Below are 222,557 nucleotides of genomic sequence, written 5' to 3'. Positions count from 1 at the left end.
GTGAACTTGTAAAGAGATGTATGGTGCCTGAACAAAATATAGTTAATTATATCTGTGTACTGGAACAACTCAAATTTGAATTCACAGAACACAGATTAGTGATTTTAGACGTATGGAAAGTGATATTAATCTTTTTGCTAATCCTTTTCGTAGTAAATTTAGTACAATCCGTGAGAGTGCAGTTCCAGGACGAGTTAATTGATTTACAAAGCGACGTAGAATTGAGAACTAAATGCAGAGAATATGACTTGACAAGCATAGAAGTATTAAAAAATTAACAAAACGAAATATCCCACGATGAGCTTATTCTCTACCACTATGTTAGCTACCTTCGCCTCGACTTATGTGTACGAAGAATTATTTTAGAGACTAAAAGTTGCTAAATCCAAACATAGTTCCCGATTAACAGATGAGCATTTTTTGAGCCAGCTGCACATTGAATAAATTCGTTAGAAATAGATTTCCGATTACTTGCAGAAAACAATGCACATGTTGAACAGACCGCAATATATGGTGAAATATGAAAATAACATTATCTATGATATAATAATAATAATAATAATAATAATAATAATAATAATAATAATAATAATAATAATATCATAACTATATTAAATATAATACACAATGTAATAACTGAATATTACAGTGTATATTCTTTCCTTTTTCAAATTCAGTTTATTATCCATATCTGTAAGAGTATGAGAGCGATGCCACGGGCGGTGCTGCAATGTAGTTGCGGAGTCCAGTGCGTACACTGTGTGTGTTATGCAGTGCAGCATCATCCATGTAATCGGAGCTTTTACAATTTTGAGCATACCTGGCCTAGACGGTCAACCATAAAAGAAGTATTTTTAAAGAAATGTTTTCTCCAGGATATATGAGTGCTCATCAGGTCCATATCATTTGTGGATTGATAGAAGTCAGAGTGTGGTTTGATAATATTAATACCTTACATGGAAAGATTCCATAGTTCAGACCTTCGTACTTCTAATATTTTCTTCTCCTATTACTGAATAATTTTTTACTGTTGATTTAATATTCACTACAGTAGCGTCGCGTGACATTTTGACATAGGGATGCGATTTTTTAAATGATTAAAATACAGTTGTCTGCTTTCGTTATATGTGGTAGTTGCGTTCCTGGAAATAGCCGCTTATTGATGAACGTTCGAGTTGAATTTTAAAATTTTCTTTATAATTTCATTGTAGCATAAGTTATAAGGATATTTACCGAGCCGAAGACTGGCCGTGTTTGCATAAAATACGAAAGAAGAAAGTGCATAGAACGAGACAGACTACGCTGTTGATAATACAGTAAATCAAAATAAGCTTAATAGTTTTCTTTTAGATTCAACAATATTTCTTCAGGGAGCGAATTTGCAAAGGTGGTAAATTGTGTATGATCAAGTACACTCAAAAGTTTCAATTTGGAATTTTCAAAGAACTTTTGAATAATATCAATTCTGATAACGTGCAGGATTTCATTGAACAATCGCCTATACACAATTTTGTTATCCTCTCCAGGAATTGCATCCAGCCGTGATCTTTCAGACTGAGAATAATTAACAGCAAAATCATCCATGCTTTCCCAAAATTCCTGAAAGTAATTTTTCAGTCCTTGCTTGTACTCCTCGAAATTATGAATTTTTGTTTTACAAAAAGCAACATCTGTTGCTTTTTGAAACAGAATATCAGAGTGTGGGAATATTGCAGCGAATAATATTAGCAGAAAATAAAATCAAAATCCTTCATGAAGATGAAGGATGGGTGGAGCGGAGTAGGCTAAACTTAACAGCCCTCGTGCACAAACGACAGTTTCATGGTCCCATTCACAATCTTCATTATCCATTATTGATTCAAATAAACATTCCAACTTTGATGATTTAGAGAAAAAAACTAAAAAATCCAGCAAGATTAAGTGTTCGCGTAGGCTTCCGCGGCTGGTGAACATGGTGTGTGGATAAGCTTCAGGGTTTCTACCGCGTTGTCTTGGTGTTATTGGCTGACGTTTCGACCGCTGTGTTGTGGCCATCTTCAGAGCAGTTGTTGGATAAGGAAATAGTCTGCCAGCTCTTATATATATATATAGTAGTCTCGATGGGGGGGAGTACTTGCTGTGATAGGTCGTAGGTTCTCCTTCTGGCATCTGATTGGTCCTACGTTGTCCAATCCGGTTGAGGTCTATATGAAGGGGAGTATTCATATTAAATACTGGCCCTCATAAGGTAAGAAAGAGTGACCTTGATACCGCGCCCGATGTCCGGATGAAGGGGGGCGCCGCGTACATGTGGAGAACTGGCTTCTCGTTCCTAAGTATGATCTTGGAATAGACTTCTCCATGAGTTGCTGAGTTGTAACCCCTCGTCCTTGTTGATGTTGTTGGGATGTTGTTTGATGTGGAAGGCTTCTTTAACCAGTCTTCTGTATAAGTTTTCTTCTTTATCTATTATCTTGATATTGTCGAATTCGATGGCGTGGCCTGAATCTGCTGAGTGTAAGGCTATTACTGATTTTTCGTATGGTCGTTATTTGCAGAGTCGGATGTGTTCCTTCCTTCTATCATCCACCGTACGTCCAGTTTGTCCTATGTATTTTAGACCGCAGGAGCAAGGGATCATGTATATTCCGGCTGATTGGAGGTATGGAAGTTTATCTTTGACTTTGACTAATGAGTGGGAAATCTACTATATATATATATATATATATATATATATATATATATATATATATATATATATAAGAGCTGGCAGACTATTTCCTTATCCAACAACTGCTCTGAAGATGGCCACAACACAGCGGTCGAAACGTCAGCCAATAACACCAAGACAACGCAGTAGAAGCCCTGAAGCTTATCCACACTCCAGCAAGATTAGTTAACTTTACTTTACTTGTTTCATAAAATTGGCAGACTGAGTTAAGACGAGGTTTAATAAATTTGTACGCGTAGCGTACACAAGAATGGCTGACTTACAGTGCCTGCGAAATTTTGCATGTAAATCATTATGTTCTCCCGCCATCACATCCGCTCCAGCATAGGTTTGAGCAATAATTTTATCATTGCAATCAAAATCGTTAATGACTTCGAGAGCATGTTCAAGGAGAACATTTGCAGACTATCTACTGTATGCTGACGTCTGTTCCTTTTTTAAACTCCTTCAATGTCGCCATCTTCTGTTATATATCGCAGAATATTAGTAATAACAAAATATGTAATGCAACAAAGTTATAAAACAAACAGAAAAATTGAATATAAGCACACGCGCGTCGTCAAATGTGGAACTTATATCACATCCGTTGCTCACGGTATAAGTGACGTTCTTCCACTCAGCAGTTGCCTGTTTTCATATAGCTCTCAACTGATGTGACGGACATTGTTACATTTTGTCACGCAGGCGCAGTCTCCACTCTGGTATAAGCGACGTTCTTCCACTCAGCAGTTGAACGTTGCCTCGCTCTGACATACTGTTCTCCAACCAGGAGATCAACCGTGAAAGGAATGTGCTTACTATTATTTACTTACTTACTGGCTTTTAAGGAACCCAGAGGTTCATTGCCGCCCTCACATAAGCCCGCCATTGGTCCCTATCCTGAGCAAGATTAATCCAGTCTCTATCATCATACCTCACCTCCCTCAAATCCATTTTAATATTATCTTCCCATCTACGTCTCGGCCTCCCTAAAGGTCTTTTTCCCTCCGGCCTCCCAACTAACACTCTATATGCATTTCTGGATTCGCCCATACGTGCTACATGCCCTGCCCATCTCAAACGTCTGGATTTAATGTTCCTAATTATGTCAGGTGAAGAATACAATGCGTGCAGTTCTGTATTGTGTAACTTTCTCCATTCTCCTGTAACTTCATCCCTCTTAGCCCCAAATATTTTCCTAAGCACCTTATTCTCAAACACCCTTAACCTATGTTCCTCTCTCAAAGTGAGAGTCCAAGTTTCACAACCATAAAGAACAACCGGTAATATAACTGTTTTATAAATTCTAACTTTCAGATTTTTTTGACAGCAGATTGGGATGTTAACAGTTTCTCAGCAGAATAATAACAGGCATTTCCCATCTTTATTCTGTGTTTAATTTCTTCCCGAGTATCATTTATATTTGTTACTGTTGCTCCCAGATATTTGAATTTCTCCACCTCTTCAAAAGATAAATTTCCTTTTTTTATATTTCCATTTCGTACAATATTCTCGTCACGAGACATGATCATATACTTTGTCTTTTCGGGATTTACTTCCAAACCTATCTCTTTACTTGCTTCCAGTAAAATTTCCATGTTTTCCCTAATTGTTTGTGGATTTTCTCCTAACATATTCAAGTCATCTGCATAGACAAGCAGCTGATGTAACCCTTTCAATTCCAAATCCTCTCTGTTATCTTGGACTTTCCTAATGGCATACTCTAGAGCAAAGTTAAAAAGTAAAGGTGATAGTGCATCTCCTTGCTTCAGCCCACAGTGAATTGGAAACACATCTGACAGAAATTGATCTATACGAACTCTGCTGTACGTTTCACTGAGACACATTTTAATTAATCGAACTTGTTTCTTGGGAATACCAAATTCAATAAGAATATCATATAAAACTTCTCTCTTAACCGAGTCATATGCCTTTTTGAAATGTATGAATAACTGATGCACTGTACCCTTATAGGCCTACTCCCATTTTTTCTCCATTATCTGTCGAATACAAAATATCTGGTCAATAGTTGATCTATTACGCCTAAAACCACACTGATGATCCCCGATAATTTCATCTACATATGGAGTTAACCTTCTCAAAAGAATATTGGACAAAATTTTGTACGACGTCAACAAAAGTGATATTCCTCGAAAGTTACTACAGTTAGTCTTGTCCCCCTTCTTAAAGATAGGTACGATTATGGACTCCTTTCATTTATCTGGTACAATTTCCTTTTCCCAAATAGCAAGTACAAGCTTATAAATTTCGTTAGATAATGCGCTTCCACCCTCTTGTATTAATTCTGACGGAATTTGATCGATACCTGGAGACTTATAATTTTTCTTACTATCGCTTCATCTATTGGAACGAAGTAGATGAATAATATTACCGTTATAACGTCAGTTTAAAAACCATGCGCTCTCCTGCATATGTTATTTCCTGTATGAAGAGATTAAAAGACCAGGAGATTAACTGTGATCTAATTTTGTAACTAGGTTAGTATCAATATGTCTGTATCAATGTTATGGTTTGTGCTGTGAGAGTTAGCCAATAGAGATAAGAGTACCCACGTGTGTGACCTTATGACATCTTATGACATCAACATTCATTCACAGCATTACCCCGCTTCGTCTCATCCGGCAGAGACTTTCTCGTGGTTGGAGCACAGTACTCCTACTGATGCGACATACACAGTCGCATTTCTTGGGAGTAAGAACTCGCCGTTAATAAATTGGCACGGGCGCGCGCCTTTGTCACTTCGTGCAATATATTTCCATTGCTGTAGCAGCAATATTTAAAATTTGAAAGTAATCTTAAAATAATAATAATTATTAAGTGTAACAAGTATAACATGATACACACAAAATAAAGTACCGGTAAATAACGATAAATATATTTTTGTTCTGAATACGCCCCTGATTCACTAATACAGGGTTGAGCAGATAAAACCGGCCCTTGTTATGACGTAGATAGGTACTAATGATTTGAAACAAACTTCAAAAGGAATGAAAATAAAATGCATTTACCTTCATAATAAATGTTGGAAGTGCCCTCCATCTGCATCTAGACACTTCTCTGCACGTTTTAACAGGTTCATGAAAACACGTGTCAATTCCTCATGGGTGATAAATTCATTAATTCGCGCCGTAAGTTGAGGAGTCCGGACAGAAGGAGTTCTGTTCCTTGTTACATTTTTTATGGATCCAGTCGTACGCCATTTTCGCACCAAATCTTGAATGCTGCTTTTCGCTGGTACTGAGCGAAGCGGATATTTGTCTCTGAATAATTGTTGTGTTTCCTTAATAGAGCTGGTCTGTACGTACGCCTCCACAATGAATATTCGCTCTGGTATTGAATAAGTCATGCTTATTTAAAAACAACTCTTTACATATGTTTAGAACGTCTGACTTTAAAAACAACTCTTTACCTGTATTTAGAACGTTGACTTTTAAACAGCAACCAGAAGAGGTTATAAGCAACAATGGCGCAACAACAATGACACAAAACACGCGGAAGATACAGTATAGCCAACATAATTACATTTTCAAGAAAAAAGAAAGAAAAGAAAACAATACCCTACATAATTTATTTTCCAAATCATATGACATGAGATGGGGCCGGTTTTATCTGCCCAACTCTGTACATTATCAAGATAAAGATATGTTACTGAATTTTACGTAAGCCTGTCTTTCGACAAATTTCTCGCCTGCACCAGACCAAAAGTCTCTGATTTTTATGTAAGCGAGAAATGTGTTTCAACATACGAAATTCAATAAAGTGGTTTTCAATATCATGATATAGTAAATGCGAGGTTGCTCCAAAAAGTAAGGTAACAAGAGCTCTCATGGGCAAACTTTATTTCACAAGCAAATACACCGATACATAGCAGTATGACACTGGTACGCATTACTTTTCAACATAGTCACCATGCTTGTCCAAACACTAGCTCCAACGGACATCGATACCAGTATACAAGAAATCGGCGCCAAGTCCCTGAGGCCACGTCATGATGGTTTGCTGAACAACCATATCGGTGTTAATCGCTTGCCACCATGGTGCCTCTTCAATGGTCCCAAGAGATGGAAATCACTGGGTTCCAGGTTGGGGCTGTAGGGAGATAGTCCAGTACCTCCTACCGGAAGCGCCGTCTCGCACCGTGCACCTCAATAATTTAACGGTGAATTTCTGTTGTTAAAGTGTCCTTCAGACGCAAAACCCGGATCACACTACACGCTTCCACGTTTGACTACGTCTCCATGCGCGCAGTCATCTTACAACTGATATTGCGAGGATGTGACACAACATATTATGCGCTATCTAATGACTGCGTGATAAATAGGGCCGTGACATCGATATATTTATATTAGTCTGAGGTGAACATACGACTCCCCGGACAGAATGTAACTGACGTGTTTCAAGTACAGGTAGCGGAAGCGAATTTGACACACGCCTAAGCAAGCACGTTCCGTGTTTTGTATACGATTATTGCGTATTATAAAATCAAGACAATACAATCATTGTATATAAGGATTAATATCGGAAAGGTCTAAAATGCTGGTGAGGTTGAGAAATTATACTTAAATTGTCACAAATGTGGTAAAACGTAAGTCTGAAAAGATGTTTTTTTTTTTTTTTTTTTACATTTAGAGTTTTGCATTACAGTTTTAGAAAACCGAAAACATATATCACGTACAATTTTGCTTTCTCTATATTTAACTGTTACATTAATTTATTTATCAGCTCAATTTCGTACCTTACTTTTCTTGCATGTTGTTTGCCTGGTTTGGGTTTCTGTTGCAATAATCAACATTCATTTTCAAAGTTTAAAAATGAAAATGACCGCCGAGTGTCGGATAGTACAGGGACATAATTTTATTTTCACTTCAATTTTTATTGTACCTGAGTTTTTTAATGTACTTCACTCCCATCCCCTCACTAGTAAACTTCCAACTGTTCTAATCACAGAACCAAGCGTATACAGTCAAAGTCGCCTTAAGGTCGTAGTAAACACAAACAGTATTGAGTTAGTGAGTATAGTACGTTCCAGAAATATGTTCGCGTTTTCCAGTGACGAAGGAGCTTTCAATATTGAATCATATTTTCGCACAGGTACTGTCGTCCATTTGCCTACGTCGCATCCCGATTCCCCTCCGTCGCATCCCGATTTCCCTCACCCGCAATTGTTTAAAGTAACTTAAATAAAAGTAATTAACTGTCACGTGATTTCCCCCCTTTCTACGATCCTGCGACATAACCACTTGGACAGACAGTAGATAGCATGTCTGAGTAATATTATCTGTGCGGGTCGGACGGTGAAGATTGAATTTACAGTACGTAAGGTACTCTTTTATATAATAGGTATAGAATTATTTCAACATGAGTCACTAGTATGAAGGACGAAACTGGTAATTGTAATTAGATGCAATAGTCTGTAGTGCGATAATATGCACAAAAGAACTGAAGCCTGTATCTAAATGAACGGCCACCATTTTAAAAAATGTGTTTAAATATCCATATTATCATCATTTTTCAATTTAACTTCATTCTCTACACTGTACAATGAATACGTCCGAATTGATAGCTCAGTTCGTGAGTAAAAACACTTATTGTTAATACTGTACTGTATTTTGATTAAACAAAAACCTAATGAAAATTATCAAACTCAGAATTACTATATCTCCTAGTTTACGTAAATGGATGAACTTCTTTTCTTCCCTCCTATACTTAGTAAAGTGATTTGTTTGTATTTTACGCCAGAATCATAGAACTTCAATCGTGGAAGGGGGTAGCAAACGGTGTTTCCGACTATGAACCTTTAATCCAAAGGTATAGCCAGGTTAATATTAAAAATGTTAGTAAACATGAAATGATGTCCCTGTATAACCTTGTATGCGGAAAAACTGCGTTCAACATTGGCTGAAACCAAGGGCGCATATGTAAAATATTTCATATTATCACTTTTATTTCTACATCACACAGTAATACAAAAAAACTGTGGTTTCAATTCATTATGCAAAATTGCAAAAGTTTTATCAGATGACAAGTGCGATTGTTATAAACTTGATGTAGAAATGAAATTGATGAGTGAAATATTTTACATATGCGTCCTTCATTTCAGCCGATGTTCAACGGACTTTTTCCGCGTACAAGATTATACTATCCGACATTCGTCGGTCATTTTCATTTGAAACTTTGAAAATGAATGTTGTTGTTCATTGCAGCAGCAGCCGAAACTAAGCGAACGATATGCAAGAAAAGTAAGGTACAGAATAGATGTGATAAATAAATTAATGTAACTGTTAAATATAGAGAAAGCAAAATTGTACGCCATATACGTTTTCGGCATTCTAAAACTGTAACGCAAAACTCTAAATATAAAGAAAGCACTTTGTGACAATTTAAGTATGATTTCCAACAATTATTCTCAACCTCACCAGCATTTTAGACCTTTCCAATATTAATCCTTATTATACAATAATTGTATTGTCTTGATTTTATAATACGCAATAATCGTATACAAAACACGGAACGTGCTTGCTTAGGCGTGTGTCAAATTCGCTTCCGCTGCCTGTACTTGAAACGCCGACTACATTCTGACCGGCGTCTTATGTTCACCTCAGACTATCAGCGTATTCCGAATCTCACCGGTCCGGTGGCATCAATGACGTCACGTTGCAGCGAAATAAGGAACAAAACTGCTGGAAGGATCGATGCTGTCATGGCGACTGTACAAGTTGTTGTCTGTGCTACGCTAGCAAAATTTTGCGAAATTTTCGTACTCCCATCTCGTTCAAAGAAAAGATAGCATAAACAATTTATTTCTTGAACCAGTAGTAATAACTGGTCCGTTGACATGTTCGCTCATAAGCCATTAACATATTGTTTTTATGTTGTGTTCATTACAAACAATACAGCAGAACTAAAGCAGAACACACCGCCATGACACAACAGTGCACGATGTTATTCGTCTGCTAATTCCCGCCCTATACAAGAACCAATCAGATTCACTGATGGCGGCTGATGGAGACTGCCATCACCTCTGCAAGTTGATGGCACTTGTGCGACACCGGTGGAGCATCAATGACGTCATCGGTGGAATTCGGAACACCGTGATGCCATCGGATTGCTCACCGGTGAGATTCGGAATACGCTCTAATACAAATATATAGTCCGACCATCGGATCTGTGCCCCCGTAAGATATGCGAACTGAACCTTAATTCCTTTTCAGCCTCGGCAATTCATTTCTCCCCCTGTATTCCTATTTCTCTCTTTTCTATCCCTCTCTCTTTGTCTCCACCACTACTCACGATTTTGAGCCTTCTTGCGGGACAGTTTATTTGCACTTAGTCCAGTGTTGTCAACTCAACATGAATACTGTAGCACGGAGTGGCGAAAGAAATATTATTAAGCAAGTAATAGCATTTTGCATAAGTCAATCAGCGTCATTAGACCTACTTAAATTAAATTATGGATAAGTAATAATTAACCTTACAGTATTATAAGCAATATTCAAGAGACATGATACTGTTTGACGGAAGTTTGGCAATATCCCTATTCGGCAAGGTTCGTGACCTGCTGTTGGACGTAGTGGGAGAGAAACGGGTGGAATGGGGTGAGTAGAGGCGTTAACTTTTCCAAGAACGACAACAGCGCTGAAGGGGCATAGATTCGATGGTACGACAACACCGATGTCACGGCCCTTGTATAAAGCTGTTATCTGCTGCTGCTGCACTGACGGAAAATTCGAACAAGAGTGGGACTATTTCACCCATGAAAGATCTTCTTACCTTACTTTTTGAATCATCCTCGTACAAATTTCCCCCATCTATTACTTTATAAAGTTTGTCAATTGAATTCTTCTTCACTATGATATTGCTCATTGTTTCAGTGTTCAAAGAAACCAGAAGCATTTGAATCATAACGAAACTCTGGATTGGGACCTAGAGACTGGCTACAGAGACATCAACGCCAAGACCACGTTTCCAAGACGAGCTCTGACGTCAGGAGCTAGGTCAGGGCTCTCTATGTTCCTCCTCATCATGGACATTGAACAGGACCCCATATGTTCCTTCCCTATCGATGGCGTTAAGGTACGAACAACAACAATTCTTGTACGTAATAGTAATATACGTTACAAGAGCGGTATGTTGACGTTTTCATGGTCGAGGAAAAGATTGAAAAAGCGAAACGTAGTTGAGCTTGTTTAATTTCCGAGAACATGAAAACAAACATACTGCTCGTGTATCGTACATTATTTTGTCCGAAGATCGTTTATTACATACCTGAAAGACGAATTTCTAATTAGTTGCAACGAAATCTCCATGTTGGTTTCTGTTTAATGACGGCAACTTCGGAAAATCAAAATATCTTTCTTCAACATTGTTGCTATAAAATGTTTTCTGTGTTTACTATATTCCAGCAGGCCGTGATATACGTCTGTCTTTTTTTTCCCCCCAGTCTATAAATGCGAACTTAAAACAAACGGTAAGGTTATGTAATGATTTATTTTTCATTTTAATATTTTAACAATATTATTTATATAACATATTGCAGTAATAACATCGGCATCTGGAATCTTGTTGATTTTTTCACGGCTTCCTTAATGTTACTTGTATCAGGAATGCAATAAGTTTCGTGAAGTAGTAGACTTTACTTAATTTTTGCAAATATTTAAAAACAATAATTAACATTGCAATTTAGGTGAAATTGCAGTGGTAAGTTTCCAAATTATAATTATTACTATGTTAAACGTCTCTAAAAATAATATGTTAAAAGCCTAAAGCAGTAAAATGAATGTCGCGCTTAAGCGGTAAGAAGAGGGAAATTGTTATGTGTGTTACGTTACCGCGTATTGGTTCTGTGCGGAAAACAAGCAAATACGCACGGTCTCGCACAAAAATCGTTTATATACATAAATGAAGTTAATTATACAATGTGAAACAAAATTCAGTTGACTCATAAATGGGGAAACATTACTCTAATTGGAAATACAGTATGTTTACTACCGCAAATGTTCAAAATGTGCTCCATTTACTTGAAGACAGTTTCTCACTCGTTCCTGACATTCTTCTTCTGTCACTTAGATTACGGACGTCTTGGAGAGAACACGTCATTATGTTACTTTGTACAATATTATTTCAGTTTTACAATTAGTAACGTTTCCCATTTGTCAGCTGACTTCTGTGTCACACAGTATATCTTATCTACCAATTCTATGCATATTTACATAACCAATTGTTTATAACTTTTATTTCTAATTGCTTGAAATAATATCCCATAAATTTTCATGAATCTATTGTCAAAAAATTTTGCAATACAACAAAATGGTAATAATTATATAGTAATGGTGCTTGTGATGATTATGGCAGTAAAAAAATGCTGATTTTAACATTAATCAGATGATGATTGTGGCTAATATGGTGGTTCTGACCTTCATGGTGATGGTGATTGTGATCTCCTCGGTGATGGTGATATGATCTTGGTGATGGTGATTGTGATCTTGGTGATGGTGATTGTGATCTTCTTGGTGATGGTGATTGTGACCTTCATGGTGATGTGATTGTGATCTTGGTGATGGTGATTGTGACCGTCATAGTAATGGTGATTGTGACCTTCCTGGAGATGGTGATTGTAACCTTCATCGGGATAGTAATTGTGACCTTCTTGGTGATGATGTTTGTAGCCTTCATGGTGATAGTGATTGTGACCTTCATGGTAATGGAGATGGTGATTATGGCCGTGATGGTGGTTGTGACCGTCATGGCGGCTATGATGGTGATTGTGACCTTCATGGTTATGGTGATTGTGATCTTGGTGATGTTGATTATGATCTTCATGGTGATGGTGATTGTGACCGTCATGGTGATGATAATGGCGATTGTGATCGTCATGGTGGTGGTGGTGCTGGTAATTGTGACAGTCGTGGTGATGGCGGTGATGATTGTAACCGTCAGGTAGTTGCGATGATGATTGTACCCGTCATGGTGGTGGTGATGGTGATTATGACAGTCATAGTGTGATGGTGGTTGTGATAGTCTGGGTGGTAATGAGGATGGTCGTAACAATCATGGTGGTGATGGTGATTGTGATCGTCATAGTGGTGGTGATGGTGATTGTGACCGTCAAGGTCATGGTGATTGTGACCGTCATGGTGACTGTCATTGTGACCGTCATGGTGATGGTGGTTGTCACCGTTATGGTGATGCATCTGTGACCATGATGGTGATGTTTATTGTAGAGGTCATGGTTGTTGTGAATATCATGGTGATGTTGCTTGTGATAATCATGGCGTTTGTAATTGTAATTATCACGGTGATGGTGGTGCAAGTCCATACATATATGTTTTACATGCAGTGCACATAATAGGCCTACTGTCCGTTAGTCAGGAGAAGACGAGCGGAAAGAATGTGACCTTCTTGACTATCGCTCAGATAAGCATCCCAGTAGCCAGGTTATTACTCGTGCAGGAAACATGAGTAACAATGCGTATGGAAATTAAAGCTAAGTTGAACAGAAGGAGACCTACTGTTCTCCAACCAGGAGATCAACCGTGAAAGGAATGTGCTTACTATTGCGTCATCTATTGGAGCGAAGTAGATAGATAATATTACCGTTATAACGTCAGTTTAAAAACCATGCGCTCTCCTGCGTATGTTATTTCCTATATGGAGGACTCTCACTCTGAGAGAGGAACATAGGTTCAGGGTGTTTGAGAATAAGGTGCTAAGGAAAATATTTGGGGCTAAGTGGGATGAAGTTCCAGGAGAATGGAGAAAGTTCCACAACACAGAACTGCACGCATTGTATTCTTCACCTGACATAATTAGGAACATTAAATCCAGACGTTTGAGATGGGCAGGGCATGTAGCACGTATGGGCGAATCCAGAAATGCATATAGAGTGTTAGTTGGGAGACCGGAGGGAAAAAGACCTTTAGGGAGGCCGAGACGTAGATGGGAGGATAATATTAAAATGGATTTGAGGGAGGTGGGATATGATGATAGAGACTGGATTAATCTTGCACAGGATAGGGACCGCTGGCGGGCTTATGTGAGGGCGGCAATGAACCTTCGGGTTCCTTAAAAGCCATTTGTAAGTAAGTAAGGGGTTAAAAGACCAGGAGATTAACAGTGATCTAATTTTGTAACTAGGGTAGTATCAATATGTGTGTATCAATGTTATTGTTTGTGCTGTGAGAGCTAGCCAATACAGATACGAGTACCCACGTGTGTGACCTTATGACATCTTATGACATCAACACTCATTCACAGCATTACCCCGCTTCGTCTCATTCCCCAAAGACTTTCTCGTGTTTGGAGTACAGTAATGTTTCCGCTTACTGCAGTACAAATATTGCACGTGTTATCGTACGTTATCTGTTCACATCCCTTCCTCCTCAGTCCGCTCTTGTCTTCTCCTGAGTCACCGACAGTATGTATGCATGCGTTTCAGGTCTTGCTGCATAACCCTACTGACTATCCAATCGTAGTCGAGCAGCATTTTCGAGTCCCCCTCGACAGAGACGTGGTGGTAGGCATCAAACCGAGGGTGATGACCACAAGCGAGAGTCTGAGAAGCTACGAACCAGAAAGACGGCGGTGCTACTTCTCATCAGAGCGCCAGCTTCGTCATTTCAGCATCTACACTCAGCAGAACTGCGAAATGGAGTGCTTGACCAACTATACGGTGTCGGAATGCGGCTGTGCTGCCTACTACATGCCCCGTGAGTTCCTTCTTGTCAATTGAATCGTAGAAATGGATTGCGTAACCTGCAGGCGCTATATTTCCATGAAACCTATGCCTAGCTGGAAAGGTCGTTCTCTGCTATCTAATGCGGCGTTGGCAAAGTCAGTCGCTACCGTGAAAAATGCGGTAAACGAGTCCCTGCCAAAAATGGTGTATAGGTAAACTGAGTCCCTGTCAAAAAAAGGTTTATAGGTAGTTTCAGTTCCCGTTAAATTTCGTCACGACAAATCTTACCTCCCACTTTTTCAGGTTGGAACTGACAACGAACTAGTACTACTGGTACTGTCATCCTCTGAGGAGTTTAGTGCTGAGAGGAATGCTGTTCCGACTAGTCTAGCGCGGTACTGGAGTGGGAGGGAACAGTGACAGCGGCAGTCTGGAAGGAAGTACAATCATACTGAAAACATTCGCCCAATTTACGAGAGCAGTATGCCTATTAGTTTTCTAACGTATTTTTGGCGAGATAGAGATACTACCATTCGTACTTACGTGTTCAGTGAAGGAAAGTATTGTAGAAAATGTTATTTATTTACTTATTTATTTATTTGTTTCTTTGTTTCTTTGTTTGTTTATTTATTTTTTGTTTGTTTGTTTCTTTGTTTGTTTGTTTATTTATTTATTTATTTACTTATTTATTTATTTCTTTATTTGTTTCTTTATTTCTTTCTTTATTTGTTTATTTATTTATTTATTTATTCATTTATTTATTCATTTATTGATTGATTAATTGATTGATTTATTTATTTATTTGTTTCTTTCTTTCTTTGTTTATTTATTTATTTATTTATTTATTTACTTATTTATTTATTTCTTTATTTGTTTCTTTATTTCTTTCTTTATTTGTTTGTTTGTTTATTTATTTATTTATTCATTTATTGATTTATTTATTTATTTATTTATTTATTTATTTATTTATTTATTTATTTATTTATTTATTTATTCTGGTGAAGTTCAGGCCATCGCACCACCAGAAATACAAATACAATAAAATAAATAAAAAGAGAAAATTATAATAAAACTGCAATAATATAAATGAAAAGAAGAATCATACTATAAAATTTAGTGATTAGTAGAATTGAATTAAATTTGTAATCAATTTAAATATACTGTACTGCTGAACTCATTTTAGAAGTAAAACTACTTTATTTCTATTTTAAGATATCACCAACAAATGATTTTCGCATGACATTATAGGAATCTGTTTTTCACGATACCAATCATACATATTCTAAAATTCCAAGAGAATAAAACCAAAAATTTTTTGACAGCATGTTTCCTTAAAAATGACTTGTAACGGAGAAATATTTAATATGAGTAATTCATATAATATTAACATAGCTAACATCAGGGAGATGTTTGAGCAAAAATTGCAACTATATATTTAATATATTAATAACAAAACCATATAGGCCTAGGTAAACAATATGTATATGAAATATTCACACACTGCTACAAACTGAAGACTGCATATTTTTGGACGATTAATACTTCCCACTCCGCTCGGCTCGGCTTTTCTGTAGCAACAAAAGAATCTACCTGCAACCCCCCCGCACCGATAGCAAGAATATCTCAGGTCCAGCGCTAAACTCGTCGGAGGAAGACAGTAGTTGGTTGGTGTGGATGAAAGTTTTGTCAGTTTTTTTTTTTTTTTTTTTAACGCGATATGGTAAAACATTTCGTCACTTCAAGATTGTCTAGGAAACTGCCAAGCTCTTACATTATTTAAGGTACAGGAAGGAATTTAAAAGAAACTGATATAACCAAATGAAATCTTGTGATATCTTGATTCACTGTATCATTTATCCCCTTACAAATCCTTCCTTCTCTTCAATTGCTTTTTCCTTTTCACTCTTGCCTCTCAATGAAACGTAAGTGTTTCACTGGATATCCTTCAATGGATCGATAAAAGTCTATATCAGACGTCTCCAAAAGCGTACTCGCGAGTAAGCCCCTGAACGGAACCTAAGCCAGTACGTATTGGGCGCGCTCCGCCTCACCCATCTCCACCTTTACTGTACTCAATGTTTATGCGCAAACGAAGAGCAGTGGCGGACTGCCATTATCATTGTGTTGGTCGGCGTATTCCACCGTTTCACAATGTCTTCTAATCGTGGACTTAGTACATTCAAGGATGAATAGGAAGAGACTTTTTTGTGTTAGTGGGGAGAATGTGAAATGCTTAATTTGTTCGAAAATGTTTAAGGGTGTGTTAAAATTCAACTTGCGACGACAATACTCAACTCTTCACAAAGAATATCATACAATAACTGTTAGTTATACATAGTAATCAGCATATTACAATACGTTTACACTCAGTTCCGCATGACAAACATATAGTTTTTCGTTTAATTTTAGGTGAAATGCGTAGGCGTACAAATATTTTGATAAATATAAAATAAGAAAATACAAACACAAATCACACATGTGTCCTCAATCTTAAACAATAAAAGCTTCTTGCTAGCTATGTTCTAACTTGGAATTTTGGAAAATCAATTAAGCCCTTTACAGAAGCATTATTTGTAAAATCGTGCATACAGAATGTTACTAAAATACTGTGTCCAGAACAAAGTCAAAGTTTAAGAAAATTAAATTGTTTCCAATTACAGTTCAGAGAAGAAATTTCAAGATTGTAAACGTAATTGAATCTGAACTCGAAATCACAATTAACCAGTTTGTAGCTTACTCACTTGCATTGGACGAAAACACAGAAAGAAATGACAAAGCCCACCTATCCATTTTCATCCGAGGAGTTAATGAACATTTTACTGTGTCTGAATGTCTTCTAGATGTAATTACAAAATACAACTGGAGAAGATATTTTCCAGGCACTGAAAGGCACCATTGAACAGAAGAGGTTGAATTTGCAATAGCAACAGAAGGGGCTCCAGCTTCATATACGTCAAAATAATATACAAACGTATGATATTTCTTATTATTTTGATGTTGTTATTTGTAAACATAAGCAGACCGTTGCCGCGATCCCCCACTGACCGCTCCCATCTGTTGAGGTACGAGTCTCTCTCCCCCTTCTCTAGCCTTACAGCATACTGTGTTCAGCGGGCAGCATCGAGAGCACGAATGACGATACGCTTTTTGGAGACCGCTGGTCTATATATTCGGATGGTTACTATAAAATAATGCATTCTAGCGAGAATGGAATAACTTGCAGCTGTCTGTGGTTCTGTTAGTTGTGGCTGCGAAGCAGGCCCAAAGAGATGGTAGAAATGACATCTTATGCGATGTACAGCTTCTACCAAAAGTTTAAGGACACCCCTTCAAAAGTGATGTTGCACTCCTGAAACCCTCTGATCTTCATACAGGCAACGAATGCGTGTGAAAAATGAAGTTTTTACTTTGAACTCAATCTCTCCATCTTTCAAACTGTGGATTATATAAGAATTTTTCTGTTATGAAAACTGATTGAAAAAATTACACTTTTTTTGTAGGAGAAAAAATTAATTACTCCAGATTGAGTGTACTTATATCGATGAATTTTGGGAGTTAGATATTATCTCAAGTCATTCTTCCACATTACAATAAATCTGTCACTTCATGTCCATACTCGCTGAATTTCGACCCATTTTCAAGGAATAAATCTAATCTTTCCACACTTGTAACAAACTCCACAACTATTTACTAAAAATGTTATGATGTAAATGGCAGTAGCGATCCCTGATCAATATGCCGCGAATTTCAAACTCTGGAGAATTTTAGAAACTGGCAATTTTTCCTAAATAAAAGAAAGAAAAAATCTGTGTTACAATGTGTGTTGTCTACACTTTCAGTATTCTTTATTTTTATTGCGTGACTTGAATTGTTTTGTTGTTACGTTCTATTTATTCAGTTTAAGGCATTTTCAGTATAAAGGAAATCATTTCTCTGTCCTCGAAATTTCACACTTGACTGTACTATTGTACTAATTGCGTTCTTCAAAGAGTACGTACTAATTATTAGATAAGCATTATGAATCAAGCCTAGGGAGTTCAGCAGTTTAAAGACAGGTTAATAATACACAAAATATGTATTGCTGGTTGTGTTTGTAAAGAAACGTCCTCCACCTAGTCCCGAAGGACTACCCATTCGACTTCATACTAGTGATCGGTTGTCTGATAGTTGATAGCTAGCATTGCAAGAGTACAGGCGAGTACAAGTCTACTGTGCACAATTACTATGCCGAAAGTTTCACTGAAAAACAAGATAAATTAAAGTAACTTGTGGAACTATACGGAAGTAAGTACTTTTGTACAGATAATATTAATATGAAATGTAACGTGTGCCACACTGTAATAAGGGGCGAGAGTTCCAAATACATAGAACAGCATATCAAAACTCAAAGACATGAAGCTCATTTACAATTATTCATACGTAACGAGAAGGAAGCAAGCGCGCCTTGTTTCAAATTCTGATAGACACAATGATATTTTCCAGGATTTATGTGAAATTATGGTGAGCGCCAACATTCCTTTTAACAAATTGGAAAACCCCCACTTTAAGAATTTTATAGAGAATTGTACAGGTAGAATTGCCCTATCTGAAACAACTCTACGTAAAGGATGTTTAATGTCATGTTACGAAAATGTTCTGCATAGCATTCGAGAAGAAATATCTTATAACAACATTTGGGTTTCTGTAGATGAAACCAGTGATAGTAAATGTTGTTGTTGGCATACTCAATCCACATAACACGGGGAAAAGGTTATTCCTGTACTATTTTGCAGTTCACTTTGTCAAACGTAACGTAATCCTTTTGTTTTACGCTGAAGTTTGGGCGAGGAGTTATTTTTGCCGTAGTCTGTACTAAAACACCCGTGTACGTATTGAATACTCACTGTGTGTAACGAGCGTCAGGGTTCAATAATCCTCCTTTCATACTTAACTTGTAAGCATTGTTTACCTGATGAAGTCCCGGGCTTTGATTATGATTATAGGCCTAGAGTAGTTAGCTTATAGAGCAGGCCTGGGCGTTAATACCTCAATTGAGATACTGAAAACTATCCCTTAACTCCCCACTTCACATCACCCGGCAGAGACAGTTATGTATCGGACTGGTACGAGTAGACCTGAAGGTAAGCATTGCTTAGTGACAGATTGTGTCAGGCAGGCATCGTAGCTTTCAGCTCTCGCTGTCGCTTAAAATCCACTACTGATTCACAGTGCTTTACTATAAGTTCGTTTCTAAAGCGGTGAAGCGGAAAGGAATGGGCAGGGGTATCTCCTTTCCTTTTCCCTTCTCCTTTATGCCCAGGGCTATTATAGATGATCAGTTACGTTCGGTATTTCGTTATACAGGGACATCATTTTATTTTTACTAACATTTTTAATATTAACCTGGCTATACCTTTAGAGAACCGGAAACACCGTTTGCTACCCCCTTCCACGACTGGAGTTCGATGATACTGGCGTAATATACAAACAAATCACTTTACCAGATATAGGAGGGAAGAAAAGTAGTTCATCCATTTACGTAAACTAGGAAATATCGCGATTTTGAGTTTGATAATTTTCATTAGGTTTTTGTTTAATCAAAATGCAGTACTGTATTAACAGTAAGTGTTTTTACTTACGAACTGAGTTATCCATGCGAACGTATTCATTATGCAGTGCATATTATACTGTCTACAGCACATTAGCGTACAATATAGAGAATGAAGTTCAATTGAAAAATAATCATAATATGGATATTTAAACACATTTTTGAAAATGGTGGCCGTTCATTTCGATACTGGCTTCAGTTCTTTTGTGCATATTATCTCACTATAGACTATTGCATCTAATTCCAATTGTGAGTTTCGTCCTTCGTACTAGTAACTCATGTTGAAATAATTCTGTACCTACTCTATAAAAGAGTACCTTACGTACTGTAAATTCAATCTTCACTTCTGCCAGACCCGCACAGATAAAATTACTCAGACATGCTATCTACTGTCCGTCCAAGTGGTTATGCCGCAGGATCGTAGAAAGGGGGGAAATCAAGTGACAGTTAATTACTTAACGAGGCCCTTTTATGTAAGTTATTTTAAACAGTTGTATAATATTACGTAAACGTCCAATTCCTAACAGAAATTAATGTTTTCAGAAAAGAGCTAAGACAGCCCAGCTTTTACAGAGGGGCGTGCAGAAGCAGGTGGGGGAAATCGGGATGCGACATAGGCAAACGGACGACAGTACCTGTGCGAAAATATGATTCAATATTGAAAGCTCTTTCGTCACTGGAAAACGCGAACATATTTCTGGAACGTACTGTACTCACTAACTTAGTGCTGTTTCCTACATGCGGCCTTGATTCTGTGTGGAGGACAGTTGGAACTTCATTAGTAGAAAGAGTGGGAGTGAAGTACATTCAAAAACTCAGGTACAATAAAAATTGAAGTAAAAATAAAATGATGTCCCTGTACATAAGTTTAATCGTCTATTCAATAAGTAGATCTATGCAAGCGGTGAAGTGAGGCTAGTATGCATGAGTTCGTATGTTTGATTAGGGTTGACATATATCCGGACGCCGCCCTGAGTGCTGGGTTCTTATAATATTCTTCAGGCAAAAAATAATGTAAACCAGGAGGCCCGAGGGTGGAAATATCTATTCTAAACAATCACACCAAACAAAAAAATAAACGAAATTTAAGTGGATTTACAAATTAAAATGCAATAGCTGCCCAGATTTCTACATAAGACAAACTGGAAGATCATTCTAAAGTTGACTGAACACATTGAAGCAATAACTAAATCATACAATACATCAAATTATTCAGAAAACATCACTAATAGCAACCATAAAGAATAATATAGAATCAGTTATGGAGCTAAAATACATATCACACACAATTAATAGTACATTATGCAACGAGCCTATAATGATAGTAATTAAGATGCAAGTATGTTTGTTTATGAAACGAGCGCAAGCGAGTTTCATAATTTTCATACGAGCGTCTTAATTACCATTATAGGCAAGTTTCATATTTTTTATGCTCGACCATATTTCTAACTTGAAATTATTCAGAAGTATTTATTTTATTTGTATCTGACAGAAGATCGGAAGTGACCTTGTTCATAGCTCGTGAATTGTGAGATGTGCGCAGACGCGAAAGTATTGATTTTTTCCGAGGAACAATAATGTCATTGACCTTGATGTAATGCAGAGAATGTATAACCTGGAAATTGATTTAGAATTGAAAAACGAGATGACAAATTGAACTTATTTGAATATTATTTACAATTAACGCTAATTATTATAGTAACAGAACATAACCTTCTGCGACAGTATTGGATATCCAGCCTCCGTGACGTTTCCCTCGTCTTTCGATTGCATATCCGAGAATAATCGAAAACCTGAACTTTAATGAATAGGTGTACTTTAATGACATGCATTAAAGGACTGCTACCAGGTGTATAATTACTACATTTCGGCATGGTCGCGCATAAACATATTATTAGAAAAATACAAAACCTACAAGCATACAATTACGTATTCACAACATATACTCGTACTCAATACTCAATTACAAGTCAGTACATATACAATTTATTCGATATAATAGTGCTACCATTCAAACGACTCCTCACCACCACCAAAACAGCATATACCCACCACATAAGGCAGGCAACACCGAAACTAGAAGAAAGACGGGCTCAAGCAGCAGTAGTTCACAAGACGCTGACGAAGGCATATCAACAGTGACGAAATGATGCATTACTTATTAAATTACTTACTTACTTACAAATGGCTTTTAAGGAACCCGAAGGTTCATTGCCGCCCTCACATAAGCCCGCCATCGGTTCCTATCCTGTGCAAGATTAATCCAATCTCTATCATCACACCCCACCTCCCTCAAATCCATTTTAATATTATCCTCTCATCTACGTCTCGGCCTCCCTAAAGGTCTTTTTCCCTCCGGTCTCCCAACTAACACTCTATATGCATTTCTGGATTCGCCCATACGTGCTACATGCCCTGCCCATCTCAAACGTCTGGATTTTAAGTTCCTAATTATGTTACGTGAAGAATACAATGCGTGCAGTTCTGTGTTGTGTAACTTTCTCCATTCTCCTGTAGCTTCATCCCGCTTAGCCCCAAATATTTTCCTAAGAACCTTATTCTCAAACACCTTTAACCTATGTTCCTCTCTCAGAGTGAGAGTCCAAGTTTCACAACCATACAGAAGAACAGGTAATATAACTGTTTTATAAATTCTAACTTTCAGATTTTTGGACAGCAGACTGGATGATAAGAGCTTCTCAACCGAATAATAACACGCATTTCCCATATTTATTCTGCGTTTAATTTCCTCCCGAGTATCATTTATATTTGTTACTGTTGCTCCAAGGTATTTGAATTTTCCCACCTCTTCGAAGGATAAATCTCCAATTTTCATATTTCCATTTCGTACAATATTCTGGTCACGAGACATAATCATATACTTTGTCTTTTCGGGATTTACTTCCAAACCGATCGCTTTACTTGCTTCAAGTAAAATTTCCGTGTTTTCCCTAATCGTTTGTGTATTTTCTCCTAACAGATACACATTATCTGCATAGACAAGAAGCTGATGTAATCCATTCAATTCCAAACCCTGCCTGTAATCCTGAACTTTCCTAATGCCATATTCTAGAGCGAAGTTAAAAAGTAAAGGTGATTATGCATCTCCCTGCTTTAGCCCGCAGTGAATTGGAAAAGCATCAGATAGAAACTGACCTATACGGACTCTGCTGTATGTTTCACGAGACACATTTTAATTAATCGAACTAGTTTCTTGGGAATACCAAATTCAATAAGAATATCATATAATACTTCCCTCTTAACCGAGTCATATGCCTTTTTGAAATCTATGAATAACTGATGCACTGTACCCTTATACTCCCATTTTTTCTCCATTATCTGTCGAATACAAAAAAATCTGATCAATTGTCGATCTATTACGCCTAAAACCGCACTGATGATCCCCAATAATTTCATCTACGTACGGAGTTAATCTTCTCAAAAGAATATTGGACAAAATTTTGTACGACGTCAACAAAAGTGATATTCCTCGAAAGTTACCACAGTTGGTTTTGTCCCCCCTTTTAAAAATAGCTACAATTATGGACTCCTTCCATTGTTCTGGTACAATTTCCTTCTCCCAAATAGCAACTACAAGTTTATAAATGTCGCTATATAATACACTTCCACCCTCTTGTATTAATTCTGCTGGAATTTGATCGATACCTGGAGACTTGTACTTTTTCAGATTTTCTATCGCAATTTCGATTTCTGAAAGCGTGGGTTCGGGTATAAATGGCTCAGCAGTTTGTATTTCAATTTCGTCCCGATCATTTCTATTTGGCCTATGTACATTTAGTAGTTGCGCAAAATAGTTTTTCCATCTGTTTAGGATTGATGGAGAGTCTGCAAGCAAGTCACCATTCTCATCCTTGATCACGTTTACCCTTGGCTGATATCCGTTCTTAAATTCCTCTATACCCTTATATAAATCTCGAATGTTTTTATTCTTACTATTTGTTTCTACCTCATTCAGTTTTTCCTTCAAGTAACCTCTCTTTTTATTCCTAAGTGTACGACTTGCTTCCCGTCTTTCATTGAAATAATTATCTCTCTTCTCCTCAACTGGATCCTGTAAGAATTTCAATTTTGCCTGTTTCCTTCTTTCTACTACTATGCAACAATCTTCATCAAACCACGGTTTCTTTTTCTTAGTTTCATAATAACCTATGCTCTGCTCAGCTACAATTTTGATACTATCCCTGATATTTTCCCACACGCTATTAACATCTAATTCTTTTTCAACTTCGTCGGAACTTTCTAAAGTGGCAAACCTATTCGAAATTTCGACCTGATAATTTTGCTTTGCTTCCTCGTCCTTTAATTTCAAAATATTGAATTTAGTAATATTAACTTGTTGCTCTACTCGCTTGGCTACTGATAATCTTTCTCTTAATTCTCCAATCACCAAATAATTTTCAGAATTACAGTCTGCACCCCTGAAAGTTCGAATATCTACTATACTAGTATGTCGCCGTTTATCTATCAAGATGTGATCTATTTGGTTGTGTGTCAATCCATCTGGAGAAGTCCAAGTATATTTATGTATATCCTTATGGGGGAATGTTGTACTTTTGACAATTAAATTTTTCGATGTGGCAAAGTTGACTAATCTAACTCCATTGTCACTGCTAATTGCGTGTAGGCTCTCTTTTCCAATAGTTGGTCTAAAAATATCCTCCCGTCCTACTTTAGCGTTGAAATCCCCAATAAAATTTTCATGTGATATCTAGGGAACTGATCAAAAGTATGTTCTAATTCCTCATAGAAGCTATCCTTTATATGGTCGTCTTTCTCTTCTGTAGGGGCGTGAGCATTTATAACTATGATGTCGCACCATCTACCCTTAAGTACTAAATATGATAACCTGTCACTGATAAATTCGACCTTTTTTACTGCTGATTTTATTCTTTTATGAACAAAGAATCCTGTTTCTAATTGGTGATTATTGTTTCCTTCCTCATAATACAACAAGTAATCTCCTATTTGTGATATGCCATTCCCATCTAACCTAACCTCTTGTACTCCCAAGAAGTCTATTCTATATCTAGCTAGTTCTTTTGCTACTAATGTTACCCCTCCTGTTCTATAAAGACTAGTTACGTTCCAAGTGCCAAATCTCAAAACCTTATTCCTTACAATGCTGTGGTCGTGCCAGAGAATCAGTCCTACTCCGAGGCTTATTGTAGGGATTCGTAACAAGCTGTTTTTTACGGTGATGGGTTGTTAGCCCTTCGCCCAACCCCCAAGCTGGAGGACCACCCCTTATCGGCTGTCCACGACTGCTTATTCAATATATTCGCAGCTACCCTCCATATCTGGAGGCCGTCTCCTCTATCCGCAACCTGAGGACGCGCCATGCCGTGGTGATAGGGACCCACCATACATCTTAACATTTTTAAAGTCTTATAAAGAATTATATTTTAATAACAGGTGTTAAAGTGTACATATCATGTGTTGCATATCATGAACTTTAGAATGCCAGTAAGAACTCATTCTTACCGCGTTGTTTGATCACCAGAAGAGCCAACTTAAAAGAAAACAAGTAATTTCCTTTTAATTACTAGCAATAAATAGTCCCACCTGTACTCTATACCTCTTCTATATCAGTACACTCTATATTGATTTCATTTTAACCTATGAATTTATTAGTAATAATATGTTAAAATACAGGATGACTACGATATAAATTGTTTAAAAAAAATACTGGTGGTAGAGCATAAATAACTGAAGAAAAAAGTCAACTGTCTGTAACTGTCATGGTTTCCCAGAAAAAAAAATGCGTTTTGTGAGTTAACGTTTTTGGAAAAGAGAATAGACAGTCATTACTTAGGCTACTTTGTCCGGTATGTACGCTGAAGCAGTCGTATGTTGATCTGTTGTGTATTGGTGTGTGTTAGGTGTTGGGTGCAAAGTCATTAACAATAACATTTACGTTCTCTCGAAATGTAAACAATTAATTAAACTACTATCAATCTTAAAAACATTGTATTTTACAAATTAGAAAATAAATTATAAAAAATAATTAAATTTCACTAGGTGTTTTAAGTTCCATGTACCAAATCTCAAAACCTTATTCCTTTGCTGTGGTCGTGCCAGAGAATCAGTCCCATTCCGAGGCTTATTTGAAGGATTCGTAACAAGCTGTTTTTTTAAGGTGATGAAATTATTGGGGATCATCAGTGTGGTTTTAGGCGTAATAGATCGACTATTCATCAGATTTTTTCTATTCGACAGATATTGGAGAAAAAATGGGAGTATAAGGATACAGTACATCAGTTATTCATAGATTTCAAAAAAGCGTATGACTCGGTTAAGAGAGAAGTTTTATATGATATTCTTATTGAATTTGGTATTCCCAAGAAACTAGTTCGATTAATTAAAATGTGTCTTAGTGAAACTTACAGCAGAGTACGTATAGGCCAGTTTCTATCTGATGCTTTTCTAATTCACTGCGGGCTAAAGCAGAGAGATGCATTGTCACCTCTACGTTTTAACTTTGCTCTAGAATATGCCATTAGGAATGTTCAGGATAACAGACAGGGTTTGGAATTGAACGGGTTACATAAGCTTCTTGTCTATGAAGATGACGTGAATATGTTAGGAGAAAATACACAAACGATTAGGGAAAACACGGAAATTCTACTTGAAGGAAGTAAAGCGATAGGGTTGGAAGTAAATCCCGAAAAGACAAAGTATATTATGATTATGTCTCGTGGCGAGAATATTGTACGAAATGGAACTATAAAAATCGGAGATTTATCCTTCGAAGAGGTGGAAAAATTCAAATATCTTGGAGCAACAGTAACAAATATAAATGACACTCAGGAGGAAATTAAACGCAGAATAAATATGGGAAATGCCTGTTATTATTCGGTTGAGAAGCTTTTGTCATCTAGTCTGCTGTCAAAAAATCTGAAAGTTAGAATTTATAAAACAGTTATATTACCGGTTGTTCTATATGGTTGTGAAACTTGGACTCTCACTTTGAGAGAGGAACAGAGATTAAGGGTGTTTGAGAATAAGGTTCTTAGGAAAATATTTGGGGCTAAGAGGGATGAAGTTACAGGAGAATGGAGAAAGTTACACAACCCAGAGCTGCACGCATTGTATTCTTCACCTGACATAACTAGGAACATTAAATCCAGACGTCTGAGATGGGAGGGCATGTAGCACGTATGGGCGAATCCAGAAATGCATATAGAGTGTTAGTTGGGAGGCCGGCGGGAAAAAGACCTTTGGGAAGACCAAGACGTAGATGGGAAGATAATATTCAAATGGATTTGAGGGAGGTGGGATATGATGGTAGAGACTGGATTAATCTTGCTCAGGATAGGGATCAATGGCGGGCTTATGTGAGGGCGGCAATGAACCTCCGGGTTCCTTAAAAGCCAATAAGTAAGTAAGTAAGTAAGTAAGTAAGTAAGTAAGTAAGTAAGTAAGTAAGTAAGTAAGGTGTTTTAAGTAGACAGATATGTATTACCTATATCATTTTGGCACTTTATATCGTTTAAATCCTGTATATATAATTCTCAACTGAGTTTCAGAATTAATACCATGATGTATTTACAGGTGGCCAAGGTACCTCAATATGTGGAGCAGGAAAACGTGAGTGTATACAATTTGCCGCAGGTACGTTAATACTCGTTTTTATAACCTAGTGTAATAGATTGTACAGTACATACATCGTAAAATTATGTAAGAAGTAGCTGGCAGGTGTTGCCCCTATAATTTACTACTTGTGTGTGATTCGGCTATTTAGTTTCGTCTTTATTGTATTTTTTATTTCTCATTATAAGAAATATAAAGAGAAAATACTGCGATGATGCAAAAATAACTATTATAGTTTTCTGGGGAAATACACGTTTTTAGAATGAGTGTACAGAAATTCCTCCTGAACATGTAAGACGGATTTTATTCACATCCAGCAACCACGAATCCATGTATTTAAATTTAAATTGTGGTTTATTTAACGACGCTCGCGATTATCGTGTACCAGAGTGCTGCATTGGAGTTAAATCGCTCGCTTGAACTCGGTCGAATGTCGCACGCTCGAGTGAGATAAGATAGGTCGTGATACGCTCGTAATAAATAGAAGCGCAGTACAAGATCATCTCACCGACATGTCTTATTTTGTATGGAAGGCGACAGATAAGATACACATATGTTTTGCTCACACGGTAAAAATAAGGCTTTATTTTCTGCGTTTATGAGAAACGTCTAACGGAACGTACCAAAACAGTAACATGAAGTTATAAATAAAATAGTATGAAAAAGTCGATATACAGTTATTATTGCTAATTAATAATTATTCAATATTTGATTTACCACATATATAATATGATAGGTCCATACATAGTGTTCCGCCTATATACTGCGACAATGTAGAAACGTTTTACAAAATATTATTATATAGCAGTAAATTAATAACAATATTAGTACAGTGATAACGTCACAGAAAATATAATAAAACGAATAATCATGCTGCACAACTGTTACACACGGAAAGATTGATACACTAATTATTAGAGATTATTATTATTATTATTATTATTATTATTATTATTATTATTATTATTATTATTATTATTATTATTATTATTACTAGAAAACTTGATACATTTCTTGCATTATCGTGATTATGTTCTCCGTTTATAATAATTACATTTACATCCAATAACATCTACTAGATATGGCAAAAACAAAATCACTCGTGTGTGGGAGGAAAAAAAAAAACATTTACCTACAAAATTTATATTACATTTTAAAGCAAGTTTTGTAGTTGTGCTATGGAGAGGTTAGTTAAACACTGCAAAGTTTTGAAATGATAAACATCTATGATGTTACTACACAGTTCATCACTGTAACAAGAACGAATGTCAAACGCTCAGCTTATATCGTTCGAGGATTTATTGCTCGCAGCAATTTTACCCATCATGCATGTGCGCTACCTATCGGATTATGCTATGAACTATTTGGCGCTCGAGCGAAAACGTCCGATGCAGACCTCTGTCGTGTACCCTTTAAATGCTTTTTCTCCCATTAATTAATTAATTCCATTCATTCATCGCGTATGTCTGTTTCAGATAGCTTCACAACGGATGATGACGGTTTGGATACGTGTAATTGCATACCTGCCTGTACCGAAATAACTTACGATGTGGAAACATCGCAAGCAACATTCAAATGGGAGGAGAGTATGAAGGCAAGTATGAAAGGAGAAGGTTTGAACTTCACAATGTCAGAAAGGTGAGCATTCATTTCAGCACGCAAAGAGGAAAGTTAAGTGGTCGATATACTCCGAATAAATCTATCGTCAACAGATTAGTGACTTAATTTACATCCTTGTTATTATCCTCCTCGTTTCCTGAATTGAGTACGAAACTGTTCTTCCACTGTAACACAATTGCGTTCTCACTTTCAAGCTCATGAATCGAATTTCTTACATTCACGACTCTCTGAACATTAACAATTTTATGTTATTTAGAGATTTTACGCTATGATAATGTGGCAAACCAAATCATTCTCCCCATTTATAATTTATATCAACAAAATGAAATTGCCATAAGAACTGAACGCGGAACTACTAGCTGGACTTCCATCAACCAAGGTGTTAGACAAGGGTGCGGTCTTTCCCCTCTGTTGTTTATTATATATATGAACTATATTTTATACATTTGGAGGCAAAGTCATCATGCTGGAATTCAAATTAATCGAAACACAGTTCTCGATACACTAATGTTTGCCAACGATCAGGTTATTATCGCTAAAACAGAGGATGCTTTACAAAGATCCATTTATAATTTGCAAATAATCGCCTCAGATTTCAATATGGAAATCTCAAAAGAGAAAACAAAAGTCATGGCATTTTCGGGAGAGAACCCAATTCCAAGTAAGATCATGATAAATAATACTTTAATTGAACGTGTTAATTCATTTAACTATTTAGGTTATAACCTCTCTTACATCACTGATGAAGATATGTCAAACAAAATATCTAAATTTATAAAAATCACTGGCGTCATTAACGCCGTCTTCAAATCCTCCCATGTTCAGAAACATACAAGGCTAAAGGTATATAAAACACTAGCTCGACCGGTCCTCACTTACGGTAGCGAGGCATGGACAATCAGAAAAGCTGATGAGCAAAGGCTGGCGACAGCTGAAATGAGGTTCATGAGATGAACAGCGGGATGCTCTTTGCTGGAACACCGTAAAAATGTGGACATATTGTAGGAACTCAAAATGGATCCTATAGTTAATTTTGTTCAACAATATCGACTTCAGTGGAAAAAAACATGTCGAAAGGATGGATCGCACTAGATGGCCTAAACAGATTCTTACTTATGTACCAAGAGGAAAGAGGAAATTGGGAAGACCACGAAAGCGCTGGCATGAGACCGTAACAGATCCTGTAGGGTCTAATACGTGAAGGATATGATGATGATGATGATGTTATTTGATATCTGTTTACAAAAGTGACTTTTTGTTAACGACTCATCTTGTTACACTTTCATAACTTATCATACATGTTTTTCTTAACAGTTGAGAATAGGTTACCTAAGCATATGCAAAAACTGAGACATTTTCTCTACCCTCGGTCTATACCTGGGGTCTTTTGTGACCCCACTCCTTTATTTTTTACAAATGCATATGTCAAATGTTGACATAACTCTCCCATGTTCCAGATATGCTATTTGTGAGCATTTGGCTACAGTTATGTTACATTGTCATGATCCTAGTATAAGCGGTATAACATTATTTTTCATTTTTATCACATGAGGTCAGAAAAGATCCCAGGTATAGAGTACGCTATACTAATTTTTATAATGAATTTATTACTTGGTCTCGCTCTTGGTGTATTTTATGACAACTATGGGACAAATACAGATCAAATATTTATATTTCTTGAACTGGGATGCACTGTTGTGAGATATTTGACAATTTTTAGTTAAATGTTTTCAGTTTGAAGTAGATTTCTCATGAAGTAAGTCGGTTTGTCTCTCTCTTTATTATAAATAATAATTTATAATATTGATTTTCAGAAAGGTTATAGCCTTAATCATGCTCTAAAAGACGCAGACCACAGTGATAGTGAATGTGACAATGATTTTATATTTGAAAGCGACGGCGGTGTTGCGGAAGTAGATATGACAGGAAGATATTCAGGTTGAAGACGAAATAGATGTTGATTCTATTGATGCAGATGATAACGTCAATGTGTTAGTGACACATTTACTTACATCAAGAAATGGACAACTGAACTATGCTACTCAGCCATCACCACAGCGTAAGCAACCTTCTAGAAATATAGTGAGCCAAACAGCTAATATTCCTCAGCTTGTTAGGTTATAGCCTACTTGCAAATTAGATCGGATTGTTTCTCTCTTTTTATAACTGATCACATGTTGAATAAAATATCAGTGCATACTAACAATCGTGATGAAGAAGTGAAAGATAAATACATTTCCCTCAACACTGGAGTAAGCCGGATTCAACAAAACTGCAGGCTTTCTTCGGTCGTCTCATAACAGCAGGGGTGCATACAGTAAGGGGGAAACTACTTGATGAATTTTGGTCGAAAGAATATGGTTTACCTATTTTCCGTGCTACAATGAGTTATTCGCGATTTTCAAGTATTTTGATGTGTCTCCGTTTCGATGACAAACTGACAAGGAAAGAAAGGAAAACTGCATCAGGATCAAAACCTGAAGCCATACGTGCAGCTTCTGAAATGTTTGATGATGGGTGTATGTCGTCTTATATTCCTGAACCGTACACTACAGTAGATGAACACCTGTATGTATTCAGAGACGATGTCCAATCAAAGTTTACATTTCTTCCAATCCAGGGAAATATGGGATAAAGGTATGGGCTACAGTGGATCGTGAGACAAACTTTTTCATAAATGCACAAACTTATATAGGAAAGTCTGCAGAGGAAAGGGAGATAAGTCAAGGGAAAGGTGTTGTAAATGATATGGTGGATTATGTGAGAGGAAGTGGAAGGAATGTTACTATTGACAATTTTTTCAAATTAGGACAAGAACTGCTACAGAAGAACATAACACTAGTGGGAACACTTCAAGCCAATCGAAAAGAGATCCCTAAAGAAATGTTACCATCAAAGGAAAGGCCTCCACTTTCAACTACATTTGGCTATACACAAAATACTCTTCTGGCCGCTTACGTGCCGAAAAGAAACAAAGCCGTCTTGTTGTTGTCAAAACTGCAAAATTCTTTTGACATAAGTGAATGTGAACACAGAAAATCTGAAGTAATACTCCTCTATAATGCCAAAGTCTGATGTGGAAACGGTTGACCATTCTGTCGAACGTTCAATCAGAAGATGGCCACTAGCTCTGTTCTGTGGTGTTCTTGACTTAGCATGTCTGAATGCTTTCGCACTCTACTGTAAAATACTACATAATTTGAAAGGAAAAAACGCGAGGAAAAAAATTTATTTTAGAATTAGGGAAGGAATTAGTGAAACTCCAAATCCAAAGAAGAATTCTGTTGCCTCAGTGTAGAACACGATCGATTACATCATCAATAGTTGCTTCAGTCTTCAGGGATCTTCTGTCTGACATCCAGGATGAAGTTCAAACACCAAAACGTGGACAGTGTGATTCATGCCCAAGATCACTTGACAGGAAGTGAACCATCAATTTGAAAGTTGTAATAAGTTTGTTTGCAAGAACATGCTACAGTTACAGTGTGTTGTGTCATGTGTGCAACTCAAATTGATTCAGAATAGACAGAGTTCTAGTAAAAAAAACTCTATTTGGCTATGTCGGATATCTGAAAATCACCCTGATATACAATACACTACCAATGAATACTTTTATACAATATAAACAACTCTAAATATAGGAGTATACATGTGACTGTAATATGGACTGTAATAGTAATTTTATTTTGTTTGGGAGTCATAAAATAAACCCCTAATTATTTGATAAGCTGAAACTTTCTTGTCCATTGGACCTATATAAAATGCAGTGTAGTGTTCTGAATGTTACAAATGTAAAGTAAAGTAAAGTAAATCTGTGGCGCTACAGCCCATAAAGAGCCAAGACCGACCAGCCGGCTGCTGGCCTCACGTCCACATGCCGAAGCAGAGGTGGACCAGAATGGACGTATCGTGTGATTAGCACAATGATCCCCCCAGGCGTTACAGCTGGTTTGCGAAACCGGATTTTCGCTATCTATCGTAGATCCCCAAGTGCATCACAATGCTGGGTGGGCACCGATTCCATACACTGGCCGAAATTTCATGATAAAATTTCTTCCTCCATGGGGAATGGAACCAGCGCGCATTACGTTACGCGAGTCCTAGGTAGGATGCCTTAGACAATGATGCCATGGCGCGGAACATCTTACAAATGTATGAATACAAAAGCACTCTGTATAATGACATTCTAATATGAGGTAACTTATAGTGTAGTAATTATTAGTCATTATAGTTTATTAATATTAAACTTATGGCAGTCTAAAGTGTTATTAACAACAAAACAACAGTGCAATGCGTTTGTGAGAATTATGTGCTGTTAAATTTGTATTAATACTTTTTAACAGTAATAAAACAACTTTACTAAAAATGTAGTCCCATAAACTCTTGAATAAATACCAAAATACATAAATTATCCAATAATTATCCTTACAACTTCCTATTTTCATGTTAGTTGAAAGAAATCTATCCGGGGTCAAAAAAGACCCCAGGTATAGAGTACGTTTTTCCATAGCAGATATAGACCGAGGGTTAATTTGTTATCAATTACGATTTAAACCTTTTGTACACGTTTTCCAAATGTCACCATACCTTTGGTTTTAGAATTAGACATTTCATTTCATATTTAGATCCAATTATATTCAATTTGTATGCAGCCTTTCGTAGATCAGTTTATGATTTTTCCACATTGATCTGATCATTCGTATATATAAAACCAGACAGCGGTGCAGGGTACCAGAACGCATTAAATTACGAACGCACGGACCACTGTGTTGTGTAAATCGAGGGGAATGGGAGGTTGAGAGTGCAGTTACTCCTTGCCTCAACATGTAAACATTCAGTCACAGTAGAACACAAAATAAATATTCACGTTTACAAATATAATATATATATATATATTTATTTATTATTTGCTAATAAAATTGTAACATAAAATATAATATATACAGAAAAACTTTAGCTCGTCCCTGAAAGAGTAGAACTCGTGCTCAGGGGCGGATTCCTGAATTGAAATTAATAATTATGCAATAAAATTTGTCTTATGTCTACTGTGCAATTATAGTAACTTATATAAATTTAAATTTACAATTTTTCAATTTTTATAAAATCCATACATAACTTTTTAAATTTAATACTAGAACTATTAGAATTGACAAGATTAGGATATTTAAATATAAATTTGTTATATATTCTTGGGCCTGTAACAGTATTTAGTGCATTTCTAGTACAAAAAATAATTGCCTAACATTACAATAAATTTACATTATACTGCACAAGTCTTAACAATATAAAATAATCATTTGTGTGTGAGTAGAAAAGAAAAAAAATATTCATACTTACATAAAATACATGTCTTCACAATTCAATGCAACGAATTACAAGGTACATTCATTTCATTACTCTTCAATGTACTTTCTTCTCATGTTTCTCCGAAATCAAATTGTACTTTATTTTTTTAAATTGTATCATTGTTCCGTATTCTCTCCGCAATCATATTTGATTTTTAATTTAACCTCTGCTTTGTATTCTGGATCCTAGTGGTCAGCCGTAGATGTCGGCCAGATGTCCGAAATTGTGGAATTTGTGTAAGAAAACTTTTTTCAAGAAACGGTTTGAAGTATTGTTGAAAGAGATGTTGGCATGTACCAAAATTATACACAAATTTCGATGAAATTCTTTTTCATGTTTTATGTCTGATTTTAATGTTGAAGGCCAGTTTTGACCGAATAATCAAATATTTACCATGTACCTTTTGCTATTACTTTGTTTTTGAAAACATCGAGCCCTATCTGTCCTTATACTTTTTTTAAGAATTTGCAAAATTCAGTGTATTTTTATTCTTTAATAAGAAAATATTCATTTCCGAACTTCTCTATAAGTTCGTTCTGAAGGGAATGCTTGGTGCTCTTAATTTTCGACATGTTCCTCAATTATAAAACAGCGAAATTAACACTAACATTAATATGCATGTATAAATAATCAAATAAATAAATGAAAGAAATAAAATATACTTGTTTACTCACAGGAACTCAAGTACGTATGATGATTGCAAGGGCCCACGCCAAGCTGAATGAGAAAGGCGGTAATATAATTTCTTAGGAAACCAACTGTACTCTCAAAATGCCATCCCATCCCATGGGTCATGATGTCATGTATACTTCGTGCGTTCCAAACTTCAGTCTCGCGAATCGGTGACCCTAGGCCACAGTCTTATAATAACGTTTAAAATTTACACCTTCTACTGACCTGTATTTCGTTATCAACTTTCTGATTTTATTCCTTCGCAACTCTGCTAAAATAAATATTAAACGAAAGTCATTATAAACTAAATTTCTTTTCAAGCCTTTATTAGCATTGATTGCATCCGTAAGCTTCCATTCGAATATTTGATTCTTACCTTTGAATATGTGTGAAGTTGTGCAGGGATCATTTTCTTTTGAAGCATTTATACTAACTTTTCTATTAGCAAACACTTCACACTTAGATACGATCTATATCTCAAGTTTCAAATCTATGTGTTGAAGAATTTATGAATGATTTTAATAGTACATTATGCAACGAGCCTATAATGGTAGTAATTAAGACGCGAGTATGTTTATGAAATGAGCGCAAGCGAGTTTCATAATTTTCATACGAGCGTCTTAATTACCATGATAGTCAAGTTTCATACGACTTTTTATGCTCGACCATATTTCTAACTTGAAATTATTCATAAGTATTCATGTTATTCTTATCTGACTGAGGAGCGGAACTGACCTTGTGCAATACCTCGTAAATTGTGAGATGTGCGCAGACGCGAAAGTATTGATTTTTTTCCGAGAAACAAATGTCGACATTGAGCTTGATATAATCTAGAGAGTAAAATAAACATTAATCTTGATATAACCTTGAACGATTGCATATCCGAGAATAATCGATAATTGCGCTTTCATATTGCTACAATGGTATTTTCTGATTGCTGGAACACCTGAACTTTAATGAATAGGTGTACTTTAATGAGGTACATTAAAGAGCTGCTACCAGGTGTATAATTACTACATTTCGGCATGGTCGAGCATAAAAAAATATTTGTCAGATATTTTGAGCTAAAAAAAAAACTTCATCGTAACTTTTGAAGTCTCCCTAGCTCTAATTAAGCTTCGCTTTCACATTGAAATTATTTTGTTTGTTAAATTTTTTTTCTTAAATTCCTTAAAATTGTCTTTTGAGCTAAAAAACTTGTTGAATGTTTTGATAACATCATTCAACAGTAACATAATGGTTTCTATCTGCGTTGGTTTGGTAATGGATACTTATCCATCGTCATATTACCATGGCAATGGAATTCATTATCGCACTGAGTGCGATATGTAAATGATTTACATATCCTACTTAGCCAACGATCGTATCATGAACGCATTAAACACATAATTAAGTAAACACGGATAAAATATTATATGCAGTTAGTGGAATGAGCATAATTACCGCTCTCATGTAATTACAGAACTCTGCTTACGCCTCTTTCTTGCAAAACACATTCGAGCGGTAACGATGCTTATATCCCACTAGTTGCATCAATAACTAATAGAGCACCTCTTATGCTGTCTGAGAATTTTAGAGCTCTGGTTTCAATTCCATTTAATGTATCTATATCTAATTCTTTAAGTGACATGAGTTTCAAAACATAAATTTATTTTCAATAATGTCATACTATATACCTATTTTGAATTGTTTGTTTCGGCATTTAATGTGAGATTTTTGTTTTCAGTCTGAAACTTTCAAAAGTAGCATTTTACTACAAAGACAGTCAGTTTGTGTCCAGTCGCCGTGGTGAGCTGTTCGGGCCACTCGAATTTCTAGGTAAGACTCTGTATAGTCTATGTTTCATCTTAAATCAGGAAAATGAGAGAAATGGGTGAAGTCTGGAATCCAGATAACGACTTGTGTCGTTGTTGCTCTATTGGGAGAAAAATGAAAATTTCGGTTAACATATGCCGATGTATGCGGACGACCTTAGTATCTTCTTCTCCTTACCTCTTTCTCTTTCTCAGTATTTTTCCGTCTGAAATTCTGTCAACCGTAAAAATTACAGATTAGAAACTTACATTAAGTAAGATGCGTTGTAAAATTATAAGCTTAACTAACGAAACTCGTCATGTATAGAAAAAAACTGAAATAAACTATATTGTAACATCAAATAACCATATTTACTCGAATATAATGCGCACTTTTGCAGCTGAATTTAGTCTCTAAAATCGGGGTGCGCATTACAATCGTTGGCGCACTAGATTCGAATGCAAACTCGAAAATTCTGCTTGGGGTTTGCTTGTGTTTAGTTTCTGTCTGGGTTACCTCGCCGCTTGCAGCTCCTCTGCGTTCCTTGCTTCGTGCGCTTGCGTTTTCTTATAGGCATTGTTAATGCCGGCAAAGACTTCAAATTGAGTTGTACGTGATCAGGAGGTGAAAAACAAATAACGAAAGGTGTCTTATGAAGCAAGCTTCAAACGAAAGGGTATACCTTATGCTGAAGACCATGGAAACAGGCAGGCTGCTAGAGAATTCAATGTAGCAGAGAGCAATATTCGCTTATGGCGGAAATACAGAATGGCGATATTTGCTGATAAAGCGACGAGGAAGAAGCTCACCGGAGCTCGAAAAAGAAAACATCCTGAGGTACACGCAGAAGTTTTCAAATTCATACAGAAAATGAGGAAAAATGAGCTCCTTGTGACTAGTGACACAATAGAAGTAAAGTTATGAGGTGGCTACAGCCCGTGCTATATCAAGGCAAGTGTATAGCCTATAGATAAAGAGGTAAAGTAAAATTAAATTTTGCACATGCTTTGCAACTACGCATTACATTTGCCAGTAAACATTTTTTTTTTATTTCAAGCCTTTAAAAATCGAGGTGCGCGTAAGATTCGATAGCGCATTAGATTCGAACAAATACATGACCTGTATCGTATAGGCCAGGGATGTCGAACAGCGCTCTCAAACTGTGAAACGATTATAGTACGTCCGCTCAAATGAGAGCCACTTGGAACGTGCGATTGGATACACTTACCGCAGGGAGCAAGTAGGCACGCGACTCCGAACAGGTTCCATGTAAACTACGCTGCGTTGCCATCTCTCCCTTCTGAAGACTGAAGTGAACCTTCGTGTGCGTCTTGTAAATACAGAACTAAAACACGAACATCTCCTATTCCAAGTCTGTTGAGTCAATTACACAATATTCCAAGCTAGCTTCTAAGGAGCGATGATCACTTTCTTTTGTCTTTACATGTTCGATATACTTTACCCAATGCTTTTTATTATTAATGTCATCCATCACATTTATTATCAAATCGCGTAGGCCTACTTCTTGAACAGATTTGTTTCCCAATCCATTTTCTGACCGGACATTTCTCTTCAGTTCCCAACAAACGAATTCTATGGCAATGGTTGGGGGGGGGGGCAGTCGTAGTACAACATGGCCGTATTTCGATGATAGTTCGTCAATTACATACATCTTTTTTCTGTAATGGCTACGTTTTATTTCTTGTAGCAGATGTAACTTTGTTGTTGGGACTGGCGTGGGCAAAGGGATGTTATTTTAACGTTTTAATGACATCTATTGTTACTCTATATTCCGTAAATACGAAGACCGCTACATCCGTATTCGTAATGATTCCATTACTGCTGGTTGAGATCCATGAATTTTATATTTAAACCCCATTGAATGTAATAGTTCTATTAAAGTATTTCTTTGATACGGAAACTCATATTGGGTAGCTTGTGTTTTATTACGCATTGCGTTGAGAAGTTTATTTGATGTTGGAGCTATTTTACTTTTGATTTATATTATATGGAACACGAAAGCCACAATATACATTTACAGTCTTCTGCCTCGTTCTCAGCTAACTGTATTAAATTTGCGGGCTCGTCTGAAACCTAATACTATATGAACTTTTTCTCGGAGCACCGACTTAGATCTGTCAACAGCGCTGGCGTACCAATAACCAGCCGCCTGCTTCAAGACTGAAACACCCGACGCCTCCCGCTCAAGGTAGGTGCAAGTGGCTCTCATTTGAGCGGACGTACTATAATACTGTTTCCTGCTGTAGCTGAGCTGAAACGACAGTCAGCTCGCTGTAGCAGTGTTCAGTACGCAGTGTGTTTATCAACTCTGGCGGCTGGTATGGATATGGAGCGACGATTCAATAGTGAGTGGACAGATAAATATTTATTTATCTTAAAGGACGGAAAGGTACATTGCTTAATATGTAGAAAGGAACTTGAATACATTAGCCATCATAATATTAAAATGAATTTTAATTCTACACGTCATGCTGAAGCTTATGGACTACAAAAGTTATCCGGCTGTAGAAGAATTAAAATCAAGATTGAATTCAGAAAACCTTCCATCATCATCGGGTGTTAGTAGAGTAAGCTTGGTTCGTGCTAGCTACAAAATTTGTGAAATTATTGCAACTGCTTCAAAGCTATTTACTAACGGAGAATTTTTGAAAGGCTGTCTCATAGCTGTTGCAAAAAGGATACGTCCGGAATACGTTAATGATTTTAAATCTATATGTTTGTCTCGTAATATTTTTGCAGAGCGCGTATCATAAATGGGAGATAACTTGGTGGAACAACTGATAGCAAGAATGAAAACTTTTACTTATTACTCACTATAGCTCTTGATGAAAGTACCGACCGGAAAGATACGGCGCAGCTAGCTACAGTGTATTCATAAGAAGTGTCGATTTAGATTTCAATGTTCATTGAGATCTTGTAGATATCATTTCACTAAAGGATCGAACTCGAGGAGGAGATATTTTTTAATCTGTAAGAAAAACTAAGAAACAAATTTCAAGTCACACTAAAAGTAATTAATTTTATACATCAAAATAGTTTACGTTTCTGAACTTGAATTTGCACTGCTACAGCACATACACACAAAGTTGATACTTTAAACATGATATTAACATTATTATTATGATTTACCTATTTCCGTCACTATCATAGAATGACCCAGTAGATAAAACTCTTATTATTATTATTATTATTATTATTATTATTATTATTATTATTATTATTATTAATATCATCATCATCATCATCATCATAATTCATCCTCGTGTAGGCTACATTCTTTGTTTATCAGAGTTCATCAAGTGCAAATGTAAACTGAGTTCCTAATCAATTGGTAAGATGTATAAAAGTTATCAAAGTACCAGCCGCCGCAGTTTCGCTTTTGTTTACTATCATTCGGCCGGACTGCCTGCTACCTGTGTTCAACCGTTGCACGGTAAGGGAGGAGTGAAGGCTCTGCAGTTCACAGCTCGAGAGCGCTGTTCGACATCCCTGGTATAGGCAGTGCCTCTGTTTTCTGAGTGACTATATTTGAACTCTAATCTTATGCAGCGTTTTGATTTTCTGTTTTCAGCCAGCTGCGGTGGTCTGATGGGTCTTTATCTAGGCTTCAGTTTCCTGAGTCTTGTAGAAATCATTTACTTCTTCACCGTGAGACTCTGCTGCAACTTACGAACAAACAAGAAGACGCGTCCAACTCCTTAATTAAACCACACAACAATTCAACATAAGGTACGGTCACACGTCGCTACTTCTGCAGCGCTCTAGTGCATAATATTGCGCAGCTCGTGTACTGCGGCGTTTGAACAACATTGCAACTCTGGAAGTAGTGGCTACCAAAACAATTGATCGCAACTTTTTCTCGCTGTGCGCAGCTTTAAAATAGCAACGTGTGAACAGGGTTCCCAGAGTTGCTGCTAAACATTTTTGATATTGCTGTCGTGAAACCTATGGCAGCGGTTGGAAACAGTGTTATTACCCAAATCTCCCAATAACGTAATTCCGGGTATCCCTCTCCAACTTCTCTGATTTTAACCTTCTCTAAAATATATATACATATTTATTTATTTATTTTTAGTTGGTTATTTAACGACGCTGTATCAACTACTGGGTTATTTAGGGTCGATGGTATTGGTGATAGCGAGATGGTATTTGGCGAGATGAGGCCGAGGATTCGCCATAGATTACCCGGCATTCACCTTACGGTTGGGGAAAACCTTGGAAAAAACCAAACCAGGTAATCAGCCCAAGCGGGGATCGAACCCGCGCCCGAGCGCAACTTCAGACCGGCAAGTTAAGCACCTTAACCGACTGAAACACGCCGGTGGCTATATATTGGATCAAAAATATAAGAACAATTCCTTATATGAACATTTGACGGAAAATACAGTACAATCAGTAGTAGGTTTCTACATGAGCTTCTTCGATAGTACGAATAATATCCAAACAATACTCAGTTTCATCTCAGATTCACTGTAGAACATCTAGTGTGATAGTTGCTACTGCGATCATATAAGTTGTAGAGGTCAGCCACGTTAGTGGAATACATAATGTCCTTAACTCAGCCCCAAAGAAAAACATTGGGGTGTGACTGTATCAGGGACACGGCCGTGGCTTTTACGTGAATATGTATGATTTAAATCGACAGACCTAGACGAGATCTTTCATTTGGTACCAAAATCGGTTCGCTAGTACATCGCAACACGAAAAGTGTACGTCTCATGTTAATTTTGGCTTGTGTGTGAATGCGACGCACAACTTATGCATATGCAGCAGCAAAATTGAGCAACAGAAGTAGCGACGTGTGACGTATCTTTATACTGAGTGAGCGGAATATCTATGGAACGTGAGCGTGGCATAGAGTTCGCGGGCGGCGGACCGTATGCTCCCGGCCTGCGACAAGATCTTACGGTTAAACTCGTCGCACTAGAGTGATTGTCTAACAAAATGCTGACTATTCCTAATTTTGAAAGGGTATTACTAGCCCATATCATGCAAGGAGACACGAGAACTGTCTTCCACCCATTTTCCACACATTTATTTCGTATTTAAGTGGAACCCAGCTTCGTTCGTAAAGAAAATGAGATTAGAATTAATTTCTTCGCCACGCAATTCACTCATCCATTCACCACATCTACACCTAAGTACTGGATCAACCAGCTTAGTTTCTAGAATCATAGCAATTTTATACGGCTTTAACTTAAGGGAAGTCTATACATTTGTCAATGGTCTATACACCGAATTTTGACAAAAGAAATGCAATTTTGGTTTTTATCGTTTTTGGTAGTTTAATGTGTGTAAAATGATAATATGATTTTATTTCTTCTAATTGTCAACTTTCAGCCCTATCTTCAGCAAAAATAATAAATAATAATAATAATAATAATAATAATAATAATAATAATAATAATAATTTCTAGCAATTCTTAATGCAAAAAATGTTATCAACGAACTTTTTTTTCCAACCGCATAGTGGAATTTTAAATTTATTTAGGCGGTTGTATGCATAAAGGTATTTTATATATACCTTATTTTTTTTCTGTATTTGTATCTTTTGTAACTTATGAGAGAAGTTCACCCAAAATGAGTAATTTAAAATTGTAAGATATGGAAACGTTGACACCTTTTTTTTTTGCACTTTCTTATTTTGTGCGACATTTGTGCACTTTTCTAAGAAGTTATTGTACCCAGAAGGCTGAAATTAATATACAATATCAATGTGATTGCACTTTACACAGTAGGCTAAAAAATTAAGATTATTTCCATCTTCAGCAAAATAATAATAATAATAATAATAATAATAATAATAATACCAATAATAATAATAATAATAATAATAATAATAATAATAATCGTTACTCTACAGCGGTAAACAGGCCAACCATCACTGCAAGTTATAGCAAGTACAGGGACATCATTTTATTTTTACTTCAATTGTTACTGTACCTGAGTTTTTGAATGTACTTCACTCTCACCCCTTCTACTAATGAAGTTCAACCGTCCTCCATAGAGATCCAAGACCGCATATACAGTCATAGTAGCCTTACGGTCATAGTAAACAGTACGTTCCAAAAATATGTTCGCGTTTTCCAGTGACGAAAGAGCTTTCAATATTGAATCATTTTCGCAGAGGTACTGTCATCCATTTGCCTACGTCGTATCCCGGTTTCCCCCGCCAGCTTTTATTCGCCAGCTAGTGGCTGGGCTGTCTTAGCTCTTTTCTGAGAACATTAATTTCTGTTCGGAATTGGACGTCTACGTAATATTATACCCATACAATTGTTTAAAATAACTGAAATAAAAGGGCCTCGTTAAGTCATTAACTGTCACGTGATTTCCTCCCTTTCTACGACCCTACGACATAACCACTTGGACGGACAGTAGATAGTATGTCTGATTAATTTTATCTTTTCGGATCGGGCAGAAGTGAAGATTGAATTTACAGTACGTAAGGTACTCTTTTTATAGAGTAGGTACAGAATTATTTCAACATGAGTTACTAATACGAAGAACAAAACTGGTAATTGGGATTAGGTACAATAGTCTATAGTGCGATAATATGCACATTAGAACTCAAGCCTGTATCGAAATGAACTGCCACCATTTTCAAAAATGCGTTTAAATAACCATATTATGATTATTTTTTCAATTTAACTTCATTCTCTATATCGTACGCTAATGTGCTGTAGACAGTATAATATGCACTGCATAATGAATACGTCTAAATGGATAGCTCAGTTCGTAAGTAAAAACATTAATTGTTAATACTGTACTGTATTTTGATTAAACAAAAACCTAATGAAAATTATCAAACTCAAAAGCAATATTTCCTAGTTTCCGTAAATGGATGAACTACTTTTCTTTCCTCCTATACCTAGTAAAGTGATTTGTTTGTGTATTACGCCAGTATCATCGAACTCCAGTCGTGGAAGGGGCAGCAAACGGCGTTGATCCAGGGGTATAGGCAAGTTAATATTAAAAATGTTAGTAAAAATAAAATGATGTCCCCGTATAATAGGTACAAAATATTTTGTATGCCTTAGATTTATTTCACTATAAATATGATGAGTATTTTGTTACTGCACTATGTATTAAGTAATAAATCTTTATGAAATATTGTAATATTACATTAATCACACGATTAAATTAAAAATAATTGTCACCAGAAGTAACTCTAGTCTCTTACATATGTGCGCCTCTCCAATAGATGAGATTAGCATTGGCAGCTGTGACTTCGCAATGCCCGACATTTCATGGTAATGATACTTGAGGTGAACGGTATCTGAGGATTGGGGGTTTTCCCGGAGCTCTCCCATTTCCTTAAACCTTACAAATTTCATATAAACATCACTCTCCGTTATCTTCTTACGTTTCCCCCTCATTTCAAACATTTCTAAAATACTGGCGCAGGAGGAGGAAGAAGAAGAAGAAGGAGAAGAAGAAGAAGAGGGGGAGGAGGAGGAGTTTGGATGATGCTGGATAGCAATGAAGAGCCAGATTACTGCTTCTTAGTGATACCAAATACTCTCTAATAATAATAATAATAATAATAATAATAATAATAATAATAATAATAATAATAATAATAATAATTATTATTATTATTATTATTATTATTATCATTATTTATTATTATTAATATTTGTGTGCTGAACAACAGCCAGAGGCCAATTATAGTTCAGCACAATACACAAACAGAAGATACAAAGGTGCAAAAACAAATAAATAATATCTTAAATAAACAAAAACATACATAAATAAAATAGATAACAAGAACAGTAATTACTAATAATCAAAACGAAACTATACCTTAAAAGGATCTAAATTGTGCCCATGCAAATTGGCATATTTTATGCATCTACAGACAGGAGAAAGTGATTTAGAATTTCTGTTATAAAATTTTTTTTTGAAATCTTAAACCTTTTGTAGGAATACGAAGGCTGATGTTGTTTATGATAGACTCACAATCAATAACACCATTGATAACTTTGCAAAGAAATTGATAATCAATAATAATAATAATAATAATAATAATAATAATAATAATAATAATAATAATAATACCACAGTCTAGTATATAGTCACGAAGCTCAATACATACGGAATATGCATCTATAGATAGTTGCTAACCACTAGGATCGCTACTATCGGCTCATTACAGACAATGCGAAGTAGTACCGGCACAGTCTATTGTTCCTGGTACCCTCAACAACTCAAGCTTCGTGACTGTATATATTTTTGTATATATTGTATATATATATATTTTGTATATATTTTTATACTAGACCAGGCCTGCACAAGGATTGCGCTCTCAGAGCCGGCTCACAGCTCATGAGCGGAATGCAGATATTAGCTGCGCTCTGTATAAGGGTGGACTGGAAGAAGGGGATCTCGTACAAAATATACATAAAAGGAAATACAGTACTAGTAAGAGTGTTTGTGAAATAAATTTCCGTTCATTGCTTGCAAAACTATCTTGGACAGCTATTATTAATTAATAAAGAAATATTTATTTTACAGAAATAATAGAAATTCTATAGCTACTTAAATGTACAATATCATTTTGTTATATTTTGATTTATCAGTACATCAAAACGAGGTTTTATGCTCTTGACAGCTGAAAGGAACAGTAGCCTACTGATGGTAATGAAACATCAGTTACAGATGTTCGATGCCTGCCTTTATTAAAGTTCATTATAGAAAACAGTTGCTCACAAATATAAATGTTGAGCCAAACATAACAATCATTTTCACAGCCAACCTGTGTAGTCGTGAATATTATTGCTAATGTTTAGTCTTGTAAAACTCAACCAGGCTAGTAGTATTATTCAAACGATCTTCAGCCCTTAGGTCACATTGAAGATCAATAAGTTCGAGCTGTAAATCGTTAAATGTTAAATGTTATGTTCCGTCTTTTAGATTCGTCCATACTGTACTGCAGCAGTAGGTAAGCAACGTGAAACAGTTACTGAGAATAGGCCTACACACTGCCTGAGTGCTCGTTTCCCTCTCCTCTACCTATAGCAAGTCTATGTCATTCTGACGTATCTTCCTCTCCGTTTCGGCGAGCGGTAAACACAGCTCGTTGAACGCTGTTTGTGCAGGTATGTACTAGACTGTGTTAATACTGGAAAGTTCAAGGTAAAAGTGGCGAATGACTCACCAGCGCTATCTAGTGGCAGGGATTTAGGCAGCGAGAATGACTTGAGGCATTACGCGGTTAACTCTGACATGAGTTTCGTTCTTCAACAAATACGTGGAGTAAGTCGTAAGAATTATTCTCATTGTTGTTGCACACAATGTCAGGAAAATGTGGAATTGTTTGTTCTGTATTCTTCTGTAAAAACTACGCTTGGTAAAAGATGCTAGATCTTTCTTCAGATTTACAAAAGATACAGTAGATATAGACGAGGGAGTCTAAAGGGACATTATACAAAAATTACAAAATATATTCAGATCACTTTAGATCAGCCGTGGCGAAAATGTCATCGTGCGCCGAGCCACTGTGTAACCTTCAACGTGCATAGCACCTATGGAGGGAGGCGGACACCCGAAGGGGAAGTGAAGAAACTGTCTGACTTATTAACGGATTTTCATTTTCCTTACGTCAAGCACTCAAGTATAATTTTGTACAGTACAAGGCTACAAACTGATGTTTAGTGCGTGTAACGAAGAAAGAAATGAATAAGAAAACATATGACACATTATCACGACGTATTAATTGTCTTCAGAATGTCTCTGCGACAGAGTTTCAAAATCAGGAATTGTCACTTACTGCCGGTCGTAGTTGATCACGAAGGTATTTGTCTGTCAGTCGTGATCTAAATTTGGTTTTTACTATTTTCATTGTTAAAAATAATTTTTCACAAACGTAAGTTGTAGCGAACATGTCTTCAACAGAGCAAGCGAAAGAACGAAGCTTCGGATATTTAATTTTGGCAAAGATTTAAAAAGTCAACATTTGTCAAGTCCTTACATCTAGCTTTCATTTAACATCGCATTGTAAATCTGTGAGTTTAAATTGAAGATCTAACCGCATTATTCGTACATCTGCTGAAAAAGGGTCGACGTACAGAGATAATAATAATAATAATAATAATAATAATAATAATAATAATAACACTTAACCTTTTAATCTTTCATGAGTGACATGTAGTATAATGCCGTTTTATATTATACAACCGTTTCCTCGTAATAATATTCTAATCATATTGGCAGCAAAAAAATGCGTCCTCCCATCCTACTTGAAACTTTCGTTTTTGTAGCGGTACATCGTTTCGAGAGAGGCATTGGACTATACGCCACTCGCAGGTCAGAGACAAATAAGCAAATGGAACGGAGTTTGACTCCAGTGAGTGAGAGGGTGGGGGTTGAGGAAGGTAGGAATTAAGAGAAATGCACATCTATCATTGTGAGGCACAATGTGCTCGTGAGTTACATTTTCGCCACGGCTGCTTTAGATAATCGGACTTCGGTAACAACAATAAATTTGAAAAGTCAGGGTTAAGTAAAAATAAGATATTAATTGGAAAAGTATACCGGCGTTTCAAATCAGCCGTAGGCTTGTTCTGTTTAATATTTTGCTTTAATAACAGCTATTTCTTCAAGGAATTAACAGCTCCTTCTTCTGGAAATATGGGCCAAATTTAAAGGCTAATGAAAGAACTGCGTATGTCCCAAAAACGTATTAGATCTTGCATCAAGGAGGCTGCACGTTCTCTAATGTCAATTAGAAACGACGGACGATACTCTTCTACCATGTAATTAGATAGTGCATTAGCAATAATATAGGTATTATTGATTATGTTAACTGAATCAGTTACTAAAATGCGTAAATCTACTTTACTTTCTTAATACAAAATATTTCTTGGTAGTTTATCCGTATGAAAGACTGAAAGTCATAATTTTTTTCGAACCAAATAGATGCTCCTTGAGATCAGGGATAATGGAGAAAAATTCTTGGTTGTAACGAAATACAACATTACAATTATTTCAAGCAGTTTGACAAATTAATTAAGTCGAAATACCTAGATAAACTTTATTTTATAGAAAAAGGTATGAACCCCTCTTTAAAATTGCCATGGAAAGAAATTGCGTTATAGGTATAAATTTAAATTTTTAATAATAAGGTTAATACAAGACTGTATAGAAAATCTATTTTCTATTGTTCTATCCAAAGGTGGAAACAACATGACTTCAGGCTACTCGAAGTTTAGAGCTACAATTAGACAACTATGACGAATCATTTCCTAGGCCCTCGTAAAAAAAAGTAGCTGACATTTGAGCCGTTCAGAGCAAAAGTGGTGTAAGTCAAAATTGACTTACACCACTTTTGCTCTGAACGGCTCGTTTAGTGAATTATTCTGTAAAATTTAGCGTAGGCCTATGTTCAATGGAGTTGTATTGTATTGTATTTATTAACATTCCATGGTATTCATACATGCTTACAGCTAGAATATGGAACAAGTCAAAAAACTTAATACTATTATAAAATCTTAATTTATAGTCACAGTCTAGATGAAATATATACAGACGAGATTTACAATATAGTCTACTAGTACAACACATAGTTTTAGTATCAATTTCATGAAGTGTTATTGAATGTCACGAATTCACCTACAGAATAAAAGGCGTGAGAAATTAGGTACTTCTTTAATTTGGCCCTAAATAATTTTATGTTTTGAGTTTCATTTTTTATATCGATAGGGAGGCTATTAAAATTTTTTACTGCCATATAACGCACTCCTTTTTGATAGCACGATAGATTTGCCGATGGAGTATGAAAGTCATTTTTTTGACGTGTATTTATGCTATGAACTGTTGAATTAGTTACAAAGTTTTCACGATTACATACGAGGAAGACTATTAATGAAAAGATATACTGACAAGCCATGGGCATTATTTGTAGTTTTTTTAAAATAGTCCTACACGACTCCCTAGATTTGGCACCTACTATTATTCTAATTACTCTTTTTTGTAATAGAAATATATTGTTACTATCTGTGGAATTTCCCCAGAATATTATTCCAAAACTCATTACCGAGTGGAAGTATGCAAAGTATATTGTTTTTAAGGTATTGATATTTACTATCTTTTGCATATATCTAATAGCAAAACAAGCTGAATTTAGTTTGGGGGTAATTTCTTTAATATGATTTTTCCAATTTAACACATTATCGATTTTTAAGCCAAGAAATTTGGTTGTTGTTGTTTCTAATAGGGATCTATTGTTAATTTGAATATATATATATATATATATATATATATATATATATATATATATATATATACAATACATGCCATACATTGCAAAGTTAATGTAATCAATTATAATTCATAAATTGTTTGACTGAAAATAAACTTGATATAATTTCATTTTACGAACTTATCGGAAACAACCAACATGAATTATTGTAAATTCTCTGATTTCACTATAATGTAGTAATGAGAGAAGATAATATTTTATCATTATAGTACAGAGCTTGCAGTTTAAATGTTAGCCGTACACACAGTTTTCCGCGTCTTGGATAACCAGCTGGGGACTGCTGAGAAGGGTGCATGGCAATACTGCGACTAGTTGTGTTCTGACTGCAGCACGAGCAGTATGAAATGTCTTAACAGTTGAATAACGCACGTTTCTCTGCAAAGTACATTTCGAGTATAATTCCGTTCGCCGTTATTGAAGTAAGTTTTATTTTAATTTAAACGTTACTTAAAAAGTTCGAAACAACAGGATCAGTTTTAGACAAAGAAACATGCAGTTAGACAGTGTTAACAGGAGGTAAATTGGACGAAATTGTTAAAAATCTAGAGTGGTTACCGGGTAAATCTCTTCCGAAATCAAGTGGATTTTTCAGTATCACCGGAGCACAACGCTGTGAAATCTGAAACTTAAACCCTACTGAATTACAGCCTTAACAGTTAGAAGATCTAGTTTCAAGAATACATTTTTGTGAGTGCTTTCGTGAATAAATACATCCAATTTTTTATGAGTAGTGGTTTCACTTGAATGGACGTTTAAACAGTCACAATATCATTACTAGTGTTCCAAGAAACAAGCTATCCGTTATGAAACGTCGCTACATGATACGAAAGTTAGTGTTTGGTGCGCTTTTAGTCGAATATTTTTATAGATATTAAATTGATACCGTTGTATTGAAATAATTATGACGCAGTTTTTCGAGCAACTAACGGAATCAAGATTGGTTACGAGGACTTAGTGATTGCCGAAACAGATTTCCGAGTTACGAGCAGTATTTGATAACTGAGTGATCTGTAATAACATGTCTCCCTCGATCCGCCATGTAATGCCATGTAGTTTCAAGGACAAAATGTATGAAGCAAAATCCCATGCATTTGATGAGTTGCAAGACAATATCTGGCGCTAGTGGTGGAGCTCCTAAGAGTGAAGAAATAAGTTTCAACAGATACAACCTCTGTTTCGCACAGTGAAGACATCATTCCCAACACTTTGATCTCATAAGGTAAGATGAATAGCTACTTAGCAGCGTCATTGGAACGCACGCATTGCCGGTCTGACCCTGGCCTCTTAGTCGAGACGCTAAAGGCTCGTTTACGGTGAAAATTTAAATTGTAAACCTTGTAGTAATTGGGGATTTTTTTTCACTATAGCCACTATAGGAACTTGATAAAATACCTTGAAAATGCATTGTATTTATATTAGTATTGATTAGTAGAAATTAGTAGGAATATCACTTTTGTTGACGTCGTACAAAATTTTGTCCAATATTCTTTTGAGAAAATTAGCTCCGTATGTAGATGTAATTATTGGGGATCATCAGTGCGGTTTTAGGCGTAATAGATCGACTATTGATCAGATTTTTTGTATTAGACAGATAATGGAGAAAAAATGGGAGTATAAGGGTACAGTACATCAGTTATTCATAGATTTCAAAAAGGCATATAACTCTGTTAAGAGGGAAGTATTATATGATATTCTTATGGAATTTGGTATTCCCAAGAAACTAGTTCGATTAATTAAAATGTGTCTTAGTGAAACCCTAGATCATATATGTAACAGATGTGTCGGGGTTATAGGCTTTGAGGTTAACAACTTTTGTCAGGTTTACTACGCTGCCATCTAGTTGTTACATAAGGAGTCACGTCATAATTCCCATTTGAATTGCATTAGCGACTGTGCTGCCATCTCGTGTTTGTTTACGGCGGACGGGTGGCGATCCTGGCGGTTGTTCTCTTCAAGCTGCCGATTTTAACGTAGCGAGGAGTTATCTGTTACATATATGATCTAGGGTGAAACATACAGCAGAGTCCGTATAGGCCAGTTTCTATCTGATGCTTTTCCAATTCACTGCGGGCTAAAGCAGGGAGATGCACTATCACCTTTACTTTTTAACTTCGCTTTAGAATATGCCATTAGGAAAGTTCAGGATAACATAGAGGGATTAGAATTGAACGGGTTACATCAGCTTTTTGTCTATGCGGATGACGTGAATATGTTAGGAGAAAATCCACAAACGATTAGGGAAAACACGGAAATTCTACTTGAAGCAAGTAAAAAGAGAGGTTTGGAAGTAAATCCCGAAAAGACAAAGTATATGATTATGTCTCATGACCAGAATATTGTACGAAATGGAAATATAAAAATTGAAGATTTATCCTTCGAAGGGGTGGAAAAATTCAAATATCTTGGAGCAACAGTAACAGATATAAATGACACTCGGGAGGAAATTAAACGCAGAATAAATATGGGAAATGCTTGTTATTATTCGGTTGAGAAGCTTTTATCATCTAGTCTGCTGTCAAAAGATCTGAAAGAATTTATAAAACAGTTATATTACCGGTTGTTCTTTATGGTTGTGAAACTTGGACTCTCACTCTGAGAGAGGAACATAGGTTAAGGGTGTTTGAGAATAAGGTGCTTAGGAAAATATTTGGGGCTAAGCGGGATGAAGTTACAGGATAATGGAGAAAGTTACACAACGCAGAACTGCACTCATTGTATTCTTCACCTGACATAATTAGGAACATTAAATCCAGACGTTTGCGATGGGCAGGGCATGTGGCACGTATGGGCGAATCAAGAAATGCATATAGAGTGTTAGTTGGGAGACCGGAGGGAAAAAGACCTTTGGGGAGGCCGAGACGTAGATGGGAGGATAATATTAAAATGGATTTGAGGGAGGTGGGATATGATGATAGAGACTGGATTAATCTTGCACAGGATAGGGACCGATGGCGGGCTTATGTGAGGGCGGCAATGAACCTTCGGGTTCCTTAAAAGCCATTTGTAAGTAAATAAGTAAGTAGAAATTGATGTGGTCACTGGGAGAGCTGTAAGCCCACCCTACCCAAAATACGTACCTTACTTAGGGCCTATATACGAAAATCGTCGTGCGTGAATGATGAATACGGCCATAGTTCCTTAATGTAACAGTGGGTTTCAGTGTTGCCAACATAGTAATAATACTACACATCTAATCAAACCTAAACTAACCCCTCTCATAATACTACACATCTAATCAAACCTAACGTAACCTCTCTCATAATACTACACATCTAATCAAAACTAACCTAACTTCTATCTTAATACTACACACGTAATCAAACCTAACATATCCTGTTACATAATACTGCACATCTGTAGCCTACAGACCGATTATTTAGTTCAGCTCAGCTCAGCGACGCGAAAGAGGAGAAGTAATAGGAGTAGTGGAGAGAACTCCGGAGTAGAGATAAGGGCGAGCGGTCAGGAAAGGAATGCAGTACAACTTAATTGTACTAGAAACATACTGCTCTACCGCATGCATGACATCCGATCGCTCCGAAGGCAAGCGTGAGACTAACTCAAACACCCCTTGGCGAAATTAAATGGACTCGCCTAAGCCAGGCGCATATCGCCGGGGACTGTCAGGACTAATAATCATACTGTAGTAACATTCCTCACGTTTAGTATCATTTCGTTTGCTTGTATTGCCGACCCTGCTACTCGTGTCGGTAGCCATCTAGTGAAAGTGGATCGTAATTCCAGGAAGAAAATATGGCGACTTTCATAATAACTACATTTAGTTCGTTCAGTGTATGTTTTGTGATATATTAAATATGTTAATGTAGGAATAATTCCATATAGGCTATATAGTACAATAAGAATTAAAATGTGTTGTGATTGTGATAAAGGTATTGAAAATTGGTTTATAGCGCCACATTGGCAGTGATAAAAATGTGTAATATTCGTTCAGTGGTCGGTGGATAATCTACCTTGTCCGTAATTTGTTTCCCATTACACAGTACAATGTGTGGACATTGAAACTGAAATAGAAATATTTAAATAACATTATCATTAATAGGATCTTTACATTAACAGTGGTTTCACAATAAATAACTACACGAAATAATTAAATATATACAGGGATAGGAACCTTACATTAACAATGGTTTTACAGTAAATAGTTACCTACATGAAATAATAAAATATATACAAGTATGTAAGGGTTTTCTTAACAAAGTGAAGTAACAAATTAAATAATATAAAAATAAGTTCGTTGCGATACAAGTCAACTCACTAAGGAATTATATACGTATATTATTAATGAGGCCTGGGATTTGGATCTAGACATTACATGTAAAATTAGTAATTTATAAATAAGTTTAAAAAATTGTATTTGAATTCAATAAAAGAAATGTATTGGACCAGGCATAGCAGTATTTAGTCATTAGTTGGTACATCTTTCCTGAAGTATTCGTCCAGCTTACAAAAGCAGTTATTTAAAAGGTAATATTTTAGTGAATTCTGAAAATAAAATACTGATTTCTGGTCGCGAATGCTGGCTGGAAGAGAATTAAAAATTATGGAACAAAGGTAAAGAGGAGATTACTAAATAAGTTGCGTAGTGTGCTTGGAGAACGTGATGGCATATATATTACGAGTATCATATGAATGACAGTCTGAATTTTGTTTGAATAGCTCTTTGTAGTTACATACACTTGAGAATAATAAAATTATGGAGGGAACTGTCAGAATTGTATGTTCTTTGAACAAAGATTTACAGGAGTCGCGGGGGTTTAATTCTGAGAACGCTTTTTATTATTCGTTGCCGTAAAATAAAAATCTGTTCATTAGATTCTGATCTGCTGTGTTCTTCTGCTGCAGTATTGAAGCTCAAGAACGTAAATAGTAATAGTTTCTGATGCGTCCTGCTGAATATTACCTCTTATCTACCTTACTATCAGCGACTGGGAAGGCCGATACGTAGCTGGGAGGATACCATTAAAATGGATTTAAGGTAGAATATGATGCTAGGGATTGAATTAATCTTGCTCAGGAAAAGGAACCGATGGCGGGCTTATGTGAGGGCGGCTATGAACCTCCGGGTTCTCTAAAAGCCATTTGTAAGTACAGTATGTAAGTAGAATTGTTTTTAGAATTGACCAAATTTATAAATACTCTTTAATGAAATTCTATCATAAAAATAGAACGAAATTTGTAGCTCAGCCACATGCTCATAATACAAGACGAAATGAAATTCTTAAATTAGTTGAACCTAAATATTTCACATCTGCTGCTGTACTACACAGTACAAATTATGGTCCACGGCTATATAATTCGTTAATAAAATTTCATCCAGAATTGTCTACTTTAAGCAATGAAATTTTCAGATCCAGAATTAAAAAAATTATATGACAGACTTCCCTGTATATATATATTATGTACCATGTATTGTAAAACAAGTTTATTTCTATCCTAAGTGTATTTTTCTATTTTATCTTGGTTACTATATCAACATGACCTGCACTAATTATACTACTAATAATAATCTAATATTAATCCATCAATCTAAACATCGTCTCTTTTTTCACTCAGTTATTATTAGTATTATTATTTACTAATTTTATTACAATCTTTATGTGAGCTTTTTTCTTAAGTATTTTGTCTACAAAGTATGTGTATCTATGTAACGAACTGTCCCCGAACACGAGCTTTGCTCTTTCGGGGTATTTTAATGTAACGTTTTTATGTATATGTTATTATTAAATAAATAAATAAATAAAATAAATAAAAATATTCTCTTTAAACTTATCTGTTCTGTAAACGTCTATATGTTACAATTAAACTTTCTGTGAAAATAAACTTACGTTTTATGATATTAGAATCTCGTGTTAAGAGTTGGCTGGAAATGTAATTGTTGGTAACACGTAATGATGGGGACGGCAAATGTAATGGTTGAAAACATGCAGCAGACGAGTTGATGAGGAAATGTACCGGCAAAATGTAGTGGCCAAGTGTATCTATTAGTAACAATGGCTAAGGAAAAATTTAATGGAAAGTGACAGGTCGTAAGACTGGTCAAATTACTCGTCATAACTCCTAAGTAGGGAAAGGGATTTGGAGTATTATAAAGAATGGTGAAACGTAGTATAGATATTCGTAGATCAGTGACTGTCAAGCGAGCTGCGTCACAGAGCATGGACGAGTACAGTTCACTTCATACAAACTTACACGCAACGTGCTGTAAACGTATTTCAGAATAAACATATGGAATAGTTTAATGACATATAGTGGCCTACATACATAATCTGTATTTCACTTTGAACTACATGTGTTTTTCTTGGCAACGCACAAAACACCAATAAACAACATTACAAATATACATAATTAAATATCAATCTCTGCGTCCTCGCGTGTCAGGGGAAATATTGATGGCTGATAGTTGTCTTCTGTATGGAACTCGACTCTGAATATGCGTGTTTTTCTGTCAGGAGCGTGCTAAATTAAAACCTTTATTTACAATATCATGAAATATGATAATATGTACTCAACGTACACTACAGTATTTAGAATATAGCCTAATAGAGTATCATTAAATGTTGAACAAAGTGTTGAGCCAAACGAAATGGCATTTTCAATTAATGCTATGTTTTGGTGATGAAACAATTATTCCTGCTGTGCCATGTTATAATAAATTGTAAATAACATTTTCAAATTTTCTAAACACAACTTTGCTCTTTTGCAAGGAAGGAAATTTTTTAACATGGAAAAACTCCGCTCTACATCTGCAGAGACAATTGGAGAGTACTTGAAACAAAATAAGTCAATTAAATTCACATGTTGAATGACGTCATTGGGACACGTGTTTGTTAGTGCATCTGAAATCCGACTGAGAATACTGTACCTATCATTTTTAATCAAAACTCTGTTCATTTTTTCACCAACACGTTTTCCTACTTCACCTTCTACTGCACTCAGTTTATTTACAATAGTACTCATAATATTTATTTGCTTAACTAGTTCTACTCCTGACTGTACTAATCGAATAATGGCATCCGGTAAATATAAAAAATTTGACTTAATATCCATGATTTCTTTTTTGATTATTCTATCATTTAGCAGTTCCTGGCATATTTGAATCGCAGTCGAAAGACTGGATCACTTTCTTCACAGATTGGAGGTGATATGCTTAATAATAATTATTGCAAGCTTCTAACCATTACCCCCATCTCTCAAGAACAGAACATGGGGGAAGCGATAATTTAGGGAATTGTTTCCTGAATTTTGATACTCGATCTTAGCTTTTACAAATATAGTCTTTCAATTTTGTATTGTTAGTTGGTTTCACTTTCGGCATTGTACCTGCACTGCACTACGCTGAACTGCAAACCTGCATGTTGAAGTTCTTATGCGACAACTGTCCCGTTCATCTGTTGTTGACGTGCAGAGATCTGCGAGTATGTCATGGAGGGAAGGAATGGTATAAATTTATTTAAGTAGGTTATTTTACGACGCTGTATCAACATCTCAGGTTATTTAGCGTCTGAGTGATATGAAGGTGATAATGCCGGTGAAATGAGTCCGGGGTCCAGCACTGAAAGTTACCCAGCATTTGCTCAAATTGGGTTGAGGGAAAACCCCAGAAAAAACCTCAACCAGGTAACTTGCCCCGATCGGGAATCGAACCCGGGCCACCTGGTTTCGCGGCCAGCCGTGCTAACCGTTACTCCACAGGTGTGGACACTTGGTATAAAGGGTTGTAAACAAATGACTGTGTAGATGCCAATATTAGCTTTTACTACTCCAAATTCCGTTCCCTACTCATAAGTTAAGAAATCATTCCGACATATGTTCCGGTGACGCGAGGATGTAGGTGGGACGCATTGTACTCGAGCAGTTTGCTTATCGGTAGTGTTTCTAAGTATAATTCTCTTATGCATACGTTTACGCTAACTTCAGGAATTTCACAGCGCAGCAAATTGACACTACAATGCAATAAATAGGCTCTGTATTCCAGGTACTAAAGACTGAAGTTAAAGACACATTGGGTAAAAGTACGCCGAACACAGGTATTGCAATGGATAAGGATATAAACCAGCGGTGACCAAAGCGGGTGTCGTGATTATATCGTGTAATCACAGACATTCAAACGGGTACGAGGAGTTTCCTGTACATTGCTGAGTGTTTCATTCACGTACTGAAGGCAAGCAGTAGCGGTATTATGTCGCTCTACAAACTCTGTCTCTGCAAGCAGTAAGAGGTGGTTTCGTAAAGAATCAGAAGGATAACTTTTTTGTTGTTCTGTCGGACAAATTGTAACATGTTTACTTTGCTCAGCGGTTTAATTAGAAGTATATAGAAACATTAATTGCCACGCTCAATAACGTATTATTATTATTATTGTTATTATTATTATTAGTATTATTATTATTATTATTATTATTATTATTATTATTATTATTACTACTACTGACCACTAAGTATGTGTTTCTATAATTCTTCTGTACGTGCACGAATATTGATATTTTTAGATCTTCTCCCTAGAAGGATAAAATTATTAGGTTTTATATCAATTTTAATCTTCTTAATCTTTAGATGAAGGTAACTATTTATTAGTTGTTCATTTAATAATAATAATAATAATAATAATAATAATAATAATAATAATAATAATAATAATAATAATAATAATAATAATATTGTAGAAAAAGTGATTCAATATTATGTGCCAACGAACTGTTAAACGCCAGGAATTGACATGTCTTAAATCATAGCGTCCACACCTGTGGAGTAACGGTTTATCGGCATTATCACCTACTAAAATAAAAAATAAATAAAAATAAATCATAGCCAGGAAGAGAAAGATGACATAAATACATGTAAGGAAGTGAGCTACCTAATAGGGTTTGAAATATCTCGTGCTCTAAAGCCTTTTAATAGAACATAATTTTTCAAGAGTAATGATTAAAATAGCTTAAATAACTTGTCCATAATAACTTGAAAAACAATGAATGTCTCGACCAAGTATCGAGAGAAGAATTTAGAAAATTCCCGATTATATTCAGGAGGAAGGTTAAAAAAGAAGCAAGAAATATCGTATATTATTCACTGGCTCTTGATGACAGCAGTGACGTTACTGATACAGCAAAGCTTGAGATTTTTATCTGAAGGATTGATCAAGATGTTAGTACAGGAACCACCACTGGTTGTAGTTTTCATGTCAAGTACCTTTCCTCCGTCTTCTTAATTCATAGGCTGTCTGTCGCATTTAATCACTGCAGCTCGAGTTTTGGTCACCGCTGGTCTATACGGTGGTTTACTTTTCACTTCGCTATGTTTATTTATTCAAAAGTTATAAGCAATTTTAATGTAACACTTCTTTTGGATATTATTATTGAGCGGTTGGTGATCTGCCGTGCCCAATACAAAGACGTAGTACTACGTTAGCAATTGTGACAACAAAACTTATTGACGTTACGTTGTTTTAATGTGGTTATTATGGAACTGTAAATGTTACATTCAGAAATATAAGTTAAGAAACAAAATTTTAACAATGTAATTACATATTTATTTTCTGACAATTTATAGTAAAATACACTATACGTAGATAAAATATCATATACAAATCGTGCAAAAACAGCTTAACTACACCCGTGGGTCTTAGAACTACGGTCGTGTTCTAATCTGACCCCATCTTCCATAAAGCTTGATTTTTGCAACTTGTCGGATAATATAATACTATTATTCAACAAATACAATTGGAATTGTACGGACACACAAAATAATAACATATGGAAGATTGATAAAGAGAATCAAAGAATTAATTCCACATGGTCTAATGGAAATGGGAGAAGTTATTGATAATATCTAATTAATAAGGTTCCGATAAAATAGCTGTATCAGGATAGGCATCTTTGGTCCGTGCGTTTTGTTTACAAACATTAACTAGCTGTCGCGTGTCCCCCAGCCGACAGTAGTGGCGACGTATATTCAGTTCCTATCGGCTGTACTGTCCATTCACTGATGCTTTAGTTACGGGGTGGGGGGCGCTCTTCCCAGCAGGTAGAGTTTTAGCTAGTGGAAGGGGATAATGTTTACTTAGTCTGAAGCAAGTCAGGGCCCTAGCCTATACAGCTATATATCCTATCCTGAGACAGCTACTTTATCCAAAACTTATGAATTAATTAGCTATGTCCGCGATCATTAAATAGAATGTATTTTTTTATTTATTTTTTTACACTTATGAGCTCCAGTGTTATTTAAATGGACAAAAATTAAATAATAATAGTAATAATAATAATAATAATAATAATAATAATAATAATAATAATAATAATAATAATTGCTGATGTTGTGTAGTTTGAATCAGGGATACAAGTTGGGACAGGCCAACATGTCCTCAAACTACTGATAATAAGCTGATTCTTCTACTTCAAAATTTCAACGCAGCCGAAAAATAACTAACAAAGATTGACTGGAGCCTTCTTTGAGAAACGTGTACCGCTGGTACCTAGGAGGACTATGCTAATAAAATGAAAAAAAAAAGTAAGAACTTTAAAATAAACATATTTCCTTACAGTAAATAAACACAGAACTGCACGCATTGTATTCCTCACCTAACATAATTGGGAACATTAAATACAGACATTTGAGATGGGCAGGGCATGTAGCAGGTATGGACGAATCCAGAAATGCATATAGAGTAATAGTTGGAAGGGCTGAGGAAGGAAGACCTCTTGGGAGGCCGAAACGTAGTTGATTGTAAGTAATACTTTAAAATTTATTTTTGTAATGTCTAAAAGTTATTACAGTAAGAAATTACTTTAACATAGATATGCATATATAATATACTGATTATAGAATAAATTATCTATTAATACATTTTTCTAAATTAGAAGAAGTGATTAGGAATATAAAAATTACTTCAAGAAAGACACGCAGATAGATTATAGAATAAAATATCTATTAGTACATTTTTCTAAAAGAGAGGAAGTGATTAGGAGTATAAAAATTATTTGAAGAAAGACATGCAGATAGATTATAGAATAAAATATCTATTAGTACATTTTTCTAAAAGAGAGGAAGTGATTAGGAGTATAAAAATTACTTGAAGAAAGACACGCAGATAGATTATAGAATAAAATATCTATTAGTAAATTTTTCTAAAAGAGAGGAAGTGATTAGGAGTATAAAAATTACTTGAAGAAAGACATGCAGATAGATTATAGAATAAAATATCTATTAGTAAATTTTTCTAAAAGAGAGGAAGTGATTAGGAGTATAAAAATTACTTGAAGAAAGACATGCAGATAGATTATAGAATAAAATATCTATTAGTAAATTTTTCTAAAAGAGAGGAAGTGATTAGGAGTATAAAAATTACTTGAAGAAAGACATGCAGATAGATTATAGAATAAAATATCTATTAGTAAATTTTTCTAAAAGAGAGGAAGTGATTAGGAGTATAAAAATTACTTGAAGAAAGACATGCAGATAGATTATAGAATAAAATATCTATTAGTAAATTTTTCTAAAAGAGAGGAAGTGATTAGGAGTATAAAAATTACTTTAAGAAAGACATACAGATGGATTATGGAATAAAATATCTATTAATACATTTTCTAAAAGATAAGAAGTGATTGGGAATATAAAAATTACTCCTATTAGATTGTACTGAGAATGAGATGTAAATATGACTGTACAATCATACAAAATTATGTCTTAGAACAATGTAATGATATTACAGTAAAACCTCGTTAATCCGTACTTCGCTTAATCCGGACAGGCAAAAAAAAGTTTGGAAAAATTAAATTACCTTGCTTTAAGACTTATTTTTATACATTAAGGAATTACAATATTACAACTGTAGTATTAAAAATAAAGAAAATCTATCAAGTTTGCATTAAAGTAATTAAACTATATAAACAAATATTATTATCGATTACACATTTTACTGTACTGTATAGTGTAATTAGGCCTATGCCTTTTAAATAGGCCTACACCAGTGATAGCCAAAAGCTGTGTCGCTACACATGCCCCTGCCTCCACTCAAGCGTAACTATGGCATCATACCCCCACCCTCTGTTTACAGCCATCACTTCGATATAAGACAAGACATTTATCAGCAGCGAACGTACACATGAAATGTTACAAGTGTGTAGGATAATATGTTTCGATGTCTTTTCCAAAACAGATAATATGCAAAACCTTAATTTTAAGGAGCATGGGAGCAAAAGTATTTCTTTTGTTCAGATGGCAAAAATATGAGATGCTTAATTTGTTGTAACATTTTAAATGAAGTATAGCCTACGTTGTCATTATTCTTCTTGATATAAAGACTACCACGCCCTTACTTGTAAATTGAATATTTCATTAATAGACAAACAATAAAAAGTATCGGATTCTATGTGTTAGTCGGGGTAAAATACTTCGACGTTTTTTTCGACGTATGTAGTGTAATTTGAATATTTCATTAATAAACAAACAATTAAAAATTATCGGCTTCTATGTCTTCATTGGGGTAAAATACTTCGACTTTTTTTTTTTAAGTATGTAGTGTAATTTACAACTTCGTGAACAGCGTGGTACGTTTTTCTAATGTCTAATTTATGTTGATGTAAAGTACACGTTCTTTTTATGGTAAATAAGCAAATATATTTTATTTTATTAATAATACAAAAATAATGAATAGGAGGATAAAAGTTAACACGGAAAAAAGTGTGTATAGTTAATAAGTATAAGAATATTATATTCTTTTTTTTTTTTTTTGGTCACAGTCCGTCTCTGCACTGTTATTCGCTGCATTACCTGAGGAGATACCCACTCCACCCCTCTCCCTAAGATAGTGGTGTGCGGGTTGCATTTGTATTACGTCACAATTTCGTGATGTTTGGCAACCACTGGCCTACACCATAACAAACTAGTTTTGTTGCACTATAAATGTAGTTTTAATGCACTTTCTACAGTTCTTTTAGGTTATTTGTTAATCCGGACTTTCGTTAAACCGGTCAACTTATTCTTCCATTAGTTCGGATTAATGAGATTTACTGTATAATATATTGAAGGTAAATGAATTAGAAATTTATTAACAATAACTGACTAAGATATATTTCATAGTTGTATGTAACGCTGAATGTTTTAACATGATTCATTGCTCTTGACATGTCTTCGTGTTTGCTCGGAAGGTGGAGTAGAGTCTAATGGTGAAGAAGTAGAAAATTTCCACAAGGCTCAGGAAGCTGAAGCCGAGGCAGAGCCCCATAAGACCGCCGCAACTAGCTGGAGCAGAGAAAACTGAATTGCAATCTTATAATTACAGCCTTAACTTGGCTAGTGAGTGCGGGAAGTTGTGACAATACATCGGTGTTTCCATAATATAGATATTATTATAGTTCAGTCCTGGGCATAAAGGGGAACAGAAAAGGAAAGGAGATACCCCCGCCTATGTATTTTTCCCTTACATCGCTTCATAAACACACATAGTAAGACATTGTGTATCAGTGGTGAATTTTAGCCGAATAGTGAGATCCGAAATCTATGATGCCTGTCTTATACAGGGACATCATTTTATTTTTACTTCAATTTTTATTGTGCCTGAGTTTTTGAATGTACTTCACTCCCACCCCTTTTACTAATGAAGTTCCAAATGTCCTCCACACAGAACCAAGGCCGCATATAGTAAACAGTACTGAGTTAGTGAGTACAGTACGTTCCAGAAATAGGTTCGCGTTTTCCAGTGACGAAAGAGCTTTAATATTGAATAATATTTTCGCACAGGTACTGTCATCCGTTTGCCTACGTCGCATCCCGATTTCTCCCACCTGCTTCTGCTCGCCCCACTGTAAAGGCTAGTGGCTGGGCTGTCTTAACTCTTTTCTGAAAACATTGATTTCTGTTAGGAATTGGACGTCTACGTAATATTATACAATTGTTTAAAATAACTTTAATAAAAGGGCCTCGTTGAGTAATTAACTGTCACGTGGTTTCCCCCCTTTCTACGATCCAGCGACATAACCACTTGGACGGACAGTTGATAGCATGTCTGAGTAATTTTATCTGTGCGGGTCGGGCAGAAGTGAAGATTGAATTTACAGTACGTAAGGTACTCTGTTATACAGTAGATAGAAAATTATTTCAACATGAGTTGCTAGTACGAAGGACGAAATGGTAATTGGAATTAGATGCAATAGTCTATAGTGCGATAATATGCACAAAAGAACTAAAGCCTGTTCCGAAATGAACGGCCACCATTTTAAAAAAATGTGTTTAAATATCTACATTATTTTTCAATAAGTCCTTTCTCTACATTGTACGCTAATGTGCTGTACAATATACACCGCATAATGAATACGTTCGCATGGACAACTCAGTTCGTGAGTAAAAACACTTGTTGTTAATACTGTACTTTATTTTGATTAAACAAAAACCTAATGAAAAATATCAACTCAAAATCGCGATATTTCCTAGTTTATGTAAATGGATGAACTACTTTTCTTCCCTCCTATACCTATTAAAGTGATTTGTTTGTATTTTACGCCAGTATCATCGAACTCCAGTCGTGGAAGGAGGTAGCAAACGGTGTTCCCGGTTCTCAACCGTTAATCCAAAAGTATAGTCAGGTTAATATTAGAAATGTTAGTAAAAATAAAATGATGTCCCTGTACAATCCGTCACTCAGCAATGCTTGCCTTCCTGGCTACTCATATCGGTCCGAAACATAACTGTCTTTGCCGGGGAAGGTGGAGTGTGGAGTTAAGGGGCAGTCTGCAGTGACTCAATTGAGTTAATAACGTTCAGGCCTGGTATAGATAGTGTAACTTAATTCCTCTGCATGAAAATAAAAGTGACGATGTGTGCTCGCATAAATTGCGTTGCATGCGTGTGAACATATGTTGCGTTGCATTCGTGCTCGGATACATTGCTTTGCTTACGTGCTAGCATATGTTACGTCACATCCGTTCTCGTATATGTGCTTTGCATGCAGATATGCAGACGTTGCTTTGCATGTGAGTCGCATACGTTGCGTTGCAAACGTGCTTTGCATGCAGATGTGCTTTGAATGTGGATGTGCAGATGTTGCTTTGCTTGTGAGCTGCATACGTTGTAAAGCAAACGTGCTTTACATGCAGATGTGCTTTGCATGCAGATGTGCAGACGTTGCTTTGCATGTGAGCCGCATACGTTGTAAAGAAAAACGTGCTTTACATGCAGATGTGCTTTGCATGCAGATGTGCAGACGTTGCTTTGCATGTGAGCCGCATACGTTGTAAAGAAAAACGTGCTTTACATGCAGATGTGCTTTGCATGCAGATGTGCAGACGTTGCTTTGCATGTGAGCCGCATACGTTGTAAAGCAAACGTGTTTTACATGCAGATGTGCTTTGCATGCAGATGTGCAGACGTTGCTTTGCATGTGAGCCGCATACGTTGTAAAGCAAACGTGCTTTACATGCAGATGTGCTTTGCATGCAGATGTGCAGACGTTGCTTTGCATGTGAGCCGCATACGTTGTAAAGAAAAACGTGCTTTACATGCAGATGTGCTTTGCATGCAGATGTGCAGACGTTGCTTTGCATGTGAGCCGCATACGTTGTAAAGAAAAACGTGCTTTACATGCAGATGTGCTTTGCATGCAGATGTGCAGACGTTGCTTTGCATGTGAGCCGCATACTTTGTAAAGAAAAACGTGCTTTACATGCAGATGTGCAGACGTTGCTTTGCATGTGAGCCGCATACGTTGTAAAGCAAACGTGCTTTACATGCAGATGTGCTTTGCATGCAGATGTGCAGACGTTGCTTTGCATGTGAGCCGCATACGTTGTAAAGCAAACGTGCTTTACATGCAGATGTGCTTTTCATGCAGATGTGCAGACGTTGCTTTGCATGTGAGCTGCATACGTTGTAAAGCAAACGTGCTTTACATGCAGATGTGCTTTGCATGCAGATGTGCAGACGTTGCTTTGCATGTGAGCCGCATACGTTGTAAAGCAAACGTGCTTTACATGCAGATGTGCTTTGCATGCAGATGTGCAGACGTTGCTTTGCATGTGAGCCGCATACGTTGTAAAGAAAAACGTGCTTTACATGCAGATGTGCAGACGTTGCTTTGCATGTGAGCCGCATACGTTGTAAAGCAAACGTGCTTTACATGCAGATGTGCTTTGCATGCAGATGTGCAGACGTTGCTTTGCATGTGAGCCGCATACGTTGTAAAGAAAAACGTGCTTTACATGCAGATGTGCTTTGCATGCAGATGTGCAGACGTTGCTTTGCATGTGAGCTGCATACGTTGTAAAGCAAACGTGCTTTACATGCAGATGTGCTTTGCATGCAGATGTGCAGACGTTGCTTTGCATGTGAGCCGCATACGTTGTAAAGAAAAACGTGCTTTACATGCAGATGTGCAGACGTTGCTTTGCATGTGAGCCGCATACGTTGTAAAGCAAACGTGCTTTACATGCAGATGTGCTTTGCATGCAGATGTGCAGACGTTGCTTTGCATGTGAGCCGCATACGTTGTAAAGAAAAACGTGCTTTGCATGCAGATGTGCAGACGTTACTTTGCATGTGAGCCGCATACGTTGTAAAGAAAAACGTGCTTTACATGCAGATGTGCTTTGCATGCAGATGTGCAGACGTTGCTTTGCATGTGAGCTGCATACGTTGTAAAGCAAACGTGCTTTACATGCAGATGTGCTTTGCATGCAGATGTGCAGACGTTGCTTTGTATGTGAGCCGCATACGTTGTAAAGCAAACGTGCTTTACATGCAGATGTGCTTTGCATGCAGATGTGCAGACGTTGCTTTGCATGTGAGCCGCATACGTTGTAAAGCAAACGTGCTTTACATGCAGATGTGCTTTGCATGCAGATGTGCAGACGTTGCTTTGCATGTGAGCTGCATACGTTGTAAAGCAAACGTGCTTTACATGCAGATGTGCTTTGCATGCAGATGTGCAGACGTTGCTTTGCATGTGAGCCGCATACGTTGTAAAGCAAACGTGCTTTACATGCAGATGTGCTTTGCATGCAGATGTGCAGACGTTGCTTTGCATGTGAGCCGCATACGTTGTAAAGCAAACGTGCTTTACATGCAGATGTGCTTTGCATGCAGATGTGCAGACGTTGCTTTGCATGTGAGCTGCATACGTTGTAAAGCAAACGTGCTTTACATGCAGATGTGCTTTGCATGCAGATGTGCAGACGTTGGTTTGCATGTGAGCCGCATACGTTGTAAAGCAAACGTGCTTTACATGCAGATGTGCTTTTCATGCAGATGTGCAGACGTTGCTTTGCATGTGAGCCGCATACGTTGTAAAGAAAAACGTGCTTTACATGCAGATGTGCAGACGTTGCTTTGCATGTGAGCCGCATACGTTGTGAAGCAAACGAACTTTACATGCAGATGTGCTTTGCATGCAGATGTGCAGACGTTGGTTTGCATGTGAGCCGCATACGTTGTAAAGCAAACGTGCTTTACATGCAGATGTGCTTTGCATGCAGATGTGCAGACGTTGCTTTGCATGTGAGCCGCATCCGTTCCGTTATATTTATTGCGGACGTGCATTATTTTTATTGCATCACATTACCTTGAATGTGTGTTTGCATAAGTAGTGTTACATTACATTTCGTTGCGTGCGATTTCATATACTTTTCTGTTAGCATTTCTCAATTTTAATTGAAAATAGTGATGCAAAAATGAGGAGTAGTTAATTATGTCACTTACCCAGAAAATCGATTGGACCAAACAGCTCGCCTCGGCGATTTGCTACGAATTGACTGTCTTTGTAATAAAATGATATTCGACCAATCTTCCCACTGCAAACAAATGTTCCATTTACACCTTAAAACATGAAATTCCTAAAGACTAACTTACATCTTGTAACGTGATTTTTTTCTAAATTATTTTACGGTATGAAATAATAATAATAATAATAATAATAATAATAATAATAATAATAATAATAATAATAACCTGGTGGTAACAATTTCATCCGTTCCCGATAGTTGTAAGAACGAATATTTAAGAACAGTGTTTGTTTCTTCTTTTGAAAATTGCATTACTGTAACATTTCATACTTCTTTCTAAATTTATTTCGTTTCAATGTATTCATGTAATATTTTATTCATAATTATATAGTTTGTATGTTATTAAACTTAGCATGACAGGAATATTCCATAAGGTCTGTAATGTAAAGATCAAAGTATTGAACAGACCCTTGCCGTTAGGTCGATTCCTACGTCATTGTTGTCGCTTTTTTGAGGAAAGAACGAACTTCCTTTTTGTGCAGATGCGGAATTAAAATTTGGATTGAGATGGAAGTCCACATGTATGTAGGCAACAATTTCACACGACTGCCCACAAATAGGATATATACAGGGGCTCTAGTTTATTGCACATGCGCAGTAGCCTATGTTGTAAGCGAAACTTATACAGGGAGCTCCAAATTTTATTTCCGTATCTGTACATATTATAAAAATTTAGACGTTATAATAATCTTACAGAAGGAATCGTAAGACGTACCTAGACATAATAACATTTTGATAGATCGTTTTTTTTGTTATTATTATTATTATTATTATTATTATTATTATTATAATATCACGAAGAAATATTTTGTAATTAGATTAACTTGAACTACGAAAGCGTGGGAAACTACGGTAGACTGAATAGAGATGATGTAACATTCGTTGGAAAATAATGGACTTTAGATGAAATATAAGTAAATAAGCAAAGTAATGAAATTAATGTGTTATAAGTAAGCTTATTTTAACATAAGTGCTTCTACTGTATAATGTTAATATGTATTAATAGTAATATGCGTTACAAGAGCGGTATGTTGAAGTTTTCATGTTCGAGGAAAAGTTTGAAAAAGCGAAACGTAGTTGAGCTTTTTCAATTTCCGAGAATTGAAAGAAAACATACCGCTCGTGTGTCGTACATTATTTTGTGCGAAGATCGTTTATTTCATACCTGAAAGAGGAATTTCTAATTAGTTGCAATGAAATATCCATCTTGGTTTCTGTTCAATGACGGCAAAAAAAAAAAACTACAACATTGTTGCTTTAAAATGTTTTCTGTGTTTACTATACTCCAGCAGGCCGTGATATACGTCTGTCTTTTTTTTCCCCCCAGTCTATAAATGGGAACTTAAAACAAACGGTAAGGTTATGTAATTATTTATTTTTCATTTTAATATTTTAACAATATTATTTATATAACATATTGCAGTAATAACATCGGCAAATTTAATTTTGCCGGTCAAAGTAGCCGCCATGATAAGTTTGGAATCTTGTTGATTTTTTCACGGCTTCCTTAATGTTACTTGCATCACGAATGCAGTAACTTTAGTGGAGTTGTAGAGTTTGCTTAATTTTTGCAAATATTTAAAAACAATAATTAACAGTGCAATTTAGGTGAAATTGCAGTGGTAAGTTTCCAATTTATAATTATTAGTATATTGAACGTCTCTAAAAATAATATGTTAAAAGCCTAAAGCAGTAAAATCAATATGTCACTTAAGCGGTAAGAATAGGGAAATTGTTATGTGTGTTAGGTTAAGAATACTGAATGTGGAATTTTAGACTTTCCGCGGATTGGTTTTGTGCGGAAACCAAGCAAATACGCACGATCTCGCACAATATTTATTTACCTATACAAACAATCTTGAGATTCATAAGCAGATAACACAAAAGTGTCACCAAATAGTTTTTTTTTTGTGATATACTACACATAATATGCAGCCTATGTACTGTAGCTTACTAACGAGATTGCTTTCGGCCTTCACGAGCGCCTGTGATGTCTCCGAACGAGGTAAGACTAGGCTTCCGATGCTTATATAGGAAGGGCTTCGGGCTCCGGGCCCCTGTGGCAGCCGGAACCTGATTGTCGGGGGCTGAAGTAGGATGACTCACCTGTCAGCGTCAGATTCACGAATGGCACCCAAGCCACCTGTCGGTCTTGGACAATCATAGCATGTACGCCTACAGTATATAACGCATTATGGACCAAACGTGCCTAAGTGTATGGACTGTCCCGGGTCCAGAGCTCGTAAAGCCAAAGCCAAAATACTTACTTCCATGAGCAGATGCTCAAGTTGCTAACTTTTGTTCAGTTTCTTACGCTTTTAATAGGCTTAAAGAAGATGTACTAGTTTAATAAAATTGTTGTATGTTTAGAAGATATTCATAGGTCTAAGTGACCAGTACTGTTCCGAAATTTATTCATTTTAAGATTTATTTCAACTTAAGACAATTTCTATATGCTTTGCAATCGTATTTGTAATGTTGCCGTACAAACGCCAACACGTTCACAATATCAGAGCAGGCCTCTGCAAATGAATTATTATAAGTTATACATATTGAACCGCAAGTAATGGCATAAATTTTAGGGAGTTATTCGTTGAAATATTCCAAACGTAAAGGTTTAATAAAATGTTTCTCGTTTTTACTTCCTTTTCGAGATAAATATTGTTTTATATGGAATATTTCATAGCATATTTTGGGAAAGCCATTGTTTTAATTTCCGATATGCTCAATCATTTTGAGAGAGCAGTGTATTACGACAATAAATGATTGAAAGAATTTCAGTTCTGTCCTTTGAATGTGCAGAAATTTGATCCGAACGAATGTAATTTTTCGTTCAGAAAAAGAATTTTACAATGTATGTATGTATGTATGTATGTATGTATGTATGTATGTATGTATGTATGTATGTATGTATGTATGTATGTATGTATGTATGTATGTATGTATGTATGTATGTATGTATGTATGTATTGCGTGCATATATCTTTATTACACGTCAAAGTAAAATGAGAATTTTTTACTTCTATTTAACACTCACTCTATCGATATATTTGTGCCTTTCCAGGCGTTAACCGCTTTCAATACTTCCGCCCATCTGAACGTGGATTGGGAAGTCTCCACATCGTAGGTAATTTCTGAGCAAGCAGGCAAACAGGCACACTCCAACATGCCGTCATCGTCCATTGCGAAGGCGTCTGAAACGAAATTAATACAAAATACATTTCGTGGTATAATGTGAAGTAATGGTATTCTGGGAAATAAAATATGAATATCCGTCTTACTGTGTGTAGCCTATCTTGTGAAATATTAGCTTACCTGAAGCATTTGTAAGGCATCCTCGTTGTCCGACTGCACAAATTGGAGTATCTTTATCACCTGTAAAAATAAATTCATTAGCTAAGATCTAAATTGAGGTGTATTTTATTTTCGTTGCTCATTTTTTAGTCTCTTATTTAACGATCTCGAGGTAAGGATTGGGACTTTACGCGTAAAAAGGTTATTTACATTACAGTAAAATACGCGCAAATAATGCGTAATTAACGTAATAAATGTAAAATACGTAAAAAAAAAACCTCCAAGAACTTTTATTGTTAGTCTCCCTTTGTTCAGTTTGTGAACGAAAATTTACAGTTTGAACTGCCAAAAAGCATAGCATATAACTCGAGGCTACCAATTAATGTTAAAAATGGAGACCTTAAGAAGATTTTGCAATTCATACCGGATGAAGCGAAAGGTTTCTACACAGAATTGTACACATGACCTATGACCAACAAAGGTAGTAATGCCAGTGGATGCGAATATTGAAAAAATAAGTTCTATTCCTCAAACTTTCTCGCCGTCATAACTCCGCCGCATGTGTAGCGAGAACAAAGCTGATAAGTGCGACGAATAGAGCTCCTCGAACTCTATCTGTAGTGTAAAGGACAACCCTCTTTCCCCAGACATATGGACGGTAGAGTTCGGAAAGATTTAAAAAAAATTATAATTTTGACTTTCCAAAACAGACTTTACTTTACACAAGGAGAACGAAGGGGCTCAGAGACCCGCCCTTTTCACTGTACAGTAGCATCCCCGCATGTTTACTACTAATGACCAGTAAAATCGAGCTTTATTTTTTTGCCTACCTAAAATGTTTCAGTCTCTAATCTCCGGAAATAATGGCGATATCGAGGAACGGCATGCGGTGTTGTATTCCTCCTTGACCCATTTCGGATACGGTAGCATCAAAATGGAAATCCCGAACACAAGCTGATTTTCGAGAAAAACTACCAAGGCTTTAATGTTCTGACATACAACAAGTCTATTCAGCTATGCTTCCCAACTCTTTGATGATTAGTCATTTACCACATAAAATTTGGAAAATTATTACATTTAATGAGTTATTATGTTCAAATCATAATAATTACCTTTAATTGTTATACTACAAAAAGGCCTTTATCACTAGAATCGTTTATTTTTAAAACCCCACAAATGATAAAAAACAAAACTTTCGGGAAATCAATAAAAAATTGTTTAGTTTAATTGATTTTAATTGTCAAAATGTATTTAACAAGTGATATTAGTTGCTAAAGTTAGGTTTATTCACTATTACTTGTGTTTTATATAATATATATATAAAGTCCCCCCCCCCCCAAATAAATTAGTTAGGATGTTATGGGGTTTGTCCAACAAACAAACTGAAAGTAAGCAAAGCATTGCTATTTTCTAAGTATTAGAGTGAATAAAAGTAAGTATGAACAAATGTTGTAATCTATGAGCGTATTCCGAATCTCACCGGTGAGCAATCCGATGGCATCACGGTGTTCCGAATTCCACCGATGACGTCATTGATGCTCCACCGGTGTCGCACCGGTGCCATCAACTTGCAGAGGTGGTGGAAGGCTCCATCAGCCGCCATCAGTGAATCTGATTGGTTCTTGTATAGGGCGGGAATTAGCAGACGAATAACATCGTGCACTGTTGTGTCATGGCGGTGTGTTCTGCTTTAGTTCTGCTGTATTGTTTGTAATGAGCACAACGTAAAAACAATATATTAATGGCTTATGAGCGAACATGTCAACGGATCAGTTATTATTACCGGATCAAGAAATAAGTTGTTTATGATCTCTTTTCTTTGAACGAGATGGCAGTACGGAAATTTCGCAAAATTTTGCTAGCGTAGCACAGACAACAACTTACACAGTCGCCATGACAGCATCGATTCTTCCAGCAGTTTTGTTCCTTATTTTCGTTGCAACGTGACGTCATTGATGCCACCGGACCGGTGAGATTCGGAATACACTGTATGTAAAAACTGCATTATAAAATCACAAAAAATGATTTTTTTTTTCTGCTGCAAGAGACATTTCTCTTATCAGGACTTAAAAGGAATGAAATAATTTACGTTTAGATTGTCAAAATGAATAAATGTTAGTTTATTACTCCGTGAATAAAACAGTTTTCTACATTACCTATTTTACACTTAAAATACACACAGGTAATTTACTCGCCCAATCCTGGTCGAGATTCCATATTTTCATTTGATTCCTGTTAAGTAGACTGATACATGAGGAAGCTCTTTTGTCGTGGACCAGAACGTCAGGCCTCCACATAAGACGATATGGACTGTCACATTGGAAGCGGAAAAAGCATCTATTCTATGCATGATTCTAACACGCTACCGCGGTTTCTGTGCAGCTTTGAAGGTGTTCGTTCTTTGTATTTTCATACGCTGATTAAACCGTCTGTACGATATCCATAAATACTTTCTTTGCTGAAAAGTTCATTATGATCCTTTCTTCAAATATATTTATGAACAGCCGTTAAACGTTAGATTATTCAATGAGAAAAGTACTTCCTCTGCAACGTTGAATTCGATTTGTCTTTCGATTTTGCGATTTTTGTCATAGACCTATTGCTTTGTTTAAGTGTATTGGAAAGTGTTCTGCATACTTTTTTCATGTTAACATATAGGCTAAGAATGAGAATTAACTATCTATAATAGATTATGAGCTAGTACTATGAAAATTGTACCACATATGGCATTTTCGCATATCCAAATTTGGTTCCGTTTGCAGTTAAAATTTCCAACGTGCAAGGTAAGGTAATCAATAAAAAAACTCACGGGGCATGTAGTAGGCAACACATCCGCATTGCGTTAACGTGTAGTTTGTAAGGCATTCCAGATCGCAGTTGTGCTGAGTGTAGATGCTGAAATGACGAAGGTGACGCTCTGACGAGAAGTAGCACCATCGTCTTTGCGGATCGTAGTTTTTCAATCCCTCACTTGTCGTAATCACCCTGGGCTTAATGCTCACAACTACGTCCCTTTGAAGAGGTACGTGAAAGTAGTCACTTTGCACCAACGGGTAGTCGGTAGGGTTATGTAGCAGAACCTGCAAGAAGGCGTTATCTTCTTAAATAAAATATGGAAGAAAGTCACTTCGATATTTACTTACATAGTAGTAATATATATTTATTAATTTCCACGTTAACTCAAAATTATGTAAGACTTAAGCACTAACCACAAGCACCACACCGCCACCATAACCACCAGCAACATCAACCGTAGTAGACTATATCTGCAGTGCTTGGGAAAATTGACATAAGTCTGTTTCCACAAACCCTTTTTGATAATTTATTGACAACTTACACTGGTTTATGTCGATTTGATTTTTTCTGTATGAATTATTGTAATGGGAGAAATACTTATGTATTTTTTCCCAAGCGAGCAGATGTTCCGTAAGTTGTCAATAAATTATCAAAAAAGGTTTGTGGAAACTGACTTATGTCAATTTTTCCCGAGCACTGCAGATATACCCAGATAGGTCGGCCTTATAGGCTTTGAGGTTAACAACTTTCGTCAGGTTTACTACGCTGCCATCTAGTTATTACATAAGGAGTGACGTCATAAATCCCATTTGATTTGCATTAGCGACTGTACTGCCATCTCGTGTTCGTTTACGGCGGACGGGTGGCGATCCTGGCGGTTGTTCTCTTCAAAGTGTTGCCGATTTTAACATAGCGATGAGTTATCTGTTACATATACGATAATATATGCTCTAGGGTATAAGACAGATGATGGCTTTATTAGGACGTATGTCTCAAATTATTTTTATTAGTCCATCTGGAAGTTCAATAAAGTAATATTTCAAGTATCTATTCAGCAAGTACAGGTTGCAGAAACACCGATCAAATATGATTGACGATCAAGGAGGATTTGATTAGCTATCAGTTCAATTCTGTTGCAGAAAGAACAATCAGTATCTGATCGGAGATCAGTCTTCCATCAGATTTGATCAACATATTTTTGCTGGTTATGTGACTGATCATTGATAATGTTTATGTTCTGTTTATATTGCAGTGACTGTAATTTATATAGTTATAGCGTAATAATATTGTTTTCTATATAATGGATTCTTCTGATGAAGAAATTTTCGAACAATATGAAGAAATATTAAGAAGGCATTTCCGTGATGGACATGAGTTGTTTTTTATGTGTAATGACTAAACAGTGAATGCGGGATGACTTATCGTTGAATGTAACTGCACCATTGGCTGAACAGGTTTTAAAAGTAAACAGTCGACGTCAACATGCTACTGTATCTCCATACAGTCAGAAAGTAAAGAAAAATAACATACTGTAGTGCATACCTTGCAAGGTTCAGTCCTCGTTATCATTGATGCAATTACCAGCGTTGCAGTAAACGACGATATATTCTCGTAAGTTGTCGAAGCTGAATCTTCTTCGCTTATCGCTTAAATAGCTTTTGTATCCAGAGAATTTCTGAAGAAAACCTCTAAAATGGGGATCACTCAATTTCTTTATAGGAATATTTCTACTGAGCATCATGTTGCACGTGTCGTTAGACCCGCACAACTAGATGATGATGATGATGATGTTGATGATGACGGTTCCTCAATTTTCATTTCAAAGAATTTCCTGTGCGATGTACTGTTGCAATGTTTCTCTATAGCCTGAGTTGTTCTGGTTTTTATTTCAATTTTACATACATTACACACTATATTGTCTTCGTTAATGCATAAAATGTCACTCCCATACTTCTCAATTGCATTTCGTATCTCTGAGCGAATTGAACGTTTTGCCATTATGAATGGATCAGCACAACACTATTCAACACGTAGTAAATACTTGAGCAGGATAACACAACTGCACACATTGCGTTGCAATGTTACTGTTAACGGATCGGGGTTCCTTCGTTTTGTACGCTGTTGTACTCATCACATACACAAAAGACGGACGGCGCGGCACGTGCCATATACTCTGATACGAAACAACTTCACTTTTCCTTAAGTCATCCCGCATCCACTGTCTAGTAATGACAAAGAATTTGAGGAGATACAGATTAAGTAAGGATTCGTATGTTTTGTTACTTTCTAAAATTGAAACAAATACAATGCAGACGCTGAGGTGTTCTTGCAACCTCTTATATGTATGTAACTTCATTAAATTCTGAAGCAATTTTCTTCCAGGCCTCCTCTTTCTGCTTCACCCAAACACAATCCGTCTTCTTATTTTCAATTATATGCATAAAGCCCTCTATGATGTTTAATAAGAGGGCAATATCATTATCAGAAAAATTTAGCCTCCTCGCGTTTTTTGTTTGCTAAATTTCTTGTAGTCTATATACAAATATAATCCGCCTGTTTCCTTTCTACAAAAAGCAACAAAACAGCAAACCATTAACTTGTTTTCCTAATCACCACCCACTTGATACATTCGTTTCGCGATTTTTAAAGAGCATTAAAGTGGCTCTGGTTGCTAAATAGCGCTGTTGTCAAATGCATTTATTTCTCAAATCAGCAATCAGTTTATTATTTTAAACCCATTTTCAGGGAAAAGATAGATCTAAAAATAACACAATGTTTCTTTGTCATGCTTACCGTTACTGAGGGTTGTGTAATGTTGAAATATATTTGAAATCAGTGAAAAGTGTTTACAATTACCCTGGTCTACCCTAATAATAATAATAATAATAATAATAATAATAATAATAATAATAATATACCTTCACTCCATCGATGGGAGTGGAACACATTGTATCCTCATCTTCATTTTCCGACGATAACAAGAGGAACAGCCCTGTTCGGATTCCAGTCCCCACGGAGCGTCGTGGAAAAGCATCTTTCGCGTCTATGTCATGGTAGCCACTTTCCAGGTTCCAGTCAGAAGTACGAGTGTTGTTGGATTGCTTACCCTGTCTCTGAATCCTGTAATATCGTATAATTAATTATTCTATTAAATATAGCAGCCATGGGCAAAAGAGGGGAAACATAGAGGGCGAATGAAGATCTCTCACCCTCCTCACGAGCCCGAGTGTATCTCTCATAGATTCGGCCTCGCAGTGGCGGGATCTGTTAACCGTGAAGATCTAACAGTGGAAAAAAACATTCAAGTTTTTTTTTTCAAGACAAAATATCGGATGTCTTAATTTAAGCATTTGTTAACAAATTTATTTATTTATTTTTTCTGGTGTAGTTAAGGCCATCAGGCCTTCTCTTCCACAACACCAGGAATACAAATACAATAATAGAAATAAACAGAAAAAAATACGCTATACACAAAATAAAGCTACACAAGAAATAAAGGGAGAGAGAAAAAACACTATAAACAAAGTAAAGCTACACAAAAATGTACACAGGTTGCAGTCACACAAGCTTTAAATGAGTGATTAAGTATCATAATTAATTGTATCCTAACTAATTAACGAACATAAACAAGAAACTTGGAATTTTAATCTAGATTAAAAAAGAAAAAGAAAAAAAAACACAAATCAGTACTTCTAGCAATATCTGAAAACATTAACTAAGACAAAATTTTCCAATTTAATTTTGAATTGTAATAAAGTCCGGCAGTCCCTGACGTCATTAGGTAACGAATTCCAGAGGCGAGGTATTTCTACAGTATAGGAAGATGAGTATAAAGACATTCTATGATGAGGCATAGAAAGTATCTTTCACTAGATCCATATATTTTGTTTTCCTGTCATCATCTGAAATAATCATAAGCCTGCGATCGATATTCTAATTAGATTTAAGCATAACATAACACAGTAAATAGAGACTGCGTGAGAAATTAGTCTATAAAATATACATGCCTTTCAAAACCAATAATTATGCATGAGTTTTATAGTGGTTTCGTGAGTTGTATGATTTTATATTTTTTAACTGTTTTTTTTACAGTGCACACGATGCATTTTATCATCTGTAAATATAATGAAATAACCATTTTTTCCCCATTCGTTTCGAATATTAGAAGCCTTCTTTTACCAGAAACGTCCATTTAGAACCCTTACAATCGTACAGTACAGTGTACACCACTGTATTACAGATGTTCAGGAGTAGTAAACAAACTGCGTTCAGCGCTCCATAACCGAGAAGTGGGGAGTACCTGTCATGCTCCTCTAGGCTCCGAGTGCCACGAATGTCCTTGGCTGAAATACAGCAAAAGAATCAACGTAGGCTAATCATTGTTAGATTTTCGCAACATAATTTTATTCCAATATAAAATGTCTTAATATAAGGTCGCGGCAAGCAGCGAGTTGCCGGCGACTACAGACACATGAGCTTTTGATCAACACGCGGGAGACCAGCTGGTTTCGTCGACCAGCGTTCAGACTGCGAGGAACAACTGGGTGTTCATTTCAAAGTGTGTCATGACGTCACTGTTGATGAGTCAGCGATTTGAAGCGAGTTTCAGCTTTTGTGTCAGAGAAGTTGCCTATTAATCAAGGCGTTCAATCTGAACTTGAGAACGTGTACGGTATAACTTGAACGTCGTAGCAACAGATGGCGGTCTGTACGGTCTGTGTGCTACCATAACCTCATAACCTCTTTCGAACTGTGTTTTGCTCGGGCAAGTCGTACGCAGGGTATTTGTTATCATCGGTTGCGTATGGCAACATTCCACAATACAAATCAAATGCTCCGTGTTCATGTTGACCGTCGAAGTTAATGTCAACAAATACATAAGTAATCGTCTTAACCCTCTCCCCACAACCCGACAGTAAGAAAAAGCTCACCTCAGTACATGTTTCGAAACAGTTCACATTCCTGCCACTACTGGCGTTACCGTACGTATCGGTAAGTACTCTTCTGAATGAACGCCGTACTTGCCAGGCAACTTCTCTGGCAGATAAGTAATACACCTCTGCGGAAGTGTAGGAAGATTGAATTCTCTAGCCTCATCGACTAGCCACGTGACGGCATACAGCGAGCCATGACACACTTTGAACTGAACACCCAGTACTGTGGATACAAACAGCGCAATCAGTTTCGACACAGACATATACTTCAGAAATGTTTCTTGCAATGATGACACTTATTGTCTAGTTATGTTACTTACAACAAAATTATATACCTTCTTCTTTGCTCCTGGCTCAAATTATAAGAAAATAAAAGTCTAATTTTATACTTGGATAATACGAACAAGCTCGTTTGGCTTCAAAGAAGTTATATTTTTTAAAAACACATTAAATAACAGTCACAGTGCTGAGAGCCACTGTTTGCCCGGATAAAGGTTAACTTTTAATTTAATTTAATACCATGGATTATAATTTATTATTTTTGTTTAATGAATGATGTTTCAATGTTCTAATTGAATCGGCCGGAGCTGAAAGGCATCGTCAATTTTTTTTAACACCTGCCACATTTACAATCTGTCTACAATAGACAATAAATAAATATTATAAAAGCATATGACATGAGTGGAGATGTTATCCTATGACAACACTCCACAAGAAAAATAACAATGTTTCAAATGGCTGTAGTAAAAATGAATGGAAGGTCAAGAGCATTGGTCCTTTTAAGTCTTCTTATTGTTTGACTATTATCCAGCAAATTTAATGCATGATGATTGGGATGTTGATTTAATCGGTGCAGGTATTTTTTTACTGAACTTAGAGATTTCTTCTTTCACAGTTGAAATGTTTAGGTCACGATGAATGGCATCATTACGGACATACCATGGTGCAGTGACAATAGAACGTGAAGTTTCAGACTGATATCTTTGCAGTTTTTCAATGTTTGAGTTGCTAGCAGTTCCCCGCAGTTGGATGCCGTATGTCCAGATTGGTTTTAGGACAACTTTATAAACAAGAAGTTTATTTTCTAATGACAGTTTTGACTTAGGTCCCAATAACCAATAGATTTTTGATGTTTCAAGATTTAATTCTTTACGTTTAGTTTCAATATCTTTACACCATGTTAATCGGCGATATAAATATTTAACATCGTCTGCTTCGGCAAGTTCTTCATTTTAAAGTGTTACAGGAGGACAGTTTTCAGTTCTGGTTCCAAAAGTAACATGAATTGATTTCACTCGCTTGTATTCTCCACTTAGTTAGCCAGTCTTCCGTTTCTCTCAATAAAATTCATTCTGCAGGTTATTGTTAAAATTGGACTTTTTTATTTAGCATTATGAACTATTTAAGATCGACGCAAGAAAGAATTAAGTCAGCCTTCTCCTTGTATAAAGAACTGTTGCTACTGGTAACGTGAACGGACGAGGAAAACATTAAAGTCATTGACTTCCTGCCTTTCAGCGCCGCTCCGCACCATGTGAGATTGACCAATCAGCCGAGCTGCTGCTTTCCGATTCCTGACAATCCCGCGGCCTTGTGATATCAATACTTCAATGTAATACGAGTCATAAGTGACTTTGTTGTTTTTCATCATACTTTACTCTACTTAGCTTGTATTTTGCTGTATCTGTATCATAAGAGATATTGTAATCTGTAGCATTCTGTTCAATTAATTTTGAAATGGCCAGAATTCAAAATCTTTTTTTTTTTTGGTCCAACAAGTATTTCCAAGTACAGAAAATTAGTAGACGAAATTAGTTTTCTGGTGAAATATTCGAAATGCTCTCCCTGTAAACTCACGTGCCATTCTTGAACATTTGCTCGAAGCTGAGCATATTGAACGTGTAGCATAGGCCGTCGTCAGTCAAGACCGGTGTGAAAATGTTGCTGCACTCTTCTTCAGTGCCACTCCATTTGCAGAAAGGTATTACGTCAAACAATCCTGGAGCCGCCTGTGGATTGAAAATGTATAAATCTTACTACACATGACCTGTGTAAATAAAAATTTGTCATTTAATAATTTCACATGAAGACAAATTACGAGAAAATAAGTGATTGTGAAAATTTTCTGGCTAGTATAAAGTAGAATATTCCTTCAATTAAAAATTTATTTCTGTATTTCGATCGTCTAGTTCAAAAGTGCGACAACTCAAAAAAACAAGTTTTGGGATATCTTCAGTTGAACGTTTCAAATAAATCACTTAGAAAGGAACAGAGTTCTGGTTCATAACCACGACAATTAGAAATGAGTCAGTATTCAGGACGAGCTTACCACAATCTTCCAGTTCATTATTAATACATTTCGAAATGTACTAATAATGAATTAGTAAAGTCCATAGTTATAATTACTTCTAAAGCAGTTTATTTAGTTTTTTTTTCTTTGTGGTTGTAAGTATGACTTACCTCAATACTGAATCGGAAAGAGCTCCGAAAGGGGCTTTCAGTAGTATAAATAACTAAAAAATGGCAATTTTTTAGTTGTCGCACTTTTGAACTGGACGATCAATTTATATGTCATATATCGTCGTTGTTCCTGCAATAACTTCTATGTGACATATTTATCGATTTTCAAATTTTTGCTCTATTAAATAACTTAAATAGTGATACAGCAAATAATAAAATCTCCTGTATGTAATTATATTTCTTTGTTTCGAAAATGCAAGAATTCACAATCTCCTATGTACGGCTGCCATAGGATGAATAAATGCGTTTTCTCTTCCTACTGAAAAATTTTATATTCTGCACATATGAGTTATTGCAGGAACAATGACGATATATTCATCTGGGAAGTCCCATTTCCAAAGTATTATTATTAATATTAATAATTACAACTAATTCGAAAAAATAATGGCAACATTGTTACTATATCACTCTAAATTTATTTAGATTACTTTTGGCATTACGTATTTGAAATATAGTCCCCTACAATGTCAACAATACATTGGGAGGTGGAGACTCCATCTGCAGCATCATTTCTGGATGTGTCTCTCACAGATTGATCTAAAGCTCTTTGTTTCCTGGTCATTATCTAATAGCAATTATTTATTTATGAATAAGGGAATGTATCCTTGATGATCTAGCCCTAGGGGCTGTTATTCTAGCCCCTACATCCGAGATTCTTTGAAACAAACCCCGACGAAGGCGATCGATTTCAAAGACCTATAGGGTAAACTAGGGTCTGTTGGACAGTCGGGCATGTTGGACACTCCGTACTTTAACGTGTTACCACGCCACTTGTGGGCACCACATTCTGCTAGAAGTCAATGACGGAAGTAGCCACGAGTGGCTACTTCCATCTTATGTGTACAACTGTATTGCCGTTTTAGAAAAGACCTCAATCTATTAAATGGTGTAATGCAGTCGGTGGTGTCTTAGGTAGAAATTTGCTTTCTGCTTTTATGCCGTCAAGTGCATAATTTTTTTGCTAACAATAAGAAAGAATTTTCCGTACTAATGTAATATTCAATTTCGACTTACCTGTTCAATAAATTCAACAGCTTTGTTATCAGTAGTAGCAACGTTTGAACTTACAGCTGTTATAAAATAATCGTTGTTGCAGAACAATTGTGCATATTCCATTTTTTCAGTTCTGAAAGAAAATTATATTATGTTACATACTTATTTAAGTACACATAATGTAAACTAAAAATTGAGACGATCTATAATTTTTTGTTTTACTAAATGTCCCGAATCATCTAAATCTAAAAATCTAAAAGAGAAATGTGTCAAAACCACAGAATTCCAAAGAAAAATTACTGCATGACGGGTAACTTTAGAATACATAGATTTCTCTTATCAATTTCACTACTTTTTGTTGTTGTTGCATTAACCTATAACTGAAAATAACAAATGGTGAATATATGAATAAACTATTCTGAAAAGAAAGTTCTTACTCTTCGTCAGTAAGATTATCCTTGAGGACTGCCTTCGTGTAGTTGAATACTGATTGCCTTACTTTTATCTGAGAACAAATCGTAATAGCTGGAAAGGGAATGTGCCATATGGGAGTAGCAACCTCTGCGAAAGATACGAGCACTGGATGGTTATGCCATTTAATCCACACTCTGATTATGTAATAAATCACCACTCCAGTGGATATCAAGAACGTCGTCAGCCAGAATAACCTGAAATGACAAAACAATGGACTAATATGGACAGCAACCAAAAAGTTGCGGAAACAAAATAAGCGATTTCTGACTAATTTTATAGCGCTAGTGACGAATATGACAGTATAAATGGACGCAGTGATCTGGTTTTCAATGTATAGCTATGTCTGGAATTACTTATTTCAGAAAGAGCGTCAGCGGTTTCTCAGTAAAGATTACAGCGAACCCCTTACACAGGAGATGTGGAGGCAGATTTATGATCCTGAAGGGTTGTTTGGTTGTGAAATATTGTTGGTTTAGTTAAATATAACACTTTGCTGAATGAAGAACGGTTTTCTTCTTTCTTTTGAAGCAAATTCATAATAGTACATTATGCAATGAGCCTATAATGGTAGTAATTAAGACGCGAGTATGTTTATGAAACGAGCGCAAGCGAGTTTCGTAATTTTTATACGAGCGTCTTAATTACTATTATAGGCAAGTTTCATACGACTTTTTATGCTCGACCATATTTGTAACTTGAAATTATTCATATTATTCTTATCGGACTGGGGAGCGGAAGTGACCTTGTGCAATATCTCGTAAATTGTGAGATGTGCGCAGACGCGAAACTATTGTTTTTTTCCGAGGAACAAATGTCATTGACCTTGATATAATCTAGAGAGTAAAATGAACATTAATATTGGTATAACCTGGAATTTGACTTAGACATTGAAAAACGAGATGACAAATTGAATTTATTTGAATATTATTTACAATTAACGCTAATTATTATAGTAACAGAACATAACCTTCTGCGACAGTATCGGATTTCCAGCCTCCGTGACGTTTCGCTAGTTGTCTTTCGATTGCATATCCGAGAATAATCGATACTTGCGCTTTCATATTGCTTTCTGATTGGTGGAAAACCTGAACTTTAATGTATAGGTGTACTTTAATGAGGTGCATTAAAGGGCTGCTACCAGGTGTATAATTACTACATTTCGGCATGGTCGAGCATAAACATAATTAGTGCTGTGCTTAAGCACATATGCTGTAAGTCTCTTCTGCCAGCAGACTCATTTTTAATTCTGCATAGTGATAAATATTTGATAGAAATTAATATGCCGCGTAAGTTAATAAATAATATTGACTATTTCGTTTATATGACGTCATTCCATTTTCGACCAATGAAGTGTAATGAAATTTTGAATTCCAACCAATCACAATCAGACTTTACGATAATTTCTGCAGCTGGAATTATCGCTATCAATTTATCGCATGATCGTTCTTTTGTTTAGTCGTTGTCGCCAACTGTTTTCCCGTAAATTGATGATCATGAATACATTAAGATGCAACTACACGGTTAAACTTTTCTTTCAACTTTAAAGCAATGAATGCAAGATTTATATTTAATATTAATGAAGACCACGTTCAAAACGGCGCACCATGTAGACACAAAATCTTTATGCATCTTAATTGAACGTACCTTTTAAACTTCATTCTTTCAATATTCTTCCCAGATTGCACGCATACGCGATTGGAATATTGAACTGTGTAGATGCAGCTTTAGTTCCGTTACACACTACAGCGAGAATGCGTTTGTCGAGCTATAAAAAATGCTTTCGTGTAACACTCATTGTAAGTAACGGTCGAAACAAGGCACAGCTGACATTGGTCCTGCTTCCACAGGTAATATAACCTATGAAATTGTAGCCTATAACATTTGTATTGAAATTAAACAATTAATAGACGTTCAAATTTATGTAACATAATCGCATATCAGACTCAAAGACCTTGCATAGTAATAGTGTCTTTGATCAAACTGCCTTTCGTATGGCGTAGTAAAATTCGTGTTTTAATTAGGCCTATCTATACAGAGATGGCTTCACTGTGTAGCAACATGTCTCGCTGTGAATACATAAGCATTGGTGTATAGCTGTCCCCACTGTTACTGTTAAATTAAATTATGATTTCAGCAGATAATGAAAATGTATTTGTTATAATAATAAGAGAAAAGTGCAGTACATGTAATTAACATTGTTAAACTTGTATTTCGATTTTCGCAATTGGCATTACTGAATAATAACATCGAATTTCCTTATTGCAGTAATCGATATTCATCTACGAGTATTTCAACTTCACAATGTCTGAATAGGTTAAGTATTCGTTAATATACAATTATTAACATTTTGTGGTCGAATTTTAGGGATATATTATTTAAATTTTTATTTTATTCACGAAATAGTCCTAATAAATGTCACTCGAGGTCTGAGATTTCCCAGATAAATCCACTCGCTTCGCTCGTGGATTTATCGGCAGTTCTCAGACCTCTCGTGACATTACTATAGACTATTTCGTTTGTATGACGTCATTCCATTTTCGACCAATGAAGTGTAATGAAATTTTGAATTCCAACCAATCACAGTCAGACTTTGCGATAATTTTTGCAGCTAGATTTATCGCTATCAATTTATCGCATGGTCGTTCTTTTGTTTAGTCCTTGTCGCCAACTGTTTCCCCGTAAATTGATGATCATGAATGCATTAAGATGCAACTACACGGTTAAACTTTTCTTTCAACTTTAAAGCAATGAATACAAGATTGATATTTAATATTAATTAATATATTTACGCAGTGAAGACCACGTTCAAAACGGCGCAATCTTCATGCATCTTAATTGAACGTACCTTTTAAACTTCATTCTTTCAATATTCTTCCCAGATTGCACGCATACGAGATTGGAATATTGAATTGTGTAGATCACTGCCTGCAGTGTAGATGCAGCTTTAGTTCCGTTACACACTACAGCGAGAATGCGTTTGTCGAGCTATAAAAAATGCTTTCGTGTAGCACTGATTTTAACGGTAGAAATAAGACACAGCTGACATAGGTACTGGTGCCACAGGTAACATAACCTATAAGTAGCCTATAAAATTGTATCTTGTGAATGAAATGAAACATTTAATAGAAATTCAGATGTTCAAATTTATGTAACATCATCGCATATCAAACCCAATTACCTTGCATAGTAATAATAAGGTCTTTTCATCAAACTGCCTTCCGTATGGCGTAATAAAATTCGTGTTTTAATTAGGCCTATCTATACAGAGATGGCTTCACTGTGTAGCAACATGTCTCGCTGTGAATACGTAAGCATTGGTATATAGCTGTCCCCACTGTTACTGTTAAATTAAATTATGATTTCAGCTGATAATGAAAATGTATTTTTGTTATAATAATAAGATAAAAGTGCAGTACATGTAATTAACATTGTTAAACCTGTATTTCGCTTTTCGCAATTGGCATTACTGAATAATAACGTCGAATTTCTTTATTGCAGTAATCGATATTCATCTACGAGTATTTCAACTTCACAATGTCTGAATAGGTTAAGTATTCATTAATAAACAATTATTAACATTTTGTGATCGAATTTGAGGGATATATTATTTAAATTTTTATTTTATTCACGAAATAGTCCTAATAAATGTCACTCGAGGTCTGAGATTTCCCAGATAAATCCACTCGCTTCGCTCGTGGATTTATCAGCAGATCTCAGACCTCTCGTGACATTACTACAGATAATTTTTGTTATATTTGTGGGAAAGTGACTTTCGCAACCTAGAAGCGAAATATAACTCCATTAATAAAGAAATCATACTATATGTATTTTGGATACAATGTAGGGGATCAAGATAAGAGCTGGGCCCTCCGTATTTGTTGCAATGGTTGTTCTGTAAATCTCGGTGAATGGCTAAGAGGAAAAAAGAGATCAATGCCCTTTGCTTTGCCCATGATTTAGAGAGAACAAACCGTCCGTGTAAATGATTCTTATTTCTGCATTGTATCACCCGTGAAGTTTATTTCAAAGAAGAAAAGATCGACTATGAATTATTCAAATATACCTTCAGCTATTCGTCCAGTGCCCCTCTCCAATGAACTCCCTATTGCACTGCCACCTGAATCCTATACCATTGATTCTGACGACGAACAAAAATCCAACACATCTGAAAATATCCGGCTTTGTAGCGTTACCCCTTAATCGCGCGCTTCCAAACATAGTATATAGGCCTACTAGTATTTTATTGTTCTCTTAAACTAAAATATTACAATAAACTCCATTAATGTCCAATGTAACATTTCTTCTTGTGCCTCACTGTATACAGGAATTTGATGAGAATTACCTACCAATAGTGGGTGGATGTCTTTGTAGATACATATGTTAGTGGATAGATCGTTACACATACATACATACATACATACATACATACATACATACATACATACATACATACATACATACATACATACATACATACATACATACCAGGGGCGGATGCAAGGGGTGGGATTAAGGGGATATATCCCCTCCCGAAATTTTAAGAAAAATACGAAACAAGAAACAAAAATAATATTAATTTTAATTCGTGAATGTACATAGGAATTAGAGAGTTTTCCACGTAAATTCTCTTTGCTAAAATGTTAAATTCCAAGAACTGCAGGAAGACAAACACATCGTTCTTACTTCAAAACAGAGAGTCATGAAGAGTACTTTAGGTCTTTAATTTTCCTTCTCTTATTAGACTATTTCATTAGTCAGCTCAAGGACAGGTTTTTAAATCATAAGGGAATCCTAAAGTCCATACAAACTTTTCTGCCTAAAAACATAGTGCGAGCATCAGATGAAGATTTAGAAACTGCTGTTGAGGCTGTAGTAAATCAGTGGCCCAATGATGTTGATGCATCACCAGAGTCTTTCTTCAATGAATTGAAGATATTAAGAAGAAATTTCCTTGATCAGAAAAATCTTCACCTAATACCTACTGATTTTATATAATCTTTGAACAGGCGCAATGAAATTATTTTTCCCTGCACTCGCAAGGCGCTGAAACTTTTCTGCACGTTGCCTGTAACTACAGCAACACCAGAACGGTCGTTCTCAACATTGCGGTATTTGAAGACTTACTTGAGGAGCACGATGGGAGCAGATAGATTAAATGGACTGGCCTTGATGTGTATACATAAAAATGTAGCAGTAAAAGCTCATGAAGTACTGGATGAAATGTCTAAGAAGCCTCGTCGCCTTCTTCTGTAAATGTCATTCTGTCATTGTTTTTGTAATGCAGTCATTGTAAATGTTAAAATTAAAAAATTATGGTTTATTTAACGACGCTCGCAATTGCCGAGGTTATATCAGCGTCGCCGGTGTGCCGGAATTTTTCCCTCAGGACTTCTTTTACATGCCAGTAAATCGACTGATATTGAGGCCTGTCGCATTTAAACACACTTAAATGCCATCGAGCTGGGTTGGGGTAGAATCCGCAACTTCGAGCACAGAAGGCTATACCGACTACGCTACTCAGGCCAACTTGTAAATGTTTGTGACTCAGAAACAAATTGTGAGTATATGAACTTATTTCTCATTACTCCATTTTACTATCTCCTCAAATCCCTCCCCGAAAAAAATTCCTGCGTCCGCCCCTGATACATACATACATACATACATACATACATACATACATACATACATACATACATACATACTGTAAATTTTTATACTGAACAACAATGAAATTTTATTATCTCAACAATAACTCTTCACTTTCTACAATTTAATTTCACTCCCGTCAACAATGGGATTTGCTCTCCGCACAGCAACACAGCGTTTGTTATTGCACTCCACAAACGACAATGACAATTTACTTGGACTATTACGAACAATGAACTGTTAATCTTAACTAATATTCACAAAGCACTATTTACAACACAGAACTGTCAGTTCTCAGTTCACAGCTCGTTTGTCTTGGCTAGTTCTTCTAGCTCAGTCACTCGCGTTCACAGAATCTCGAACCCCAGACCTTCAGAGACGATCCGCTGCACTTCGAACTCAGGTCTCCCCAGCTGCGGTCCACTGCACTCGAACTCCGGGCTTCAGGCTCCACAGTTACGGACACAACTCAAGTCGCGCTCTGGTCTCGAAGCTGGCTTCACTGCTACACAAGACTGTCTGGCTTGCTCTCCACTGACTTTAACAACACTGCCTTACTGACTGACTGACTGACTGACGTTCACTTGCGTCTTCTCTTTTATAACCAAACTATAGTTTCTGGAGAGTTCGCGAAAGATTCCACTCTCGAATCATCCGGAGATCTCTCCTCTTTGCCGCAGTCGCTCTTTCCCCACTCCACTCTACTCCCTAAGCCACAGCACATGCCACAGGAAGGAGATGCGCGCGCAACCTCCGCGCCGGCCGACCTTGCACTTCCTTCTGCTGGTCGTGAGTTCGAATCTCACGTCGCTGTCACAATACATACATACATACATACATACATACATACATACATACATACATACATACATACATACATACATACATACATACATACATACATACATACAAGAAATAAAAGAAGAATAGTAATTTATAGCATAAGGGAGTAAAATTAGATTTTATCCGCGAGTGAAAGTTTAGCACCCGAGACGAAGACAAGGGTGATGATTTCTCTGGTGTGCTATACAATATTTTGTACATTACTGGTATCTTGATTTAGTTACTGGAATCTGAATTTAATTATAAATTGTAGGCTTCTTCTTTGTAATGCCTGTATACTTGTAATGTTGTTTGTGAAGAAGTTATAAATACATGAGTGTATGGATTTTATTGTTGCTAATGTGTTGGTTAAGGACGGATTGATTAAAATATTTGAATTCAGCACTGTGAATAAAGCCGTTGCTTAGGTTGCTAAGAACGGTGAAAAAAAATACCAGTGTTTAGATACTAGTCATGGATAAATAAATAAATAAATAAATAAATAAATAAATAAATAAATAAATAAATAAGTAATTAAGTAAGTGATTAAGTGATTAAGTAATTAAGTAAATAAGTAAATAAAACATGCTACAGTAATACATCAAATATTCATTATATGAGGTCTCGCCATCCTCATTGAATATTCACACGACTACTATGAAGTAGTCAATGTGTATTATCACCATTAAATCGAGAAAAATTCGTTCCGGCACCGGCGAGCAGAGCTGAGAGATCCCGGGTTCGATTCCCGGTGCCAGAACGAATTTTTCTCGATTTAATGGTGATAATGCTACAATAACTTCAAATATGAAATTATATACTTGTATTCATTAGAGTCCGTTTATCCCTGGTTACACCCAAAAAAAAATTCGCCTTCTGAATTATTTGTTCAATTTCGTTTATTATATTCTTAAATACGAATGCAATGGAATAGTCTTACCTTTCTAAAAACGATCGGTGTTTTTCTCCCACATATTGAAGTCCATGCAGAGTTGTAGAACGACAGAATTCCATCGAATTGTCTCTCATTAGCTGTGTAAACGTATTGCGCTTGCGCAATTTATTGACATCTGCGTTTTCCGTGTTGAATTCATTCATTCTTAATTTCGTTTGTCCTTGGGTTTCCTTGTACATTAGTACAGATGATATATTCGGAATACCTTTCGGAGAAACAAACACATTGATTTACGAATATTGAAATAAAATGACGGAATACGTAAGCTAGTCATTTACATGTGTATTGTTAATAATCTGCTAAAAATAAAAAAGAGCAAATTATTTTTTTATATCTTCAGGTCTTGCTTACAGGCATTTACTTTTCCTGCTGTTAAGTTTTGGGTCTATCGTCAGTAATGACCAGAGCTAGGAAGTTCGTACCAAAACAGCGTACAGCGAGGAGTATAGATGTCACCCGCTCCTCGCCCTGCTGCCGTTCGCTACAGATGATACACAGTATGTTCACATAAACAACGCATACTATCATTCTGTGGAGCTGTGTAGAGTCGTGAATAGTTTGAAGAATATTGTTAATTTATATTAATATTTTAGGTTCTGAACAAAGTGAATTATTCTGTTATTATTGTATTATTTACGTAATGTGAATATTATGCATGTTCTAAAAAAGTAAATTCATCTGTATTAAATAATTATGCAAACAGGAATGTGTAACACGTTTATTTTTTCCCCGATTATTCTTCGTTAAATGTTGACGTCTCGTGCTGCTATGTTTTCAGTTGCGTTACAGTCCAAGTTAAATATCGGAATTACGATACGAACTTCCTAGCTGCCATTACAATAGAAATGAAACATTTTCTTGAAAACAGTTATGGGTTTAATATTATGTGCCATATACGAGATACACTATTAGATTTACGAAGTAGTTTTTCACCTGATGATAGTAATAAATACTGTATCATATTTCAGATTTTCTGCAGTAACATCTTGTGACGCAGAACGAATATTTTCAGAGTACAAATATATATTTTTTTCTGACCCTAAAAGGAGTATTTCTTTTCATAAAATGAAACGTTCAATGTTATTTGTTATAATGAGGCTTGTATATTTCGTATGTTATATATATGGATGAATTAATTTAGATTGGGATTTACGAACTTTATAATGGAAAATTAATGTTTTTTATATTATTTTCTTGTTCTAAGGCTGTGGATGATTGGAGCACAAGTTTGGTTACCACCCGGCTGTACATGTTAGTCGTTTTGCTTCACTGACACGGAGAGACGTTCTATTACTTTTCATTCGATAGAGATATAGTCCACGCTCACACAACTTAACAGTTTTGGTACCAGCTTCCTAGCTCTAGTGATGACAAATAGATTCTATGTACAGTAGTAGCAAAAAAAAAAAAAAAAAAACCGGACCGACCCTTGCAGCTGATTTCAGAGCCTTGTTCACTCCAGAGCACAATAGACTGGTAACTAAGACTTTAGTGGTTCGAATCCTGCCCGGGAAGGAAACTTTTTTTGTTCCTTATTCAAATTTATTCCCAATACTTTTCGATTGCAGCGATATTTTACTACTTAATTAACTTATTATTCCCAGAACATGAATTTTACCTGCAATCGAAAAGCATTGGGAATAAATTTGAATAAGGAACAAAAAAAAGTTTCCTTCCCAGGCAGGATTCTAACCATGAAAGTCTTAGTTACCAGTCTATCGTGCTCTGGAGTGAACAAGGCTCTGAAATCAGCTACAAGGGTCGGTCCTGTTTTTTTTTGCCACTACTGTACATAATGATTTGGACTAGAAACCATTGTAGTAATTTTCTATCATACTGGTTGAGCGGAAGAGAAGGCTGAATGGCCTTGACTCTGCCAGTTAAAATAAACCATTATTATTATTATTATTATTATTATTATTATTATTATTATTATTATTATTATTATTATTATTATTATTATTATAAATTGGGATATTTTAGAACTTCTGACAATAGAACCAATGATTAAGAAAATCTAAAAATACAAATGTACAAAAATGAAATGCCTACATTGATATCAGAATAAAAGTTACAACACGGAAAGTCATATATTTGGAAACTAGCAACACTAAATTTCAATTCGTGGTTGATAATTTAAACATCGTAACATCATGTAATAATTTGGACTTACCTGTGGATCACGCCAAAGTTGCACGAAGACTGTATGCAGTGACATGTTCGTCGTGACTAATTACATAAATTAAACTAGTGGGACAGTGTAAAGGCTAATTTAGTTAATCTTTTAATCGAAAGAAGTTCATTAGGGACGAAGTATATCACATCTGAAAAAAAAGATTCAGACTTCGTGTCTGGTGTGGACAGTTGTAGTTCTTGTTACAGGGTTGTATGCTTCTCCCGTATCATGCTAACAGATCGAGAATAATAAATAACTCTCCAGACACATCCTCTGTTGTACAAAATGTTTTAGAGATGGTTTTAATGACTAAGTATTACAAATAAAAGGGTGGAACGTTTTTATTTCCTTTTTATTTTATTGTGTTTTATGTTTTATTTTATAGTAGTAGACAACTTTTACATTGAACTGGTTTGTCGAATAACAAGTGAGTCCAGTTAACTGACTTGTACTTGCATACTTTGTTTATTTCGCTTACAAGAAAAACTTTCGAAATCATTACTTCAAGTAACATTGTAAATGCATTCCTATTTTCTTACTGCGTAGAGTGCAATGCAGTAAACGAGGTACTATAATAAGTTATTGCAAATGTTTCGAAATTGTTACTGTTTTTTTCTCTTGATATTTGTACAATCAGTTACTTATTTCTAGATTTTTTGGTTATGTAACGACGCTGTATCAACTACTAGGTTATTTAGCGTCGATGAGATTGGTGATAGCGAAATGATATTTGGCGAGATGAGGCCGAGAATTCGCCATAGATTACCTGGCATTCACCTTACGGTTGGGGAAAACCTCGGAAAAACCCAACTAGATAATCAACCCAAGCGGAGATCGAACCCGCGCCCGAACGCAACTTCAGAGCGGCAGACAAGCGTCTTCACCGACTGAGCCACGCCGGTGGCTTATTTCTAGATACGTAGGGCCGTATTCATTGACATCCTTAGCGCGGGCGTCTGGTGGACGATCAGCAAACTAACGTTTTTCGTATTCATAAACCAGTGTTAGCGATATGATATGATATGATATGATATGATATGATATGATATGATATGATATATGATATGATATGATATGATATGAGATATGATATATGATATGATATATGATATGATATATGATATGATATATGATATGATATGAGATATGATATGATATATGATATATGATATGATATGATATGATATATGATATGAGATATGATATGATATATATGATATATGATATGATATATGTGATATATAATATGATATATATGATATATGATATGATATGATATGATATATGATATGATATGATATGATATGATATGATATGATATGATATGATATGATATGATATGATATGATATGATATGATATGATATATATGATATATGATATATGGTATGATATGATATATATGATATATGATATGATATATTATATGATATGATATATATGATATATGATATGATATATTATATGATATGATATGATATATGATATGATATGATATGATATGATATGATATGATATGATATGATATGAATCCTGTACAAGTAACCAGCCGATAGCCGGGCTAGTTTAGCAAGCTCGTAGCGCGGGCTATCTAAATGTCTATGAATAGCACTCTATAAATCATTCTCTTTAATCACTAACACAGTATATTAGGCAGTCATTATATTGCATTAGTACTTTTTGTGCCCATTGTGATAAAAATCTAATGTTCGCAAGTGATGGTATCTGCAGATTTATCTTAATCTTAACCGTTACTAAAATGTGAGGCAAATAGAGATACATTTTCTGTAAAAACGTTTAATATACAAGATGAACCGTAAGTAATGCCATTAATTTCGAGTTATTCTTCGAGATATTGGAAAAAAAATATTATTACAGTTATTTGCTCGTTTTTGCTTTTCTCGAGAAAAAACATATTTTACAAGAAACATTTCATAATATAATTTGGGCCAGATATTGAATTAATTCCGAATATACTCAGTTAATTTAAGAAACCATTGTATTATGATAATAGATGATTGAAAGAATTTCAGTTTTGTCCTTTAAATGTGCATAAATTTGATCTGAAGAAATGTACGTTTTGGTTGTGCAAAGGAGTTTTCAAACGAGATGCATTGTGACAACGCTGTAAAGTTATTGCCTGGAGAGATACAGCTCGCGCATGCAAGTAATGGCGAGGCAAAGAGAAATTAAACATAACACACAGAACTTCTTTAAATATATCTCGAGAAATTTGATTTAAAGTGGAAGGAAACTATCTCTAATTGCCTGAAGGAAATGCTCGTAATACGGGAAACAGAGATTTTTAAATCATTAATTAAATTTGTATAAGGTAAAATAATCCTTTCTTATTGCTGTGTTCACTGAATATCTAATTAAAATTAAATCGAAGAGTTTAAAATAGTGTACATGGCACTGACCTTCAACAAGTCAGAGTCCACAGTTGTGGAGTAATGGTTAGCGCAGCTGGCCGCGCAAGCAGGTGGCCCGGGTCCGATTTCCGGTCGGGGCAAGTTACCTGGTTGAGGTTCCTTCCGGGATTTTCCCTCAACCCAATATGAGCAAATGCTGGGTTACTTTCGGTGCTGGATCCCGGACTCATTTCGACGGCATTATAACCTTCATCTCATTTAGACTCTAAATAACTTAAGATGTTGATAAAGCGTCGTAAAATAACCTGTTTAAAGAAACAAGCCAGATGATGGGGTTGTTCAGAGCAACACAACTTAATATGTACTCCCTGTTCGTTGCAGCGTTGCACGTTCTCATAATTCACGTATTTTAAAATGCACGTTTTTCTGGAAAACTATTCAAAACATAGCAACATGGTATTCAACGTCTTTTTGCTCTTTACTGAAGGAATCATCCACCAGAATTAATTACATTACTTTCGGTTCATTTTGTATTTCTGACTACGCGTTACGCGTGAATATCCTGAATATGAGATTATTGATGCGTTAGATACTGAGTTAATTTATGTCGATTAGTTTACAGTAAACTTCGTCTCATTGTGATATAAAGAGAAATGAAAGAATAGACTTTTTGGCTAGAAAGAGCACTGAAATTTAACAACCATCTAATAACTGACTTCCATTTTATTCTGCAAAACAACTAATCAAAAGTAATAATTTCAAGGGAAAAATTGTTCAGGGGCCGGGTATCGATCCCGAGACCTCTGGTTGAACGTACCGGCGCTCTGCCAACTGAGCTACCCGGGAACTCCACCCGACACCGTCTCAACTTTTCCCTTTATATCCACACAACTCGCGTGGGCTGACGAAACGCCAGAGACCCACAACGAGTGCACACAATCTCTGTGTGACTTCGAATTCTGGTTTTCTGTTAACGTACACAGTGACGTATATATTATGCAAATCTAGTCTTTCAGGTAAAGCTCAAGCAGGAAGCTTTACAGGAAGCTTTACCTGAAAGACTAGATTTGCATAATCAAAAGTAAATTCAGATCTGCCTAAAAACAACACACTTCGGAGGAGTAAAAAACGAAGACCTGGGAAATTTTATTGACTAACCCCGAGATAATCCCTCAAGGACCACGTAAATATGTTGTTGCGACGTTCAGGTTGATAAGAGATCATGATTGTTTGGGAAGCCACATGCATAGGATAAGAATTTCCCATACATCCGGCTGTGTATTGTGTGATGCAAATGTAGAGATGAATGTGGAAGGCATAAAAAAGCTGCATGGCATCGTAGAAAAAAATACTTGAGTACAAGACGGCGAATGACTTTATTGCCAAGTGCTTAAGCATTCGACCAAAAAAAAGTTTGTGTTATTGTGATTTATTTTGGCTTTATTCAATTCATACAACTATCGTGTCCTTATTAGTAATATTCTATGGCACAATAATTATTACAAAGCTTACACGTTTCTAAAATAAAATCTCGTGTATCTTCCTTGAGGTTTCTATTTCTTTCATCCTCTTGGCAAGCCTCAACTTAGCTCTTCGAATGTTGCAACAGAGCCTCAGGGTGAAGAAGTAGACAAGCTCCACGAGGCTCAGGATGCTGAAGCCCAAGAAGAGGCCAAGAAGTCCTCCGCAGTTGGCTGCAAAAACAAGATATCAGTGAGAAAACAAATCAACAATAAAATTATTCCAGTTCTGGAGGTTTTGATTCTAGAGATGCGACACACGTTTGAGATGTATTTAGTATTTATTTATTTAACCTGGTAGAGATAAGGCCATCAGGCCTTCTCTTCCCCTGTACCAAGGAATTACAACTAACAAGCAAAAGGGCAGATAAAAAAGTTGAATTTTTTTCTTCCAATGTCAAAAGAAGTATTTATACAAATTTTGGCCACTCGATCGCAATTACGAGGGCCGTAAAAAAATAAGTTCGCCAGTGGCCGTTAACAGGAAAAAAACACAATTTCATTGGACAAATTTATTGGAACAGACACAGCAATTTTTTCAGCTATTTTTCAATATATTTTCCATCGGAATTGAGACATTTCTCATATCATGGGATCGACAGAGAGAGGTGCAGACGCAGTCAAACGCTGGTTCCGATCTGAGGCGGATGACTTCGACACAAAAATTGATCCCATGGTATGGCAAATTTCTCAATTCCAGTGGGGGATATATTGACAAATAGTGCAACAATTGTTGTATCTGTTTCAATAAATATTGTGTTTTTTTCTATGAACGGCCCGAGGGAAAATCACTTTCTGGACGGCCTCGTAATTGCGATCGAGTGGCCAAAATTTGTATAAAGGTTAAAGGTTATGTTTTATTTAACGACGCTTGCAACTGCAGAGGTTATATCAGCGTCGCCGGATGTGCCGGAATTTTGTCCCGTAGGAGTTCTTTAAATGCCAGTAAATCTACTGACATGAGCCTGTCGCATTTAAGCACACTTAAATGCCATCGACCTGGCCCGGGATCGAACCCGCAACCTTGGGCATAGAAGGCCAGCGCTATACCAACTTGCCAACCAGGTCGACTGAAAATTTGTATAAGAACTTCTTTTGACATCATTAACATGATGGAAGAAAAAAATTTAACTTTCTTATCTGCTCCCATCAGAATGTTTGCTTGTAAGTTAGCCTACAATATGAAGAATACAATTAAAATTGCAATTACATTTAATATTAAATTTACAATGACAATAAAAATCAAAGTACGAAAAGATTATGGGCCGTATTCATAGACATTTTTAGCGCGGGTTTCCGGTGGATGATCAGCGTTTTTCGTATTCATAAACCAGTGTTAATGATAGGTTATGATTTGAATTCTGTACATGTAACCAGTGGATAGCCGGGGCTAGCTTAGTACGCTCGTAGCGCGTGCTGCGAAATGTCTATGAATAGCACCCTAACTGATTAATAAAGGCTAGACAATTTATAGTAGAACTTGAGAACAAAGAAATATTTCTTTTTACTGAAGCTCAATAAAATTATATGGTAATGAAATTACCGGATATTGAAATATTTTGTGCTATATCATCATCATCATCATCATCATCATCATTCTTCTTATTCATATCATATTACTTACTTACTCTATGACGATTACGTTCCTTGAAGGAACAGAGGCTGCCTAGCAATAGAATCCCATTCTATTTTGTCCTGAGTGCTTCTTCTCCATCCCTTATACCCATCTGCTTTATATCTTCTTCAACGCCTTCAATTCATTTCTTCCTAGGTCTCCCAACACATCTTCTATCATCCGGCTACCCTCTATAAATCATTTTCAGTAAGGATCCCTCTTCACTTCTTTCAACACGGACGGCCCATCTCAACCTTGCACTTCTAATTACTCTCATTATATGCGGTTCACCATATACGAGGCGCATCCAGAAAGTAAGTTTTCCGATTTTTTCCCCTTGAAAGTAAACGTAATTAGCAGTTAATAATTATATATAATAATAAATTTTCAGTCAAATACACTTTTCAATTTGTGAGGTCAGATAATCTGTTACATCACAATATTTAGTACGAAGTCACTAATATTTTCGACTTTAAAAAGTCATCTTCAGGTGCATGAGATGCAAACAATATTTAAAATAGGTGATAAGTTGATCTAGCAATTAATAACATGGTAAATAATGCACGTACTGGCATTTACAATTATATAAATTTCGTGCCTCTTGAGGTAAACTGTACATGGTAAAGCTGAACACTGATGCTAGATTCTCGTGTGTATATAAGACAAGGAGAAGGCACAGCATGATATTAACCTTATACAATTAAAGGCTAAGTATTCTCATTAGATCGTATCATTAAAATTAAATTTGTACAGTTTGATATTAACTATGTTAAAATGTTAAATATAATGTATAATTTAAAAGAGATGGAGAAGCTGTGATGCAAATGCTGTTGGTGGGAGAGCACGCAGTCTAATTCATCGTGGTGAATGCCATAACAACAAAATAAATAGCATCATTCCCATCAATTACAATGTAAAAATTGCAATAGAAAATACATAGGACAAACCAAACGAAACTTCCACATTAGATTTAAAGAACATAAATCAGATTTCCACAATAACAGGAATAGATCTAAATTTGCTACTCATCTTATTGATTCAGGCCACGAAATTAATAATATACAAAACACCTTAAAAATTTTAAAAGTAATAAATAATTCACACCTTATCAATACTGCAGAAGAGTTTTTATTGTAAAAAATCAAGACCCTAATAATCCATTATTAAATGAGCAAATACCAAATTTACGTAATCCCCTACATCACTTAATAAAATAACATGTTATCGAATAGTCACTCCTGGCATCCCCTCTCAGTTATCTGTCCATACATCATCACTCAGTCTAAAACATGTAACGTCGGGTGAAACACGCCCCCTTGTCTGGATGCAAACAACTGAACAACCATGTAAGTACAAATATAATAAACCTTTAAGAAACGCTGATATCAGCTCTCACAACCTTTTCCAAATTAATAATAACCTATTAACTAAAATATTTTCAGACAACTATGGCATTCACCACGACGAATTAGACAGCGTGCTCTCCCACCAACAGCATTTGCATCACACCTTCTCTATCTCTTTTAAATTATACATTATATTTAACATTTTAACATAGTTAATATCAAACTGTATAAATTTAATTTTAATGATACGATCTAATGAGAATACTCAGCCTTTAATTGTATAAGGTTAACATCATGCTGTGCCTTCTCCTTGTCTTATATACACACGAGAATCTAGCATCAGTGTTCAGCTTTACCATGTACAGTTTACCTCAAGAGGCACGAAATTTATATAATTGTAAATGCCAGTACGTGCATTATTTACCATGTTATTAATTGCTAGATCAACTTATCACCTATTTTAAATATTGTTTCCATCTCATGCACCTGAAGATGGCTTTTTAAAGTCGAAAATATTAGTGACTTCGTACTAAATATTGTGATGGAACAGATTATCTCACAAATTGAAAAGTGTATTTGACTGAAAATTTATTATTATATATAATTATTAATTGTATTCACGCTTTTCTGAACCAACATGTCTTTCAAAAGTAAATAGCAGTGTCAATTGCGCATGCGTAACAGATCTATGACGTATCAATCATATCAATCATATGCCAGTAGCGTGGCAGCAGTGGTCCGAAATGGAAGCTCTTATTCCTTCTCCCGCCGCCTGCGAGGTTCGGTCGGTGATAAAGTTCTTTAATACACATAGCATTGCTCCAATTGAAATTCATCGGCAGCTCTGTCAGGTCTATGGGCCGAACATCATGAGTAAGCAGATGGTGCGTCGCTGGTGTAGGCAGTTTTCCGAAGGTCGTCAAAGTGTCCATGATGAAGAGCGCAGTGGGCGACCGTCCCTCATCAATGATGATCGTGTTGAGCTGGTGTGGCAGTGCATCATGGAGGACCGTCGCTTCACGATTACGGAGCTGAGCAGCCATTTTCCGCAGATATTACGATCCTTGTTGCATGAGATTGTCACTAAGCACCTGCTGTTCAAAAAAGTATGTGCCAGGTGGGTGCCGAAAAACCTGACACCCGAACACAAAATACAACGTTTAGGAACAGCACTGACATTTCTACAAAGGTATCACGATGACGGCGACGAGTTCCTCGACAGGATCGTCACAGGCGATGAGACTTGGATTTCGCACTTCACCCCGGAAACCAAGCAGCAGTCAATGCATTGGCGGCATAATGGATCTCCGGTCAGGACGAAATTCAAACAGACGCTGTCGGTACGGAAAGTGATGTGCACGGTGTTCTGAGACAGGAAGGGCATTCTGCTCATTGAATTCCTTCCAAGAGGTGAAACAGTGAACGCTGACCGTTACTGTGGAACACTGCGAAAATTGCGACGTGCCATTCAAAACAAGAGGCGTGGAATGCTTACTGCAGGTGTTGTGCTCCTCCATGACAATGCTCGTCCACATACGGCTCGGCGCACAGCAGCTGTTTTGACGGAATTTGGCTGGGAGTTGTTTCATCATCCACCCTAAAGTCCTGATCTTGCTCCCAGCGATTTTCACGTTTTCTTGCACCTCAAGAAATTCCTGTCCTCCGGTGAGCGTTTTGGCAACGACGAAGAGCTGAAGGCGTCTGTCACACGCCGGTTCCATTCACAGGCGGCAGAGTTCTATGACAGAGGGATACAAAAGTTGATCCCACGATACGACAAGTGTCTCAATTCTGATGGTGGCTATGTTGAAAAATAGCTGAAACAATGCTGTACCTGTTGCCAATAAATGTTTTCCTGAAAGTGTGTGTTCTTTTTTTTAAAGAAAATAGGGAAATGTACTTTCTGGATGCGCCTCGTATCTCGTATAGTTATTTGTTAGTTCTGATTTTCCATTCTCCATTCTGGGCCCATCTTCATATCATATTATCGGCATATAATTTCTTTACATTTCATCATACTATTTTTTCACGATTTCATCGTAAGTTCATCTTCTCACAGCTTTTTCGTAATTACAGTATATCACCATTCCGTTTGGTGATTTTATCACCTCATCGTATTATTTTTATTTCATGTGAAAGAAACGAAAAATGAAAGAAATAAAGAAAGACGAAACAAAGAGAAGAAAGAATAGAAGCAAGAACGGAAACGACTACAGTAAGAAATAATGATAGATTTTTTAATATTGGAACAAGAAAAAGTCTGTAAGAAAGGAGTCGAAGATAAATAATTTGTAGAGTTATTAATTTTTTCTTCCATTCCCACTCTGTTTAACGTTCCATTTTATTCGAGTTAAATATCACTGCAAGTAGAGGAGGTTGAGATCGGCCTGACGTAGGACCACCGCTAAGACATCACAGGACAGTCTCAAGACAACGGACGAATACCCAGTCCCGTGGACGGGAGATGAAATTCTTCCGTTGCCCACTCTGGGAATAGAACTTCTGACCGCTTATTTGGGAAGTCCAGATTGTGTCTCTTCATTCTGATGTCCTGACTCATTTGGTTGGATGCAGAACCTAAACTTGATTCTCATTACGCAAGCACTCTAAAAACTTGTAAACTTGACCTTCACAGAGAGCAGTTCTGATACGATTAGTGAGTTGGATACTCCTTTTTTCTTACGTATGTCTTCTAGGCAACAAAAACAAGCTTCTAGTTTATTTCGTAATACACAACTCCGCCTATTTAGTAGAATTCGTACGAGTCTAAAGAAAACAGTAAAACAGTACAACGCAACGTTGTCTGTCTTGACAAGAATCCAAGCCCCTTCATACCGGTAAGTCACATGAGTATTTCTATGTAAATTTTATTCAACGCCTTGGAAACGCGGCAAATATTAAAGATATTACTGGAGAATAAATTCATTCATTCATTCATTCATTCATTCATTCATTCATTCATTCATTCATTCATTCATTCATTCATTCATTCCCAAGACCAGGTCTTTCACTGCAAATCCAGCTTTCTCCAATCTTTTCTATTTTCTGTCTTCCTCTTTGTCTCCTCATATTATCTATATCTGGAGAGTTTAAGGTAATTTACAGCAACTCTTGACGCTTTCTGCCTCTCTCAATTACAGAGAAATGCTTATTACACTATAATAAACAAAAATTCAGATCATAATTTCACTCCTTATGGTGTTAATAGCGTTAGTTATTTGTAATTGTAGTGGCTGTAGTACCGTAATTATGGTGTTTATAGCACTTTTTATGTTTTTGGTAATAACATTTGTTGTGATGGTATGTATTTCACAGCAGTATATGATTATGTCTCGTGACCAGAATATTGTACGAAATGGAAATATAAAAAATTGGAGATTTATATTTCGAAGAGGTGGAAAAATTCAATTATCTTGGAGCAACAGTAACAAATATAAATGACACTCGGGAGGAAATTAAACACAGAATAAATATGGCAAATGTCTGTTTTTATTCGGTTGAGAAGCTTTTATCATCCAGTCTGCTGTCAAAAAAATTTGAATGTTAGAATTTATACAACAGTTATTACCGGTTGTTCTGTATGGTTGTGAAACTTGGACTCTCACTTTGAGAGAGGAACAGAGATTTGTGTTTGAGAATAAGGTTCTTGGAAAAATATTTGGGGTTAAGAGGGATGAAGTTACAGGAGAATGGAGAAAGTTACACAACACATAACTGCACGCTTTGTATTCTTCACCTGACATAATTAGGAACATTAAATCCAGACATTTGAGATGGGCAGGGCATGTAGCACATATGGGCGAATCCAGAAATGCATATAGTGTGTTAGTTGGGAGACCGGAGGCCAAAAGACCTTTGGGGAGCCCGAGACGTAGATGAGAAGATAATATAGAAATGGATTTGAGGGAGGTGGGATATGATGATAGAGACTGGATTAATCTTGCTCAGGATAGGGACCAATGGCGGGCTTATGTGAGGGCGGCAATGATCCTGCGGGTTCCTTAAAAGCCAGTAAGTAAGTAAGTAAGTAATAATGACTGTGACTGCGGCGGTGGTGGTGATGCTGAGGATATTGATGGCGGTATTGTTAGTGTTTGTAATGGTAGTATTGCTTTCGATTGTATTTGTTATGGTAACAGTTGTGATGATCGTCAGACAGCGGATTTTCGGTCCCTACACAGCAACAAGTAGGACTCAGACCAATGACCTCTCTCCAACTGGTGCACTGAATATCGGTACTCAAAATCCGCTGTCTGCTGATGATTGATTTTGGTGGTTGAAAGCTGAATTTTTAAGTACGTAAATATTTACCTGGCATAATGAATAATGTGACAGCGACGTGAGATTCGAACTTACGACCAGCGTCCCGCAAGAAAGCAGATCGCGCGGGCTCCACGAAGCACTGAGGGACGGCGCGCGGCGGAGAGAAGAGAGGGGAAAGGGCCTACGCGCGAGGGGAGGCTTTGCGCGCAGCTGCTACTTACGGAGTGAAGGGAGAACGGACCTTCCCGACTCTTCCAGAAGCCCGTCGAAGTGGAAAAATCGCGAATTCGAAGTTTCTCGGTTACGTTGCTGTGGTTATAAATTACGGACGCGAAGGAGTGTGTGTGTCATTCATGATTAGTTCAGTCAGTAAGCCAGTGAACAGAGCAAGCCAGTCTTGTGTACCGGAGTTCGACTTGAGTGTGCGTCCGCAACTGTGTCAGCATCCGAAGGCCTGAGTTCGAGTGCAGTGGACCGCAGTTGGAGGGACCTGAGTTCGAGTACAGTGGGCTGTCTCTGAAAGTCTGTGGTTCGAGATACCGTGAACTCGAGTGACTGTGCTAGAAGAACTGTGAACTGAGAACTGACAGTTCTGATTTGTAAATAGTGTTTTGTAAATATTAGTTAAGATTAATAGTTCATTGTTGACGAGAGCGTTTAAGGAGAATTGTAGAAAGGAATTATTGTTGGAAGAATAAAATCCTATTGTTGAGTTGAAATAAATTTACTATATGATACGAAGAAAAGCTTACCGAGAAAATCCGTAGTTCCGTAGAGTTCGCTTCGTTGACTTGTAATGAACTGCTTATCTTTGAAGTATATCGAAACGATTCCTACACTTCTGTGGAAATAAAAACAAAACATTATTGTCTGCTTTACATTTCATAGTTATAGAAGTATATCAATATAGATTTTGTGTATGGGAATCTGTGCACAGCACGCGTACTATTTCAAAGTTTTAATTATACATATTTGGTTTGAACATACAGAATAATCGATGAACTGGATATGATCTCTCGGGACAGATCTACATCATGTACACTGGCTTTCAAAGATACCTACTAATACTAATAATAATATTAGTACTAATATTAATAACACAGTCTAGTATATACAGTCACGAAGCTCAATACGTAGTAAATATGCATCCATAGATAGTTGTTATTGCTAACCACTAGGATCGCGACTATCGCCTCATCACAGACAATGCGAAATAGTACCTGCACAGTCTATTGTTCTTGGTACCCTCACAACTCAAGCTTCGTGACTGTATATACTAGACTGTTCTAATACTTTATTTCCCAAAGATCAGTGCAAAACAAACTGAAAATGACATCGTCAGTTATGTATTCATTAAAAAGAAGCATCCATCTCACATTCAATAAATTCATTAATACTCGTATTGTAGAAAGGTCTTACAATTAGCCATTCATGTGTAACCCGTTTAAAAATTTCGTCTGGCAGATTTATAACTGATACCGGCAACTTAATAAAAATTTAATTCCATTAATAAAATATGAATTCAAACTTGAGTTGAGCTTACAATATGGTATATGAACATTTGAATTATTTCTTGTATTTATTGTATGTATTTGTGACCTTATTTTATAATCATGTAAATTATTATGAATATTAATTAAAGATGAATATATATAGTTCAAGATAACAGAGAGGGTTTGGAATTGAACGGGTTACATCAGCTTCTTGTCTATGCGGATGACATGAATATATTAGGAGAAAATCCACAAACGATTACGGAAAACACCGAAATTTTACTTGAAGCAAGGAAAGCAATAGATTTGAAAGTAAATCCCGAAAAGACAAAGTATATGATTAGCCTATGTCTCGTGACCTGAATATTGTACGAAATGGAAACATAAAAACTGGAGATTTATCCTTCGAAGAGGTGGAAAAATTAATGAATCTTCAGTCGATGTTTGTGACATTTCTGATAATGAACGCATCTTTGCTAAGACTGAAGACACAAGTCAATGATTCGAAAATAATGGACATTAATTTAATTTCTGTTAAAGAAAATGTTTCTTAAAACCATCAGAATTAAAAAAAAAGTTTTTCTCATTTTTGTAAAAACTATATCATTTGCAATAAACACATGTGGTTCACATTTTTCATGACTTCAGCTGTGTCTTTTAAATGTCCTTATTATGGCAATATCTTATTTAAATTTCTATAACTACAGGGTGTTTCCGGGCTAGTGTTACAAACTTTCAGGAATGATGGGGAAGGACACATGTATCAATTTGAGATAAGGGACCCTGATCCGGAAATGACTAAGTCAAAAGTTATAAGCAAAAATAGTTGTGTGGAAATGGAATTGTAATTTGGCACCACGTGCCCTCCTTCCTTTAACCTTTGGAACAGTCGTGGAAAGATGGTATGGGTCGGATGTCTCCTACGTGGGTACTTGTCCCGATATAATCTGTGAGCTTGTCTACTGTTCCCATTGGCTCATACATATTCGAAAATCATGTCTGCATATTCCGCTCTCGTGTACTCCTCCATTTCACTAGGACTGATCGACTGGACACTGCAACTTGTACACATACACTGCTGTCTACAGACGTGCATATCAGTCCATTACACATAACGTCATTTGCATTGCTTTAGTGTAGTTTCCTGTCCCCACCCCTCAGACAGGGCACTGAATGGAATACTGTAAGTAGACAACGTAAACAACGTCAGATGATTAGGTGTAAGATTTAGAGATAAATATACATAAATAAGGTGTACAGAGGAATAAAATTATTTCATTTCCACACACAACTATTTTTGCTTGTAATTTTCGACTCAGTCATTTCCGGATCAGGATTCATTATCTCAAATTGATACATGTGCCCTTCCCCATTACCCCTGGAAACACCCTGTATAATAGGGAATATAAACGTTTTAAAGAATGGCTACATTCACAACTAACGCAGAACAAAGAAATTGTCTTCATTTCTTAGATCAGTTGTTTTCTCAAAACAAGGTTTTTTAACTGAGGTCGTTTTATCAACAAGCTCCTCAATTGACAATCCCGCAAGATCGAGAAAGAATTTTAGACGGCCTGTACCATACTAATTTCACTTTAGACTTGTACAAGACTTGAATGAAACATGACTTCACGATGTACTAATAGTCATAAAAGGTCAGCTATAATGTCATGAAAGAGCTTTCTCTGAATCATTGTGAAATGTAGCACATTTTTCAGTGTCTGAAAATTAGGTCAACCTCTTCTAACTGAGACCCGGGTATAATGGTGAATCACACTATATGATAGCGTGACATTTGTGATGTACGTGCTGATGAGAGAAGAGGAATTCGGTTCTCCAGGGTGTCATTAGCCTGGTACGGAGAAAGGGGTACTGCGTGTGGTAATACTGTCCACTACAAAAACATTCGCTTCAGTATTGTCAGACATTTTTTTTGGACGACGCAGAGACACTGAAGTGTCTTTCACGTTCCTGTCTTTGGATTGTTGTCGAGTTCATCATAGTCTCCACAAAAAGCAACTGTTATACTATATCAAACTATTTCTTGTGCCCAAGATCTTATTCAATCAATTCGTAATCCCCTATCGCCATTCCCTGCATCATTCCTTAGCATTCTATCCCCTTCTCCTTCATTCTTGTTGGATGTTATACATACTAGGTTCAAAAAGTTCCCGGAATTTGCTAGCATCATAGAAACAACGTACCTTAAACACTATTCTACAGCATTCCCTTCAAAATAGTTGCCTTCCGCAACAACACACTTTTGCCAACGCGTGTAGAGTTCCTGGAAGCAGGCCTGGAAGCCATTTTGTGAAACCCGTCTTAGTGCTCTCGTCGCGTTTGCGATAACCTCTTCAGCATTGAATCTCCGTCCTTTCAGAAGACTTTTCAGACGGGGAAACAGAAAGTAATCAGGTGGTGAGAGATCAGGAGAGTATGGTGGGTGATCCAAAGCAGTTATGTTGTGCCTGGCAAGAAAATTTTTTACAATAATTGCGCGATGAGCAGGTGCATTGTCATGCATAAGGAACCAGTTGTTTTCTACCCACTTTTCTGGACGTTTCCTTCTCACTGCGTCCCAGAGGCGACGGAGGGTTTCTACGTACAATTCTTTCGTTACAGTACGACCTTCTGGAATGAACTCATGGTGCATGAGACCCTGAGAGTCGAAGAAAACTTCCAACATAACTTTGCTTTAAGTGTGCTTAAATGCGACAGGCTCATGTCAGTAGATTTACTGGCATGTGAAAGAACTCCTGCGGGACAAAATTCCGGCACATCCGGCGATGCTGATATAACCTCTGCAGTTGCGAGCGTCGTTAAATAAAACATAACATTTAAAATAACTTTGCCTTTGGAAGTGTCCCTAGGAAATTTTTGCTTCCTAGGAGATGTTTTCGATTTCCACTCAGATGACTGTCGTTTAGGGACTGGGTCGTACAAGTAGCACCAGTTTCATTTTGTTTAAGAAATCACCATCTTCATCAGCCATACTGATCATGTCCCCAGCAAAACACAGAACTTGATGTTTGTACTTTGCTCTGTGGACATAATTACAAAATGCGACGAACAAACAAAACACTATGATAAACAATTGCCTACAACTCAAAACCAATAATTGCCATCAACAAACTTTAAGGAAATGACATCATGAATGTTACCAACAAAACAAAAGTATAATATCCCTTGTTATATATTAATACGAAAAATGGTAGTAAAATTCCGGGAACTTTTTGAACCTAGTAGTATATCCACTTATTCTTATTCTCTTCATTTTCGCAGGTGATATCCATTCTAAAGTTAACTTCGGTAACCATTCTTCTGACATTATCTTATCATGTTCATACCAATAAAGTTGATTTTGGTGAATATAACAATAATAATAATAATAATAATAATAATAATCATAATCATAATCATAATAATAATAATAATCATAATCGTAATAATGATAATGATGATAGTAATAATATTTTTATTTTATCCTTATTGTTATTTTTATTTTTATTTATTGTTAATGTTATTTATTGTTAATGACTTGATCTGGCGTAAAGATTTCACGCAGGTAGTAAATGGTCCGACGCGTGACAATGCCCTCTAAGATGTTTACCTACTAAGACCTGTCTTTCTCTTTGTCAACTGTGAAAGTCTTCATAAAATAAGTGATCACAATAGCGTCTTATTAGAAATCTTCTGGGAAAACACAGTAAATCCGAGGTCAAGTACAGTGTCTGTCTGGAACTTCAACAAAACCGATGTCCATGAATTACAAATGTTTCTACGACGAAATCATGAGGACTTTCTAAGGACTGAAGGAAATATGGAAAATGTATGGCATAAATTTAAGAGTATAATTTTCGAGGCATTAGTACAATGTGTACCTTCTAAAATAATTAAGAAAAATCCGGACCCTGAATATTACACTAATTATATTCGCTACTTAAAGAAAAAGACAAGGCGCGCATTTAGTAAACGTAAACGAAGCCATGAGCATTGGGAAAAATATGTCGAATTAATTAAGAAACCTGAGTGTGAAAAAAGGATAGCTTAGGAAAATTTTCTAAAAACCATTTTAAAAGAAGATGAAAGTAACAATTGGAGACAGTTTTATAATTATGTACGCAGGAGAAAAGGAAAAAATGAAGGCGTAGTGCTTTTACGAAATCAAAACGGAGAAAGTATAACTGATGACAAAGAAAAGGCCGACTTATTAAATTCCTATTTCATTTCGGTTTTCAATAATATAATAATAATAATAATAATAATAATAATAATAATAATAATAATAATAATAATAATAATCCCGCTGATAGGAGTGGTTGTGTCACAGACCGTGAATTTGAACCAAATTCGACTTTCAAAATAACTTCCAAAAGGGTTAGAGAGAGACAAACGACATTAAAAAGTCGGAAGTCTAGAGAACCAGATAGTATTGCTACAGAGATTCTTAAATTAGGTTCCGAGGCCATAATTCCATACTTAATGCGTATATTTCATGTTTCCATAAACAATGCAGCTATTCCATGTGACTGGAAATCAGCTATAGTGGTACCGTTACTTAAAGGTGGAAATAAATTAGATGTCGGAAACTACAGACTGATTAGCCTTACATCTGTCGTATGTAAAGTGATGGATCATTTGATATCGGATTATATTCGTCATGTTCTAAATGCGAAAGACTGGTTTTACAACCGCCAGCGTGGTTTTAGGGAAGGCTTCTCATGTGATAGTCAAATTACGTCGCTGGTTCAGGATCTAGCTGAAGAGGTAGATAGAGGCGGAAGAATCGATGCAGTTGTGATTGATTTTTCGAAAGCATTTGATTTGGTGCCACATGACATATTAATAGATAAGTTAAGTAGGCTAGGAATAGATAAAAGAGTGGTGCTATGGATCCAAGAATTCTTAAAAGGTAGAACCCAGAGAGTTAGAGTAGGTCATGAATATCGGAAATTGGAAATATAAGTTCATGGGTGCCACAGGGCAGCGTTCTGGGTCCATTACTCTTTATAATATACGTAAATGACCTATGCCAGAATATTACATCAAATGTGAGGCTATTTGCAGATGACTGCATTATCTATAGAAAGATTAGAAATAATTCAGATGTAGATGCTATTCAAACAGACTTGAATAAAATTTATAACTGGGCGTTAATACATAGGATGAAAATAAATGGTTCTAAAAGTAAATCTATAACATTTTGTAAAACCCGAGAGGAAACTAGTCTTAATTACGAATTCAGTGGTGTTGTAATTCCGCAAGTACAATGTTGTAAATACCTAGGAGTGTATTTAAACTCCAAACTTTCTTGGGGAGAGCATGTTGATAATGTTACGGGTAAAGCATGGAGGGCACTTCACTTTATTATGAGAATCTTGAGAAAGGCTAGCCCCAAATCGAGGGAAATAGCATATCTAACGTTAGTGTGACCGTTAATGGAATACGGAACTACATGTTGGGATCCATATAGAATGTATCAGATAAATTCCTTAGAAAGAATCCAGTATAGGGCAGCTAAATTTGTTGAAGGTAAAAGAGAAGCTGGAAACGATACGATAAAAGAACTTAAATGAGAAACTTTGGAAAATAGACGTAGGAAAACTAGAATAACATCATTGTATAGAGCACATCTAGGTTAGAAACCATGGGTAGACATAGCGGCTCTGTTAGAAAAGCCAACGTACTATGGTAGGAACGATCATGATTTTAAAATCAAATGTAGGAAACAGAAAACGGATATAGGTAAATTCTCATTTTTAAATAGAACTATAAATGATTGGAATGACCTACCTGCAGCGGTCTTTGAGGGCTGTCCTTCCTTAAGGAGTTTCAAGAATAATTTAAAAAGTTGTGTATCAAGTGCAAATTAAAATTAAGGTGACATTTAACATTTAATTTTTTAAGGTGACATGTATTTATTTAGCCTGACGAGTTACTTCCTTGGTGTGAATTGTAAATTATTTAAAAATAGCGTGTAAGAGGGCCTTAGACTAGAAATGTTTAGTTTAAATGTAGTTCTGTTTATAAGTACAGCATGTATAAGGGTGTAATTATTTGACTTATTTGAACTGTTGTATCAGTGAAGCGAGGTGAGTCAGTGGAGTTATGGTTTTACAGTGCAGAGAATAGTTCCGATCAGTGATAATTTATAGCGTCAATGAAGTGTATTCTATAGCGTCAATGAAATGTATTCTATAGTGTCAGTGAAATGTATTATAGTGTGTCAGTGAAATGCGTCATAGTGCCACTACAGTGAGTGAGATAAGAATAAAGTGAAAGACTATTGAAACTTATGTAGGGCCTATACATAATTATGTAGGTTGTAATGTAAAATTAGGTATTTTATTTATGTTTTATTATTATTATGTTAAATTATATTGTGTATTCTTATTGTATTGTGTTTTCTTATTGTATTGTGTATAAAATTGTATTGTGTATTGCTTATAATTTTTTTGTGCCTTGTTTATATTGTGTATACCACTGCCACCGGGTGCTTGCCCACTTGCAGTGTAAATAAATACCTACATACATATGCATCCAGTGATTAACATTACAATTTAATTTACTTGCTTTAATTATTATTATTATTATTATTATTATTATTATTATTATTAATATTATTATTATTATTATTTTATGTATGATATTCTCTACCTAGCATTCTATCCCCACCTGATCAGAAATCTTAATTCACTCCCTGGAGGTTGGGTTTATGAAGGTTGTGCCATTGTCGATCCAACTGACCTTTCTTATTATTGCGACATTTGCAATGCCTCCTCTAAGTGACGTTGTGTGGTTTTATTTACGCAATGGAATTACAGTACTTCTCTGATTTTAATCGCTATTTTACAAACAACTGAAAGCAATTAAGTTAAAACATTTGAATTCTTCAGTACCTATAATTTATAATGCTTTTCTAACACCTCAGTCATTAAATATATGTAGCATTTAATGCCTTTTCTTAGAATAGAGACTGATTTATGATTAAGTGCCCGGGAATACCCGACCTACTCGTAACAAGTTCAACGTTGTTAATTGTTCACTCGTCCTATAGATAAGCGTTACTGGAATCTGGTCAATTACTATTGACACAATTTTATTATACCTGTACAGGGTGTTTCAAAAATATGGGGCATAATTTCAGGTATGTATTTCCCACATGTAGACAATCAAAATAGTTCATTACAACATGTGTCCGGAAATGCTTTATTTCCGAGTTATGGCCTTCACAACATTGAAATTCACCGGAACGTTTTTCTTTCCGCAGGTCGTTGCCGTCAAAGGAGACAGTAAGAGGGCACTCTGACAGTTCATTCCGAGGCGAAGGTTACATTCAGTATTGTGTAGGCGTTAGACTGTGCGACATGTATTCAAATCAAGAGCTGGCAGAGGTACACTTCATGTACGGTAAGGCGGACGGCAATGCTGCGCTGGCTCGTCGTTTGTACCAGGAGAGGTACCCACAGCGACAATGTCCAGATCGGAAGACATTTGTACGTCTCCATTACCGTCTGTGCGAGTATGGAAAATTTAACCAAGATCTACAACTCCAGAAGTACAGGAGGAGATTCTGGAGGTTGTGAACATGACTCCTTCTATCAGCACACGAAGGGTAGCGTTGCAAGTCAATGTTCCTCATACGACTGTCTGGAGACTGTTGAAAGAGTATCAATTGTATCCTTATCATTTGCAACGTGTACAGACCCTGTCACCAGCAGATTACCCTGCACGAGTTAGTTTCTGTCAGTGGTTGTGGCAGCAGTGTGGTGTAAATCCGAACTTTCCTGCCTTAGTATTATTTACAGATGAAGCACAGTTCACACGAGACGGCATAACAAATTTCCACAATCAGCATGTATGGGCAACGTGCAACTGTTCCATCTCATCACCAGGTGCGGTTCTCCCTCAACATGTGGGCCGGTATCATTGGTGATCGATTAGTTGGACCCCATGTATTTGTAAACAGACTTACGGGGCAGGCGTACACAAACTTCCTGGAAAACACCATACCTCATATTTTAGAAGACACTCCACTGATCAATCGTCAACACATTCACTTCTTGTATGATGGCGCTCCTGCACACTTCAGTCGTACGGCTCGCCAGTACTTGGATCGAAGGTTTCCTGATCGATGGATAGGTAGAGGTGGCCCAATTGCTTGGCCTCCACGCTCACCTGATCTGAACCCTCTCGATTTCTACTTGTGGGGTCATTTAAAATCATTGGTTTATTCGTCTCCGGTGCCTGATTTGGAATCCCTTCGGAATCGAATTGTGGCATGTTCTGAGGACATACGCAATACTCCTGGAGTTTGGGATCGTGTTCGCAGGTCAATGAGACATCGATGTGAGGTCTGTATTCAAGCAGGAGGTGGACATTTTGAACATCTTCTGTAATGACAACGATCTGCGGAAAGAAAAAGGTTCCGGTGAATTTCAATGTTGTGAAGGCCATAACTCGGAAATGAAGCATTTCCGGACACATGTTGTAATGAACTATTTTGATTGTCTACATGTGGGAAATACATACCTGAAATTATGCCCCGTAGTTTGAAACACCCTGTATATGTGATAAACCTTTCGCTGACGCACATTAAACAAGCCAGGTGGTAAATTTGTTTCTTTACTGAGGAGAGAGACGCTTTAAAACACTCATTTCAATTGCGTTTGTCAGTTGAGTATTTTTATCATGATGTTATTAACATTTGTAAAATACGGGACAATCTAAACCTGATACAAAAGTAAAAAAACAAAATAAGACCTTACTTTAATTTTTTATTTTATTGGGTTATTTTACGACGCTGTTTCAACATCTAGGTTATTTAGCGTCTGAATGAAATGAAGGTGATAATGCCGGTGAAATGAGTCCGGGGTCCAGCACCGAAAGTTACCCAGGATTTGCTCGTATTGGGTTGAGGGAAAGCCCCGGAAAATCCTCCACCAGGTAACTTGCCCAGACCGGGATTCGAACCCGGGCCACCTGGTTTCGCGGCCAGACGCGCTGACCGTTACTCTACAGGTGTTAACTCGAGCAGTAAATCTTTAGCAAAACTTATTAGGCCTATAAAAATGTTCCAAAACAGTAAATCTTCATGAAATCTGTTTTATATTCATTATGTATGTCGACCAAAATCTATCGTATTTCTTCAACATAACCCGTATCAGAACTGAATATGTCCACCATAATCCGTCTCAAAACAGTAGGTATTTTACCGCTGAAGCCCAATTCAAACTAACTTATGTCCACTAAATTCTTCTCTAATATTAACATGTCTACCAATATCTGTCCGTAAAAAGAAAATTATCCTCAACCCTTCACAGTCCACTAAGCCAAAAACCTGCGCCAAAACCATATTCTTCCACTACAATCTACTGAAACACTTTCCCTAAAACATTATTTTTTATCAACAATATATTTCCCAAAAAAATCTACTTTTTCCACCAAAACCTGCTTCAAAACCGTCTTAAGGACGTGGATATTTTTTAATGTGTAGGTCTCACTGAGAAAAAACTGAAGACTTTGTATGCCCAAATTGTATTCAATACTTATATTCTTTAGTAGTATTTATTTATTTGACCTGGTAGAGATAAGGCCGTCAGGCCTTCTCTGCCCCTCTACCAGGGGATTACAACTATAATATGAACAATAAAATTACAATTAATATTAAATTTACAATTACAATTACAATTACAATAAAAATTAAAGTACGACAAGATTACCTGATTAATGAAAGCTAGACATTTTTTCATAGAAGTTAAGAACAAAGAATATTTTTGTATTTACTGAATTACAAATTAAACCTGCAATAACAAAATTCTATAGTGATGAAATTACAGGATATTGAAATATTTTGTGATAGATTAAGAGAACTATTTACAAGAAATCATGTCTGAACGAGTCTCGATTACTGACCAAGTGCCTAGTAAGTTTGCGTTTGAATTCAATTTTATTTCGACAGTCCCTGATGCTAGCAGGTAACGAATTCCAGAGTCTTGGCAGGGCTATTGTGAAAGAGGATGGGTATGAGGAGGTGCGATGGGATGGTGGCCCTTAATATCTGTCACAGCAGGACAGTGCTGCTCATCGAAGTGACTACTACCGCGGAGGAATCGGAGATTACGAATAAAGCTCTCCACCGGTGATCTCCGGTACTATCTTAGGTGGAACAGGAGATATACGGAGGGATGCGGTGGTTCGGAGCAAAGCGATAGTTAGCTCAAGGACGACCGGCGCGTACGGACTGACGGTAGTTGTGAGGGGAATAAAATGGCACCAAATCGGATATCCGTCACATGGAAATTCTTTAATTTAGTTGAAGATAATAATAAAGTCGCATGCTGTAAACTTTGTGGACGAATTTACTCTAAGGGTGGTGGAACTTCGAATTTGTTAGACCATTTGAAGCGATCACACAATCGCGAACTTGATGAAAACAATTACGCAAAACATTTGATACGATTTCTTTTTAAATTGTTTTAGTGCTATTGTTCCCAAAGGCCCACAGTATAGGAAAAAAGTCTTGGAATTTTTCTAAAACGTAATTTTCGAGGCAATAAAAAACATATGGAATATTTAAAAGACGACTTGAGTTATATTTTGCTGTTTAAACAACTTGATTTATATTTTGCTGTTTAGACAACTTGAGTTATATTTTACTGTTTGGATTAAAATATTGAGTTTCTGAATGAAACTAAAGAAACACGTGGTAATAATATAATTACAATTATCCTTAAGTTGATATCCGCTTATATTTTTATTAGAGAGAAAGAGTGGCGCGTTTTAGAAGAGGCAGTTCAAATACTGACACCCTTTAACACAATAATGACAATCCTGTCCGGTGAAGAATCTAAATAAATTATGTTGGACAGTAAACTTTAACCCATTGATAGCCCACGTTTCTTTTGTTCCATTCTGAAGCTCCCTTAATATAGCTATTTTACGTTAAACTAAACCGATTAGAATAATAATTAACAAACACTGTTTGCGATTAAACGTGAGTTTCCAGGAGAACTACAGTATACATGTTTACATTAGCTACTGAAAAGCTTTACTTCTGCGTTAGTTTTGCAGTTAGATTGAATGTTATTAATTTGATCAATGACATAAAACTAATACGCCTTTCCACATATACTATGAATTTCAAAACTAGAAAAAAATCTATCGACTGACGTATCACTTAAAGCAAAACAAAAAAAAAAAGAGCCGAAGAAAGAGAGAGAGATTAACATAAAAGAGAGATTAAACAACAACAAATTACAACTTATTTTAAAAGATACGCGGACGTCAGCGGACTCGAATCACTACCTGACCCGATTAAAGGAATGCTCAGCGGAAAGTGTATGTCTGCGCCACAGCACATATACAACCTGCGCGGCATCAATCGGAGGTAACCCGGAGGTCTCCGAATGAAAGCGCGCAAACAACCGCTCCGGAGAAAACCTAATCATAAGCAGCACTACAGCACGATATAAGGCCCAGTGACATGATGTTAATTTTCATTGCTTATAGCATTTATATGTCTATTTGAATATTTATTTGAAGTAAAACATTATAGGATGACTATAAAAGTATGTTATTCCATTATTTAAAAATTGCTAAGATAGAACGTTTTATTCCTTAGGTGGGCCTTATTACCCCCGGTTACCTTACTTACTTACAAACTGCTTTTAAGAAACCCGCAGGTTCATTGTCGCCCTCACATAAGCCCATCATCGGTCCCTGTCTTGTGCAAGATTAATCCATTCTCTATCAACATATCCTACCTCCCTTAAATCCATTTTAATATTATTCTTCCATCTAAGTCCCGCCTCCCCAAAGGTCTTTTTCCTTCCGGTCTCCCAACTAACACTCTATATGCATTGTTTGTTTTTTATGTATTAGTTTAAAATTAACAGTTTGTGTAATTATCACATTTGAACATGCAAACTTACGACTTAGTTTCCCAGCCCAATGCTGCATGCGATATTTCCACGTCGTATCGAATCTCGGAGCAAGCGGGTTGACAATTGCAGTGTGCAACCATATCTTTGTTGTTATACAGAAGTTCTGTAAAGAAATTATACCCACATTATACATCCTATTAAAATCTTGTTCCTAATATCTTAGAGGCGAGCCTACATGTCTACTTCCTCATAAAACGAAGTTTCAGATACTTGGGGTGTTATCAGGAAGTCAAAAGGAGGACAGCAATGGCAAAGGAACCTTTTAATAGAAAAAGCAGCATCTTCTGCGGACCTCTGGAAAAAGAACTAAGGAAGAAACTATGAAGTGCTTTGTGTGGAGTGTGGCATTGTACAGGGTGGGGCATAGGAACCAAGTGTTTTTAAAATAATCATAAAACAGTTATTTTTTGTTTTCAACACATTTTATTCGTAGAACAACGTTTGTGAGAACATACCATTTCAATTATGAGAGAAAAATTACATCTGGCATGTGATGTCCGTCTGTGTTGACGCACTGTTTAAGGCGCTGACGAAAATTCACCTCTATTCTTTCCAGGGGATCTCTGTTGATTTGAGTGATGTGTTGACGTACTGTGTCCTTTAATTCATCTAATATTCGGGGCTTATCCTCGTAAACACGTGCCTTTAGGTACTCACATAGAAAAAAATCACGTGGACAGGTCAGGGGACCGAGGCAGCCATGGAACATCACCAAATCTCGAAATGAGACGATTGGAAAACAGGAGGCAAAGAACTGCCATTGACGCTCTGAAGACATGCGCCGTGGCCCCATCTTGCTGAAACCACCCATCTTGTATGGGTGTAAATGTAAATCGTCATGCAAAATCCGTCTTACCGTACGATTGCTGATTCCAAGAGCAGTTGAATGTCTTCGAGCAGAGCGGCCTGGGCTGCGCAGTATCGCTCATCTGACTGAAAATTGTCTGGAGTACGGACTCTGTGTTGGGGGCCGAGCGATTTATTCTTCAGTATTGCGCCTTTTTTTTTTTTTTTTTTTTTTTTTTTAAGATTTTTTAACCCAACATAAGATTGTGTCACGCACGGGAACAGAATCATTGCGATTAATATTGAATCTGTAGCAAAACTCACGCCGTATCGAGGTCACAGACTCGCCATTCCTAACAAAACAATCATACGCAAACATACGTCCACTGCTCCATGATGCCGACTGCAGGTGAAATGCTATGAGCCACGGAATGGAATGTCACATGCCGCACGTCTCTCCCTTTCATAATGACCGAGTACAAGCCATTCCAAAAACACTTGGTTCCCATGCCCCACCCTGTATATGGGCAAGAACATAGAAATTACGACGAAGTGAAGAGAAACGATTAGAAGCATTTGAAATGTGGGTAGTGAGAAGAATGCAGCGTGTGAAGTGGACAGACAGAATGACAAATGAAAGTGTGCTAGAATGAGTCGGTGAAGAAACTGGTGCTGAAACTGAACAGAAAGAGAAAAGGGAATTGGCTGGGTCATTGGCTGAGAAGGAAAAGCCCACCGAAGGATGCACTGGAAGGAATGCTGAACAGAATAAAGTTCGGGACAGAAGAAATCAGATTCTAGACAACATAAAGATACATGGATCATATGCGGAGACTAAGTGAAATGCAGAAAATAAGAAAGACTGGAGAATGTTGGGTTTGCTGTGAAAGACCAGTGAGAGACCTGCCCTTGGGCACAAAACAATGAATGAATGAATAATAAATATACAGTCAAATAAAATTTTGAGTTTTAGAGCAAACGTTTATTAATTGAACAATAATAGTATTGTTTGTTGATGTCTCTCCTTTCTCCCACTTCGACAATACTAGCACAGTCTAGTATATACAGTCACGAAGCTCTATATGTAGTAAATATGCATCCATAGATAGGTACTGACCACTAGGATCGCTAATATCGCCTCATTACAGACAATGCGAAATAGTACCGGCACAGTTTATTATTCCTAGCACCCTCACAACTCGAGCTTCGTGACCGTATATACTAGACTGTGGTACTAGCATCTCTGTCGCTGTTTCAGTGGCGTCCATGCGCACTGTCTGCGTAAGTAGAGCCCGGACGAGAAGTCATGGCACCGGCGCGAGGGACGGATTTTAGTTCGTTTGCTTGGACTCGCCCTCACACTCAACTGGAGGGGTGTTGGGTTAGTTGGTTACTAGCATTCCGAGTGTTAAGATCGTTATGCTACTATCGCTATTGCTAATACTGAAAACATTGTCCTTCTGACCGCCCTCATTATGGCATTGTCTAAGGTGTGAAATCATAGAGTAGTTCATAGTCAAGGACATGAAATAGCATACAATGTATGGAAATTCATGTCAGAAGAGGCTGTAAACAGAATACTAATTCCATTGAAAAGCGTGTGTGCAAGAGTACTGGCTGCCACTGGTATTTCAAAGCGAACCTTGGCAAGAATCAAGAAAGAAGGGAAAAATATTGAGGCAGGAACAGCAGATTCTTTCTCCAGTCCGGAAAAATCACAGCCGAAGAAGAAGGTTGTTGCAATTTTAGACAGTTTTGATGAGGAAGTCATAAGAAGACTCATTTATAATTTCTACGCTACGCATAAGCAGAGGCCGACTCTGCAATCGCCTCTTCCAAAATTGGATATCAGTGTATGATTATGTGAAGAAAGTAGAGAACAATTACATTGAAATTGAGCACGTGATGGACAGTATTTTTGAGAACATTTCCATAGACTTAGGGACATCTGATTCCAGCACAGATCAGTCGTCTGATTCGGACGGAGAATAAGAATATAAAGATGGAATAGCGGGCGTAATTCCATTAGGTACCTTCAGACTCTTGAGTAGGAAAGTGGTGATACTAAGGTAAGACGAATGTTTTTGGAAAGAGATGAAACGCATATGCCTGCCGCTCAGAGCTTGAGAACCGTAACCCAAACAACCCCCACTCCTCTACCCTGCTGACCCGCAATTTAAAACTTCGAGCATGTTGGTGCCATAACATCTCGTCTCAGCTCAACCACATCTCAGTCGTCATTCAACAGCGAACGAAGACATTCGTGTTTAACTGAGCTCCGTAGAGGCTAGATGCCGACACAGCAATGTAAGGTTATAGCTCCGAGTATGAGTACATTCACCTCAAATGAAACATATAGTGTAGAATAGTGTGTTTCAAGACCCACAGTGGACACTAACAAGCAAACATTATCATGGGGGCAAATAAAAAGTTTTTTTTTTCTTACACCATGTTAATAATGTCAATACAGGTGCTTGTATAAATTTTGGCCACTCGAGCACAATTATGAGGACCGTAAAAAAAGTTTTCCTGTGGCCGTTTACAGAAATAAAACACAGTTTCATATGAAAAATTTATTGGAACAGATACAACAACTGTTGAGTTATTTTTCAACATATTCCCCACTGAAATTGAGATATTTGTCATACCGTGGGATCGACAGAGAGGTGCAGACAGCTATCACACACTGGTTCCGATCCCAGAGGCAGACTTCTACGGCACAAGGATACAAAAGATGATCCCATTGTATGAAAAAGTCTTATTCCGGTGGGGAATATGTTGAAAAATAGCTCAACAATTGCTGCATTTCTCTTAGCCTTCCTATGTATCTCTATGTCGTCTATAATCTGATGTCTTCTTCTTTCCCGAACTCTTCTCCCGTTCACCATTCCTTCCAGTTCATCCTTCAATGGGCTGTTCCTTCTCAGCCAATGACCCGGCCAATTCCCTTTTCTCTTTCTGATCAGTTTCAGCACCAGTCTTTCTTCACCGAATCTTTCTAGTATACTTTCATTTCTTATTCTGTCCGTCCACTTCACATGCTACATTCTTCTCTATATCCACATTTCAAATTCTTCTAATCGTTTCTCTTCACTGTTCCAATAAATCTTTCCGTGAAATTGTGTTTTCTTTCTGTTAACGACCCCAGGGAAACTTATTTTACGGCCCTCGTAATTGAGCCCTAGTGGCCAAAATTGGTATAAACACATGCTTTGTCATTATTAACATGGTGGAAGGAAAAAAAAAATTTTATATGCCCCCATGAGAATGTTTGCTTATAAGTTCATTTTGAGTACTACCACAGTCTAGTATGTACAGTCACGAAACTCAATATGTAATAAATATGCATCCATAGATAGTTGCTAACCACTAGGATCGCTATTATCGCCTCATTAGCGGCAATGCGAAATAGTACCTGCACAGTCTATTATTCCTAGCAACCTCAACAACTCAAGCTTCGTGACTGTACAACTAGACTGTGGTACTACGGCGGTGAATTTTGAAAACAAGATAGGGTTGAGTTATATCTGTATCGAGGAAGAATAGAAGGATTCATAGACTACTTTGAGCAATAGGAATAGTATTGCCAGTGATTGGGAGGAATGTTGTGACAGAAGATGATGTCAGATGATAGACAACATTAACATATATGGATCGTATGCGGAGTTTAAGAGAAAGTCGAAAAAGAGGAAAGATTTGAGAATGCTGGGTTTGTAGTTAAAGGCCTGCCCTTGGGTGGAAAACTGTGAATGAATGAAACTGTCAAATTCTATGTTCTACAATTTGAATGTTTGATATGTGACAAATTTTCCTTGTGTTAAAAGATTGTATAACTACAAAAGACAATAAACATAAGCTAGATTAGAAACACATACTTTACCTGCAGCTTTTTTAATGCAACCGTTGCTCCCAGCTCCACATATGGTCGAGTTCTCAGTTCCTGAAACAAGAATTTCAAAACAATTTTTCTTACCCTCAACATGGTCAATTTCGGAAATTAATATGATACAAGTTAAAAGTTGACTGTATCCGCATATGCGTCATTGATATGAACTGGAGACAAAAATGTAGAGCTCCCACGTTCTCTTAACCTAGAGACTAGATTCAGGGACACACAGACTTTCACTAAAGCGCGTCAGCATTCAACCCTCGTTCAACACGCTTCGATAATCTGACTACACATTCATCTAGGTTTGCGCGTTCATACAATCTATGAGATACAAGATGGATGAAGAGGGTGTTTCTTTAGCAGGTCTTGCCTATTTTACGATATATAAAATGAAGAGAAAAAGTAATACGTGCAAAATAAAACATATTTAGCGTTCAGCTCTGTTGAGTAACGGTTGTCGTGTCTGACTGTGAAACGAATGGGCCCGGGTTCAAATCCTGGTTGGGGCAAGTTATCTGGTTGGAATTTTTTCCTTCCGAGGTCTACTCTCATCCAATTAAAGAGGAATTACTGGGTAATTTCCGGCCAGCGTTGGACTTTGGACTTGCTGGGGGACCGTCCAGGTGCGACCCAGACGAAAAGTTGACAAGGCAAACATGTTTAAGTGCGGCCAGATCTAGATTTAAGCAATCCACTCTGCTCATAGTGTAAAATGTAAAAAAAATATATATAGTTAATTTTATGTGGTTCGCTATTTTGCCTAAGCCAACAGGCTTGTAAAAAGAAGATAACCAAAGTAAATGAAGAGTTCTTGAGGATGCGAAAGAAGGCATTGCAACAGAAGTCTATCACTAGGCTACAGTTCATGAAGACAATTTCATTTAAGCTCCTAAGAGTATAAAAGTGGATATCCCAGAGTTGTTCAATAAAGACTGGCACTGCCGTTATCAGACAACCAAAATAAATACCAGATTTCTTTACACACCAGATTTCATATTATATATTACATTTATTTCCTTTGTTGTTACTGGTGTCCATTTGTTCATTTATGTATTAGTATGAAGATAAGTGTATTAAAGTAAATTTCCTTCAATTGTTACTCCGTTTGTATACTCAGAAAAGTCAGTTTCATATATGATGAAATGCGTCTGGTGTTCTGTCTATCCTGCCAAACATTAGGGTTAATCCTTTCCAGTCAGGTTTCAAGTCAGGACACAGCATAACTACAGCCCTTCTTAAAATTACTGAAGATGCACGCGAAGCGATGGACAATCGACAGGTGACAATGTTAACATTACTTGATTTCAGTAGAGTATTTAACCTAGTTAATTAACTTAAGTAAGCATGGGTCCGCAAACGAGCCGTCTGCGAGATAATTGCGAATATTTGGTTACAAGCCGCCACTGACTTCATTATGAAATATTGTCTAATTAGTACAAATTTATTTGAAATGTAGACTTTTCGTTTAATTCCCCATTTAATTTGAATCATTCCTTGATTCACTGATTGGTTCATTGATTGATTGATTGATTAGTTGATTGATTGATTGAATGATTGATTCATCCAGGTATTACAGTTGGTTATCGTCAAGAGCAACAACATAAGCCTACGTCGTGAAAGTACAAACATTGGAGCTTGAGAGTGTTTTTATTTTTGTTAACAACACACTATATTCTTTAAAAATGATAATGATATAATAATGCAGTTGCTTAGAGTAATTAAAACGCATTATATGTTCACAACTACTGTTTTAGCGTATGGATTTTGAGTTTAAAGTGTAAATGTTAGAATAGAATGTATGTAGATCTACTTATTTTGCTTTTATATTTACTCGTAGTAGCCTAATTGTAATTTATTTTATTCTAGCATATCTTTGCACACCAGATTTCATATTATGCATTACTTTTAGTTCCTTTGTTGTTACCGGTATCCATTTTTTTTTCATTTATGTATTAGTATGAAGATAAATGTATTAAAGTGTCCAATCAATTGTATGCCTGTATAGTGTATGTATGTAGTAGGTTATTTTACGACGCTTTATCAACATCTTAGGTTATTTAGCATCTGAATGAGATGAAGGTGAAGTTCGGGGTCCAGCACCGAAAGTTACCCAGCATTTGCTCATTTTGGGTTTAGGGAAAACCCCGGGAAAAACCTCAACCAGGTAATTTGCCCCGACCGGGAATTGAACCCGGTCCACCTGCTTTCGCGGCCAGACGCGCTAACCGTTACTCCACAGGTGTGAACGTATGCCTGTATCAAGTAAATACATTTAAAAAAAAAATTAATTTCCTTCAATTGTTACTCCGTTTATGTATTAAGAAAATGTCAGTTTCATATATGATGAAGTGCGTCTGGTGTTCTGTCTAGCCTCACAAACATTAGGGTAACCGCTTGAAATTCGAACATTCGGTCTGATTCTCGACCTTGAGGGATGTTCTCTGACCTATCGAATCTAAACTGGTTGTAAACCCTATTTTGTAACTTTCTAGTTTGCATCCTATCCATGCGCCCATGTGCAAAATTATAAAAGTAAGAATTAAGTAAGTTGTAAATTACCACTAGATAATATGAATGATAAATTAACAAAATTATAAGTCTCATATTATATTGTATTAATTTTTTTATTTATATTCCTAGCAAATTTACGATAATAATTTTCACAATGATCGTTTTAAAACATTTCAATAAAAATAAAGCGAAATTAAAGCGATAGCGCAGTTAATATTAATTCTCTTTCTGCGAAATTGAAAAAAAATGTCTCTAGCAATATGTAAGAAAACAGGCAGTTTTTCATTGTAGTTCAGCTGTAGTTCCAGGTCACAAAAGTTACGGATCGAGGGGCACCACCTAATGAAATTATCTAGTTCCGCCTATGTCACGTCGACCGCAATTACAAGTTTCGCTTATACTACACGTGAATAAAACTATATGACAAATTTCGCTAATCACAGCTCTTTACCTGGTAGTTACATTTACCAGTCACTTGAGACGGTAATACAGTGTGATAGAAATCTAAGGGTCGTTCAAAAAGAGCGTCGGTTTTGAATCGCTTGGTATTGTTTTGTTTGTCGGTTATCGGCATTGTTTTATTTCATTTCGATATCCATAAACATTTCGATTGTTGCTTCAGTCGGAATCTCTCGCATTTCGTCATTGTGTGTCTAGCCAGCGAATAGGGATTATAAAGAATGGACACTGAGCGAATTTTCCTGTGTTTTGTTTCTCTGTGCGCCAGCGTTTAGTTCCACTTTCAAGCGCTAGAGGTTAGTGTAATCGAGCATACGCTAAGATAATAATTGAGTATAGAGTTGAGACACAGGATCCAAACATCGCCTACCTTATTGCATAATCCAGTAACGCTTTGTTCAAATAAATTCAAGTTAACAGCTTTTCCTTATTTCTCAATGACAAACTAGTAGTAATAATAATGTTTTATATTTCAGACATAATAAATTATATTATAAAATAATATAATATTATATATATATATATATATATATATATATATATATATATATATATATATATATATAGAGAGAGAGAGAGAGAGAGAGAGAGAGAAAAACTCATCCGGCCTTAATTAAGGATGACCACGAGGATCCTGAAATGAATAACAAAATTATGTATCAAATCCGTTTAATATTTGTATATAATATAATATAGGTGTATGGTTTTACTTCTCATAAGAGTTTTGTTTTTCCATTTTCACTGCTATCAAATCATTACATATTTTAATTGTTGTTGGGGTTAACGTCTCAACTCTCATTATAAAGGAACTCTAGAGTCTAGACATTACAGTTAATGACGGATTTATTATTTTATGGATCCAATTTATTTTATTTGAATACATAATGTACCTAGATGAATTAATTATGGGTTATATTTCCGCTGTGTCGACTGCTAGCTGGTGTGATGTCAGCGCCAACTCTAGGGAGAAAGCAGAATCTGACGCTCTAGCTGGCTTGAAGGTCATTGAAATCAGTCCGGCTACATCAAAGGTACCGACGCGAAGTGTCCATTCTTTATAATCCCTATTCGCTGGTCTAGCCATGGAGCAGTTTACTACTGCGCAACGTGTGGTTCGTGACACTGTGACTCTTAGTCCAATGCAACCGGTTCTTCGCCGTTCCCAAGAATTAGGCATAGGATGTTCTTCAGTGCGGCGAATTCTCCGATATGATCTCCATTACCTCCATGGTGCCACCACTCACTCTGCCCGCGAAACAATTGAGTTGCTGTTCCCGGATCGTCTCATCTCGCGTAATGGTGACCAAAAATAGCCACCAAGGTCATGTGATTTAACGCCATGCGATTTTTTTCCATGGGGTAAACTTAAATGATTGATGTATGTCAATAAACCCCGAAACACCCGCGAGTTAAAAGAGAAAATACGACGAGTTGCTGGCAAAATCCAAGTGGAAATTTGTCAGGCAGTCATAGCGAATTTCACGGACAGAGTTCTTGCACGCCAGCGCAGTAGAGAGGATCATATGCCCGACATCATTTTACAAACCTGAAATGGGAAGGTGAGTTGAACTTGTTTATGTCCTAGTTTAATGTATTTTGAAAAAAAAGTAAAGTTCATAATTTGATATATCAAAAGCGGCGTGCTTTTTGAACGACCCTTTACTTTACTTGTTATAGTTCGACCAACTACAAAAAGACCATCGACTTTTCCAATACTCACATGGCCATGGAGGGGGAGATGTCATCACTATACGAGCAGCTCGCTAGGCCGGGTTACACTAGTCGGACTCCAACTGTGGTAGACAATGACACTGCCCTTTCCTTCAAAACGTTTTTTAGCAAGCTGTCTCGTAGCTTCCTTGTTGATGTGGCAACATTATATTTCTACTTATTTTTTTTCTCTTGTAAGGGGTTAGGTACAACTTACAGCAGTTAAAGTTTGGAAATATTCAACATTTTTTTCCTCCGTTACTGTATCTTATACAATAATGAAAATTGGTATGTGTAAAACACTGTCCTTCTGCTATATGAAAAAAAAAATAATAATAATTTTACGATTTAAAAAAAAATACTTTTTTTTTTTTCAAAATACATTTCACTGTGCAACGATGAAGCATTTTCCACATAACTCAAAAACCTTCCAATATTCTGTGATGAATTTTTTGCGTGATTTATACATGTTATATCTGCAATATGATGCAAGATCACTTCTCTACCTTTGATAGATTGTCTGTTAAAAATAAATTCATTTAAAAGAATGGTCAAGTATTAGAGCTTTCTTCTAAAACAAAATAAAAAATATGTTATTTATTAAGGAATATAGTTGAAAGAGCATGATACTGTAAACATGAATTTCAGTAATAAAATAGAGAGAGAACATGAGAAAGTTAACAAGTTTATTAATTATGAGGGAAACGCTTCATTACTGCACAGTGAACTGCCACCATTTTGAATTTGTAAAAAAAAAAATATATATAAATAATTTTTTAAAATCACAAAAATATTTTTTTAATATAGCAGAGGACAGTGTTTTACACGTACGAATTTTCATTATTGTACAAGATACAGTAATGGAGGAAAAATATGTTGAATATTTCCAAAAATTTTGCTGCTGTAAGCTGTTCCTAAACCCATAAATACTTCGCAACATTATAAATAATTTTACACGCGTCACTTTTCAAAAGCCTGCTGCGCACATTTGGTTTCCCTTCCATTATTATAAATTACAATCTGTTTTAGCTACACACAATACGTCGAAATGGAATATTGATAATTGATTGAAAAGTGAAAGATTTGACACGGACACGAGTGCTGTTTCGAATAGTTTAGAACGTAGCCTACTCGCTGCGAGACGTCGATCAGGGAGCGCATCTACAACACAACAGATCCCCCACTATGACAACCTGCGCACGAACGAACACTGGTTTGTCGCGCAGGTTTTAATGTCAGTGGTCGGGCTATAGTTGGCTACATGAAAGCTGTTTATTTACATAACCTGTGTTGTGGACTCACGTGGCATATAGTACGCCAGACAGCCGCAGTGATGTAGCGTGTGGTTGCTGAGACACTCAAATTCGCAGTTGTCTTGCGTGTAGAAGCGGAAAAACCTAAGTTTCCGCTCATTGGAGAAGAAGCACTGTCTGCGCTCAGGAGTGTAACTGCGCAGCCCCTCTGTCGTGACGATAGCACTCGGTTTGACGCCCACCACCACTTCTCTGTCTAGTGGCACTCGAAAGAACTGGTGCTGCACCTGCGGAAATTCTGCTGGGTTGTGTAGCACCATCTGTAAACATACATTGCATTCAGAAATATGTTCATATCTTATTGATATAAATCATGGAGTGCCACAAGGCTCGATATGAGGTTCTTTTTATTTATTACGGTGATTAACGATCTCATATGAAGGGTACACGGGAAAAACGATCAAGGTCCATAAAAAATCGAAATTGAGTTAATAATGCCATCTTATAGTGGAAAGGAAGTACTATCATGTGGTCTAGCTAGTAATAAGAAATCATCGTTCTTGACTTTCCACTACGCCAATTTCTATTAAATACACACATAACAAAGTCTTAAGTGTTTAAACTTTAAAATTCGTTTTTCTCGAAACTTTCTAAAATGGACCTTGATCGTTATTCCCGTGTACCCTTCATATATAATATACTAGAATTATCAGTGTTATATGTATGTATTTATTCACACTGCAAATGGGTAAATACCCGGTGGCAGTGGTAACTAATTACACTCAATAATTACAATAATAATAAAATACAGTCATAATATTAATAATAAAATAATAATAGCAATATATAATAATATTAACAAGGAGCATCCTAAATTAAATGATTCACTTATATTACTTAATTAATTAAAGTAAATCTAATTTATATCTTAACCCTAAGTTAGAACTTAAAACCACTAGTAGTTATATATGATATATGATCAAACTTGCATAACTACCTTTCAGCACTACACTCATTTCGCTATCAATTCACTCACTGCACTGGAACTAAGACACATTTTACTGACACTATCCTGATTTCACTAACACTTCAAAAACATTTCTCTGTTCAAATACTTTGCACTGCCACTGTAATCTATAGAACTTCACTGACACAAACACACTTCACTGTCACAACACATTTCACAGACACAACACACTTCTTCACTGATACAACATTTCAAATAACAGAACATTAATTACATCCTTATTATTCCGTAGAATTGTACTTACTATATTAACCTCAAATCGCTAGCCTAGACCCCATTACAAGCAATTTAGAACGTTCACTATAACTCACACCCGTTAACTATAAATCTATCTCATTTCTCTGCCACTATAACTCTCAGAATTTACTTATAAGCTCACTGCACTTTCACTACAACACACTGCACACCCAATATAAATCACTCGAGATTCACTATGTTTCTCTGCTTACTCACTATACTTGTAAAACCACAAAATAGTCTGCATAATGTATTACCGTCTATTAGTAAAGTCCTTAAGCCTATTTTTAAATACAATTTTGGTTATTGGTAAAGCCTATAGTAAGTCTGCAGGTAGAGCATTCCAGTCCCTGATAGTACGATTGAGAAAAGAAAGTATGAAAGCCGATGATACTAGCTTAAGAACTAGGAATAAAAATCTAGTTTGTTCAAATACTTTAAAATTCATAACGGTGAAAGAATTGTCACTACAAGTTGGAATAGGAGAAGCAAGTATGTGCAGAACATTGAAACAGTTGGAGTTAGAAAAGGTTTGTACCCACAAAGAAACACGAAAAACAATGTGCAGCGAATTTTTGGACCAGTATGAGAATGGTGGAGATGACTTTCTTGCAAGAATTGTGACAGGAGATGAAAAGACCACAGACCAGATCAGAAAACTTGGATGAACGACACTGAAACAGCCATCGGCGTGGCTCAGACGGTTAAGGCGCTTGCCTGCTGGTCTGCAGTTGCGCTCGGACGCGGGTTGGTTATCTTCCGAGGTTTTTCCCAATCGCAAGGTGAATGCCAGGTAATCCATGGCGAACCCTTGGCCTCATCTGGCCAAATACCATCTCGCTATCACCAATCTTATCGACGCTAAATAATCTCGTAGCTGATACAGCGTCGTTAAATAGCCAACTAAAAACACTGAAACATCCGTCTTACAATCCTGATCCGCAACCATACGATTACCATCTCTTTGGTAAACTGAAGGAATCTCTTGGAGGAACGAGGTTTGAAGATGACGACTCGTGGACGCTGCTAAAGAGTGGCTCAGACGTGTTGGTCCAGACTTTTACCGTGCAGGTATACAGGCCCTCGTTCCAAGGTGGCGTAAGGCAGTTGAAAGGGACGGGGATTATTTGGAAAAGTGACATTTTGTTCCTAAAGGACGTATGTACATTCTGTGAAAATAGAAAAACTGTAGGATAAAAATGTAATTTTTAAATAAATGTTATGCGTTACTTTTGGAGTAACCCTCGTATTTTTGGATTCTCAAAGAGCCTTAGTCCTTTTATCAAATTTAAGGTGGAAATGTAAATGCTGCCTCGTATCGTGAAATTCTGTTAATAGTACGGGATGCTATTAAAAGAAACTTGTCCAGCCATGCTGATTAGATGACTAATTGATCCATAACGACAATTCCATTTGTTATACAGATCTATTATTCTCTAATGGAGTGGTGGTGGTGGTGGTGGTGGTGGTGGTGGTGGTGGTGATGATGATGATGATGATTATGATACTAAAGGGTTATTCTAATGTTAACAACATTTTATTCTCACAAATCCCTATAAAAGTAACGGTGATAATAGGCATAGAATCAGTTATTGCAATTATACCTTGAATCCATGTACAGGACGTCTGCAAAGAGGGTCGATGAATTTGTAATCGGCATGCAGCTCGATGGAGAGCCCCGCGCCGGAGCCCGAAGTCAGCGCTCTGTGAGGATACGTCATAGGCGAGTCCCCATCAATGTATCCGCTCTCCGGATCCCAGTCTTGTGAGTCACTGCTAACGTTCAGATATCTGGTTACCCTTCAAACAAGACAACTCAGTAAGGTGCAAAGCACATCAGATTCCATTCCTTCACATTTTTGTGCATACCTGCCTGTTAATATAGGCCTACGGTGAAAATGTCTATAGTCTGGATCAGTTTACAGCTCGTATCAAAAGTTCAAGGACATCCCTCTGTAAGTGACGTTTCACTCCTGTTTTTATACTTATGTGAATCCCCCTGATGTTTATACAGGGACCAAATGCTTGTGAAAAGTAAAATTTTTATTGCAAAAGCAATCTGTCTACCTTCCAAACTGTGGATTACATAACAATTTGTCTGTTGTGAAACTTACTGAATAATTACATACTTAGTAGCAAAAGAAATTAATTACTCCGCATTGGGTTGACCTAGAGCAATGAATTTTGGAATGGAGTTAGATTATTATCACAGTCTAGTATATACAGTCACGAAGCTTCAGTTCTTGAGGTTGCTAGGAACAATAGACTATGCAGGTACTATTTTGCATTGTCTGTAATGAGGCGATAGTAGCGATCCTAGTGGTTAGCAACTATCTATGGATGCATATTTATTACATATTGAGCTTCGTGACTGTATATACTAGAATGTGTTATTATCTCCAGTCATTCTTCTTGAGCGAAATAACGCACAAGATATTCACCGACTATGTTGCTGCATGCGCTGTCGTTTTTAGTGGAAAAGAGCATGCACAATTGAATATGTTTCGTTCACTTTTGCATGCATTGCTTGAATGCATAGAGTTGAAAGAAAAATTGAACCGTGTAGATACACCTTGAGAGTCAGAGTTTTGAATAATTTATATATTAATATTAATGTGCTAGCCAAAGCAATCAGCCGATAATACAGTAGGTTAAGACAAGGCTTATCGTACTAAAATAATACAATTTATTAATGATAATAATAATAATTCTGGAAAATATTATAAAATGAATAAAATTCCCTGATTATAAATTAATGCATCTACAAGCAGCAAGAGGTGGTTTAGTAAAGAATGAGGAGAACTTTTTTGTTGTTCTGTCGGACAAAATGTAATATGTTTACTTTGCTCAAGGGTTGAATTAGGAGAAACATTAATTTCCACCCTGAATAATGTATTATTATTATTATTATTATTATTATTATTATTATTATTATTATTATTATTATTATTACTGACCACTAAGTATGTGTTTCTATAATTTTTCTGTACGTGCATGAATATTGATATTTTTAGATCTTCTCCCTACTAGGATAAAATTATTAAGTTTATCTCAATTTCAATCTTCTTAATTTTTAGATGAGGGTAACAATTGATTAGTTATTCATTTAATAATAATATAGTAGAAAAACTGATTCAATATTATGTGCCAACGAACTGTTAAACGCCAGGAATTGACATGTCTTAAATCTTAGCCAGGAAGAGAAAGATGACATAAATAAATGTAAGGAAGTCAGCTACCTAATGGGGTTTGAAATATCTCGTGCTCTAAAGCCTTTTAATAGAATGGAATTTCTCAAAAGAGTAATGATTAAAATAGCTTACATAACTTGTCCATAAGAAGTTTTTAATTTTGAAAAACTACGAATTTCTCGACCAAGTATCGAGAGAAGCATTTAGAAAATTTCTGATTATATTCAAAAGGAAGGTGAAAAAAGAAGCAAGAAAAATCGTATATTATTCATTGGCTCTTGATGACAGCAGTGACATTACTGATACAGCAAAGCTTGAGATTTTTATCCGCGGGATTGATCGAGATGTTAGTACAGGAACCACCACTGGTTGTAGTTTTCATGCCAAGTACCTTTCCTCCGACTCCTTTACTTCATAGGCTGTGTGTCTCATGTAATCACCAGGCTTCGGCCTAGGGACACAGAGTAACCAGTATGAGGTTTAGAGTACATGGAGTATAAATGACGTCATGACCCGGGTGCAGTCACCCGACTGCAACAGCACAGGTGGGTCCGTAATGTGCATTACCGTTGTGTGTAGGCCTATTGCTGCTTGGCTGCGGTACGTGTAACAGGCTTCGGCGTAGGAACACCTGATTGAAGGTTACAACTCACGTTAATACTTCAATAGTAGACATTTGTTGTCTACACTGGGAATGTACTGTATATACTGCATCTGTACAGGGTGAAATATATTTTGTACCGTACTGTGACGGACTATTTACATGTTGAGACACGAAGTAACGGCGCTCTCCATGTCCCACTTCACTCGACCAACAGAACACTATCTTCCGTGCGTTCTGAACTTCATTCGTTTCTGTGCCCAGGACCGAAGCCTGGTAATCACTGCAGCTCGAGTTTTGGTCACCGCTGCATTAGACATAGTCGGTATGTTCTGACAACATGCACAGGCAGAATCGGGTTCAGGGGTTATGGTATGAGGTACTCTTTAACGCCAATGTTTATGTTCACGTGCACTCGTTATAAATAATAAATGAAAGAGTCTAGGTTAGGTTCAGGGTCGGAAATCTACAATTCCATTCATAACATACATTTTCAAGTACGTATAAAACACAAATGAGTATCTTTACACCACTCACGTTATGCTGGTCAGAAGGTCCCGCGCTGCTAGAGTGTTGAACGTGTAGCATAGGCCGTCGTCTGTGAGAACGGAGCTGAACAAGTTGGAACAGTTCTTCATTTCTTCCCTCCATTTGCAGTTTTTAATTACTTCTTCTAACTTTGGCGCCACCTGAAAATGTGCAACTTTGACCGTAGCTTTAGAAATGAAAGAAAATTAAATAATATCGAGAGAATAGTGGATGTAAGTAAGGAGGGCAATATCGCTGTTTCGGAAGAATATTGACGCAACTGCAAAATTAGGGTAATATAAAGAAACACCTCTGTTTGACTAGCAGTATTTAAAAGTAACCAAAAATTATAATATTTTGCTTCATTTCGATCGCCATAATATATATATATTTTTTTTTTTATTTTTTTTTTCAAATATTTATTATATATGTATCATATCTAAATAAGATTTTGTTTTTTGCTTCTCTAGAAAAACAGCTCGGTCAACCTACCTTATATAAACGAACGCCCTGTATTTCATTTTGCGAGAAACAACGCATCATACTATGTTTCTTTTGTTACAGGAGTGCAAATCTTTCGTACTTACATAATATTTAGCCACAAATACACACTTGAAATTATGTTTTAGGAATTACAATTCCTGTTAGCATGACTTACGCTCGTAGGATAATATGCACAATAGCTGTGACCTAACGATTAGTCATTAAATCTCTTTTTTTGTTTACTGATACTATGAATTCTAGTTCGATAGGTATTTGTCCAAAACAAATAAGTAAATCATGACATCACGCGATAATTTGCAGAGTGAACACAGACTTCCTCTGATTATGAATAATTAACTTCAAAACTTACCTCGGATATAAAAATGGAAGTTGCGGCATTGTTGTCCGATTCATAGAGTCTTTTTTCCTTATAATGTAGCACTCAGTACAGTACAGTTCTGCATCAGAATGCCTTCAATTATGCCGAGTCGCTAGATATTCTCCTGGAATTTGACCTTTTACTTTTCTAAACACTTTTCGCGAATAAACATTTATATAGTAGAAATATTATTGGGAGAACAATTTTCATGACTGTGTCGAAAAGCGCAAATTCAGATCGTCTCTAAACACTCTGTTTATCGAATGTCAATGACCAAGCCACTTATTTTTTAATGACCGGTAATTCTTCAGACTTGACTTTCAACATTCGAGAAAGGGAATGCGGCTGCTTTTATGGGCCATAAAAATTCCCTAAAGGAAAAAGCCTAGTGCATTTTACGGCATCACGAAATTAGATAGTCCATTACAGTTCAACGACACTTCGAGAATGAGTATGGATGAAATCTTTTATACAGGGTGATTCCCAAGGATTTATCGTCACATAGAAGCTTATTTTCGAAGAATTCTGAGCAAAAAAAAAAAAAAAGTCATATAAACATGTGTCCTAATCTCAATATTTTTAGAGTTACACTAGTTTGAAGTTGTTAGTAAAATATCTTTTGCTTTAGTTTTAAGGGTAAAAGAATATTGAAAATAGAGAATGAACTATTTAGAAGTATAATTTATTTAATTGGCTAGTATTCTGAACCTATAATGTGTTGTTAATTGCTTTGTAGAGATTTTTAGTTTCAATTTTTTAACTATAAATTACATTATTCTTATGCTTTTATCACAAAAATTGTTACAAATCATACGGCTTTAGGAACTTGAGTCTTTACACTTTAATTATGTATCCTAATGTACAGTTTTGAAGAATTTGCAATAGTAGCGTGATTTGTAACGATTGTGTGATAAATAAGTAAGAAAAATGTAATTTTGTAGTTAAAAATCGAAAAATCGGATTTAGTGATCGAAAAAGTGAATTGTTGGCGAAAGCATGGTACAAAATCCGTTATCGATTTGGACGTTCTTTGTGCAAAAAACGGAGCACATGCTGAAATATATGCATGAAAAATTTATAAGTTGAGGTATCTTTTGCTGAAACCGCATCCCTGGTTATAGCATAGTTTTTCAGTAATAAATGTTTATAGTCAGGGAAAACCTTTATGTCCACTCTGCATATTGAGGGTTCTAAGTGTTCAGTCAATACTGCCTGCTGTTGGCGTTAAGTCTAGGAGCTTAATGACATGAGGTGAGTTTGAAAAGTTCGTGCCCTGACACATAGATGGCATTGAAAAAAGAGACAAGAATGCTGGCATTGTTAGCGGCCATTTTACATTAGTTCAAGCACGAAAAATCAGTTTTCTGTTGACCACATTTTGTGTAATTTAATTTTGAATTTAGTGCGCCTAAAAATTGGCAAAAAATGGAAAATATTGAGCTTCGTACCGCCATTAATATTCCGTAAAATAAAGGAAGAGTCCAACAGAAATTAAAGCAGACATGGATACTACACTGGAGGAATCCGTTCCATCGTCTTCGACTGTAAAAAAATGAGAGGCACTATTTAGAGATGGTAGAGAGTATGTGGAAGATGACCTTCGCAGTGGACGTCTATTAACAGCAACAAGTGAAGAAATCGTAGAAAAAATATGATGTTGAATGACAGTCTACAGAAAGTGCGGGAAATTAGCGAGGTTATGAGTATCTCAACTGAACAGGTGCGCCACATCTTAGTGGTGTCTTCGGTATGTCTAAAGTTTCTGCAAGGTGGGTTCCATGTTTACCACCGGAATAAAAGTATGTCCGATGTAAAATTTTGAGGGATTGCCTGGCTCGATTCGAGAAAAATACGCCCGATGTTTTGAGGCAGTTTTTGGTCACTAATGAAACCAGGATCCACTACTACATATCAGAGACAAAACAGTAATCGAAACAATGAAGGCATAGTGATTCTTCGCCACTTCCAAAGAAAAGAAAAGCTGTTCAATCAACTGGCAAAATCATGGCAGCCGCATTCTGGTATTCTAAGGGGATAATCATGATTGACTAACTAACAATAACCGGAGAATATTATTATAATCTCCTGTAGCAACTGAAAGGGAAAATTCACAAGAAGAGATCGGGTATGTCCAAGAAGAAAGTGTTGTTTCATCACACAATACACATGCTCACATGTCTACAATCGCAGTTGCTAAACTACACGAACTACGACTCGAATTGCTGCCCTCACTCACCAGACCTCGCATCCACAAAAACTTCTTTAATTTCCCATAGCTCAAAACTCACTTGGCTGAGAAGAAATGTTCGTCAAATGAAGAGGTATTGTAGACCTCTAGGAATGTATGCACAAGGAGTGTATAGGAGCATTACAGTATCGGTGGACCAAGTGTGTGAATCTCAGGGAGGATTATGTTGAGAAATAAAGATTGTTTCTGAATAATCCTACTTTAATTTCAATGCCACGGTATGAACTTTTCAAACAACTCTCGTAAAATGATGTTTAGAGTTAATTGTTGTTTCTAAAAAATTTTTGTTGTTTAAGCCTTAAACGAAGGGGTTTGAGTCTGCTTTTCAGGCCCTGCAATTATTGCTGTGGCCGGGAGGAAAAAGGTCTTAAGTAAAAATGTTATACTTTTCAGGAGAGCAGTAGAAAGATTTAAATTGGTGACAATTATAGAGTTTTTTTAATTAAGAGGTTTTTCCTGGATATTATTTGTTTATATTTCTTCCAAAATAGGTAATGTTGCTCATTTAACAATTTTCTTGATTATTTACAAAATAGCCGCACTTAAGCCTTTTAAGTCTAGAAGCCAAACTGAGTGGAAGGGACTATTAAACATAAGACCTTTTTCATGTCAAAATAAATGAGAAATGTAAATTATTAGGAATGCAAAATGGGGTCTTAAACAATTATAGGACTGTTTACCCTAGTGCTTAAAGTTTTTAAAGGAAAGGGCATCAGTATGTGATAAAATGGCTAAAATACAAGTTAGACCTTTTTAATAGGGACGCATGGAAAGTAAACATGTGACGTTTTGTAAGGAATAAAGTATTAAATATTCTTAACTCCTTTATTCTGCGTGTGCTCGATTCAAAAAGTACTTGGGACATTTGGTAACGCTCTATAAATCCAGTCAGGAGTCTTATTTGACTTTAGCCGTTTTACAAGATTGTAGAGAATTGTTTCCGCTTTCAGAATATATAAAAATTTCATTTTCACAAAAAATTGACTTAAGACCTTTTTCCTCCCGGCCACAATTTGATATGTGTTTTGTTACGAAACCGTTACTAATACCTTTCGTTTTTAGTCCGTAGATGACATCGAAGAACCGGTGAAAATTTCTTGTACAAGAACGCTTTGGGACATTTCCTCAGAACGCGTGACGTCAAAGCTGTTCTTTAACTGCCTATTGTATACATAATTATAGTTGATTCGTTACCTTTCCAATGTATTCCAAAGCTCTTTCATTGGTGTGGTTGAGGCCAGAATACCTTGAGTTGCACACCAGGGACGAATATTCAAGATGTTCAGACCTGCAAGACCAAACATCAAATTTAGTCAGAATTACTCATGTGAACAAAGTTCATTAAGTAGGAAATAAAATATTGGCAACTTGTGTAGAAGCCATCAAGGTCAAAGAAGTGCTAACATGTGCAGTAGTTTTCCACTGATTGGTTTCAGGTTCATGTGAAAGTACTGTGAATATAAAAATTGTTTTCAACTTTCCTAGAAAAGAAGTCCACGCCTTTTCTGTCTCGTCCATGGAGAGGCGTATGCTAATAATTATACCGAGGTCATCTCTGATATCTCAACCACTAACAAACCAGTACCTTTATTTTTCGTGCGTCTGTAATTCCGAGAAGCTTTTTGATTATACAAAGTGGTCCAGTGGCGGAAGTTAGGAATTTAGCGTTGCTTAGATTATCATTACGATTACACTCTTTAAGAAACATATAACATTAAAATATGCATACTAAAGTGTAATTCTAACTTTCAACCGTATTTTCTTCATACTTCAAGAATTGCCCTTTCCGTCTTTTGATGGTATCATATCACTCCTCCGACTATCTATTGTTTAGCCTACCAATACTTTTATCTATTGAACTGTTTCAATGTTTTGTGTGGTACTCTTTTGTCCACCGCTATAGTGTAAAGGTTAGCTTGCCTGACCATGAAACGAGCGGGCCCGGGTTCAAATTCTAGTTGGAGAAATTTATCTGGTTGGGTTTTTCTTTTTTAGGTTTTCCATCATCAAATTGAAGCAGAATTGCTGCGTAATTTTCGGCTCTGGACCTCGGACTCATTTCATCTTCATTAGCTTCATATATCATCTTAATAGTTTCAGGTACACAAGAGTTGTGTTTCTCCGACGCCGCTTGACATGTTGCTTGTACATTGTCTCCAGCTTAAACGTATAACATTTCATTATTTTATTACGTGTAAAGTGTTGTTGATATTTACACTCGGTGTGCTTCTACGGGCAGGGTACTCAAAATATTTCCTATGTTTGCATGGCGGGAATGTACAGTTACCCTTAAAAGGAATGAGACGACTCTTGGTCGTCGGAAGTTGAAGTTCTACAGCGCAGTTCACTCGATATCGACGTAACAATAAGTACGATGACGAATACAACAAGAATCGTTACAAGGACCACAACAAGAACAAGGACCAGAATAAGGATCACGAAAGAAGATATCCATTTAAGGCCACGATTTCACAACATAGCTCGAGTCACAAAATATCATTGCTTCTCTGTACCGAATATCAAATGCCTGCTTTGGGATCTAAATTCTGGACTGCTGCTGTCACTGTCTTGTCTCGGTAGCTCATATAGTAGCGTGTCGGTTCCACTGTTAAACCGAAACGTCTTGTGTTCGATCCCAGGTAAAACTTTTTTTTAATTGAGGTGTCATTAATTTGTTCAGAGCTCCTCGACTGTCTAATTTGTCGAAAAATATAGAATATTGTTAGTTATTAATATATATATATATATATATATATATATATATGCATTTACATTGTATATGTGTATATATAAATGCATTCATTAGATTAACGTTTATAATATTATAACTTGTAATTTTGTATTGTCTGTGATCATTAACACTTAATCTGAGGACTTTGTAAAACTCTATTTCAACGTTATTTAGACAAAAAAAATCGTTGATCTAGACTAAGAATCGAACTCGCGCTCTTCTACACAACATGCAGAAGTCTTAGCGTCTGAGCTATTGAAACGACACGAAAGCTTTCCTTTCTGCCTGGAGTGTCTATCTAGTCATTAAGGTCGATTGTCGATTTAACTACATGATTTATGTATATATTTATCTTTTATTTACGTAATATTATCACATTTTTTGCAGTTTTTGAAGTGAATTTCGAGACGATGCTAGTAACAAACCAAATAGCCTGAATTTAAGTAACTCAATATTCGTTATCTTGTGTATCAGTGCTCTGGTCTCCGATCATGCGCAGTGTCTTACATCTGAGACCTGAGACTTAGGAATATTCAATCGTCTCATTCTTTTCCAGGGAAACTGTACATCGCATGCGCATACTACGTCGTTCGCGGAAATATCCAATTAGCGTCAGTAACCATATGGACTCCACAGCAAAAGGCATTCTGTGTGAGTTCTCTCGCGGAGTTGAAACGTCGATTTTGGCGTTAATATCAACTACAATCAACTGATGATGTTCCAACATACGTAACAATCATGAAATGGGACAGATGCCTTCGCGAAACTGGGAGTTTGGTTTCAAAGTCGAGCCACCACACCAAGCGCGCTGTTCCAGTGGCTGATGTCGAATTAATCCGTACGTCTTTCCAGCGGAGCCCCAGTAAATCAATCCGACGAGCAAATAGGAAGCTAAATTTATCCCGTTCGCCAGTATACGATGTCGTCCATAAAATTTTGCGCCTACGGGTGTACAAACTTCAGATTCTTCATCAAATCAAACTTGAAGACAAGCCGCGACGGAGGGTATTCGCGGAGACAATTCTGGCAAAAATTGATGAAAATGAGGCATTCCTCGATATGGTTTGTTCCTTGGACGAGGCCACATTCCACACTTCGGGGAAGGTTAACAAACTCAACCAGATCTGGGCCACCGTATTGTTGCAGCTGTCGCAAATGTTACGCCTGCAATGCTGCAAAACACATGGAGAGAGGTGGAATAAAGATTGGACGTCTCCCGCGCCACTGATGGTGCGCATATCGAGGTGTATTAGATATGTAAAAATATTGAGAGTTGTCCTACCCGTAGAAGCAAGCCGAGTGTAAATATCAACATTACTTCTCAAGTAATAAAGTAATGAAGGAGATTCCAGCTATATGTTTCGTAAATTGAGTGAGGCTTATAAGGAAGGGGGCCTATCAATTAATTTCAAGAAAACAAAATACATGGTTGTGGGTAGTCGCAGCAAGGTAAATTTACATACTGGGGATTCACAAATAGAAAACTCTGAGTCATTCAAATATTTGGGTGTTACCCTCAACAGTCAGGCCAAAAGTGATGAAGATATGAATAATAAGATTTGTCAAGGAAAGCGGGCCATAAGACAATTAAATACACTCCTGTGGAATGACAAGGTAACAAGGAAAACCAAGACAAGTATATATAAAACTATAATAGAAAGTATATGTACCTATGGCTCTGAAACTTGGGAAATGAGAGACAGGATGAAGAAGAAATTGTTGGCTCTAGAAGTAGATTACTGGCGCCGTAGTTGTCAAATTTCGAGGATGGACCACATTAGGAATCAGGATGTCCGAAATATAATGCAGGTATCAGGAGATATCTTACAATCAGTGGAAACTAAACGCCTGATATGGTATGGGCATCTTCAGAGAATGTCAGCCGACCGCTGGCCTAATAAGGTCTTCAACTGGACTCCCCCGGAAAAAAAGAGAAGAGGAAGGCCAATGAAAAAACGGAGCAAGGAGGTTCAGGAGGATATGGTCTGCAGGGGTCTACAAATGGGCGATTGGCAAAACCGGAGTACCTGGAAGTTGAGAAGCGGGAGACGACGACAGCCGTAAAATTACTCGCAATACATACATACATACATACATACATACATACAAATATACTTTTAAGCCGGGCACGCTGTATTTAGAAGAACGTGCGGGCTTACATGTTAACAATCGTCCTATCTACATCCGATATTACATAGAAATGTTTTTGTTCTATTATTATTATTATTATTATTATTATTATTATTATTATTATTATTATTATTATTATTATTATTATTATTGTATCGTAATATCGTGGGCATTCAGTAAAGTGTATAGTCAGAAAAGAATGACAACTTCTGGTCCAGAGTAGAGCACCAGACTTCGATGCAGGCGAACAAGATCGCAGTTGGAGTTTTTCTCTGGGTCTGTATTATTTTAAAACAAGCTGTAACTTCTTAAGTCCTCACTTGAGAAAAAAATGTAAAAAAAAAAGTTGTCCGACTTGTTGAGAACGAGAACATCAACAAAAAATCCCATCATTCCATTTAAAATATCAGAGCTGCTTCTCCGTGCCCCATGAGTGGGGACCAACGGAATATTGTCCATGACCCAGACTGAAATGCATCCTCCTCGAATGAGATTTGGAAAAATCGGCACTTATTTTAATTGATCCATTTAAAAAAAATTAACTTGTAACTTTTGATGTGGGCCATTCTCTATAATACATTATAAAGAATCCATCATTACATGTAATTGAATGACTGACAAATATATATCATATCATATCATATCATATCATATCATATCATATCATATCATATCATATCATATCATATATCATATCATATCATATCATATTATATATCATATCATATATCATATCATGCCAATAGACTGGTGTGATGCTAATAAACTTAGCATCAACTCTAATAAGAGTGTAGATATTAAATTTTCTTTTAACAGAAATATTACTGACTTGCCTTCCTCAGTTAAATTTCTAGGCATTCACCTCGAAGCCGGTCTGGGCTGGAGTACACACATAGAATATCTTGTTAATAAAATTACTTACTTACTTACTTACTTACTTACTTACTTACTGGCTTTTAAGGAACCCGGAGGTTCATTGCCGCCAACACATAAGCCCGCCATTGGTCCCTATCCTGAGCAAGATTAATCCAGTCTCTACCATCATATCCCACCTCCCTCAAATCCATTTTAATATTATCTTCCCATCTACGTCTCGGCCTCCCCAAAGGTCTTTTTTTCCTCCGGCCTCCCAACAACACTCTATATGCATTTCTGGATTCGCCCATACGTGCTACATGTCCTGCCCATCTCAAACGTCTGGATTTTATGTTCCTAATTATGTCAGGTGAAGAATACAATGCGTGCAGCTCTGCGTTGTGTAACTTTCTCCATTCTCCTGTAACTTCATCCCTCTTAGCCCCAAATATTTTTCTAAGAACCTTATTCTCAAACACCCTTAATCTCTGTTCCTCTCTCAAAGTGAGAGTCCAAGTTTCACAACCATACAGAACAACCGGTAATATAACTGTTTTATAAATTCTAACTTTCAGATTTTTTGACAGAAGACTAGATGACAAAAGCTTCTCAACCGAATAAATAACACGCATTTCCCATAATAAAATTAATAAAGGAATTTTAATGTTACGAATCCTCAGGCAAATATTATTTTATAATTCTTTACTTACAGTTTATTATGCCCATTTTTACAGTCACTTAGCCTAAGTTACGGGACTCTTTTGTGGAGCAACTATACTTCGGTTTCTAAGTTGTTTATCCTTCAAAAGAGAGCAGTGAGAATTATTTGTGGTGTCTCTTCTAGAACTCATTGTAAACCACTTTTTGTACAATTAGGAATACTTACGTTGCCGTCAATGTTTATTCTCGATTGCCTTCTGTATGTTAAGCGTAATGTGCATAATCTTCCTGCTTGTTCATCCATTCATAATTATTCTACCCGTTCCAGACTTGACATATATTTCACCAAGTACAAATGTAGCACTACAAGAAATAGTTTTATTTCCATATCTTATAAACTTTATAACTCTTTACCACTGCATATAAGAAACACGTCATATTTTACTTTCAGAAGGATGGTGAGAAGGACATTGATGGCAAATCCTATCTACAGTGTCAATGATTTTAGCAATATTACATTTAGATACTATTTGTTTTAACCTCATGTAATTGACAAATCTGTACATTTTAACCTGATTTTATACTATTTCTTTTAAAACTTTTAACCTGTTTTTGTGATTATCTGGTGATTGCATATGTATTTTTTTATTCTTACATTTATTCATATTGTAGTAGCCATGTATTATATATATACACACACAGGGTGTTTCAAAAATACGAGGCATAATTTCAGGTATGTATTTCCCACATATAGACAATCAAAATAGTTCATTACAACATGTGTCCGGAAATGCTTCATTTCCGAGTTATGGCCTTCACAACATTGAAATTCACCGGAACGTTTTTCTTTCCGCAGGTCGTTGTCATTACAGAAGATGTTCAAAATGTCCACCTCCTGCTTGAATACAGACCTCACATCGATGTCTCATTGACATGCGAACACGATCCCAAACTCCAGGAGTATTGCGTATGTCCTCAGAACATGCCAAAATTCGATTCCGAAGGGATTCCAAATCAGGCACCGGAGACGAATAAACCAATGATTTTAAATGGCCCCACAAGTAGAAATCGAGAGGGTTCAGATCAGGTGAGCGTGGAGGCCGAGCAACTGGGCCCCCTCTACCTATCCATCGATCAGGAAACCTTCGATCCAAGTACTGGCGAGCCGTACGACTGAAGTGTGCAGGAGCGCCATCATGCAAGAAGTGAATGTGTTGACGATTGATCAGTGGAGTGTCTTCTAAAACATGAGGTATGGTGTTTTCCAGGAAGTTTGTGTACGCCTGCCCCGTAAGTCTGTTTACAAGTACATGGGGTCCAACTAATCGATCACCAATGATACCGGCCCACATGTTGAGGGAGAACCGCACCTGGTGATGAGATGGAACAGTTGCACGTGGGTTTTCATACGCCCATACATGCTGATTGTGGAAATTTGTTATGCCATCTCGTGTGAACTGTGCTTCATCTGTAAATAATACTAAGGCAGGAAAGTTCGGATTTACACCACACTGCTGCAAGAACCACTGACAGAACTAACTCGTGCAGGGAAATCTGCTGGTGACAGGGCCTGTACACGTTGCAAATGATAAGGATACAATTGATACTCTTTCAACAGTCTCCAGACAGTCATATGAGGAGCAATGACTTGCAACGCTACCCTTCGTGTGCTGATAGAAGGAGTCATGTTCACAGCCTCCAGAATCTCCTCCTGTACTTCTGGAGTTGTAGATCTTGGTCGTCCCCTTCCCAAACCAGGAGAGTTAAATTTTCCATACTCGCACAGACGGTAATGGAGACGTACAAATGTCTTCCGATCTGGACATTGTCGCTGTGGGTACCTCTCCTGGTACAAACGACGAGCCAGCGCAGCATTGCCGCCCGCCTTACCGTACATGAAGTGTATCTCTGCCAGCTCTTGATTTGAATATATGTCGCACAGTCTAACGCCTACACAACACTGAATGTAACCTTCGCCTCGGAATGAACTGTCAGAGTGCCCTCTTAATGTCTCCTTTGACGGCAACGACCTGCGGAAAGAAAAACGTTCCGGTGAATTTCAATGTTGTGAAGGCCATAACTCGGAAATAAAGCATTTCCGGACACATGTTGTAATGAACTATTTTGATTGTCTACATGTGGGAAATACATATATATATATGTATATACGGAACGTTTTTCTTTCCGCAGGTCGTTGCTGTCAAAGGAGACATTAAGAGGGCACTCTGACAGTTCATTCCGAGGCGAAGGTTACATTCAATGTTGTGTAGGCGTACTTGGATCGAAGGTTTCCTGATCGATGGATAGGTAGAGGTGGCCCAGTTGCTTGGCCTCCACGCTCACCTGATCTGAACCCTCTCGATTTCTACTTGTGGGGCCATTTAAAATCATTGGTTTATTCGTCTCCGGTGCCTGATTTGGAATCCCTTCGAAATCGAATTGTGGCATGTTCTGAGGACATACGCAATACTCCTGGAGTTTGGGATCGTGTTCGCAGGTCAATGAGACATCGATGTGAGGTCTGTATTCAAACAGGAGGTGGACATTTTGAACATCTTCTGTAATGACAACGACCTGCGGAAAGAAAAACGTTCCGGTGAATTTCAATGTTGTGAAGGCCATAACTCGGAAATGAAGAATTTCCGGACACATGTTGTAATGGACTATTTTGATTGTCTACATGTGAGAAATACATACCTGAAATTATGCCCCGTATTTTTAAACACCCTGTATATATATCTGACGTTGTCTATGGCTGTAAATCGCTGAATAACATTAAATTCATCTATCTGTCTGTCTGTCTGTCTGTCTGTCTATATATATCATATCATATCATAATTACATCATTATATCATATCATATATCATATCATATCATAATTATATCATTGTAAGGTAGGCCTGGGCAGTTCCTGCAGGCCAACTCTTAACCCGCCACTCAAGCTTCTCCGGCTGATACAGTAATATTTCGATCGGATACGAGTAAACAGGAAGGTAAGCATTACTCAGTGACGGATTGTATAAGACAGACATAATAGATTTTACGAACTTTCGGCTCTCACTGATTGCCTAAAATCCACCACTGGTACACAGTAGCCTACCTCACTGTGTGTTTGCTTGTAAGGCGGTGTAAGGGAAAAGGACATGGGTGGGGATTTCTTCGCTCCTTTCCTTTTCCTCTTTATGGCCAGGGCTGGTATAAGTAGGCTTGTAACGTTGGAGACCGATTACACAAGTTGACTGCAGCAAGGTATGTAGGCCGGGGACGTGAGCTAGTACGAGGACATTGACTTCGTTCTGCGATCGATTACGCGAATAACAAGGTGCACATAAACAAATCTGGACAGCTCTAAATGTAAATATACGCTACATAGCATTGCAAAGATATATTTTTACGTACTTCTCGTTATGTGCAGAAGAACTATCATAGAATTATTCGTGGTTTGAGTTTCCTCCTTTCTTTTCTTGTGCTACAATGTCTCTGTATATAATATCGCCAGTAAACGTCAATCAGTGTTTCACATTTGGTGTAACAAAACATATCTTTTCTGTGAAATGTTGCTAATGAAATTTTAATCTCCTTTTTTTGGTACAGAGTAAATTATTATTATTATTATTATTATTATTATTATTATTATTATTATTATTATTATTATTATATTCCATGTATTGTGGATCCCTATCACCACGGCATGGCGCGTCCTCAGGTTGCGGATCGAAGAGACAGCTTTCAGATATGGAGGGTAGCTCTGAATATATTGAATAAGCAGTCGCGGACAGCCGATGAGGGGTGGTCCTCCAGCTTGGGGGTTGGGCGAAGGGCTAACAACCCATCACCGTAAAAAAACAGCTTGTTACGAAACTTTCAAATAAGCCTCGGAAAAAAAAGTGCATCAGTTATTCATAGATTTCAAAAAGGCATATGACTCGGTTAAGAGAGAAATTTTATATGATATTCTTATTGAATTAGTTATTCCCAAGAAACTAGTTCGATTCATTAAAATGTATCTCAGTGAAACGTACAGCAGAGTCCGTATATCAGAGCGTTTCCAATTCACTGCGGGCTAAAGCAAGGAGATGCACTATCACCTTTACTTTTTAACTTTGCTCTAGAGTATGCCATTAGGAAAGTCCAGGATAGCCGAGAAGGTTTGGAATTGAACGGGTTAAATCAGCTGCTTGTCTATGCGGATGACGTGAATGTGTTAGAAGAAGATTCACAAACGATTAGGGAAAGCACGGGAATTTTACTTGAAGCAAATAAAGCGATAGGTTTGGAAGTAAATCCCGAAAAGACAAAGTATATGATTATGTCTCGTGACCAGAATATTATACGAAATGAAAACATAAAAATTGGAGATTTATCCTTCGAAGAGGTAGAAAATTCAAATATTTTGGAGGAACAGTAACAAATATAAATGACACTCGGAAGGAAATTAAACACAGAATAAATATGGAAAATGCCTGTTATTATTCGGTTGAGAAGATTTTGTCATCCAGTCTACTCTCAAAAATTTTGAAAGTTAGAATTTATAAAACAGTTAATTACCGGTTCTTCTATATGGTTGTGAAACTTGGACTCTCACTTTGAGAGAGGAACATAGGTTAAGGGTGTTTCAGAATGAGGTGCTTAGGAAACTATTTGGGGCTAAGAGGGATGAAGTTACAGGAGAATGGAGAAAATTACACAGCACATAACTGCACGCATTTTATTCTTCACATAACATAATTAGGAACATTAAATCCAGACGTTTTGAGATAGGCAGGGCATGTAGCACGTATGGATGAATCCAAAAATGCATATAGAATGTTAGTTGGGAGGCCGGAGGGAAAAGGGGGAGGCCGAGAAGTAGGTGGGAAGATAATATTAAAATGGATTTGAGGGAGGTGGAATATGATGATGGAGACTGGATTAATCTTGCTGAGGATAGGGCCCAATGGAGGGCTTATGTGAGGGCGGCAATGAACCTCTGGGTTCCTTAAAACCCAGTAAGTAAGTAAGTAAATAAGTAAATAAGTATTGTTATATTACCGTATTTAACTCTATGATTATTTAAGAAAATGAAGTACGTACAGATATGTCGCTGACAACATGGGACATTGTCTATTCACAGGAACCCAGGTACATTGATGATCTGAGAGTAAACATTACTCAAGCTTTTCAACAAATCACCCCTCTTATGATACAACGGACATGGGCTGAATTGCATCACCGTTATGAGTTGTGCATGGTGCGCAAAGGGGGGCATATTGAGCTCTGAGGAATCTCCTATCTTTCAGTGTTGTGTGCACAAAGTTTCAACAAATAATTTTCAGTAGTAAATGTTTTACAGTGTTTTTATTTTATCCATACCCAAACGGATCGTCCTGTACATGTTCACTTTGCTTACAACAAAACACTGTCGCTGCAAAGAACTCTAACTAGAAAAGAAAGACGTTCTATAACTGAGACGATCCACGAACCCAAGCAACAAACATGAAAAATGATCAATATATAGCATTATGAAATTATAATTTTAATTGTAAAGGAAACTAAAATAACCAAGGATAGCATATCTGAGTTACTGAAACGATTCGGAGTATATGGATGTAGATATTAACAATAAAATATTGTGTGGAGTCGGAAAAGACCCCAGGTAGGTAGGTGTCGAGAGTTAATAAGGTTCACAAGAGATTCCTAGCAATAAAAAATTCCGTGAGAAGCTTTCCCCTCCCAAAAAGTGGAACGATTCTAGCAGATGGAAATCTAGGAATGAGGAGCACAGGGTTAATAAGGTTCACAAGAGATTCCTAGCAGTAAAAATTCCGTGAGAAACTTTCCCCTCCCAAAAAGTGGAACGATTCTAGCAGATGGAAATCTAGAAATGAGGAGCAGAGGGTTAATAAGGTTCACAAGAGAATCCTAGCACTAAAAATTCCGTGAGAAGCTTTCCCCTCCCAAAAAGTGAAACGATTCTAGCAGATGGAAATCTGGAAATGAGGAGCAGGGGGTTAATAAGGTTCACAAGAGAATCCTAGCACTAAAAATTCCGTGAGAAGCTTTCCCCTCCCAAAAAGTGGAACGATTCTAGCAGATGGAAATCTAGGAATGAGGAGCAGAGGGTTAATAAGCTTCACAAGAGAATCCTAGCACTAAATATTCCGTGAGAAACGTTCCCCTCCCAAAAAGTGGAACGATTCTAGCAGATGGAAATCTAGGAATGAGGAGCAGAGGATTAATAAGGTTCACAAGAGAATCCTAGCACTAAAAATTCCGTGAGAAGCTTTCCCCTCCCAAAAAGTGGAACGATTCTAGCAGATGGAAATCTAGGAATGAGGAGCAGAGGGTTAATAAGGTTCACAAGAGAATCCTAGCACTAAAAATTCCGTGAGAAGCTTTCCCCTCCCAAAAAGTGGAACGATTCTAGCAGATGGAAATCTAGGAATGAGGAGCAGAGGGTTAATAAGGTTCACAAGAGAATCCTAGCATTAAAAATTCCGTGAGAAGCTTTCCCCTCGTAAAAAGTGGAACGATTCTAGCAGATGGAAATCTAGGAATGAGAAGAAGGCGAAAAAGAAGAAGAAAATTATTGTAATTTAACCTCAATCTATTATTCAACTGGTGGACTTAAGCGGCAGACAAAATCTGCAAACTTTTGAAGTATTCAAAGTGAGGGAGGGGCAAGTTTTCGTCTAGTAATTCTTGGCTTGAGCACTTCTATTGACGGTGGTAATCATGTTTCTGACACTAAGCTGCGCTTTCATATGATAAAGGATCGGTGGAGCGGAGAAAATTTCTTTCCGGCACCAGCACCGATGCCGGAATTGGAATCCGGTGTGGCTTAGTGGATCGAGCGTCAGCATATAGAGCTGAAAAGCCGGGTTCGAATCCTGGTGCCGAAGAGAATTTCTCTCCGCTCCACCGATCCTTCATCATATGATAACGCAGAATTCCTGCATGGAAATATCACATGTATTCAATTCAATTCAATTTATTTGGCCATTAGACATAAAGTTTTAGGCTTCGTCAGAATACATTTTAAAAAACACTATTAAAAGAAACAGTAAAATTTAAATAATACAATGAAAACATGAAATAATTTGAAACTTTTAAATTAAAGAAAACTAACTAAATTGCAATTAAACTTATTTATTAAAATACAATTTCGTACAAATTTGTGTTGAAAAACTCAGCAAGAGAATAAAAAGGATTATTTGAATCCTCTAGATTCAAAACTCCCTAAAGACCATTTTGTTCATAATTGAGTTATGCCCACATATTGCTTGCAAAGAATGAATTCTAATGATTTATATAGTTTGAATTCAAAAAGCCACTGAATTTAAAGCAAAAGGTTTGTTAAAAGTCACTGTTAGGTTGAAAATTTCCTCTATTTGCCACCAGTTACTATCAAAATCCTTTAATTTGTGAAAGTGGATATAGGAGATTTTGAATCTATAGGATTCATTTAATAACCAATTGTAAAATCTGGTTTTGAAGCTATTGATTGGTAATTTATAATATTGACTTGAGAGCTTATTATATAATTTCATCCTCATAATTAAAAAGTTGTGTTGCTCTTGTGTAATCTACAATATGGAATATTACTTTGTTCACTATTTCTAATTTCATGATCATGTATATCAATTATTGTGACGTTTTGTTAAGTGACCTAAGTTCTAAATTGTCAGTCAAGTTACAGCGAGCTCAGAATATGTGCTTCAGATACGTGTGCAACATCCGACGATATGATCACATATCACCGTCCTTCGCAAGTCTTTCGTGGCTCCGACTTAAAGAACGCAGAACTTTACACTCTTTATCTTTACTCTATCGAATTCTGCACACCTCAACACCAAATTACCTTTCGTCTCGTTTCTCTTATTAATACTCTAACCACGACGCAAATACCAGATCACTTATCTGTGGCACGCTAAGTATACCTCTTCATAGAACACCTTGTTATTCATCATCTTTTACAGTAACCACCTCGCGTCAATGGAATTTCTTGTCACAAAGTATTAGGGGCTGCAAGACAATAAACACCTTTAAAAATAGCTTAAAAGATAACCTTATTAGCATTTCACTCCAATCTTACTGATTTAAACTATCACTGACTACATTGTTACTTCATTCTTTAGACATCATCCTGATAGTGCTGTATTTTCAAAATTGTCTCGTAAAAATCTCTATTATCTAATATTATTTGAAATATATTAACATTCTATGTATTTTAGCTTAATTCTGCTACACAGTTTATTTCAGTGTCTAATTAATAGTTCATAGTATTTTGTTGTTTAATTCGTATATAACCCTTGTATACATGTAACTCTCACTTAATCAAATTGTAGAATTTTTTGTAAGTTCATGCATATGTATATACTCTTTTTGCTGGTTGAGTGGAAGAGAAGGCCTTACGGCCTTAACTCTGCCAGCTAAAATAAATTATTATTATTATTATTATTATTATTATTATTATTATTATTATTATTATTATTATTATTATTATTATTATATTGGCCACTAATGAGTAATTGTCGATATTTTGAGGAGTGTAAAGTAATAGATCATATACACACACACACACACACAAATTTATGATTGTTAAAATCCGTGATTGAAAAGTGGCCGACAATGTTCCAGATAGTTTGATTTACATAAAATTCTAATGGCTTTCTTTTGTAAAATCAAGACGCTTCCAATTTTGGTTCCAGTTCCCCAGAAAATTAGGGCATATCGAATTATCGACTGAAAGAAAGAAATGTAGGCACATCTTAAATAATTTTGAGAAACGCAAGTCGTTAATTTCTTTAACAAATATAAAACTCTTGATAGCTTTGTGCATATGTATTCGATGTGCTTATCCCATGTTAAACTGGAGTCTATAAGAAGTCCTAGAAATTTTGTGTAGTTGAGTCTGTTGTCCTTATTTATTAGATAATTTAGGCTGAAAGTTATGTTGATAGTTTTTTCTTGATTAAGCAAGAAACCATTAGATTCAAACCATAAAGCCATCTGTGATAGAGTGTCGTTGTTGAGAGCATGTAATTGATTTAGAGCAGAGGAAGAACATAGGAAAGTAGTGTCATCTGCATACATAATTGTTATTGCTTTAATGAATTCTGGAAGGTCATTTATTGGCTTCGGTACATCGCAATAATATGAAGCTTTCATGTTAAAAACAAGATCTCTGAAAGAGGACAGGTTTTCTCAGATAACCGGTATGTATTTAAATTCCACTTTACTTCTGCTCAATTATTTTCGTACCTTAAAGTCGTATCTTAAATCCTCTTTGATACATAACAAAAATTGTTAATTTTTTTTTTACTTTCTTTAATGCTGGTCAATTTCGTTTCATTATTAAATTATTCCGACATTACACATCTGGTTTCCGAGACATTGTATCTTTTATACTCATTAACATTTGAGCCGCACTACTGGATCAACAGAAAAACTTGTTCTTTCGAAACCGAATAGAAGAACGTATATTTCGGACAACTTCTGTCAAGGTCATGCTGTATCTGTAAACAAGACATGAAGCATTTTATTTTACGTGCTAAAGTTGTTTTTTTCTCTCTCTCTCTTAACTTATGAAACTATTGCTCCACACAACTTCAATACATAAATGCAGTCCAAAATATTCTGATTGCATAATTTAATTCATTGGCACAATTTCGACTTCAGTGGTTCGCCTGTCAACTAGCTGATCTTACTGTTCAAAGAGTGCTATGAAATGTGCGTGCTTGAATTAGTGGAAGAATAATATGATTATAATGAAGACTGGTGAAATGTAGGCGAGATGATGATAAAGTTGAATACGATTATGATAATATAATAATGTAGGCCCATTTAATTATGAATTTGATTCACGATATTAGTGATAATGAACGATAGAACAATAATGAGGTCGTGATGGTTAAGATGGTAGCAATATGATAGTTTTTATTTTCTTTATTATTATTATTATTATTATTATTATTATTATTATTTACTTACACACTAATGACTTTCAGAGTATCAGGTGATTCATTGCCGCCCTCACGTAAGCTTGCCATCGGTTCCTATCCTGAGCAAGATTAATCCAGTCTCTATCATCATATCCCACCTCCCTCAAATCAATTTTAATATTATCCCCCCATCTACGTGTCGGTCTCCACAAAGGTCTTTTTCCCTCAGGTCTTCCAATTAACACACTACTGGGTGTTCAGTTCAAAGTGTGTCTTGGCTCGCTGCATGCTGTCATGTGGCTAGCTGATGAGCCTAGAGAATTCAATCTTCCTACACTTCCGCAGCTCAGGTGTATAATCTAAGAGGCAGAGAAGTTGGCTAGCAAGTACGGCGTTCATTCTGAAGAGTACGTGCCGATACGTACGGTAACGCCGGTAGTGGCAGGAATGTGAACTGTTTGGAAACACGTACTGTCGGGATATGGGGAGAGGGTTAAGACGATTACTTACGTATTTGTTGACATTAACTTCGACGGTCAACATGGACACGGAGCATTTGATTTGTGTTGTGGAATGTTACCGTACGCAACCGATGATAACAAATACCCTGCGTACGACTTGCCGGCGCAAAACACAGTTCGAAAGAGGTTATGGTAGCACACAGACCGTACAGACCGCCATCTGTTGCTACGACGTTCAAGTTATACCGTACACGTTCTCAAGTTCAGATTGAAGAACGCCTTAAATAATAGGCAACTTCTCTAACATATAAGCTGAAACTCGCTTCAAATCGGTGACCCAACAACAGTGACGTCATGACACACTTTGAAATGAACACCCAGTATATGCATTACTGGATTCGCCCTCACGTGCTACATGTCCAGCCCATCTCAAACGTCGTGATTTAATATTCCTAATTACGTCAGGTGAAGAATACGCGTGTAATTCTGCGTTGTGTAACTTTCTCCTTTCTCCTGCAATTTCATCCCTCTTAGCCCCAAATATTTTTCTAAGCACCTTATTATCGAACAGTCTTAACCTCTGTGTCTTCTCTCAAAGTGAGAATCCAAGTTTCACAACCATACAGAACAACCGGTAATATAACTGTTTTTAAATTCTAACTTTCAGATTTTTCGAGAGCAGGCTGGAATAAAAGCTTCTCTGACGAATATTAACAGGCATTTCCCATATTTTATTATTAAGTTTGTTATAATTGAATAATTTCGAGGAAAAATTGTTCCGGGGCCAGGTATCAAATCCGGGACCTTTGGTTTAACGTACCAACGCTCTACCAACTGAGCTACCCGGGAATTCTACCCGACACCGATCCAATTTTTCCTTTATATCCACAGACCTCAAAGTGGGTTGACAGCTGTCAAGCAACCAACGTTGAGTGCACACCAACTCTGTATGACTTAAATTGTGGCTTTCTGTTAACGAACATTGACGTGTATTATGCAAATCAAGCTTTCAGGTATAACTCCCTGTAAAGTTGATTTGAATAATTTCGAGGAAAAATTGTTCCTGGGCCAGGTATCGAACCCGGGACCTTTGGTTACACGTCACTGTTCGTTAACAGAAAGCCACAATTTAAGTCACACAGAGTTAGTGTGCACTCAACGTTGGTTGCTTGACAGCTGTCAACCCACTTTGAGGTCTGTGGATATAGAGGAAAAATTGGATTGGTATCTGATAGAGTTCCCGGGTAGCTTAGTTGGTAGAGCGTTGGTACGTTAAGCCAAAGGTCCCGGGTTCGATACCTGGCCCGGAACAATTTTTCCTCGAAATTATTCAAATCAACTTTACAGTCTGTTATTATTATTTAATTAATATGGTGAGAATAGATTCTGTATAAAGATGATTATGATGATATCCCCTTTACCCAGCTTCCTCCAGTCTTTCCTATTTCTTACCAGTGTTTATTATTGTCACACTAACATTAGTTATCCAATTTTCATTATTTACTTTCATGTTGTTTTATGATCTAGATATTAATGTAATAACTATGTAAGCAAATGTATTTAATTAGAATTAGAGTCTGGCTGGGCGGAAGAGAAGGCCTACTGGCCTTAGCTCTGCCAGATTAAATAAATAAATTATTATTATTATTATTATTATTATTACTATTATTATTTTCTGCCTTCCACTTTGTTTCCTCATATGATCCATATATCTTACTGTAGTCTATCATCTGATATCTTCCTCTACCCCGAACTCTTCTCTCGTTCACCATTCCTTTCAGTGCATTCTTCAGTAGGTAGTTTCTTTTCAGCCAGTGATCCAACCAATTCATTTTCCTCTTCCTGATCAGTTTCAGCATCATTCTTTCTTCACTCACTCTTTCCAACACAGCTTCATTTCTCATTCTGTCTGTCCACTTCACACGTTCCATTCTTCTCCATATCCACATTTCAAATGCTTCTATTCGCTTCTCTACTTCATCGTAATGTCCATGTTTCTACCCCATACAATGCCACACTCCATACAAAGCACTTCACTAGTCTCTTCCTTACTTCTTTTTCCAGAGGTCCGCAGAAGATGCTCCTTTTTCTATTAAAGCAATCCCTTCGACGCTAAATAATCTCGTAGTTGGTACAGCGTCGTTAAATAACGAAGTAAAAAAAATATGCCATTATATAATAGTACATTTTGCAACGAGCCTATAATGGTAGTAATTAAGACGCGGATATGTTTTTGAAACGAGTGCAAGCGAGTTTCATAATTTTCATACGAGCGTCTTAATTATCATTATAGTCAAGTTTCATACGACTTTTTATGCTCGACCATATTCCTAACTTTAAATTATTCATAAGTATTCATGTTATTCTTATCTGACTGAGGAGCGGAACTGACCTTGTGCAATACCTCGTAAATTGTGAGATGTGCGCAGACGCGAAAGTATTGATTTTTTCCGAGAAACAAATGTCGACATTGACTTTGATATAATCTAGAGAGTAAAATGAACATTAATCTTGTTATAACCTTGAAATTGAATTAGACATTGAAAAACGAGATGACAAATTGAATTTATTTGAATATTATTTACAATTAACGCTAATTATTATAGTAACAGAACTGACTTTATTTCAAATATAAGTGATTTATTGTGCAATTGGTGAAATGAATTTGCGGGAATGTGCTTTGTGAAAGGCTGGAAGATGACGGTGAATTGATGTGAATTTGTGTGTTGTTTTTTTTCGACTGAGTTTAATATTGTACTTGAGATTTCAATTTTATTTTGGATCGATTCTTCAACATAACCTTCTGCGACAGTATTGGATTTCCAGCCTGCGTGACGTTTCAATGTTGTGATGTCTCCGCCAGCGGCTACTAAAATTGTCGCAGAACTCCTGCGAAAACAGTTGTCTTTCGATTGCATATCCGAGAATAATCGATACTTGCGCTTTCATATTGCTACAATGGTGTTTTCTGATTGGTGGAACACCTGAACTTTAATGAATAGGTGTACTTTAATGAGGTCCATTAAAGGGCTGCTACCAGGTGTATGATCACTACGTTTCGGCATGGTCGAGCATAAAATAAATAAAAATAAAGAACTGCACAATATGTATCCAGAAGTAGTAGAGCCTAGAGAAGAAGAGGTTGAAGTTAGTACGTACTACTATTCCTGCACTGTTACTACTACGACTGCTGCTACTACTACTACTGTTTATTACTACCATCATCTCAAATAAGAACAGACTTGTTTTCTGGATTGCATACAACAGGCATTCTTAACCTGGTGCTCTTTTAATAGCTACTATTTGGTGCTGTCTTCATGCGAGTAAAAATGTGCTGCGAGCTTGAATGCTCGATACTTCCTGCTTATACTCGTTCAATAGAAATATAAAAAGGAGGAAAAAAACGATAATAGTTAATCAAACAAAAATACTGTACCCAGAATGTGGTGGTGTCGAATATGAGAAATCTGGCGAAGGAGGAGAATATTATGTTGATTGTGGTAATAGTGATTGGTGAAAACGAAGAATGCAAACACAGCGAAAGCGGTGCTAGCGCTGTGACTGGCCAGGAATGGAACTGCAAAATATGTGCCTTGCAGAATACTCACTGTTCATCCGATCTATTGTTGCTAAGTGCAGTGGCCGTGTAGTTGAACAGCGTCTGGTTCACTTTGATTTCGCTGCAGATTGTGACAGCTGGAAACGGAATCTCCCAGATCCGAGTTGATTTGTCGGAGAAGGACACGATCACTGGAGAGTCGTTCCACTTCTCCCAGACCTTTGCTATGTAACAAAACGACAGGATAATGCAGAATGTGAAGGCGAAAATCCAGAACAACCTGAAACAAGGAACAAATAATTGAATTCTTACCATATAACACTTGTGAAAGTATTCAATGAATTATCAGCACGCTCCATGAAGATACTTGCATATACTGTTATTGTCAGACAGCGGATTTTCGGTTCCGATGCTGAACGTCAACTGGAGAGAGATCATTGATCTGACTGCTACACTCCCTTGTAAGCAAAGGGACGTGACGTTTTGTCACTGTGTAAGGACCGAAAATCCGCCGTCTGATTATCACAAATTATTTTGAACCTTTCATCCCCTAGGTAGTAAAAAGGAGGATATCAATTGCCAATAGAAAGAGGAGCATCTTCTGCGGACCTCTGGAAAAAGAACCAAGGAAGAGGCTATTAAAGTGCTTTGTGTGGAGTGTAGCATTGTCCAGAAACACGGACATTGCGACGAAGTGAAGAGAAGCGACTAGAAGCACTAGAAATGTGGATAAGGAGAAGAATGGAGCGCGTGAAATGGACGGACAGAATAAGAAACGAAACAGTATTGGAGAGAGTGGGTGAAGAAAGAATGATGCTGAAACTGATTAGGAAAATATCAAATAGTTTGTTTAATTTTCAGTCTATCACTTATCAAGGTTCATATCTGTGGTCTCTCATAACGATATATGCCTAAGTTTAAAAATTGGTACAAACTACAAATATGAGTTGATTATTCTGATGCATAAAATTTAGTGGCATAACTAGCCCTCTGTTTGTCCTTTGTGATCTAGTAGCTACCATTCTTATTAGGTGCGAAGGTCGCCGATTCGATCACGGCCAATTGCGATTGATTGTTAAGGAGTGATAATTCTTAGCGTCGTTCCTTCCTAAAGGAATAAATTCTGTTACATCAATTACAATATATTATGTTATGCATCACGAATATTTTCGACTTTTGAAGTAAGTCATCTTCAAATGATGTGATTTGCTGACAAATACAACTGAACGTAGGTGAAAAGATACAATATTAAAAACATACATATAAATCACATATAAAATATTTAACCTTGCTTGCTCATTTTAAATATGGTTATAAATAATAATAATAATTATTATTATTTATTTAATCTGACAGGATTAAGGCCATAAGGCCTTCTCTTCCATCCTACCAGATAGCACATATAAATACAAAAAAGAAATACAAACACTGATGAAAATAATACAACTTAAGTTAAAGCCCTATAGAGGGTCAACAGAGTCAAGAGTACATTATAGAGCTCTCATCGAGCTAATACAACGAAAAGAAAGAAAACAGAGATAGCAATGATGATATTGATAACTGACAATAATAATAATAATAATAATAATAATAATAATAATAATAGTAGCAATAACAATAATAATAATAATAATAATAATAATAATAATAAATACATTACATATTAATTTTCAATTTTACAACAGCATAGTTACAATATTTACTATATGTCATGGGTTAAGGTGAAGTTGCGCAACCTGACATGTGTTCAACAATCAATTCCACGAACTAGAATGTGATTTTTTAATTTAAATTTGAATTTTGATATTGTCCGACAGTCTCTGACGTGGTCAGGGAGAGAATTCCAGAGGCGTGGAATAGATATGCTGAAGGATGATGAATAGAAGGATGTTCTGTGCAGAGGAATAGAGAGAAGGTAGATGTTCCGGGTTCGAGGTAGTGAAAGGTAAACAAAACGAGATGCTAGGTAAGAGGGTGTGGAGGTGTGGATGATTTTAAATAGTAATAAGAGAGAGTTGAAGAATCTTCTTTCTTTAAGTGGACTCCAAGACAACAATTCTAGTGACGGTGTTACATGATCGAATTTTCTCATGGCGTCAAACATAGTATTGAACTAAAAACATTCAGATAAAAACAATCAAATGAATATGGCTGCTATTAGGAGAAGTACATTTAAATGGCCAACAGTGTGCCAGTGTTGAAGAATTAAAATTGTTTAAAACTGAAGGCTTGAGGCTTGTGCACGTATAATGTAATGTTCAACATGATAAAATTCTGTAAGGAGTAGACGTAAGATTCTATTCTAAGTCTCTCGCCGCAATGAGTGGCATTAATATCTGAAAAAAAAAATATAAAAAAGGGGATGTTTTAATAATTTAGATGTAATGGAGTGTTAAAGCATGAAAATGTTTTAAAGTAATATTCACAAGTGATTTCTGCGAAAGATTTTTAGTTTTACATTATATTAAGGAACAAACATTTTATTTTCTTAAACTTGCCATTTGTACAGATTTTATAGGAAAACATTGAGTGTGTCAATACTTTTTGATGCCAGTGTATGGTCTCCCTAACTGCTGGGCTCTCCACTGTAAATGAACTTGATTCAGTCACTGACAGTATATCAGCATTCCGATATTCAGTAGGTCTTAATTAACCTGTAAAGAGTAGGTAGTTAAATACAACCTTGTGAAACCACCTCTTTTGGGCGAGGTATCAGCAATGGCGAAGTTACGACACCCATTTCCATACATTATGTAGGTTACTTTAAAGTTACTGCGTGCGTATTTTTATAGTAATATTTTATAGGCTTATTATAATTTGCATTAATGTGCAATTAGGCGTAACTCATACCGCTGTCATAACTGACATCCTCGTCATCGTTGTCGCTTGATCGAAAATTAATTATTTCGTCATTGGTTTCATCCATTCGCCCGGATTTCTGAAGGTATTTTTCCTCCAATGCGGTGATGTGTCTGCAGTAACCACTCCAATCCTCTGGTATTCTAGTTGAAAGTCCATTAATTATCAAGATTTATAAGTTAAAGTAATGTCTCCCGTCGTATTGTGTCCTCGAATAGGCTATAATGTTTCACCTTAACACAGGCCAATTCAGCTGCAATGAGGTCGCAGTTGTAAAGCATTGATTTTTATGTGTTATTCACTGTGATATAATTATTAGGGGTCAGAATTTAATTATTCACTATAAAGTAGTATTTCTACTTCGTATATATTATATTAACGTAGCCCTCAAACATGTCTGATATGATAAAATGACTTCATCTATATTTGGGTAAGCATGGTGCACATTACAGTTGAAAAAGCATGGTTTACAACGTTACGAAGTTTACTGTAAATCTTCCAATAATATCAAATAATACTTAAGGGGACAAGTACTCACCTATTGAACTGCGCGCCTAGCTCTTCAGACCTGGAATTTAACCGTTGCAGCAGTTATCAAGATACGCTGTGCTTAAATTTATTTGTCTTCTTTAAAGGCTTCTGAGATTGAACATATTATGCATTGCTTCCCACACAACAATTAAGTATCCAGAAACATCTGATAACAGACGCGTGTGGGAACGTGGTTAAATATATACTCGTACAAACTAACAGTACTAATTTATAATGCATATACTTCCGATCCTTACAGCCATAGCCTTTATAAGAGGTTGTAATTTATGTAAAGTATTATTCTTGTATTGTAGACCTACAGTTTTTGTTTTTGTATTATGAGTTCCAAAGAAAAGTTTGAAGAGAAATCATTAATAGATTGTGTGCGTAGTTTTTCTGTTATTTATGACTTTAGAAGACTTCGTACAGGGACAGGATTGTCAAGGAAAATACCAGGAATGTAGTCTATTCTTCTATTGAAAATATTTTTGGCACACCAGTAGAAGAGAACTAGATTCAAATCACCACGTACGTTACCGAAGTTAGGTTTTGTATCTTCTCAAAAGCCACTGCTTGAAATCTTCTATCTTATTGCTAAGAACAAAAAGCCTCATATTATTATTATTATTGAAACTCTAGAAAAGCCTTGTGCACTTCAAATGGTCGAAACTGTTCTTAGAGAGCAACAGAGAAACCTGATTGCTCAAATATCTCTCTCAAATGACATCATCAGATGTAGAATTTTAGAGATGTCATCTGATGTCTTGGCTCAATTTGTGGAAGAACTCGAGAAAGTTTCTCTACCCTTTGCACTTCAATTAGACGAAAGTACGGCTGAAGCTCAATTCAGTCAACTTCTGGCTTTTGTGAAATATGCCACCAATGCATGCATCAAAGAGGACGTTTTGTTCTGTGAACCCTGTTGGCTACCACAAAAGCTGTTGATGTTTACCAGCTAATTGACGAGTTTTTTTTTTTTTACAAAATAAGGTGGATTAGAAAGTAAAATTGGGCTTCATAACTAAAGATGGTGCCGCTTCAATGTTAGGAAAGAAATCTGGTTTTGGTGTCTTGATGCAACGGGGGCTCCACATGTGCCGATAATCCACTGTTTCCTACATCATCATTCTTTAGCATCAAAACCGCTCACTCCAAAGCTTAAATCAGTCAAGGATACCGCTGTTCAAGCAGTGAACTTCATACGGTCTCGAGCTTTGAATCACAGACTCTTCAAGGTATTCTGCCAAGAAGTCGGAGCTGCTCAAGAAGTATTGCTGTACCAAACAGAAATACACTGGTTATCACATGGAAGAGTCTTCACTCGGGTTATAGAACTTGGAAAGGAAATAGCTGAATTTCTGAGAGAAAAGGAAAACATGCTGATTGAAGAATTTGAAGCGAAAGATTTCATTGTGTCATTGCCCTATCTTAGTTATATTCTCACATTTGAACGACCTCAGCATTTCACTTCAAGTATCTAAACTAACTATCCTGAATGCAAATGAGAAAATCACTGTTTTCCAAGAAAAGCTGAATCTGTGGAAGAGACTCGTGGAGAAGGACAATTATGCGAACTTTCCTACCCTGGAAAATTTTCTTTCGGAAGAGGGCGTCCCAGACTAAATCCAAAGTGATATGGTGAGGTATTTGTAAAATATTACAGACTTATTATGATGTACCAAAGTACATATTTCCATTCGGAATTCTGCGTTACCATATGATGAAGGATGGATAGAACAGAGAAAAATTCTCTCCGACGCCGGGACTCGAACCCGGGTTTTCAGCTCTACGTGGTGACGTTTTATCCACCAAGTCACACCGGATTCCAGTTCCGATGCCGGATCGAATCTCCTCAGTTTAAATTTTACCACTCAGTTTTCCTATTGGTGGTCTACCCTCATGTATAATGTCACAGAATATGTGACAGTGGCAAAATGTTCAACGGACTATGTACTGAGGTGCACTCATCACGAGTGACCAAGTGGCCGGGATCCGTCGGGATGAGCGCCGTATTGAATCACTAAGTGATTACTTACGAATATCATATTATTGTGATGTACCGAACTAAATGTGATATTTCCGTGCAGAATTTTTCAATTGTTTTTAAACTGATCCTCAACATGTAGTGATTTGAATACTTTCAATAGCAGAAGAAACACATGTGTCAGTTTACTTCACATGCTTTTGTGGACTTCTGCGCGGGGAAAACTGCATTCATTGGAGCATTTTAAATGTTACAAAATGTTGAAAATTGGCAAATCAAGAAAACTAGTATCAAAGTACAGCATACATGATATATACTAATCCCTATCCTTCCTTTCTATACAGATCTACCACACACATTTTTCTCCTACATAGCAGCACGAAATATGAACTGAATGATTATTTAGAAGGAAGAACAAAGTCTGTCAGAATGACAGCTGAGTGTCATACGATGAAAGAGTAATGGAACGGAGAAAAATTCTCTCCGGCGCCGGGATTTGAACCCGGGTTTTCAGCTCTACGTGCTGATGCTTTATCCATTAAGCCACACCGGATACCACCCCGGCGTCGGACAGAATCGTCTCAGATTAAGTTCCAACTCTTGGGTTCCCTCTAGTGGCCGCCCTCTGCACTACGTCATAGATGTCTATGAACGTAGGACCGAAGCCCACACATGTGCTGAGGTGCACTCGTTATGAGTGACTAGTTGGCCGGGATCCGACGGAATAAGCGCCGTCTTAAATCACGAAGTGATTTACGCATATCATATATGACGTAGTGCAGAGGGCTGCCAATAGAGGGAACCCAAGAGTTGGAACTTAATCTGAGACGATTCTGTCCGACGCCGGGGTGGTATCCGGTGTGGCTTAGTGGATAAAGCATCAGCACGTAGATCTGAAAACCCGGGTTCAAATCCCGGCGCCGGAGAGAATTTTTCTCCGTTCCATTACTCTTTCATCGTATGATGACGCAGAATATCTGCATGGAAATATCATATGTACTTCGGTACATTAAAATAATATAGCTGAGTATCAGCTTAAATGGCTGCAGTTCTACGCACGCGCTGGTCTTTTTAAATTGTCACAGGGCGAAAATAAGCACAGATTTAGAACACTGACACATTATTTTATTTTTTTAGAGTTAAAAACAAAGTTTCCATTTTTAATTGTTTTTTTTTTCATTATTTTCATAGCCTTAAGCACAGCCATGGCTGAAAATGCAGTTTCACAAAGATATGTGGTGAGTAAAACAAAGAAGAAATCTGATTGCTATATCATGTAAGTTTGGATAAAGACGATCTGGATCTGTGCTTTTCGACACTATCATGAAAATTATTCTTCTAAGAATATTTCCGCTATAAAATATTTATTCGTAAAAATGCTCAGAAAAGTAAAATGATGATTTTCAGGAGTATATCTCGGGTCGCTGTCCTGCGGTTGAGAGACATTGCTTTATACGAACATTGAGCATCGGCAGTCGTTTAAATTATTTAACTCGACACACAATTTACTCATTATACCCTACCACAAGACATCTTTATATTCTTCATCCTATACAGTTTCAGTTGCTAGAAATTGGAACTCGCTTCCGAGTAATATAAGGGGTTGTTGGACAATAACTTCATTTAGGTCAAAATTACATAAATTCTTACTTAACAGATGAATTGCTGATTAATATTTGTTACTTATAATGAAACTAACATCTGTCCATTCTTCTTCTTCTTCTTCTTCTTCTTCTTCTTCTTATTATTATTATTATTATTATTATTATTATTATTATTATTATTATCATTAATTTCTCTAAATAGATTTACAAAATCTCTAATGGCAATTACATTAATATTCTCATTATAGAAATATAAATATATATATTCTCCCTGTAACATAGTCCTAGTAAGCTTATATTAAATTAATTTTCATCATTTTACTAGCTATCTCAAATAATAAATTAATTATAATTCATTGAATTAAATTAGCTCATAAATTAAGTTACTACTTTACCTTATAGATTTATCTAAATTTAAGTAAATGTGTAGTGAAGAATATTGCTGGAGAACCTTTTAAGTGTAGTGTAAATATTTGTAATTTAAATTTATGTATTGTATTGATTAAGGCTGGTTGAGTGGAATAGAAGGCCTTATGGCCTTAACTCTGCCAGCGAAAATAAAACATTATTAAAACAGCTAGTCGAATGGAAGAGAAAATACGAAAAGCCATGCCGTTTGAAGCAACGTGATACCAATCACGTGAAGAGCATGTACAAAACGTTACGTAACGTCACGTGTTGGTATAAAATATCACTAGTTTACTGTCTGTGCACTTGTTGCATCAGGTTTTTCTCTAAATATAGCGTGACTAATAAAAACTAGTCGGCAGGTAATTTATTACACACTCCTGGGAAATCATGCCAAGTTCTTACTATGCAATTCTCAAGTGGATATGACAGCCGTGTTATTCCAGATGCAGTTCTATTATTATCGTATTAATCTAAGCGTTGCGCAAGGTTTGTTTAAACTTGTTATTTTTGCTTTCTAATTACACAAAGAATTGTGATGCTCAAAAAATGTCTATTTTGAGATGATCGCGGAAATGCATTTTTTAACATGCCTGACTCCGAAATAGTTGTTTTTGGCATGCCGCATATCTGTCTATATGCAACAGCGGTGACCAAAACTCTAACGGCAGTGATTACCAAAGCTCGGAACTTGGGGACTTGTGTGTCGTGCGCTTGAGTAAGGTTACAGGTACAACGTACACAAAGCTCAAGATGCAAGTGCTCAGGGACAGTCGTGTGTACTAAGAAAGTGGTCACATCGAATGGCAGGAAGACGGACGAGGAAACTGTGTCATTTCGAATCCAGTGACATTAAGAGAATTACAGGAAAACGGTCTGTTTGAAGAATTAGAAAATACGTATTATTCGAATGGGTATTACAGAAGTTTAAAAATACATTTTTTAAACTTTAGGTACAGAATTCATCGAGGAATTCGGAGGAGATACCTTATTTGTTTTCGAATGGAGAGTTTATATTTTGTAAGTTGTGCTACACATAAATTAGAGGCATTCATTGAAAAACAAGTCCCTTAAATTAGTGGAAAATCTGTTCATAGCCATGGATAAAGTCGTAGAGGAGCCTGCCCTAATAGTGACACACAAATTGAAAATTATTTTCGAGAAAAATTTAGGATATAGGCCTACTTATTTTTCTCAGATACGAGATCAGCTAGCAAGTGCTGAAAATCGACCAGAAAACAGTGACAGTGAAAACATTCAGTGTTTTAAATTTGCTCTCGTCACTTCATATGATGTGGAAATAAATTTTTCTCGTTTCGTATCATATGAAGAAGTTATGGGTTCGGAAATATGTACAGAGGAGAACAGTAAAGTTGATATATTTCTCATGTTTATTTTTATTATATATTATATGCTAAAAATTACGTGTTTCAACCCACCGTACTACTAGCAATATGTTGTTCCATCAGACCTGACAGTACCTCCGTGCTGGAAGCGGGAGTTTGTTGATATTGGAGTCCGGTCGCTTAACCACGTGTAAAGACACAAGTCCCCAAGTTCCGAGCTTTGGTGATTACACGCGAGATACAGTCTAAGACAGTGACGTCAAAGCAAGCGCATTTTTCTGACCTTGACGTCGTGCGCGGGCATTAAGCGCTAGGTATGCTAGGAGGAATAAGCAGCCTGTTGGATTAAGAAAACAGTGGTGCACAAACTTCAAACGGAACGTGAAATTTTATGTCGTTGTTTTTATATGGCTTCTTTCTGTTTGTTATTTGCTATATTGTCTGTAAAACAAAAGTACTAACAGCTTAGCCTAATATTGCAGTTGTGTTTTAAATGTTAATAACATAATAAAGAGTAAAGAAGGAATATTCACACAAATTCCGTAATAACTACAACTATACTATACTAAGGGTGGAATTCATAGTCGTCACTTAAAAAATGAGTGAACCCTTAAGTAATAAGTGTTTGCTTATAATAAGGGAACCCTTAAGTCAATTCCGAATTCGTAGACAACACTTATTTTCACGTAATGAGTGCTCACTTACAGCTGCCGGACATGACGTCAGAACAAAAGCTGACTCTCATTGAACTAATCGAAAGCAGCTCTACATGTGGAGTTGCTATAACAACGAGTTATCAATATTATTGTACTGAATAAGTTATATACAGCAATAGTTTCATGATATGTTAAATTCTAGTTGCATGTTAGTTATAGTTATAATCAGATATCCTACTAATTGGAACACATGTTCTGTAGTAGTGAATTTCTTAAATAAATTAAGCCCATTAGGCCTACTGGATAATACTGTATATTGAATTTATTAACATAATGTTATATTTACTCTGTAATTTGCCAATTATAGCTACATTTTACATTTTTGGCTATGATATTATCTATACTTAACCCCTTTTTATTTATTTTTATTTGGTATTTCTCATTTATATCTAGATCTGCGTCTTTTATTTAGGTAGTATCTACTTGTTTTTTTTAATTTTTAATTTGTAATTACACTTGTATCTGCTTTATCTCTTCTTTTCATGTCATAATTATGCAATTCTATGTTTTTTAACAAATATCTGTACTGTCTTTTGTAATTGGGGCTTTGCCCTGTTATAGACATAAATAAGTAAATAAATAAATAAATAAATATCGGTAGGTAACTAAGTAAATAAATAAATCAATAAATTAGTAAATAAGTAAGTACCGGTAAGTAAATAAGTAAATAAATCAATAAATAAGTAAATAAGTAAGTACCGGTAAGTAAGTAAATAAATAAATCAATAAATTAAGTAAGTAAGTACCGGTAAGTAAGTAAGTAAATAAATAAATCGATAAATAAGTAAATAAGTAAGTACCGGTAAGTAAATAAATAAATAACGATCAATTTGGCTAGAGCAACAACTTCGAATTGATCTGAAAACGATATCGCTTCTTAAAATTCAGTTCACTATACATTTCCAGACGATTCTTCATATCTCTAATATACCTTTTTGGGACACGTATATTTTCCTCATTTCGTTCAACAAACTCCACAAAATCCTCAAAATCATTCTCAGTATCCATTTTGAAAATGAGTGGTCACTTAAGGGTACAGATCAGCTCACTTAAGTAATCACTCATTATGTGAATGAGGGACAACTATGAATTAGAAATGAGTATAAGTAACCACTTAAGGGTTCACTCATTTATAAGTGACGACTATAAATTCCGCCCTAAGTGAATTAAACACATCATTCATAAAGAAAGTGTTATCCCAAAAAAAGACACTGAATATGACATGATAAGTTGAAATTGATATTGATGCTATCTTTAGCCTTATAAAAGTAATAAAAATAATATTATAGTACAAAGCAAAGTTGTCTTTTATATGTTTTAACTATAACTAATATTACATAATAAAACTCTTATCGCATTATGCTTTTAGGTGATATTGGTGCGCAACTTTCTGTTATCAGAATATTAAATTATCTCGAAATCTGCTGAAGCTATAGAGCTGACTTTTTACCAACACATAGGCACATATCTTTTGTTTGTGATGTAACAGTATTTGCTTTGTTAATTCATTTCCTTCATTTCACTATTGTCATCAAGATCCAATAAAGAAATATATACAAATTTTCTTGCTTTTTAAAAATATTCCTCAATGAACACAATCAGAAATTTCCTGAATTCTCTTCTGAATATTTAGTCGAGAAATGTGCAGTTTTTCAAAATTAATCAACAACTTTCATTGGACAAATTATTTTAGTCATCTTGATCATTAGTCGACCTGATTGGCGAGTTGGCATAGCGCTGGCCTTCTATGCCCAAGGTTGCGGGTTCGAACCCGGGTCAGGTCGATGGTATTTAAGTATGCTTAAATGCGATAGGCTCATGTCAGTAGATTTACTGGCATGTAAAAGAAGTCCTGCGGGACAAAATTCCGGCACATCCGGCGACGCTGATATAACTTCTGCAGTTGCGAGCGTCGTTAAATAGAACATAACATCTTGATCATTACGCTTTTATAAAACTCTCCTTCGTTGGAAGGCTTAAGAGAACAAGCTATTTCGTTCGCCAATAGATAGCTGGCTTCCTTACATTTATTTATGTCATCTTTCTCTTCATGACGATGATTGAAGGCTGATTTCAGTCCTTGGAGTTTAATAGCTCACTTTATTACTACACTAGCACGTAATATTCAATCCGTTTCTCTATATTATTGTTATTATTATTATTATTATTATTATTATTATTATTACTGCTGTTACTGATGCAGCTATCAGTATTATTATTACTATTATTATTACTATTACTATTATTATTACTATTATTCAAAAAATTTCAAATATCTTGGAGCAACAGTAACAAATATAAATGACACTCGGGAGAAAATTAAACGCAGAATAAATATGGGAAATGCGTGTTATTATTCGGTTGAGAAGCTCTTATCATCCAGTCTGCTGTCCAAAAATCTGGAAGTTAGAATTTATAAAACAGTTATATTACCGGTTCTTTTGTATGGTTGTGAAACGTGGACTCTCACTCTGAGAGAGGAACATAGGTTAAGGGTGTTTGAGAATAAGGTGCTTAGGAAAATATTTGGGGCTAAGCGGGATGAAGTTACAGGAGAATGGAGAAAGTTACACAACACAGAACTGCACGCATTGTATTCTTCACCTGACATAATTAGGAACATTAAATCCAGACGTTTGAGATGGGCAGGGCATGTAGCACGTATGGGCGAATCCAGAAATGCATATAGAGTGTTAGTTGGGAGACCGGAGGAAAAAAGACCTTTAGGGAGGCCGAGACGTAGATGGGAGGATAATATTAAAATGGATTTGAGGGATGTGGGGTATGATGATAGAGACTGGATTAATCTTGCACAGGATAGGGACCAATGGCGGGCTTATGTGAAGGCGGCAATGAACCTTCGGGTTCCTTAAAAGCCAATTGTAAGTAAGTATTATTATTATTATTATTATTATTATTATTATTATTATTATTATTATTAGTAGTAGTAGTAGTAGTAGTAGTAGTAGTAGTAGTACTTACTTACTTACTTACTTACTTACTTACTTACTTACTTACTTACTTACTTACTTACTTACTGGCTTTTAAGGAACCCTGAGGTTCATTGCCGCCTTCACATAAGCCCGCCATTGGTCCCTATCCTGAGCAAGATTAATCCAGTCTCTATCATCATATCCCACCTCCCTCAAATCCATTTTAATATTACCTTCCCATCTACGTCTCGGCCTCCCAACTAACACTCTATTATGCATTTCACAATATTACCAATCTTTATCCTATAGCTAAGACCATTTCTCTCAATTTTTTTTCACTACATAATGCGCAAAATAAAACCTTCCCACGCTTGATCCAGGGAAAATGTAGGCACTGTTTTCTTCGGTAATCGCTTTTGATTTACAACAGTAGAAGGTTGACTGAAATTACGTGAGTGAAACCTGTTTCTGACTAATGCTCTGTTTCTGGGAAGGATGCACTTAAAATTTTACAATTCTTAGTAAAAAAAAACTGGTCTTTATCTGAAATGAACACGCACAGAATCGTTGGCCAATATTTTTAGTTATTCTTTTGTATTACGTGCAATCAATTTAAAAATGAGAGAATAACTTGGTATTGATGAAAAACGTTTCGGCTCCACATCCACATTATTAAGAACAGAATTATTTGTGCTCTTAGTTTGTATTCTCTTCGTTAAATTCAATCCAATACGGAAACTTCCTCTAATAGTATTAAAAATTACAATGCTCGTCCGCATAGCGACGTGTAAATCACGTGATTTTAAAAGCTTTGCTGCTCTCTAACAAAGATTATAACCCCCTCCCACCGATTCTTCGTTACATATAAAACTCGAATAGCGGTGTTCTTTTGTACCGGTTGTTCAATACGTACATGTTAATATTCATTTATTAAAAATAATTAAATTCGACATAATTTGAAATAAAATATTGTACGTTGCTTTCAACCGTTGGTAACGTAAAAATGTGAAATAATTTTTTATCAATTGCAACTATTCTTCTAACTAATAATAAAATTATTTATTTCATACTATGTCTCATTTCACTACTTTATGATCTTACAAAATTATATCACAGTCTACTATATACAGTCACGAAGCTTGAGTTTTGAGGGTGCTAGAAACAATAGACTGTGACGGTTCTATTTTGCATTGCCTGTAATGAGGCGTTATTAGCGATCCTAGTGGTAAGCAACTATCTAATGTTTGCACATTTACTATATATTGAGCTTCGCGACTGTATATACTAGACTGTGATTATATCTCTACTCGTCCGTAAAACCTCACTTTCAATCCTTGTAACGTAAATAACTGTTACTTAATAGTAATATTCAATACATATGATATTTTGTGAAACAAAAGTACAGGGACATCATTTTATTTTTACTTCAATTTTTATTGTACCTGAGTTTTTGAATGTACTTCACTCACACCCCTTCAACTAAGGAAGTTCCAACTCCACACAGAACCAAGACCGCAGATAGTAAGTAGTACTGAGTTACTGAGTATAGTATGTTCCAGAAATATGTTCGCGTTTTCCAGTGACGAAAGAGCTTTCAATATTGAATCATATTTTCGCACAGGTACTGTCCGTTTGCCTGCGTCGCATCCCGATTTCCCCCACCTGCTTCTGCGCCCCTCTGTAATAGCTGGGCTGTCTTAGCTCTTTTCTGAAAACATTAATTTCTCTTAGGAATTGGAAGTTTACGAAATATTATACAGCTGTTTAATTTAACTTAAATAAAAGGGCCTAGTTAAGTAATTAACTGTCACGTGATTTCCTCCCTTTCTACAATCCTGCGGCATAACCACTTGGACGGACAGTAGATAGCATGTCTGAGTAATTTTATATTTTCGGGTGGGGCAGAAGTGAAGATTGAATTTACAGTACGTAGAGTAGGTACAGAATTATTTCAACATGAGTTACTAGTACGAAGGACGAAACTGGCAATTGGAATTAGATGCAATAGTCTATAGTGCGATAATATGCACAAAAGAACTGAAGCCTGTATCGAAATGAACGGCCACCATTTTCAAAATTGTGTTTAAATATTCATATTATGATTATTTTTCAATTTAACTTCTTTCTCTATATTGTACGCTAATGTGCTGTAGACAGTATAATATACACTGCATAATGAATACGTTCGCATGGATAACTCACTTCGTGAGTAAAAACACTTATTCTTAATACAGTACTGTACTTTGATTAAAGAAAAACCTAATGAAAATTATCAAACTCAAAATCGCGATATTTCCTAGTTTACATAAATGGATGAACTACTTTTCTTCCTTCCTATACCTAGTAGAGTGATTTGTGTTTTACGCCAGTATCATCGAACTCCAGTCTTGGAGGGGGGAGCAAGCGGTGTTTCCGGTTCTCTAAAGGTATAGACAGGTTAATATTAAAAATGTTAGTAAAAATAAAATGATGTCCCTGTATAACGTTATTCTGTACAGCAATTTGTATTTCTACCTTCTAAATTGTTACTCCCTATTTTTGCGAACTAGACCTCAGGAAGACCAAGAATTGCTGTAATAATATTTTCTTCTTATAATTAGGGTTAAGGACACAAACTGGTATTAATGATTCCCTTGTTCCACTTCTTCTGTTTACTTTAGTGTTAAGAACACAACAGGAATGATTTAGAACCAGGATTTGGAGGTCAGGGGAATCGAATATGTCGCATTAATTAATGTGCTTAAAGTTGAATACAATCTCAACGTATTTCCTATGATATCTCCACAGTCTATAGTGAGGATCACGTAAGTGTAGTTCCTAAAAGTCTAATTTGGCCGTCTCTTCAGTGTTGCCAACTAATACCAGATATCACCAAAGAGGGTAAAATCACAATGCTGTACGTACTGAAACAATAATGTGTTATTATATATTGTTATAATAATAATATATTATTATTATTATTATTATTATTATTATTATTATTATTATTATTATTATTAACAATAACAATGTATTGCTTATATTTATCACATCTCATCTCTATGTTGCGAGGTGTTTCCTAAATGATTCAATAATTTATGAAATACGTTTTCCTCCTGAAATTCTCGCATATTATATTAGTCATTAGGACTACTACAGGGACATCATTTTATTTTTACTAACATTTTTAATATTAACCTGGCTATACCTCTGGATCAACGCCGTTTGCTACTCCCTTCCACGACTGGAGTTCGATGATACTGGCGTAATATACAAACAAATCACTTTACTAGGTATAGGAGGGAAGAAAAGTAGTTCATCCATTTACGTAAACTAGGAAATATCACACTTTTGAGTTTGATCATTTTCATTAGGTTTTTGTTTAATAAAAATTCAGTACAGCATTAACAATGAGTGTTTTTACTCACGAACTGAGCTGTCCATGTGAACGTATTCATTATGCAGTGAATATTATACTGTCTACAGCACATTAGCGTACAATATAGAAAATGAAGTGAAATTGAAAAATAATTATAATATGGATATTTAAACACATTTTTGAAAATGGTGGTTGTTCATTTCGATACAGGCTTCAGTTCTAATGTGCATATTATCGTATTATAGACTATTGTACCTAATCCCAATTACCAGTTTCGTCCTTCGTACTAGTAACTCATGTTGAAATAATTCTGTACCTACTCTACAAAAGAGTCCCTTACGTACTGTAAATTCAATCTTCACTTCTGCCCGATCCGAAAAGATTCAGACATACTATCTACTGTTCGTCCAAGTGATTATGTCGTAGGGTCGTAGAAAGGGAGGGGGGGAATAATGTGACAGTTAATTACTTAACGAGGCCCTTTTAGTTAAGTTATTTTAAACAGTTGTATAATATAACGTAGACGTCCAATTCCTAACAGAAATTAATGTTCTCAGAAAAGAGCTAAGACAGCCCAGTCAGTGGCTGGCGAATAAAAGCTGGTGGGGGAAACCGGGATACGACGTAGGCAAATGGACGACAGTACCTGTGCGAAAATTATTCAATATTGAAAGCTCTTTCGTCACTGGAAAACGCGAACATATTTCTGGAACGTACTGTTCACTATGACCGTAAGGCTACTATGACTGTATATGCGGTCTTGGATCTGTGTGGAGGACGATTGAACTTCATTAGTAGAAGGGGTGGGAGTGAAGTACATTCAAAAACTCAGGTACAATTTAAATTGAAGTAAAAATAAAATGATGTCCCTGTACAATCTAATATTAAAATGTATTTTGTCTGACATGAATTTCAACGCTTAGACTAAAGAGTTAATGATTCATGAGACCTAACCTAAAAATGTATTTCCTTACTTGCATTTTCATCAGTTTCCTATACTGCAAACCGAAATCATTGCTGCCAACATAACAGTTAGAAAATGACTACCAGTTGTAGTATTTGTCAGTACCCGAAATTCGAAACGAAGTTGGTAAAAGAAAATTTAACCTCAGAGCTAGAAAATCACTATAATTCACTAGCATATGTAGTAACGGGGAAAATGGTTAGGTTTTACACTTAGGGTATTAAGTAAGCTGATCCTGACAATAGTATATACAGTCGCGAAGCTCAATACTTAGGGAAAATGGCTTAGATAGTTACTAACTACTAGGATCGCGACTATCGCCTCATCACAGACAATACGAAATAGTACCGGCACAGTCTATTGTTCCTAGTACCCTCAACAACTCAAGCTTCGTGACTGTATATACTAGACTGTGATATCTCCGTGAAATCTCTCCGCCAAAATTTCATGTCAAGGAAATCGTTTGCTGTTATATATAACAGTGACATTGAACTAGTTTAATTATGACGTAATGATGAAAGGTGTCTCTGAGCCACGTGATGTTGTTTTATATCTACATTACTGCAACCAGTCTTCAGTGAATCTATTAATTCTAATTCTTTTAATAAGTAGTTTATATACTTTTGTTGTTTCCATTGTCTCAAGTTATGCAAAACACTACCCATGTTTATACATGCAGTTATTTATCAAGGACGTTTAATTTTCTTTGAACTGTTTTATTCTTTGCAGATCCGATATTGAAACATTTTCTTAAATGTTATGCTCGAGTCCTAATTCTGAACTAGGCCTTGGCTCTGTCAACTAAACCCATGAATTTGAGACACACAGGTGCACTTTTAACATTAGGACTATATGTAGGGTCATCAGATTCACATCGATAGAAAAGAAGACACAAAGCTTCAAAAAGGAGGATATTGTTCGAAAAAAGAGGACAGAAAATATGTACTTAGATTTAGGCTTAGGCCTATATTATACTTTAAATTACGTCAATATCTATTTTCTTCAGTTTCTTGTCTATGCGGATGACGTGAATATGTTGGGAGAAAATCCACAAACGATTAGGGAAAACGCGGAAATTCTACTTGAAGCAAGTAAAACAATAGTGTTGGAAGTAAATCCCGAAAAGACAAAGTATATTATGATAATGTCTCGTAACGAAAATATTGTACGAAATGGAACTATAAAAATTGGAGATTTATCCTTCGAAGAGGTGGAAAAATTCAAATATCTTGGAGCAACAGTAACAAAATACAAATTACACTCGAGAAGAAATTAAACGCAGAATAAATAGGGGAAATATCTGTTATTATTCGGTTGAGAAGCTTTTGTCACCTAGTCTGCCCTCAGAAAAGCTGAAAGCTAGAATTTATAAAACAATAAATATTATGGATTGTTCTGTATGATTGTGAAACTTGGACTCTCACTTTGAGAGAGGTACAAAGATTAAGGATGTTTGAGAATAAGGTTCTTAGGAAAATATTTGGGACTAAGAGGGATGAAGTTACAGGAGAATGGAGAAAGTTACACAACGCAGAGCTGCACGCATTGTATTCTTCACCCGAGATAATTAGGAACATTAAATCCAGACGTCTGAGATGGGCAGAGCATGTAGCACGTATGGGCGAATCCAGAAATGCATATATAGTGTTAGTTGGGAGGCCGGAGGGAAAAAGACCTTTGGGGAGGCCGAGACGTAGATGGGAGGATAATATTAAAAAAGGATTTGAGGGAGGTGGGATATGATGGTAGAGACTGGATTAATCTTGCACAGGATAGGGACCAATGGCGGGCTTATGTGAGGGTGGCAATGAACCTCCGGGTTCCTTAAAAGCCAGTCAATAAGTAAATAAGTAAATATATATTTTCTTACAAAATATTTACAGTACAGAATTAGGCTTATATCATGCTTAAAAGTATGTTAATATTAGAAAAATAATGTTGATAAAATTTAAAAATAATGCTTTTACAGTTAGCTTCATAGGGAAAGTCAAAGGAATTATAATTATTGAAGAGGACAGAAAATATCTACTCTATTTATATTTAGGCTTAGGCCTATATTATACTTAAAATTATGCCAATATGTATTTTATTACAATATACTTATGATGAACTTATTAATATAAAATGATTTTACAGTTAACTACATATGAAAACCAAATAAACATAATTATGAAAATAGATAAAAAGACCGCACAATATGTGAATTTAATATTACTTTGTATGGAAAGAGAGTTATCGTTGGCAAAGAGTATATTCTGTCGATGCTGCTGCCACCTATGGGAAAATTATTTGTAAAAGGCGTCAAATCAGATAATTTCAAAATATCAGACATACAAGTTACGGAAAGGAGGACATTTGTTGATTTTTAAAAATCCGTCCAGATCCCGGACAAAGGCCTAAAAAGGAGGACACGTCCGGACAAAAGAGGACGTCTGGTCACCCTAACTATATGTAATATCTGTCGATCGTTAGTAAACAAATAGCCGTAAGTGTTGGAATTAGATTCACTAGAAGTATAAATATTGCAATTAATTTATTAAGGCCCAATTGTATACCTATGTATGTTTAACGAATTTATGACATAGATTAATAATTATGTTTTAATCAATTTGAGTATTCTCTTGGTAAATATTTTGTTATTCAATAAATTCTAATTCGGATTTGACTTGATAAAGTTATTACACAATCTTGGGCGAATATTTGAGCTATGCCTTACACTTGCTTCGGTCTTGCATTTCGGACGGCATAAAATCCTAAATCAGGTATGCTCATTCTCTGACTCCCGATTACGTTCTGTAATCACAACCTTCGAATGTAGAGCGTGCTGTTCCTCGTTCGAAGCTCGACGGATGACTGAGGAAGGCAGTTCAAGTACTTAGTAAACGCACGAAGAGTGCGGGACAATGACACAGTCAAAACCTCTGTAAGCAAACGATCATTCCGTGCAGTGTGGGAGGAAGACTATTTTTGTTGTGAAAACGTTAACTGTTTACTATGTTGTAAGGTATTGTCAGGAATACTACTGATCGACATAAAACATCATACGCTTTGCCATCCAGAACATGCCGAAATGACAGGGAAGCTGTTTTTTGTAATATGTATTCATACTGTATATCAACATTATTATTATTATTATTATTATTATTATTATTATTATCGTTGTTGTTGTTTTGTGGTGATTTTATTCCAACAGAAATACATGTTATGATAAAATAATTTTTCAGGGGTGCAACGTGCACTATAGTTTCAAGAGTTGAAAGCACTTCATGATAGGCCAAACATTGAAGAGAGTCGAACAATTCAGAGTCTATATTTAGGAGCAAGTTGTCTAGTATGTTGGAAATTAGCTAAGGCACTAAAAACCCTTCGCGGAAATCTATTCTGCCTGAACAAAATATAGTTAATTACATCTCTGTACTGGAACAGCTCAAATGTGAATTCACAAAACATAGATTTAATGATTTTAGACGTATGGAAAGTGATATTAATCTTTTTGTTAATCCTGTCGTAGTAAATTTAGTACAATCTGTGAGAGTGCAGTTCCAGGACGAGTTAATTGATTTACAAAGTCACGTAGAATTCAGGACTAAATGCGGAGAATATGACTTGCCAAGCATAGAAGTATTCAAAAATGAAGAAAACGCAATATCCCAAGAGGAGCTTATTCGCTGCCACTCGAAATACAGTATGTGCGCAAACAATTACTTTCGAGAATAAAGGTTGCTTAATCCAAAAATCCAAACATAGATCCCGATTAATCTTTTGTGCATTGCAGTAAATTCGTTGGAAATAGATTTCCGATTACTTGCAGAAAAGAATAGGCCTAAGCTTACACATGTTGAATGTGGAATATGAAAATAACATTATCTATGATCGTATAATAGTATCATAACTGTATAAAATATAATAAATAATGTAATAACTGAATATTTCCTCTTTTAAATTCAGTTTATTATCAATATTTGTAAGACAGTCAGAGCGATGTCACGGGCGGTGCTGCAATGTAGTTGCGGAGCCCAGTCCGTACACTGTGTGTGTTATGCAGTGCAGCATCATCCGTGTAATCGGCGCTTTTACAATTTTGAGCATACCTGTCCTAAATCTTCTTGCATTATATCGTCCATCCATGACCGTCCGATATAAAATGATTACGATGTTTGTGGAAATAATTTAGTAAAGTATATTTGTGCATTTGTTTTATGTCCAACACATCAAATTCTTATAGGCCTATGCGAGATGTGTTGGGTAATCAAGCTTTCTTTTCAAACATATTTTAATTACTCTTTTTTTATATATAAAACTAAACTATCGAGTGGATTGGAGAGGGACATAGCTCTGAGCCAAGTGTATAAAACATGGTCTTTATCTGCAGTGTGCTGTGTGGTGATGTAATCTGCCGCTGGACTCCAACCGAGAAGCACACCTTGCTTCTTGTAAGCATCAGGCTAGGGCTCCACTAGCTGTATTTGACGGCTGCTGTGAGCTGCAGTCTACTGCCTGAAAATGGAATATACGCAAAACAAGTGTAGGTGGCTATATGGGCAGTATTTCACTGCGCCTAACAGAATTTCGGCGGCAGTACCAAGGTCTACCGCCAGGGGAATAGAACATGTTCCATTTTCGTGCCGTTATCTGTCGCCGAAGCCTGGCTGCACTGGCCGTGGTAGTCCTCCTTTTCCAATTATCCATGAGGCGAAGCATCCCTTATGTATGAGCATTATTACTTGATATGCTCACTTACTTACAAATGCCTTTTAAGGAACCCGCAGGTTCATTGCCGCCCTCACATAAGTCCACCATCGGTCCCTATCCTGTGCAAGATTAATCCAGTCTCTATCATCATATCCCACCTCCCTCAAATACATTTTAATATTATCCTTCCATCTACGTCTCGGCCTCCACAAAGGTCTTTTTCCTTCCGGTCTCCCAACTAACACTCTATATGCATTTCTGGATTCTCCCACACGTGCTACCTGCCCTGCCCATCTCAAACGTCTGGATTTAATGTTCCTAATTATGTCAGGTGAAGAATACAATGCGTGCAGTTCTGCGTTGTGTAACTTTCTCCGTTCTCCTGTAATTTCATCCCTCTTAGCCCCAAATATTTTCCTAAGAACCTTATTCTCAAACACCCTTAATATCCGTTCTTCTCTCAAAGTGAGAGTCGAAGATTCACAACCATACAGAACAATTACTTCGTATGCCTAGAACAAAATTCCGACATCCGGTAGAACTAAACAAATTTAGCTGGATATTCCCTAAGTTTGTGATGCATTGCAGCATACGTGCCTTCGTGTTTTTCTGTTGCTTAATATTGGATGTATCCACCATTTTCTTTGATGCAATCTTCGACGACAGCGAGCCAATAGCAAACATACAATCACCTTGATAAATACTTGTAGTGTGCTCATTTTCACTGCAGTTTTTGCTTGATCTTGTAGTACACAAAGAACATCACAACGCTGTTTTCAGCTGAACAACAGGAGTGGAGCCGGGCCAGAGCACAGCGGAGCGGTGAACTACAGCTTTCACATGTAGAAAATTTACAGCAAGTGGAGCCACCTTCTTGCAGTAAAAATCTAGGCAGTAGAATGCAGCTCACAGCAGCCGTCAAATACAGCTAGTGGAGCCCTAGCCTCATTGTGGCGACGCTAACGAGTTAGGAGCAGGGAGGCAAATGAAAACATTGTTTGATTTGTGTATAAGATGCAAAAATAAGACATGGTGACATAATAATTATATGTATACTAAACAAATGAATTGAAAATCCAGGCGTAGAACTAGATGACTGCAGCTTGCCAAAAAGGCAGGAGAAATTCGGACTTTTGACAAAAAATCAGTAGAGCAGTAGATTCAATGGAAAAACAGGAAATCTCCTGCTAAATCAGTAGGTATGGCAACACTGCACTCCACCGCAAGAGCGGCACCACTGTCTCTGTTGTTACGCACGCTATATGAAAACGGAAGTTACTTTATGGATAGCCCTCGTATATAGGTACTATTATTATTATTATTATTATTATTATTATTATTAGTATTATTATTATTATTATTCAGAATCACATAGGCTAATTCGCGAAGATTAGTGATTTTCACGATCTCCATAAATACCTGCCTGAGCATAAATAATCAATATGACTGTTCCAACGTAAATTTTGTTCAATGAATTGCTATTTCGATTGCATCCTCCATTTACACCCTTTCCTCCTCGTCGTCTGTCCACTTCTATTACTAGAACTATTACCACAGAGTTACAGAAATACAGTAAGGAGTGATAATACCTTTCTGACATGGGCCTATTCTGTTCGCCCACGTATTGCAGACCATGGAGGCTGGTGTTGCGGCAGTACTCCATCCAGTATTCCTTACTCGTCTGCATATATGCCGGGCTGGGTTGCAGAGATAGCCTTCTTTTCTTTCCCTTATGTCCTTTCGAGCCACTTGCCGCTCCATCATGTCCTCCGCTGCTCCCTGACCTATATCTGGAAATAGAATCGACACTAACTTATGCGACAGAACAAAGAATACGAAATAGCCTACTTCCTTGCTTTAAAAGAAATTAAAATGTATTGTACAGTGAAACCTGTCTAAAGCGGCTATCTGAAATTACCTTGTAAAATGGCCGTTTTATGAGGTGGCCGCTTGATTAAGGTTGCGGTTTTTTATGAATCAGCATGAAAATACTGAATTTCATTGACTTTTTAGTACTGTGCGCGTACAACAATCGTGCATATTGTCAGCCTCTTCCATCCTTGCAACTAGCCTTTTCAAAACTCGTTTGCGGTACCTCAATTTAAATGACTAGATAATACTGTGATTAGGGGACTGGAGGTGTGATGTCGTATTTGGGGAAAGAAACACCAAAATCAGCGATCACATTGCGATTTTGTCATTTAATCTTGGAATTGAAATCGCATAGCTAATTCTCAAACAATTGATGGCAGTCCACTTCACCCCCAATAAGCCCATGTCAACATTTTTCAAACATCTCGGTTTCAATGATTTCCCTTTCATTAAGAGTGGTTCTTTTTCTCCTGCAGCATTACAAAAAAAGAGCTGGGTTATTCTGTCTTTTGCCAACTTCCTACCTTTACACTCTTTTTTTTTTTAAACAAAGTTTTGTTAGGGAGGGCTCTGGAAAAAAAAACCTGTTTCGTCAACATTGTAAATGTCTCTGAGTTCATATTCCGCAAGAATTGAAGGCAGTCTATTTTTTCCATTCTTCAATAACATTGGTTGCAATGTCACCTCCTTCACCAGACACAGAACGAAATGCAATGTTATGCCGTTTTCTAAAGCACTCTAATCACCCATTACTAGCAACAAAATTGCTTACATTGAGTTCTTTGGCAATTTCAAGAGCTTTCTCTTGAATCATAGACCCACTTGCTGGCAATTTCTTCGCCCTCGCACTCTTGAACCATTCGTAAACGAAATCATTCACATTACTAAACACAGATTCTCTCTTCCTTTTTGGCCACCACGCATATTTTTCTCCATTCTTTCAATATTTAATATTTATTCTTAATTATACCGTTTAAGTGTGTCCTTTAACATTTGAATATTTCTGCAATTTTTCTCGTAGATGTTCCTTTCTCACTTTCTTCAATCGTTTTTCGTCTCACCTCTTAAACTACTCTAGATTTATTGTTAGACACGATTCCTCTCTCAAACTAACTTCACAGTACCGGTACCTCTGAATCAACTGAATGAAAAGAAGACAAATTCGTAAAAGCTGGTCCAATAGACAATAGAGAAAGGTAGAAAGAGGAGGGAAAAAAATGGAATGGTTAACTACTAACCTAAAACATACTGTGACATTTTCGATGGAAAAAGTCCGTGTTTCAATCCTTTAAAAACGAGTAAGAATTTATAGCTGTGTAGGGTCGGAGTGGAAAGTGACAAAAGAGTCATAAAACAGTAAGCAACTAACCCCAAGATATGGAGGGTGTACTGTTGTACACTTAGCTATTGTCCTCGTGACATTGCTCCCTGTCCTCTAACCATCGAAAAAATAGGTCAGACAGTATCCGTGAAAAGATTTTTTGATGGAGAGTGACTGTTTTAGTCAGGTTCCAATCCAAATAGACCGCGGCCGCTGGCCGGCGCATGAGGTGGCCGCTAAATAGAGAATTTGTATTGATCTTGTGGAAAATCCAATTGGTTCCAGAGAAAATTGGCCTTTTGTCCAGGTGGCCGTTTAAATGAAGTGACCGCAAATGCAGGTTTCACTGTATTTTAATTCATTTCCTAACTCATTTTCTTTCATTAAAAGTTTAACAAAATATATCACATGCTGTAACGATTCACACATCAAGACGCCAATTAATTGTTCGAAATTGAATAACTGGGTGCAACAAGAGCGTTTGACGTCTAAAGCCTTGGTTTTTCTGAACCGACGCATGTGAGTTGAGAGATGCGAGGCCCGCCTCGCACAAATCCGGACTACACGAGAGATAGTGAGTGGTTTCTATAGCTGCGAGGTGCGAGGTCTGCGTACCTCACAGTTATAGAAACCACTCACTATCTCTCGTGTAGTCCGGATTTGTGCGAGGCGGGCCTCGCACCTCGCAATTCGCATGCGTCGGTTCAGAAAAACCAAGGCTTTATGCTGTTATTACATGGGAACAAAAGACTGGATTGTTCCTCTTGAAGGCGAGAAAGATTAGAACTTCAGCTGTTGAAGTTTTTGACGCGAACTGAGGAAGGCATAATAGTACCCACCCAACTGTACACTTTCTGTCTTTTAGGTTAGGATATATTATATAATGTGTTTTATTGTGCCATTTTCATTTTAATATGTGTGTTCTTTTAGAGAGTAGTTGGATGTAATCATAGGTGTTGGGGGGGGGATCTACAAAGTAGGACTTGTTTTGGGTACAAAGCACGTACGGTCAGAAGACCCGTGCATTGGATTTTAGAGAAAATTATGACAATATAAAATCCGTATGTGTAATATTACTCAATAAATCCACTTATCTATCTAGAAAAAAAATATAAGTGAACTGAAAATCAAGAACAGAATTGTAAAAGTGTCAATTTTGAATAGTCTAAATTAAGTTGTTAGGTTTTAAAGGTGGGAATACTGATCAATTTAAATTGGGTCGAAATTTAAATTATATGAGCATCTAAAAAAGTATATCTGTAATGAATGTAATTGTGGCACCGGATACAAAATTGTGAGTCCACGTTACATGGATGTAAATGTTGACATCAAATGTTGACATAAATGCACGCATTGCATTCTTGAAAGTATGAGCTATCAGCTCCATAAAAATTATTTCACTACTTCATCGCTAGATGGCAAGAAATCCATAAAAAAACAATCGTGTGCAACACTGTTATCGCCTTTCAGCATCAAGTACTGCATTATATACTCAGCATATGGTTAACATGAATACCGTTTTAACTTATTTCACTGCCTACATAAGCCTACATACTGTTTTATCATTCTAAAATCTGATCCCCAAAAGTTATGAAAGTAATGAAAACATTTAAACCAAACTGAAAATATGTTACATGTATCTTATTTCGTGATAGTCTACCAAATTTCGTGATATTGTATATCTGTTTCCTTGATAATCAACGTTCCATCCATAATATTTATTCTCTATCACTGCCACATTCTTCTACTCTCGCACACTTACCTGAAACTTTTATTCACCGTCACTGCCACATTTTTCTTCAGCTGCTCACCCATTGCACATTAATACAGCGGGTGGATTCTTTCAATCTACAGATTGGTAGTTTCCATGGTACCAACAAAGCAGCATAGAATTCTCGATCTTTTGTTTTTATCCATATGTACGACAAATCCATTCCTCATATTTTCTTCTTCACAATTTTATTTTTTAATGTTTCAGACCACTTGTGTTTGTTTCGATTCCTGAAGACATCTTGTTGTTTCCAAAATATCTTCCTATTTTCTCAACAGGAATTCTTTGAAGTTGGTTCCCACTACATTTCTCATAGTCCTTCAGTGTGACTCAGGGAATACATCTTAATGGCATTATAGATCTATATAGACTACTTTTCCACTAACACCTTCCTAAGAACTTTCTTCAGGCTTTAGATGTTGCAATTTTGTCATTTTTTTAACGGAGCCCTCAACTATTGCATTTTTACTACTCTGTTCAGATGTTTTATCTTTATGTGGAGCCATTTTACTTGCAGAAATTCATAAATTCATACATTTTCTTGAGCTTTCTGTTCTTCATTGCACTTGACAAACTGATATCTAATATGATTTATATCTTAGAATATTAAGATTAGTTTGTAGCTATAAATAGTATAAAATATTTCGTAGTAATAAGATAATCACCTTTCTTTCAGAAAGCTGCAGCAGTACAACCGCATCACAACACTTTCTACACGTAAATGGATGGTGACAGCAAACGAGGGTGAGTCACACCTTGAAACTTTTCACAGAATTTAAGCATTGGATGCCATGTGTGCAAAACACTTGAAGTTTCAGTGTGGTATATTTTACCCGCGTTAGAACTAACTTCATATATCACGAAATAAAGAATATCACGAAATTGAGTAGGTTTTACCCTATATGGATTTTCAAAGGCTGGTGACTTTAGTTTTGATGTATTGTCTTTACTAGTGGTATTAATGCCGGATTTTCTCTTGCGAAATCATCGGAACGAACGCAGCGCTAGTTTCACCGAGAACTTTTCGAGTTACTAGTATGAAATAAATACCGATAAGTAAATAGATAGATAGATAGATAGATAGATAGATAGATAGATAGATAGATAGATAGATAGATAGATGGATGGATGGATGGATGGATGGATGGATGGATGGATGGATGGATGGATGGATGGATGGATGGATGGATGGATGGATGGATGGATGGATGGATCATTTTTTATATATTAACAAAATCCATCTTTCCGTTTACAAGAGCTGTTACATAGCTTTTATATACTCGTAATCTACAATTAACATTTATTACTCTAAGTATCATAATAGTGAAGACAGAATTTTATAAATTTCACTGTGTGAAGTCAAAATCTTACTGATTCATTAGATTTAGATTACTAGTTTGGTGAGAGAATTTTTTTTAAATCGAGTAATTTTCCAAGGACTTACTAAAACATGCCATTACATAGATACACACTACTGTAAAACTACTGGTACCCCAGATCACATATAGATTGCTCATTCCTATGTTAAAATTGGTTGCACTTTGAGAAGAACAACCGCCAGGATTGCCACCCGTCCGCCGTAAACGAACACTAGATGGCAGTACAGTCGCTAATGTAATTCAAATGGGAGTTATGACGTGACTCCTTATGTAATAACTAGATGGCAGCATAGTAAACCTGACAAAAGTTGTTACCGTCAAAGCCAATAACGCCGAGCAATCTGGGTATATAAATACAGACGTGGACAAATTATTAGCAAAATTGAAGATTTTTATTACATATTTTTACAAAATATGATTCTACAGTTTAGACTACAGTTGACATTTTTGCTTATTTCGAAATTATTAGCAAAATTGAAGATTTGTATTGTATATTTTTTTACAAAATTTGACTCTTCAATTTGGATTACATTTGATATTTTTGCATATTTACAAATTATTAGCAAAACTTAAGATTTTTATTATATATTTTTACAAAATTTCACTCTTCAATTTAAACTGCAGTTGACATTTTTGCATATTTACAAATTATTAGCAAAATATGAAGATTTTTATTATATATTTTTACAAAATTTTACTCTTCAATTTAAACTACAGTTGACATTTTTGCATATTTCTATCTATTGTAATGATAGAAATATGCAAATTTGTCAACTGTAGTCTAAATTGAAAAGTGAAATTTTGTAAACAGAATTATCATAAAAATCGTCAATTTTGTTAATAATTTGTCCACGTCTATATATGATCTAAGCTGGTACTAGTGCTTCCAAATTTTTACCACTCATTAAATAGGTTCAGATCTATATGAAACTGTAGAATTATTTATTTTGGTGAATATTTAGTAATTTTATAACTGCTTAAATTCTTATTATTAAACAGTTGATATTAACCCAACATATTTTCGTTTATAAACTAGCACAATTTTGAAACTACATTAGAGTTTCGGCATCACAGCATAGTCATAAAAGAGTGTGCAAAGTTTCAAATTTCTAGGTTTAGTTGTTCAAATACAATAGGTGAACAAATAAAGTTTGCGGAAAACTGCAGTTAAAGTTTGTGTAATACACACCCCTGTTTTAAAACATTTCAGGACCATATTCTTCATTCTGCTGGCTCTCTTCGTCTTCTCTCTTCCTTTTTTATATCTTTTTTCTTTCTATTTTGCCTTCCTTAATGGATTCTGCATTTGCCCTTTCTGCTTGTTTAACACGTTTGTTGTCAAAGTCCTCAATGCCCTCAACATATTACCAACAGGTTTAATATCTAAATATTTCATTTTTTTTAATTTCTTAGTGAATTCGCATATCAAGGCATATAAACTATATACATGCTTTTTTTTCAGGATGGCGCGCTTTTCAAAATGAGAGTAGAAAAAAATCGAAATTTTTACCATTTTCTCGACCATTTGCCCTTAAATGAATCACTCTTTTGATCGCTCTATCAATCTAGCACAGCCCTAGGAGCAACGGGAAAGTGAAAGGAACTCAGAAATTCCCTTCCATGTCCTTTTCGCTTACACTGCCTTATAAACAAACGCACAGTAGCCACCGTGCTTCAGTGATGGATTTCAGGCGACCAGTGAGGGCCGAAAGTTCGTAAAAGTCTTATACAATCCGCCACGGAGTAATACTTAATTCCTGTCTGCCGGGAAAAGTGGAGTGGGTAGTTTAGGGGAAATCTGCAGTACCTCAATTGAGTTAATAGTGCCCAGGCCTGCTCTAGTGAGAGTTGTGCATTTATTCTTGCTTTTAACAAGGTTCGGATCTTCTTGAACATGTTCTTCTCAGCATGCCACAAGTCGCAAGATACAAAGTAATCCTATGAGGAGATTGTGTCTTAACTTGACTTATTTACAATTGACCTACAAGTCTGTTTGTAGAAGATAATCATGTTGATTATTATAATTACGAGATAACAACAAAGAAGATGACGTTGATGGTTACTAGAGCCCGGATTTTATGTAATATGAAAATAATAAATATGTAAGTAAAAGTGGCAAAATATGTAGCTAAATATGGCAAAATACAGTATGTGGATAAATATGAACTAAATAAAAAATATTTAAATTAAAATCTAAGCTTTATTAGATGCATTTTTGCACAGTCATAAAAATTGCAGGTGCACATATGATTCAGCCTCATTTAATTATAGTTTGGAGGCGCAATTGATAATTAAATATTTTTCCATATTTTCTACGGTCATCGATTGTCTCGTCAACGACAACCCATACGTAGGAATCGCCAAGTTAAGCTCGAATCGTTTTCATTGTATAAGTGTAGCAGGAGTTCAAATAATTTCCCTGAGTGTTGCTTCTTCCGGAATGTCGAAGTTGCAGTATTTGCGTAGGAATGCCCGCTACTAATTATATTCTAAATAAAAATAGGCACATCAAAAACTAGACTAAGAAATAAACTTTCCAAATTGTTGGGTCTAAAATGCGTTTGAAGAAGTTGTACACTGGTTAATGTAAAGAAATGTTAAATATTATAAGAATTAGTTGCCAGTACAAACCAGAAATGAATAGGACGGAAATATCTAATAATTCAATGGTTATTAGAGGAGAAAAATTCGCTCCGGCGTCGGGGATCGAACCCCGGTCCTTGGTTCTATGTACCAAGTGTTCTAACCACTGAGCTACGCTGAAGTTCAATCCACAGCACCGGATTGAATTCCTCAACTGCCAAAAAATAATAATCTTTACGTAGATTCTTCGCCCAACAGTGCATATTACTGTGGAATCCCGGCTACCAAGTCACTCAATTGAGTGCGCTTCTTCTATAATGGCAGTTGACTTCTAAGCACTGAGCTACGCTGAAGTTCAATCCACAGCACCGGATTGAATTCCTCAACTGCCAAAAAATAATAATCTTTACGTAGATTCTTCGCCCAACAGTGCATATTACTGTGGAATCCCGGCCACCAAGTCACTCAATTGAGTGCGCTTCTTCTATAATGGCAGTTGACTTAATATGTCAACATGTGCTCTCCTTGTATAATGACAGTTGACTTAATATATGTCAACATATATGTCGAACTTGGAGTTAGGCCACAAAGGGAAAAACAGCGGAGGAGAGGAATTCGTTCCGAATGCTGTGGATTGAACTTCGGCGTAGCTCAGTGGTTAGAGCACTTGGTACGTAGAACCAAGGACCCGGGTTAGATCCCCGGCGCCGGAGCGAATTTTTCTCCTCTAATGACCAATGTTACCATAACAGATATATTCTGTAGGACCAAAAAAATTAATCTTCACGTAGATCTAATAATTCGTTAAAATCAAACCAAAAACAAGTTAATAAACTTTCTACAGCTTCCACAAGTTCTTGTTGAAACCTCATTTGTGTAATCATTTCATAGATATTGGAACACACATGCGTGACACAGTAGCTATGATCCTTCACTTCTCATCCAATTGACCTGTAGTCCAAATAAAAACCTATCTTCTTCGATGTATTGTATTATATTGTATTGCATTGTATTGTATTGTATTGTATTGTATTGTATTGTATTGTATTGTATTGTATTCATTAACATTCCATGGTATTCATACATTGCTTACAGCTAGAATATGGAACAAGTCAAAAACTTAATACTATTATAAAGTCTTAATTTATGGTCACAGTCTATATGTAATATATACAGACGAGATTTACAATATAGTCTACTAGTACAACACAAAGTTTTAGTATTCAATTTCATGAAGTGTTATTGAATGTCATGAATTCACCTACAGAATATAAGGCGTGAGAAATTAGGTACTTCTTTAATTTGGCCCTAAATAATTTTATGTTTTGAGTTTCATTTTTTATATCGATAGGAAGACTATTAAAAATTTTTACTGCCATATAACGCACTCCTTTTTGATAGCACGATAGACTTGCTGATGGATTATGAAAGTCGTTTTTTTGACGTGTATTTATGCTATGAACTGTTGAATTAGTTACAAAGTTTTCACGAAGAGGAAGATTATTAATGAAAAGATATACTGACAAGCCATGGGCATTATTTGTGGTTTTTTGAAAAAAGTCCTACACGATTCCCTAGATTTGGCACCTACTATTATTCTAATTACTCTTTTTTGTAATAGAAATATACTGTTACTATTTGTGGAATTTCCCCAGAATATTAGTCCAAAACTCATTACCGAGTGGAAGTATGCGAAGTATATTGTTTTTAAGGTATTGATATTTACTATCTTTTGCACAGATCTAATAGCAAAGCAAGCTGAATTTAGTTTGGGGGTAATTTCTTTAATATGATTTTTCCAATTTAACACATTATCGATTTTTAAGCCAAGAAATTTTGTTGTTGTTTCTAATAGGAATCTATTATTAATTATTGCGCTAGAAATTTGCGACGTTGAATTTGGACAGGATTTAAATTGAATGTACCGTATAATACTGATTTATACCGGCAGGTAAGACCATTTCGTTAATGTTCACGAGATCACAACACACAGTTGTTAGCAGACACTGATCTAATTAATTTTGTCTGTAAGGTTATACAAAACTGTCTCTCTTAAATTATCATAACGTAAAACTTTGCTAGTGATAAGTGACTTTTAGTTTGCGTTGGCAACAAACTTTTGCAGACCACGTCTTCCTTTACAGTATTTACCTGTGTGCACTCTTCCAAGGAAGATATTTGAACCAGGTTGCTTTGGAAGACACTGATTTCTTTTCTGAAGTGGCATTTTGTGGAACACTGTTGAAATACATAGACGTTAGACAAATTGAAGATGTAAAATTATCAACTCCCTCACCTGGACTGAACTTCCATGTCATCAACCCGCTCGCACAGACGGCCGACACACCCTGCGGCAAATTCTCTACTATCACCCTGTCGATGTAATTAGAGTAATGACTACAAGAGGAGATGCTTAACTTCCGTCGTTCGCACGACCCTCCCATCCGTAATAACGCTCTAATGTAACGCTTTTCCAGGTAATGGTGCGAATTTAGTTTTATGGCGAAAAGTAAACTTTAAAAGGAAACTGCTTCAGTGTCATGTGATGTAACTGAAGCAGCGTGGGATGCTAACGAAGTAGATGTCCGTCCCTAAGAAGCCCGAAGAATATGCATTCTACTGACCAACTCAGTGTTAGGCCTACTATAGGATTCTCTAGTTTATAAGTGCTTTTTCATCTGTATACCGTTTACCAACTATTTTTCTCGCATGAAGAATGTCTCGCGGTTAATAGATAAAATTTATGTTAACCCTTAAAGTGTCAATCACGGTTACATATAATTGTGCAGATATCAGCAGCTTATTCTTTGGATAGAGTACAAAAAAGAATTCTAATACCATATTAGTCCCAAATGAATACTTTTCTCAGAAAAAATGTAATTTGCCTAAATGTTAACACTGTTTCACTCGATAAATTCTATCCGTACGATACTTTTACTCTTGTCATTAGAGAAACTGATGAATAATTTATCTCTTGCAGTTTTTAAATAAAATAGACTGTTTTCATGCAAATTAAATACTTACTTACCTACTTACTTACTTAATTACTTATTTACTTACTTACTTACTTACTTACTTACTTACTTACTTACTTACTTACTTACTTACTTACTTACTTACTGCCTTTTAAGGAACCCGGAGGTTCATTGCGGCCCTCACATAAGCCCGCCATTGGTCCCTATCCTGAGCAAGATTAATCCAGTCTCTATCAACATATCCCACCTCCCTCAAATCCACTTTAATACTATCTTCCCATCTACGTCTCGGCGTCCCCAAAGGTCTTTTCCCCTCTGGCCTCCCAACTAACACTATATATGCATTTCTGGATTCGCCCATACGTGCTACATGCCCTGACCATCTCAAACGTCTGGATTTTATGGTCCTAATTATGTCAGGTGAAGAATACAATGCGTGCAGTTCTGTGTTGTGTAACTTTCTCCATTCTCCTGTAACTTCATCCCTTTTAGCCCCAAATGTTTTCTTAAGAACCTTATTCTCAAAAACCCTCAATCTCTGTTCCTTTCTCAAAGTGAGAGTCCAAGTTTCACAGCCATACAGAACAACCGGTAATATAACTGTTTTATAAATTCTAACTTTCAGATTTTTTGACAGCAGACTAGGCGACAAAAGCTTCTCAATAGAATAATAACAGGCATTTCCCATATTAATTCTCCGTTTAATTTCCTCCCGAGTGTCATTTATATTTGTTACTGTTGCTCCAAAATATTTGAATTTTGCCACTTCTTCGAAGGATAAATCTCCAACTCTTATAGTTCCATTTCGTACAATATTCTGATCACGAGACATAATCATATACATGCAAATTAAATATGTATCATTATTGTTGCAATGACTATGGTACGAAATGCTGCTATTTAGATCGAGGTCATGTGTATATTCGCAGGTAAACAGGCGATGTGCTGTTATCAGACTACGCAGACTTCGAGAAAAATGTTCTAATTAATCTTGCACTTAAGTACAAAACGCATAATATATGTTTAATTTATTTTAATGTATTCTATTGCCCTTTTCAATCCATAAAATTACCATCACTTCCGCTCCGTAATAAGGTGCACAGTAAACCAATGTAAGCATAAATGCAAGGATCCTTCCAGAATCCGGCCCTTGAAAAGACAAGATAACATAGTAGCTCACACAGAATTGTTAAATAACCAATTTTAAAATGTAATTTGTCGAACTATTTCCATTTCTCCCCATTTAATAATATCTCATATCACTGGAGTAGACCTATTCATATTTTATGGTCTTTGATGATGCCGAAGAGATGGAAAGTCATATTACTCCCTTTCTGTGAATCATTCATTATCATGCAAAGGCTGTATTCGGGAACGCCTAGTTGGCGAATCGAGGGGAAAGTTCATTGCTACCCGACGGATATATTTATCGCGTGCTTCACTACAGTCTGATGGATGTCACGATTTCAGTCGGAACGCCTAGTTGGCGAAACCCTCATGCATTCGGGGATGCTGTATAACACCTGGTGATCCTTGGGGAACTGTCGAAGTGTCGAAGTGACCTTTATGGTATCTGCAGGACACCAGTAGAATTTGCTCTCATGTTGTACCTAGTTTGTGTCAACTGTGGTCTGAATGCAAGGGACTTTGGTCTTTCAACCTCTCTCTTTCTCTTTCTTACACAGACACAGGTACAATGAGCAGGCATAACAGTAGGAACAGGCAAAAGGGTGTTGCTTACTAAAACGATCAGCGTATTCCGAATCTCACCGGTCCGGTGGCATCAATGACGTCACGTTGCAGCGAAATAAGGAACAAAACTGCTGGAAGGATCGATGGCTGTCATGGCGACTGTATAAGTTGTTGTCTGTGCTACGCTAGCAAAATTTTGCGAAATTTCCGTACTGCCATCACGTTCAAAGAAAAGAGAGCATAATTTATTTCTTGAATCAGTAGTAATAACTGGTCCGTTGACATCTTCGCTCATAAGCAATTAACATATTGTTTTTACGTTGTGCTCATTACAAACAATACGGCAGAACTAAAGCAGAACACACCGCCATGACACAACAGTGCACGATGTCATTCGTCTGCTAATTCCCGCCCTATACAAGAAATAATCAGATTCACTGATGGCGGCTGATGGAGACAGCCACCACCTCTGCAAGTTGATGGCACCGGTGCGACACCGGTGGAGCATCAGTGACGTCATCGGTGGAATTCGGAACACCGTGATGCCATCGGATTGCTCACCGGTGAGATTCGGAATACGCTCGATGGCATTAGAAGTGGGGTGTGACAGCGTTTTGTCGTCACAACTCCGAACTGTGACAGCTCCAGAAAAATCGCTGTGATGGCTAATAGTGATTTTGTCACAGTGTGACTTTTGTGTTCGGATGATTCTTGGCGATTGTGAATGTTGTAACGCCCTGGCTTTCACAGACATGCATTAAAAATTATGGCAAGCAATACAAACCACATTCCAAGAGTAATGTCATCATCAATCGTAATGTAGAAGTTGATTCTTGCTGCAAGTCCCAACTTGTTTGGGTTATTCAAGTCTTCATTTCGTGGTCATCTTATAAAATTAAGGAATATAACTGTTCTTAGCGAGAGGAATGTAAATCGGAACAAAATGGAATGAATCCGAACATTACAATCAAATTTATAATATTACCATAAAACAATTAAAACTGTATACAGGTTGTTAAAATGTATCTAATATTTAGGAGGTGATAGTATGCATCAAAACAAGAAAATAATGTCTAATAAACATGGGTCCTACAACACATACTTTCTGAGATCTGAACATTTGTTCATAGGAGGTGCTCAATGTGGCGTCCATTCATGACAATGCATTCCTCTGCCCTTCGGCGTAAGGAATCACGCACTCTTTGAAATTTGTTTTAATACATTAATAACAAAGTCCTGATGACGATCCCCAGTTAATCTCTGTGGTAGCACGTATGGCCCTATTAATCTATCACCAAGAACGCCTGCCCATAAGTTCATTGAGAATCGGTGCTGATGCCTTGTTTCTTCAACTGCATGGGGATTTTCATCAGCCTACACATGCTGATTGCCAAAATTCACATCACCATCTCTGCTGAACCCCGCTCATATCCGCAACCAGACCTTTGTTTTCAGTATCCCTTGCGACGTATCAGTATTCCATGCCAGGGATGTCAACTACGGTATGATTATCTGGTAGTCTGCTGTATTGTAGGACAGAAAAATGGATTGCCATGAATGGACGCCACATTGAATACCGCCTATGAACAAGTGTTCAGATTTCAGAAAGTATGTGTCGTAGGACCCATGTTTATCAGACTCTATTTCTTGTTTTGATGCATACTATCGCCTCTTAAAATATTGGATACTTTTTTAACACCCTGTATGCTCTTACTGAAAAATACACCTCATGCCACCGTGCGGTTAGAAATAATTACATGTTTTGAAGGTCGCATAGCAACCAGTATTTCCTCCAAAGCACAGAATTGCTAGAAGCAATAGTATTCTGAAAACACATTCTGTTGGAACACTTTATATAAACAATAGTGATTAGCGCTGCTAGTTTACTAAAAACAAAACAGTCTGACCTGTATTACCTGCGATGTATCCCAAGAATATTTATGAAGATGTGTCATTCGTGGAAGTAGCCTATATAACCGATAATGAGTGCATATAGCTTCAGTGTCAAAATTGCTCTCGTTAACCTCTTGAGTTGGACGATAGTTAATTAGATACCAGATAATATGTTGTTGTTCAAATTAGTGTTCCGACTTAGTGCTGTCTGGACTCTGGAGCTGTCATACACGTACATCACGTATCGGTCTGAGATGCGATTTCTCGGAGCTGTGATTTTGGAACTATAGTCACAGTAGGAACCAGTAACAATTCTATCAAAGCTACAAAATCACAATAAAAGGTCTTCACTTCAAATAACACCCTATCATTAAAGTCCACACATCTGGAGTAACGGTCAGCGCGTCTGGCCGCAAAACCAAGTGACCCGGGTTCGAATCCCGGTCGGGGAAATTTACCTGGTTGAGGTTTTTTCCGGGGTTTTCCCTCAATCCAATACGAGCAAATGCTGGATAACTTTCGGTGCTGGACTCCAGACTCATTTCACCTTCATTCAGATGCTAAATAACCTGAGTTGTTGATACAGCGTCGTAAAATAACCCAATAAAAAAACTCATCATTAAATGACATGACTTCTCGTAACTCAATTGTATTACTATATAATACTCTTGTAGAATTCTCTTGAGGAGGGATATAGGAAGTGATACCTTTAGTAAAACATGTGTCATAAAGATAGAAAATAATATGAAAATAGTTTTATTTAACATAAAACAAAAGACAGATTACAGGTCATTTTGCAATCTATATCAATTATAGATTTGTGTCTAATATTTGGTGATGATTTAAATGTTTTACGTTTAATATGAGTTTCCAAAATAATCATTAAGGAGTAGTGGTTTGGGAAGAAGAAGTAATAATTTGTCCTCCTTGTCCTTGTTTGTTCAGTGTCCTTTGATGAACTCCTCGAACTTCTGTGAACGAGATCCATCAGGATCGTATAGTTTTGGTATCTTAGTCCAAACCTCGGGCGCCTTTACCCTGCTGATTTCCACAGTCTTCCTGACCAGAGATTTCTGTTTCTCGGAACATTTGCTGCATTGGTTTTCATACGCTTGCTCCAACCATGCTGCAAAAATAACATATTCTACTGTTAGAAATTCTGTATAAAATATTAAAGATCTTGACATGGTAAACAGTTTGTTGAGTACAAAGTATTATTAGATTGAATGGCATGTAGTTTTATGAAGTCAAAATGAGACATATATGGGAAAGAAATGGTGAATGGGAGAAGAGTTCGGGGCAGAAGAAGATATCAGATGATAGACGATATTAAGATATATTGATCATATGCGAAGACAAAGAGGAAGGCACAAAATAGCAAAGACTGGAGAATTCTGGGTTTGCAGTGAGAGAACTGCCCTTGGACAGAACACTATGAATGAATGAATATAAACCTATATGAGTGAACAATAAGTATTGTCATTAATTTCGGGGATTATTCTTTGAGATATTTCGAACCAAAGTTTTGATCTTTTTTGCATCCTTTTCTAGATAAAAATGATTTTATATAAAACATTTCATAGCGGGTTTTGGGAAATCTAGTGATTCAATTTTCAATATGCTCAATCAATTTAAGAGAACAGTGTTTTATGACAACAAATAATTTAAGTAATTTTAGTTTTGTCCTTTGTGTGTGCAGAGATTGGAACCGCCTGAACGCGTGAAGTAGCAAAAGTAATTTATTTACACTAAATCAGCGTTTTTTATGAAAGTTTTGTTTCTGCCCCCGTTCTTAAGGCAACATCCTGTTTCTGCTAGTAACTGTATCTACAGAGTTAATTCCATTACTTAGTTATTTAGTTTTTGTATATGTGATAAAAAGATGATAATGCATGCAGTGTCGGATAGTATGCGGAAAAACTGTTTAATGTAACAGATCTCAGACTAATACAAATATAACCGATGTCACCGACATAAACATGACCAACTACGTAATATTTCTCTGTTTTTTTAGTGTGCAGCCATACACAATTTGTGCAGAAATAAACCCAGTATGTGTAGTAATAAAACAATTTTTTTTGCAATATGAATAGTCAAGTAATTTCGTAGGATAATACAATAGACAATAGTATTTCTTAATTTATTGCAAAGAAAGAGAACATATTTATCCAACGTAAGTGTTCGCCGATTATTATTCCGAGATACTTAACTTCAGGAGATTAATTTAGACCAGGACAGTTACAATAATTAGAAGAATAATGTTGGATGCATGAATTTTTAAATACAGGGAATCAATAGATTTCATACCAACAGATGTTAACTAAAATGGTATAACCGTAGTTTTAGTACGATTTAAGATAAGGTTGTGATCAAGCCAATTTTAATCAAATGCATATATATCCTATATAAATGTATTTATTTATTTTGCATATTTTAATACATGTATTAACATCTTTCCTTGTTTTTCCCGATTTATTATCTGATATCAAAATTTCTCTCTGATAAAAAATAGGAATTATTCCCAAGAAATATGAAAAAAATATTATGTAAGAAATAAACTAAATAATCAGTTGATTATCTGTTGAGAACGAAATTGCTGCGGCAAAGATAATTCTTCCTGGTGTGTAAGTTAGGTCGTTTTTCACTTTAATACGAGGCTTAGATACTTGCGACAATAAAGTCAATTAATGCTGAGTTCATGAAATTATTGCGATGACAATCAGTGGTCTGCATCGGACGTTTTCGCTCGAGCGCCAAATAGTTCATAGCATAATCAGATAGGTAGTGCACATGCATGATGGGCAAAATTATCGCGAGCGATAAATCCTCGAACGGTATAAGCCGAGCGTTAGACACTCGTTCTTGTTACAATGATAAACTGTGTAGTAACATCATAGATGTTTATCATTTCAAAACTTTGCAGTGTTTAACTAACCTCCCATAGTACAACTACAAAACTTGCTTTAAACAGTAATATGAGTTACAAGAGCGGTATGTTGAAGTTTTCATGTTGGAGGAAAAGTTTGAAAAAGCGAAACGTAGTTGAGCTTTTTTAATTTCCGAGAATTGAAACAAAACATATCGCTCGTGTATCGTATATTATTTTGTGCGAAGATCGTTTATTACATACCTGAAAGAGGAATTTCTAATTAGTTGCAATGAAATCTCCATCTTGGTTTCTGTTCAATGACGGCAAATTTGCAAAACAAAAATATCTATCTTCAACATTGTTGCTTTAAAATGTTTTCTGTGTTTACTATACTCCAGCAGGCCGTGAAATACGTATGTCTTTTTTTCCTCCAGTCTATGATGAGTCTTGAATCTTGTTGATTTTTTCACGGCTTCCTTAATGTTACTTGCATCACGAATGCAGTAACTTCAGTGGAGTTGTAGAGTTTACTTAATTTTTGCAAATATTTAAAAACAATAATTAACAGTGCAATTTAGATGCAATTGCAGTGGTAAGTTTCCAATTTATAATTGTTACTATATTGAACGTCTCTAAAAATCATATGTTAAAAGCCTAAAGTAGTAAAATCAATGTCACTTAAGCGGTAAGAAGAGGGAAATTATGTGTGTTAGGTTGGGAATACTGAATGTGGAATTTTAGACTTACCGCGGATTGACTTTGTGCGGAAACCAAGCAAATACGCACGATCTCGCGCAAATGTAATACAAATGTTGTAGGTAAATGTTTTTTTTTCTTTCCACACAGATTTGATTTTGTTTTTGCCACATGTGATAGATGTTATTGGATGTAAATGTAATTATTATAAACGGAGAACACAATCACGATAATGCAAGAACTGTATCAAGTTTTTCTAGTAATAATAATAATAATAATAATAATAATAATAATAATAATCTCTATTATAATTAGTGTATCAATCTTTGCGCCTGTAACAGTTGTGCAGCATGATTATTCGTTTTATTATATTTTCTGTGACGTTATCTCTGTACTAATATTGTTATTACTCTACTGCTATATCAATAATATTTTGTAAAATGTTTCTACATTGTCGCAGTATATAGGCGGAACACTATGTATGAACCTATCATATTATATATGTGATAAACCAAATATTGAATAATTATTAATTAGCAATAATAACTGTACATCGAAGTTTTTCATACTATTTTATTGATAACTTCATGTTCCCGTTTTGGTACGTTCCATTGACTGTTCCATTAAACGTTTGTCATAAACGCAGAAAATAAATCCTTATTTTTACCGTTTGAGCAAAACATATCGCCTTCCATACAAGATAATACATGTCGGTGAGATGACCTTGTACTGTGCTTCTATTTATTACGAGCGTATCACGACCGATCGTATCTCACTCGAGGGTGCGACACTCGACCGAGTTCAAGCGAGCGATTTAACTCCAATGCAGCACACTGATGACAGTGTTGCTATTGCGCTCTGACTTCATAGGAACAAAACTGAATATATTTAAACACCTGCGACAATGAAGTCACGTGGAGTGCAAAGTTTAGTTTCAACAAGTTTTATTGCACAAACTAGTGATGGACGAAGTTGTTCTTTTCCCGGAACAGTTCCGAAATAACAGTTACAAGTTGAGAGGTGTCGGAATCGTTCACTGATGCGAGCTATCTCTTTGACTCTCGCTCCATGTGAGGAGTCGTTCCCTGTTCCCCAAGCAGCTCACACATACGTTGGAGCACTCATCGCTCGGACTCCTCTTTTTTTTTTATTGGGTTATTTTACGACGCTGTATCAACATCTAGGTTATTTAGCGTCTGAATGATATGAAGGTGATAATGCCGGCGAAATGAGTCCGGGGTCCACCACCGAAAGTTACCCAGCATTTGCTCGTATTGGGTTGAGGGAAAACCCCGGGAAAAAACCTCAACCAGGTAACCTGCCCCGACCGGGATTCGAACCCGAGCCACCTGGTTTCGCAGCCAGTCGCGCTGACCGTTGCTCCACAGGTGTGGACAACTCCTCTTAAAATACGTTTGTGCGAGATCGTGCGTATTTGCTTGGTTTCCGCACAAAACCAATCCGCGGTAAGTCTAAAATTCCACATTCAGTATTCCCAACCGAACACACATAACAATTTCCCTCTTCTTACTGCTTTAGGCTTCTAACATATTAATTTTAGAGACGTTCAATATAGTAATAATTATAAATTGGAAACTTACCACTGTAATTTCACCTAAATTGCACTGTTAATTATTGTTTTTAAATATTTCCAAAATTAAGTAAACTCTACAACTCCACTAAAGTTACTGCATTCGTGATGCAAGTAACATTAAGGAAGCCGTGAAAAAATCAACAAATTAACTTGCCGATGTTATTACTGCAATATGTTACATAAATAATATTGTTAAAATATTAAAATGAAAAATAAATCATTACATAACCTTACCGTTTGTTTTAAGTTCGCATTTATGGACTGGGGGGGAAAAAAAGACAGACGTATATCACGGCTTGCTGGAATATAGTAAACACAGAAAACATTTTAAAGCAACAATGTTGAAGATAGATATTTTGTTTTACAAATTTGCCGTCATTGAACAGTAACCAAGATGGAGATTTCATTGCAACTAATTAGAAATTCCTCTTTCAGGTATGTAATAAACGATCTTCGCACAAAATAATGTACGATACACGAGCGGTATGTTTTCTTTCAATTCTCGGAAATTAAAAAAGCTCAACTACGTTTCGCTTTTTCAAACTTCTCCTCGAACATGAAAACTTCAACATACCGCTCTTGTAACGCATATTACTATATCGGCATGACATAGCACACATTCTTCTCAATAGATGACATTCCAATGCACATTCGAACCGGTTTCGAAACTTGCTGTGTATGCGGACAGAAGCTTCACGTTTAGTAGATAAACAGCTGTTGAGTACAAGGGCAGAATGCAACACTTACTGGTACATAAAGCCATGAAGATACGGTAACCAACTAAAAAATGTAACATGTTATTTAAAACGTTTAGTACATAATTTTTGTTCTCTGTGTTATGTAGTAAAAAAGCCAAAATCATTAATTTTTATTTTTACTTTTCTTAATGCTTAGTTATAATAATAATTACATTATAATTACATAAATAAAAATATATAACTACTGTACTTTAGTAGTAGTGATACCTGAAAACACCACAATGGCTTAGTAAATGCCAGAAACGCATCTATACTAGTGTAATAATTTAAACTTCGCATCGCACCTCGCTCTGTGTCATTACTGTCATTACTTATGATCACACTACAAGGATTTTAAATTTCCACGCTTCCTCATCCATCCAGGTGTGAGTTCCAAGTTCGAATTTGTATCCACGTAAGTTCCAAGTTCCAACTTGTATCCACGTAGGAGTTCCAAGTTTCAATTTGTTTCAAGTACAACATAAATAACAACGAGAACAGTGTGGCCGCAGCTGTCATGGTTCAACCACAGTCTACTATATACAGTCGCGAAACTCAATATGTAGTGAAAATGCAAACATGGGTAGTTGCCCACCACTAGGATCGCTACTATCGCCTCATCGCAGATCTCTCTCCTAGTAGACGACAAAATATGTTACACTTTCGTTGTGTTCTTTTGGAAAAATTAACACTTTCCTTCCATTATTGAAATATTAAATGCATAAAGTTAATTTATTATTTTAATGAAGTATATTAAATTCCACCATTAAACTCGAAGATACCTGCAAGAAATTGGTTAATATTATTTTTGTTTGTGCAAAACGAACTGAAATTTACTTTAATCGCTTCACTCATTCAAGATTATAGCGATAATTAACTATGAAATCAATAAATATTAATTTTCATTTCCCTTTACAACAATAATAATGGAAATATGAATTAATGGAGTAACTTACGTGTACCGGTACTTGTAGTGTAGGCTTACGTAGTTAACAAAGTGGGATGAGGTTAAGCAATAATAATCACACCAGAATTGGAAATAAAACGTGATCAATAAATTTTATTGTAACAGACTTTTTCTACGTCTCTAGTAAAGTAACGAATAAAAATAACAACAAAATTAACAGCTATCCTTTGAAAAAAAAAAAGTAGGCCTAAGCAATAATAATCCCACCAGAATTGAAAATAAAACGTGATCAATAAATTTCATTAAAACAAACTTAATTTTTCTACGTCTCTAGTAAAATATTATGATTCCAATTATTGTATTTTAGCCATTAACATTTTCATTACAACCAATAACGAACATTTCACAAGCATCAATGTGAAATACGCAACGAGCTAGCACTCGATGGAAATACGACACAGTCCAAAGTCGACCGTGGACAGTCTATTGTTTCTAGTTGCTAACCGCTTGGAGCGCTTTATCACGAGATTTGCAAAAAATCACCTCAAGCTTCGCGACTGTATATAGTAGACTGTGGTTCAACCACAGTCTATAATCTTTTCGCTGTAAGAAAAATCCTAATGTAAACAATAGCACGTGACTGAAGTGAGGCTTCATTGGCAGCTGTTTGGCGCCATAGATTCTCAGTACGTGTTACGCCTACTGTTGTACATTCTGTTTCATGTTAAACATTTCCCGTTACTCGTCAAGTAGGCCTAACCTCACTACTATGCATTCGTTTGCTTAGGAAACATTTATTTTATAATTACTGTAATTAAAACTCACTTAACTTATTATAATTATACATTTAAGACTATTTGTTTTTCACCGCTTTTGAGAGGGTTTCCACTCTTATGTTTAATAACCACACACACCGAGGATGCAGAAACCTTACTTCAGTACCACGTGCTTACGTGAACAACTACGAGCTCTAGTAACGCCAGCTTGTTACAAGAACAGACTACCTCAGTATTACTGTTGGTATTCATCCGCGTTCATAGTATAAAAGAGTTTTTCTTTTACATAGCGTTTTATATATGAGTGAAGTTATATGTTTCACCGTATTTAACAACTAGAATTCAATTTTTTATTTCCAAATAATACAAGATTGTGGTTTCCAAATACGAACTATATTTTCCTGCGTCAAGTTAGTGCTTCGACTGCGAGCTTTTGAGAGGGTTTCCACTATTATGTTTAATAACCACACATACCGAGGATGCAGAAACCATATTTCAGTACCACGTGCTTACGTGAACAACTACGAGCTCAAGTAACGCCAGCTTGTTACAAGAACAGACTACCTCAGTATTACTGTTGGTATTCATCCGCGTTCATAGTACATAACAAAATATAAAAGTAGCTTTTCTTTTACATAGAGTTTTACATATGAGTGAAGTTATATGTTTCACGGTATTTAACAACTAGAATTCAATTTTTTTATTTTCAAATAATACAAGATTGTGGTTTCGAAATACGAACTATATTTTCCTGCGTCATGTGAGTGCTTCGACTGGGAGCCAATCACGGGTATGACAGCAACGTGCTTATGTTTACATTAGAATTTTTCTTACAGCGAAAACAGTATAGTATATACAGTCACGAAGCTTGTGTTGTGAGGGTGCTAGGAACAATAGACTGTGCCGGTACTATTTCGCATTGTCTGTAATTAGGCGATATTAGCGATCCTAGTGGTTTGCAACTATCTATGCATGCATATTTACTACGTATTGAGTTTCGTGACTGTATATACTAGACTGTGGTTCAACGAAACGGGTTCCGACTGTTCTCTGTTGTCTCGGAGTGGGAACATGCCTTGAGCAAAGCGGTACTGCGTGCCAGCAACAGCTGGACGAGTGAGCAGCTCGGAGTTGGAACAGTAGGTTCCGACCTACTGTTCATTTTTGCAACAGTTCCGAGACCGGAACAGTTCCAAAATAACTGTTGTGTTATTTTTTACCCATCTCTAGCACAAACTATCTTACAAACATGCATCATATCATGTGATGTCGACAGATCGTTCTATGTATTTAAACTAATTTTTGACAGATAAAAGGACAAGTTACTCGTACAAAGTAGAGAACCTGGAGAAATCGTTGGCTGTTTATTGCCATAATAACTACGTAAATGGCAAAGAAAACTTTAAAAAAATCTGGAAAGTTAGAACGTTAAAAATGTTCCAATTCAAATAAGTGTGTAAAATGTGTAATTATTACATTTATAGGGAAGTGGATTTAATAAAAATGCTGGCTTGATCATTATTATTTCTTTATGCTCGACCATGCCGAAATGTACTAGTAATTATACACCTGATAGCAGCCCTTAATGGACCTCATTAAAGTACAGCTATTCATTAAAGTTCAGGTGTTCCACCAATCAGAAAATACCATTATAGCAATATGACAGCTCAAGTATCGATTATTCTCGGATATGCAATCGAAAGACAACTAGCGAAACGTCACGGAGGCTGGAAATCCAATACTGTCGCAGAAGGTTATGTTGAAGAAGCGATCCAAAATAAAATTGAAATCTCAAATGCAATATTAAACTCAGTCGAAAAAAAAACAACACACAAATTCACATCAATTCACCGTCATCTTCCAGCCTTTCACAAAGCACATTCCCGCAAATTCATTTCATCAATTGCACAATAAATCACGTATATTTGAAATAAAGTCAGATCTGTTACTATAATAATTAGCGTCAATTGTAAATAATATTCAAATAAATTCAATTTGTCATCTCGTTTTTCAATGTCTAATTCAATTTCAAGGTTATATCAAGATTAATATTTATTTTACTCTCTAGATTATATCAAGGTCAATGTCGACATCTGTTTCTCGGAAAAAATCAATACTTTCGCGTCTGCGCACATCTCACAATTTACGAGGTATTGCACAAGGTCAGTTCCGCTCCTCAGTCAGATAAGAATAACATGAATACTTATGAATAATTTCAAGTTAGAAATATGGTCGAGCATAAAAAGTCGTATGAAACTTGCCTATAATGGTAATTAAGACGCTCGTAAGAAAATAATGAAACTCGTTTGCGCTCGTTTCATAAACATACTCGCGTCTAAATTACTACCATAATAGGCTCGTTGCATAATGTACTATTCAATTACTATTTATATATATATATATATATATATATATATATATATATATATCGTATCATTAAACCAAATAAATCTAGAAAGCTTATCTTTTATTGCATATATTTAAATTTTCAGCGCATATTTAAATAGTTTTTACTGAATGATTGCATACAAATTTTCAGATTTCTTAGTGCATGAAGTTTCGTAGTCTAGTCACCAGTATCACAGTGTACTATATACAGTCGCGAAGTTCAATATGTACTAAAAATGCAAACATGGGTAGTTGCCCACCACTAGGATCGCTACTATAGCCTCATCGCAGATCTCTCTCCTAGTAGACGACAAAATATGTTACACTTTGGTTCTGTTCTTTTGGAAAAATTAACACCTTCCTTCCATTATTGAAATATTAAATGCATAAAGTTAATTTATTATTTTAATGAAGTATATTAAATTCCACCATAAACTCGAAGATACCTGCAAGAAATAGGTTAATATTATTTTTGTTTGTGCAAAACGAACTGAAATTTACTATAATAGCTTCACTCATTCAAGATTATAGCGATAATTAACTATGAAATCAATAAATATTAATTTGCATTTCCCTTTACAACAATAATAATGGAAATATGAATTAATGGAGTAACTTACGTGTACCGGTACTTGTAGTGTAGGCTTACGTAGTTAACAAAGTGGGATGAGGTTAAGCAATAATAATCACACCAGAATTGGAAATAAAACGTGATCAATAAATTTTATTGTAACAGACTTTTTCTACGTTTCTAGTAGAGTAACAAATAAAAATAACAACAAAATTAACAGCTATGATTAAAAACATATCCTTTGAAAAGAAAGTAGGCCTAAGCAATAATAATCCCACCAGAATTGAAAATAAAACGTGATCAATAAATTTCATTAAAACAAACTTAATTTTTCTACGTCTCTAGTAAAATATTATGATTCCAATTATTGTATTTTAGCCATTAACATTTTCATTACAACCAATAACGAACATTTCACAAGCATCAATGTGAAATACGCAACGAGCTAGCACTCGATGGAAATACGACACAGTCCAAAGTCGACCGTGAACAGTCTATTGTTTCTAGTTGCTAACCGCTTGGAGCGCTTTATCACGAGATTTGCAAAAAATCACCTCAAGCTTCGCGACTGTATATAGTAGACTGTGCCAGTATCTTACAACTACCTACTTATTCTTTGTTGTTGTGGCATTATCCTCTTGCAAGCTGTCTTCTTTACATTTTTCGGCACGGCTAAATATGCCAGTGAAGTACTCAATCAGAAACACGAGACTTAAAAAGTAAATTCTATAAATACTGACTCACAAAATAGGTAACCCTGACCAATGTTAATACTATCGCTAGCCACTTGATTTTTACATCGCAGTTGCACGCAGTTCAAATCTACAAATTGTTGCCGTTATTATTATTTCCGGAGTCCGAAGTTTCACGTAATGTCCCATCTAAAATTTGAAATAATAATAATAATAATAATAATAATAATAATAATAATAATAATAATAATAATCCGGTAATTTCAGTGCCACTTGTGCGGTAATAAAATTTATTTTAAAAAATGTCTGTTGCTTCTTCACGATACGGGATTGTGAACTCAATAATGGATCGAAATCCCAACTTCAAATTTAAGGGGACACTGCACTAAAAATTAAAAACTTTTTTCCTATTAATTTTTTTCAACAAAATTTTGAGGACATGTCCACTATGTAAGGGACTCACAAAATTCAAATTTTGAACTCCCAAATATTTTCGGCTATTGATTTTTCTTTCCACTCCTTTTAGAAATATTTTCAAACACAAGTTTTTAGCAGATCACAATTTTTAAATTTCGTTTCTTTATTACATTCACAAGACAAAGAAACATTTCTATGCATTCATTTTATGAAATATCTCTTTCATTCACTTTGAAAATATTGTTTCAAATGTTAAAAATGTTATTTTTCCTGTATTTGAAGAGTGAAATATGCAAAAGGACACAAGTGACATTGTTGTTAAATTGAAATTATTATAATTTCAGATCCCAAGAGCTAGAAGGAACTTGCAGAAAAAGTTTCATCCCTGTTATGTTACTCTTTGTATTCACTATTTCAAATATATTTCAACAGGCCCATTAATTTGCACAACCTGAATAATTTTACAGCTTTCTTCTAACAAATTTTCATTTTGGTTCAATTTTAACATACAGATGTGAGGTTCTTGCAACAAACTGCATCTTATTTCCAGTTATTTTAGTGAAGTAATTATCTTTGAACTGTGTGATGTTTTTGTTTCTACTGAAAAGTATTGAATTTGGCACTTAGGCATTTTTGCATATTTCACTTTTCAATTCATGAAAAAAAAATTAATAAAATAAACTAGCAGCATCTCTCACAAAATAAATACATAGAAATATAAAGCTCCTTATGAATAATTACGGTAAAAAATTTCATCTAGATTGATTTATATTGGGCATAAAAAAGTTGGTGTTGAATCAAGAAAAGTAAAACTTACGGAAAATGGATTTGAAAGTAAAATGAATATTTATGGAAATTAAAATTATCCTCCGCTACATTCATCTAGTAACTTCAGGAGCAAACTTCAGAACATAAAAGTTACTAGATTTGAAATCAGAAATTTGTAAACAAATTCTTCGGTGAAAAAATAATTTTGACAGCCCTTTAAATGCCACATCCTGTTACAGCCTTAATTAAAAAAAAAAAAAAGACATATTTGTATTCGGAATTGAACTAAATCCATTTGGGATAAGAAAATATACATCCTACTTAAGTAAGTGAAATAGCCAATGATTTTTTTTTTTAATTTTCATAATTATCAGTGGAGTCTCCCCTTAATCGTTTGATGTCTCAGCTTACGAACGTTAATGAAATGAAATGAAAATTATTTCTTTGGTGGTCCTTAACATTTGACATTCATCAGCCATGGTTACTGAAAGCGGCCGTAAATTTATGATATATGATTACGTTGTTCTTGCATAAAGTTTTAATTTCGGAATATGTATTATAAATCTTTCTCGTGCTAAATTTTACAGTACTTGGTTAACATGTTTCGTCCTGTTATTGGGCTTCTTCAGAACTGGTTATTGCTGGTTTTTGCGCCTTTTGTTTTGTTTCCTGTGGGGGTGTGTTTGTGTAGTGTAATGTAGAGTCAAAGAGTGTGTGTGTTCTGAAATTGAGTTGTGTGTTGAGAATTTCATTTGGATGTGTTTTTGTGTGTCTATATATTTCGTATTGTTCTAGTGTGTTTGGTTTCTGGCTTTTTGGTTGGATGTGTACAATTTCTGTCTGTGTTGATGTCTCTGTAGATGTGGTTAGCATTTGTGATGTGTTCTGCATATGTGGAAGTGTTTTGTAATTTTGTTATGGCTGTGATGTGTTCTTTGTAACGTGTTTGAAATGAGCTGCCTGTCTGTCCTATGTAGAAGTTGTTGCAGGTGTTACATTTGAGTTAGTATACTACGCCTGTGTGGTTGTATTTGTTTGTGTTGTTTGTGTGTTGAGATGTTTTTGTAGAGTATTATTTCTTCTGTATGTGATGTTGTAATTTCATACACGTTACAAAGAACACATCACAGCCATAATAAAACTACAAAACACTTTCACATATGCTGAACACATCACAAATGCTAACCACACCTACAGAGACATCAACACAGATATAGAAATTCCACACATCCAACCAAAAAGGCAGAAAATAACGCATTAGAACAATATGAAATATACAGGCACACAAAAACACACCCAAATGAAATTCTCAACACACAACTCAATTTCAGAACACACACATTATTTGACTCCACATTACACTGTACAAACACATCCCCACAGGAAACAAAATAAAAGGCTTAGAAAGCATATTGTGATAATTCGGATTGTGAATGTTATAATACAATATAATATTGTTTTATGTATTCAGTCATATGACAAATCAAATTTACAAGACTAATGACACTTATTCATACAAGTAGTCATTATGTTCTATACAAATGAAAATTACGAACGATTTCGCCCTTCGGTCATCATCAGGCTCTTTGTACAATATCTTGTATCTGGTCTCTGTAGTAACATACAATGATGATTTGATAAATGAACTGTCTAAAAAATTAACTTATGATGTGTCTAAAATAATGTACAGACTTAATATGCATAAAATTAAAAACTGTAACTGCATTGCAATGATACATAAAATTGTAGAACTGTGAACATGTTCCTGATATGACTGAATAAATAAAACAATATTATATTGTATTAAAACAAAAGGCGCCAAGACTAGCAACAACGAGTTCTGAAGAAGGCCAATAACAGGCCGAAACATGTTAACAATGTAATATAAAATTTAACACAAGAAAGACATGTAATACATATTCCGAAGTGATATAGTGTTAAAAGTTGTGTAATCAAGATGTATAAAGTTTTAATATTACTACCGAAAAATGTAATAAATCTATTTTAATTGTTGAAAGATGATGTATAGTACTTACATCTGTAGACTCTCAGTACATCATTGCAAGCGGATTTATCCAATATACAATTCCCGTACGCCTTAACCCTCTGGGGGTCCTGGAAGAAAGCGTCCAGATCTACATCTTCGAGGGAGTCTGTAGCGACCACAGCGAAGAGGCAGGCGATCGTGAGAGCGACCAGGGCTTTCATCTTGGCGATTCTGAACTCCGTAGATTTCCTCCCCACTATTTAAACCACATCCTTCGTCGAACTCCACTTAACTCACATGCCTGTAGGCCGTTACTCATTGCCACATTCCTAACACACACAATAATCAGAATAAAAAAACAAGTTACAAATGTTGCTTGCATAACCGTAGAATAATCATTTCGTCACTTGTGAGCCATTTTCAGTAATACATGGGTACACTCAGTGGTATCAATCTATGGTACGTGTATCCCCAGGGGTACGTGAGGTTGTCTCGAGGGGTACGCATCCCACTGACTAGATATGCGAAAATACTGACATTTATTTTATTATAACTGTAGAATGTTATGTTATATTTAACGACGCTCGCAACTGCAGAGGTTATATCAGCGTCGCCGGATGTGCCGGAATTTTGTCCCGCAGGAGTTCTTTTACATGCCAGTAAATCTACTGACATGAGCCTGTCGCATTTAAGCACACTTAAATGCCATCGACCTGGCCCGGGATCGAACCCGCAACCTTTATAACTGTTGATGCCAATAACCAAAAATGTATTTTAAAATATGCTTAAGGACTTTACTAATAGACGGTAGTATATTATACACACTATTTAAAGGGTGTAATTGATATTTGTTATTGAAGTGTTGTATAAGTGAAGAAGTGTTTTGTGTCAGTGAAATGTGTTGTGTAAGTGAAGTGTGTTTCTGTCAGGGAAGCTTTATAGTTTATAGTGGCAGTGCAAAGAATTTGAACAGTGAAATGTTTTTGAAGTGTTAGAGAAATCAGGATAGAATCAGTGAAATGTGTCGTAGTTCCAGTGCAGTGAGTGAGTTGTCAGCGGAATGAGTGTAGGAAAGGTGCTTGTGCAGGTATGAACATATCATACTCGTGGGTTGTAGTTCGAACTTAGGGTTAAGATACAAATTAGATTTACTTTAAATGTTATTTTAAGTAATCGTGCTTCATTTAACTTAGGACGCTCCCTGTTATTGTTATTATTATTATTATTATTAGTATTATTATTATTAATTTATTATTAATTTTATCCTTTATTGTCATTATTGAGTGTAATTAGTTACCACTGCCACCGGGTATATACCCATTTGAAGTGTGAATACATACATACATACATACATACATACATACATACATACATACATACATACATACATACATACATACATACATACATACATACATACATACATACATAATTACTGCAGTTCACATATTTTCTTTTACAATATCTACTTTTGATTTTCCTTGCTTCAATTATATCTTAACACAGTTCATTACTGTTATAGCTAATTGCATCAATACCTATTGTAGCTATGTATAATAATAATAATAATAATAATAATAATAATAATAATAATAATAATAATTATTATTATTATTATTATTATTATTATTATTAGTATTATTATTATATCTAGTTTATTTTGCATACAACATTAATAATTCATAGTGCTTTTTTATTTCCTATATAATTGCAAGCAGCTTGGAGTAGGAAGAAAAAAAAAAGTTATTTATGCAACAAGTGGATAATCTTGATGATTATGGCACTACTGTCATAATAAGATTACCCACGAGTTGGATACAACACTTTATGGCATCTTAGCATTATAAATTGTAGGAAATAAATTCGGGATCCATAGCTGACAAAGTCTTCATATATTCGTATCGATTAGTTGCGTCTGACAGTGACACTGAATAAAGAGAAATGGTTGACCTTGCAGGTTACTGCATGTTACAAATGTTCCTTTATTTTGTTACTATAGTTTCTCTGAACCACAGAATTGTATTATGTGATATTACAAAAGTGATACAAAATTGTTAAAGATTGGAAATAAATTATACAATATGTTACCTTCTGTCCTGCATTTCATTTCTTGTTATACGGCGCGAATACGTCATTGCTATTATTGGCACGCGTGCCATAATAAGCCGATTACGAACAATATTGGATGTAGTAACAACCTGTTTATAATACTAGGATAGCATTTACGCTAGCAAAAAAGATTGTATTGTGTCATGGGCACCTCTGCTTCGGCATGTGGGCGTGAGGCCAGCAGCAGGCTGGTCGGTCTAGGCCCTTCATGGGCTGTAGCGCCACGGGTTGTTGTTGTTGTTGTGCCTTGGGCATAGTCTGCTCAGATGAGGAAATTAATCTGACGTCCTTGGGACAGATGGATATTCAATATGACGTCAACGAACCCCCTACTTACTTTCAAACTCCTTTCGTTCTCTTCAGATACATCTTCTGGCAGCTTTAGTGGCGGAATATCTTCATCAAAACTCAGGAAGCGTAACAATTAATTATGATTATTTATGGAAAGAGCAGTGTTTCTATTGCTTAGAAAGATATAATAATAATAATAATAATAATAATAATAATAATAATAATAATGAGAATTTAAATACTTATCCTGTGATAATATATCCTATATAACCTTTAAACATTGAGAAACTTGAAACATCTATTATTATTAACGAGAATTGTTTGAAAAATATTTCCTTAGTCCATTCTTAAATTGGTTTGATGTCTGACAATTTCTGACATTTCTCGGTAGGGAATTCCAAAGTCGAGAAACAGCTACAGTGAAAGAAGACGAGTATGACGATGTTCGGTGGGAGGGAAAGGATAATATTGAGGAGCGTCGTGATGAATGACCGTTTGCGTTTGTAAATTTAATAATCTGATTAGCTATTGTATACTTTTAGTACAGCCATCGATGTACCTCAGTCGGCACACTCGCTGGGCTGCTGATCCGGAGCTGTTTTCGGGCTTGGGTTGAATCCCCCTTTGGTCTTTGGTTTCTTCCGAGGTTTTCCACAGCCGTGGGACTGAAGCCGGATGGTCTATGGTGAATCCTTGGCATCAACCCCTTTTATTTGATTACCCCCCTTTGATTTGATTACCTGGTTGGGTTTTTCCGAGGTTTTCCCGAACCAAAAGGCAAATTCCGGGTAATATTTTGGCAAATCCTCGGACCTCAACTCATCTCACTACATCTCGCCAAAATATTGTAAAAAATTGCACAAAATTGTAAAAATTATAGAAAATTACTAAATTGTAAAACTATAAAAATTTAAAAAAATTGTAATTGTAATATTGCAAAATTTTGACTTGTTCCACATCTTAAAACTTCATTGCTCATGTAAGATCTATGGAATAAAATAAATGAATACAAATGAATGAATGAATCGTGTGTCTAGGTTATGTGGGTGGATAAATTTGGAAACGAAACGCGATACAGATAGGAGTGGATAAATGCAACACTCTATATGAAAGAGGAGAGAAAAATAGTGGATTTTCATACGATCTTCTAGACGGAGCCAGGACAACATTTCGAGTGATGGTGTTACGTGATCAGCCCGGCGAATATTGCAGACGAAACGGACGCCAGGGTTGCCAGATTGATTTTACCTAAAGTCGCCAAATCTTTGTGCTATTGTAGCCCAATGTCGCCAGTTTTCTCCTTTAAAAATAATTAATCTCAATGTATGCGTTTTATGGAAATGAATATAATATCGTTATTTTATGTCATAAATAATTATCTATGGCATACGCTTTGCATTCTTTTTTGTACTGATCTTCTCAAATTTTCCCCACTTCTCTTGAACAAATTAAATATAGGCAGTCAAGCTGTAGTAGGAACTGCTGTTAGTTTGCTAATTTTTAAATTGATATAAAATTCTGTGAAGTGCTTGGTCTATAAGGTTCATTGTAAGTTTATTGGTCCTCATATTAAGAAAAAAAGTACAGTAAGCTTATTTCCTACGTGAGCAAGGAACGATACTTTTGTATAAACAAGTGTCAAAGATCGGTGACAAGTTTCGGCGTATCAACAATGATAATATCTAGTGCCATATTTTATATCTGTCATTTGATTGGATTAGCGATGTATCAGCAATGAACTACTGGACAGAATAAAGTAAATAATACAAAATAAATAAACGATTACGTGAGGGTTTTCTGAGTGGCCCGAATTTAGCAAAATTCTAGGCAAAAGTCGCCCAAATTTCGCAAGATTCCAGGCAAAAGTCGTCCAAATAGTGAAAGTCACAATTCTTTAAAAATAGATCGCAAAACCTTCATTTATGTAGCCCAAACGGCGAAATATCATCCAATCTGGCAACTCTGACAGACGCACATATTATTATGAACACGTTTCAGTGTCTGCGCAAAAGTAATGCTTAGGTCAATAAACAGAATATCAAAGTTTCTATTATGCTGAAAGACTTTATTAGGCGTTAAGAAATATACGCCATACAAAGACATTATGCATTATACCCCAAAGAACATGCTAAAATTACAGGTAGACAGAAATTGAAACCTTTTCACAGAGCGTATTCCGAATCTCAGCGCTGAGCAATCTGATGGCATCACGGTGTTCCGAATTTCAACGATGACGTAGCTGGTGGTCCACCGGTGTCGCACTGGTCCCATCAGTTTGCAGAGGTGGTGGCAATATCCATCAGCCGACATCAGTAAATCTGATTGGTTGTTGTATAGGGCGGGAATTAGCAGACGAATGACATCGTGCACTGTTGTGTCATGGCGGTGTGTTCTGCTGTATTGTTTGTAATGAGCACAACGTAAAAAATATGTTAATGGCTTTTGAGCGAACATGTCAACGGACCAGTTATTACTAGCGGTTCAAGAAATAAATTGTTTATGCTCTCTTTTCTTTGAACGAGATGACAATACGGAAATTTCGCAAAATCTTGCTAGCGTAACACAAACATCTTGTACAGCCGCCATGTTAGTCATTGGACCTTCCAGCAGTTTTGTTCCTATTTCGCTGCAGCGTGACGTCATTGGTGTCCACCGGTCCGGTGAGATTCGGAATACGCTGACAGTGACTTTCCGAGCAAAGGAAATAACTCAGTTAAAACAACAATGAACTTAACACTCATCTCCAAGCAAAATGCCAGACTACTGTGTACCTCTGTGATAATATAAAATCTTTCTTGTCAGAAATTAGACTTGAATCTAGCTCTGTTTAACCTTTCGTTACTGTGGGGAGTAAAATTTACTTCGCTACTGTCGTGGGATGTGACGAACCCCAGCGGAACAGGAGTTACAGTATTTGAGTAAGAAATATAGATAGGCCTGCAGTATATTCCACATTTTTGTCATGTAGGTCTATATTGTGAGCTATACTTGTAACAAACACACATACCTCACAAAGCTCTTTATTCTCCTTGAATGCATTATTCACATCTGAAGTACAACTCCAAATAAGTAACACTGGTCTACAAAAAGAAACCTTTTTGTCTGCTACTGAGGAAATTTCAAGTATTCTATACTGAATTGATGACTTGATTCCATATCTGTAATCAGATTTATCATAGCACGTTAGGCTTTTGAATTATGGACTGTAACATTAATTCTAAATCTTACTATTCAGTACATACCTGTACCATAAAGTCAAAGGTATAAATTGAGCTTAGTTTGTATAATATTATTTGTAAGTTATATTACCGTATTGGCCCGAGTGTAAGCCGCACCCGAGTATAAGCCGCACCCTTAATTTTAGGGGGAAAGGAGAAAAAAAAAGAAAAATTGAGTGCAGAATGAGAAAAAAAGGAAAATTGAGTGCAGTGAAATTTACCTGTCACATTATCCAGTTACAAAACTGTTTACACTATTTAAACACTTTTTCTTCAATTACGGTATTACGTGGGTAAATCACCAAAAATACCGGTACAACTAATCACCGTCTTCTCCAATGTCACTGCTGACTTCACTACTACCGGTACCGGTATTTGTTTCATCACTGTCACTTTGTTCATCACTCTCCGCCCAAAGTACGTCGTCCTTACTGCCATCCAGAGCATTAGACACGCAGCATTTCTTGAAGCCTTTGATGATCGAATCTGGTGATATCGTGTGCCATGATGAGAGAATCCACTCACACATAAGGCTGACAGATGGCTTCTTGATCTTCCCAGATGGAGTGAATGCATGACCCCCTTCTAGAAGCCAATCCGAATACTGTTTTCGGAGATTGTCTTTAAAAGGCTTGTTCACGACGACATCAAGCACCTGCAATTTTGATGTCATACCTCCAGGTATAACGACTAGGTCTGTCTTCAATGCAGTAATTTTCTTCTTTACTTCGGGTGTGAGGTGACCTTTAAAGGCATCCAATACTAACATAGCCCTCTTACAGAGCAGCGCACCTGGTCTGCGATTCCAAACCGTAGCTAGTCAGTCCATCATTAGTTCGGTTGTCATCCATCGTTTCTCTTGGCAACGAATCACTAATCCCTTAGGTAAATTCTCCTTGGGCATAGTTTTACGCTTCAGAATAACGTACGGAGGCAGTTTTCCTCCATCTGCCGTAACCGCCAGCATCACAGTGATTCTTTGTTTTTCATTTCCAGTTGTTCTCAATGATATGTTTTTCGCCCCTTTATTGTCAACTGTCATATTGCTCGGCATGTCCCAAAATACGGGCGTCTCGTCAGCATTGCCGATCTGGTGTAATGGGTAAGAGTGGCGCTGACGCAATTCAATGACGTGCCTCTGGAAGTTGATGAGTTTCTCAGTAAAATCCTCTGGCAGTTTCTGTGCTAATGAAGTGCTTCGTCGGAGAACAAGGCCACTTCTACGCATAAACCTGCGGCACCAACCTATACTCCCATGGAATTCTGTCTGTGGAATGTTTAGAGTCTTCGCTATTTCCAACGATTTTACCTGGATTACTTGTCGAGAGATAGGCATCCCTTCTTTCCTTTTGTCTTGTACAAAGGAAAGGACCCTACGTTCTAGTTCAGGGTATTTCCCAGCCTTGGGTCCTCTGAAAGATTTTCTGGTTGTATTGGCATTTTTCAGTTTATCCTCCGAGGCGATCCAGCGCTGCACATTAGACTCATCCACACTAAACTTTTTGCCGGCTTCTCTATTAGACGTACTCCTAGCATGACGAATAACTGCAAGTTTGAAACTAGCGTCATAACTGCGCCGAATTCCCAAGCTTGTTGAAGCTTTTCTTTCTACGTTTCCGCTCATGGCTTAACCCGTAGCTACGTACAAACTGTTTTAATCTGTCCTATCATACAAAAGAGTACGATCACTGTAATATGAAGACTGGTACATTGTTGCGTCATATACCATACGACTGCTGACAATTTCAAACACGAGCGCATGGCATTGTTGCTCCATTTCAAAATGATAAAATTACCGGTAGCAACATGCGCCACATTTCAAGTTTAAATTTATCGGCCGCGCAAATAAGCCGCACCCCAACTTTTCGAGTTTGAAATTTGAATAAAAAGTGCGGCTTATATTCGGGCCAATACGGTATATTGTTTTAAATACATTTATAAGAAAATATACATTTACAATATGTAGTAAGCACCAAAAACTCTGTTGGAAGCACTTGAGAGACCTTTGTTTTCCGCTTATGTGGTTGATCGCAGCAGAAATCACCCATCATGCTCGGACCGTATTGACCTTAGTACCTGGATTCCATCGTTGATATGTCCTCATGGAAGCTTTCACCATGTTCCTCATTTACAGCGTCGAAATTTGGAGGGGAAAAAAGTCAAGATATGAATGAAGAAAGTGTATTTTTAAAGACATGCGACAACCTAGGTTCTGAAATGCTCTAAGCATGTTACACACCAGCTCAGCATAATTATCAGCTCGATAATTTTCTAAAGACCTAGTTGACACTTGAAAAAATGTGTCCCAAGGTTCAAGATCAAGAGCACTCAGTTTTGACCTGAACGCGGTGTCACACCTCATAACAAAAAATAAAAAATGTTATTATTTTAAAATTGTGACGTGATAGAAGAAAACAGACTTCAGATTTGTAATCAGTACACTCAAATTAGGGTTGGTACCAGTACACTTGTTTTAGTTCGGTAGCAAAATCACTGTAGACCAGTGTAATCAATATGGTATATAGTTTATACAACTATTATACCGTAGTATTGGATAAGAAATCGATTTCCTCCGAAAGTAGGAGTGGTTCTGTTGACGTTAGGCTGCGTGTTATTCTAATTTATTGTGTTAGAGAGACTGAACTGGAATTCCGAGCGTGAAGAAGGCGATTTGTCGCATGTTGCATGGCCTTCGTGCCGGTCGCGCGCCACCCGGTTGACCTGAATGATATTATCGAACACTCTGGATCTCTTGCACGAGGTATCGTAATTAAAAATTTAGAAACAACTTCTATTATAGAAAGAAGGAAACCTGCACCGATACTGTGGTGGAGTGTGTGAAACCCCAGAAGAAAGAAAGGCGTCTGCACTGTTAAACGGTTGAAGTTCAACTAACGACCCATATAACAAAGCAAACTAGAAGAAATAATATTGTAGTTGTTTCTGCAATAACTCCTATGTGACATATTTACCGATTTTCATATTTTTCCTCTATTAAATAACTTAAATAGTGATACAACAAATAATAAAATCTCCTGTATGTAATTATAGTTCTTTGTTTCGAAAATGTAAGAATTCACAATCTCCTATGCACGGCTGCCATCTATACTAATAATAAATTTGTAGCCGAAATTTTTCTGGTAATTTTCGATTTTTCAAAAATAATTGGTCCTAACATATATAATTAACCACCCTGAAACCGAAAATCGCATTTTTGAAATTTTTGTTTGTATGTCTGTCTGTATGTTTGTTACCTTTTCACGAGATAATGGCTGAACCGATTTATATGAAAATTGGAATATAAATTAAGTTCGTTGTAACTTAGATTTTATGCTATATGGCATTCAAAATACTTTATTTAAAAGGGGGGTTATAAGGAGGCCTGAATTAAATAAATTGAAATATCTCGCTTATTATTGATTTCTGTGAAAAATGTTACATAACAAAAGTTTCTTTAAAAATGATTTTCGATAAGTTTTATTCTTTACAAAATTTTGATAGGACTGATATTTAATGAGATAAATGAGTTTCAAAATTAAAATAACGCCATCTAAGACGGTGCAATGAATTAAGAACAAATGACTTAGTCTATAAGGGACCTTGGACAACAACAATCGAAACAGGGGCCTTGGACATCAACAATCGAAAGCTATTAAACGTAGCCTACAGAGAATGTTTCTGTGTTTGTATGAAGTCATATCAGAAGCTAAATTAACCGATTTGTATAATTAATTATTATTTCACCATTGGAAAGTGTAGTTTCTCTAGATGGACATAATGCTATAATGTTATTACAGTAACGTCTGAGTAAATCGAGGACAGGTAAGATTAAAATAACTTCTTATGCACAGAAGATTTGAGACTATTTTGTACATTCGTTTTCTGTATTTGTTAAAATAATATTTATGTACGCTCATTTTAATATCAGAGAGTTAACGAACAACGAGAGTGTATGGATTTAGTATGCAGTAATAATACGTTAGCTTAGCAATCCATTATTTTATAATTCAAATTTTAACTATGCTCAATTTAATCGTGTTAAAATACATAAAATATATATGCAATAAATGCAATGCAAAAAAAAAATTGGGTAATGAGCGAAGCAGATTATCTTGCGCTGTTGTAAAAGTTGTTCCCTGGATCAAACGTCCTATTTTAATTATATAATTACTTTATATTTATTTCTAACAGGTGCAGCGGAGCGCACGGGTACGGCTAGTAGGATGAATAAATGTGTTTTTTCTTCCTTCTGAAAAATAATTGTATAGGAGTTAGGAACAACGACGATATGAAGGAACACAGAGAGTCAAATTGTTATCGCAAACTTCCTAGTCAGAAATTGGCGCAACATATTAGATGGGGGTTTCACAAAACCAGTATTATCATATTTCTTCTTCAATGCTCGTCTCATCATACAGAATGCAACAACAATAATAATGTAATCATCAGGCCTCGCCATTTCCGACCCATGATAGTATAATTTGTGATGCATTACCATAGCGTTTCAAATTCTGGTCGTGTGGCCTGATCACTACAGGACAACTGGATGCGTGAACAGGCTCAATACAACGTGCACTTCATCTAACTACAAGTTGTACCTGAAATAAGTACGGTTTGTAATTTTCAATATCAAATATCATTAAAGTATGCATGTTCATACAATTGTATATGCATTAAAAATAGGATACATTGTATTTACTTAGTTCAGTTGTACGATTGAGTACGTTAAAGAAAGGAAAAGAATAGTATTTAATATGTTAGGCATTACAGAAAAATAATAGCAAAGTTCTTTATATAAATTTTCTATTACTAAATTTGTAAACATTTAATTTAATATCGAATTGCAGTTAATTTGGTATGCAAACAAGTCATTATTTATTTATTTATTTATTTATTTATTTATTTATTTATTTATTTATTTATTTATTTATTTATTTATTTATTTATTTATTTATCCATTCATTCATTCATTCATTGACTCATTGATTCATTCATTTATTTAATTTTTTATTGATTTACGTATTCATCCTTTTTTATTTATTTATTTCCTTTAGAATCGGCATGTAGTAATTAAATAATAGCCAGTATCTAGCAGGTAGATCAGCCATTTTTGTAGTCGGTCCATTAATTCTATATTTGACTTAGGCCCTACGTTTTTTGGTATTGCAGTGTTCGTTTACAAATCGTCGTTTACGTCCTTTCATAATTGTATGAATGCCTTACACATTATTTCTTCATCTGTTGAAAAGTGCTTAGAGCTTCATATTTATGCAATAGTGTATTAGAAAACCCCTTCATTTGTGATATATTTATAGATTTATTTCAACTGCACAATAACTCCACAATTAACCCAAGCACTGCCGATGCACTCATTAACTGCGTAGTTGCTATCACACAGCGAATGTACATTGCTCGTAGCCGCCTCCACTTCTTTCTGTCGTCTGTGTGCTCGGAGGTCCGTGTGATCTCAACTTGCTGCTTTGTTGTGGGTCGGAAACGAGTTGCCCTGGTAATCATACTTATAAAGATAAAGATAAAGATAAATATAAAGATAAAGATAAAGATAGCCTATTGTGTCCCATGAAGGGCAAAGGCCTCCTTAAATAACGGCAAGCTCTATTTGCCTAATGTGATGAGCTAGTCACGTTAGACGTGATATTTAAGTCTAGGAACTTGAATTTCTTTAACAATGATTCTCTCACTGCCTTTCACAACTTCCTATCTATGCACAAATGTCCCTCGAGTAGTTTCCACTTTCTTCTGTCTCTTGCCTCTCTAGACCATTGTTGACCTGCTTGTCCTTTGAAGAAGTCTGCCCATCTGCGCCGAGGTCTGCCTTGAAGTCTCCTCCCTATACGGGGGTCCCACATGGTAGCTCTGTATGTCCATCTGGGACAGGGCATAGTTGCGCCCTACGGTCAGGTAAAATCCAGCAGATAAAAAAGGGTCCCTGTTTTGTGGGCATAGTTGCGCCCCGTTCCCATCAGGTAGAGAAAAGGGCATGACATAGTTGCGCCCCGATGAAATAGGTAGAGAAAAAGACATTACGGGAACTCGAGCCTCGTAATCAACCAATCTTATTGATTTCTTATTCGATTTAATATTCATTATCGATACCGTTAAAATGAACACCACGAAGATGGCAGTATTTTATTAACTGTTTTTCTACTGTTTATGCAGTGATTATCAATAGCCTACCGTTGAAATGAACACCATGAAGTTGGCAGTACTTTATTAACTGACATATTTAAATGAGTGAGCCTTGGAACAGGGGCCTTAGCAGCCTTGACATTTTATTAGTGATTTTCACACCGTCTGTGGCGTATAGTGAGGTTAATTTAAAATGAATGTTAACTTTAGTGAAATGGTAAAGAGTTAATAATTCACCATGGTTCTAAGTTTCAATTTTCGAAACCCTGTACCGTAGGGTAGAGGGGCAAAGAAGGCCTGATGGTCTTATCTCTACCAGGTTAAATAAATAAACACTACTAAATACTAAATATCGATGTAGAAACAAAAAGTGCAGTTCATTTATTGTGTGTGATCAATAAAAAAGTGTTCTTTTAAATAGCAAAATTGATCATACGCTAGGCCTACCTGATTTCAATGCAGATATCACTGTAATATATTTCAGTAAATTATTTATTTTATGACAATCACTTTCGTGTGTACTATCCCCATCGGGGCGCAACTATGCCATGTCCATTCTGCTACCTGATTTATTCGGGGCGCAACTATGCCATGTCCATTCTGCTACCCGATTTCTTCGGCACGCAACTATGCCATGTCCCTTCTGCTACCTGATTTCTTCGGGGCGCAACTATGCCATGTCCCATCTGCTACCTGATTTCTTCGGGGCGCAACTATGCCATATCCATTCTGCTACCTGATTTCTTCGGGGCGCAACTATGCCATGCCCCTTCTGCTACCTGATTTCTTCGGGGCGCAACTATGCCATGTCCCATCTGCTACCTGATTTCTTCGCGGCGCAAATATGCCATGTCCCATCTGCTACCTGATTTCTTCGGGGCGCAACTATGCCATGTCCCTTCTGCTACCTGATTTCTTCGGGGCGCAACTATGCCATGTCCCATCTGCTACCTGATTTCTTCGGGGCGCAACTATGCCATATCCATTCTGCTACCTGATTTCTTCGGGGCGCAACTATGCCATGTCCCATCTGCTACCTGATTTCTTCGCGGCGCAACTATGCCATGTCCCATCTGCTACCTGATTTCTTCGGGGCGCAACTATGCCATATCCATTCTGCTACCTGATTTCTTCGAGGCGCAACTATGCCATGTCCCTTCTGCTACCTGATTTCTTCGGGGCGCAACTATGACATGTCCCATCTGCTACCTGATTTCTTCGGGGCGCAACTATGCCATGCCCCTTCTGCTACCTGATTTCTTCGGGGCGCAACTATGCCATATCCATTCTGCTACCTGATTTCTTCGGGGCGCAACTATGCCATATCCATTCTGCTACCTGATTTCTTCGGGGCGCAACTATGCCATGTCCATTCTGCTACCTGATTTATTCGGGGCGCAACTATGCCATGTCCCATCTGCTACCTGATTTCTTCGCGGCGCAAATATGCCATGTCCCATCTGCTACCTGATTTCTTCGCGGCGCAACTATGCCATGTCCCTTCTGCTACCTGATTTCTTCGGGGCGCAACTATGCCATGTCCCATCTGCTACCTGATTTCTTCGGGGCGCAACTATGCCATGTCCCTTCTGCTACCTGATTTCTTCGCGGCGCAACTATGCCATGTCCCATCTGCTACCTGATTTCTTCGCGGCGCAACTATGCCATGTCCCATCTGCTACCTGATTTCTTCGGGGCGCAACTATGTCATGTCCATTCTGCTACCTGATTTCTTCGGGACGCAACTATTCCATGTCCCATCTGCTACCTGATTTCTTCGTGGCGCAACTATGCCATGTCCATTCTGCTACCTGATTTCTTCGGGGCGCAACTATGCCATGTCCATTCTGCTACCTGATTTCTTCGGGACGCAACTATGCCATGTCCATTCTGCTACCTGATTTCTTCGGGACGCAACTATGCCATGTCCATTCTGCTACCTGATTTCTTCGGGACGCAACTATGCCATGTCCATTCTGCTACCTGATTTCTTCGGGACGCAACTATGCCATGTCCATTCTGCTACCTGATTTCTTCGGGACGCAACTATGCCATGTCCATTCTGCTACCTGATTTCTTCGGGACGCAACTATGCCATGTCCATTCTGCTACCTGATTTCTTTGGGACGCAACTATGCCATGTCCATTCTGCTACCTGATTTCTTCGGGGCGCAACTATGCCATGTCCCTTCTGCTACCTGATTTCTTCGGGGCGCAACTATGCCATGTCCCATCTGCTACCTGATTTCTTCGGGGCGCAACTATGCCATGTCCCTTCTGCTACCTGATTTCTTCGGGGCGCAACTATGCCATGTCCCATCTGCTACCTGATTTCTTCGCGGCGCAACTATGCCATGTCTCTTCTGCTACCTGATTTCTTCGGGGCGCAATTATGCCATACCGGTCCATCTGTCTCCTGGTAGCCTGGCCACGTGTCCACCCCATTTCCATTTGGGTGTAATGGCTGCATGTGTGAAAATCTAAAATGATGGATGTGAGATTTACCGACTTTCATCCTGAGGATTAAATCTATAATAGGCTTGTCGACAAACCTACAACACGGGGCAAGGTAAATTTGCTGTATGCCCCGGAGGAGCGGTGGATGTACAATCTTGAGGAAGGATAATGTGATTCCCACACAGACTAAGATTTCATCCAACGTACAACTGTGGCTCATCGATAATAACAGTGAACTAAGTTAGAATGTGGCGAAACTGCGTATTTTATTAATACAATAATTAATATATTATATCATATACCACTTAATTAAAATAAAACCATTCATTTCCAAACACGTTCTTTATGTACATTATATACAGTAGAACCCCGAATATCCGTCACCCTATTAACCGATTGACGAATTATCCGACTGTATATTTCTCAGTTTTTTTTTTTCTTCTTCAGAAATAAATAACTTATATGAAGTACTGTTTTGTACATCGTATTAGTAGGTTCTACATATGTTTTTGCTAGAGAGTGTTATTACAAGCCTTAGACTAATCGTTACACAGCATTGTCTACTGTTCGAATTGCCGTTCTATAATGTAACTTCTATATAAAATGTCTTCTACGGGTATTAACAGAAAACGTGTTATGCTAAGTATCGAGGAAAAAAATGGAAATATTTGAATGGTTTGTGAAAGAGAAACTGTGGCTCACATTCTCGCATCAGAATATGAGATTGGAGTTACAACTTCGCGAATTAATAAAGAAAAAGCAAGGATAAAGTGTAAAAAAGTATGTAAATCTACAATATGAGACCTCCTTTATTCCTGTCTTTCCTGAGGCATTACAAAGGGTTTCCTTGTCCCTTAAAACCCGTCATTGACAACCAGACTTAAATTAGTGAACTTCTGATCCGCCACCTAGCAAGTTAAATACGAGACCATGGAAGAAATTACAAAATCTTTCATGGTACGGATTATCCGATTTTTTCGATTAACCGTTCAGCCCATCCCCTTCATTACCACGGATAATAGAGGTTCTACTGTATTATGAAATAAATTAATCTTCTTTTTAAACTTATAAAGTGATAATAAATCAGCCTTACAGCATGGTCCAATCTGTCTGAACTGAAGTCAAATCATGCTTAAGTAACGGAAATTGTGAGCCCCTAAAAGAATTTAAGAAGTTAATGCA

At 36.3% G+C, this 222,557-nt stretch overlaps 4 protein-coding genes across 9 annotated transcripts in view; 1 reads left to right on the top strand and 3 right to left on the bottom strand.

The window, feature by feature from the left end:
- Positions 1-43,025, top strand: part of LOC138708947 (pickpocket protein 28-like) — a 62,333-nt gene extending 19,308 nt beyond the window's left edge. For both annotated transcript variants that reach the window (XM_069839334.1, XM_069839333.1), the window contains 6 exons: positions 10,582-10,783; positions 14,145-14,415; positions 27,544-27,603; positions 29,058-29,220; positions 36,947-37,038; positions 40,607-43,025. In XM_069839334.1, the coding sequence (XP_069695435.1) occupies positions 10,582-10,783; positions 14,145-14,415; positions 27,544-27,603; positions 29,058-29,220; positions 36,947-37,038; positions 40,607-40,737 (919 nt within the window). In that variant the 3' untranslated portion in view covers positions 40,738-43,025. The remainder of the gene's footprint in view (positions 1-10,581; positions 10,784-14,144; positions 14,416-27,543; positions 27,604-29,057; positions 29,221-36,946; positions 37,039-40,606) is intronic.
- A 17,706-nt stretch (positions 43,026-60,731) lies between these two features.
- On the bottom strand, positions 60,732-91,921 carry LOC138708943 (pickpocket protein 28-like). Of its 2 annotated transcripts, XM_069839325.1 has the most exons (11): positions 91,691-91,920; positions 89,503-89,722; positions 82,058-82,288; positions 81,642-81,753; positions 79,965-80,116; positions 76,092-76,293; positions 73,187-73,457; positions 70,399-70,458; positions 70,121-70,277; positions 67,001-67,092; positions 60,732-62,554 (listed from the first exon to the last, which is right to left on the bottom strand). In XM_069839325.1, the coding sequence occupies exons 2-11, from the start codon at positions 89,694-89,696 to the stop codon at positions 62,424-62,426; spliced, it is 1,602 nt and encodes a 533-aa protein (XP_069695426.1). In that variant the 5' UTR covers positions 89,697-89,722; positions 91,691-91,920; the 3' UTR covers positions 60,732-62,423. The 2 variants fall into 2 exon arrangements, with proteins under 2 accessions (XP_069695426.1, XP_069695427.1); XM_069839326.1 differs by lacking the exon at positions 67,001-67,092 and having other exon boundaries at positions 62,430-62,554; positions 91,691-91,921.
- Positions 91,922-95,463: 3,542 nt separating this feature from the next.
- Positions 95,464-188,961, bottom strand: LOC138708945 (pickpocket protein 28-like). 4 transcript variants are annotated; one of them, XM_069839329.1, is made up of 11 exons: positions 188,340-188,478; positions 178,852-179,052; positions 155,917-156,147; positions 136,743-136,836; positions 132,448-132,599; positions 129,723-129,891; positions 126,904-127,174; positions 120,913-120,972; positions 116,235-116,349; positions 103,561-103,649; positions 95,464-95,758 (listed from the first exon to the last, which is right to left on the bottom strand). In XM_069839329.1, exons 1-11 carry the CDS (start codon positions 188,438-188,440, stop codon positions 95,583-95,585), a joined length of 1,659 nt encoding a protein of 552 aa, XP_069695430.1. In that variant the 5' UTR covers positions 188,441-188,478; the 3' UTR covers positions 95,464-95,582. The 4 variants fall into 4 exon arrangements, with proteins under 4 accessions (XP_069695430.1, XP_069695432.1, XP_069695429.1 ...); XM_069839331.1 differs by lacking the exon at positions 188,340-188,478 and adding an exon at positions 188,485-188,961 and having other exon boundaries at positions 95,465-95,758; positions 129,723-129,918; XM_069839328.1 differs by having other exon boundaries at positions 95,465-95,758; positions 129,723-129,918.
- A 4,527-nt stretch (positions 188,962-193,488) lies between these two features.
- On the bottom strand, positions 193,489-207,395 carry LOC138708944 (allergen Tha p 1-like). The gene is made up of 2 exons (XM_069839327.1): positions 207,200-207,395; positions 193,489-193,874 (listed from the first exon to the last, which is right to left on the bottom strand). Exons 1-2 carry the CDS (start codon positions 207,369-207,371, stop codon positions 193,690-193,692), a joined length of 357 nt encoding a protein of 118 aa, XP_069695428.1. The 5' UTR covers positions 207,372-207,395; the 3' UTR covers positions 193,489-193,689.
- Between the last annotated feature and the right edge of the window lie 15,162 nt (positions 207,396-222,557).

This window comes from Periplaneta americana, chromosome 11 (assembly GCF_040183065.1).
Source record: "Periplaneta americana isolate PAMFEO1 chromosome 11, P.americana_PAMFEO1_priV1, whole genome shotgun sequence".
NCBI classification, from domain to species: Eukaryota; Metazoa; Arthropoda; class Insecta; order Blattodea; family Blattidae; genus Periplaneta; species Periplaneta americana.
The sequence above is the reverse complement of the archived record's forward strand: the minus strand, read 5'-3'. Positions and strand labels throughout refer to the sequence as shown.

Coding starts and splice junctions, on each gene's coding strand:
- LOC138708943 (XM_069839325.1), bottom strand. CDS start 89,696: ATGTACAAGGAAACCCAAGGACAAACGAAATTAAGAATGAATGAATTC. Junction 70,459..73,186: donor TGTTGCCTACTACATGCCCC/GTGAGTTTTTTT, acceptor TTATTTTTACAG/GTGATAAAGATACTCCAATT. Junction 62,555..67,000: donor TGGTCCAATCGATTTTCTGG/GTAAGTGACATA, acceptor TCTCTGCTCCAG/CTAGTTGCGGCGGTCTTATG.
- LOC138708944 (XM_069839327.1), bottom strand. CDS start 207,371: ATGAAAGCCCTGGTCGCTCTCACGATCGCCTGCCTCTTCGCTGTGGTC. Junction 193,875..207,199: donor TGTACTGAGAGTCTACAGAT/GTAAGTACTATA, acceptor TTATTTTTGCAG/CATGGTTGGAGCAAGCGTAT.
- LOC138708945 (XM_069839328.1), bottom strand. CDS start 188,440: ATGTATTTCAACAGTGTTCCACAAAATGCCACTTCAGAAAAGAAATCA. Junction 120,973..126,903: donor TCTGGCGTACTATATGCCAC/GTGAGTCCACAA, acceptor TTCTTGTTTCAG/GAACTGAGAACTCGACCATA. Junction 103,650..116,234: donor TTGGGCTGGGAAACTAAGTC/GTAAGTTTGCAT, acceptor TTATTTCCACAG/AAGTGTAGGAATCGTTTCGA.